The 288,358-nt window shown below is 46.2% G+C and overlaps 1 protein-coding gene and 2 pseudogenes across 1 annotated transcript; 2 read left to right on the top strand and 1 right to left on the bottom strand.

Moving 5' to 3' along the window:
• Window positions 1-56,871: 56,871 nt before the first annotated feature.
• LOC114198855 (large ribosomal subunit protein bL32m pseudogene) lies at window positions 56,872-64,471 on the bottom strand (annotated as a pseudogene).
• Window positions 64,246-266,176, top strand: MED27 (mediator complex subunit 27). The gene is made up of 8 exons (XM_028090530.1): window positions 64,246-64,468; window positions 66,696-66,840; window positions 128,121-128,251; window positions 194,042-194,135; window positions 236,622-236,729; window positions 246,360-246,401; window positions 263,298-263,375; window positions 265,603-266,176. Exons 1-8 carry the CDS (start codon window positions 64,266-64,268, stop codon window positions 265,735-265,737), a joined length of 936 nt encoding a protein of 311 aa, XP_027946331.1. The 5' UTR covers window positions 64,246-64,265; the 3' UTR covers window positions 265,738-266,176.
• On the top strand, window positions 230,387-231,074 carry LOC114198848 (small ribosomal subunit protein uS14m pseudogene; annotated as a pseudogene).
• Window positions 266,177-288,358: the final 22,182 nt, after the last annotated feature.

Raw genomic sequence — 288,358 nt, 5'->3', positions numbered from 1 at the left:
ACCCCACCCCCGTCCCCGGGGGACCAGCGGACAGCCGGGAGTTTCAGCCCAGTTGGTGCCTAGAGGGCCTTTGACAGATAGCAGGTCCTCAGCCTGCAGAGCCAACTGCTGCTCACCCCTGTGGATTCCGGAGTCTCTGGGAATCCTTCAGGTCCGTGAGATGGAGGATACGAAGGAGCACTGGCCTCCCGCTCTCAGTGGGGGGCTGGTAACTACCCTGGCCCTGCCCGCTTCGACCTAGAGAGACACCTCCCTGCAGGAGACCGTGGGTTACCTGCTGAGCACCTACTGTGTGCCGGCACCCCACCAGGCCTGGGGATGCAAGTGGTGACAAGTCCACTGGGTCCTGCCTTCAGATTATTCATGTCACAGACACCAAGCTGCCCGTGCACCTCACAAAGGTTTACTAAGCACCCACTATGTGCCAGACACAGGTCAAGCTAGGGAGGGGGCTGAGTCTGAGGAAGTATGAATGTGTGTGCACGCGCGTGCGCGGGCGCATGTGTGTACGTGTGTGTATAAGTCCCACTGTAAGCGTGCCGGACTGTCAGACTTGCCAGAGAACACTAGATAAGCCCGAGTGAACTGCAGAGGCAAGTCCTAACCCTCGGGACAGGAGGGAGGAATGTTCAAACCAGGGGCTACCCGAGCTGTAATACCCAGGCTCCGTGGGAACCCAGACCGCGACTCCCACCCCTTCCAGCCTCAGTTTTGTCATCTGTCGAGTGGGGATGATAATAACACCTACTCCCTGCGGTTGTTAGGGATGCTTGGAGAGACACGTAGGAATCTTCAACTCTGGTTGTAGTAAATGCTCAGTAAATGTTGGCTCTGGCAAGTGTCCCCTGAGTGTCTCTGTGAGGGCAAGTCCAGGACCCCGTGGGAGCCGGTGGCCCAGCAGAGGGGACTGCTCTGTGTCAGCAGAATGATGGGGTTCATCAAGTCTGGGAAATATGGGGGACACCAGCCCCAGCCCTTCCTCCAGGCGGAGGCATCTCCTCTAGCAAAACCACAGTTCGAAGTCCACTCTCGGGAGGCCAGGCCGCCACCCCCACCCCAACTGGTCCTCTCCCGACGTGGGGGACGTTTCTCCCAGCTCTCAGTGTGGGGGACAGGAGAGCTGGGGGGGCAAGGAAGGAGCCACGCCCACTCTCGCAGGTGGGCTCCTACACCTGGGTCGTCCCCATGCTCACCAGGTGTGCAGGCTGCTGGCCAGGCTGCCTGGCGCGAGGGGTGTTTGGAGGTGGGGGTGCACACCAGCCAGGAGAGGGCCGCCGAATGAAAGTGGCAATCCTGGGGAAAGGCCGTGTCGGCTGGAGGACGCTACTCCTTGTTCCCACCCGGACTCCTCGCCTGGAGGAAAACATTTTTCCTTCTTACTGAGCCAGTGATCCAGGCGTCTAGACGGCTAGCAGATGTGGTTTTTCTCTCAGACATGTGCCGATCACAAAATAATTCACCCAGTAATAGAAATACCTGCTCCACCACCTCGGCCGCCTCCCTCCCGCTCCCCCGTGAGCCCAGGGATCCTGGAGGGGCTCACGTCCCCACCAAGCAGGCAGGCGGAGTCCTGGGCAGACCACCATCTGCGTGGGGCCAGCCGGGAGCAAGAGTGCCTGCGACCAAAGCAGCAGGAAATTCCGAAAGACAGTTCCCAGCGAGGGGAAGAAATCAACACAAAGGCGGTCCCTCCAGCTCTGTCTCTCCTGGGCACTTACTCACACGTGTGTTGTGTTGCTTCTAACAATTTCCTCATCAAGTTCTTGTCTGGGGCCGCCGGGCATACAAACTTCTCTGCCATGAAAACACTGAGTCCTAGGAGCCCCACTCCCTGGGCCCTTGGCCCTGCTCTGGGTCAAAGGGCCTTCAGCTGTGCCTCTGGGATCTCCTGGCTCCCCCCCCTCCCCACTCCTGGTCAAGCCCTTCTGCCCGGAGTGGGGCCTGAGGATGAGGGCTCCCGAGAAGTTGCAGGTGCCACCACACGTGAAACGTGACTCTTGATCCCGGAAACCCACTTCGATGTGTCACCTAAGGGCAGTTGGCTTAATAGATGGGAACAGTTCGCAGCTGACGCTGTGCCCTCGCTTGGCCGACTGCTGGCTGTCACCCGTGACCTCTAGGATGTCCACACTTAACCCACGCTGCTCCTGCTCCCAGGAGGGCTCCTCCGGCTCCGAGGGGTTCTAATGAGCCTTTGTCTTCACTGGGGTCCTCCTGATGCTTCTGCCTCTGGTCCCACCCCTGCGCCCCCGTCTCACTAACAGATGTGTCCAGGGCTGGGGATGACAAGCCGGCTGGTCACCTGACTGCGTGCTTTGCTTTTTGTGTCATCTGCCAGGCAGAAGGGCATGGCTTCTGACGTCCCACCCAGTGGTGGGCTCCCAGAAGTGGTTATTATTATTATTATTATTATTATTATTCTTTAATCTGGAAAAACACAAGCTCTGGATCCACTTTCCTCGTGTCTTGACTCGGCTGATTCCTGAATCCAAATTTGCTGGCACGGTGCGGTTACACGACTCCTCAAGACTCATGCCTTCCTGTGTCCCGTCTAGCACCACATCAGGGACCCCGGTGCCTCTGACCACCAAGCTACTTTCACTGCTCCAGATATCGCTGTGGGGCCTTGGGTGTCCTGAGCCATGCATGAGCAATTGGCCATGGCCCCCCACCAGACCCCCCACCGCCTCCTGAGTGAGGGTCTCTGCCCACATTGGCAGTTAGCCTGGCGTTTTCGAGCAGAGCCCCCAACCCTGAGAGCCTGGGCTTAGGGTCCCCACACTGCTGCTTGTTTCCTTGTGCACCTTTCTGCCCCTCATTTTTCCATCCATACAGTGGGGCCGACAACAGTGCCCAACTCTCAGGCTCCCTGTGAGGATTTAGTAATGAAATAATTAACTGATGGCTGTGGGATGTGCTCAGAGGGCTGCAAGGAGCCCCCCAGCGGGAGCAGGCTGTCAGGACAGGTTGACCCTTGACCCCAGACGGCCCCCAGTGACAGAGTGTGCTCAGCTCACTGCCTCAAAGGGGAAATGTCAGCTTTGCTTTGAAGTCCCGAGACAGCTAAACTACAGCAAGGTCCGAGGTCCTGTAGGGGAGCGTATGCTCCTCTGTGCAAATGAACTGTCCCCCTGAGGCCAGCTCAGATCCCCACCCACTGTGAGGCTGGGAGCATGACCCTCTCTTTTCCAAACCCTGCCTCCCTGCGATTACCCCATCACCCATACTCCCCGGTTGGCCCGTATGTGCGACCACAGCGGCTTTGGACAGCAGAGTTCTGCAGAGACTGCTGGGGTTTGAATAAAGAGATTTCTATCAACCCATAACAGACAATATGCCCGACCCCCAGGGAGATGCTCTTGTTTGCCTCACCTTACATATAGGGAAACGGAGGCTCAGAGAGTGACACAGCTCGGACTCAACCCCAGACCCACCTGACCCCACAGCCAGTGCCCCTGACCATCCCCCCCCCCGCCCCACCGCACTGGCTCAGAGCTTCTCGTCCCAAGTCTGTCCCCTGCGAGCTTTGGGTTGCTGGCTGAGTCCCGCACTCCCTCTCTGGGCCTCAGGACCCTCACGGTTGCGAGGAAGGGGGTCTTCCCAGCACTAGCATGATGAACCGCCGGCCTGGCAGGTGCTGTACCAATGCCACAGTCTGAGATCACCCAGTACAAATGTCAACAGAATGACAGCGCCCCAAGGAAAGGAGCGACGGTGTCCTGAGCAGGCTTGCCAGAAGCCTGACGTTAGCATGCCACACGCACGGCACAGGTGAGACCCGAGTGAGGAGCGAGCACTGTGGCCTGGCCGGGGTGGGGGGAGACACAGAGCCGAGGGCCAGGAGCCCTCCCTTTGCAGCTGAACAGTCCAATACATACTGAGCAACCACTATGTGCCTACCCCCGGGTCTCGGGCGCCCGAGGGTCAGGCTGCAACTCCTTAGCCAGATGTGACAGGACCATTTCCAGAAAGAGCCTCTTAACCTGAGGTGTCCACACACGGGGCCACTGCCCTTCCCCTGGTCTGCTCCAACATCGATTCTCCCATTTGTTGAAATGCTTCGTGCATTCCCTGGTTGGTAAAGAGGCACTGCCTGGAGCCCCTGCACCACCCACTTCCTGGCAACCCTCAGGGCCCTGGCCTCACCCCTGCACTCACCTGGCACCTGCTTTGATTGGTCAGCACTTGGGGCCTGCAGGTTGTGAACACTTCTAATGATCACTGCTGGTCAACCCCGCCCCCCACCCCGAGCCCAGACGTCAGTTGTGCAGTTTGCTGTTCCACGGGTCCCCTATTGGTGGCTTCAGGAAGACCCCCCCCAAGGCACCCCTCACCTCAGGGCCCAGTTCACTGGACAACCCAGAGGGCTGTGTTGAGCGGGACCCCAGCCTATCAGGACACAGTGCTGCGATCGAGGAGTCTGGTGAGGGATTTGTGATGTCTGGGAGAGGGGCTACACGTGACAGACCTCACATTGTTCTCCCTGATCTAGAGGGTGGGGACGAGTCTCTGTCCACCCCTTGGACAGCCCAGAATTGTACGAGACACAAATAGGTGCTTGGGAAATGCTGCTCGTGGATGAGAATGGGCAACATGACCCCAGCAGCCTGCATTTACTGAGGACACGCTGTGCACACTTACGGAGATGATCGGTGGGGAGGGAAAATAGCCGTGATGTTTCTGGGAAACTTGAGGGTCAGTTTATCCCATCCGTCCACCTACCCACTTCACAGTTGTTTATGGAGTCCCTAACTGTATGCTGAGCTCTGTGTTGGGGGCTGGGGATACAGACCAGCATCTATTCTCAGAAGTTCCCAGCCCAGTGTGGGGAGCCAGACAGGTAAGCGGGGGTGCTGTGTGAGCTGCTGCTGACGGCAGGGGTGAGTACAGCCCTGCTGTTCGCCTCCCTGGCAGAGCTGCCCTCCAAGGACCAGCTGGGGTTATTAATATCCTGCTGAGTCGGGGGGCTCTTGAGTTTCAGCATCACAAGATGTTAGATATTTGAGACTCCTGACTGCCCTCTCCCTCCTTCCTCCCTTCCACCTACCCTTCCTCATGAAGCTTCTACCTGCCTCAGTCTGTCCAGGAGGCAGCAGGTGCTGCTGGAAAGAGGTGTAGTGGGGAGAGGACCTTGGGAGAGAACAGGCTCGGACCCCCCTCTCCCACTTGTGAAAGACGTCACCTCCCTGAGTCCCCTCATCTACAAAAAGGAGATAAGAGTTGCAAACCCACAGCATAAACGGGCTGCTAATGCCTGGGGCTGGCCCCGAGTAGGTGTTCAAAAGTGATGGCAGTTATTCCAAGTACCCACTGAGGCTGTTCTGTGTGCCTTGTCTGGGGGAGCGACAGAGAACAAGACCCATATAGATCTATGGTCGTAAAACTCGGACGGGTCAGGAGGCAGATATGGGGACTCTGATGGGGGACCCCAGGGCCTGGCAGCTCCCAGCAGATCCCAGACTTTCGCTCACATAGAGGTTCCCACACTGTATTGTGGTTTCCTGGTTCCTGATGCCCCTTCCCCCACACCCCTGCTGGATTATAAATTCCACCGGGATGGCTGTGTCCGTCTGGTCAACACAGACTTTCCAGCATCTACATCATAGTAGGTGCTCAATCCATATTTGCTGCCTGAAAGAATGGACGAGCAACGAGGAGAAAGAGGGTGTGATGCTGCTGATTCCAAATCACTCCCGTGTGCACAGGTAAAGCTGAGTAATTAGTGCATTAATAGGATCACAATAGCTGCTAATTGGAATATTAAAATCAAATTTCCTTCCTGCTCTTGCTAGCACAGTGTTCATTTCCTTTCTTCCCCTCTCCTCCTCTCCCCCGAATAGAATCGTCTCTGCTATCAGCGTTGGCTTGGACAACACACTCTGATAAAAAAGTGTTGAGGTCTACGTGTGCATCACTCAGCATCACTACGCATCAAAAGGCCCGTCCGAGCGCCCCCACCCTGTCTGGAATTCCCGTGGTGGATCAAGGGGCACCAGAAACTCCTACCATGGACATGCACGGCCCACATCGGCTGCCCCCCACACGGCCCTGGTCTCCCCATCACGCTTCCGGGCATCCCTCATGATTTCATGAGCATGAAAGGAGGTATTGTTGCTCTCACCAGGGAGCATCTAATCATCAGATATCCGTGACCTGTGGCTCCGTGAACACCCAAGAGTGTGTTCCTCCTCCTGACCTCAGCGAGCTTTTGAGTTGGGAGGTGGAAAGCAACTTAGTTTTAAAGTGCCTCCGGGGAATAAGTGGATGATCCATGCAGGGTCCCCCAGCAAGAGGGCTTACTTCTTGTCACCTGTCTTTGCTTCTGTCGTCCCGAGGCCCCCGCCTTCCCCCTTCTGTTCCATACGTGGCCACACTCGGCTCTCAGCCTAGGAAGTAAGGCTCAAGAGTGATACTTCAGTGTCAGCCCAGCTTACCTGCACGATCCCTTCACAGTGCCCCCCCGCCGCCCCCTCCTGCTTCAGTCAGTGGGGGACGGGCTATTTCCCAAACATGCCTGGGATGTCCCCTGCCCAGATCTGCCTTCCACTGGGAACACTTAAATGGATTCGAGCAGATTCGAGCCTCTAGCTGGGGCCCTCTGCCTCTGTGGGTCTCCGGAAGCCCTGCATGGCTTCGGAGGCTGGCATCCGCGCTCTCTTCCCTAAGAAGCTGTCCCTGGCCTTTGTCCTGGAAGAACTAACCGGAGCCCTTGCCCCGAGGCCCCCGGGCCACTCTAGTGGGGAGATGACACAGTGTGACAATGAAGCTCATGACTACAGGCGCACAGCTTGGGGTCCCAGCCCCACCCTCCGGACATGGACGACGTTGGACCAGTCAGTTGAACCTCAGCCTCCTCATCTGCAGAACGGGAATAAGAATCTCCCATGGGGGCGCCTGGGTGGCTCAGCTGGTTAAGCGACTGCCTTCGGCTCAGGTCATGATCCCGGAGTCCTGGGATTGAGTCTCACGTCGGGCTCCCGGCTCAGTGGGGAGCCTGCTTCTCCCTCTGACCCTCTCCCCTCTCATGCTGTTTCTCTCTCTCTCTCAAATAAATAAACAAGTAAAATCTTAAAAAAAAAAAAAAAGAATCTCCCACGGATGGCTCTGAAGATTGGAAGAGATCACGCAAAAGCGCACTTCCGAGCCGTGCGTAATGCATCATAAGCTCTCAGTAGACACTGGCCCTTGAGGACATGATCACAGTCTGACTTACGCTGTCACTGTTTGGACATATGGCTCTCTCCTCTACTAGGCTGCAAAGAACTTGACGTCAGGGACCACTCATGTCTCATTTTAGTCTTTCGTTCCCTCCCGTGCCTTCCTGCCCTCACACCCCCACTCCCTTGCAAGGAAGGAAGGAAGAAGTGGTACTAGAAAGAAAAGGAGATGCCACTGCCAAGTCCCAGCCAAGCCGTTGGTTTGTGTGCGCGCTATAACCATCACCTTTGTACCCCTGTGCTGTGCTGTAACCCCCTTGTTTACAAACAGGGAAACAGGGAAACTGAGGCTCAGAGGAGTTAAGTCACTGGCCTGTGATCACTCAGCTGGTGGGACGTGGACTGCTGACTCCGAAAGGGGTGCTCACGGTCACCACGGGCGGCGTGACAGCAGAGGGGTGCTCACCCGTGTACGTACACACCAAGCCAATAAGGACCAAGGGCTCCCAGCCTGTGTTTCCTGTAAGAGACTTTCAAACCAAGTTTAACGGGAGCTAAGAGTGGTGGAGAAGCAGTTGGGGGATCACCGTCCTATTGGAAACAAGGACTTGACGTTGGACCAATCCTGTTCCACTCTCACCTCGGATGCTATTTTCACGCGTGGTGGGAAAAAGAACCATTTCATTCCCCTCTCCTGACCCAGCCCCAGAAGGGGTAGCTTGTAAGCATATGGAGAGTGGGGAAGAGAAAGTGCCGAGCGCCTTGACTCAAACGTCATCCGTGTGCCAGTTCTCCAGGCAGACGAAAATGAAAATCAGTGGCGAAACACACAGAGGGAAGTGAAACTTGGAGAAAGGGAAAAACCACCCAGAGCGGCTTCTCCTCCCGGTAATTCCTGCTCCCTGGGTATAAGGCTGCATTCCATGGCAACAATATTCACACTTAGCTGAAATAAGAGCTCCTACCAGCTGGACCCGTTATTAAGGAGGAGCCCCAGGATTAACACATTCCGTGTGAGTGAGGAGTGGCTTCGGCTGCCTGCCCCCTGTCCGCTGAACGGGCTTCCAGAGGCTAAGCTCCCCGCCCCCCCCCCCCCCCCGGCAGAGTAGCGAGAAGCCTCGCTCCACCAGACCCCGGAGGCTCTCTGGCCATTCTACCCAGAGTTTGCGACTGCCACCGGACCAGGGTGCCTGAGGACAGTGGGGGCCCCTAGACCTAAAAGCAGGTCATATTGAGCCCTGGGGGCTAAGGGTGGGGAGGAGTGGGGGAGAAAAAGCCAAGTTCAAAGAACTGGGTTGGCTAATACCTGGCTATTAGACCTGGAATGGGGTCAATTCTCCTCTCTGCACTCAATTTTCACATCTCTCAAATGGGTATAACAACACATCCCACCAAGCGTTGCATACTGATCCAGTAAAGAAATTTATGCAAGCTCGTAGCACATAGCAAGCAGTACCTACATCCCTACTTTCTCGTCAATTCTTCCAGAGAACCACAGGTGTATTTAGTGAGCAATTATTTTACCATCTGATGCTCTGTGAACACTTTTCATACTAGCCAAGTGCTAAGTATGTCACAAAGCTGTGTGTGTGAGTACGTGGTGTGTGTTTGTGCGTGCGACAGAGAGTGTGCGTGTGGCATTCACGGTGCGGATACAGGGGAGCAACCTTCGGAGCCAGAGTGATGGGGTTTGACTCTGGCTTCCTCATTTACTGAGTGGTCTTGGGTGGGTCACTTCACCTCTGATCCCTGTCTCCTCTCCTCTCTGGAACGGTGATAATGCACCTCCATCTTAGAGTCATCATTGCGTTTAAAATGACTGTGTACGAAAAGAACTTGACATCCGTCCGCAAAAGACAAAACGGCTGCGGCTAAATGCAAAGCCAGATACCAGAGCAGAAAAAGGACAGGAGTGGAGCAACAGGTAAAATCCTTGACTAGTTCTGCACCAATGCTAATTTCTGTCTGGTTTTTTTTTTAAGATTTTATTTATTTATTTGACAGAGACATAGCGAGAGCAGGAACACAAGCAGGGGGAGTGGGAGAGGGAGAAGCAGGCTTTCGGCAGAGCAGGGAGCCCGATGCGGGGCTCGATCCCAGGACCCTGGGACCATGACCTGAGCCGAAGGCAGACGCTTAACGACTGAGCCACCCAGGAGCCCCTAATTTCTGGCTTTTGACAGATGTATCACAGTTACTCGAGATGATGACACTAGGGGAAATTAGGTGAAGGGTATGGAGAGCCCTCCACACTGTCTTTGCAACTTTTATATAAATCTAAAATTTTTCCAAAATTAAAAAAATTATATATGTACATGTAATTTTTTTAAGGGCAGAGCAACTGGTCTAAAGGGGCCTAACTATTAGACAGAGCAACCTGACTCAGTGTGGGCTGTTAGACTGGATCCCGCATCAAGAGAAAAAAGGAAATCACCAAAAAGAACAGCACTGGGGAAATTAGCAAAGTGTGCGCATGGGCCATATACAGGGTGGTAGTATTCCGTCAGTGTGAGGTTCCTGCATCTGATGACCATCCTGAGGCCGTGAAAGGGAGCGACCCTCAGAATAAAGGTGGGTGTTGCCGGGACTGGGGAGGGGACTGGGAGCGATCACGTCATGGTTACGGGTTTGACGTTGGGCTTCTGGAAATGTCCTGGACTAGACACTGTGGACGTGCTAAGTGCCATGAAACTGTTCACTTTGGAACGGTCAGTTTTATGTGACACAGATTTCACCTCCGCACATTCAAAAATATGTGGAAAAAGAAGAGAGAAAGCGTCTCTGTTCTTAGGAGACACAAACTGCAAGTAATTGGTGGTGAAGGGCACGATGTCCACAAACTTATTCCTAAATGATTTATCAAAACACCACCAATAACGCCAGCGATATGGGGCGGTGGGGGCAGGGGCGGGAATAAAGCACATGTGGGAAACAGTCCGCAGCTGATGAGTCCAGGCGAAGGGCATACGGAGTTTATTATTCTTGCAGAGGTCTGAAATTTTTTCAAATTAAAAAGCAGAAAACAGGAAAACAATGAGGCTTAATTTAAAAGCTAGTGCTTGCTACAGTATGGGAATCTCCTTCAATGATATGGTTATTATTGCTGTGTGCGCACACAATATTAGAAGTTTACCCTAATAGTTATGATTTATTTTCACAGATAAGTCTTGAACCCCGCTCCGAGTGCGATCTGAGCGGAGGCAGGGGCTGTCAGGCAGCGCCCACCCCCCAGTGCCTCGGGGGTGGGGGGCGGGACGGTCCTGTCCGGACTGTAGTCAGGGCGCAGCAGGTTTCAGCTGCCATGCCCAGGTCTTGGCAGCGTGCCCGCACACAGGAGATGCCCGCCAGAGAGCGACAGGATGAGCACACAAAACGAACCAGCAGGTCCTGGAGCCAAATATTATAGGTGCTGCAGAGCAGTCCAAGGGGCCCAGACCAAGTGATGGGGGCTCCAGGGGCTGTGCTACCCCACCCATCCTTCATGGCCACTGACAAGTGGAGAAGGAGCCACTCGGGAGAGTTCAGTGGTGGCCAAGGCTCCCGGGGGTGCCGCCTGGAGCTCGGGACTGGCCACTATTTAGGACGGTGTCTGCTGGGCCATGCACTGACCCTGAGGAAGCAGGGCGGGCTGGGCCCGGGGGGGCGGGGGAGGGAAGTGGGCGTGGGGGTCACATCAGTCACCGCAGCTCACCAGCGCTGGCTCCTGTTGAGCCCCATCAACACCTGAGTCGCCAAGTCCCGCATTAACGATAGCAATCAGGTTAGGAGCGCATAATTAGATAATTCAATTGCTTTCCAGGGAGAGCTGCTGTTTAATTAAAGAGGACTTTAACTGAAGGCAGAACTAGGGAGCTGGGGAAGACCAGTCTGATCGGCTAGAGATTGCAGCAATCTGGCAAGGTGAGGAGCGCTCCAGGCCATGGGCACGGAGGTGGAGGGAGCACCCCCTTGCTTCCGTGGAAGGGCTGGGAGCAGATCACGTGATAGCATATCAGAAAAAAGATCCTGTTAGCCTAGGTTTTGAATAAATTTGCATGGAAACAAACATCATAGCCTCTGGTCTGCTGGTTTCTTCTAGCTCCGTGACCTCAGGAGCTTCCTTAACCTCTCTGAGCCTCAGTTTCCCGATCAAGGTCACAAAGTGAGAAGTGTGACTCTTGGGTAAAGTGAGGGATTCTTTTAATATCTGATGCTTTGTAAAACCTTTTTATGTTAGCCAGTTGCTAAATATGGCCTGAAGCTCTGTGTGCAGGTGTGCATATGGGGAGCAGGGCAGATGGTCTTTTCTTTGGGACATACTGATTAGGTCCTCACCTAGCCGCAGAATGAGGCTGCGGTCATACTACGTGTCTGAAGGTTAAGTGAGCTTGTGAATGCAAGCCCTCAGAGCAGGCCCAGGTGCATGCCCAGCGCCCAATAAATGTCACTTGCATTAAAAAAATTAACACATCTTGAACCCAGAGAAGAAAATTTCTGCTAAATTCCTGACATAAATATATTTATTATGAAATGCAAGCTCAAGAAAGCCACTCTTGGGGCACCTGAGTGGCCCAGTCAGTGAAGCATCTGACTCTTGGTTTCGGCTCAGGTTGGGATCTCAGGGTCATGGGATTGAGCCCCGTGTCGGGCTCCACGCTCAGTGTGGAGTCTGCTTGCGATTCTCTCTCTCCTTCTCCCTCTGGCTCTCCCGCTCTTGCTTGCTCTCTCTCAGATAAATAAATCTTTAAAAAGAAAAAAAAAAAAAGGAAAGAAAGAAAGCCACCCCTAAGACAAGTAGAGATGTTTATATGTTCTCTGCACCTCCTCCTGATCATTTGCAGACAATTGAGAGTTGCTTATGGTGCACTGGGGATAAGTGACCCAATGATAATGTTATCATGATCATTCATTGTTTTGAAAGCGCATCTATGTGCAGGCTCTGTGCTGGGCACCAGGGGGCGCGGTGGACAGGGTCCCTGCCCGCAAGACCACTTCCTCCCCCAATTTCTTGCAGGTGTCCCCCCCAAGTCTTCCTCAGACACCACAGCTGCTGCCCCCGCTGTGACCAGGCCCTGCATCCCGAGCCCTGGTGGTGGGGTTCGTATTTTTAATTGGAGCTTTCACCCACCCCCCTGGAACTGCCCTGGTGCTGCCGGCTCCTGGGGAGGCTGCCCCATGGCTTTTCTCTCTGCCCTCCTGGGAATGACTTTCAGTTTCCCTAATGAAGCGGCCCCGTCCTTCCATCTCTGTCGTTTCTGCTGCCATCTTATTGGGGGAAGTTTAGCCCTGCCCCCCAGGGTCGGGTATTGTCCTCCTCCCAGAAACCACCATGGTGTTGAACTACAAAAATAAAACTACTAAAAAGGTACGCAGTCCCTGATTCCTGGCTGGGGTGGGTGAGGACAGCCCTTTCTGAGCTGCCCAGCACCTGTGGCTGGGAGTCAGGAAGACAATGGTGACAGTGCCTGAGTCAGTGGGTGGCAGAAACTCTGGCCACGTGCCCTCCGGAGAGGACAATTCTGGGAAGAGTCCAAGCTTTGGAGAGCTTGGGTAAGGGATGGGACCTGACGGTAGGAAGTGCAGAAATAAAGAGTAAGTGCCTGTATGCCAAGTATTTTTAAGGGTCATTAATATTAATAGCATCATTCCAAGTAGAATAATGAGCAGGACTCTAATTAATCATTTTTAATGGCAGCTTTGCTCCCATTTTCATACTGCATTTTTAATCAACAAGTCTCCCAAGGGGCCTGTCGCCCCTGGGAATATTAACTGGAGGTGCCTGGGCCTTCCCCCCAGAGGAACCCCTGGCCGGCCTGCGATCTGGCCATTGTTCCCAGGTCAGAAAATCCACGAGGCTGCTACAAAGACCTGGCAGCTGAAGAGATGATGGTCATGCATTCATTCAGCAAACATTGCCATGTACCCAGTCCTTGCCTAGGCTCTGAGGATGCACTGGTAGCGACAACAATCACAACCACGTCCCCCTCAGGGAAGACAGGTGCGTGAGCAACCACAACCACATGTGGAAGGGCTTGCCGGGAGATGCCGGGTGCTATGGGAGCCCCCGAGGAAGGGGACCACCCGTCTGTCCAAGCATAGCAGGCAGGCTTCCTGGAGGAAGTGGCATGAAGCTGATCCCTGAAGTGTGGGTAGGAGTTAAAGAGGGGAGAGGGGGCCCCAGGGAGAGATGGGCACATGCAGAGGCCCAGAGGTGGGAAGGGAGAACACATCTGAGTGTCGTACGATCAAGAGTCTGTGAGGTGCACACCCACATTCACAGCACCGTGATGCACAACCATCAAAAAGTGGAAGCAAACCAACTGTCTATCAACGGGTGATCGGTAAACAAGATGTGTTAGGTCTGTGCAGTGGAATATTCTCCAGCCTTGAAAAGGAATGGATCACTGACACCTGCTGCAACATGGATGAGCCTCGAAATCATTTTGCTGCATGCAAGAGTCCAGTGCAAGGGCAACATACTGTAGGATTCCGTTTATATAAAGTGTGCAGGGCAGGAGCGGCCACAGGGACAAGGCAGGTAATGGTTGCCCGGGGCTGGGGGGATGATCGCTGACGGGTACGGGGTTTTACTTCGGGCTGATGGTTGGGAATGAGGGAAAGGTGGTGGTTGTACAGTACAGTTGTGAATGTGCTAAATGCCCCTGAATTGTTCCCATTAAAACGGTTAATTTGTTATGTGAATTTTGCCTCAAAAAAAAAAAAAAAAAGTGAGAGAGGAAACAGAGCATGTGAGAAGCCGAGCAAGAGACATAGCTGTGCGTGGTCCGTCTCCTTCAGGTGGCCCCCAGCAAGGAGTCCTCAGTCACCTGCTCCAGCATTTCTAATCATGAGCCCCTTGCCACCCCCCTAAGAGCGAGCCCTCTCAACCCAGCACTGACACCAGTCAGATTCTCAGATTTGCAAGGACTTTTCTAGAAACTATTGTGATGACTGGCTAGCCATCCCATTATTGAGGATCCAAAGAGTTAGTGTGCAGGAAAGTGCTTAAAAGGGTCAGACATTTTGCACAGGAACAATAACACCGGCTAAACAGGATCGAGTGTGTTCTTCGGCCCAGACACGGGGGCCAGACTCTGCATGTATCATTCCATTTCACACACCACCCCCAGCCCCATCAATCAGGCACTATTATTATCCCCAATTTACAGGTAAGGAAACCCATGGCTGCTCAGAAATGTTAAGTCATTTGCCCAAAATCACACAGCTAAGAAGAGGAGCCGGGCCTGTCCAGCTCCAAAGTCTGTGCTCTTTTACCATTATGCTCTGTTGCTTCCTAAATGATAAACTATTAAGAAAAATAAAACCCTGACCTTTTCCCTGGTTGTACTCTGCCTCCTTTGCCAAGCCCCTGGGATGCTTTCTCTCTGTTTTAAAAGGCTGGACAATCATTTCTTTTATCCCCGTTGCTCCATCACCTGGAGGACTTTGATGGGAGCAGGGACAGGGCTCCCTGTCTCCAGCCTGCATCTTAGAGACCCTGTCGCAGCATCCCTTACGTGGGTGGGTGCCTAAATCCAGCCTGCACACAGCTGTGTCCTCTTCCCAGACTTAGTGGGCGTGCTGGCCACTGTGGAAGCGGCTCTAGGCCCAGTACACAGTTGGAGATGACCATCTTTACTACTTTATCAATGGCCAGAGCAGAAGCTATTGGAAAGTGTGAACCAAAGAGGGTTGACTCTGTACCTTGCATATCGATTGGCCATCAGGAGTATTACACGTCCCCAGCAAAAGCATGTTCTCATCCCAGACCGGCCAGGAATGGGCAATTTTAGCTTCGTTTGTGTGCCATGAGTTGGGCAGCTGTCCAGGAGCCATCTCTTTCAAGAAGATGCCCCCTCCGGGTGGTTCCAGAAGGTGCCCCACGCACCTGCAAAGACCGGAGGCTGCCGCAAAGGGCTTGTGACCAACAGACACAGAGCACAGAGGGGTGGACGTGTGGTCTCCGAAGGCTACCAGGAAGGTTAACGGGGCTGAAACAGAGGCAGACATCGCAATCTATAAATAAAAGATGTGGCCGTATGTGAAAAAATTGGACTCATTTTACCGGCAACTTCCCTGGATCCATCTCAGAACTAGCCCTTTTTAGTACTGCACTTTTTTGCAACTCATCGGAGGGTAATCAACTGGCTTTGGGCCTCACATTGATCTGAAACATAAATGCTAAAAAGAGGAGTGTGAGGTGACATTTTTATTGACTTGATTGTAAAGGAAGTCAGAGAACCCAGCCAGGCAGGCAAAGAAAGGCACCGAATTGCCAAGAGTTTGAATCCATAGCAACAGACGGCCCCAAACCACCATCATTGCCCCAAGCCGTGGTGGAACATTTAGAAATACATTTTTGGGGGGGCTCTTCGGTAACAACAGGGAAGGAAGGCTCCGGGTGCGGCAAGGCCACCTTCACTCGAGGGCCCACACTCCCCAGGATCTGGGAGGGAAGGAAGGAGAGGCCCCGAGGACTTGACCCCAACACGGGCAGCCGCCAAATAGCCAGCAGCCTCTGGAACAGGGAGTTCAGATGCCAGCCATCTCCTGTGACAGGCAGGGTCTCAGGGCCCCAGTCCCCCCAGCGACAGATGCCCGGCTTGTCTGTGAGGAGCGTCTTCAGAGTGGAGGGCTGGGAAGAAGGCCTGAAGCAGCCATGGCCCAGAGTGATGGGGGCCGGCGAGGGGAGGCAGGTGGAGAGCACAGAAGAATCCCATTAAAGAACAAAGCTAATCAATACTTGCCACAACCTGGAAGGTTTAAAAGCCTCTCCACAAAGCCTGCTCCCCCGTCGGTGGGGGTACAAGTGGCAGGAGAGCTGTTTGGACCCTTCTCTGGGAAGGGGCACTGTGTCTGGCACAGCCTGCAGGGTGGGCTGAGGCGGTGGGTCAGCTGCCCCTCGGGGATTTGGGGGCACCGGACAGCCCCTGGGAGCCCTTCCTAGGATCTTCACTACGCCTGCACCGGAGGGGACCTTGGAAACCTCCTCAGGGTCCTTCCCTCCCATCTAATGAATGGGGACACTGAGACCCTAGAGAGAAAAAGATTTGCCTAAGGTCATATGGCTAGAAGGTTCCAGGCCTCTGTCTCCTGGCACAAGTGAATTTCCTCTTCAAAGCCTATTAACAAGACTGTCCCTCTCACTTTTCTTTATTATGGTTAACGATGCCAGCAATCTTAGAACCTACTATTAACTGATTAAACCCCCTGTTAACTGGGTGCCTGCTCAGGTTGATCAGCACGCTGGTCGTTGGATGTGAATTACATGAGTGGTTGTGAATGCAGTGAGGTCCAAGCCTTCAGAACACTGTGAAGCAGTCCTGTTACCATCCTAGTTTGGAGAGGAGGAGAGAGAGACTCCTAGGTTCCATGTCCGCCTTGGGGCTAATCTCCATCCCCTGGACTCCAGAGCCCCAGCTCCTAGATGCTGCACGAGGTGCTGTCCTTGGGAGTCAAGGACCAGTTGAGATGTGACCCAGCAGCAGAGCTAGGAGAGGGGAGGCCCTGCTCTGATCCTTCCTGTGGCCTCAGGGTTTGTGGGGTCCATTAATTCAGCCGCCCCTTAACTTAGCTGCCTCTCCTGACAGCTGCCTGGGCTGAGTGGGAACACTGGGTGGCTCACCCCTGAATGGATCCCCAGAGTCAGCAGAGGAGAGAGGTGCTCTCATAGCAGGGTCAAGGCCACTAGGAAAGGGAGGGCCCCTGTGCCCTCACGGTCCCCAAGTTCTCCCGGCTCCGTCATTCTTCATGTCAGCCACATTTACAGACACGACCCTCTGAGCACCGTGACCATTTATGGAGGGCTCAGTGTGGGCCAAGCCCTGGACGAATGTGACATGCTCCCCACCTCCCTAAGAGGTTAAGTTCCCTTATAATTCCCATTTCATAGGGGATCAGATTGAGGCCCAGCAGAGCTGAAGAAAGAGCTCAGGGTTTCACACCAGTAAGTGGTGGGACCCAGATCCGTGTCCATCTGGGGATGTGATGACAGAAGTACCACCAAGCAGGAGTAGGTGGGGGGCTGGTGGTTCCTTAGATATCTAAACACAGAATTACTGTAGGACCCAGCAATTCCACTCCTAGGCACAGACCCAAAGGAAGTGAAAACAGATCCTGAAACAAGTCCACTCACATAGCGCATTTATAGCAGCCAACAAGTGGAAGCATCAGCAGATGATGGATACACATGTGGTGGAGCCACACGATGGATTCATTGTATTATCCAGCCACAAAAAGAAACAAAGTACTGACACACGCATCATGTAAACATAAGTGAACAAATATTGTAAGATTCCTCTTATATGAGATCTCTGGAGTAGACAGATCTCTAGACACAGAACACAGCCCGGTTGTCGCCAGGAGCTGGGTTGAGGGGAGAGTGCCTAGTGGGTGGGGAGCTCTACTTTGGGGTGACAGAATTGTTTTGGAACCGGATAGAGTGGTGGCTGTGCAACATCATGAATGCACTAAATGTCAGTGAATGCCACTTTAAAATGGTTAATTTTATATTATGTGAGTTTCAACCAAATAAATTATGTTCTAAAGAAAAGAACAGTGTGGGTTTTTTTGACGTTGAGCTGCCCCCTGTAATGGGGCGGGGGGAGGAAGAGCTAAAGGTCTAAGTGAGAGCATGGAGGGAACAGGTCCTTGGGGGAACCTTGAACTCACCTCATTTTTGTTCCCACACCTCTTGGATGTGGCTCAGAGAGGACCACAGGACATTTGTATCTGAAACAGGACGAGCAGAGGGCATGGATCCACAGCCCAGAGACTGTTCACACAAGCCCAGAGGAAAACATGTCATTCAAGTGTAAAGCAAGTGGGGAGAAGGGGACGAACGGATGCTGCAGGCCTTGGTGAGAACAGCTCGCATACCTTTGCGGCAGGCACATCACCCTAAATCACCAGCTGCCAAGTGGAAGGCCCCGTCTCAAAATCCGTATAAGTTCCACAACCTGCTCTCTGGGAGGAAAAAAGAAAAAAAGCAAACAAAGCTCTGGTTTGTAGTGTTGGCCAATTTCCACGGTGTAAATGTTCCCGCCATGGTTGATTTCGCGCTGAATGTGAGCTTGGGAATAGATGCTCGGCAGCCGTCCTCGGAGGCCACTCCACCACACAGATGTGATAGAGGTAAACAACCTCAGGAGGAGGGGAGTAGTAGAATGTGGTGAAATAATTAGGGAGGAGTTTTGAGTATTTATTACCTCTGTGTTTAATGTAACGTATTTAATTATCAGTTTACATAATTTAATTTTTTATAAAGATTTTATTTTTTCATTTTAGAGAGAGAGTCTTAAGCAGACTCCTTGCTGAGATCAAGAGTCAGATGTTTAGCCGAGCCCTACATAATTTAATTTTTAATAATGGCTGTGTTCGGGACTCTTGGTTTCAGCTCAGGCTGTCATCTCAGGGTCTTGGGATAGAGCCCCACATTGGGCTCTGTGCTTAGCGGGGAATCTGCTTGTGGATTCTCTCTCTCCCTCTGCCTCTGCCCTTCCCCCTGCTCGTGCTCTCTCTCTCTCAAATAAATAAATAAATCCAATAATGTCTTATTATTAGATAATAATAATCTAATAATCTAATCTAATCTAATCTTATAATCTAATGCGTTTAACAACCAGCTCACCAAATTCCTTAACATTTAATAACCGGCTCTGGAGATGAGTCACTCAGGCACAGGGCTGACCCCACACTCACCCGCTGACACTTCTCTCCTCCCTCCTTGGTTTCTTCAGTCCCTTTAATGTGGAGTAAAATTTTTCCTTTCCCAGGCATGGCTCAGGTTTAAGGTGTAGGCTTAGCTCACGCCCCTAGAAGGAAAAACTCACGGATTCAGTGCAGATCGTTCCCCTAAAGCAGACTTGACTGATGGGGTTGCCAAAAGCTGGACGCTGAGGAGGGCTCTGTGGATTGGCCGGAGGTGGGGGGAGGGCTGTAGTGGTGGGAGGGAGAGGCATAGAGTAAACACATCGGGGGAACACTGGGAACCAAAAAACCTGCCAATGGACCCCTGACTGTCTTACCAAATTTTCACCCCAAATTAGCAACAGCATCCTTGAGCGGAGTTATCTAAGTCTGTGTAACAGACTGCTCTATAGCCTCATGGTTTCAACTGTAAAAAACTGTGACTCCACAGCAGGGGCCTGACTGGGCTCAGTGGGGTCGTTCTGGCTCAGCGTCCCTCTCAAGCTTGCAGCTAGAAAGTGGCTAGGGCTGGAATCTGCCAGAGGCTGAGGCTTGCTCACAGCAGCCAGGCGCCTGCCTCTCTGTGTGCGCTCCATTCATCTCCTCAGCTAGGCGGCTTCCGAGCAGTCAGATTTTGTACAGGGCAGCTCAGGGCTCCAAGGCATGTGTGTATGTGTGTGTGAGGGGAGAGAGAGAGAGAGAGAGGGAGGGGGAGAGAGGAGAGAGTGAGCCCCTTTGCTAACCTAGCCTCAGAAGTCACATCCTCACTGGGGCATTCCGCTTGCTGGAAGGGAGTCAGGAAACCCAGCCCATATTCAGGGAAGGGAATTGTTATGGGGGGGGGGGGACGTCAGAGGACTAGAGGACTTGTTTGCAAGTCACCACAGTCCACTTACTCAGGTGCATCCCGTTCCCCTGCCGAGAAGGGTCATCGCTGGGCTTACCCATCTCTCCAAGGTTGGGTCAGTCCTCACGGCCACCCTGGCCTGGGCAGCAGCAAACACAGCCCTTCCCAAGGCCACCCAAGATCAGACGAGGGGAGGCATCCCCACACTTGCCACCAGTGGCTTCCAAGTTGCCAAATCCAAGAGCTTTGTTTGGTGTTTGCCATGGCTGATCACCTCTTCGTGAAAGTTTGCAGCCCCCCAACACACACACACTGTCAGAGTATGGCGCCGTTCCCCGCACCGTCTGCTGGCCTGTCCAGCCACTCCTCTCCTCCTCATGACATCTTGGTAGCCTTCCCACTGTTTCCTGGCTCCGTTCCCTCCCCTGGTTCTGCTTACCCCCACCCCCCGGCCTCCACTTCACCTGAGTGGTTGACCCTCGAACTCTGTCTCCAGCCCCTGTTTGTTCCATATTCGGACCCTGTCTGCCAGCTATGCCCTTCCGTCTGGCCCCAAACAGAGCCCATCCTTAGCCACATCTCCCCACTCTGTTGTCAGCCCCACCAACCCTCCATTGCGGAGGTCCCCACACTTAGACTCTGATCCCATTACTTCTGGGCCCTCCCCCACACTGAACAGAGGGGCCAAATCACGGGTGTCCCTCTGCAGGATTTCTCATCTCCCTCTACCCCTTCCCTCTGCACTCCTATTGACTTCACCTCCCACCAGAGCACCTGGCGACATCTTCCCAGGGCCACAGCAAATCCTCCCTGCTCCAGAGAACCCCAGAATAGTCTCTTCATGGATCGAGAGGGCTCTGTGGTCAGGCAGACCGAGTTCAAATCCCACATGAACCTCTCACTAACTGTAGCCTCAAAGTGCTATTAAACCTTCAGAAATCCAAGACCCCATCTGTAGAATGGGAATTATAACAGGTGCTTTGTGCGCTTAGGTGGGAACTAAATGAGGCAGCTTATAAATTCCCACCTGTGGTTGGCTGAATAATGCCTGCCCCCCAATGATGTCCACGTCCTAATCTCCAGACCCTGTAAATATGCTACTTTACATGACAAAAGCAACTTTGCAGATGTCTTTAAATTAAGACTTTTGAGATGGGGAGATTATCACGGATTATTTGGGTGGGCCGTTGTAATCACCGAGGTCCTTATAAGAGGGAAGCAGGAGGGTCAGAGTCAGAGGAGGAGACGTAAGAACGGAAGCCGAGCTCATGGTGATGCGGGGCCATGGGGCACAGGTGGGGGCAACCTATAGAAGCTGGAAAGGCAGGAATGGACTCTCCCCTGGAGCCTCCACAAGGAAGCCAACCTTGTCAAGACCTTGATTTGTCAGAGACTGATTTTGGACTTCAGATCTCCAGAACCATAAAGTAACACATTTGTGTTGTCTTAAGCCAGTAAATGTAAGATAACTTATAGCAGCAACCAAAAACTAATACACTGGCCTAGAACAGATGCTCAGTAGGAGCAAGTCTCCTTCTCTCCTTACAGAACGATCCACCTGCTTCCTGTCACTACTCATGGCCCTACCCCCCACCACCCCACTCCACATGCTATGATTCTTCCCAAATCAAGTGCCATGTTCCCAGGGCAGCTCTCTCTGTCCCCCCTGAAGCTGGCACTCAAGAAGGGCTCTGTCTGGACCTTTCTCGTGACTCGTCACAGTTGACCCAGGCAGGGACAGCTTTCTGTTTCCAGCCCTGCCTCACCTACCAGGAGGCTAGTGTCTCCAGATGGGGGCATCTCTTGCTCATGTGCGGATCTCTCACGACACATAACTCTGAGCACAGCACGAGGGCACAGCGACCACCCCTGGAATCGGACTGAAAGGGAAGGCGGTGGAAGGAGGTCCCGTGGGGGAGGGGGCAGTGTCCACAGTCGTGGCTGGTCACCATTCTGCCCGGTTCCTCATCTTCCTGGGAAGGCACAGAGCCAGGAAACTGGAAGAAGGCCATTGCCAGTGCTGAGCAATATGAACACTTTATAATGTAGATTTTACACAAATCAGCAGAATCCCCATCTAAACAGAGGAGATGGGGTCCATTTTCAAAGGAAGGGAGGTCTGCTAAGTGCAGGATGGAAAGTTCTGGAAGGGCCTAGGGAGCTCCAGAAATGATATTTCTGGGTTGAAATGAGCCAAACGCCTGAGCAAACAGAGCAAGGGGGGAGTCAGCTGTGTAGGGGGCTGGACTTTGCTGCCCCGTTGCTGCCCCCTGCTCAGGAGCCTGCTGCAGAAGATGAGTTGGAGCAGGAGCAGTGGGGGGAGCGTGGCCCCTACCAGCACGGACGTGTGGTGAGAAGGGAAAATGCTGGCCAAGAGCTGTCTGGCTTTTTCAGTCTACCTGAGAACTGCACCTGCCTGGAGCTCAGCCATGGGCGTGGTGGGAAGCTTAGAACCTTCAAGATGAAACAGATGATAACCAAGGGGGTATACTGAGGCTGGCGTTGCTGGCAAAATGCAAAGGCCTGAGCATCAGTTTGGGGGTTGGGATACGGGGGCGTACAGGGAAGAGTTTCTAAAGCTGAAACTAGTCCCTTAGGGCTCAGCTTGAGGGGCTTAGTGTGTGGAGGGCACGTGGTATCAAGGATTGAGGTGAGAACACGCTTCCAGCCATGGATGATAAGAAGATGCTACAAATCCGAGGTCCCTGCCAGGAGCTGTGGGCGCCAGGCTGAATTTCACGCAATCCCCGCCTTCCTGGGTCTATCTTTGGGGAGTGCGTGGGGAAGGGGCTGCGGATGCTGGAGGGTGGCCATCCTTTGGTCGGCCCCGAGCAAGGAGAGCCAGTCTGAGAGCAGAGTGGGACCAATTGTCTTTAGCGCCAGTCTCTCTGGACTTTATTCCTGAGGGATTTGTGTCCGCAGTATCCAGTGCCTGGAACAGTGCTGAGCACACAAGACGTGCTTAGTATATACTGCAGATGAAAGAGAGACTATTTATTGAAGCGAGTGTCGAATGTTGTGTTAAGTGTCTTAGACCCGTGATTTCACTTCCTCACCACAGCAATGCTGCACCCCCTCACACTCCAGATGAGGAAACAGGAGACTCAGAGAGGCTAAGAAACTGGTCTGAGCTCACCAGCTAATGAGTGTTTTGGGCAGCATTAAAATCCAGGTCTGCCTGTGCCCTGGACCACCGCCCTCCCCAGTAAGGTGGGACTGACTGTACCTAAGCTCATCTTGATCACCAAAGGCAGGTCAAAAATACCCAAAATGGTCATGATCCCGGGGTCCTGGGATCGGGCCCCGCATTGGGCTCCCTGCTCCGCGGGAAGCCTGTTTCTCCCTCTCCCACTCCCCCTGCTTGTGTTCCCTCTCTCACTGTGTCTCTCTCTGTCAGATAAATAAATAAAAAATCTTAAAAAGGGTGCCCGGGTGGCTCAGTTGGTTAAGCGACTGCCTTCGGCTCAGGTCATGGTCCTGAAGTCCTGGGATCGAGTCCCACATCGGGATCCCTGCTCAGCGGGGAGTCTGCTTCTCCCTCTGACCCTCTTCCCTCTCGTGCTCTCTATCTCTCATCCTCTCTCGCTCAGATAAATAAACAAAATCTTTAAAAAAAAATCTTAAAAAAAAATACCCAAAGCGGGAAAGAATAGGGCAGGTGGTTGCCCAGGTGCACCCTGGACCTATATTAGATTACACATTAGAGGGACCCTATATTAGATTACACATACCACAGACGGGGGCAGGGGATGGGGGGCTTGGGGGTGTTAAACAACAGAAATTTACTTCTCATGGCTCTGGAAGCTGGAAGTCCAAGATCAAGGTGTGGGGAGGGTAGGTTTCTCCTGAGGCCTCTCTCTCTGGCTCCTGGATGGCTGTCTCCTGCCCGCCTGTGTCCGTGTCCTAATCTCTTCTTATAAAAACACCAGTCATATCGGATGAGGGCTTGCCTTAATGACCTCATTTTACCTCTTGAAAGACCCCGTCCCCAAATACAATTACATTCTGAGGTCTTGGGGTTTAGCATTTCAACATACGAATTTGGGGGGGCACAATTCACCCCGTAACGGAGTTTAAAGGGCACCTTCTGTCCCTTGAAATGGCTAGCGGGCTGTGAAACCCAGAAGTAAGGGCAGCCGCCAGAGGGGAGGGTCGCCATCCCTGTAGAGGGAAATTCTGCACTTTGCACTGTCCTGGTGCCTGAAATAGGCCTTCCCATGCAGCACCCGCTTCTTTCTGGGGCAGCTTAAGGACCTGCCCCCAAGACTCTCAAAATCTGTAGTGAGCATGCTCAGTGAGCCCGCAGCCCACCAAGGCTCCACCCCCCCAACCCTCCTCCAGCTCCAGCTCCGACGGTGGGTGCCATAACTTTCTGTGAAAGGGTGGGCAGGGCTAAGTCACCCGGAAGTCACTGGGTCGGGGCGAGGGGTGGGGAATGTGTGCAAACTCTCATTAGTGCCACTCCACCATACTTTGGATATATGGTCCGCACCCCAAGCCCAGCCGTCTCAGAAACAGGGGCACCTCTGGGTTACACTGAGAATAATCCATTGCAAACACGTCCTCCCTACTCAAAAAGGAAAATCATCAGCTCAAGTGTTTGAAACTGGTGAGCTCGGCGCTCTGAGGACCAGGGCAAGCATTGTGGTCCCCAGTCTTCCCAGGAGCGCCCTGGCTGATGAGACTGGGACTGAGTCCCTCGATGGTCCTCCTCACATTCCAGAAAGGATGGCTTAGCTTCCGAGGCAGGCTGTCCGAAGGACCATCAGGCTCCGTGGTGGGGGACAGGGGGCTGCAGGTGTCTATGTGCGTTTAGCGGCATACCCGCTGCATGCAGGACTTTGACAGGGCCAGGAGGAGTTCATCTTACGCGGCAGCTCCCAGATGGCCAGGGTCCTGACCCCTGTCTGTGTCCAGCCAACTCCCGGGAGCACACCACACACATCACCCTGCCTCTCTAGTTCCCTCCAACCCCCTGCTGCTGTCAGAAATTGGACATCTTGGTGCCACACAGCTGACCCTTTCTACCAGAGAGGAGGGGAGAGGCAAACGTATGACCCCCTAGCCTGGTTGGCATTTTGATAGTCCTTCATCTATCCATTCATTTATTCAGCTTTGATGAGCCAGACTGGGGATCCAGGAATCAGCAAGACAGATATGGCACCTTCCTCGGGGGCTTACATTCCAGCAGGAGAGACAGAAAACACAGAAGAAAGCAAACAAATTCAGTATGGCTTGTAAGAACACCTGTGTGGAAGATACAATTCTCAGGCTCCCACTCTGGAGATTCTGCCTCAGCAGGCCTGGGACGGGAGCCGGAAATCTGTATTGTTACCAAGTCTGCCACAGGGCACTGGGATGCCCAGGCAGATGTGGGTACCATGGGTCTGAGCCATCCCACTGCCTACGGACGCTCTCCGTAATGTTCCCTTTCATCCAATAATCCCACGTCTGGGAATCTATCTACAGGTCCTTCCGCACAAATAAGAAATGATGAGCAAGACATCTTGCATTGTACTGTTTATAAGAACAAAGGATCAGACATGATTCTGGTGTCCTATAGTGAGTTTCTGGTGGAATATACTAGAGCTTGGCCGCATAGTGGAATAGTATGTAGCTCTGAAGAATGAGAACTTCTGCATGCACCGCTGTGGGGGGGCTCCCCAGGATACATTGCTCAACAAAACAACCACAAAGGGAAGGGTCAATGCTTATAGGATGCTACCTTTTGTATGCGAAAAGGAGAAGCAAAATAAGAATATATATATATATGTGTGTATTGATATAATATATATCTCCCTATTGGTGTCTGAATAGAGAGCCTAGAAGGGGAAATAGGAAGGTAATGAAATGCTTGCCTGCAGGGTGGGGAGGTTGGCGGAGGAAGACCAGTAGCAGGCAGACGTCTCAGGGTCTGTACTCCTTCCTATATCGTTTTGATTTGGGAACCATGCAATTACCTGCTGTTAAAAAGATCAGGCAGGAAGGTGTTGGGGGTAGGAAGGCAGGTTTGGTGTCAGATTCCTGAGCTGTGAGCCGGGCTCCCCCAGCTGCCTGCCACGGGCCCTGGCAAGCCACCTGCCTTCTCTACCCCTCTGCCCCTGCCTTCATCTGAGAGTGAGGATGGCCCCCATCACCTCCGAGGGCTGGGAAGGTGAGTGAGCGTGTCTAAAGGCCTTCTGCACAGAGCGTGGTGAGAGTGGCAGCCCATCGGCATCTTCCAAATCTCCCTCAATTGAGAGGAAGCTGGGTCCAGGGGTTCACAAGGAAAGGAAATATAATATATGACATCATTAACCATACTCCTTGCCTTTTTATAGCAATTTCCCTATTTTTAGAACTTTCCCAAACTGTTCTCATTTGCTCTTGAAGTAACCTAAATATCCCTATTTATAGGTAGGGAAGCAGAGGAGGTCCCTGGCCTCGCCTCACACACCACCCGGGCCTTGACCCGTGCCCAGGGCCAGCCTGGCAGAGTTCCGCTCTGTGCTGGGGAAAGAGCCGTGGAGACACAGGCTGGAGAGAGAGGTGGGGAGAGGTGGAGGCGCCGGGGCAGGCTGGGTCTGTGCGGGGGCCCCTTGGCTTGTGGCCCGTATTCAGCCGTGGCTCCCCTGTGTGCCCTGCAGCTGGGGAAGGGAGCTGGGACTTGGAGTCACATGTCCCTGTTTGGGTCCCCTTTCTGTCACATGCTAGTGACCTTAGGCAAGTCCCTGAACTCCTTAAATGGTGTTTTACAGCCTTCATTTGCAAAATACGGGTAAGAAAACCCAATTCCTAGCCCTCTTGAAAGGACACCCCCAGATCACACATGCTGAGCACTTGGAACCATGCCTGACCCTCACTGAATAAAAAGGAAATCATCCATGTTCTGTAGGAAGTGACACACTATACCTACATGTCACCTGAACTGTCTACACGGGGCCCACCAGTGCAGATGGTCTGGAATTAACATATTGATTGAAACATTAATAACTGACTTATTTAAACTCTCTGTGCCTCAGTTTCCTCATCTATAAAACAGGGATAACATCCACCTCATGGGCTGGTACACAGATTCAGCGAGACAAGGCTTGTAATGTGTGTGGGACACAGACCCTGGTGCATTATGAGGGAACGGTAAGTGTCCACTACTAATTATCATTATGATTAGTTAAGGAGGCAGCTTATCTGGTTCTGTTTTTCCAAACACTGTTTCCTGCCAGGCCATGCTGGCATCATGCAGGCCCAGCCCCAGGGAGGGCATAACCTGCTTTCTCAGATGGGCACAGAGAAGAGGTGGAGAGACAATGAAAAATCCCACTCTTGGTAGGAATGAAGCTCAGGCCCCTGAGACATGACCGTCAGTGAGACTTTATTGAGGACCATCACGAGATGAATACCTCATGGGAGCTCAAAAGAAAAGCAGCCCCTCTGTCCTTGTGGAGCTCCTCCTTCCCCCACCCAAGGGACCCCTCTCTCCAAATTCAGCTGCCTGTTCTTTCTGGCACATGAGCCACAATTCTCAATTCTGCCTTTGCTCATGCTGTTCCCCTGCCTGGAATACTGTTCCCTCCCCTCATCCGCATGTTTAAATTCTATGCAAAATAAAAGACCCAGGTCAAAAAGGGTAACAGCCACCGGCTCCTGTCCCCTGTAGCCGAGGCCCCTGAGGTCCTGAAGTCACCTCCATTAGGTCAAGGACTCAAGGACCAGCTGGCAGAAGCAACAGAAGTGACCCAAACAGCCTTGGCGGTCAAGGGCTACCTGGGATAGCGCCGACCCAGAGAAGCGTTCGCACAGATTACCTCAGCTCCCAAAGTACACTAATAACCATGATATCACTTGGGGCTCTTTTTAAAAAATGTATCCTTTTAAGATTTTATTTATTTATTTGACAGAGAGAAAGAGCGAGATCACAAGCAGGGGGAGCGGCAGAGGGAGCAGGCTCCCCACCGAGCACGGATTCCCGACCCAGGACTCGATCCCAGGACCCCGGGATCATGACCTGAGCCGAAGGCAGGTGTCTAACCGAAGGAGTCACCCAGGCGCCCCTAAAGTTAATTTACTTTTTTAAGTTTAAATTTAATTAATTAACGTATACTGTATTATTAGTTTCAGAGGTAGAATTCAGTGATCCAGTTGCATACAACACCCAGTGCTCATTGCATCATGTGCCCTCCTTAACGCCTGTCACCCAGTTACCCCAGCCCCTCACCCACCTCCCCTCCAGCAACCCTCAGTTTGTTTCCTAAAGTTAAGAGTATTTTATGGTTTGTCTCCCTCTCTGATTTTGTCTTATATTATTTTTCCCTCCCTTCCCCTATGCTCATCTGTTTTGTTTCTTAAATTCCACATAGGCGTGAACTCATATGGTATTTGTCTTTCTCTGATAGGCTTATTTTGCTTGGCATTACACCCTCTAGTTCCGTCCACGTGCACGTACACCTTTTTGTGCAGACATGTTCTTGTGTCCCTTGGGTATGTCATTAAGAGTGGAATTTCTAGATCAAATGGTAATTCTATGTTTCACCTTTCGGGATCTGCCAGGCTGTTTTCCAAAGTGGTGGCACCATTTTACTTCCCTGCCAGCAGTGTGTGAGGGTTCTGATTTCTTCTTGTGGACACCTGTTATTCTCTTTTTTGATTCTCGCCATCCTAGCAGGTACGAAGTGGTGTCTCTGGGGCTTTGGTTTTCATTTCCCTGATGGCTGATGATGTTGAGCACCTTTTCATGTGCTTATTTCAGTGGGGCTCCCTCTCTCTCTCTCTCTCTCTCTCTCTCTCTCTTCTTTTTTTAAAGATTTTACTTATTTATTTGTCAGAGAGAGAGAGAGGCCATAAGCAGGGGGAGCGGCAGGCAGAGGGAGAGGGAGAAGCAGACTCCCCACTGAGCAGGGAGCCCGATGTGGGACTCGATCCCAGGACTCGAGATCACAACCTGAGTTGAAGTCAGACGCCCAATCGACTGAGCCACGCAGGCGCCCCTCATCAGGGCGCTCTTAAATGCAAGTGACAGAAACCTACCTCAAACCACAGTCAGCACAAAGGCAGTGTATTTGAACTGGTTTGGGTGAACAGGCCAAACATGGAAGGGCTCCCTGGATCCAGCGACTTGAACGCGATGGAAGGGCTGATGGAAGGGCTCCCTGGATCCAGCGACTTGAACGCGACCAGAGATATATTTTTCTGTCCCTCTGTTATCTCAACTCTGAGCTCCGTTCTGTCAGAGAGAAGAGATGTGGGGCAGCCACAGCCTTACAATTCCAGAATTGTAGGGAAGAGAGGACTTTCCCCTCTCGATTCAGCATGAAAGCTTTCAGGGAAGGATTTCCGTTGGCCTGGCTTGGGTCACAAGCCCACTTATGGACCATCACTGCAGTTCCCTGAAGGAAAGTGAGTTTTTTACATCAAGGGGACGGGTAGGCACGAAGTGTATACTGTGTGTCCCCCCAACCCTGTGATGGGGGGCCGGCGGTGGAGAGAAGCCCGTGATGTTCAGTTTTCCTGAGCAGCCCTGCCCCCGTGTCACCCTCACACGTACCGCTACATCCGTGTACCACCCAGCCTATTACCGACTTCATATTTTCATTTCGAATTGTCCAATGTGTAACTCAAATATAAGTGCTATGAAGAACATTTTATATCACAATGGTAAATGGACAATCAGTACAACTTGCTGTAAAACCTCAGGTAACTATCAAAATAAATAGAGCAAAAACCAAACAGTGCCGTCAGTCTCAAGAGATCCTGCTCCCCTTCCAGGCCAGGAGCCCGAGGGCGGCTTTCCTTGTTAAGGAGGGAGATTAGCAGGTGTTAGGGAGGCTGAGAAAGTCATGGGGGAAGATGCAGAAGCACCTGAGTCACAGATTTCCCTTTAAGGAACGTGAAGTTTCCTTAAAGAAAGAGAATTGGAAAGGGAGAAATCCTCACTGTGATTTGACGTTATCCAAGTCATACCCGACTTCCACTGAAGCCTTTCCACTTACCACCGGGGCCACGTGTCCCACACGTTGGCAGGCAGCGAAATAATCCATAAGGAGACTCCACTAGGGGTCCCCGTGCCAGATTTCAGAAATCCAAATCACCAGGCTTGCTACATCCTCCATCCCCCTTTGGCCTTGGTCCTTGTGTGTGTGTGTTGGGGGGCTAACTGCCTCCGAGGTCTGAGCCAAAGTCTTCCCTTAAGGGTTCCAGGAAGGCCAGGGTGCATAGAACAGGCCAGTCTGTGTTTCCTTGCACAGGAAATCCCGTTCCAATCCCGTTTGGAAAAGGTCTTCCCTGTTATTACAGATCCCCCCTTCCCCTGAAACTACCAGCAACCTCTGACGTTCCATCAGCCAGCACTGATAAATTGGTAGCATTAGTATTTTGATAACTTGAGGCCCTGAAGCCACTCACCAGCAGAGACAACCCCACCCCGGGGCTAAATTATTAATACACTGACGATGTGACTGGAGAAGCTAGAATGAGTCCTCTGTGGGCCTTGCTTCGAGAGAAAGAGTGTGAACACTTGCAGATCTTCAGGGAGGTGGTGGGCCTGGCTGGCTGTCACTGTTTTTATTAATTACAGAGACATCAGCTCTCAGTTGCTGCTTTCTATTTTGTATTTTCAGGAGCAGGGGGTCACTGGCGGTGGGTGGTGGTGGAGGAAATCCCCATTTTCTAGAAGAAACTCAGGGCAGCATTGAGCACAAGAAGCAGAGGAGGGCAGGCTGGGTTTATTTTGGGGGCTTGTGGAGAGAAGGATGGAATATGAGACTTGCTTATTGAAAAGAAGTTATCGATTGCTGGACATCGATAGCAGTAAAGAGTTCTGTCTGAATCGCTGGCTTTGAAGGACTCAGAAATCGCTCCCTTTCTCACTTTCCTTCTCTCCCGGGACTTGGAGAGCTCTCGTGGGCCTGCAGGTGCGTTTGGAGTTAGACGGTGCCTGATGGGAGCAGTGAGTTTTCTCTCCTGCATCCACAGAGCAAGGCCTTGGTTCTGAGGTTTTCTGGAAGCAGGCGGGCCTTTCCCTTCAAGGAAACCCAACACCCAGTTTCTTGATTCGCGGGATCTTTAGATCTTCAAGGTGAGGGGGGGATTGGGGAGGAAGTAGGAGTGGCCGCCCTAAATGATGGTTTCTACTAGACTTAGGAGAGCTTTGCTGTACCTCTGGTGGTCTCCCGAAACCAAACCATCTGCTGAGGCCTGGCTGGCCGGGGAGAAGAGGAGACCGGGGGGCGGAGAGTCTGCTAATAAAGGAGGAGGGTGCTGCCGGGCTGACCTGGTTTCAGCAGAACCCTGAAATTAACAAGGACTGAAGACTGCGGGGAGCTCAGGACCACTGGATGAGGGCGAGGAATTAAGCCTTCAGAGTACTGATCAATCCCGGGACGACACTAAGAGCAGCTCCTATTTCTTTTGCTGTTCTCTTGTAATCACCCAAATCCTTTACACAGCTCTCACCTCTCTGCACCCCCACCCAGATCCCTGTGGGGAGGGGTGGAAGGGGCGCGGGGCAGGCCGAGGTCCTGCTCCCTTGTCTTCGGGTTGAGCACGCGGAAGCCCGGGGTGCTGCTGAAGCCCAGGGCACAAGTGCTAGAGGTTGGGAGGGAGGAGGAGGCTTAGGAGGGGTCCTCACTTGGTTCCCTCTGGGTAAACAAATGCACCATAAGCACATCAGGGCAATGAGCATCCGAGGGCCCCGGGGGAGTTACCTAACCTACTTAGTATTTGGGAAAATTATACAGGCTGAAGCTGAGACCAGAAATGCAAGATGATCTGTATGTGGTACAAATATCTCAGAAAAGACAGAGGAATCGTTCTCAAGTCCCTCACCCAAACTTGGAATGCCACTTGTAAGGCCACCTCCCCAAAGGACTCACAGAAAAGCTGCTCCCTTTCTCCCCTTGGTGAAATGTTTTGTTTGCTCCCACCCCCCATCAGACTGTTCCTAGAGCCAATCAAATGGATAGATCTTCCCCAGGCAATGACCTGTTGTCGGGCAGAGTGAACAGGTCATCTGTCTGGTGTGGGACGGACTGAACTGAGCCCAAGCAAGCATGCATCACAGTGCTCCACCCTGGAGCTCTGTGCCTCACCTGTGTACGGGGTGTCCTGCATCCTTTGGCTTCATGGGCACAATGACCCTTCAGATGAGGAGGAGACGGGCTCAGAAACTTGAAGCCTTTGTAGGACTCCCACCCAGGTAGTGTGGTATTGGGCTGGTCCATCTTAGCTGGGTATTACACATCTGGAGTTGTTGTTGCCTTACTCAGTGATCCAACGGGTCAGACACAGAAGACTTTGGGGGTAGTAGGGCCACGTTCTAGTTCAGCAAATTTCAGCACCTTTTGCTTCGAACACCACCCATGCTCAGCCTTCTAAACTTCCCTAACTCAGGTTGGGATTTCCTCATACCTCTGGCCCCTTGCTTTCTTTTGTTTCTATCTTCCTCCTCCCTCCACGGATCTTCCCAGCAAAGTGCATTTGGGTCAGTAGATGTTCACTCTACATCTGTATAAACATATTTTGTAATTGTTGCTAAGCTGAATGATATATATTATTTACCTGCAGAGGAATGATTTGCTGTACAAAAGAATCCCAAAGTGAGTTCCTCTGCAAAGTTAAGAGGGTGGACATCTGTCAGGGTCATTGCTGACAAGGTGCCTGTATTCAAGGCAAAGGTCGGGGTGGGTCAGGGGCTGGGTTCATGAGAACAACCTCTAGGCTTCCTTCCAGCTCCAAGGGTCCTCGTGTCACATGTCTTGACATTCTCAGTTTCCCTTAGACGATCTCCTACTTTACATCTCTCTGGGTTTATATTTTACATATCAAATGTCCTTTAAGATGGATTACATTGGGAATTCTACAGGACAAATCACTTAGTTTCTTTAACAGGTAAATGGCATTTTTAAAAAGATATGTTGTAGGTTAAGAGATTTAAGAGACATGCCCACCAAATACAAAATGTGATCTTTATTTGGGTCCTGATTCAAATAAACCAATCGCAAAAAGACATTTCATGGACAATCCAGGAAAAAAAATGGAACAAGGACCAGATATTAGATGATGTGTCATGAAAATTACCTTTAATTGGGTTAGATGTGATAATGGTATTGTGGCTACACGTGTATATATTAAAAGTCCTTATCTGTTACAGGTGCATTCTGCAGTAATTATTGGTACAACAATATGATTTCTGGGATTTGCTTTAAAGTGTTCCAGGGAAGGGGCGCCTGGGTGGCTCAGCTGGTTAAGTGTCCGACTTTTGAGCCTAGCTCAGGTCTTGATCTCAGGGTGCAGGGTTCAGGCCCCATGTTGGGCTCCACACTGGGCGTGGCACCTACTTAAAATAAACAAACAAACAAATAATTAATTAAATAAAATTTTCCAGGAAAATAAAAAGGAAAAGGAACACGAGGAGCAAGGAGATGGAATAAAAATGGCAATATGTTGCAGCAGTGGATCCTGAGTGATGGGTGCACGGAGGCTCATATTCATTCTGCTTTTTGTGTGTGTTTCACATTTTCCATAATGATGAGTTAAAGTTTTCAAAAACGTGCCACACTTGGATATTTTTAAACGCAGCCTCTACCTGATTGCATGGCGCTTTCATCAGAATCCTGATCCGCTCAGGTCTCCCCGTGTGGCAGGTGCATGTGTGCAAATGTTCCTCTGCTCAGTTGGACTGTAAGGTTCTTGAGGACAAGGACCGCTTTCTCCATTTTCTTGTGTTTTCCCAGCACCCTGGAAGCTGAAAGCCAGTAGGTATTTCATACGTGTTCTTGGCTGGCCGACCAAGTGATGCAGAGATATTGGAGGAAACTCAGTTAACATCCCAAAGACCACTGACTCCCAGGCAGAGTTTCTACTGGAAACAAGCAGGTTCCTCAGCTTGCTCCTTCTTCTGCTGAGACCTCAAGTGCAGGGGTGCTGTGGATGGTTGGAAGATCAGGTTTTAATAAAACGTTTGCCATAATTTCCTATGAAACTTTTCTTGTGAAAAGTTTACAATTACAAAATATGTTTAAATTCAAACCTGGAAGAACCTTCTTCTGGAAATGAAATAGTGCACACATGCAAACCAAAGATAAATGACAGAACGCAGGCTCACTGACGGTGTGCGGGACTGATGTTTGTTCTGCTCTTAGGTAACATCTTTAATAATGATCTGGAAGATGGAGTAAACAGCACACTAATGAAATTTGCATAAGATTCTTAATTGGGAGGTGTTGCCATCACCAAGAAGGGCAGAGAAGGAATGCAGATGCCTCAAAGGGGGTTAAAGATATTGACGGAAAATAACAAAATAAGATTCGGCTCAGAGAGAGAAAGACAAATTCAACTGGGAGGAAATTCTAAAACAGGATACTCTATGGAGAGAAGAACAATGCAAAAATAATGCTGAAAGAGGTCCAGGCAGAGAGCAACCTTAGCTAGAAGTGCGATATGGGAAAAAAAATAGTCCAGATTATGAAGAACACTCAAAGAGCATATATGCATGCCCTGGGTGGCATCTCTGTGCCCCCTGCTCCTTCAGAATTTCATTTACCCCAGAGATTCCATCCTGGGTCACACAGGTCGCTTGGGCTCCAGACCATCTACCTGGGAAAGTGTCTTTACAGAGCAGTAGGGAATTTCCTTTATGAGGTCATCCTGGCTCGTTGGAGGCTAGATGTCCATTTTTCTAGAGGCTCATCCTCTGGGAGGGCACTGTGGTCCAGGAAAGGTCGGCTCCTCGATAGCCAATCATGCTGACTCAGCAGGCAGCCCTTTATGGTTTCTGGACCAAAGAAGGAGAAATGGTGGGCTTCTGGAAAATCTTCCCAGAGACAGAGAAATCAGATTGGGCTGTATGGAGGGGTAGAAGGCATCTTACCCTGCTTGGTGATGCCAGTACCGTTTCTGTTGAAGGGATATACAAAATTCATTCACTCAACAGATATTTTGTGAGCACTCACTACAGTGCCAGGCAACCAACCAGACATGGTCCCTGTCCTCCTGGAGCGTGTACTCCGACAAATGTTATACTGGTACTTCGTTGGCTGCCTGCCTCTGAAAGAATTAAGAAGAAGGTGGTGATGTGATTGTATTCTTTTCTGGAAAGATATCCTCCAGATGATTGCACAAACTCAAACACACACACACACACACACACACACACACACACACACACACACACACAAAAGACCCTCCAGGAGATGAGCAGGTGACAAGCAGTGATTAAAGAAGTAGGGAGAGGGATCCAGAAAGATGAAGATAAATCACAAGAACAAGAAAGTAAAACATGGATTACTGTCAAATTCTGATACACAGATAGCAGAATAGTATTTTTCCGGTGGTGGCTTCCAGGCTGATGGCTGTTTGGGTCTCAAGTCTGCAATTCAATAAGAACAACCGGCTAATAACTTCAAGTTAACTGGTTACCTTCAAATTAACAGATCGAGTTTCATGTTCGAGCTTCAACTCTGACTAGCTGTGTAACCTTGGGCAAATCACTTAAACCTCTCTGAGACTCGGTTTTCTCCTCTGTAAAGTGGGACTATCAATAGTACCTACCTCTTGGGAGCTGGTGAATTATTAAATGAAATAATGCACTTGGAATGTTAGTGCTGTGTCTGACCTTTGGTAAACGTTCAGTAGATGTAATTCCTAGGACCATACTACTGTGCACAAGACAGTTGGCAACACCAGCCTTTTCTGAGCGTTGTGAGGCAGGATCTTGGTCAGTTGTTTATCCTTTCTGTCTGGGGTGATATCCACACACTGGTATTCTCCCCCGTGTGTAATGTTGGAGAGGCGCGGACTGTAGTAGGTTTTCTGCATGGTACCATTTCTCCAGTCTTCCTTTTGGTAAGGTCATTTTCCATACTCTCCATTTATTATTCACCACACATTTATCGAGTGCCTTCTCTGTGCCAGGCTCTGTGAATACAAAGATGAATAAGCCCCGTCCCTGTGCCCAGGACGCTCCCAGCGCTGAAGGAACAGCTCAACAAACTGCCGTGCCCTTTATTTCCTTGGGACCTGGGCCAAGAGACTTGGCCCCCAGGGACAGTGCTTTGTCTTTCCTTCTTCCATCTTTGAAATCTGAGCTTCTTCGTGCTTTATTGCCGCTCTCTTGTCTTCTCATCTCAAATGTCATCAAGAACGATGTGATGGGCTTCGAGTTAAGAAGACCTGGATTGGAAACCCACCTCTGCCTCTAGTTTGCTGTGTGGCCATGCAGAAGTAACTTAACCTTTCTGAGCCTCAGTCTTCACAGCTGGGAAATGGGGATAACAGGGCCCACCTCCCAGGATTGCTGTGAGGATCGAATGAGTGAAATCACCTGCCCGGGGAAGATCCTCTCCTCACAGGCGTGAAGTGCTCAGTAAATAGTAGGAAGCTGTGACTGAGTTAAAAGCTCCAGTCAAATGACCTTACCCGTGACAATAGTATGCATTATTTTATCCAATAAAATCCAATGACTTGTTTCATTTTGTTTAATTTTATATTTATTTATATTCAACTCTCTCTCTAAAATAAATAAAAAGTAAGTAAATAAATAAATATCTTTTTTAAAGGTGGTGGGCAGGGGAGGGCAGTGCCTGGGTGTTTCAGTCAGTTAAGTTTCTGACTCTTGGTTTCGACTCAGGTCATGATCTCAGGGTTGTGGGATAGAGCCCCACATCGGGCTCTACACTCAGCGGGGAGTCTGCTCAAGGATTCTCTCTGCCCCTTCCTCTGCCCCTTGTTCTCTCTCTCTCTCTCTCAAATAAAAAAAAAAAATCCTTATTTGTTTACATTTAAAAGGCCAAACTATCTTGAAAACATTGACCTTGCAACTTTGTTGAGGTTATCCCTTCTCTGGCCTTTAGTTATCCCAGCTGTAAAATAAGATGACGGGACACTTGATGACCTCCAAGGTCCGCCCCACCCCCCGTCCCCCCGCCCTCATCTCCAAAAGCCTCAGGCCCATGGCAGAGTTGGGGCAAGAAACAAGGTCCTCATTTCCTGGTTGTGTTTGGAGCATCAGAACAAGTATCAGGGGGCACCTGGGTGGCTCAGTCGTTAAGCATCTGCCTTTGGTTCAGGTCATAATCCCACGGTCCTGGGATCAAGCCCCGCATCGGGCTTCCTGCTCAGTGGGAAGCCTGCTTCTCCCTCTTCCACTCCCCCTGCTTGTGTTCCCTCTCTCACTGTGTCTCTCTCTGTCAAATAAGTAAACAAAATCTTAAAAAAAAAAAATAAAACAACACAAGTATCAGGCCAGAACGTGGACCAGTGTTGAAAAGTATTATAGAGTCATGGGGTGGAGAGAGGTTTGACTGATGAAATCTGGGAGCAGGCAATATGCACTAAATATTGAGAACCAGCTCTCTGACAGTGAGAGATCAGCCTTCTTAGAAATTCCCAGCATTTACAGCTAGAATGCCCAACCAATCTGAAGTGGGGCTTGAGCAGACCTTTGATGGATGGGGCTCTGGCCTCTACAGGACCCGAGGTGTTTAAGCCTGGGATAGCTAGAGGTGTGGTGGTTTGGGGAGGAGCACTTGAGAGCCCCCATTCCCACCAGCAGGGAAATAGGCATGGGTGGGCAGAGAGAAGAGACCCTGGACATGCCCTCAAAGCTGTTTGAGTTCCTCTGATATTTGTTGTGCTTTCAACATATGTCCTGCTGGGAATACACACACACACACACACACACACACACACACACACACACACACACGCAGGGAATCTTTATATAAGTGCCCTCCTATCCCCAAAACCACCAAAGCAGGAGTAAATATCTCAATAGCATAGATTAAGACACTGAGGATCAGGGAGGTTCAATGACTTGCCTGTGTTCACACAGTAAGGAAGAGATGGCAGTGGGACTCAAACCCTAATGCCCAGAAACTTCCACGGCCATAGAAGATATATCAATGCTGCACAAAACAGAGTGGGAGCCCTGACCTTAGCCCTGTCCCAGTAAATATTTATTACAGGAATCAACTAAGGAATAACACTAACGCTTTCATCTCAATACACCTTCATATTTACCCTATGCGACAGGAAATGTATTGTTTCATTTCCATTTTACAGGTAAGGAAACCAACTTCTACAGAAGCTAACTAGCAAGGTCACCAAAGAGGCCAGTGGCAGAACCAGGCCTAGAATTCTAATTACAAACTCCTAAGCCAACATTTTCCTTTCTTTTTGATTTTTCTTCCTTAATTATACTGCACTGTCATTTTAAAAAAATTATTGAGGGCTTGAGATCTGGGGAGAACCATTTCCCAGTAGGGACACTGTGTGAGATTTGGGGCTGGCTTTGAGGGAAAACTGTCCAGGGAGTGGCCAACGCTGGGGAGAACATAGAAAGAAATGATTAAGGAGTGAAAGGCAGGTGGCTTGGGTGACTCTTTTCGCTACAGGTTTGGCCTTCTCTGTACAAAGACACAGGGTAACAACCACCAGCCCCTTCTGTCTTATGCAGCTCCCCTCCCCCACGGGCGGCTCTTCCTGAGGAGGGTGCACGGGAAACTTCCTGTGTGGTGCCTGGCGCACAGTAGGGGCTCTGTCAATGTCATTATGAAGACGAGGGTCAGTGGCCTCTCAAACTGGGGAGCTGCCCATCATGTTTAGGGAAGAGAGACAAACTTCAAAGAAGCTGAAACTCCAGCTCGCACATTTTTTAAATATGTCTCCGGACACAAAGGGCTCCAGGCTTTTGTCCCTCGGACCTCAGGGGCTTTGAATGACGATTAAACAGCAGGTCACACGCGCCAGGCATTTAATGGTCAGCTTGTTCTCGGCCTCCTGGTCCAGGACCTTCTCGGCAGTGCCCATCCGGACTCCGGTACTGGGGCAAGGTCGCCACTGGGTCCCCTGTCTCTTGCCCGCTACCTCCCCGCTACCCCCTGGCAGTGCCCCTTGCTGATGGAGCCAGGTATTTGCAAACAGCTTAGGCACACATGCACACAATCAATATCACAAAAGATAAATCTGCAGCAATTGACTCCAGGCTGTACTGTCACTAAGTGACAATGAAAAATGATCAGCACTTGAATACATTGCGTTTTTATCTTTAAATCTTTCTACAGAAGCGGTGTCAATATCAGAGCACTAAATAATCTCTAGATAGCAGGAAGATGCAAGAATTTTTTTTCTTCATGGAAGATGGATGTAGCTTTTTCAAAGGCCTTAAATACTGAAGCAAGGAATTAGCTCTCTAAATGCCCTACAATGACTGGCCGCCTTGTCAGTCCTCTGAGGACGATTTGAATACCTAACTCCACTCTTCCATCAGTGTTCTTTAAATAACAGTGCTTGGCTCCAGGACCGGAGGCCCTTTCCAAACCCTAATGAATCCATCAATCACGGCTTGCTGCATCTTCTTCTTCAGGACGAGCTCAGTGAGCCAACAGGGGAAATTGAGGCAGGGGAGAGTTTAGAGTCTTGTCTAACTGAAGTCCCAGAGGACCTCAGTTTTCTCGCAGAGTCAACCCTATGGTCTCCAAGAAGAGGACAGGGCTGATTTCACTTGGGGCTCTAAATGGAAGTTACGTGAACAATCAGAGTGCTGCGTTATCACCATCAAATGCTTGCTGGACCCTATTAAGTGTAAGGCACTGATAGACATTGGAAATGAGGAATCAGCCTTGCTCTTTCAGTCTTAGAAGGAAGGAGTCAAGGCGGAAGGATGTTTGCTTAGCAATAAAAACCACCATGCATTGAGCAGTAGCAGCACCACGCTCTGTGCAAATTCTCAGCTGAGTGGGCCCACGGTAGTCCCGTGAGGTAACATCAACCCCATTTTACAAACGAGACAACATTGTCAGTGACAGAGAGCCAAGGCAAGGCGGCAGGCCTGGACTTGAGTCCCAGCTCGGTGTCAACTTGGGCAAGTCACGACCCTCTTCGGCAGCTCCCTCGTAAGTAAAGCAAGGGGAAGTCAGACTCAGTGACCCCGACAACTTCCTGGTCTTCATAATCTTTGGGTTCTGTGAATACTCAAATAGGCAGGCAGACTGTGTCCTGTAGCATTGGTTGAGAGCCTTTTGCATGCCAGGTCATGTGAATGCTGGTTGGCAGAGCTGATGTTGAGTGATGCATCTTTTGTTCTCAGAATGGAGAGATTACAGAAACCCATCCCTTCCTATAAAGTTATTGCAAAAATAATTAAATATTAATAAGCTCTAGTGTGCCTGGCACTGTGGGGAGGGGAGAGGTGTAGGTATAGAACATAAAAAGAAGAAGAAAACAGAGTTTCTGACTTGAGAGATTTTGCAAGGATGCTGGAGAGAGGAGGCTGGTGCCCAATAAACTGCCCTCCACAAGGCAGTGTGGGAACAGGGGCTAGGGAAGCTGGGGGTAGTCAGGAGAGCACTGGAGGTGGAGTCCCAAGCCGCCTGGACTGTAGCCAGTCATTAGGGAGCTGGGCGAAGTGCCCCAAGTTTGGAACTGAAGACCTTCTTTCAGTGCGGACCTAGTAAGAATGAGCCCAGAACATATAAACCTGGACATTTGCTCACTCTGAGAAATAGCCCGTGAATGCCTTGCCGACTTGGGAAACACTTAAATCTAATCAAGGTAAACAGGGTGTATCATCAGGACTGACTAAAAAAGTGATAACTACATCGATTGCGCTCTAACCTGTCTGGAGAGGAACCATTAAGCAGAAAAGTATTGGTCAGCATCAAGCTTAAAAGAAGGAGAGTTGGATAGCAGGGACTGGTCAGTCTTTTTAAATATTTTGTATTTAAAATAAATTTTTAAAAAATCTTAAAAATGTTTTTATTTAAATTCAATTTAATTAACATATAGTTTATTAGTAGTTTCAGAGGTAGAATTTAGTGATTCATCAGTTGTATACAACACCCAGTGCTCATTACTTCAAGTGCCATCCTTAATGCCCATCACCCAGTTACTCCAGCCCCCCAACACCTCCCCGGGACTGGTCAGTCTTTACCCAATGCTGCCCAAAGGAGAGAGACACTGCCCAAGGCAGCATTTTTAGCATCTCTTTGGTAGCTCACCGTACCCTGAAATACTCGGGGAAAGAGCTCCCAACACGAGAACAGGTGGGAAATGCTGCACACCACATCCCCTCTGTGTGAGTCAACGTGGACATTAAAGTCCATTGAGGTCCAGAGAAGTTTTTCAGTAAAAAAAAAAAATGAAAACAAAACACAGCAAAACCTACTTATCCTTGTTTAACCTCAAAATTACCAAACTTATTTGGAGGTGAGGTGGGGATAGGAATGTCTGTGAATATGAAACATAGTTTAGAAAAGAATGATCAAAGATTTAGCTCAAAGGCATTCATTGGTCTAGAAAAGGATAGATAATGAGGAATAGGGGGAAACAATTTTGGAAAGACATGCCTTAAATGCTAAACTAAGGTATACAAATGATGAGGAAGGTCCCCCAGATGCATTGTCTCAGATGAAGAAAGCTAGATGCAGAAGTGTGTGTAAGGTCTGCTTTCATTTTTTTTAAACAAAAAGGGGGGAATATATGTGAATATATACTATACACACATATATATGTGTAAGTATATATGTATGTATATTAATATGTGTGTATGTATATATGTACACATGTGTGTGTATATACATACACACTTTTATAGGCACAAGACATCCCTGGAAATATAAAGTATAAATAAGAAATTAATAACACTGACTTCAGGGAAAAATAGGGGAAAGATTGATTTTTCAATGACTCCTTTCAAATTTTGAAACATACAACAGTATTATTTATTAAGAAGTAAGATAAAATATCTTGAAGTGTATAGGTATTATTCATTGTAAATGAACCTAAAAAGTGACTATTATTAAGAGTCATTGCTCCCCTTAAAATATGTCAGTAACTTTCCACCCACCTTGAGATAGAGTCTAGACCCCCAAGAGGTCCTACACAGTCTGCCTCATCTTTCCCTACATTCCCTCTCATCTTCCCTACCATGGGCAAGGTGGTGTTCTTCCATCTCTTTAGACAAGCCACTGTCTTACTCTCTTCTCAGGTTTTTTACAGAAGATAGTTTTTCCTCTTAGAATATTCTCTTCCCAAATATTCATTAGGAAACCCATGCTCTTCATGCAGGTTTCACAAGAGGTTATGTCTCATCCACGCCCTTAGCTGCTTCCCATTGTGTCGACAGCCTAGCCACCCTCTCCAAGGTGTGCGCTATTCGGGCCGCTGTCCGTGGTGCTGAGAATGCAGTGGCTAACTGGGCAGTCTGCACTCATGGAGCTTGGATGCTACAGTGACCGAAGCTGAATATACCCAAGGAAGTAAATAAATACAGACTATTTATTAATAGTGTCCCTTCACTCTAATAGTGTCCTTTAGATTTTAAGTCATAAAGTCACTCCAGCTATGAAGAAAATAGGGCATGTCCAGAGAGAAAGAGAGAGAGACGGAGACAAAGAGAGAAACAGAGAGAGAGAGAGAGAGACAGAGACAGAGACAGAGACAGAGATAGATTGAGAGTATTGTCACTGCCTTGTGGGCAGAGGTTTTTCATGACCCTTGAATTGAATGTCTGTGAAAAACAACCAGAAACAGAAAAACAAAGTAGAGCAAAAGGGTTGTTTAAAAACCCTAGAAACAAAGATGTCTCTAAAAGCAGGGTCTTGTCCCTCTTAAGAAATACTTCTGCTCTTGGTAGCTTTTCATAGATGCTATCTCTTATCTTTTATCTTTCAGCAAGTACAGAAACACTGAACTGAAGTGAAATCAAATCTTGATCCAAGCAAAGTGGAAGTGAGATTTCCCATCTTGGGGGCCAAGGTGCTTTACAAACACATTTTATATGTGTGTCTTTCTAATCTATTGGAGAGTGTTGCCTTGGGAACCAGGACATTGAGAGAAAGTTAGGGAGCTAAGAGAGTGTGTTCCTCTGTTGCTCCCCCCACACACACACAAAGTGTCCTAGAGTGAAAGCAGTGTATTTATGAAGATGCTATCACTTTTTAAAGTTGACATCGCAGATCTGGACAGATATCTTCTCATAACCAGTTGTTTATCCACTTATTCCTATTGATTGCTACTTTCTGAATCCTGATTTGGTTACTTTTCTGAGTTTTGGGATGTTGCTTCACCAGGATGGGAAACATGCATTTTGGAGGGGTGGCAACCAGAATATAGTCTTGATCAATGGAGAGATTTTATTTGTGTAGCTAAAGGTCTTAATCAGGATCCAATCCTCCAGGCATATTATTATCAACCACAGTTCTTAAGGATTGTGTGCTTTCTTTGTAAATATATGCGGTTCTTGATACGATGCCAGAAGTACATTTTAGGACAGGCTTTTCTCTTCCTCACTGTGCCCAGAACCTGAAATTGCCAGGCTATATTTGAGAAGTGAGCTCAGATGCAGATTTCTAGACTGTATTTTGTTTAGATAGTTCTTGTCCTAACCACCCACCCACCACCACCACCACCACCACTACCACCACCACCACCAGCCACCACTACCTGCAGGAAATATAGTTGGAATTTTGTATCAATGTGAGTTTTGCCAACCAATATCTCCGACGTTTTCATTTGTATTACCAGTGTGGTTGTCTGTGGGGTTTTTTTGGGGGAGGTTAGGGTATTGTTGCTTTTCATAATTGCTTATTGAACACAATATATAGCACAGAAGTTTTGAAACTAAGGTGGGGGGCAGAAATACCTCTTTCTAAAAAGATCTTACTTAGATCTATACTTAGATCTCAGTATAAATGGGATAAAAGTGAACTGTTTTTGGTTGAAGGGGGCCTGAAGATCTGCTCTCTGACCACCACTTCCTTACCTCTACCCTTAAGGCACAACCTTCATGATACTTCTGAGGAGTGTTGGTGACTTGGGGAGCCCAGTTTGAAAACCACTGATACAGAGACATAGCACTGCCTTGTTGTTGGGTAACCTGATTCTATTCTAGCTCCACCCTTAGCTGTTGAACACTGAGCAAGTCATTCAATGCCAGTGGGCTCAGTTTCTCCATCTGTATAGCGTTATCCCTTTGACTGACTGGTTTTAAATCCTGAACTCTTAGCTTTGACAGGGTGAAGATCCCACAACAGTAAAATTTAGATTCCAAAATTTTATGACTGTCAGATTTTGGAATTCTGCTGCTTAAGATTCTGAGAGTGATTGTGTACTTTAACAATAATTTCATAGTAACTTCTATATTTTTAAAAATTTATATATTTATTTATTTGAGAGAGAGAGTGAAAGAGCGCAAGCAGGGGGAAGGGCAGAGGGAGAGGGAGAAACAGACTCCCTGATGAGCAGGGAGCCCGATGCAGGGCTCAATACCAGCACCCCAGGATCATGGCCTGAGCTGAAGGCAGACACTTAATCGACTGAGCCACACAGGTGCCCCATAGTAACCCTTATATTTAAAAAAGGAAAAGAAAATGTGCCTGGATGGGTTAAGTTTTTTTCAAGAAAGAGTGGTTAGTGAATGTCTTCTAGGAGAATATAAAGAAAAGTCTTGAGTTATACGAAGACCTGTGGAAAGAGTATTCCTGGGAGCTGGATCAGCACATGCAAAGGTCCTGCAGTGGGGAATGCGTTTAGTATATTCAAAGACCAACAGGCAGACAAGCAGGGCTGGAATGGAGCGAGAAAGGGAGAGAGTAGTAAGAGATGAAAGGAAGAGGAGTGTTGGGGTCTTCTTGGGCAGAGCACTGAGTTTGAATTTTGTTTTAAGTGTAATGAGAAGTCACAGGAGAATTTTAAGCAAGGGATGACATAACCTGATTTACAGTTTTAAAAGATGCTTTTGGCTTCTGTGAGAAGAATGAACCAAAGGGAGGCAAGCATGGAAAGCAAAGAGACCAGAGAGAAAGCTAAAGCAGCATTCCAGATGAGTGATGGCCATGACGCCAGCAGAGAGGTGTCAGAGGAGATGGCGAGAGGTGGTAGGATTCAAAATACATTTTGATGGTGGAACAATCAGGACTTGATGACCGATTGGATGCTATGCCACACATACTAAGATACTGTGGACATAGAAAACACAGAGCAAATTCTAATATGAGCCTTAAAGGTCATGAGCATGGTGTTCAGAATTGTAGATGTTGGTCTGCAATTGGGCTGCTTCTCACGTGGGCAACTTCAGGGCGTCTGCTTCAGAGCAAAGAGTAGCAGGGATGAATTTATTCAACAATTGTTCAAGATTCTCTTGAGCCACACAAGATGGGCCAGTGAGCACAGATGTGAACATAGATCAATGGGATATATACAAATAGTATGTGCAGCCAAAAGTGGAAAAGTGAGCAATTTTCTTTTTCATAAACTTATGTATTTTCTGAGTTGTTTTTTGTGGGTAGCTATAACTCTTATAATCAGAAAAAAATTATCCCTTTAAGACAAAAGATAAATCTCATCCACTATACTATTGTTTCTCTTGCCGCCTTTGCTGTCTTTTGAATCCCAGTTCTCTGCTTTTAACTACAGCTTTTGGTAATTTACCTCCTGGTCAACTGACATGTGCCCCACCTTGTCTGCCCACCTGCCCTTCCTCCCAGTTCTGACTTGGGTTTGGGCTTCATGTGGCCCCAGGCTGCCCCTGATAGTTTCCTGCTTCGGCACCCTGAGCCACACCTGCTTAGATCTGGGTGCATCTTGCTCAGGCAGCCCCTGTGAATTGGCTGCCTGATTGATTCATTAGTCTAAGTTTGCTATTTCCCCAAAATGTTTTGAGGTTTTCCTCCTGACAACTGTGCTCATTGCAGTCATGATGAAAACAACAAAATGAAAAGGAACCTCACGGGCCACACAATTCCAAACGATGTAGGGAAACATTTGGTTTCTCGTAGCTGTCAACACAATTATACCCACAGAGGAAGAAAATGAAAGGCAAGGCGGAGACAGCTCAATTTGGCTTGGAGAGTGGGGCAAAGGCTTAGTTGGAGCTTTCATGCCTGGGCAGAAGGACGCCCAGGCCTCTCCGGCTGGGCAGGAGAGAGGCTGAGAGACATGCCAGCAAGAGCAGGTTGCAAAGCTGACAATGGATGAATCTTTCACCAAAGACCTGCCAACCTTCGAGAGAGTGCCTCACTAAGCCCCGGGGAGGAGATTAAGGAATCGTGAGGCCTCTAGGGGAGGGGATCCTCTAAGGCTGGGGACCCCGAGAGGGTGACCCTTCTTCCTAGCACAGCTTGCACGGGATCCCAAGCTGCCCTCGGACTTCTTTTCCTCTCTGGGGGGCTCCCATGAATGAACAGAGCTGAACTGTATGATTTTAGAGAAGACAAAGTTAACTTTGGACGACTGATTCCTAAATGGGAGGAAGGGATGCCCCATTGGGTGCGGTATCAGAGTCCTAGAGGGAGCTTCTCTCATTTGCTTTCTACCTCCACCTCCCACATAGTCTGATTTTGCTGCCATGGGGGGAAGTGGGCCCCACTGCCAGCCAAGGCTACTGTTACTGACGGAAGCGTGTTAGTCACTCATTCAGCAAGTACTTGCTGAGCACCTGCCACGTGCCAGGCATAGTCATAGCCCTTGGGTGGATTGGGACTAAAAAAAAGGGCTGAGCCTCTGTGATTTAGACTCCGTGACAAAGACCAGGTAAATGTGACAACTGAGGTTTTGTTTAACTACATTTTCTCCCTTCTTCTGATACTACTTTTTTAAAAGGCAGAGGACAGATATTAATGCCCACATTGAGTGCCTCCAGTGTGGCACGCATCATGCTGCTGTGTGTGCATCATCATGTAATCCTAACTAGAAGGTGAAGAAGTGAATATTTACCTGCCCATTTTACAGAGGAAAAAAGCTAAGGCTCAGTGAAGGTAAATCACCCCCTCAGGTCACACAGTGAGTCAATGACAGAAGCAGGATTTTAACTCGGGTGTCTCTGGTGCCAAAGCACGTGCACCCCAGCCTTGCAACTAATGTGGATTGGCTGCATCGACATCACTTGGGCTCTGGTTAGAAAGGCACCTGCTGAATCATGATTCGCATGTTAATAAGTATCGAGGTGATTCATTTACACGTTAAAATTTGAGAAGCACTGAGCCAGGAAATTCACACACAAAAACAATCTCACTCTCAAACATGTACACACTTTGGAAATCAAAAGGATTCATTACATTTCCCCATTCTATCTTCAGTTTCTCGAATGCTACAATACAGACTTAAAGAGTATTCCCCCCAACCCAGAGTGAGAAACACTGGAGTTAAGTGGTCAAAATTGCCAGATGGCTGTTGTATCCTGCTGATGCACCCTCTGGTATCCTCATGTGGTACTCAGGATGGGTTCAAGGTTAGGAGGGAGTGTGCAGGGGGAAGGGGACAGTTTTATTTACAAAGCTGGATGGCTAAGCCTGAATGCCCCAATTCCACAAAGGAAGGCTAGAGGACATTGGCCCCTGTTCTAATATGATTGGTGAAACCCACTTTACCATTTCTCATTTCTCAGATGAGCTAGTGCAGACTTGCTGCCCTTCATGTGGGGCTAACAAGCATATAGCTCAATTTTTTAAAAAGATTTTATTTATTTGAGAGAGAGAGAGAGAGCACAAGTGGGGTAGGAAGGGCAGAGGCAGAGAGAGAGAGAGAGGGAAAACTGACCCCCGCTGAGCAGGGAGCACAACGTGGGGCTTGATCCCAGGACCCCAGGATCATGACCTGAGCTGAAGGCAGCCGTTTAACCAACTGAGCCACCCAGGCGCCCCTGGGGTTTCATTTTTTTAATCAACTTTGGGGTTTAAAGACCCTAATAATAAGCCTGGAAATCATTGACATGAGGCTACTCACAGGTCTCTAAGCCCTATAACCTTATAGGAAGTCAGAGTTGCTGTTAACCCACAGAGCAGCACCTTTGTGCAAGTTAGAAAAACATGCCCTTCCAGCTAGATGCAGCCCCAAACTGTGTTGACTTGGTGAATGGACTGTGAGATAGATCTCAGTTCCCACTTCCCCCTTGGCCTGGGGGAACACCCTGCACAACCACATAGGGCAGCCCTGCCAGAAGCAGTCATTTAAGATCAGTTATGAGATTGGATTGTCAGCTCTAGCAGGGTAGAGACAACATCTGTCTGTTCACTGTATCCAAGAATCTAGTTCAGTGCCTGACTGTGCTGAGCTCCAGGGTGTCAGAACCTGTGCAACCAAGTTCTGCCTGGGGTCTTTCTTGAATCCCTGGAGTAGCCCTCTTAGGAGCCAGGCACTTCATTGTTTTGTTTTTAAGATTTTTATTTATTTATTTATTTGAGAGAGGGAGAGAGCACAGAGGGAGAGGGAGAAGCAGACTCCCCGCTGAGCAGGGAGCCCGATGTGGGGCTCGATCCCAGGACCCTGGGATCATGACCTGAGCCGAAGGCAGACGCTTAACCAACTGAGCCACCCAGGCGTCCCAAGGCACTTCGCTGCTGATGGAGGGCAACATTTCCTTTTGCTCCCCAAGTCCTCCTTCCAGGACTGCCTCCCTCCCTGGAGATCTTCCCTGATTTGGAGACTGGAGCAGAGAAGTGAAGACAAAAGAGTGTCTCTGGCTGTGGGAGCAAACCAGACTGCAGTCACATTCCCAGGAAGTGTTGGGGGTGGGATACAAGGCAGAGCCCCATTCCCCACCACTAACTTTCCCGGCTGCCTCCAGCTCTCCCTCTCTGTCCACCACCCAGGTCTGTCCCTGGAAAGCGACGTCACTCCCAAGCTGACCCTGGCCCCGGGGCCGCCAGTCCTGCTGGGAGCACTGTGGGCAGTGACAGGTGCCCGCAGCTCACAGGACCCTGTCCACCACTGCTTTTGCTCTCATTACAGCAGTCACTGTGATCGCGGGGAGGTGGAGGGCTTCTGGCCTTGCCAGACCTCCTACGGATTTGATGTCCTTTGCTGAGATCATCTCCCTCCTGTGACTTAATGAGGCTGGAGTCAGAGAAAACCTGGATCTGCCAGAGGGGCTGTGTGTCCTGGAACCCAACACCTGCCTCCTTGTGATGACATCCTTCCCTTCTTTCCCCTTTAAATTAAAAAAAAAAATTTATTACAGTGATATATTACATAGTTTAAGCGGTCAAATAGACTGTAAGGCTTATATTTAAAAATAGCCCCACATGCCACCCCTGATCTTTTGCCCCAGAAGCAGCCACCTTCAACTCTTTTGGCTTTATCCTGATTTTTCATCTAATTGACTTCCTGCTGGAGAAAATGAGGGTTTAACTCTCCTACGCGCACGCGCGCACATGCGCGGGCGCGCACGCGCGCACACACACACACACACACACACACACACACACACACACACACACTTCAATACCATAGACCCTCATTCAATCAATATTCAGTGCTTACTGTCCAATGATTTATGTAAACCGTTTTCCACAACCACCCAATGCCCTGTGATCACACTTTCGGTACAAGTTTACATTTCACAGAGCTGGCAAACTTTTTGGTCGCTTAGTTTTCTACTTGACTGTTGGTAAGTCATCTCCAAACTCTCCATCCTAACTATAAAGTTTTGGTTAATATAATAAAAACCTCTGGGACCTGTCAGTTGCATGTTTCACTTTTAACCCCGTGTCCTGGTTTCTCTCTGTTGAGGCTGATGGCTGTGCTGAGCCCACCGCACGCCTGTGGCCGGCATCTTCCAGGGTAACTTTGACCCTCTCCTGCGTTCCTTCTGCTGTGTCCTGAATTCTCTGTCTTCCGCTTGCATGGTTTACTCTCTCATTTGATGAAGCACATCTTCTAGTAGCTTCTTGAGAAAGGTACACGTATGAAAACTTTGGTGAGACCTAGGTGTGAGAAATATATTTAATCCACACTGGCACTTGATTGATAAAATTATCAATAAATTCTAGGTTGGGATCTTTTCTCCTTTTCTCCAATTTCCAGAGATAATGTTAAAATGACCAGTGCCTGGTCACATCTTTTGTGTACAGCATTCTTTCTTTGGAAGCTTTGCTTTTTTGAAGATTTTATTTCTTTATTTATTTTAGAGAGAGAGAGAGCGGGAGGGAGAGAGAATCTGAAGCAAACTGCACACTGCACACTGAGCACAAGGCCTGATTTGGGGCTTGATATCGACCATGAGATCATGACCTGAGCAAAAACCAAGAGTCGGACGCTCAACCAACAGAGCTATCCAGGTGCCCCTCTTTGGAAGCTTTTGCTATGCTTCTATGTCAGGCACTCTGAGGGCCCTTTAAATCTGGAAGCATGTGCCCTACTGTTCTAGGAAATTGCTGTGTATTATTTCTTTGATAATCTCCCCTCTCCCCTTTACTTTTGGTCTGAAACTCCTAATTTTGGATATTGAACTTCCTGGACAATGGTAGACAGAATAATGCACCCCCCTCAAGATGTCCGTGCCCTAATCCTTATAACCTGTAAGTGTGCTACCTTACATAGCATAGGGGTGATTAAGTTAAGGATCTTGAGACAGGGAGAATATCCTGGACTATCCAGGTGGGTCCAGCATAATCACAAGGATCCTTATAAGAGGGATGTGAGAAGGGAAGGTCAAAGTCCAAAAAAGGTGATGTGATGAGCTTTGAAGGTGGAGAAGGGGCCACAAGCCAAGGGATGCAAGTGCCCTCTAGAAGCTGGAAGATGCCAGGGAATGCATTTTCACCTCAAGCCTCCAAAAACTACACCAGCCCTTCTGACACCGTAATCTTAGCCATTCTCAGATACATGGCCTCCAGAACCATAAGACAATAAAGATATGCCACAAGAAAAGCACACAAAGACAAACGGGTAGTCATTATGTGCCCAGGCAATGCCCAGCAGTTCACATTCATTAACTTCTTTGCCGAAGCTCTCCTCATCCTCCAGATCAGAGTGGGTCTCCCGTTCAAACTCTTCTCCATGGCATTCATCATAATTCTGATCAAATAGCAGAGGCTGTGATTATTCCTTTGTTGTCTCTCTATGCACTAGACGGTAGGTGTCACGAGGGCTGGGATTGTGGGTCTCTTCATTTTATTTGGCACTTTGTCCTGTGGATGTTAATAAACATGCGCTGCGTGAATGACTAGGTGTCTCAGATGAATGATCTCTGTCATCCTCACAACCATCCTGTGAAATGGGAACTAGTATCCGTTTCACAGGTAAGGAAACTGAGGCACAGAGGAAGGCCTGTCGCTTTTCCAGAGAAGCATGGATTAGAAGGGGCAGGGACAGGTTTTGAGCCCAGCTCTGGGTGTCTGGGCCCTAAAGCCCATAAGCTCAGCCGCTGAAACTAAAGCTGTCCCTCCAGGCTCTGCCCCTCTGACCGTCGTCCCTATGGAGGACAGAGCATCTTAATCAGGCGGGCTTGCAGTTATGAAGGGAGATGCCTGGTCCCCTGTGGAAGCGGAGGTTTTCAGCGACGAATCCCACATCCCGCGCTTGGCTGGGCCGGGGGCGAGGCGCTCCAGGATTTGTCAGGTTGCTCTGGGATCCTCGGGAATGGGCAGCACTCCAGAATTACAGTGTCATCGTTATTATTGTTTTATCTAATCTGTTCTTGAGAACAACCATTTTGAAATTGGGCAAAAATACAGCCTAATATATTTAAACATATATATTTTTATTTTTATATAATTTAAAAATAAACGCATTGATGTACATTTTCCAAGTGCCTGCCTGCTGAATTCCTAATGTAATACAACATGACTCAGAGCTAAATTTAAAGAGAGAAGCACATATGTTTAAAGCAGGCACCAACTTTCAATCTGAGGAGAAACAGAGTCAAAAGTATTTTTTTTAGCGAGTGAACGGACTGAGTGCAAAGTGAATTATCTGCATGCCATCTGGGCAGTCTGCTGTTTCTCAATCCTTCGCAACTCTAATTTTAAGCCGTTATTTGGCCTTTAAATAACAATGTCTTTTCTTTCCATTGGAATTTGCACCAGATTCCGCATTTATTGCGCTATGGGCTCCAAAAAGAGACCTATCTTTGAGAGCAAAAAGAGCAAAAGTTATTGAACGTATTACTCTGCAGATTGGCTCTGGGAAAAAAACAGCAGTCTGATATTTTGCAAATGAAGTTTGACATATTCTGGGACGGCATATTGTACTCACCACAAACAGGCTGGTTGTGCCCGGAGGGGAAAGCTTAATTAAAGCCCCCTTAACAGCATGCAACTGGAGGAAGAAGACTCAGGGCACACTGTATGTGACCTTCATGTTGTTCCACAGGCCTCTCGTTTATGAATGGTCTTGATTTTCACCTCGAAGACAGTACAATTGATTATAGAATTTTAGCTCCAAGGGGGGTGGGTTCTGCTCCAACCTACCAACCAATGCCAGAATCCCTTGCGCGGAATCTCAGATAAATATCCGTTTACTTTCTATCTGGATACCGTTAGTCATGGAACTCACTGCCTTTTCCATTATAGGACGCCCTTTTGCAATATTACGGTGAAACCTTCCCACAGCTTCCTCACGAGTGGTTCTTGTAATTGCCACCAGATGCCACAGAGGGAGTCTTCCCTATGGTTGACATGAAGGTGAGTTGAAGGTCACCATCATGACCTTCCTCCTGCCCTCCATCTTCTCTGCTCCAAGCTAAGCATGCCCGGCTCTTCTAAGGAAAGAATGTGACGACTTGAGCAGGTTCTCTCTCCAATAAATATGGTAATATTTTGGGAACCTGTCCATAGTGGAGAGGACAAAGGAGATGTCTCCAACCCCTCTGCGAAGCCAGATATTTTGTCTATTTTGTTTGAAACCCAAACCCTCTATTCCCTTCAGAACCTCTGTGTATGTATCTTCTCTTCAGTGGTGTGGACTGTCCTGAAGACTAGATTCTGACTGGCACAGAGGTTCTCAAAGGGAAAGGCCTAATGACCACATCACCCAGTAAAAAGACCCCTCAGGTCCTTCCTGTTCCCTCTACTATGAGAAAAAAAAATGCCAACAAACTTGTCAGAGTTAACGTGAGGTGATTCCAACAAAGACTTGATGAAATGCATTGGCACATCATCAATGTGTGGCCCAAGGGCTATTTTGTTCTACAGTAGATGTTTGCGCCTCCCATGACTTCTCCTTCTGCGAGAAGGTTCTACCTGTAGATAGCCTCCCAGCTAGTCCCTGAGTTCACACAGGTCACCACCCAAAGATCTCCTTATCAGACCGATTTATCGGAATGGTCGCCTCCCTGTCACTCTGTTCATTCCTCCTGCTGTATTTTCCTTCTTAACTGTTCTCACTACATGACATGCTCGAGATAAAGCTATTCTTTTTATCACCTGCCTCTCTTCCCTAGAATGTAGGCTCTGCAAGGCAGGGACTTTAGCTATGGACCCTGGTGAATCCCTTGAGCATGTTCAATTCATCAATATTTATTGGATAAATGTTTGAGGATCAATTGGTGGATATCAGTCTCAGAATATCCTGCAGACAGGCTTGAGAATGACTGGGTTAACTTTAATGCTACATCCTTCATGAGCCCTTTCTGACTCCCAGATAAACTGACTCTCCCTTCTATAAGTTCTTTTCAAACTCCGTATTTAACATTCAGATGGCCTTGATCTTATAGCAGTTTGAGGTTTAGTTGACTTGCGTTCTTACCTCTCTTGTTAGGAGCAGTTCCCGGAGAGCAATCACTCAGCCAGATATCAACAGGTGCTCAGAAAACACAAGTATGAAAAGGAATGACACCCTCCTCCTCCCTCTGTTCTCTTTAAGAGAAAGGTTTTGGAGATATTTTGGCTTATGGTAGCTATTCGTGATGAAAACCTGTCATACCCAGAACAATTTGGGGTGCTGGTTAGCAGTTTGGGTGAGGCATAGTATGAGGAATATCTCAAAGAACTATTACTGTTTGCTCAGTTACATCCACTATAATGTTAGGTATCATTTAGAATTTATTTAAAAAGTCCTCTTACAACTTAACAATAAAAAGACAAATGACCCAACTTAAAAATGAACAAAGAATTGAATAGACATTCGTCCAAAGAAGATACTCAAATGAATAGGCACAAGAAAAGATGCTCAACATCTTTAGTCATAAGGGAAATGCTAGTCCAAGCCACACGAGTCCAGTTCACACTAGGATGGCTATAATCCAAAAAACAGACAGACAATAAAAAGCATTGGTGAGGATGTGGACAAAGCATGACTCTCATACATTGCTGGTGGGGATATGAAATGGCATAGCCACTGTGGAAAACCTTGACAATTTCTCAAAAATTTAAAGTTACCACATGACCCAGCAATTCCACTCCTAGATAAATAACCAAGAGAATTGAAAACATATGTCCACGTAGTAACTTGTACACATATATTTATAGCAGCATTATTCATAGTAACCAAAAAAGTGAAAGCCACCCAAATGTCCATCAACTGTTGAATGGATGAACAAAATGGGGTATATCCATTCTCTTTGGCCAGAAAGAGAAATGAAGTACTAACCCATGCTATAACATGGATGAGCCTTGAAAACATTATGCTCAGTGAAAGAAGCCAGACACAAAAGACCACTTATCATATGATTCCATTTATATGAGATTTGCAGGCTAGGCAAACCCATAGAGACAGAGTCATTAGTGGTCTCCAGGGACTGAGGGGAGCGGAAAATATTCTGGAATTAGATAGTGGTGATGGTTGCACCACTTTGTGGATACATTAAAAACAGTTTTTTAAAAGGTGAATATTAAGGTATGTGAATTATATCCATATGAAGCTGTTATTTTAATACAAAAAAAAAGAGGTCCTCACCTTTCAGTAATTGAACACTTACTAAAAGTGATTAGCATCTAGCTCTTACATATTCAATCCAGTGTGGAAAACAGAACAAAACGAAACAAAACAAAAACCCACCTGCAAACCGAGCAGTGGAATACTGTCAATTACCATGTTGACAGCCTTCAATCCTCCCCCCAGCCCCCCGCCCCCTCCAGTGCAGATGACTCAAGACATCACCTTTTGGGTGGAGATAAAACAGAAGTCCCTTTCTTGGGGAAATTATGCAGGAGAATAAAGTGACTGTTGGCAATACCACGTTACCTTCTTCCTTTCCAGCAATGACTATCACAGTGGACAGTGTGCTCAAGAAGCCACTTGGACTGTTTATTTCAGCCAGGCTGTCACCAGAACCAATAAATTCTTAAAAAAAAAGAAAAGGCTAGAATCTGAAAAACTTAAGGCATATTCAATACCCGCATGATATCCTTAAGAAAACAAACTTCACGATGGAAAACATCAAGCGATATAATGAAACCTACAAACTCATCACCAGTTTCAACAATTATCTTCTTTTTTTTAAAAAAAGATTTTATTTATTTACTTATTGAGGTTGTGGGGAGGGGCAGAGGGAGAGGGAGAGAGAGAATCCCAAGCAGACTCTGTGCCCAGAATGGAGCCTGACGTGGGGCTCGATCTCATGATCCCGAGATCATGGACATTCAACTGACCCAGCCACCCAGGTACCCCTGACCACCAGTCTTCTTTCATCCTTTCCCCATCTGTCTCTGTGCACCCATATTATTTTGAAGTAAAGCTCACATATCACATTATTTTACCCATAAATATGTACCACTTAAAGATGACTCTTAAAAAAAAAAAAACCCACACAAAATAGAGGCGCCTGGGTGGCTCAGTCTGTTGGGTGTCTGACTCTTGATTTTTGACTCAGGTCCTGATCTCAGGGTTGCGAGATCGAGCCCCGCCCCAGGAGTCGGCTTCTCTTCTTCCTCTGCCCCTCCCCCCACTCTCGGGAGCACACGCACTCTCTCTCTCTCTCTCTCTCTAAAATAAATACATCTTAAAAAAACCCCACAAAATATATTCAAATTTCTCTTATTGTCTTACAAACTTTTGAAGAAACAGTTTGTACAATGCCCTTTTTTATTGTTACCTTCATTCTCCATGGAGACATGGAAACACAAATAGCAATCACTACTATTTACAGGAACAGCTATTGGGTGCCTGATAGTTGACTGGGAGCTTTCCACATATTATCTAATACCATTCTTGCATCAGTCGCAAGGAGTTAGCCGTTATCACTGTCCATGCCCTATTCCCCAGCTCAGGGAGGTTAACGGACTCAGCCAAGGGTCAAGCTGGCGGACCCAACCTCTAGCTCCTACTCATGCTTCTCCCTTGCCTGCCTTTATTTTGGGACTGTGCTGACCAATAGCGTAGCCACTAGCTACATGTGGCTACTGGGCTGAAAAGTAGCTAATGTGCCTAGTCCAGTTCAAAATGTACTGTAGGTGTAAGATACATGAAGAGTTCCAAAGGTTTAGCAGGCAAAAAAGAAGGAAAATTATCTTAGTAATTTTCATATTGAAGCATCATGGTTTGGATATATATTAAATAAAATATATTATTAAAATTAATTTGACCTGTTTCTCTTTACCTTTTTCTTTCCAGTTATGGCAAAATACACGTAACAAAATTGACCATCTTGGTCATTTTTTAGTGTACAAATTCAGTGGTGTTATCAAGTACATTCACCGTGTTGTGTAACCATCATCCATCTCCAGAACTTTATGATCTTCCCAAACTGAAACTCTGTCCATTAAACACTAACTGCTTATTTTGCTTCCTTCAGCCCCTGGCAACTACCGCCTACTCTGGATTTGATGACTGTAGGTACCCCATGTAAGTGGAAGTGTATGGTATTTGTCTTTTTTTGTGACTGGCTTAGCTTATTTCACTGAGCATAATGCCTTCAAGTTCCACTTATGTTGTAGTATGTATCAGAGTATCATTTTTGAGCCCGAATAATATACTTCTTTTTTTTTAATCTGTCAGAGAGAGAGAGAGCACAAGCAGGGGGAGCAGGAGGTAGAGGGAGAAGCAGGCTCCCTGCCGAGCAAGGAGCCCGATGTAGGACTCGATCCCAGGACCCTGGGATCATGACCTGAGCCAAGGGCAGATGCTTAACCGACTGAGCCACCCAAGCGTCCCGAGCCTGAATAATATTCTATTGTATGGATAGACAACACTTGCTTAACCATTTACCCACTGATGGTTGTTTCTACCATTTGGCTATTGTGAATAAAGTTACTGTGAACATGGGTGTACAAGTACCTTTTCAAGACCCTGTTTTTGATTTTTTTTTAATTTTAAATCATTTGTTTTATTTTTCGGTACTGGAAATTTTATGTTTACTTAAAACCTTACAGTATAACAGAAACAGACATATTAACCCATTGTGCCTCTGTATAAACAAATATTTTCAGAGTTTACTCCTGGTATTTTCTTCAAATTAACCCCACAAAACTAACTGCTTTGAGAGAACGTTTTATACTAGACTGATGATTTAAAAACAAGCTCAAAACCAACATGAAAACAAAGAATTTTCCTCTCTTTCAGGACAAATGTTTTCTATGAAGTTATCCTCTTCAAACACCTTTGGTCTTGATTCTGGGTGAACCAGGATGGTCGCTTCCTATCTCGTTCAATGATTCTCTTACCGTTGTCTTGTTCAGAGGGTGACTCTCCTGTGTACAGCACCAGTCTCCACGGAAGGAGCCTTAAAAGGGCTCCCTTCTTGTTTCCCTATCTGTCTTCTGAATTCTGCAGTCTCCTTGCACACCTTCTCATAGCAATAGCCACAAAGGACGTGTTTCAGTTTCAGGCGACCGCATTCAGGACAAACGTCAATATTGTTCTTAACTTTAATAAGCTTCTGAGGGTTTCTTCTCCTACAGCGGTTAACTTCAATGCTGCGTCTGTTCTTAGGAGATGCCATCCAAAAGATACTATCGGAAAGGCTGAAAAATCTCACTTCCATTGGTATCATTTGCTGGTTCTGTAAATATAGCTGGCACTTGGACTGCTCATGCTGGTCCCCACGGAGGACTGGGAAAACCTGGTCCTCTCTGCTGAAGTTTCCACTGTAGTAGTTCCCAACAGCTCCAGAGGAGTCCCCGGGCTGCCGGCCATGGGTGGACTACAAGCACCAGCATGGCTGACACCATCTTCCTCCCCTGTTTTTGATTCTTTTGAGTGTATACCCAAGAGTGGAATTGCTAAATAATATAGCACTTCTATTTTTTTTTTTTTAAAGAGAGACACAGTGAGAGAGGGAACACAAGCAGGGGGAGTGGGAAAGGAAGAAGCAGGCTTCCTGCCGAGCAGGGAGCCCGATGCGGGGCTCGATCCCAGGACCCTGGGACCATGACCTGAGCCGAAGGCAGACGCTTAACGACTGAGCCACGCAGGCGCCCTCTATTTTTAAATTTCTGAGGCAGCACCATACTGTTTCCCACAGTGGCTGCGCCATTTTACCTTCCCATCATCAGGGTTTCTCCACATCCCCACCAAAATGTCTTTTCTTTCCTTCTTTTTAAAATAGTAGCCATTCTGGGGCACCTGCATGGCTCAGTCAGTTAAATGTCTGACTTTGTCTCAGGTCATGATCTCAGGGTCCTGGGATGGAGCCCTGAGACGGGCCCCCTGCTTAGCAGGGAGTCTGCTTCTCCCTCTCCCTATGCCCCTCCGCTCTGCTTGTCCTCTCTCTCTCTCTCTCTCAAATAAATAAATAAAATCTTAAAAAAATAAAATAGTACTCATTCTAATAGGTGTGAGGCTCTCTACCTTTTTTAATGCAACTATTAGAAAATATGAGGTTCGCATTTGTGGCTCATAGTACATCCCTATTGGACAGCCGTGCTAATAAAGAGTCTGGGAAAGAGGTAGAATTCAGGTTCCCAGACTCCTTCACAGTTAGAGGTGGCCATGTGACATTGTTCCGGCCAATGAGGTGTGGGCAGAAGGCTGCTGGTGCCTCCTCTGCTCTTTCCTCCTTCTTCCTGCCTGAAATGCAGAGCTGGGACCCAGCCACCCTGCAACCATGAAGTGACAGAAATGAGTCTGGAACTAAGGGCACTCGGGCAGACTGATGAAAAGGTGTGGGTCCCTGATGAGCCATTTATGCGTATGTGTGAATAACCAAAATGTTGAGAGGTGGAATTATGCGTAACCTTATTTTCTTATGTAGGTTTTTTTCTATAGTTTCCAACATTTCAAAGTGTGTGTTTGTGATGAGGTAAAATAAAGCAACACATGAAAAAGAATAAGACTCCAGCGTCAAGGTGAATGGACTGTCTCTTTGTCAGGAATCTCATGTGCCTTCTTTTGTTGTCTGACCTGAGGTTTGGAGGAGGGGGTGTGGAGCTGGAGGGGAGTGTTGGGAGAGTAGGGGGGTGCTAATGAGAGCCCCCCCAGACAAGGATCCCTGTGTTGCCGGGGCTGCCCATTTGCCTTGGCCACCCCTTGGGAACCTGAAAGCCTGGCATCTGCCCTCTACTCCCACGTTCTGTGTGAGGGTTACACGCTTAGTAGCTTCTGACGCTAGTGGTCCATTGTCAGTCTTGATTAAAACACACCATCCACATAACACAGTAATAGAATTAGAAGGCAATCCCTCCCTCAAATGGGCTGTGGGAGAGGCTGAACAAACAACTTGCTTTTTGTTCCACTTTGATTTAGCCTAATGTGTTGGTAAAAGGGTCCATTCCTGAGATGTTTTGTACTTAATTACGTATGAACACAGGAGAAAGCAGAGGTCCCTAACAACATGCTTGGTGGTTGATTAAGTGAGCATCCAAATGGGCAATCAATAATTTACTAAAATATTTAAAATACCTCCTGGCTTCCTGTGATGGGAAGAATATGGCTCATGTGTGGTCTGTTGTTGACTTCTCTGCAGGTGAAGGTATCCCTCGCCTTTCTGGTGTCTCTGCCTCTAAGCCTGGACACTTACCCCATTTTCTTCATAGCCAGAGGCTGTACTTTCACAAACACAGATCTAATCACAACACACCCCTTCAAACTGTCCATTGCACTACCTTACCTCTACCCCTCACCACACCTGCTCAGCCCATAGTCTCCTCGGAAGCCTTGCCTCGACCCAGGCTTCCCCTGTGCAGAAGGATACTGTAACCACCTTCTCTAAGAACTTCAAAATTCTGTGTGCAGGTCTCTTATCTTGCAGTTGAACCTCACTGTTTGACATTCCATTTGTGTCTGTCTCCCTTGCTAGGCTGTGAGTGAGTGCCATGAGAATAGGAACGGGTTCCATAGGGATCCTTATTTAATCCTTTTGTTCGGTGAGCATAGCTGGGTAAATGAATGAGTCGAAGTTCAGGAATCCCGGTGCAGTGTGTTGTGATCAGCATTAACAAGGAGCGATCCTCTCCCTTTCCTCCTTCTTGAATTACTAACATGTTCTTCCTAATCTTACGCTCCTGGATTGTTAGTTGTTAGTTCTGGAGGTGATCCCACTTCCTTGTTCTCTAGATGTGAGATCTGAGGTTAAGAAGGGTTAACTCATTTGCCTGAGAAGACACCAGTCTAGGCTGATTTCCTGCTCTCCAGGGTCCTCTGTCTTTGGGATCATTTGGTCATCATTTTCATCATGTCAAAATCACGACAGGCAAAATAAGAGGAAAACAGGCGTGTGTGTGTTGGGGGGGAGGGGGTAGGTTCAGAAGAGACCTAAGGAAGTTTCTTGACCATACTTGCTTTAGATTAATTTTAATAAACCTGATTCTAAACACTTTAAAACTCACTGATGCAGTGAGCCTTCAGGTGAAGGTGAAGGAACACATAATCCACTTCAGGTATCTTCAGTGACATTTATTAGGGCTAGACTGCGCCTGGTTTTACCACTGGCTCCCCAACTGTTTAACAAAATGTTGAGCACATCCAATATCTATATTTGTTGAATGACTAACTCGCATGCCTACTATGTCCCCAGAACTGTATGCTGTCTCAGTTTAATCCTCGGAGCAACCCCCAAGGTCTTAAGCATTATGCCACACTGATTACGACAGGTGGCTTAGTTACCTTTGGCTTATCCAAGGCAGATTTGGGTTTAAATCTATCTGGTGACATTCTGCCCAACTGTCCAATGCAGTGTTCTGCATCTAGTAAATCCTTAATTATTATTATTAATTGACGAGGGTGCTTTCTCAGTCTGAATGCTTAAACCACATGCTCTCTGAATATGATGGGAGTTGCAGCATATTTTAATTAAATACTGACAACTTTAATTCTGATTGCTTATTCTAATGCTCTTGAGCTGATAGCACCAAGCTAATGGCTTGTTCATTTTGGAAGATATTAGCAGCAGGGTGCTGCCTTTTACCCAAACATAAGATCACAATAATTAAAATCTGTTATTGCTCGAAATGAACTCCTTTTAAAGCAATTTATATCCTACAAACACACACAGATGCAAGCATATATGTGCCAACATTCTCGAGAATTTATGGGACCTTAGAGAAACTCTGTCCATTCCCTTCCAACATGAAAAGTTTTCTGTTGCCTTGATGAAAGACTCCTTACTAGGTTCAGGGGAAATGTGCATTTCCACTGATCAATTTCTGAGTTTCCCAGAAGAGGGGAACCAGAGAGAAGTCCTGAAAACTAATGACTGTGGGAGCGGAGGCTATTTGTATTTTATAGCTCCAATCAGTATCTAAACCACTGAATCAGAGTGTAAGACAAAGGAAAATCTTATTGTGTGGGGGATGGGGAGGGAGAGGGTGGGCGGGGGAGGTGGGCTGAGTAAGAGGGAGAGATACCTGAGTATACAGAGAGATTAAGTAATTTGGAGGGAGGATCCAAGAAGACAAACATAATACATCATGTTAACTCATTGCTTCCACAAACTTACACTGAGCATCTATTGTGCCCCAGGCACTGAAGACTGAGTGGTTATAGGCTAGCTGTGGGCCATGTCCCCCATGGTGCTTGCCTTAGAGCATGATTCTAACCAGAGGTTCATGTTTGGGCTTTAGGGGGGCTATGAACCCCTGGAAATTGTATGCAAAATCTCAGGTTTGTAGGTACATATAGGTGCAGGCAGAAATAGACTGGTACACTTTTTTCTTGGGGACAAAGTATGCAGCCAGAGTCACATTCTCTAAGCCTTCAGGGATCCCCAATAGGATGAGTAACCACAATAATAGAGCTTGCCTGCCTTCTCTAATCTTCCCCTAGAAGGGATGAACAAACAAGAAGTGAAGCCAAAACCAAAACAAGCCAACAAACAGATATTTTCCTTCGTTTTTATGAAGCTAAAAAAGGATTTTCTCCAAAAATCTTAAAAAACAAAACCCAAAACCCTACACTCCAAAGGAGATTTAAAAAAAATAAAAAGGTCACCAAGAAATAGTGAATTATAGGCACAGTTAAATGACAAGCTCTTAGCAACAGGGTCATGCCACTAGAGATTATCTGACCTAATAGACCCATTGTTCATCCTTGCTTGATTCTGTGCAGAGTCCTCAAGTGGAGATAGAAGCACAGATCACAGGCCCATGGGAAACTTTCCCAGCACATTCTCCTGACAGCTAAGATTTTCTCAGTATTTATTATTCTCCAGGCATTATTTCTGAAAGCTTTGCCTTCAAGGTATTATTAAACCTCACAGCTATTTAATAAAGATGGGTGTTATTACTAGTTCTATTTTACAGATGAGAAAATTGAGGATCAGGGAGATCTGCAACTTGTTTAGAGTTCCGCAGCTGGAAGTTTCTCCTATCTCTTACCCCTTCGCTGTAGGAAAAGCTGTCAATGGCAATACTATGAAGGTGGTGTAGATGTCAGGAAATGAAAGCTATTATGTACACCCAAGACAACGAAACCCTTTTTTCTCAAGGGACTATTCATTTATCTAAATAGTGTCTAAAACACTCATGGAGAGCAACATCAGAGTCCAGTTTTTGAGCAGAGTTTATCTTCACTGCTCCACAACTAGAGGATTTGAGTTGAGGTGGTGTTGGGGGTAGGGAGTGAGTATGGAGAAGAAAGAGTGGAGAACTATCAAGGAAGTGGGTTTGAGGTGAACTCCACAATTTCACATTGCTGGTCAGCACAGCCTGGCAGAACTGAAAATTTTTCTTACCACTTAGACAGTGTTTACACTTGCCATGCCCTTTATTGATGGCTGTTTAAAACAACTTACCTTGAGGCAATTTCAGACTTGATAGTTGCAAGAACCGTACAGACAATTCCTGTGTGCTCTCCACCCAGATTCCATAACTGTTAATATGTTACCACATTTGTTCTATACTTCTCTCTCTAAATAGTTTCATACTATTTTCTTTTTCATAGAGACATTCTTTCATAAATGACGCTTTTATCCCTTCAAGCTATATTCCCAAGAAACAAGGATGTCCTGTGTCATAACCACAGTTGAGTGATCAAAACCATGAAATCATCATCAATAAAATACTATGAACTAATCCATAGACCTTATACAGATCTCACCAATTGTCTCCACGATGTGAGCAAAGAGAGTCCCAGATCACGTGCTTCTTTGACTTCCATGACATGGATGTTTTGTGGAAAAGTATAGGTCAGTCATTTTGTCAAATGTCTTTGCGTTTGTCTGATGTCCTGATCAGATTCTCGTTTTGCCTTTTTGGCAGGAATATCACAGAAGTCATGCTGCACTTTTCTCTGTGCTTTGTGTTGGGAGATGGTTTGTCCTACAGAAGTAATGTCAACCTTGGTCTCTTGTTGGGGTGGTGTCTGCCAGGTTGCTCCATCGCAAAGTCAATATGACCCTTCTTTTACACTACTGAATTAAAAAACAGGAATTATGGTAAAATATACACAACATAAAACTTACCATTCAACCATTTTTAAGTGTCCAGTCCTGCAGCATTAAGTGCATTCAGTGTTATGCACATTGTTATGCATCACCACCATCCACAGAACTTTTTCACCTTCTTGAACTGAAACTCTCTGCTGATTGGACAATAACTCCTCATTCTCCCCTTCCCCCAGCCCCTGGCACCAACCATTCTACTCTCTGTCTCTATGGGTTTGCCTATTCTAGGTATCTCATAAGTGGAATCTACAGTATTTGTCTTTTTCTGACTGCCTATTTCACTTAGCATCATGTCCTCAAGGTTCACCATGTTGTAACAGGTGTCAGAATTTCCTTCCTTTTGAATGCTGAACAGATATTCCCTTGCATTTATATACCACACGTTGCTTATGAATTTATCCCATGATGGACATGGGTTGCTTCAGCCTTTTGGCTATTGTGAATAATGCTGCTATGAACTTGAGGGCACAAGTATCTGTTCCAGTCCCTGCTTTCCCTTCTTTTGAGTATATAACCAGAAGTGAAGTTGCTGGATCATTATTTTTCCCTTCTTAATTAATAAGTGTCTTGTGGGATGATACGTGGAGACTATGCAAATATCCAGTTACTCCTCACACGTTCATCCACCAGTTTTAGCATTCCTTGATTCCTACCTGAATCAGTTATTATTCTAATGGTTGCCAAATGGTAATTTCCCCCTATCATTTCTTCTACTTTTATCATTTGGCATTCTACTGTAGGGAAGAATTTTTCCTTTCCTCTCATTTATTTAACGATATGGACTCATTTTATCCAATCCTTTGCTCCACGGACACTTTTCTGCTCTGAGCAATTCTTTTCCCTCGTACTTCGAAGATCTCACCCGAGGTTGGGGAAACGCGGGAACTTTCTGTAGTTCTTTGTCACCATTAAGAGAACCGAGAGTGCAGCCTGACTTCCCCAAATCTAGGAGATCGCTTTCCTACCCGCTCATTCGTTTAGTTGAATGGAAACCCTCTTTCGGACGGCGGCGTCTGCACTGACCCCCGCTGGGCCGCCGGGCCCCGCGAGAACTACATTTCCCAGAGGCCTTCGGGGCCTCGCGTCATCAGTGAGCGCGGCCTTTAGCCAGCGGAGGCAGCTCTGGAGAACCCGCTGTGGCGGCGGCAACATGGCTGACGTTCTAAGTGTCGGAGTGAACCTGGAGGCCTTTGCTCAGGCCATCAGTGCCATCCAGGCGCTGCGCTCCAGCGTGAGCAGGGTGTTCGACTGCCTGAAGGATGGCATGCGGAACAAGGAGACGCTGGAGGGCCGGGAGAAGGCCTTCATTGCGCACTTCCAGGACAACTTGCATTCTGTCAACCGGGACCTCAAGTAGGTACCGGCTGAAGGGGCCGCCGTCGGGGACCCGGCCGGCGCCCACCCTGTCCCGACCCCGCGCGAGTCTTCCTAGCCAAGGGCTGCTCTCAGTTCCTTGCTCGCTTGCTCTCTTTCCCTCCCCTCCAAGCCCATGCCTGCTCCTCAGGGACACCTCGTCTCCCACCCCCGCTTTCTCGTCTCCCTTCTCCTGGTTGTCTCCCGCCGCCCTGAACCTCCTGTGTGGTCGTTCCATTCCTGACGACGAGACGGGCTCTTCCCGTGAACTTCCACTTCTCATCTCCGCTTGGCAGGTTTCTCACCTGTAGGCCCTTCGTGCCCCGCCGTGTCTGATCAAATAGTACCAAACAGGACCAGCCCAGCGCTGCCCCAAACCCAAGTGCACTTGGTCTCTTGAGCACCAGTTCCTCGCCCCTGAACCTGGAAGTCATCAGTTTCACACTACTCCGACTCCAAACACGATAAAACAGGACTTGATCTTTCCCTCTTCCCTGCCCCCTGCCCCCCCCCCCCAAAACCACCTGATCAGAACTTCACTCCCGCTCTGTTCCTGTTCAGTTTCTTCCTCTAGAGAGACCTAATCTCAGGCTTAACCATCTTAATCACTTCTGTTTAGCGACCCCCCCATATTAATTTGCGGTCCTTTAGGGTTAAGGATTGTATATTTCTCTTTCTTACGAGTCACTTTCTTTACTTCTGTTTTCTAAGTGTTGTGTAAGAAATAAGTGGGAGGATGTTTGTGGCATGCCCGGCAGGTAGCAGGAACTTTTTAATTGGTGAGGTTCTGAACTTGTCTTCCCTTCCTTAAGAGAGTCAGCCCTTCTCAGGGAGGTTGGAATTCCAGGATTTTTGCCTTTTACTTCTCAGAACTGACCTTAGCAGGGAAAGGCATTTGGTAAGATAGTCATCCTGTAATTTCTGGAATGGATGGATTCCCCACCCCCACCCCCAACTTGGTCTCCTTAGTAACCAGATGGAAGGAGGAGGTAGAATGGAGGAGGAGGTGGTGACCAAATGATGGGTGGTGCCTCTTTTGATTTTTTTCCCTAAGTAGTTGCCATTCTTTTTTGGTGGAAAGCCAGGAAATCACACACCCCTCCTCAACTCCCACATTCACTTGCTGTTCTCTGGTGCAGTGCCAGTTAATACTTTCCCTGCCCGAGGAGATGCACTGGCTGTTCTTTGCTCTCTTCCGTTTCCTCCCTTTGGTAATGTTCAAGATCTTATAACCCTCCTCCATTCTAGAAAGTTTATATCACCCTGTCGCCTTTTTAAATCTTTATGCAGTAGTGCCAAGAAGAAGGTGGCTGAAGATTCCAAAATGAGTGTGGCATGAGAAGCTGTTCCTAGAGAGTCTTTTGTTGACAGTTTGAGACTGGCCTCACAGAACGTGCTCCTGGAATGTGCTTTTGCTGTTGGCTCACTTTCCCAAGCTTCTCTAGAGTTTTCCTGCTAGACTGAAGTATGTTTGACACAGCCCCCTCGGTGGTGTCTTCCCATTCCATTTGTTTATTTTATCTCTTCTTTGTTTTGTTAAGTTTTACCATCTGTGAAGTACCATGTACTAGTCTATCCCTATGTGAGTGGTAAATAATCATCATCTATTCAGGTACTTGCTGTTCTGCCAAATGTAATGATGTGTATGTGGGTCTGAAAACTCTTAGTGAGAAGCAATGTTATACCACATTTCAAAATTCCAGAAAGTCGCCCTCCCTATCCCGAGAATAATTTGAGTTGTTAAATCCTGACTTTAGGAGTCTTACTGGTTCCCATGCTCTTAACTTTTTTCCTCCCTTAGAATGGCACCATAGAGCTGGGTTTTAAAATAAGATAAGCTCCGGGGGCGCCTCGGTGGCTCAGTCATTGGGTGTCTCCCTTCGGCTCAGGTCATGATCCCGGGGCCCTGGGATCGAGCCCCACATCGGGCTCCCCGCTCCGCGGGAAGCCTGCTTCTCCCTCTCCCACTCCCCCTGCTTGTGTTCCCTCTCTCGCTATGTCTCTCTCTGTCAAAAAAATAAATAAAATCTTTTAAAAAAATAATAAAATAAGATAAGCTCCCACTTAAGGGTTTTCTTGATTGTCTGTGATCTTAACCTTTCAAAGTAGTTCTTCTTAAGAGATTTCTGATGGACAGTTTGAAGAACAGCTTTTGACCAATGTGGTTGGCTAAAACCTGGAGTTTCAGTGGACTCAGGTTTATTTGCTTTATTTATTTATTTTTCAGTGAGCTGGAACGTCTGAGCAATTTGGTAGGCAAGCCATCCGAGAACCATCCTCTCCATAACAGTGGGTTGTTAAGCCTGGATCCTGTGCAGGACAAAACTCCTCTTTATAGTCAACTCCTTCAAGCATATAAATGGTCAAACAAGGTAAGGGAGACATGTCAGAAATGGAGCTGATATAGAAAAAGCCAAGTTTTCTTAACATTTCATAAATTCAGAAGGTGAGGGTAAGTTTTTGTTTCTTTTTTTTGGTTCTTGATTCAAAATTCAAATTTTGTTCTTGGTGGGATGACAGAGTTGGAAGTTTAATAATTTCTCTGTGAGCTATTTTGTAGTCCTTTGGAGTCTTTGAGGATTAGTCATGATGCTCAGGTAATTAATTTTTTTTAAAAGCCCTAAATCAGGTGTATTTAACCTAGAGACCGTGTTTAGGGAGGCAGCTTTTATGAACCCCTTGAAATTGTATGAAAAATGTTGTGATATGTGCATTCCCCCCCCCCCGCCCCCCGGGGAAGACTTCCTAGCTTTCATCAGATTTGGAGGAGTCCATGACCCCCAGAAGGTTAAGGACTGGTGGTCTAAATGTTCAGCCACTCACACTGTTTATGTTGCCTTCCCCTGTCCTCCTTGGAAGAACATCATGAGAGTACTGTTTGTTCGATTACTCTTTACTCTCTAACTACATCTGGGGGAGACTGTTCTAAATGTGCACCATGGAATTTGCTATTCATGGTTTCCTTCAGCAAGCAGGCCTGTGGCATAGACCCTGGGATAGCTGTAATAGGAAAACTAAACTGTAGTCTAAAAATAAGGGTAACAGGCTCATAATCCTGGAAATAGTTAGTTTGTTTACTGACAAGTTTATTTTGTTTTGGTGCTGTGCATTGTTGTGTGTGTGTGTTTTTTTTTCCCTGCTGATGAAGAACTAGAATATGTGTTTGGAATGATTTGGGAAGCTTTTTTCATTAGACTGTGCTGCCTCTCTGGAGACCATTGTTCTCACAGTTATTGGTTGTGAATTGCTCTTCCCCTCCAGTTATCCATCGTCTTTTCCCTCTTCTCTCTGGTCCTTTTCCCCCTCTATTTTGGATGAGAGATGAGCGTTGAGTTTTTCTGGTGTGCAGATTTTTTTCTTTGAGCTTCTCAGTAGTATTTAGTATACTTTGGTTTGAAGTGGAACCCTGGAAGCTACGTCTGAGATTCGGGGAGAAGTGATTGAACCTCTGATAACAAACATTTAGCCTATTAAGGGTTGTCCCCCAAACTCTGGGCTGCCATTGACAGAAAACCCAATTTGGTCTTGAGGATCAGGATGCCCAGTTGGTATGGGGATCTGTCACTCTCTTGTTCTCTGTAGGTCTGCTTTCCTTGGTTGGCCTGATGTCTGTGAGTGGTGGAAAAGATGGCCTGGCAGTTGTAGATTTGCATGGCTCTTATACCAGGTGATCTCCTGGTGTCATGCCAGACTCTGAAAAAGGATTTTAGCCCTGCTTGGTAGGTGGCCCTTATCTAACTGAACAGTTCGTTGAATCCAGGGCTGGGATTCTCTGATTGGCTGATGCAGATCACCTGAAGCACAGGAAGTGGGGCTCCTTGGAGTTGGAGAGGCAGTTCCCAAAAGGTGGGGATGCAGGGCAGATAAAAATTATTTCATTACCACAGCCAGACATGAGATTCTTCCAGCCCTACGCACATAACACTGCCCTATCTGGCTGTCCTGTTTGAGCCTCCTTGTTTTCCCAGGGACACTGTTGGTCATCCTTACATGAGTTTATCTAGGGATTGGGTGGGATCTGATCAGTAGGTGCATGGTGCAACTTACTTCCGGTTGGACTCTTGGTAGAAAGTCTTGCTTTTTGGTGTTTGGACACAGAAACTGTGTTGGTATATCACGTGGGCAGTGTTGTTTTTGGAATAGCCTAGAGCTGTGGAGACTTCTCAGTGGAGGGAAGACCTAGGCCAGTTGAGAAACCATGAGTGACCGGGACTCCTAGTGGAAGTGATTGGTTTCAGGTTGAATGAAGGTAGTTTAATTGTTTGCCGAATTTAATAGTTAGCATATTAAAATAAAAGTTCCTTCTACTGACCCTTACCCTTGGCTCCAAGATGGAAAAGAGGTTGTATTAAGGAAAAGAAAGATTGTGTTCTGTGGAACTTCTTGTCCTGGAGATGCTATAGATTCAAGTAGTTTGTAAATCCCTTAAGAGCAGTGTGAAAGTCCCGGGGTTTGGGGGGGATGTAGGGGGGTTAAGTCACGTCCCTGGCCTGGTGAGCCCCTGCACAGTAGCTGCCCGTTCATTGGGAGCTGCTTGTACCCTTGATCGGTAGAAACAAAGAGAACGATTAAGAGATGTTTAGTTTAGCTCTTATTTTGCAGCTGAGCAGACTGAGGCCCAGTGAACTGACCTGCCCACAGCTTCACAGCTAGACTAGAATTTGCATTTCCTGACTTAGGTCAGTGTTCTTTCCTCTAAACTTGATGCTTTAATCCATTTTGGCTTAAGGTTTTCGACTATAGAAAATATTTTTCCCCTTCCACATTCATCCTAGAAGCAATTGCTACATTATCTTTTATTCATGAATCTGTATGCATTTTGCTAATTTGTAATGGTTTATTGAAAGATGGAGATGACAAATTCGTGGTACGAGCGTCCCCAAACTATTGCTCTTGTCCAGGGCAGACACCACTAATCACCTTCTGCATTCCTTCCTGCTGAGGTCATGCAGGGGCTCACAGCTCTGATCTGGGGCTAGGCGGCCCCTGCCAATTATTCAAAGATGGGCTGCAGGGAAAACATGTTTTTTTTATTTCCATTATGATAGATAATGTCCTGTTTGACTATGACTTATTTATATACCCTTCCTTACTCTTGAAAGGTTTTAAGGTCGATTACAAGAATACATAAAAACCTTGAAAGGAAAGAGGGAAACAATGGTGAGGATGCCTTATGTACATTTCTTTAATAAACTCGAGAAGTAGCCCCAAGAAATAAGCCAGTATTCTTATTTCCAGCTGGGGTTATGGAAGCAGCAAGCAATTATATGTGTTTATTTTGCCTCTCTTACAAATGAAAAGAGCTTTTTAATTGCTAAAGCTTTCATCATTCATCATTTTACCCTCAGAGAGTTTAAACCAGTAAGTGCATTAATGTGTTAAGTGAAGTTTGGGGTAACTTGCCAATGTCAGCTTTACTACGCACTGTTGGCTAAGAATTGAAGGAAGTGTGGGAAAGGCTTTGATACCACCCATTATATGATGAACTTTCTGTTTTATGTGCTATTGGCCATAGAAAAGTCTCGTTCGTGCTTAATGACTAAGTATTTTCTTTAGGGGATTTTGTAATTTTCGTAAAGTCAGTTGGAATATTAATTACATGGTAGTTGGCCTAATTGTTAGGATAACACATTTAAAAATTAATCTAGTGAAATGATGGCAAATTGCTGTGAGCAGCACTTTCTCCACGCTGAATTGGGGGAAGAATTTAGCTTTTCACTATTATGCACCTATAGATAATTGTTCTGTAGAGGGATGACAAGCTCTCTTGACGATGGCAGAAATCATTGGCATCAATGCTGTCCTTGCTGTGAGACAGTCTGAGATTCTCTGGCTTCTTATGTTCCGGTATGCTGAGGGCTAGGTGGAATTTCTTCCGAAGATCCCTTGCTGAAGGTTTCTGGTGTCCTGTCACCAGGCTCTTATTTCTGACTTCGACTTTTATTTCTGACTTTTTCACTTGTTTGTGGTGGAGGCTGCTTGTGCATTTGCCCGAACGGCCGGTTGGGACTGCAGCCTTGCCCAGGTGACCTCTGAAGCAGAGAAGACCCCGAAGTGTCCCTTTCTTTGGGGGCTGGGATATGGGCCCAGAGGAAGGTGCCCCCGCCGCCTCTGATTTGTTTTTACGTGCTCATTTTTTCAGTTTTATTAAAGAAAGAGCTGCTTTCTATTCCAAGAACATTCAGTTGGCAAGTGTGAAGGCATTTCCTCCAGTCCAACTCCTTAACTGTTCTTCCCAGAATTTACATGGCCTTAAGTTACTGTGACCTTCATCTTGCTCAGATCCATCCTGGAAGGTGCTCCTTGTGGTTCTGCATCTTGGAGCTAACGCGGGTGGGGTTGTTTGAAATGGAGCCTCTTCCTTTAGAGACCCTGTCCTCTCTTACGTCACTGAGGAGAGGTGCTGTGTCTGTCTTGGTCCCTGCTGGGAGTCCCCAGCACCTAGCAGGGCGCCTGGTACTCAGTAGGCATTCCTTTAGAATCACTGAATGAATGGAAGAATAAATAAAAGCTTTTTCTGTTGAATTTTTAATTTACAACCCCTTTTGTGGTTTGCTTGCTTGTGTTTTTAGTGAACTATGATAAAGACATTTCCATTTTTGGCCATTACTGAGAAATCCAGTTGCACTCCTTGGAGATGAGAAATAGTTCTGAGGTTCTGTGATGGAGGCCAGGGCTGGATTCCAGAAGGGTAATTTGGAAGGACAGGTGAGGTCAGTTGGTGAACTGATGATAAGCTTCTTGAGGGCTGAGGTTAGCAGTTTTATCTACGACACTTGTCACCCATGTGCCCTTTCTAATAAGAGAGCCGGGTTGACAGCCGGCGCTTAGGAGGGGATGGGACTTGATAGAAGCCTTCTGGAGTCAACTGAGTCAGGCTAATTTGAGCTACGGCACCTGGAGTCAGGTGCTGTGTGGCAGCTGTCGTTTTGGCAGTACTGAGAAAACCGGGAAGTGGAGAGTCAACCCTATCAGCCTCTCAGGGATTATCCCTCTTTGTATTGTCAGTCCCCGATTTCTGTTCCTAGCGTTTTCCTTCCCACCAGGCCTTACCCCTGCCTCGTTCCTCTCTCTGATACACATTTGGGAACTACAGATTCATTAAGCAAATAGTGAGGAGGGACAGTCACTTAAATGCCCCCCCCCCCAAACCATAGTCATCATGACCTAGGACCAGGCCCGTTGTGGGATGGTCCTTATTTTTGCAAAGGTGCCATTCTTAGGGCTGTTCTTGCACCAACATCTAACCTTCATAGCCCCTGGTCATTCAGAATGGGCTTCTTCCGCAGCGAGTTTGACTCTAGGGGTTGCTGCCCTGGTTAGCCTTGAACCCTGTACCCTTCTCCTCCCTCTCCACCCCCAAACCTTGATACTGTGGGAGCCGTTATGAAAAGAACAAAGAATAACACAAACAGAAAAAGACAACAAAACAAAACCAATCTCCTGGATTTTTAGATACTGTTGGAATCAGAAGTAAAAGCAAGGATAGCGAGAAATGTCTGGGCTTCCATGTAAGTTCTGGAGTTAGGCTGTACTTACTCTGTACCTTAAGCAGGTGAGAAAGAAACTTTTAAGACCTCAGTTTCCTCCTCTGTGAAATGGGGATAACACTAGTATTTGTGTCCTAGTGTTGAAGATAACATGAAGCAATGCACATAAAATGCCTTAGGATACCTCACCTCACATACAGTGCCTGTCCTATAAATGGTGGTTTTAATTCCCAGGCATGGTAATAGTGGATGTGTGTATTTATTTATGGAGCGACAGTATTGCTCAGCAGTTCAGAGCATGGGCTCCAGAGCTGGACTGCTCCAGTTCACATCCTGGCTCTGCTCTCTGACAGTGGTGAGGCTCACCTCTGGGCCTGTTTTTTCTTCACTGAAATGGGGGTGATCATTGTACCCACTTCAGAAAGATCTCATGAGGCTAAATGAGGTGATACAAGTGAGCACTTTCCTGGCACAGAGTGGGGTTAGCTTAACAAACAGTGACGAGGACAGACTTCCAGGCAGCGCTAGCCTATCTTTCAGTGATTTCTGCTCTATCGCACAGCTTCCCAGACTTGAGTTTGATATATTCTTCTGAAATTCTATGAATCAGAGATTCTTTTAGGTAGTCAGCACCTTTCTGCCCTGTGGAAGCCTGAGTGTAGATAGCAATAGTTCACTCGTTAATATGATCTAGTGGGAGGGGGATCTTTCCTCATAGAACCTGGAGCTTGGGTAAGGGATTGGGAGGAGGGTAGCTGACCTCTTGGTGTGGAGCCCTGGGTTTTGGACAGGGTAGGATGGCACGTGGGAGTTGAGGGGCAGCAAAGACAGGGTGAGGGTCCTGGGGAGAAGCCGCAGGGAGTGAGGGGGCTGCAGAGAATGAGTTGAGAAGGGCAGTATATTGCTCAGGGCAGCCCATTTGTCCGAAGAAGGGAGGGGCCTTCTCACGTGGGCACTTCATAAGGCTGTGCTCCCAGAGCTCAGCATTCGGATTGGTCTGTAGGCCTCTTCACCTGGTGGGAAAACTCTTGTGGCCTAGTCAGGGATTTCTTGTGTTGTTTCTTTAGGAAAATGCTTGCGCACAAAGGCTGGTATAAAAAGAAACATTTGGATTCTACCCACTTTGTCAATTAAGTGCTCATTACTAGCTGGGCTCTGGGGTTAGACTCTTCTCGGGTTTGAATCCCCAGCCTTCGCTATCAGCTTTATGATTCGGCGCAAGTTACAGAACCTGTCTCTGTCTTAGCCTCCTCATCAGTCAGAGTGGTTTATAGCAGCTTCTGTGTCGGGGCTGCGGTGAGGATTGATGAGTTTATTTATGCGCACGTGGCCCCCCCCACCCCAGCACCTAGAACAATGCCCAGTGTGTATCGGGGGCATTCACTGGGGTTAGCTGGTCCTACTCCTTTTCATATTTAAAAAAAAAAATTTTTTTTAAAGATTTTATTTATTTATTTGACAGAGACACAGCGAGAGACGGAACATAAGCAGGGGGAGTGGGAGAGGGAGAAGCAGGCTTCCCGCGGAGCAGGGAGCCCGATGGGGGGCTCGATCCCAGGACCCTGGGATCATGACCTGAGCCGAAGGCAGACGTTTAACTGACTGGGCCACCCAGGCACCCTCCTTTTCATATTTTTGGTAAAGTGTTTGAAAGGCAGCGTGTAGTTGTGGCAGCATATGGGACAGAGGTTTTTCAGAGACCAGTATTTAGTGCTGGCTGTCCACTGGCTCGCTGTGTGACCTTATGCCAGGAGCTTTGGGTTCTAGCTTCTCCTCTAGGTTCTAGCTTCCTCACCACTAGAATGAAGACTTGGATGGGATGATCTCTCGGGTCCTTTTCAGCTTTAGCTTGGAGAGTCAGTGGAGTTACTTGTGCATTTCTGTGGTTTTGGAAATGAAAGCATTAACCTGGGGAGTGGAAAAGAGCAGTTCTTGTCCAGTAACGTTTCTTAAACACAACGATTGTGTATGCATCTCAGGATATGCCAGAACAGAGCAGCAGCCTGGAGGACTTGTGGAAAATTACCTTCCAGAGGTTCTCTAGACAGCAGTGGCATCTTGTAACACACCAAACATAAATGTTAATGAAAATCAAGTGATGCCCCTGTAATTCTAAATGGTTTCTATCCCAAGGCTTTGGCCTAATTCCACATTTTTATGGTTCTGCTTACTAGTTGTGGTTTCTGAAAATTGCCATTTTATTGTTGCCTGGAATCAGATTTGTGATTCTCTCATCTTTTTCTCTAAAGGAACAGGAATTCTCTCTAGAAGCTGCCTTGGGAGGCTGCAGAGGCTGCTGGATGTGTGTCACGCCTGCCCCAGGAGTCACTCTGTCTGTGGGGGACTTATCTTGATTCCCTTCTTGGCTGGCTTACATTAGCCTTTTCTGGGCTGATTAGGTTGGTGTGGTTTGTCCAAAGCCTTCTGTGGATTGTAACCAGAGCCTGAAAAGGGCGCTTTCTCTTCTCTTCTCTTCCAGGTATGTTTAGTAGAAAGGAAATGGTCCCATATCATTTTTCTTCATGGCGAGATGTACATTGATGGTGGGACGGAAGCGTATCCTTACAAGTACAGAAAGAATCTGATGTTACGCCTCCCTGTTTTCTTGTCTGCCCTTCTTCGTGGTGGTGTGAGCCCGGGGCAGAGCTGCTAGGTAATTAGTGCTTCTCTCCTGTTGTACGAGCCTTCTCTGGGCTGCCTCATCTTTCTGCGGCTTCACGTGGCAGCCCCATACCGATGGCACCTCACTCCGTCACCAGCCTAGGTCTCCTGAGATCAGACCCACGTAGCAAAGTGCCTGCCAGGCATCTGCACTTGGAGACTCAGGGGCCTGTGAGACTAGAGTCCAGAACTAAAATCCTGCCCCCCCGACCCCCGCCCCCAACCTGCTTCTTGTGCTGGGCCCTAGCCAGGTGCCCAGACCCTCACACCTGCTGACCGAGATCTATTGATTCTACTTCTTGAAAACCTCTTACTCTCTCCTCTCCATTTTGACTGCTCTTGCCTGAGCCCAGGCCCCCGTGATTGCCTGGGACATGCTGTAGCCTCCCCGCTGATTTCCTGCCCATTCCTACCCCTTTGAATCTATTTTCCTCTCTACAGCTCCCTGGGGATCTTGAGAATGTAGACATCTGATTGGTTGCTCCTCAGCGGTTTCTTCCATCTCTCTTAGGATTAGTGCCAACTCCCCAGCTGGCATTTGGAGGCATTCTAGTCATCATGCTGAGGGGCTTGAGTCCAGAAGCAGACAGCCCTTTGGCCAGATGCCTTAGCCTCAGTTTCCTGATCTGTAAACGGCAGGGACAGTCCTGCCTCCTAGGGCAGCTGTAGGAGTACATGAATCCTGCTCTTGTGGTTTAGCACAGAGTCTGACATGTTACCCATTTACCATCAACAAACAGTCTGGGTATAGGACTTTCATGATCTGGCACCAGCTTACTTCTCTAGCTCCCGTCCTCCCGCCCTTCCTCCTGAGAAAAAAGGAACCCAAAACTTTTGATTATGGAAAATTTCAAAAATACACAAAAGTAAGTACAGTCTTTTTTCAGTGGTGGGTGGGGACCTGAGTACTTTAAAGCAATTCGCAGACAGGTCATTTCATCACGAAAACTTCAGTGTTCAGCTTTCTTTCTTGCCACTCTGCCAATTCTCAGTTACAAAATCGCAGATCCCCATGGGGCCATGATCTTTTCGTCTCAGGGCCTTTGCACATATTATTCTTCCTTCTCCTTTCTTCCTTTGGAAAGCTCTTACTCACCTTGGTCTCAGCTGAGTTGTTACCTTCTAGGAAGTCTTCTGAGTTGTACCCAAATTAGGTCCCGGTGTTTGCACCTCTTATTGCTTTTTTTTCCCCACTCTGGCTCTTTATGACCCGCACAAGATTAAGCCTCGTCCCATACTAGGATTTAGACTTTGAGCCTCCATCTGCTGGACTGTAAGGGGGTATAATACCAATCTCGGTGCTGATGTGAGTGTCTAGAAAATGTGTGTACAGTTTCTAGTTCAGGGTAGGATACATAGTGGCATTTAATAAATAGTAGTTGTTGGCAGTAGCTATTGCTAAAGGTGTCATAAAACCATATTTGAATGGGTAGATTGAAGCCTCTAAATCTCTCTCTCTTTTCCTTTTTAGATTATGTATATGTTTTCCCTTCTGTTTGCTTCTGTTTGACTTTTTCAGATTGTTGTTGTTGCAGGGGAGGGAGGGGGTGAATGCCAGAGGCTGTCCCCTGAGTTCCCTGGCTGCCAGACCCCATCTGAGGAATCTTTGGGCTGGGGCCAGGAGTCCCCGATTGGGGGGGTGGGGGGGAGGAGGCTGCGGGTCTGCCTGGCCTATGGCTCTCAAGCTGCTTCCCGCATCCCCTTTACTTGGCATGCTCTTGCTGCAGTCCACTGACTTGTTTTGGGAGGCTCAGCTCTTGCAGCCTCCTGGGCTTGGCCCTGGGCTTCACCTTCTGCTTTTGCTTGCTGACTTGACAAAGTGAATAGAACTGCCCCCGGGAACAGTTTACTCATCTGGTGAGTTAGGCAGGGCTGTAACTCCTGTTTCCCCCTCCCTCTGTTGCCCTGGCACTCTTACCACGACCCTGTGAGTTGGAGGCTCTTTCTGAACCTCTGGCTTCATCATGGCTGCCCCGTGAGCCTGCTGCTTGCCCTGCCCTCGGCCTGGAGCACCCGGCACCTTCTTGAGCGCATTTTCTACTGCTTCCTCCTCCGGCCCTATTAAAGTGTGGCTTCAGAGAAGACTCTGGAATAACCAGGCAGAGCTGACCTTGTCTGGTTTTGTCCCCCAGCCTCTCAGCAGCTGTACTGATCACACCGTGCCACAGCCGCTTGCTGTCCAGGTCTGTCCCCTTTTCTGCAAGGTTGGGGCTGTGGTGTCATCTTTGAATACCTGGCGTCTGGCACATCATAGGCACCTAGTAATCGAGCCTTCCTTCCCTCTCCCGCCCCACCCTGCCACATTCCCAAACAAACTCTAGGGACTGTACCTCCTTCGACTAAGTGTTCGATCTCAAAGGGACCTCAGTGTTCCGGTAGGTCTTTGCCCCTCATTTTAGAGAGGGAGACTTCTCCAAGGCTATCCTGCTGGCCCTCTAATTGGGACCCACAGTACTGGCAGCTTAGAAAAGGAATGTCAGCTGAATGTCCAGAGCACCAGAGAGGTTCCTTCTGCTGTTAAGGCCCATCAAAATAGTACCTTTTACCTGCGATTTTGCGGCCGCTGAGCCCCCTGTCAGTGGAGCAGGAACAGCAGCCAGTCCACGTGACACCTGGAAGGGAACCGTGAGGACGGGTGTGATTCAGTGAGGCTGAGCAGGGCCCAGCCTGGCCATGGGCGTGGCTCAGAGGAATTGCCTTGACCGCCATGCGCAAAGCAGCCCCAGACCCTGAGATCCTGAGAGGCAGGCACCTTCGTCCACTTTAAGCTCAGGATCCGGTAAGTTGGGATCTTAGTAACTAAGCGGCATCTTTGCCGGGACTGCCTTGGCGCCCCTTACTGTCCTTGCTGGCCTGGGTGTCTGTGCAAGTATGGTTGTGTAAAGATAGGGGCCAGTCACCACTGTTGTTTTTCCCTTTTCAGCAGGAGTTGCCCTCCACTGGGTTCATGAGATGCCAGTTGCTCTTATCTTTTCCCTGTTAGTGTGTGTCTACCTGTTTTAGGGTAGGAGACTTACAGTGTGCCCTAGTTATTGTCGGTCAAAATAACAGTGGCTTCTTTGATGATTATTGATCACTTGTTAGTAGTTGCCACCACTAAGCATTCCAGCTTGGCTCTCTCCTGATGACTCCGTACAAGGTCGATTTTGAAGGGTGGGAGTCTACAGATTTTAAGTGCATACATGCGTTCAAAACGGTTGGGCTTGCTATAAAATGTTCAATCTTAATAATTCCCAAGCTGTGCTTTTGAGTAGTGTGCTCTTTGCCAGGAAGTATCAAATTCATCCATTCAGTGCCTACTTATTGAGCACCTGCTATGTTCTAGGCACTGTTTTGGACACAGCACATGAAGCTGATAAATTCCTGTCTCCCGGGAACTTAGCTTATATTCAAATCTCTAACTTGATCAGAGGAGTTGAGTGCCCAAAGCACCTGGTTTTATAATAATAGTATTTTTTTAAAGATTTTATTTATTTATTTGAGAGAGAGAGAGAATGAGAGATAGAGAGCACGAGAGGGAAGAGGGTCAGAGGGAGAAGTAGACTCCCTGCTGAGCAGGGAGCCCGATGTGGGACTCGATCCCGGGACTCCAGGATCATGACCTGAGCCGAAGGCAGTTGCTTAACCAACTGAACCACCCAGTCGCCCTATAATAATAGTATTAATGGTGGTCTTGCCCCCACCCCTTAATTTGTGGCCTTTATATGTCTCAGTTTACCAGCCTTTACCATCAGAAAGGAACATAACTCATGGTGTGCTGGGTGACTTAATGGGCATATGTAACTGATCTAGAACAGTGTCTGAACATAGAGGAAATTGTGTCTTAGAGTCTTGATATCTTAAATATCATCCTGTTTTTATAGCTTGGTGCATTTTAATTCTGTCATACGCTTAATGCAAATGCACATTTATTGCCAGTAATACACAGTTTTCTGGTTTATTTGTCCTTGGCATGTCACCTGTTTGTCCTTACCCTGGTCCAGTCTAAGGCTGTGCTTGCTTTAAGGGGTTCTCATTAATTTCAAGAGGACACTAAGTATGTATTTTATATTTGTGTCCAGAGGAGAAAAACCATCACTCAGTCAGCTTCAGGGTACCAACTTCCTTGAGGCTGTTGACCTCAGACCTGACCCAGTTGGTCTGTTACTATTGTAAGAGAATTCTCCATGTGTTCTTTTTGATGTGCTTTAGTGACTCTTATTCCCTGCATTTGCACCTGGGTCTGTTTAAGTTTCATTTAAATACCTGAAGCCCTGAGGGATGATTTTGCCCATGGGTGACATTGGCCTGCTGCACTGCCTTCTGGACCTCACCCGGGGTCAACCTGGGCTCACTGAGCACACTGTGCTCTCTCTGGTTGCCTGACTGCCCACCTGGTTGTCCATCCATTTATTTCTCCATCTCACCATTTAAAGCCATTCTTTATGATTCAGTATGCTTCCTGGAATTGAATGCATTGATTCCAAATCCTGCATCATCCATGGTGTCTGTGATGAGAATTAGAATCACCTGAGTTTCAAGATAGACCAGATTCTCGACTTCTTCTTAGTGAACAGAAAACGATTAAGTGACCATTGAAGAGTTTTGTTTAGTGATTTGGTAGTAGTGCATTTTCCTGTTAAATTCACTGTGGTAGGCTCTGTGTGTTATAGCTCCTGTCTACTTTTCTCCTCCTTCACCTGCAAAATGAGTTTGAAGACCTTTTTTTGCCAGGGGGTGGAGGGTGGGGAAAGGTGGTGGTGGTGGTGAATGCACTTAGCACAGGGCCAGCATGTAGTAGGCACGCAGTGGGTGTTAGTTTTCCTTTGGCCACTGTGCCCTCTACCCCTAAACATGTAACTGCCCTCTACCATCCAACCTGCCCTCTACCCCTAAACATGTAACTGCCCTCTACCATCCAACGTGCCCTCTACCCCTAAACATGTAACTGCCCTCTACCATCCAACGTACGTGCCCTCTACCCCTAAACATGTAACTGCCCTCTACCATCCAACGTGCCCTCTACCCCTAAACATGTAACTGCCCTCTACCATCCAACGTACGTGCCCTCTACCCCTAAACATGTGACTGCCCTCTACCATCCAACGTACGTGCCCTCTACCCCTAAACATGTGACTCGCACCAGCGGAGACATTCCTGCCAGGCCAGGTCAGCCCCAAGCTTGGTGTGGATAGCAAAGATGCTAGCTCTGATTTTCAATGTTAAAAGAAACCACAGAGGACTATGGAGGCCAACACTCTCCCATTCCTTGTTTTCCCAGTCTAAAACAGAGCAGTCCGTGTTAATTTTAATTGCTTGGATGAGCTCAAACATTGAGATTTTAATGCATTTTCACAGTAGCTCAGACAGCGTAACCACATTATTCTGCTGGCAGTTCATTGGAATTCTCGGCCAAAATGCTGTACTTGGGGACCTCTGCTTATAAACCCAGGATGTGGTAATTTCCCAGCAAGATGTCTTGTGGGGAATGTTGCTTTTCCTGTTGAGACTTCCTCCAAACAGTGAAGTGTTGTCCTCCTCTATGCCGTAGTGATGGGCAGGGATTGTTTTCGAGGAAGGTTTTCAAAGCTTTTGGTTAGCAGAGGGTGTCTCGGGGGAGTTGCTTTTATTCTGATGAGTCACAAAATGGGAAAGGCCTCTCGAAAGTCTCCAGTTTGCTTTTGTTCCTGACGGAACATTGACAGCCCCTGGGCCCGGCGTGGGCTGGTGGGCAGCCCCCAACCACCGCACCTCCTGTGCCCTCCTCCTGCTCTGCGGGTAACGGGCCAGCCTGGCCAGGGGTGACGCGTAGAGAGCTGATGTCCGGTGGACAGCTGGAGATGCCAGACTCCAGGGCAGGGTAAGGACAACCGAAGTTGAACCAGGCAAACCTCCCTGCCTTCTGGTGATTTCACCGAGTCTACACACCCACCACACTGAGCCCACACGTGTTCGGCCCTGTGCTAACACCGTGGTCTCTGGCACTTAGCACGGAGCCGCATCCTTGCTTAGTGAGTGCGTGTTGCTAAGTGGATGCGGGAGTGCCCCCAGCCTACTCTAGGCCATCTACGGCCGGCCGGGTCGTTTGCAGGCGTCTTCTAACTGGCTTCCCTGCCTCCCCACCTGGCTTTCCCCGAACTGTGTCAGAATTACCTTTGAAAATGCAAGTTTGATCACATAAGTCTCCTGCTTAAAATGAGTTGATGATGCCTGTGCTCAGGATTAAGACATACTCCATAGTGTAGTTAGTAACGGTCTGAGTCTGCCCCCTGTGCCCTGGCACCTAACCCCCTTGAAGCACCATACTTACCCTGCCTGCCTTCCTCCCTTCAGTCAGCCTGTGGATGGGCTCCACCCCTCTTTTTTGTTGGGCTCATACTTTCTCATTTTATTTTTTCACATCTTTATAGTCACATATTCAGAAGTGTCTTTAGGTCCCCAAGTCAGAGTCCCCTGCTGTGTACTTCTGCAGCCCGCACCATTGCCCACGTCATGGCCTGACTCCCATTGAGCTGTAAGTACTGATTGCTTGGACTGGGGACAGGGACATGTCTGCCTGTTCACCATTGTATTTCCAGTGGCCAGCAAGGCCCCTCAGAAGAAAACAAGGCAACAAGACACTTCCAGTTAAATCAATCGCTTAAATATCTTTGAAGTCAATATTGTAATTTTTAATTGAATGTGTTTTTGAGGGGAGGAGGTAGGGGCCTAGGTAGGATTTTGGTCCCACTTTTCTTTAGGGCTGGGCAGAGATGACTTTTAACCCCATTTGTCCCCTGAGCACACAGCTGCTGAGGTGTCTTTGTTTGGTTTACGCATTCCACTCACAGCTTGGCTTGCTGAAGGATAACGCATATTAAGTTTTTTTTTCTTTTTAAACTAGTTTGAGGGTACAAACAGAAGGCAAATTATCTTGATTATTTTGAGGCAGATATGAAAAGGGCAAAGAAAGCATACAGTGAAAGTTATAGAGGCCCCTTATGTTTAACCTAACACTTGGCTGCCTCTAAAGTGTGGAAGTGTCACTCCTGTTGTCAGAACGGGGAGAGGCAGCATAGCGTGGCCGTAAAAACATGAGCTCTGGGGCCATATTACCTGGGTTCAAGTCCTGCTTCTTCCCTTTACTGCTTGTGACCTTGCGCAACTTATTCCTGTTTCCTGATCTGTAAAAGTAGGTTGATAACAGTATCTCCCTCAGGGTTGTTGTGAAAATCAAAAGCCCAGGCTATGGGAGGATCAGAAGCATGGCTGGTTAGCTGTTGCAGGAGCTCCCTCATTGCCAAAGATTCTCTTGTAACCCTGCATTTTTGCCTTATTTCACTAAAGAGGGAACTCACACTCCTAAAAGATCAGTGAACTGCCCCCAACTGCCAGGTGTAGGTGACCAAGAAGAGTCATACATCATCTGATTCCCAGACCTCTTTATTCTGTAGTCTGCCTTGGCTGTCTCAACAAGGTAAAATCTTGGGATAGAAACTCCCAAAGGTTTACTAACCATTATGGAGTCTGTGTCGCTGAACATTTATATAAATCACAAAGGTCATTGTCAATAATTTATTTTAAATACATGAATGGGTTGGCAAAGGAGAATCTCTTACATGAATAGTAACTCCCTAATTTACCAGTATTATGTTTAAAAATTTTTTTTTTTTTTAATTTTTTGATGGTGTTGTCTTTACATTTGGCTGGCTACAGTATAACTTAGCCCCAGAAACCTTTTAGGACCACAGGCATGATCTGTGATCTTGGTTATTGCAGTACTCATCGGTTCCTGTGGCTTCTCCTGGCATGAGGCAGAGACGCAGGGACGGAGTTTAAGCTTTGGACTGGGGGGTGGAACTGTATTATATTCTGTGCCTGTTAGTTTTCTGCTCTCTCCCACCTGACTGGTGCTTGCCTGTTTTTGCTTGATAAAATATGTATTCTAGAAAAGGCCCTTCACAAAAGGCAGGAGTTCTCAATTTGGGGTCTGTGGTCCGGCCTCTGTTGGGTCCATGAATGTATGTAGGCATACTTTCCTGGAGATTAATCCTTAGCTTTCATCAAGTTTCTTTCAGAGGTCTGTGGCTCCAACAAGTTTAGGAGCCATCACTATGGAGGAAGAGTATTGTTTGTTCTTTTATTTAACTTGTAAACAAAGCATTTTATTAATAAAATATTTACACTCTTCTTACAGTACAAGTTTTCTAGTGATTGAGCGTGTTATACTCTGAAAGTTATTACAGAATACTGAAGCTGAAACAATATAATTCTAAAGTATGCCAAAGCAACCTTCATTTGCAAAATGATCTACCAGCATAAGTATAAAAAGCAAAATCTTACAACAAAAATCAGAAGGTCTAGGAATATTGTTATTTTAATACCACATCACCTCCAACTCTCCCTGACCCGGGCTGGACTGATCCTGCCAAGACTGTGGCCCCAGAGCCTCGAGGGCCAGGACTGGCAGGTGGGTGCGTGAATGGGGCGCCTTCAGTCTCCATAGCTCTGGCTTACTGTCTGATCCGAGAACTTGTTTCCAGAGATGTGGTTCAGCCTCCATCCCTCATGGCTTCACCCATGCCTTGCCCCTCCTTTGAATGGTCCCTCCCCTCTACGCTTTCTTTTCTTTCCTAAAGTGCCCTTCAGTGTTGCACAAATGCTTGGGAACACTGGAGGAGGCCTGCATCAGTCCTTGAGTTGATGAAGGGGGCTATTACTTGAGGCTGCTTTGGGGTGACGGGGGACAAAGGTAAGACTTGTAGATACCTTCCTCTGAAAGAAAGGAGGAAAATGTTTGGAAACTGTGTTTGAAAGTTGAATTTTGAAGCTGAGCCACATAGTAAGGTTGGGGGAGAGTCTAAAGGGCTTCGTGCCGGAGCTCAGAGAGGGTGACTCTCTAACGAGGGATCCAGAGAAACAAAGATCATAGCCTGGGATTGTGTGGTGGCCCCAGTAACAGCTCCCTCTGTGCTCATTCCCCTGACTGGTGGAAGAGGACCGGCCTGCACAGAATCTGCTTTATGGCATGCCCGTGTCCCACGGTATGGAGGGAACCAGCAGCCAGAAAGCCCAAGGCGCTGCTGTAGAACTTCTCTGTTCAGTCTTGTCACTTGTTCCTTTGGCCCAGCTCCTGGCCGTGTCTCTCTGCTGGTGGCCGTGTGTTTGCAGTTCTACAGGATTGTGTCACTGTTTCTTTACCCCGTAGCGGGGACTCGCAAATTCTACCACTCCTCTCTACACATGGGAGCACATTTCTGCTACTCATTTGTGCTTTCACAGAAGAAATGGAGACTGAGTTTTCGTTAATTGGTTAATATTTTTTCTACCTTGGACCGCCCCTCCCCCCCGGCAGTGTGGGTATGGAGGCTGAATCCAGGCTCTGCAGTTTATTTACCGTGTGACCTTGGGGAGGCCGCTGGGTGTCTCTTGAGCTCAGTTTCCACTTCTTTAAGTGGGGATGATGATAGTTCTTACCTTCTTGGGTGATCAGCATTGGGTAAAGAACTTAGCTCAGAGCTCAATAAATGTAAGCTCTCAGGAGCTTGCTAATGAAATATATTAGTGAAGATTGATACTAACAAACTGATTACTAACCTGACCTCCTCCTAACAATTCCCACTAAGGAGGTTGGTGAGAGAGGGCATGAGGCCCAGTCACACACCTCAGCAGGCAGAGATCTTGAGCTGTGTTTTGGGCAAGGCATATTAATGGCTCCTTCCACCCCCGTCCCCCCACCCCCCAATTTTGGCTTTCCTGAGGATTTATTTCCAAACGTGATGTGTAAATGGCTGTGGGTGTTCAGGCTGTAATGGATCTTGTGTTTAAGGCTTCCATTGTCACGGCTCAGCAGAGCCCTCCCTGCGCCCGCCCCTCAGATGGCTCGGCTCGTGACTGCACCTCGTCTGCCCCCATCACCTGCCAGCTCCGATTTGGGGGCTGTGACGCGCAGCCTTGGAGTGGTTCAGCAGGTTGCCCTTAGGAGAAGCTAGGCACTGGAGCTTGCCAGCGCAATTTGTAATTGATTAATTTATTTAATCTAACTATCTTGTATCAACCTGAGAGGATAATTATGCGCAAATTACTGTTTAAACTTGAAGCTTGTCTCCCTTTAACTAAGCCCCATGCTGGTCTATAGCTCTTCACTGAAGTCATTCTGAGGGTGATTCTGTCTCCTCTTGCCCTCCCTGAGATAACCAGCCTCTATCTGAAGTGAATGCTCTAGTTTGAGTTAGATGCTTTTAAGAGAGGGAAAGCACTTGTTTGGATTCTGATCCCGTAGGTCATGTCTCACTTGTGGAGAACTGTTCTCTTTTATCTTGGCCTGTGAGTTACTTTCAGTTTCTCCAGTGTAGTGAGGATAGGTCGTCCATCCACTGCTGCCGCTTCCTTCTTTCAGATACGGTGGGATTTCCAGGATGGAGCCAGAGTGGGTTTATTGATTCTTTTCAGGGATGGGAAGGAGGTGTGGACGCTGCGGGGTGGCACAAGCACAAAATCCCTTCTGTTTTACTGAATGTAACGTGCCATTGATTGTAAGATGTATGATGATTTTATGTACCGCCCAGAAAGACAAAGCACAGCCACAGACAGATTTTCAGACACAGTGATCGTAGGATGCATCGTGACTTCGGACGGTTTTGGAATAAGTGAAATGTGCTACACTGATAATAGGTCTGGTTATAAAATCCTTAACTTTTCACCGAAGTTGTAGAGATGTGCATCTGGAGGGCACAGACATACATTGTCATACAGTGCCCTTCACATGACCTTCCAATTGCTAAAAATAGTATGTACTTTGCCGCTCTGTGCGTAGGGAGAAGGGACTAGAATCCCTATATAGTATGTGTCATATCACGCTTTTTATGTATGGCTCTCAAATGCTCACGTTCAACATATTTTCACTCAGCCTAATATAAAGATTTTACTTTTATAATTGGTGGCCAAGTCTCATGTAATTCTTAGTGTTAAAAAAGATAAGATTGGTACTTTTGATATTTTTTTTCCCTTGAGCACAGAACATTCTATTGTTTGTTTCACTCTCAGGGAGGCACAGTCATGACATCTCCATCGGGGTCATCAGGGAGGGGCTGAGGAATTCGAGGGGGTGCATTGATGATTCTGGCACCTTGAAGAAAGATAAACTTGGTTTTCTGCCTTCAGAGGGCTTATTACCAGTACTAAATTCAGGGAGTCTTTTCATTTTGATCAGTAATGTGTGGGGTCACCTGCTAGAAAACCCCTGGTGTAGGCAGAATTTTCTTGTTGCCAGCTAATTTTGTATCTGGAAATTTAAGTTCTGGCTTCTCATTCGCTTTGATATGTGCTCATATTTATCCTAGAGTAATTCAAGTTTACTGAGGTCCCACCTAAATTATTCCTGATTACTTCAGGCAGAAGGAAACTGGCCACAGATGCAAGAGAACATTTAAATGCCTTACTGAATGTGACCTGTGGTCCATGTAGCCCAGCTCTGTATTCCCTCTTTAGGGCATACTGGGCACTTTCATACCTTCTCTGGGGCTGTGCCCATGTGTGGTTCCCCCAAAGAAATGATTGTCACAGCACGCCATAGCCCAGATTCCCAACCATGATCTCACTTGGTCCTCCCAGTGACTTCTGAATCGGGCCAGTTGAACATGGAGGTCCCTGCTGGTTGGCTGAAGACCCCAAGGCTCATGGAAGGCAGGTGCTTTGCCTGACACCAGACAGCTTTGAAACGGCCATGGCCTGGGCTTTTTCCCTGACCCCACTCTCTCTCCCTTTAGAGATTCAAACAAGCCATAACACTTTAAATAATCCTTGCTTAATGGAGTTGGCTGAGGATCATCTCAGCTGATGCAGGCTTACTTTTGCCTTTGTCTAGACTCCTTTGGTTGCAAGGAAGAGATTCACTTGAGTTCATGTAAGCAAAAGGGGGGCATTTATTGGGTGTTTTATGGAACCAGTGGGCGGGAAATAGAGCTAGGCTTTCCTAAGAGGCTGGCACCAAAAACCAGAGGATATCAGGAACTAGAGCAACTCCTCTGCCGGGAGGACTGACCCATGGTTCCTTGTCCTTGCTGCTTTGTGTGTCTCCATCAGGCTTTCCAGCACAGGCAGGTGTAGACAGGTGCACTTGGGGTAGGACAGCCTCATGGCCTCTGACTTTACATCACCTCAGTTTAGGTGAACAGTGTGGGCTGGATGAAGAACCTTTCAGTTCCACTCTCCAAGAGGGAATCTGGAGTCTGCTGTTTTTTATGGTCTAATGACTATGTCCATGGAGATGGGCCACTCTTGGAGCAAGAGGTCATGTGGAGCTGGTCCAGAAGCTTCTTCTGCAAGGTCATGCCCTCGGGTCCCCTGTCTGTCCCTTCTTCTCCTTGACTCTGAAAGTTGGAAAGTTGCTTTTCTGAAGTGGCACTTACCTGCTAGGAAGCTGGGGATACTTTCCCCTGGCGGTGCTTGTGTCATTGCTGGGGCGGGAGATGGTCTGCGCCTGACTGTTCACCAGGGAGTCTGCTGCGGGAGTTTGAGTTTCATTCTTCCTCTTCCCTGTCATGACCGCAGCACTAGGAGCCCGTTCAGATGCAGGAAGATTAATCTGAATCCTTCACAGGAGCGGGGTATGTTGTAGGACTAACAGTGAGCTGCAGAAACCACCAGCATTTGTCCTGCATAACGAGGTGTCCATGAGGCAGGCAGGATATAAACAGCGTGCTGTAGTTGTTGTGCCGGAAATGGGAGCAAGGGTTCTTTCTGCCTGTTCATGTGTGAGGGTCAAGTTGCAACGTTCGCTCCACAGTAGTGTGATGTGATGATTAAGCCGTTGGGGTCTGTCTGAGGCCTGGTCAAACTTTGCCTCAACCACTTCCTCCGTCGGTGTCCTGGGGGCAAACCCCTTTGGGCCTCCTCATCTGCAAAACGGGCCTTACTCACAGCAGCTACCTCCCTGGGTTGTTGTTGGGGTTCAGTGAATTGATACACCTAAAGCATTTAGAACGATGTCTGGCATATAATAAGGGCTCAATAAATAGCCATTTTTCTTAGCATTATTAATCATTACCATTGTGCGGTGGTGGGTGGAGGTTGAACTGAAATGAGATGTTTGCGTTCCCTGTGGATTTAACGGTCCTGGCTGCTCTTGACTCCCGTGAATGGATAGATAATGGGGAGTCCTCTCTGCACTGACTTTAGTCCAAATGCTTTACCCTTCCTAATGTTCTGTCTTGGAAGCAGCTCCTCAGTGCTAGGAGTGAGCTTAAGGCATCTTAATAGTAGCAGATTTCATTTGTGGTTTGGAGGATGAGTTGACCCACATCTAAATCCTTCTTGATTTAATCGTCTTTGCTGTCCTGTTTGATATTGTAAATATTAATTTCGTCTGGTTGCGTATGTGGTTTTCAGTGGTCCCGAGGTTAATTACTGTATTTTGTTTATAAAGTAGTCATAGAAGGATAGGCGCATCGCAGAGACCTTACAGAAGCTCAGTCCCAGTTGTGGCCTGCAGACTTGCAATGAGACTTGATGAGCATTAGTAAGAAAATAATTTCCAGTTCCTTATAGATTTGGCTTATTACATTCCTACTGGAGTCTTCTGTTTCAAGAAATATCTAGGGCATAACAATTTATTACTGTTTGCTATTTGTTGACAGAAGTGAGGAATACCTAATCTTGTCTCCTGAGAATGCTCAGGGGGAGTCCCAGCATGGTCATTTGGGAAATGTTTCTTGAGGGCCTACTGTGTGCAAGGCTGTGTGCTTGACTCTGTGGGGGCCTTAGAGAAGACAGGACCCTGCTTTCACAAGCTTCCAGCTCAGTGAGAGGTGAGGTGGGATACAGATCCATGTGGCCCAGACCAGAAGGTCGTAATCACCAGGCAGGCACAGAGGGCTCTGAGGGTCTTACAGAGGAGACCACTGTGGTGAGTCTACCCTAAAGAAGACTAGTAGCGGGGCTGTTGACCTGTCTCAGAAAGATGTCTGTGCGTTTGACAGGCAGACATGGGGGGTTGGGAAGAGGATGAGAATCGTCCGTTCTAGGTAGAGAGGACAGTTTGAGCAAATGGAAAAAAAAATGAAAATCATAAACCTAGACTTTCTGAACCTTTCCAATCTTAAAAAAAAATTAGATTCCCATGCCATCATCTTGATGTGTGTGTGTGTGTGTGTGTGTGTGTGTGTGTGTGTGTGTGTGTTGGCCATATTCCCATGTCATTTTTACTTTTGATTACTTGATATTTTTTTAAATAGATGAACTTTTTTCTTCATACATTTGCTTTAAAAAGGAAACTTTGTGACTTATTCAATTATTCATTATATATGTTTCTAATAGACATTATAATACATAGGTACTAAAGTGAAAAACCACATTCACCTGGGAGCGACACAGGAGTCACCTGGTGGGTGCCAGTGATACACCCTCCACACTTCGGTCAACTCTGTATTTGGCTAATGAGACTTGGCTCTTTTGCCTGGAACATAAGGTGTGAAGAGAACAGTGGGAGAGGCAGAGCAGTAATAGGGAGTGTTATACAGGAATTACAAACCTGTGTTCTAGAAGTTCTGCCTGGGTTCATTGCCTGCTTCTGTCATTTCCTAGCTGTGTGGTTTCAGGCATGTTGCTTAATGTCTCTGTGCCCCAGTTTTCACATGTAAATGGGGCTAGTAATAGTGCCTGGGTTATTGTGAGGGTTGACATAATATCTATAAATTATTCCCTATAAGGTTTGACACATTGTAAGCACTCACTACAATGTCCGTATGTGTGTGTGTGTGTGTGTGTGTGTGTGTGTATTTTCAGAGGTAAGCATTTTCTCTTAATATCTACACACATCTCTCTCTCCCACTCTCCCTCACCCTTTTCTGCCATCTCCCTTTCCCTCTCCCACTTCCCCCCTTCTTTCTCCCACTCCCCCTCCCACTTCAGATCTTTGGTGCTTATCCTAAAGAAATTTGTACCCCCCCCTTCCCATTACTTTCTTTCTTCTTACCATGTTTTTCTTTATAGCGAAGCTAACGGGTTTCTGAGCAGCCTTTTCATGGAATCATTAAGGGACATACTTATAAAGCCTGAAGAGAGCAGTAATTTCAGTTGACCTGGAGTGTGGTGTGGGGAGCATCTCACTGCCCTGAGTTTGACTAGGCTTTGTTACAGGAGATTTTTTTTTTCCTCTCTGTGTATTTAAGTCTTGTCTTTGAAATGTTTCTTCTACAAAGAGTTACTAGGCTTTATTCCTGATAGCCATTATATACTTCAAAAACATACATATTACCTCACTATAAGATAGCCACTGTGCTGAATTAATCTTTTATTATTAAACCTCGAAATAGGGACTGTTTGCAGATTAAATGTCAGCTCCTCTCCACGGTGTTTTGTTTTTGCTTGTGAAGCAGAAGTTGGTAGACAAATAGCTGACCCTTTGTAAAGGAAATGTAAAAGAATAAGATTGTCTTAAGGTGACTACTTCTGAGAGCCAAGAGATCGGGGTACTTGCTGATGCTGTTGTCTCCCTCCTGCGCCATCTCCGCGTGGCCCTCCATCTCTGCTTGTAAGAGCTGCATGCAGTTTGCCCATATCTTGCAAAAGCTAATGCGTGGGCTGCATGCGGTTAGTCAGAAAGTGAGCGGCAGCCATGTTGTTTCTCCTGTTGCCCGTTTTTCCTGGACCACAGTTTTGTTCTATTTGTTCATCTTTTGTACAGTTGATCATAAGCTGAATGTCCCTGTCATAGATAAGATGGCAAGGGAAGGGGCCTGCTTTGGCACCTTAGTCTTCTCCATGGGAACTCTTCTGGTCATAGTGTGGCACGTGACATACTCATTTACTAGAATCCAGAGCAGTGCTTGCCAACAGAATCTTCTGTGGTGATGGACGCGTCCTATATCTAGGTCATTCCATGTGATAGCCATTTGTCACGTGTAACTACTGAGCACTAGAGATATGACTATGTAATGGAGGAACTGACTTTTAAGTTTTATTAAATTGTAATTAAATTTAATTAAATAGGGGTACCTGGGTGGCTCATTCGGTGAAGTGTCTGCCTTCAGCTCAGATCATGATCTTGGGGTCCTGGGATCAGGCCTCGTGTCGGGCTCTCTGCTCAGCGGGGAGCCTGCTTCTCCCTCTCCCTCTGCCTCTGCCCCTGCTCGTGTGCTCTCTCTCGCAAATAAATAAATAAAATCTTTTAAAAATAAATAAGTTTAAATTAAATAGCCACATGTGGGCTGTAGCCACTGTATTGGATGACGGGCAGATCTCGAGGCTGGAAAAAACCTTGGGCTATATAGATCAGTCCTGCCCCCCTTATTTATTTAACTGTACATATTTTTACAGTCCTGATGTCTGGTTCAGGGATGTGGGCAGCGGGTAGCATTGGTCTTTGAAAAGTATTGGCTGTAATGATGGGATGGGAAAGAAAGCAGACCCTCAGCTAAATGAATCCATCTGTGGCCAAGACAAGCCTTCTTTTCTCCCCAACATTGTCAGAATTTTACAACAAAGTACATGTGGCATTTGGGTTAATCCTTCCAGAAGTCCATGTACCAGCTAGCTGTAGTTCTAGTCCTTCCTTCCGCGCTCAAGACAGCTTGCTGAAATGCAGATGAATGGCCGACATGTTGCAGCAATAACCTTGAATCTGATCCAGTTTATCAGTAAATAATTGGCAATCTCATGTACTGTAGCTGATATTGGGAGCACACTACTTGGGATGCACCTCACAATTGGTTAGAAAAGCTACTGTCTTGACACTTGAGTTGAGAAAGGATTCATTGCTTAGAGTATTTGCAGCAGTGTGTATGTGTATGTGAGGGGTGTATTTATATATGTGTATGTGTGTATCAAGCCTGGGGTCCCCTGGACAAGTTCTGGTTGAGAAACATTGAGGCTGCTGCTGAGTCTTTTCAGTCATTCATCCAGTATTATCGAGTGCCTACCATATGCTCAGATGCTGAAAATACAGTCATGAAAAAAAAAATCTCAAGGTCATTGCTCTTATGGAGCTTACATTCTGGCAAAAGAGACAAATAGAAATATATAAATAAAATCGGGCAATAATAAGTGCTTTAGAGGCAAAATAACTTAGGATGAAAGGCTGGAGAGACGGGCAGAGCTCCTTCAGATGGGATGGGGGCAAGGCCTGTGTGAGGAGCAGGGGCTCGCAGGTGTGGGGACCAGCATGCTGCTGTCTGTGGGGGGGAGCCTTGCCTCCAGAGGAAACAGCAAGAAATCCAGCCTTGGAGTCTTCCGAAGGCATTCTGCTATAGTTGTTGCTGTTAGTATCTTTCACTGTCAAAAAAGATACTCTACATCTGTGATTCATATTGATTTCCTAGTGTTCTTTTCCCTGTGAATACAGGAGGGCCTGGACCCTGTCTCTTATGGTGACTTCCTGTGTTGGACATTAGTCCCCCAAATATGTCAGCGTCTCCAGTGGTCATCCCCCTGGCAGCTACCCCCCGAGCCTGGCGTTCAGACCCTAGCCCACCCTGACTGCCTGTCATCTCCCATCTGATGCCTCACATGCATCTTCCTTTAGGCAGACGGTTCAACTTTCTGTCCTTGGCACATACCCTGTACTTTCCAGATTTCCCTTTTGCTGATGTTATGTCTCTTCCGAAACACCCTTTTCTCCCCTCTCCCTCCCAGGTCCTCCCCATCCCTGAAGGTCCATCTGCTCTCACTTCTTCTGGGATGTTTCCAGTACCACCTTGTTGTGACTAGAACTCTTGTTTCCTGATTTGTAATTAAGTGCCGTTTATATTACAAGTAATGCTCTAATGTTTGGTAAGTTGGTAATACATATGATCAGACCCATCCCACAGTCTCGGGAATGATTTATTTCTCCAATCTTATGCTTGAACTCAAGGACTCTTTGTGGTATTAGGTTTAAGAAAAAGGAATGACTTTATTTTAGGATCATGCAATATCTATATGTGTATATATATGTGTGTGTGTGTGTGTGTGTGTATACACAAATATATCTCCCAATTCTGGATTCTTTTGAAGAAATTTTACCTTTTTGTGTTCTTTTTGGATGGCCTCCATTTCTTTCTGGCAGTGTTTTCCATTTGCTACTTTTTACGGAGGATTGAGTGTGTGGTTAGGGTAACACGGGGCTCTGGGAACCGGTGTGGCTAACAGTCGGAGGACCAGAGAGGACTCATTGGGGCTGCGGAGTGCCGGCAATGCTTTGTTTCTTTCTCAGCCCTTCCTGACTATAGGGGCCTGTCTCAGTGCAAGCACTCTGTGATCCCACGTGTGTGGCCTAACTTAGGCCCACCCAGCACTCTGCTGGACCTTCAACAGATCTTACCGATTTGTGACCGAGAAATGGGAGGAGCCGAGAAGCACGGACGGGTGACCTTTCAGCTCCTTGCACGATGCCTCCCCACACAGCACTCTGGAATCACTAGCTTGCCATTGTTCTTCTGGCTCCAGATGCAAACACATGCGTACAGAATCTCATCTCAGGAATATTGAAGTTTTTCCTTGATTTTTCCCACAGTCTGCAGAGCCTGATTTAGGGCCGCATCAGGATTAAGTAAGATTACCTGCATCTTCTCTCCGTCTCTCTTGTGTATCTTGTATGAATGTGTCCTAATAACTATTGATATCAAGTTCATCCCTCAAGAAGCCAAGACCGACCTTTGGTGTCCTGCTGAGGTTGCAGTTTTATGATGTATTTTTCTTGCAAGTAAAATCAATTGAGATAAATCTCGGTAACTTTTCCTGTACAATGAGATGGTTAGGCCCTGCTGCCATGGTAGGCTCCTCCCTCTACAGGGCACACTCCTGTGTCACCAGCAAGGTTGTTTCACCAAAATTGATTGGTCGATCCACTACTCTTAAAGGTCATGCTTAATCACATTTCAGGAAGATTGAAGAAGATACCAAATTGCCCAGGTGCCATAGTTGACTTTGTGCTCTCCTTCGGCACTGTTTGCTTTTAACAGCACAGCGCTAATTTACTAGGTGGCTACCCTAGTGCTTAAAGGGCAGAAACCCAGGGTGCATTTTTTATCTTGAAAATTAGTCACAGCTACTCCACTGTGGCTTAGAAGTGGTCTGTTTTGTTCACGGAAATCCTAATGTGCACGGATGACACCCCAGCATGCTTCCAAAACTCTGCTCTCCGCCCCGTTACCAGGGTGTCGGATGAAGGACAGACCGTGGCCACAGAATGGGTTGGCTCCTCCGTGTGGTTGATGAGCCAGGCTGATGGGTCCAGAGGGCTTCTGCTGTTGGCCTTTCATGTGAAGCCCGGTACTGTAGAACAGATGGAGGGGAAGGGGCCTCCTTGACAGTTTGGGAGGGTGGGGACCTTTAAGTTATGGGGAATCAAAAGAACAGTTTAGTTATTAGTGGCGTTCTGTGTGACAGCTTGGCGTTCTGTAATTGTCCACAGAGACCAAGCTACTTTGGAACGGTGTTCTTGCGAATGTGTCATATTAATTTTTTTTTTCCTGATAAGGAGGACTGTTCTGATTTGAGTAGTTCTGTATAATTTCACATTATTTATTAACTGTCAGCAGGGGGAATGTTTTCCCTTGCCATAGTGGTTGACTAGAGGACTGGAAACAAGAGTGATTGAGATTCTTGCATTCAAGAAACATTTTTTTCATTCTTGAGAGGAAAATTTTGGTTGGAAAAATCTATAACATGACTTAGTGTCTAGAGAGATAATGTTGAGAATACTTGCAAGATAGGAAAATTTTTGTGCGTGTGTGGGAAGCAGCTAATTATTGTTTTCAAAGTAATATGTGCTCATTATCCCAATCTGAAAAACATAGAGAAACAGAAGAAAAAAGTCATCTATAATCCTTCTACTTTGAGTTTAGCGCTGTTAACACTTTATTTTCCTTCTAGTCTTTTTTCCTAGGTTAAATGTTTCTGTGTTTTGCTTTGTTGTGTTTATTCTTCCTATACAATGAAAACTACCCCCAGCCATTTCCCATTATACCCTAAGAATTTTTTGATGATATTATATGGTAATATTATTATATAGTGTTCAGAAAATTTAAATTTTAAAAACTGTATAATGTTCTACCATAGTTTCCCATACCATGTCCCTATTAGTTTGGACATTTAGTCTACTGCTGTTACAAATATTGATGGAATAAACATCTTTGTGCACAACGTTTCATCCTTGTTTAGAAGAACTTAGGAAGTTCTTAGAGGACAGAAGGTGGCCCTTGGAGGTTAGAGTCCCAGAAGTAGAATTACTGGGTGAAAGGGTATGGATTTTTTTAGTCTTCAAGATTTGGACAAACTTTATTATAAAACCATGGATCATCAGTTGAACCACTACAAAGGTGCCAAGTGGACTAGGGTGTGTGTGTGTGTGTGTGTGTGTGTGTGTGTGTGTGTGTGTTCATTCTTTACTTCTAAAAATTACATTTAGTTCTCTGTATCTTCTGTTTTCTTGCTGAGACTTTGTTTTTTCTATTCATTTCAAGAATGTTTGCCCTTACTTGTTGGAGCATTTTTATAGTAACCATTTAATGTCTTTGTCGGAAAATTCCAACGACTCTTATATATACACGATAGAATATTATTCAGATATGAAATGAAATCTTACCATTTGCAGCAACGGGGATGGAACTAGAGGGTATTATGCTAAGTGAAATAATTCAGTCAGAGAAAGACAATTATATGATTTCATTCATATGTGGAATTTAAGAAACAAAACAGAGGAACATAGGGGAAGGGAGGGAAAAATAAAACAAGACAAAATCAGAGAGGGAGACAAACCATAAGAGACTCTTAACTGTAGGAAACAAACTGAGGGTTATTGGAGGGGAGGGTTGGGGGGCTGGAATAACCGAGTGATGGGCATTAAGGAAGGCACCTGATGTAATGAGCACTGCGTGTTATATGCAACTGATGAATCATTGAACTCTCCCTCTGAGACTAATAATATACTATATATTAATTGAATTTAAATAAATTAAAGAAGAAAATTCCAACATCTCTGTCATCTTGTAGTGGTATTTTTACATATGTGTATTGAGATTTTCCTTATCATTTATATGCCAAATAATTTTGGATTGTATTTTAGACATTTTAATAGTGTCTTAGGAGATTCTATTTAAATTCTTCTGGGAATATAGATGGGGGGGGCAGGGAATATGGATAGTCTTGTTTTAGGAGGCAGTTTGACCCTGTTGGGTTTGGGTTGCAAGTTCAGACCCACCTTCTATGGGTGGTGGTTTCAATATTAGTTTTGTTTTCAAAGTCTCATGTGTGTGCCACTTAGTGTCTGTGACTTGGTGTTGTTCATCTATCCCATAGTTGAGTTGTTAGAGTCTATTTTATGCTCTCTAGGATCAAATCCATGCTTGTATCATTTAGGGATAAAGACGGGAGTTCATAAACAACTTTATGAGTTTGCTTCCCCAAGTACTTCTTTTTCTGCAATCTGTCTTGTAATTTCTGGTTCTGTAGGTCTCTCCTTTCTGGTTCTTGGCCAAAAACACTGGGGTTTTATTTGCCCTTCTGTGCCATGTGCTTCTCCCTGTTCCATTTGCGACAAAGTAATAGGAGGGTAGAGAGAATGAAAATCTCAAGGTTTTAGGCCCTGTTAGCTGCTAATGCTGTCATCACCACTGCTGCTATCATTGCTGAGGGGCTGGGACATTAGAGAATGGAAAAAGGACAAAAACCAACAGGTGATTTTGCCCACTTTCTCTGAACTAAGTGACTCTTTCCCATTGTTTGAGCCAGAACTAGAGAACTTGTCCTGGAGTGTCTCCATTTGCAATGACGTAACTTCCAGTTTGGGGCAGCATTGAATCCAGGCTGAGGATCCTGGTGGATAAACTCATCTCTGGCTTAGTGGTACTTCAAATTCTGGTCTTCTTCTTTTAATTCACCTGTTGCTATTTACTCCTCAAAATCCTCCAATAACTGCTCCATACATTCAAGCCAGGTTTGATGGCTGTAGTCAGTGGAGAGGCAGGGAGGAAGGAGCTTGCTCTTTCTTACCTGGACCTGGAATGAGGGATGGGTTGTTGTTTTTTTTTTTTTTTTTTTTTTAAAGACCCTTGGTATGTATTACCAGATTGCTTTCCAAAATGACTATTTCAAAATGATAGTTTACAATCCTTAGCAATATTAGTTGGTCTATTTCAGTGCACTTTCATGAGCATTGGGAAAAAATGTCAAAATAAAACAAGAATACTCCATCTGTATTTAGTTGATAGGTGAACCACAGCAGCTTACTGTATTAGTTTGTTTCCTTAATTGGTACTGAGGTTGAATTTCCACCTTTATATTTATTACCTAGATGTACTTCTTTTCTTCTCTTCATTTGTCACTTCTGATCTATTGTCTTTTAAGTTGCTAAATTTAGACATAGAAATTTATTTTTATCAGAATCAGGTTTGGTTGTAAATAACATGGTCCTCCCAAAATAATTCCAGGGCTGGTATGGGAGCTCCATATTGCCAGGGACCAAGGTTCCATTTATCTTGTTGCTTTGCTATGCATGGCTTTCATTCCCAAGTTGCCCAGTATGGCTGCTGGAGCTCCAGCTGCCTCATTCTCATCCCTAGCAGCAACATAGGACAAAGAGTGAAGAAGAAAAGGGCAAAGAGCACTCATCATGAGCTTTTAAGGAGTTTTCTCCAAACCTGCCAGAACATTTTGCTTACATCTTATTGGCCAGAACAGATCCTTGACTGTACTTAGCTGCAAGGGTTGCTGAGAAATACATTTCCCAATGCTCATGAAAGTGCACTGAAATAGACCAACTAATATTGCTAAGGATTGTAAACTATCATTTTGGTTGGTTAGCATCGGGTCCTGTTTAAAGACTTGGTGTTCTGTCACTGAGGAAGTAAAGGAGAATATCCATTCTGTCGACAGGCAGTTAGAAGTGGCTGCCACAGTATTGGTTTTCTTGGAATTACAAGATAATATCTGTTGTAAAACAAGCAAACAAACATAGAGGTCTAGAAAGTAAAAAATGAATAGTTGGGGTGGGATTCCCTCCCTCCCTACTCCCTTTGTCACACAGATAGAACTACTTAACAGCTTAATGGATGGTCCTTTAGGAGCTTTGTGTGGATGAGTGCTTGTGTGAGATTACCAAAAACAAATGTGGGATCCTACTGAACACACTACCTCACCATTGCCTTTCATTCAGTAATCGAGAGATTATTCGCATGTACACCAGAGTGCTTTATTCCATCCTGGGGATATAGTGTGGAGCGTTTGTACTCGGCTCCTCTTGGTAGACAGGTTGCCAACTTATTTCACACTTAAATAGGCTGCTGCACGGAGTGTTCTTGAACACACGTCTTGGCATATTTTGTACAAATATTTTTCACTGTTGCTCTTTAAAACTATTAATATTAAGCCTTTTTTGGTTTGCAGATCTCTTCCCAATTTGTTGTTTGCCTTAGATTTTGTTCTGTATATATATATATTTTAAGATTTTATTTATTTATTTGACAGAGAGAGACACAGCGAGAGAGGGGACACAGGCAGGGGGAGTGGGAGAGGGAGAAGCAGGCTTCCCGCAGAGCGGGGAGCCCGATGTGGGGCTCGATCCCAGGACCCTGGGACCATGACCTGAGCCGAGGGCAGACGCTTAACGACTGAGCCACCCAGGCGCCCCTGTTCTGTGTATTTTTTAACATACCAATTTTTTAAGTGTTTAGTCAAATCTGTTGGTTCTTTTCTTTTTGTCTTCTGTCCCTTTAAACTGAGAAAGTAGCTGTGAGATGTTCACATCTTTTCCCTGCCATGTTTGTCTGTGACTCTATGTCATACATTTTACTTGAATTGATGTAAAATTACTTCTGGTGGATGGCGTGGGGTAACACTCTGAATCAAGCTTTTTTCCTGTTTTTAATGCCTTTCCGAATTAAATAATTTTATTTTTGCCTTGTTAATGGCATGCTTCTCGTTAAATGAAAACTGATCAGAAGTGGAAAAAAAATGAAGTGAGGGTCTTCATTTGATTCTGTTCTACAGGTAATTTTCCAACCATGGGATTTGTGGGTAAAATAAATGTGCCCTGTTTTTGATCATTTAAGCAGATACAGGGCTGTCCTTCAGATGTGAGGTCAGCAGATCCAACTGCAAAGCAGATAATTAGGAACAAAGTTAGCTTGCAGACTGAAAATTGTGGTGCAGTGGGCAGTCAGGCTGCCAGGAGCGCTCGTGGGGAGAGGTGAAGCCTGCGTGGTCCGCCCCGTCCTCCCATCGTCCCTCCCCCTCAGGACAGGCCTGGGCGCCCTCCCCCCCCACCCCCCTCCCCCCCCACCCCCCTCCCCTGCTGGGCGTTTCTGATGAAAGACCACCGAGAAAGGTGGTGGTGAGAAGAAGAATACGTTTAGAAAGTGTTGACAGAGTGCGTTCCCAAGACGACACACACTGTGCAAGGGTGCACAACACAGTTGTTCCCAAGCCTAGAAGCAACTCTGTAGCAAATGCTGTCCTTCTTTCACGGAGGACAGACTGAGGCTGGGGAGTCCGTGCCCCACCCCAGGTCCCACAGCTGCCAAGTGCTGGAGTTTAGGTTTTGCTTGATTCCAAACCTTGAATCGCGCTCACATTTCCTTCTTCTCTCTATCCCATCCACCTCTCCTCCTTCTCTCCCTTTTTCTTTAGCTTTCAGTATCTCATGAGTCACTTTAAAAATTGCATTTTTAATTATGAAAGTAACAGCTTAATTATTGAAATTTGGAAAATACAGCCAATATGAGGAAGAAAATAACTCTGCCGGTTGACACCCTTGACCCCAGTGGATATGACTGCCACTCTCCTCGCGTGTTGTCAACACTGGGTATCAGCTTGAGAAATCTTCACCAGCTCCCGGCGGGTCTTCATTTGCCTGTCACTGCTTCGTGTTTTGCCCCTTTTCAGTTGCTTTGGGTGGTCATTTATTGTCCTTACCGGGACACACGCTCTGGGTGCCCCCCTGTCCAGTGTGGCATCTCTTGCCTGGAGAATCTTTGTCCTGACTTATAAATAAGTTCCTGACCGTTGGAATTCCTTTTTAAATCTTTTAACTTAAATTCTAATGAAAGTCATTTCTTCCAGTTTACTCTTTTCCAAAAGCATATGTTTTCATTTGCTCTCCACTATAAGGGAATCAGAAAAGTTTTTTCCCCTTCTATTTTTTTTTTTAAATTATGAAACATTTCATATAGAAAAAATGAGTCTTTGTATGCGAAGTATCAATATAGGAAGTGTATAAATAATAATAAAGTGAACACCTGCGTACCCACCCCTAACTTAAGAAGCAGAGCAGGGCACTTGTGAGCCCCTCCTCACTAAACCCCTCTCCCCCAGTTCCTCCAGGATAGCCACCATCCAGGACTCTCAGCGGTGCGTTTATTATTTCCTAAAGGTGGACATTTTTATTCCTTTTTTTTTTTTTAAACATGGTAGATGGGAATATTGAGCCTCGAAAGGTGAAATGAGTTGCCCCAGGTCTGGCAGTAAAAATAACTGTGATACTAGCACCTAAATCTGGGGCTTCTCCTGTGATTGTTATTTTTTTTTCTTTTTCCTTCTGAAACACTGCCCTACCTCTCCACTTTGATGCTGGTGTGTTTTCCTTTTCTCCCTCACCCGCCTAAATTTGACTGCACAGATTTCTGAAGAGTAAATTCAGGTTGTTTGGAAGTAGTGCTTTTATTACTGAGAGTTTTACATTTGCCTACTTCAGATGTTATTAGAAAACGTACCTTGCCCCTCCAAAAGTAAACTGGTGGTCTGTGGAATGTCTGTGTTGACCTCCCTAATTTGTTTCCATATCTGGAGTTGGCAGGGGTGGGGTACACCTGATTCACGGGAACAGGAGCACTCCTTTTATTACAATGTCATGGTTCCAAATAAGTCACCATGTCTCAGAAGATACTTAGCTAGCCTTTCAGAAAATCAAATGCTGGGGATTTTCCACTGGACCTAGTCCAGTGTTTGTTAATTTTTACCACTCACATCAACATTCAGATCACAGGTGTGCATTGCAGGTGGAGCCTACTACATCAGACCAGTCTAGCCATAGTGCCAGGTTCTGCAGTCCGCTCACGGATTGAGAGTCCAACTTCCGAAGTGCATAGCCCTCATCGGGGTTTTGCTTCAGCAACACCTCGGAGCGAATTCAGATCGTGGCCACTAGCCTCTGGGTACTGGAGGGGTGGGGATCGTAGGGCTCTTCCATCCTGGAGGCCACTGGGCAGTGTGGTGCCCGTGCAGTTTCTGGAGACACACATACCTTGCCATCCCACCCCTAGCTGTGTGAGCTTGGACAAGTGACCTCACCTCCCTGAGTTCAGGTTTCTCTGCTCAAAAGTGGGGACATTAGTACACATACTCTTGGGCATCAGGAGTCTAAACAAGGTTTAGAATGGGTATAACTGAGATGGTTTAAGTGCAGCCCACATCTCAGTAGCTGGCACGCAGAATGCACTAGTAATTGTAGCTGCCAGTAGGGATTGCCAATGTCCCCACCGTCACCAATTTGTAAAGGAAGACACGGAGGCTCAGACCTTATGGCCCCCTCAGAGGCTGAGCTGGGACAGGAACCCCGGTCTCTGAACCTCCCCCATGTGTAAGGCTCTTTCCACCCCACCACCTGCCTTCTTCCACACATTTCTCCGTCATTTACTTGTCACCTTCTCTGGCTCTCAGCAGCGCTGTTTCTTGCCTCCTCTCTTGAGCCGGCAGATCCTAACAACAGATGGTGCTGTTTTGAATTAAAACAATTTAACTCAAGATCCATCAACTGCCAACATCAAACACCCTTAAAAGAAGGAAAGAAACTCATTATCAAGAGTATTTAAACAAAGTAGGTATTTAATCTATCTTAATCATTTGCATTCTTGAGAGGAAGGAAGTCGGTGGCAGCTGCCACCGTAGGCCAGACCCCTGAATGTGCTTGCACGTGATGGCTTCAGACAGAATTTTCCCCCTTTCTTCTTTGCCACGCAGTACTAATTTGGACTTCGGTCCTAAGTTTTGAAGCCACACTGAATATTTAAAAATTGTAAAAGATAATCTTTTTTTTTGGTCCGCAAATCCTGTGGCTGCACATTTTTCGGTAGCCGGGGTTAGCTCTCAACTAGAGCTTTGTCCCATGCATGTGAGCCCCGAAGTCCGGCTGACTGGTGTGGGGCTGTGCGGCAGGCCTGGGCAGGAGGGTCCAGATGCGCTCTGTGGGCCCTGCGCTCTGGGGCAGGACAGTCACTTCTGCACAGAGCCCAGTTCCCCAAGGTAAATGCACATGTAATGCCGCCCCATGCATACCAAACCTGGTTCTTTCCAAAGCCTGGAGTCCACAGAAGGGCTCCTTGTGGCCGGATCACAGAGCTGATGGTGAAAGACAGTGGGTGTAAGAGCCGTGAAGACACGCACACACTATAGTAGCATCCATGCCCCTTAGCCCCTCTTGAGCCTGGGCTCCCCATCTGCGTGCCGCCTTGGGATCCCCACTGCCTTGGGCTCCCTGCTGGCGGCTCCACCCTTTCACCCCTGCCGCCACCCGTTAGGCCGTGATGGGTCCACGAGCTGTTGGCCGCCCTCTTTTGACCTGCCTTTGTTCCTTTGTTCTCTCCTTCTCTGCCCCTCTTCTTCTACTTGATTTGCTCGTTTCTGGTGCTCCCTTTTATTCTCTACTGCCCATGGTTTGGTTTTGTGACTAATGCCGGCCGGGTGGCCGCATTGCTCTGCTCCGCGGATAGTTTGTGAGCTGCAGCCCTGGTGTCCTGACCCTTCGCTCTTTGGAGCAAGGCTGCTGGCCCCTTCCCCTACCCCATCTCAGCACGAGGTGAAAGGCTAAGGGAAGCATCCGTCGTCTCCGAACTTAGCCAAACGGGGAGCTTAAACGTGCCGCGCAGGCAGCCGGGGATGTGCCGAAGCTGGAGCGGGCGTGTGAGTGTGCCGGGGAGCACACGTGCAGCATGAGCGGCAGGAAGAAGCAGTCCGTTGAGTGAGTGTCACGCTCTGTCAATTTTAATACTTGTTGGGACCCTCGTGTCCTTGATCCAGATTCAAGCCTTGATGGGCCGCAAGGTCTGGGTGTCATTAAGCTCTGCCGTCTGTTCCCGTCAGGGCAGGGCTAAAAGTAAACATGCCGCCTTGCTATTTGTTTGCCGCATCCCACTTTTGCCCAACGTAGGGATTTCAAACCCTATTTATAGCTTTCTCGTGACATTTGCGTAGGCAGGCTGCCGTCAGGTGACACCATCTCCGAGTGTGGGACCGCCTTGGCTCGACCAGCCCCGTTCGTAGGCCCCACCCCTCCGCGTCCACCGTGATAGACGAGCTCCTGATAAACGGCTCTTCTTGAGTAACCCGCCATGCAGCCTCTTACCTAGTTCGGGTTAAACCATTCTCCCATAGGAAATAAAGCAAAAAGGTGTGACGGCACTTGCTTTTTCATCTTTTAATAATTCATTTCCCTGCCGCAGGGAAGAGAATGAGGCTCCGGCGGCTTGAAAGGCCTAGGTTTGTTTGGTGTTCATTGGCCCATGCATGGGGACTGGCACTGGGCACGACAAGATGAAGTCTCACAAGTAATCAATTTGTATCTGACAACGTTTTAAAAAGTGATATGTAAGTGACTGATACTGGTGTAGTAGTATGAGTGAAATTTATATCAAGAGTGTATGTGAGGAGGAATATATGTGGTCTATTTTGTTTAGCAAAATGTCCTTTTTTATTGATACTTTCCCTCCTACTCTGGTCTTATGACACAGAACAAGAAAAAAACACAGAATCATGAAATTTCAGAGCTGGAGAGGCTAAAGAGGCCATAGAGGTCCCTCTTTTAAAAGGAAGGGACTGGGGCGCCTGGGTGGCTCAGTTGGTTGGGCATCTGCCTTTGGCTCAGGTTATGATGTCTGGGTCCTGGGATTGAGCCCCGCGTCTGTCCGGCTCTCTGCTCAGTGGGGAGTCTGCTTCTCCCTCTCTCTCTCACATAAATAAATAAAATCTTAAAAAAAAAATAAAAGAGAGGGATCTATACTCACGGAGGTGAAAGGTATCCCCCCTGAAAGCTCCTGGAGGCAGGATCCAGTCTTAGTGTCTTTGTCTCCTCAGGCCCCACCCTGACATGGCATATGGTGGCTGCTCGAGGAGTGATTCTTGTGCAAGGGAACGCATCTCCTGGCACCTCTTCCTCATCTGTCATTCTCCACGTGGGCTCACTTGAAGTAGGGCTCTCCCTCCTAAAGTGTACACACTGTGGCCTTTGACATCAGACAGCCCGGACGAGAATTCAGCTCCCTGTCCACTGCCGTGAGAGTCTGTCATGGAGCCAGTACGAGGACTGCTCCGGGGCACCTGATAATGACAATGGCCGGTGTTTATCGAGCACTTGCCACGTGCCAGGCACCGTGCTAGGTGCCGTGTACGAATTAACACATTTGATCCCCCAACAGCCCTGAGGTGTGTGTACAGTGATTATTGTTCTTTTTGTAGAGGTGAGGAGACTGGGGGCTGAGAGCTTACATTCTACAGCTAGGTGGTGGGGAACTGGCCCCAGAGCCGTACCCTTCATCTGCCCCAGAGCTCTCCCGACTCTCTCAGCGAGGCGCCTGACGCAGTGCACGCATCTGATAAACGGCAGGTGTGACGATAAAGTGAAAACGTTTGTACGTCAAACCCAACCGTTCTCGTAGTGTTCTTACTTTGCTTTCAAGCCTGGAGAGTTCTTCCCCATCTAGAAATCATTAACCATTTATTCCATGGGGAGTTACTTTGTTCTGTGGAATTCCTTGCAGTTTAAAAATCCAAGTTGAAAGCACAAGGACCAAAAGGATACCACTTAGTTAGATTTGAAGCCATTGTTAAACCAGCTTGACCCTCCGTGTTCTTGGTCTGGGCCTGCCGTGGCCTTGTTGGCTCTCCCTGCTTCTGCAGTTCGTTCTCCACCAGCAGTCAAGAGTCCTTTAGCAGGGAAGGTCAGGTGATGCTACTCCTCTGCTTAATGCCGTGCAGTCGCTCCCACCCCACCCGAGTAAGAGCCCGTGTGCTTGCAGCGCCATGAGCACCAGCCATGATCTGCCTGCCACTCCACCTCACTGCTCCTCTCCCCTTTGCTCTCCCTGCCCCAGCCGCAGCTGCTGATTCTAAACCATGCAGGGTACGCTCCCATGTCACGTCAGGGCCTCAGAGCCGGCCGTTCTTCCTCCAGATATCCCGGTATCCATATGTTCATTCTCAGATCTTTGCTCAACAGTTATCCTCTCAAGTGCCATATGTACCATTTGCAGCACCTCCCCCAGGCCCCTACCGTGCACATTTTAAACACGAACACGTTTCATCTTCTGACATACATATATTTTAGGTGTGTAGAAAAAGAGCTTCTTGTTTGCCTGGCTTCCTCTACTAGGAGGTGTTCTTTGTGTATTTCATGGATGTTTCCCAAGTGTTTAGACAATGCCTGGCACATTTTAGGGAGCAGCCCATAAGTAGTTGTTGAATGAAGGAGTGAATAACTGAATGAAAGAAATGGATGAAAGTGTAGCTTTGGTAAAGCCACTTTCTCTTTGGGCCTTTGTTTTTTCTTTTGAATCAAATAGCAGCTTGTGGTGGATGAGCCGGCATATTCTCCCAACTATAACTGCCATTGAGTCTTTGCATTTTACTTGTGTTGATGTGGCCCTCATCGGTCCTCACCCCGCCCAGAGCGTCGTGGGGCAGGCAGGAATTAGCTGGTGTTGAGGAGGCAGGTGGCGGGTCTTTGCCAGCTCTAGAAATCTGCATTCTCATCTCATTTCCGATAAGGGAACACGCTCTTGTGTCAGCCAAAGCATATGCATAGGAAGCATGCCACTTCTGCCCGGACCACAACTGCTTTGGGGGGGGGGGGTGGTGCCCTGCCTCTTCTGCCTTTTTTTCATTTTGTGACGTTCCCCAGAGATTCTTTGCTAGGCCGTTCTCACCTCCCCACACTGGCGCGGCAGCTCCAGCTCACTCTCAGTGCCACCAAAGCCAGCCCGAGCCCATGGTTGCCGTCGATGTGTTTGCATATTACACAGCCATCTGTTCTCCGTGCCAGCCAAGCTTGAGATTTTGAAATAGGAATTACCAACCACTCCGTGGATTTCAATTGCTTGCTGTTTGTTTTGTTTGCCAGTAACTAGTCTTTCAACTGCTAGAGCCACTGTTCTAAAAGCCTAGCTTACTCGTGTTTCGTGCAGGCGCCTTGGGCTGAATGAGGTAGTATCTAGGTACCTAACTGAACCGTGAGCTCGAAGAACTTCTCGCCCAGCTGTGGCTGTTGATGCTGTCATTCCAGTAGGTGACACGAAATCAAAAAGTCATTTCAGAAGGTTACCATAACCCTAGATTTAGTGAGCCCATAAATTAAGATTGCACTTATTTCAAATTTGCTTATGTGCATTATAACTTGAGCTGACCGTTCTCCATGGTAAGTGGAGTACTAGGTGAGTATGACGGTAAGGGGTATGCTTATTACCTGCCTAGCAGAGTCTGTTATTACTACCAGCCTTTGTTGGGTGCTAAACCTGTTCCTGGCGCCGTGATGAAACATTGCGAACACGCTTTCTTCTTTCGCTTTCTTTAACACGCCAGGCTCCCTTGCCTCTGCTTTTTCACAGGCTCTTCCTTCTGCTGGAAATGTCCTTCTGGCATAGGCTTTTAGCACCTGTGCCTTTCCTTTGAGGCATTTGTCGCAAAGGTCATTCACTTGTAGTTTAGGGGGTTATCTGTTTCAAGTGTGTCTGTGCTTCCAGGCTGTAAGCTCCACGAGGGTTATCCCTGGCACCTGGCTCTAGAGCTGGAAATAGAATCGGGACTGTTTCTGCAGTGTCTGGCGTGCTTGAGTTTTCACCGACAGCCCCGTGAAGCTGGGTGTGTGTTATTTGTGTTCTGCGGACGAGCAGACTGGGGTAAGGAGGTGAAAGTGCTGGCCCAGCACCACCCAGGCGGTCAGTGGCAGAGCCGGGATGCAAACCCCAAATTGTTTCCGTGTGCTCTTGTCTCAGTAAGCCGGGGATGCTGGTGCAGGGGACATGGTAATTACTAGTACAGCTAAAACACAGTAACACAGAAACTGAAAGACCTGTGTTCTGAGTGTACCCAAATGCTTAGGAAAATGAAGTGGTCCTATTTATTAAATGTGAGCCAGAGAATATTTTTGTTCTGCAGCTTTTTTCAGATGTTCCCAAAATATCTCTTTTTCTGCTTTAAACAATCCAGCACATGAATGTAATTTTGTCTCCCCCCCCCCCCACTTTTGAGGAGTCTGCAGGTCTATCAGAGCCATCACTCAGGACGTCAGCTCACACTGGGTTGGACTGGGAGGGTGGGCCGTACAGCCCCTGACTGAGGACCCACGTTTGGAGCTTGCTTTATTGCCTCTCTGGCTGGGTCAGGGAACAATATGCTAGTTGAGTTCTGGCTAACTGAAGCTTTCGCCTGGTTGCTGCCCACATACGAAGAGAAGGCTTCTACCCCCGTCCCTACTCAACCTTTTTCGGGAACGAACTCGGACACCTGTTCCCCTTTGAAGGGGCTCTAGTGGTCTGGGTGTTGCAGAGCTTCCCCTAAGTGAGGTTTGGCCATGATCTTAACACTTCTCTTAAACTCTTTATTTTGAAAATACTTCCAGCTTTCAGAAGAGTGACAAGAATAGTACATTGAACTCTGTACTTTTTACCTAGATGTACTGCACATGCTCCGTGGCTGGTGTTGTACATATTAGCAGTTGTAAAAGTTTTACCAAAGCATTGGAGGATAAATAGGCTGCATCCTGACTCTTTATTCCTGAGGGTGGAGGCATCTTCACCCTGGCCACAGGACAGTTATCAGACGTGTTCTTTTGAAAGGCCACTGTTCCGTCCTTGTTACCCTTGACACATTCTTTTTTGAACAGTTGGTTGGAGTCTACTTTATGGATGTACCGTGACCAGTTCTTCATTGAGGGGATTTAGGTGGTTTCTGGTTTATTCTGGTTTATTATTACAAACAGTGCTATACCAAATACCCTGGTATGTAAGTATTTGTCCGGATATATGGTTAGTGTTTAGAGTAAGAATTGCTGGCCCAGGAGCAGCTGCATTGACCATTTTGGCAGATACTGTGCCCTTGCCTTCAGAGTGGTTGTACCTTCCCCACCAGCAGACACCGAGTGCCCCGTGCTCTATGTTATCTAGGTTCTAGGTCTTCGCTCATCCCACGGGCGATCAAAAGCACATAACCAAGTGCCGGAGGAAGTGAGTGGGATGAGAAGTGTCAAGAGGAGCACTCCTTGTGTGGAATGAATTTTGGCAAACTGAACTGGAAAGAGAAGAGGTCCAGGCTTAGGCCCCACCACAGTCAGCCATTGTGTAGTAACGGTGAGTCCAGAGACGTGCTCACCACCCGCATGTGCCCAAAGGAAGTGAAGCAGGGTGGGTATGACACATAGCTGTCATGAGCGGAGGCTCCCCTCTCTGAGGTCTGTGCTGTGGAGGTGTGCTAGACAGACTGTGTTCGCCTCTCCTCTGCCAGAAGTTTCCTTGGTTGCCTCAAAGAGGTGTTGCATCCTTCAGGTGTTGGCTCAGGTGGTACCTTCTCAGAGAGGCCTTCCTTGACTACCCCGTTCAAAATTGCTAACCTCTTGCCACTATCCCACCCCCCCCCGCCTCCGCCCCTGCATTTCTCTCCACGCTTATTATTATGACTTACATCACCTTGCATGTTTTACTTATTCCTTCTGTTGATTATCTTTCCCATCCCCCCTCTGGAATGTACTCTGCACAAGGGTGGGAGTTTCTGCTTTGTTAGTTGCTTTGTTTCCAATAGTGTCCTTAGAGCAGTGTCAGACATATTAGATTCACAGTATAGATTTATTATTACTTATTGTTATCATTCATTATTGGGTAAATGAAATTCTCTTTGGCAATGCAGTGCAGCTTAGTAATGAAACTTACAGTCTGGGCTCATTTGGATCTGAGATCAGCTGTGTGACCGGGCAGGTAACCCTCACTTCTCTAAGCTTCTTTAAGGGTGAAGTGGGGTTCATTTCACCTTTATTGTGTTGTGAGGATTAAGTGCCTGGCACACAGGGGACACTTAGAGGCTGCTGTTACTGTTTTTGAAGTTATTTAGACTCAGAGTCTTAATTCATCTTTTCTGTTGACACATTCTCTTTTGAGGTGAGTGTGTATGTGCAGTTGTGTGCGTGTGCTCTGGTGGATTTATTACACTGTGAACGAACTAGGCTGCTTTCACAGGTCGTTTTAAGAGCTGAAGTCTTAGCACCAACAGTCCCCACTTTTTACGAGTGACAACTTGATGGTTTATAATAAACACGTACCTGTAACATCCTCCTGCCTGGGGCCTCTTTCTCACTGACCTGTGAAGACAGGAGAGGGGTGCTGGCCACAGTCAGTGCCTCCTTAGGTACTCTGCCTGAATCCACCGCATGCAGAAGGAGGAACCAGCCATCCCTAAGGTAACTAGTACATGAGAGTGAGGAGACAAGGAGGGCGTGCAGTTAGGCGTCTTTAGTAACATGACAAGAATGCAAGCTGTCATTTGGAGATTCAGTGCTTATCCCATGCTCATTTTTAGCCATGTTTCGGACCTGGAAGCAAGGTGTACCTTGTGGTTCTTCTGCAGACATCTCTAGAGAACATTTCTCAAGTTGCGCCCTTGGACAGAGCACTGTGATGGCATCAAAGCAAAGGGCAGGCTTTGTCAGGAAACCCCGTTCTTGGGGGAGTGAGAACCAGAGTTTGTTTTACTGTTCTAATCAGAATAGGTGACTTTAGTGACCTCAAGTCCTTTAGTGACCTTAAGTCCTTGAGTCTGATGATGAATTCATCATCTTGATTTGTCCGTGTATACTTTTAAACTCCCATTCCCTTTCTCCCTGGTATCTAATAAAGGTAATCACTTGTTTTCTGTTTCAGGTCTGTTTATATTTATGAGAGCTAATGATATGTTATGCCTTTGGGGAAGAAGGGAAAATTACCCCCTGATTCTTGAGCTAGGGAGGGGCTGAGCACTAAGTCACATTCTTTATTCCCATATATTTAATATAGATTGCGGTGGTACTCATGGTTCCACATCTATTCATACAGGGCTGTGCATCAGTACTGTGTTGCTGCTTCTGAGATTGGCACTGTTATATTATTAATAGTGCTGATCACACATGCCTTGCATTTAATATAGAACATAAGAGGCTCACCTAGCATGAATGAAAAATCTCAAATTGAAACTGTAGATGCTATAAAATTTTTAAAGAATGGAATGTGTTATGGTTGAACTTTTGAAATAAAAATAGTGTATTTTTAATCGCCAAGTTATGAATGTCCTTGGATTCTTGAGCGGGGAGGAGGGTTGGTGGGGAAGGAAGGTAGTTGTCTTTCTCTTGCTTTTTTGCCAAATAGGATCCAGAGACTTAGGCAGAATACTAAGGATCTGAGTTCCACTGACAAGAATGAAGAGGAAATAGGAAGGAACTTAGGAAGGCCGCCGTTCTGTTATTAACTCATCTGGTCTTGCCAGTGATGGCAAAGCTCTCAGAACAGTTGGGTATTTATGTACACAAATGTATGTGCTGAAATACCATGCTCTGATGACATTCGACGGAGGGTAACCTTTGATGATGAATTTTTTTGCCCTTTTTAGGGGAGTGGAAGGGGAGGTGGGTGGTACTTCATAAGACTCTAAATTTACCAGAGTTTTTCAAATTTAAATTTTCTTAGAAAAAATGTCAAATGATTGTAGATCCGAAAATGCCTTTGTTGGCATTTTAATGGTGCTTTTTGAGCCCAGTGTGGTGTGCAAGTGAAAAGGAAAGCGATTTCTTTTCTTGGTAATATGGTATTGAATCTGAAGCCCCGGACCAAACAATGTCCCAGGAGTCTTCATGATTTATATATTGTATGTGCTCTTTTCTTAAACATTGTTAACCTGTGCCCTTTACAGACAAAGCTGGGTCAGAAAATGTCAGGGGAGCTTTGGATTGCTTTCCTAAGCGTGTGAAGAAAATTATTGTCCTCAAAATCCAGAGGCTATGACGGGCATTCTTAATAGAGTGATATGTTTCGAGAGAGACACACCATGTAGGAGACTGCTTTTGGCTGGTGGGGAAGGAACAATATTTGAGTGATAGTCTACTTCTAGTCCGGACCGGTTGTGAGGAAAAAAATGGGTTCTTGTTGCTACCTGTCAGGCTGCTGGAGATGCCTATTTCATTTGTTGGAAAGGCGAATGCTCAAAGCAGGAAGCCTTTTGAAATGCTTATTCACACCCAGACAATTTATCACAGACTAGAAAGAAGGCTCAGCGTGGGGTGCAGTGCCAGTCTGTGCCCGGGAAGAAAGTGGCAGAAGAGAGTGGCCTTGCCGCAAGGCTTAGGGACAGGGGTTGAGGGAGGCCAGGAGGGAGGCTGGGTGGAAAAGGGCCGGCTCCTAGAGTGAGTGGAAGCAGGAGAACTGAGCGAGTGCAATGATGGCGGGAGCGCTGTGGTGGGGGAGTGCAGTGATGGAGGGTGGGCCCCTCCTGGGTGAGCTCTGCCTCGGGGGACCTAGCAGCTCCTCAAGTAGTTCAGATCTGCAGCTGATAACTTGTTCTGTACCAAATGTTATTTGCATAGGTGAAAATGGAAAAGTGTCTTCTTGTTCATCTTATCGTTTAGGTCATTAAAAAAAAGGATTTAAGTGAAAATGAGAAGAGAGACAGTTCTTTGGCAGAGCCAGAAGCGGCGTAACTATTTTCAACCCCTGTGTTTTGAAACAACATTGGTTACTTCGGTTCAGCTCTTTCAGAAAGTGGGAAAAAATCAAATGTGTGGGCTTGATAGGTGGTTTTGCCAAATTTACAGTCCAACGTTGAATTCAGAGTGCCACATCATAGCTTTTCAAAAAGTTTACTTTCTTGGTAAACACTGAATGAGAACCTATAAAAAGGAGCCTAAAAACCATGATTTTATTTCATGAGGCATAGATGTTCTCTCACTCCGTCATGTGTCTCTAGAATCTTTCCGTTGTTTTCCATTTTTCCAGGTGGTTGCCATGCTGTTCTTGATCTGGATTTGAAGCCAGGGGTGGGTCCTTCAGGCTCCAGGGCAGACGATCATGGCCCGAGTGCAGGCTCCTTGGGCGCGCAGCCATGATTAGCACCTCGCCCACCGCATCCACCTTCTGATGGCAGCCCTCACCAGTGGAAAACGCTTTCCACACCTCATTATTTCTACAACCTGAGTGAATTTGCAAATTAATTGATGTGTGGGAGGGATGGCATCTGCTATTGTAAAAACCTTTAACTGGCGCAGTAAAACTTGTAATAAAATTAAGTGTTACTATAGGAAACTAATAGTCCCTAGGTAATGACACACATTTTGTAGTGTGGAAGGGCTCACATTTTCAGGACCTGCTTAACTGGGAGGCTCTATTTTTTTTTTTCCACTGTAATTTTTGTGTTCATCAAAGGAATACAAAAAGACGAATAGACGAAATCCTGTAAGATAACAAAAGCATTAGCCTGACTGTTCCACATGCCATTCCCTGGTGGGAGCTCCTTTCAACTCTTGTAGTTCTTTCTTTGGATGCTCACCGACATTGTTCTAAATAAGTTGCCTAGACTGCTGTTTTAGACATTACTGTCCACTCCACTATGGAAGATAATGATTTAACTCTCATTTCCCACCTTCTGTCCGTCAGTTTGCTTTAACTGATATTCAGTTTTTATATTATTGTGACTCTGAAGTGCTCACAGCTGAGCCATGTAGTGTACTAGGATCGTCCTTCCTTTTTGTGAGGGGTTGTGGTGGGGCACTGTCTTGCCATTCAGAGTGTAGGTTTGCCCCCTGGTTTGTGGCTGTCCGTGAGCCCTGAGCCTCTCTTGGTCGTCCTCTCCAGAGAGTACCCCTCCCATCTTCCGATGGGAGCAGCCATTTGGGTGTTTAGAAGAGACTCAACCAATCCACCTGCTTTTATTCTCACCCCACACGGACCCTCCACCATACTGGGTGCCTCCGCTTGCTCGGCCTTTGGGGATTCTGCAGTCCACTTCAGCTTGTTCTTTACGGACTTCTTCAACCCTCCTGCTACTCCCTCCCCGTGCAGGGTGAGTTTTCAGCATCCTTCTCTCTGCTGAGGTAGTGCTGGCCCATTTGCTTCTTGTCTTCTGAAATGGGTTCGGCCTCTCTTTCTGCTCCTATCTCCTCCCTCTTGCTTTGTCCTTGTGGGCCGACACCCCATGTTCCTGTGCTGTCATTTTAGTGGTTTGGGAAGTGAGGGTGAACATGACTTCATTCGACCATGTTCAACATGAAGACCTCTGGCTCCTGTCTTTTATTTATTTTCTTTCTTTCTTTCTTTCTTTCTTTCTTTCTTTCTTTCTTTCTTTCTTTCTTTCTTTCTTTCTTTCTTTCTTTCCTTCTTTCTTTCTTTCTTTCTTTCTTTCTTTTTCTTTTCTTTTCTTTTCTTTCTTTCTTTCTTTCTTTTTTTCTTTTCTTTTCTTTTCTTTTCTTTCTTTCTTTCTTTCTTTCTTTCTTTCTTTCTTTCTTTCTTTCTTTTTTTTCTTTTTAAATATTTTATTTACTTGTCAGAGAGAGAGAGAGCATGCACAAGCAGGGGGAGCAGCAGGCAGAGGGAGAAGCAGGTTCCCCACTGAGCAGAGAGCTGGATGTAGGACTCGAGCCCAGGACCCTGGGATCATGACCTGAGCCAAAGGCAGAGTCTGCTTAACCAACTGAACCACCCAGGCATCCCTAGCTCCTGTTTTAGATACATTTTTGCTTTATTTTTATAACATCTTAACTTTGTATTTTAAAAAAGTACATTCTGATGTAATGGGCTTGTATTTTCCATGAAGGTCTCCTTTTCATGGTATGATTCTAAGAGATTTGTGCAGACATTTGCACGTTGCTGGTTTGAAATAGAGTAATGTGTTTCTCGGTCCCTAGTACGCTTTCTAAGAAGATCCATCTGATGCTAATATTTCATTATATAGCAGGAGGGAAGAGATGATAAAATGCTGAGTTCTTGAGAAGAAAAGACTGACCTTTTTCCCCCTCTTTTACGTACAAGCTGGCTTTGAAACCTCTTTCTCAGTGGAGCTCTCTTATTATTATGGCTGTTAGCAGTTAGCTTTTCTGGAGTGTACAGTTGAGGGCAGGAGGACCTGGTGGGAGATGGCAGTGTTAAAAGCTGAACTTTTCAAAGAAGCAGCCACTCCATTAGAATTAGAGCCATTACCATTGTGCTGGGACAGGGGAGAGCCCGGCAGCCGAGGCTCTGGTGAGGGAGCACAGTGATGCTGTCCCGGCAGGGAGGGAGGGTGGCTCTGGAGCCACTGCAGACACCCTACCTCCGGGAGCAGTGGTGAGTGGCTGGCCAGACACTGATTCTATCAGGAGGTGGGGGTCTTTGGGAGGTTATTAGGTTAGCTGAGGTCCTGAGGGTAAATTTCTCATAATAAGATTAGTATCTTTGTAAGAAGAGGAAGAGAGACCAGCATTCTTTCTCTCTGTGGGCCTGGAAAGAACAGGTCGTGTGGGCGCACAGCGAGGTGGGGGCCATGTGTAAGCCAGCAAGAGAGCCCTTACCAAGAATCTGTTGGCACCCGGATCTTGGACCTCCAGAAGCGTGAGAAATAAATGTTTGTTGATTAAAGCACGTGGACTATACAGTATTTTGTTCTAGCAACCTGAGCTGATGAAGGCAGACAGATAAAGCCTTTTTACATCTTTTCCTGTCCTTGAAAACTAGGATCTAAGCTACCGATTTAAGTATTCTGCCTTTAGGGGATCCTTGTATTTTCTCTGTGGGAAATGCAGCCCATTGGAGTCCACCTCTCCTGACCTCTGTGTCACCTTCAGCAGCAGCTCACACAGGGTAGCCTATATACCTTGATCTGCAGTTTTGGACCAAGCCTCCCCATCTTTTCTTTCTTATCTTTTTTTTTTTTTCTTTTGCAAGGCTAATGCAAAATGCAGCTCACAAGCCTATTTCATACCTTATTAAAACATCATTTCCCCTGCCTGTTCCCAGATTTCTGTGCTTAATCATAGAAAGGCAGCTTGTTCAAATATACATTATTCTTGTTTGGAAAACTCTGTTGGCTTGTCTTCCTTCCCACAACCCTCCATGTTTTGTAACCTTGTTCTTATTAAATATCATAATTTGCTCATTGGAGAGTTATTTGTAAACTTAATTAACTCTCTGTCAGTGTTTGAGTTAATTCTCTCCCTTTAATTTCTGCCTCCCTGGTCATGGTTTTCCATACCCTGGCCTGTGTCTGTTAAAGACTCAGTAAATAGTTTTGAAATGCCAGTTGGTGATATATGGGCCTCTTTAACATTTCTTTGATTTATGTGCAGTGCTGTGGAAAAGGCAAAGAAAGCAAATTATATGGCGAAAAATGTTGCCAATCTTCACTTTTTTACTCTTAGTTTTAAAAAGTACACTTATCAATCAAACCTGATGGATTTTCTTTTTTATAAAGATTGAAAATTTAACTATTTGAAGACTCCTGCGGTACATGTTCTGTATTTGCTTAATCAGGTGTAGTTGAGCACTAGAATAGGGCATCAGAATTCTGAAGCTCTTAGTGGCTACTGTTTGTCCCTATGCTGCTCTTCACCGCTCTTCAACAATATATGCATGAAACAGCCAGACTTCCCATAGGAGTTGCAAAGATGGGGGCCTCTCGAATGTTGGAAGCATACTGCCTCCGTGTTGCAACCCTGAGTCCGTGTGGTGGGCCGATGAGGGCTGCGTCCTTTTATTAGCCGGCTGTGACCTGCCTGAGGTTTCCCTCTGTAGCATATTCTTGCTGGGTCCCAGGTAGAGAAGACTTCTCAAATCAATCAATGAGTCACAAGTATTTCTGAGATTGTGCTATGATTGTAAGACACATACTATGATTGTAAGACACATTGTAAGGCTGCCTGCCTTGCTTCTTACGGTGCTGATTCCAGGGTTCCTCTGCAGAGATTCAGATCCAGCAGATTTGAGGCGGGGGCCTGCAATCTGAGCGTGCTACAGATGATTCTGATGCAGATGATATCTGGCTGTGCTTTGAAAAATGACTTGAAGGCTGTAGTGCCCTTTGATTGTACCACTCCCTGCTTAGAACCTTCAGAGACACCCCTCCCCCAAGAGTCTACCAAATAAAGTCCACAGAAGATGTAAAAAATTCATACCATTTGGTAGTAGTATGGATTTTTAATTTGTTTAGGCAGGGCGTATGGGTCTGGCTGTGCACGGTCCCTGCAATGCCTTATAGGCATTGTCTGAGTGCTTTTTTATTTATTCAGCAAGTATTTATTTACAACTCGGTGCCAAGCACTGTTCTAGGTGTTGGAGCTGTAGTAGTGACTAAGATAGCCACAGTCTCTGTCTTAATGGAGCTTATTATATTCTGGTGTAGGGGTGGGGGCAGGGGTGGCAGTGAGGTCGGGGAGCTATACACTAAACAAAGAAACAAACAATATGTATAAAATACCTAGTTGGGTTTACTGCTATGATTAAGATAAAACACCATGGTGTGCAAGAGAGTACCTGGAGGCTCCTGTCATTTAGGGGGCCAAAGAAGGCTCTCTGAGAAGGTGAGGTGCAGGTTGAGACCTGCACGAGAAGTCAGGCATGGAAAGATCAGGGAAAAGAGTGTCCCAGGTAGAGGGGACAGCTAGTGAAAGGGGCCCTAAAACAGGAGTGAGCTTGGTGTGTTCTCGGAGAGGAAGCTGGCCGGAGTGGCGGGGGACAGAGAGCTGGGGTGAAGCAGTGGAATTCCAGTGAGGCAGGCGGCCACGCTCTGTGTCTTGTGCCCTGAGCCACCGTAGACTGGCTGTGGCCACTTGGATCAGAGATGGGTGCCTAGGTCAAAGGCCGCCAGCAATTTATGAAATACAGGCTGGTACGGGCGCTGTGCCCGGTACCCCACGCTCCACTGCATGGCATGGGCTCCCAGCTCCTGTTCCAGAGTTCTTGGGATCTGAATGTATTTTGGATTTTAGAATATTTTGGATTACTCAAAGACAGTATGGTTCATATACCACATACTACATTAATTTCTCCAGCAGGGTCTGGGGCAGCACCCTGTAATCAAATACCGTGTAGCGAAATGTTAGACTGTTCACGCTAAGTGAGATAAATTAAGATTTAAATAGACTCACATCAGTTCATATCCGTTTTTGCCGTCACAGGGGTTTTGGTGCCACGTTGGTGAGAAAGCTTTTGACTTTTAAGAACTTCCTATACATTTTTATATTGTGGGGAAAAATGTTGCTGTGTACTGGCAGATTCTTGTTCCATCCTCTGTTTCTCCTGTGTGAGACACCAGCAGGCACTGAGTGCATGAGAAGGTGTGTGCACACGGGTTTGCACACTCATTCACACAGCAGCAGGCCTGGCTGTGAGCAAGGGCTAGTAGAGTGATGGTCTGCAGTAGAGTTGGAAGTGGCAGCAAGTGGCCAGGGGCTCAGAAGGCTGCAGGAGGAGAAGGGCCGGGGACTGTCAGAGCTCTTCCTGCTGGCCGGGACACATCTCCAGTCTCTTCCTCTTCCCGAGGGCTGCTCGTTGCAGCCTGAGAAGGCCGAGCTGGGCAATAGGGGAGGCAGGAGAACCCCATCATCTTCCCCTCTTTATGGGGACCTTGTGCAGGATTCAGAATCCAAATTCCTACTGTACTTTGACATTGAGTTCAGATTTCTTCTCATGCTAATCATGTATTCATTTGTTTAAAAAATACTTATTGAGAACATGTAAAATTTTGGAGAGGCCAAATGGTATAGTAGTGACAGAGCAGGGACCCTGGAGCCAGGCTGTCTGGATTCTGATCCTGACCCCTGCCTCTTACTGGTTGCTGATGAGACAGTTCTGGCTCTTTTGAGGCTTACAGTTGGGAAAAAGAGTAAAGATAGATATATGCACAAAAATATGTAATGTACAGTGATCAGCCCTATAAAAGGGGTTTCTGGCTTCTGGACTGGTTCGAACAAGCTCCAACTCTTCTCAGCTCCCTGCATGCCAGGTCCTTAAGGGAAAGGCAACCTATTTATTTGAGTGTCATGGATGAAAATGAAACACTGGATGTGGCATCAGTTGCCTGTCCTGGCCCCAAAGGAGGCTCCTTCCCACATCCGAGATCTTCTGGGTGGATGTGATTGGTGATGTGTTGTTAATATTCCTTCTTGGACATTCCCAGCTGGGTGCCTCTGATCCCCATTTTGGTTGCTTGCTTTGTTCTTCACAGCAGAATTTGGCAGGTTTGAGTAGGGCTTCAAATATCATGGGAGTAAGTAACTTGCACATCAGATCAGAGGCTCTAGCCTTATGGTCCAGCAATCCCTGTACACTCTGCTTCCCCAGATCCACCCAGAAAATAGGCCTGTTTTTCGCGGGTCCAGCTCCTTGAAGGTTTTTTTTTTGGTCAGAAGCAAGGCCTTCCAGTCATTGGCTCAATCACCCTTGATACTCAGTCTAATTGTTAATGGCTCAGCAATCTCAGCCTGTTAATAATATTCACAATTAACCTTTATTGAGTGTGTATTTTGTGCCAGTCATTTTGCTCAGCACTTTCATGTATTTGACCCTCACTAACTTCAAGACCCTGAGTGTGGTTTTGCTCAATGAAACCCCGGACTGCTTCTAGAGTATAATCAAGTAGTATTGCGTAGCATCATCATCCCCGGTAATAGAAGGAAAGAACAGAAGCTCCAGAAAGTTGAACAACTCACCCCTAGCCACACACTTATGTGCAGGGCCTGTGATTTATATCCAGACAATTGGCTACATACCTGCATTCTTCATTAGATTAAAATAGTAGAAATCATGCCTGGGTCACATTGATCAGTAGAAAATTCACTCTGACCTGTTGTTCATTGTAAACCAAAAATATACCCACTGTTAGTAGGTATGATTTAGGGTTTTTAAAATTCCAAACAAAAAAATCATAGCCCTATATTTATCATAGGAAAATCCTACCACTTAGGCTGACATCTACTTTGCCTTTTCAAATACTTCTCATACTTTCAAGTACTTGTAGACAATCGCAGCCAGAACTTAAACCAAGAAAAAAACCTTCAACATTCCTCTAAAGAAGGAATCAAGTCCTGGGAGTCTGAGAAGAGACTTTGATCTTCCAGTGCTGAGTACTTTGTGGGTTGTGTGAGAAATACTCCATAACTTGATTGTTGACTACATCAAGGTTGAGCCAACTTTCTGGGCACTTGGGTTGTGTGTAGATTAAAAAGAACAATTTCCACAGTATATTAGAAGGAGCTTCCCAACTAATCCTCTGGGTTGCTTTTCATTTCGAGTGCTTCTGGTGTTTCCACAGGCCTCATACGATTGTCCTGGTTGTATTGAGAGTTTTACTCAGAGTCGCCCTAGAAGCACCATCAGTGTGATGGGTTCTCCTCGTTTGTACAAGCATTGAGTTGGGATTCCTTCTCTACACAGCTGCTCATTCAGAACAGCCTGTAGGGTACATTTCCCCACTTTTTTCCATTACACTTACCAGTTTGTTATCTGACGTGTTTGGGGTGACAGTAGGTGATGATTCTACTCCGTTTTGTGAAAATTCAGTCATTCTGGCGTTGTTGGAGGTGGTGAATTTCTGGGTGTAGTCACATCTGATCATCACAAGAACGGCTCTGTCTTTGCTGGGCACTGTGCTTAAGGCTTTTGCATATATCCTGTCTCATTCCTACAGCTGTTCCTCCATCTCTTCCACTCCTTCTTTCACTTTGTTTGACATCATAGTTCTAGATCTTAAAGATCATGATCACATGGCTCCCTGTTGCCCTTCTCCTTCCGAGTTTTCTCTGCACTTCCTCCACACTACCTTTCCCTCTGCCCTACCTCTCCCTACTTCATATCCCAGGTAAGTCAGGGTTGGAGGGAAGTCTGACCAGATCCCTCCCCGGCTGACAGCAGAGGAAGCTGATGGGCGCTGCATGTGACAGTAAGGAAAACGGCGCTGGGAGCAGAAATGGACACTTAGTGACATTGGCAGATGGTAGAGTTAAGCTCCAGCTAAACCTGAACTGACTGGAAGGCACATAGGAATCATTTTTACTGCCCAGAAGAGAGGTTGATAATAATCTAATCATCATTTTATATTTATCGGATTGGCCATTTAAAAAAATCATCTTTATTGGTTTCTTGACTGAAATCTCTGCAGTAATAACTGGGCAGATGACGAATACTTAGCATTCATTGTCTAGATTTGTGATCTACAAGTGTCCGGTGGTTTTCATTTTATTCATTTCTCAGTTGAAACCATCCCCCCTTTTTTGGAGGGGGGCAAGGAAGAGAAATACCCAGGGATGTACCTGTTTATATGGGAATATTCAGTTCTTCCCCCATGCCTCCCCTCCTCTATGAATGCTTTGGGGAGAAGAACAAACAAGGTATTTTGGTATGTCCGTAAGCATTCCATGCCCACTAGGCCCCTACCCTGCACTTGGTTTCAACTAATACCACAGAGGGGCCTTTTCCCCACCCCCTCAGTAACTGCCTCCATCAGAGACTTTTTGGTGACTAGGGAAATGTTTGCACTTCATAAGTATATTTAAATTTCACCAGCGTTGATTTTTATATTAGGAAGTCAAGTTCAAAACTGCATTTTCTTAAGAGAAGTATTTATAAATAACATCATAGGATTTCAACGTTAGAAGGGGCCTTAGATATAATACAGCCTCCTTTTTTTAGACTTTCGTTCTAGGCCTTATGTGTGCATTTAGAGACTAGTATTCAGCATTTCTGGTGGAAGCATAAAGATAATTCCGGGATGTGTCATTCTTCCCTGCTACTTCTGTCTTTAGTCATAACAGAGTCAAGCACACATTCTGTTTTTGTTGAGTATATAGTGTGTAAAGGGGTAATTATTCTGGGCTGGTTCAAGCTTAGCTGGGAGACGAGGACACGATGACCCATCCGCTGTGGACTTTCTCCTCTAGTAGGTGAACAAGATGGCACCGTGTTGTCTTCTCAGGGCATGTTCTCACTCATTGTCACCGTGCTTTTATGATGTGTCAACATCCTCAATGTTGACACATTGTCACATTTCTTTGGATCCTATTTCTATTTCCTGCCTGCATCTTAAGTGGTCAGGGGAGCCTCCAACATGATCTTCCTTTATGACTGTGCAAACAGGTTGAGGGCCTGGTCTGAGGTGCGAGGTGAGTAACAGAGACAGGAAGACATGGGTTCTAGTATATGCCCTGTCTGTTCTCGTCCCTTCATGGCTTTCTTTCGTCTTTTTACTCTTCCTTTACCAACAGCCTCCTTGTTGGTGGTTTCCTCCATTTTTAGCCACATTCACAGTTTGCTTCGTTAGTGAATCTGCTCGGATGGATAAGTGATATCTCTTCCAGCTGATTGGCATCTCTGAAGTATGACAACATGCATACAGCTGTAGTGTAAATAGGAGCAGTTGTGGAGAAAGGCATATTAATAAAGGTGTGAGATCTAGGACTACCAGAAGCACCATTCTAAACGACCCTAAACATTACAGAGGTTTAAAGAAAGTAAAAGGCTGCTACCCATCCTCTCTATTTGCTTCTTTGACAGTTTGTGAAGTTGGAACAGTTGAGGGTTCATGTGCAGGAGGAAAGAAACCCAAATGGCATTTAGCATGTAAATGATGCCACAGTCGGGCAGCAACACAGCCCTGACTTGGGTCCTGCTGTCCTAGTAATTGAAAGGCCTGAAACCCAGCTTCCCAGTAGAGAACAAATAGGCAAATAAATTGGAGGTTTCCTTCTTATGGTTTATTGATGCTGTTTTGACCAAGTAAAAAGATCATTTACCCATAAAGGCTCAAATCTAAGGTTGTTTTTCTTTCTTTCTTCTTCTTCTTTTTTTAATATTGGCTATTTGAAAGAAGCCTTAGGAGATAAAAGGAGGAAAGAAACTAATACCATTAGCTAATATTTAGATAAAAACCCAAGCAAAACAATTAGATTTATGGTATTTTTCTGTAGCTGTTTTCCTTAGCACAGATAATAACAGTCAGGCTTGCTTGTTTCTCTCCTTAGAATTATGTTCAAAAGAAGAATCAGAGCTTTATAGTAATACATGTTTTTTTCTCATTAGCTGGAAACAAAATATATTTCAATAATGAGGGGCAAAGGCCTTGTAACTCAAAGTGGTGATGAAGTGTTCCTGTTTTTGCACAAATATTGGGTCTAGTTTAATGGTTTAGGGGAAATAGGGATTGCATGAGAATCTCAGATTGGCCCCCACGCCCACCCCACCCAGCCACATCCGCATATCCCAGCTGTATGGGGTATGACTTGATCCAGGTGTCATATTGTCCTCAGATCAAGGCTGTGAGCTTTGGTGTGTTCTGTTGCACCTGGAAAGGATTTTCAACACACTCAGGCCAACCAGCACTGGCTGTTTTGGCCCGGGGTTTGCAGGGGAAGTGATAATACACGGCTAGTGTCCTTGCTTACTGCTCTCATGATGTATTACACACATTCTCAAAAACAATCCCTAAGTAAAAACTGATTATATGTGTGGACTCTCCCGGACAGTAAGAGAATTTATAAAAACCTATTAGGCAGTAGCACAATTACCCCATCAGAGAATAGTAAATAGCGGAGATGCCAGGAAGGTTAAATGTGTTATTGCCGAGTCTAAAATTTAGATTTTTGGACAATATTGAGGTTTCTATGATTTCTTAATTTCTTTTCTCCACAGTTTTTAACCGTGAATGATATTAAAGCCTTAAAATGATAGAATTTAGAACTTTCCCAAACAGTCCACTTGAGACATGACTGGAGTCAGTAGAAGGGAGGAACATGTGACATCTCGGTACCTAAAAGAGGTCCGAGTGAAGGGGGCAAACAAAGGAACAGACCCCAGTGATGCTAGCTAACATCGTGTTCCCTGAGCGCACTCCCAGTTCCCTGTCTAGGAGGAGTCACTGTGCTCTCCTGCTGACAGAGATCACAAATGTCAGGTCCTCCAGGTAGAAAGATACAGCACACTTAGCCCCTGCCCCCCTGCACCCTCCCCCTCTGGGCATGTGTGACCTTGGGCCAATGACTTCTCTAAGGCCCGAGTCTCCACTCCTATAAAATGGGGGTGGGGGGGGCAGGTGGAGGTTGGTATCTCCAAGGCCCTTCTCTGATATTAGAGTTCTATGATTTGAAGTCATCCGAGTGCAGTCCCTATAGATGCCTTTTCCTGAACTCAAGCCTGAATAGAGGTTTAGACACACCCATTATTTTGGGCAGTTAGAATAAGAGGAAAGGAGGGGTTCCTTGTGGTTCTGCTGTGACGTGAGCCCCTGCAAAGCAGTGTGTTTGCTTCTGTAAGTGCCCAGCCTTAAGAGGACTGTCTGATGAGGCCATTCCGTTCTCTGTATTGGCTACAGTGACAGGCCAGGCCAGGCCAGGCCATAGCAGTTTCACTAATCTGCCAGTCCACTTACCGTTGACAAATTCATTAGCTTCTCCTGTATGCAGTGCACTCTCCTGGATACTGTTGTGAATGCAGAGTAATCAATAACAAGTTCTGCACCCTCAAGAAATGTCTCCCCAGGTGGCCAGCTTAGCTTCATTCCTGGACCAAGAAGTAACACAAGGCTGCCTTTCTTGGCTGCCAAGTCCCAGTGACGGGCAGAAGCTTTGTGCTCAGAGAAGGGAAACTGGCCTGGAGGGACTGGGGGAGGAGGTGGCAGGACTCCATAGACTTGATCTCTTCCTCCCCTGCCGTGGGCCCTTTGTCTAAGCCAGCCGGAGTTTGTTTAACTTAGTTCATCTCACTCCTCACCCAAACGGTTTAGTTACCGGTCTGTCTTGCTAGTATTCTTAGAAACTTACATGAAATTGTACTTAAAGTGGTGAGCCTTTGAAAAGGAGATCATGATTTTCACAGTGGGGAGAATCAAACCTTGGTTGACCTGGCTTATAAATTTTGAGAATTTTGAATGTCAGGTTTTCTTAAAGTGGGATTCAGGCCATATGGCATGGATAGGATAATGTTGGGAATGAATAAATGCTGTACCATGGACCCCAGGGAGGTTTTAGCAAACGTTTCAGCTTTTATGTGCTAGACCTGATTGAATGCCACTGGCTTAATTAGTATATTGAATGTGATAGGTATGGTGACTTTCCTTCTGTTTGCTCCTCAAACTTCTGCCCCTTGCACAACAGATCCTCTCTGTCTTGGAGCAGATAGAAACATTCAGAACAATGGAAGACAGCCAAGTGGAGAGCCGACCAAAGGACATGGTTGCTCTTCTGATTCTCTGAACCCAAGATAGAAGGCAGAAACTTTGCATTTGAATCCTGTTTTTTACAATTTACTTTAATAATATTTCCTTCCAGTATGTGTTGTTATTTGTAATTTGAAACATATTAAAGCTAATTGAATTTAGGCCTCAGAAATTTGGACTTATTTAAAAGCGGATTCTATAAAGAACGAGCCTATCTGGGTGAAAAGGGTTTTTGCGTGAAATTGTGGGGACATTGTTTCACCATTTTATGATGAAACCAGATACCCATGTAACTCCTTCAGAAACCCAAAGGAATGAAACTTCGGAGCTCGAGGAGAAGATAGAATACATGTTTTGTTGAGAGGGAGGGGAGATGTGTAAGATGACACAGCTCTCAGTAGCAGAGTTCCAGTTGCACATCTTCAAAGAGGATGCCGGTTACAGAGGTTGTCGGTCTGCACAGGAGAGTTTGCAAGGACCTTACCTTGTAACCCTTGGCACTTCTGCATGTTTAATATTACTAAAACAGGGTTACCTTATTTTTATTTTTTTAAAGATTTTATTTATTTGAGAGAGAGAATGAGCATGAGCAGGGGGAGGGGTAGAGGGAGAGGGAGAAGCAGACTCCCCGCTGAGCAGGGAGCCTGAGGCGGGGCTCCATCCCAGGGCCCCGGGATCATGACCTGAGCCAAAGGCAGACGCTTAACTGACTGAGCCACCCTGGTGCCCCCAAACAGTGTTACTTTAAAGAAAATATCCACTAAATCAAAGTTTTCCTAATTCTAAGAGGTCTAAGGGCTCATTATGAATTGTTGAGATTTTCCCAGGTTTAGAGGTAATTTGTAGACGTAATTGATTAGAAAGGGCTACAGGTTGAGAACTGACCAAAAAGTCCTAGGTCAATCAGAAAATAGGAAGTTGACAATAATAGCAAAATTGCAGCTGAGAGAAATGCTCTGTAAATCCAAAGAACATTGAAATAGCTGTTAGCAGGGAGAGGCAGTTTACCAGTAAATAAATGCTCGCCACATCAACATTCCCATTCCCCACAGCTGTGTGAGGTGGAAGTTAAAAGAATAGATTGTTTTCTTTCTCACCCTCTTTCATTTTATTCTTGCTGGTTAGTGGAGAAATGAGCTTGGATAGAAAAATCTCATTAGAACTTTGATAAGTTGCTTTTTGAAATAGAGTTGTTTCCATGCCACAGACATTTGGAGTGAAGTATGTTTATTGAAATATATTTTTATAGAAAATATTACAGAACCTGTAATTGAAAACTTATGGCAGCATTTTGGGGAGTGATATGTTCTTAATGTTAATTTGTGGATTCGCTCCGAACTCCCTTCTGCTGTTTTAGAACCATTGGCTGAGTGAACGTTTTCCACGAGTCTTTTAAGATCCAAACCGTGTTTCATGGAATGGAGTATTTGATGCTTAAATAATGTATAAATCCAGTTGGACAGGATCTGCCTGTCAGTTTTATTAACTTTGACCTTTTCTCCCATTATAAAGATGGTTCGGTAAATATTTAATGGGCCCCTTATAGATCTTGACAGCTGGAGCTGTGTTCCTGGAAACTGGGATACATATATATGATTAACAAATGTCGCTTAATCACTATGAGTCAGCTTTGAAGGGCAGGTTTTGTTTTTTTGGAAAGAGGAGTCCTTCCCTCTCCGTGTGCTCTTAGAGGTGCAGTGTATGTTGAGAGCGCCCAAGATGGTAGACGTTTTAAATCCTTTAAAAGACAGCAGCTAGCATGCATTTCTGCTGTTTTGGGTTTTTTTGTTTGTTTGAGCAAATGATCAAAATGATGCCAGGTGGGCAAAATCATCCTGCCACTCTGCATAGTTAGCAGGACTCTTCCACTCAAAGAGTCAGCAGGGCCGGAATGGCTGAGCTTGCATGGACCCTAATAAGATACAAAGAAGGAAGAGAGCCAAAAGGAGAGATGATTCCTTGAGCCAGGAGGGGACCCCTGCCAAGCTGTCTTTTCCTTTAATTCCATAAAACCCCATGCATATTGCACTCATTGCAAATTCTGGTGGGGAAGATCGAAACCCAAGTAGCTGACATTTTGAAACATTGTCTTTCAAACTTGTACTGTCCCTTGCTTCCATTGATTTCCCATTTAAGAAATCTGTAGGAGAAAAACAAATTTGAGCAAAATTCATTGGTCTAAGATGAGTTGTTAGAGCCAAATTATGCCCCCCCCTTTCCACCCTGAGAAGAGCTCCATTTTTATTATGAATGTGATACATCTTTGTCTTGTATTGTGCAGCCATAAGGCTCTCATAGCAAATCGACCAAGTAAATCAAGAGCCTGTTAAAAAGCAATATGGATGCTCCAAACACAGACATTTCGGTCTTACTGGGTCACTGGATATCTTTATTTTTATGGCCACTTTCAAGAAGCAGATCATTTCGGTTGGTTCTGTTTTCTTGCTCTATTTGTACGCAGCCCACTGGCTTTAGGTGAGACATTTATTTTTCAGAACGTTATTACCCTTTGCATGCAGGGCCCAGCCCCTTTGATATGGTGGTCACCAGTGTCATTACCAGGAACTATAATGTAGCTGACTCTGCAAAGGAAATCTATGCCTTGAAGGAGCATTTTGAAAGGAAATTGATTCAGAGCTTCAGAGTGAATTACTATTTGTATGTTTAGTTAATTCTAAATAAATGTTTGAAGGACCTTGCTTAATTTGAGAAGGGAAGAAGAAACATATTGGATGTTATAAATGGTCTCAATCCAAATTCTTAGCTTGGCATTTTCACATTTGAATGTTTTATTTACATCTATTCAAAATTGGAATACCTTTCAAGGATAATTTTATTATTGAGAGATTGATGACAACTCTTAAGATCTACATTACCAAAGTATGGGATTAAAAAAGGAAGATAGCAGTCACTGTCACATGTCAGATTGGATATAAGCTTCACTTGGCAAAGAGTGAGAATGATGAGTTGTATTTTAAAACAAAAGATCCTGATGGTAGGAGATGAGGGTGGGGAGGGGGGAGACTGCACTGGGGCACAAGGGAACTTCTGCAGTGGTGGACATTGTCTGTACCTTGATTGGGATGGCAGTTTCACAGGTATAGACATTATCATAACTCATCAAACTGTACACTTAAAATGTGTGCATTTTATTTTATGTAAATTCTAACTCAATAAGGTGGATTTTTTTTTAAAGTCCTGTTGGGTTTAGAATTAGGCAGTGTTGCTTCTCCTTTCCAATAGCGAAATGGAGGTCTAGAGAAGTAAAATGACGTGTCCTGAGTAACTTCAAAGCTCAGCAGTTTGTCCAGAACAAAGCAAAGGATGCAGGCCTGGAGCTCACTGAAAGTATTTTGTGTCCTTAGCGGTGCTGTGTTGTTCCAATTACATGTACACAGAGTAAAATGAACTTCTCCATCCCTTTCTCTTTGGTGAGCCTGTATCCATTTGTGTGCTTTGTTGTAAGATATACTCAGGAGCTTATTCTTAAGACTGATATTTGTATCTTCAGCACTGAAGACAGTGGCCCAGTGGTTCCGAATGTTGAGGCTGACCACACAGTGTGTTTCATATACGTTTATGATAGGCCATGTTGTGCACCCAGTTATGTGGTTTTTATTATAAGCAAGAGTTCCCAGAACTAATTTGTCTTTAAGGAATCCCTGTGGATCTTCTTATAAAGAATGACATAGGCTTTAAAAAACCATTGATATAAAGCATATATGAGATAGTGAAAAATAAAGAAGAAAGAAAAAATTACTTAAGTTCTGCTACTTAGGAATAGACTGTTAACCTTTTTTTTTTTTAAGATTTTATTCTATTTATCTGAGAGAGAGAGACACAGACTGTGCAGGTGAGGGGAGGGGCGGGGTGGGGGAGAGAATCCCACGCAGACTCCCCGCTGAATGTGGAGTCAACGAGGGGCTCTGTCTCACGACCCTGAGATCACGACCTGAGCCAGAACCAAGAATCGGATACTTAACCCACTTAGCCACCCAGGTGCCCCGATTACTGTTAACATTTGAGAGACTGTCTTTTTAAGTGTCGCTCTGTTTACAATGTAACCTGTTTTTGTTTTTTATTCAACAAAATGATGTTGTAAATTTCTTTCCATATCTTAACCAAGTTCCCAGTTATTGTTGGGTATTCAGGTGGTCCCCGGTTCTTCATCATTAGGTAATGCTGTGATGGACAACCTTGTCCACGCTTCTTTCCCTGTTTGTCTCAGCAGCTCCTTACAAGTACATTTCTTGAAGCAAAATGTTAGCCGCTGCATTTGCCGTGATTTAGAATGTTCTAAAGGGGGGGGGGTTCAGATACATCAAGTATTGAGTTTCATACCCCTTGGCCTCCGTTTACCAAACGGTATTTTTCTTCCCCTTTTGTTTTGTTTGTCTGTGCAGTTGCAGTACCATGCAGGTCTGGCATCTGGCCTTTTAAATCAACAGTCCTTGAAACGCTCTGCTAACCAGATGGGAGTATCTGCTAAACGGAGACCGAAGGCTCAGCCCACGACTCTTGTCTTACCACCTCAGTGAGTAATGGGTTTGAAACAGTTCTTTTGTCCTGGGTGAACTCTCCTTGGTGCTTGTTTTTGGTGAATGGAAAGTTATTTTTTGTGAAATTGTTCTTCCTTTTGCCAAGGTACCTGCTAAGATTAGAAACAGCACACAGGTAACATCGTTTTGCATAGATCTTAAGTGATGCAGTTATGATGAGCTTCGTAATTGACATACTTTGTGTGTGACTTTTCCACCTAGGATTTAAAGATACCTCATAGCCTTTTCTTTATTTCCTTGTCACAGTCCCAAAGTTGGCAGAGCCTAAGTACGGTTGTCCTTATTTCACCGATGAGACAGCTGAGGAGCACATTTTGATAAGCTGCAGGCCGCCTAGAGAATCTGGGGGAGCTGGGATTCGAGTCGTGCTAGGCTCACTTGTTCTCTTTTAAACTCGTAAAATGTGAGCCCTTCTTTTTCCTAGTAGGAGAGATAAGAGATACTGTGAGGTTCAGAAATGTACAGCGTGGTGATTGTTTTCACATGTGCATACCTCCATGTAGCTCCACCCAGATCAGGCCATTTGGCCACCGCTTCCAGAATCCCGAGAGGGCTCCTCCCCATGTTCCCAGTCTGTACGCTTGCTGCCTCCCTGCCCAGGTTTAGCACTGTTCCACCTTCTTTGAACGATTGATTTTTACCTGTTCTTGAACTTCATATCATTGGAATCACACAATGTGTAATCTTTTGTTATCAGCTCTTTTTCACCCAGCATAATGTCTATTAGATTTATCCAGGTTGTTTGTTCTTTTTTGTTGCTATGTAATATTCTTTCGACTATGCCACAAGGGATTCATCTGTTTACCTGTTCGATTATTTTGTGCTAGAAGCCCTGGTAGATGAAGGCCAAGGCTCACTCTGTGTGGAATCAGAAATGTGAACACGCCAGTCTTTGCTGATAGCTTCCCTGTGGCACACACACTCCCCTGAGCTAGGCAGTACTCCCAGACGGCTTGGCTGGGACTTTAGACACGTTCCCTAGCCTGTCCTGCCCTCCGATTGTACCCTCTTTTGGTTACAGGCTCAGTTACAAACTACAGTTGACACCTTGAACAATGCAGGGGTCATGGGCACAGTCAAAGATCTGTGTACCTGTGTATTACTTTTGGTTCCCCCCAGACTTAACTACCAATAGCCTAATAGTGACTGGAAGCCTACAGATAACAGAAACAGTCGATTAACATGTATTTTGTATGTTAAGTGTATTATATACTCTATTCTTACAATAAAATAAGCCAGAAAAAAGAAAATGTTATTAGGAAAATTATAAGGAAGAGAAAATACATTTATAGTACTGTATTGACAAAAATATCACATATAAGTGGACCCGTGCGCTTCCAGCCCGTTCAGGGATCAGCTGTACATTTTTAAATTTCCAGTCCAGAGGAGTGTTTCCAGGTGAGACTCAGTTGTTTGCCTTTACGCAAGATTTCACTTATTTTCTGTTTGATTAGCAAATATTGTTACCTGTTATCTGCAGGCACTGTCCTAGGCTGTGGAGGATACAATCATGAGCAACACAGATGTGGTCCCTTCTTCCTGAAGCTTTTTTTTGCTGGGGAAAGAAGACCAAAAAAAACCCAAAAAGTCCTAAACAAATTAACAAATTAATAATTTCCGGTTATGATTGGTGCTTAGAAAGGAACACATAGGGTAGAAAGGGATGGGATTGGGGAAACTGCTTTAGACCGGGTGGTCAGAGGCCTCTTCAAGGAGATGGCGTTAGGTGGAGAGAGGCCCGCAGAGAGCTGGGACGTCACGGAGGGTGCCTCAGGATCTCTTCCCTCATCACTGGACACTTGAACCACCATTTCTGTGATTTTCAGGTTTTCTTCACAATTAACATTTGCTTCCAGGAGAAGAGTAGCATAACCAACCAGCCTCCAACAAGTTATTTTTTGCCTGCTGCATGCACAGGTGCACGTTTTTCAGACACTTTGAGTGATGCAAAGTAGAGAATTTTCACTGTTTGGTAGAAGGCTTCTGAAGGAACATTATCTGTTGTTCTCATATGTTGATTTGGTGATTCTGCAAATCTCCAACTTTCAGCTCTCCAAAGTCTAATGGGCCTTGTAACTTGTCATTTTCCCTGCATGGATTGTCTACTGAGGCAAGATGTTTGGTGAGAAGTGAAAGACTTTCTAATGGTCCCATTAGACTGGAGCCAAAAAGTGTTTGTTGCTAACTCTCTCTTGACAAAAGTCAGCTCTTAGTCCATCTGTTCGCCATTTGTTCATTTGCATTGGCTTGAAACCTGTTTACAGGTGACATGCTATTATGAGGACACTTAGAAACTATTTTAAGCACCAAGGCAATCAACAGACTCTGTTCTCATGCCAAAAAAAAAAAAAAAAATGGAGGTGTTCACAACTGTCATTATAAATTTATAATAAATCACTCAAAATACTTAGTTTCAGAGAGGAAAGTGGTTACTGTGTCCTAAGAATACAACTTTGGAATGATTTCCTATACTTAGTAGCCTGTCTCCTGTGAAAATTGACTGCTGCCTTTTCTTTTCACATCATGGAGCTTTTGGGGCTTACGCTATTGTGGATCCCTTCAAAGACCTGTCCAGTAGGCAGGATCTATAGCTAAAGGACATTGAATGCACTTTTATTGAGCACCTACTATGTGCTTCTTATTGTGGTAGAGTCAGGAATAGAAATACCAGCAAGACAAAGCTGCTGGATTAATGGAATCCAAAAATTTTTAAATTAAAACATAGGCCACTAGTAATATATACATATTGTAGACCTTGAACAAACCAAAGATGACACGAAAGGAAAACATAATAATACCGTCACACAGAGAAAGTTATTGCTAAGGTTTTGATGGATATTATTCTCAAATTTTTCTATGCATATATAATGTTTAAAAACAAGAAACAACCTCCAAAAAGGATTATATTGTAATGTTCTGTATGACATCTCAACGTTTATTGAATGTAGTTGTTAGACTTGAAGGTCGTGCAGTTTTATCTATGGAGCATTTAAATTTGCATAGTAATCAGCCATGTTGTGGTTGTATTCTGTAGACTATTGCTAATTACAAAATTTTATTACAAGCATGGCATGACCATAAACTAACTTTGTCATTAAGGAAATCCCTTATAAAACAACACCCAAACCCTCCAGGACTGGTGCATTAGTCATCTATTGCTGCATAACAGATCGCCACCAAACATGATTTGACAACAGTAAACATGATCTCTCACATTTTTCGTGGCTCAGGAATCTGAGAGTGGCTTGGCTGGGTGGTTCCGGCTCAGTCTCTCAGAAGACTGCAATCAGCTATCAGCCAGAAATGCAATCATCTGAAGGTTGGACCGAGGTTTGGAGGTCTTGTCCAGGGTAACTCACTCACATGGCAGGCAAGTTGGTGCTGGCTGTTGACAAGAGACCTCAGTCCCTCTCCATAGGAGGCTTGAGTACCCTCATGACTTGCGGGTGACTTCTCCCAGAGCAAGCCGTCTAAGAATGAGAGCCAGGCAGAGCTGATCCTTTTTATGACCTAGCCTCCAAAGGCACAGCATCCATTCCACCCCATTCTGTTGGTTAGAAATGAGTCACTAAGTCTGACTGATGTTTAAGGGGAGGGGATGAGGCTCTCCCTTTTGAAAGAAGGATTGTCAGAGAATTTGTGGATGTTTTTTAAAACCACCGCAGTTGCCAATGAGGAGAGTCATTGCATAGAGGGAAGAATGGCTGAGCCTGTAAGCCGCATTCACTTATTTATTCGGCAAATTATTTACTCAGGGCCTACAGGTGTTTGGTCCTATGCGCTGTGCTGGGGATTTGGAGATGCATAAGATAGAATTTGGCTTTCACGAAGCTCTGAGCAGAAACAGAGGAACGAACAAGTAGCAGGGAATCCTAGTAATGTGTGCCAAGTCCTAATGACATGATCCCAGAATGCTCAAGAAGGCCACGGGCAGGGTGCTGAGAGAGAGCCACACTTAGGGAGGCCTAGCCAAACTTCGCTGGATTTCTCCACTGCCAGGTGAAGGATGGAAGCTTGACTTTATTAAGAGGGCTTGATGCTTTCTCACACAGGCTTACGGGATTCTAAGGAAAGGGTTTATTTCTCGGTGGAGGAAGCCAGTGGAGGACCAGTGCTGGGCTCCGTACTCACCCTCCTCTGGACCTCTGTTGAACAGTGACAGACGGGTTTTTGCACTGGCTCGTGTCAGCGTCTGGATGGTAGTAAGTCTGCCACAACAAAACGGCTGGCTCTGCCTGAGTGTGCTGAGACCACAGGCCTGGCAAGAATGCAGGAGATGTGTACAGTGTGTTTGTTCTTAAATGCAGTCGGCTTGAACAGTAGTCTTCGAAGGCTCTGATTCTCCCCTGAGTTCCCATAGGATTAGTGATTCATGGGATTAACGATTCCTATATTTCTCCTCCTCCAAAGAAGCTCGTAAGAAGACAAAGATGCTGTTCGTGATGAAAGATCTCTTATCACGTGTTAGCATTCAGAGGGGACTGACGAAGCCACCTCACTTCTGTGATTCCCAAGTGGTCATGTTGAGTCCGTTGTGGAAAGGGCCCTGTCGTTTTCAGAAAGGAGCTGTGTCCCCTGTTCCTGGGTGAACATTATCAGGCTTTTGCCCCTTGTAGGAATGAGATCAGCTAAGAGTGGCTGTCTTGATTGATCTGCAAGTTGCCTATTGAGATATCTGTGTATGTAATACATGTCAGATGTGGCCATGTTTACTTGTGCTCTCTTAGATAACAGTCTCACATTCACGACACACTGTTCAGCCTGCTTTTGTGTTAACATCGATACGGGTTTTGATCCATATCGTCAAGCCGAATGGCCTGGGACACCTGGCGGCGGCCTGATGAAGTGCTGACTCGGTGGCAGCGAGGTGAGCGAATACTTACGTGTTCTTACTTCGCACATATAGATCTCATTTAGATTCGAGGGGAAAAATTGTTCTACAGGAAGGTTATTTTTAAAAGTATTAACCTCATCCAGCCCCTGGAAGTTGTGGGGACAGGCAGTTTCTTTTGTGTCAAGTTATCCTTCGTGAAAAGGTCCTGCCGGCTCAGTTAAGGGCACTTTTCCTTTCATAGGCTACCTGTCCTCTGGTCACTCAGGAGGCACTGTCCGTGCTCCCAGCCAGGGACAGCCCTTCCTCTCCCCCACCAGGTCCACGCTGTCAGCTGCTCCAGGCCATTCGGCCACTGGTCTCCTCTCTCTCCCGCACCATCAGGATTCCCCTTTCTCCTGGCTCATTCCTGGTAGCACACAAGCGCGCTCACCCACACCCTCCTCCCGCGGGAACGCTCGGCTCATAATCCCACTTCTTCCAGCCCCCAGCTCCTCTCTCGCCACTTCACAGCAGGACTCCTGCAAAGAGTTGACTTCTCTCCAGTTTCTCGGTCAGACCACCACTGTTCTAATTTCTATCCCTATACCCCAGTCTTGCCTCTTCTAGAACTCCACATAAATGGAGTCCCGCGGAACATATTTTCTTTCCGGTTTCTTTTGCTCCACATGATGTTTTGGAGATTTCGTTTATGTTGTATATGTCAGTGGTGCATTCCATTTTATCGCTGAGTGGTATTCCTCGATATTCTTTGGAATCTTCCAGTACCATTTCCTCAACATTTTGCATCTGTTTCAGTATTATCTACCACCCTTCAGAGTGCAGGGAGTCTTCATGCTCCTGTTCTTGAATGACCTACCTCAGGTTTGAGTAACAAAAACACCACCACCAAAACAGCATGCAGGACAAGTGTTGCTGGAAAGAAATGCCACCAGTTCAGGAGGTAGCAGGGATAATGACACGGCGTGTGCACCTCGGGGTTCCAGTGTTTGAACAACAGATTGCCTTCGGTAGGGCCTCTCATTTGGCTATGGGAGTTTAACTGACAGAGGCTCATTTTCTGCCACTGCCTTGCACACTAATTCCCAGGAAGATCATCGACTTGAAATTACACACGGTGCTTATACAGATGATTGGATTCTTTCCAAGATGTGTGGTAAATGCCGCTTCTGTTCTTGAAAGGCAGAGCCTCATGTTGTCTTTTGCTTAATGTGAGACCAACAGGAATCACGGAGAGCAAAGCAGTGGCATAAATCTGTCCTTGGCGATAGTGATGAATGATGGTGGGAGCTTCTTGGGGTCATTGATGTTGAAGCCGAGCAAGGCGAATGTTTGCCAGCACGAAGTGCAGTAAACCCAGAGCCTCTTCCTGTAGCTTCCTGGCCATTACATCATTATCTTTTCTGCTGCTGATTTTCAAGACTTTTTTTTTTAACGTGTTTTTTTCTTTCGACCACACAGATAATCAAACTCCAGGGTTCTATAGTCACTGTCCCATTACAAAAACCTTGATACAGATGTTTGAGTAGTGACTGCAGATGCACTCACTTCCTTGCAGGGACCTAATTTTCTTCCTGATTACTTGAGCTTTGTTTTGCCTCATAAGGATCTTGATATTTGGTTGAGGACAGAATTTGGCTCTATGCTGATAAGTTTATATTAAATTCTTCAACGTAGATGATTATGGGAGCCCTGAACAAGAATATTTGACATCTCTTTTTGTTGGAGTTTAGCTTGCCTCGGAGCGGACCAACAGTGAGTAAACCATGAACGAGGGGCACCCTGATTCATTGCCACGAGCTTTAGAAATGCAGAGCATTGTATCCTGAATCCCTTTCTGCGGGGATGCTCATTCCACAGGCTGACTCTTCCCGAGCTTGGGCTGCTGAGCAGAGCAAGCGTCCTCCTGCCTGTATGGCATGTCCCCAAAAGGAAGTAGAGAATTTTGCAGCTGTGAGTTTTGGAAAAGTCATCAAAACTTGAGTAGGAACTCACTAAATCCTTCTTTCCCCTACTGGCAAGTATTAAGTAACAATATTCATTAAATACCACTGAGAGGCTGTGTAATAAAGAAATAATCCCAGGCCTTGGTGGCTGTAACTCTCCAGAAGAGTTGAAATTGAGAATATAATTAAAGATTAAAACATTGTTTGCATTCTAGAACATGGAGAAATCTTTGTCTCCATTGCGGGACCGTATTAATAAGGAAGAGATCAGTTTCCAATAACCAGCATGGCAGAAGCTCATTTTATTCACATCAGTCGTGTTTAAGCTGCCTGACTCAGTGCCACTCTTGCCTTTTCCCTACAAGGCTGGCGCTGCGTCCAGGAACGGTGAGGGGTACCGGCCCCATCTCAGAAAAACGTATCCACAACTCTTCGGGGTCCTGAGTTTGCATAGGAATGTGCACACAGCAAGGGTTACCTCACCTGCACGTAGGTCTTCAATCCTGTAATTCCTTATCTCCCTCTGTTTCGTCAACAAAATTTTCAGCTAGTTTTCCGTACGAAGGTTAAAAGGCTGGTAGGAATGAGTGTGGCTGGCTCTTGTCAGGTTTTATGATTGTGACTAGGAAAGGGGGGAGAACCCTGTCAGGCCAGCTTGCCAGTGGCAGAAAGAAACCCTCAGTGGTCAGAGCTCCGTGCAGGGGGGCCGGGAAGAGTCCGGGCCTTGCCCGATTGCATTGTAAAACTTTAACTGCCCAAGCCCTGTTTCATCTGCTCCCTCTGCTTTTTTGTGGCTGCTCACTTTGTTTTCTATTTGCCTGGAAATAGAATCCAAAGGCATTTTGAGGCCAACGGTGCAGAATAGTCTTCCTACGTGTGCAGTCCACCCTATTGCCTTGCTCTCCTCGTTCTTCAGAGTCTCTCGTTGGGGGGTTCGGAGGAGACACACTCCGTGATGGTTCCTGCAGTGTCCTTTCTCGTGTGTTTATGTGCTCGTGTTATTGGCAGGCAGAGAAGGGAAGCATGTCTCTCAGTCTGTCACTGACTGGGGAAAGAAAAATGTGGTCCAGTGACTGGGCAGGAAGAAACCTTCAACTTGTAACCACTGTGACGCTTGACTTTGTGGCTCTTCCATGGCATTTGCCACTCATTGTCTGACTTGTGTCTTGGTTAGACTGGAAACTCCTTGGGAACTGGAGCTCCTGGCCTCTGCTTTCCTGCCTGGGCTTGTCTCAGGTGCTGAGGGCTGAACGAGCACAGCCTCTGGGCTAGTTCCCCTCCGTGCTACCTGCCAGCCCCTTGCCCGCTGGCCGATAAGGCTGAGAACATCTTTCTACCAGATGTTTACTGCTCGTGGCTCTTAGTAAAATGAGAGTATAAGCATTGGGTATTTAGATGGCTGGGAACCAGGTGCCATTTGGACCGACAGAAATATCTCTGGGGGAGGATTTGGAGGTGCCGGTCTGGCCCTGCTGTGTGAGGATGGAGAGGATTGGATCTGGAGGCTTGAGCAGCAAGCAGGACCTGCAAGCCAGGCTGAGGCCTTGTAGTGCGCTGCCACAGGGAGCAGCAGGCCCTGGGGGCTCATGAGCAGGGGCCGTTGTGTGGAAAGGGGTATATTAGGAAGATTAATCAAGTAGCAGAATGCAGTTAAATTTGTAGCTGTTTAAAAGATAATTGGTTCATGTTACTTATCTTTTATCCCCTCTCTTTGGGCAGGAGAAAAATCTCTGGGAGAAATAAACGAGGAATCCCTCATAAATATTAATGTAAAAATCTGTCTATGGAGAATAAATATAGGGACATTTTGTTTTAAATGCTCTATGTCGTTGTGCTTCATTAGCATATATGTTGTAAAAGATCCTTTTCTCCCCTCGAGAGAACCATATTTAGTTTTACTAATAGCCGCACGCTGAAATCTGTAGCCTGTCAGGATTGTCATACTTTTGATGGACAGAACTACTTTGCTCTCCTGCTTCAGCCAGAGGGTCTCCATACTCAGAAGTGCTGGCCCCTGGCGGGAAGCCAGTAGGAAGTCCTGGATCTTGTCTTATTAGCTAGACCCTCCGTCTGGACCTTTGCTTCCTGCTGTCTGGTCCCCTACTGTGTGAATGCGTGTGTGCGTGTGTGTGTGTGTGTGCATGTGTGTGTGTTTATACTGTCGCTCTGTAAGCATTGACCAAGCACTTTCTACAGGCTAGGTGTTTGCTTGATCAGGCTGGAACTCTTAAAAGTGCAGAAGTCATGCTGTCTATAAACAGAGGAGAAACAAAGTGAGTTCTACTTGAAACATGTTAAGTTGGAGGAGCTCATAGGTCTTGAGTGAAATGATATGATGGACCTGTGTTAGGATACTCCATCCTCCCCTTTCTCAGAAGTGTGTGTGTTGGGGCAGAGATGGGGGTGGAGAGAATATGATAAAACTTAGCTACTAGCTGTTGAAACTGGGGGAAGAGAGCGTGATACTGTCGATGAGCTCGTTATACTGTTTTATCTACTTTTATGTGTATTTGAACATTTTCACAATCAGTGTTTTTAAAATATAGGTCTGGAACTTGGATTGTTGTTGAAGAAATAGTTTTGGTAATCAGCTCCTTAGGGGTGGTAGGGGAAGTCTCAAGAGTGGATAGAGTTTGTCAGGGGTTGAGGAGGGAGACCAGAGGAGGCCGGCAGGAGGAGTCGGGGAGGGGTCCTGCCGCCCCGCCCGCTCTGCCCATCTTGGTGGCCCTTCAGCCCCTTACTGCCTGGTTCTGGTCCTGGCCTCACTCTCAGCCCATCTGTCCTTTGTTTATCTCAGACCTGGTATGACATAGATGAGGATTTAGGTCTCGGTGTCTTCCACAGATTCTGAATCAAAGAGAAATTGCATAAAATAGAAAACTATAATAAAGAACTTGGCCATTAAGCACCAAGTCAAATGTGGCAGCCTGCAGAATCAGTTTAAAAATTGTATTTCATTGTATCCGCTAATTGCATTTCTCCTTTACAAGGTGATTTTATCCAGGAAGACAGCTGTCTAGTGTGGTTATGACATCACTCTGGCCATTACTGGCGAAGGAAGAGAAGAAATGGGTGGTTGTGTAGTACAGCTCATCAGATAGAAGCTGGATCTTTTTTTTCCTCTTTGGATTTTTTTAAATCCATTTTTGCATAACAAAGAGCCAGAGTCTCAGGATTGTTAATATTTCACACTATATCATTCCCATCTAATGCTGTTGGGAACTGAAACTTTTTTTTTTTTTTAAGTCTTTCTGTTCTTTCTTAATGGAAACTAATTTTGGTGGTCTCTTGATGTGTATCTCTTTTTCTTTTTCTCTCTCTGTCATGTAGGCTATTAGTAACCCATAGATTTTGGCCCAGAAAGTCCCTGTTTAGGGTTGTAAGTGATCAAGAAGCAGTGAGCCAGTTTCTCTGTTCACTTGTGCCGAAAACTGTTCTATAACCTCTAACAAGTAGAGTGACCTCAGTAACATGAGGATAGGCATGAGTAGGAAGTGGCTTTGTCTCTTAGCTTGAGGCTTTTAGGGCAGGGTGAATTTTGATGATTTTGATTGGGTGATACTAGTCACTCTGATAGTCCTCATTCAGGAATTTTTAATAAGAAAATGTGAAAAAACCTGTTTCAGCTGAGACTATACTTCCTTCTAGCTTCCTGAGACGCTAGGTAGATCATCTCCCCAAGTCTGTGTACTTGTGTCATTGTCTTTCTCTTCGGAAGCAGTTTCTCAGCCTAGATTAAGCTCTGAGCTCAGGCCTGCTGGTCCTTGGGATGAGCTGTCAAGGTCAGTTCTCACTCTGGGGACATTCTGCTAGCTGGGTAGTACAGGCATACCTCAGGGATATTGCAGGTTTGGTTCTCGACCACCGCAATAAGGTGAATATTGTAATAAAGTGAATCAAATGAAAATTCTGGTTTCCCGGTTCATATAAAAATTATGTTTATACTATACTGTAGTTCTCTTAAGTGTACAATAACATTATCTAAGAACAGTGCACATACCTTAATTAAAAAATGCTTTATTGCTAAAGAATGCTAACTATTATCTGAGCTTTCAGCAAGTTGTAATCACTGATCACAGATCACCGTAACGAATATAATGCTAATGAAAAACCTTGAAATATTGCAAGAGGTACCAAAATGTGATACAGAAACATGAAGTGAGTAAATGCAGTTAGAAAAATGGCACTGATAAACTTGCTTGATGCAGGGTTGCCACCAACTTTCAATTTGGAAAAAGTACAATAGAGAGCGCAGTCAAACGAGGTAGGCCTGTAGTGGACTCAGTGGGCTCCCAGGCAGAGGAACCAGCCAGCCACGTGTGGGTACCCCACCCTTCTCCAGAGATGAGGGGGCCTTTTAAGCAGTGATTCCCAGCCCTGGCTGCACATTAGAATCATATGAGGACCTCTTCGAGGGGCAAAACCCCATCATCGATATGTTTAAACAGCTCCCAGGAAGATTCCTGTTTACGTGTGAGATTCAGAAACACTGCTTCAGGAGAGGGTGTAAGGAGCACTCCAGGGTTGGGGGGATCTGGGAAAACCATCATCAGAACATCTCTAGATCAGGAGGAATGACTGTTGTGGGGAGACTTGGCAGAGCTTATTGTTTATGGCTTAATGCCACAGTTGGGAACCTGTTAGAATTTAAAACTCAGAAGGAGGTGGATCCTAACTTGGTTGCTTCCTCCATCAGCTCGCAGATGTGCCCAGTGCTGCCAGTATGTTTCCCTGACCAGTTTTAGCTTGTTACCCTTGAGTCCACAGAAAAGACAGTCTGGTAATATTTTACTTTCCTCCTTTCGATAGATATTTTATTTTATATTGTGGTTTGGTTCCTCTAGTTAAATTAGTATCTCTAAACATGTTGCATTGTCATTAAAAACACTTAAATTTTTTATGTAAGTCAGAACTACACAATTCAGTTTGTTGCAAATCTGATGTGTAGTCTTTTTGTCTTTACATTTTTAACAGCTTTATTGTACCTGCTTAAAGTGTATAAAATTTGACATATGTATATACCTGCGAAATCATTGCCTTACTTACCATTATAAGATAATGAACATATTCTTCACCCTGAAAGTTTCCTCATGCCCCTCTTATGATTCTGCTCACTCTGCACCTCTATCCCCAGGTAACCACTGGGCTGCTTTTTGTCACTATAGATTAATTTACATTTTCTAGAAGCTTATATAAGTGGGATAATACAGTGTATACTTTTTTTAATGGGACTTTTTTACTCAGCATAATTATTTTGAGGTTCATCTCTGTTGTTGCATGTATCAGGAGATCATTTCTTTTTACTGCTGTATTGCATTCCATTGAATGGATATGACCACACTTTGTTTATCCATTCATCTGTTGCTGGATATTTGGGTGGTTTTTAATTTTTTTTTACTACAAATAAATATTCAGGTACAAATCTTTGTATGGACATATGCTTTCATTTCTCTTGGGTAGACACTTAGGAATACAATGTCTAGGCCATGTGGTAAGTGTATGCTTAACACTTTAAGAAATTGCCAAATTGTTTTTCAAAGTGATTGCAGTTCTAGTTGCTCCACGTCCTCACCAACACTTGATGTGGTCAGTCTTTTAATGTCAGACATTCTAAGAAGTATGTAGTGGTATTGCATTATGGTTTTCACATGCATTTCTGTAATGATTAATGATGTTGAGCTTCTTTTCACATGCTTATTTACCATCTGTATATCTTCTTTGGTGAAGTGCAGAAAAAAGGGTGAGGCCTACTACATGAGAAGGTACTTTTGAGAAAGGTCCTTTGATGGCTTTGAAAAGGTCTTCATATAGATCCTATCATAGATAATTTATTACGTATTGATTGATTAGTAAGTATCTGTAAAATATCTCCTGTGTGTGCATCATTCCACCAATTGCTGTGGGGAATTCAGAGGAAATAGTAGTCAAAGACTGGAGCACCTAGGAGTCCAAACCCTCCAGGTTTTGCTTGAATGTTTCATGGTGTTTCTTCACCTCGTTCGTCTTCTTTTTTATACCTGTGTCACAGCTGTGAGTCTAGAGTTGGCTGGTGCTGGGGACAGGCTTTTAATTTAGTTTGTCCTGATTTTTCTGGTAGGGGACTTGTCTTCCAACCACCGGAGTCTAGCCTCTTGCTGTTCTTTATCTTTAATTGGTATTTATTTGCAGCCTGCTCTACCTTTTATTAACTTTAAAGATTCAACAGATAAAATCTAATATCCATAATGCTAGGTACTGGATAAGGTCAGGGATGAATAAACCTTACTTTTAAGGAACTTAGAGTGTCCTGGAGAGACAAGTGAAGAGGCCATTTGGACCCAAAAGAAGGACATGAAATTGACCCTAGGGAACCAGGAAAGGCTCCCTGGAGGATTGGACTCGGTAAATTAAAATTTCCCATAAATGGACTTAAGTACAGTGCTGGTGTCTCATAGTAGAATGGCCTACAACGGGCCTGATATCTGATACCCCCAAAAAAGAGACAACAGGAAGGGGCAGAGGCAAGAAGCCATGGAGACAGGAATGGGACCTGCTGAGTAAGACCACCCCTACATCCTCACTCTTCTGCCCATGTCTTCTCTTGGAGGCCACCTCCCAGAGAGGTGAAGAGACGCCGCCCCCGCTGCTCCTAAGGAGGCTTGCTGGGACCCAAGCAGCTGCTTACCCCCACAGGGTCCTGTCACTGCTATCTTCCATGAGTGCTATGACGTGATTGGAAGACTGGGAAACTGCTGTGAAAGTGGACCCGAGACACAGGCCCCTTCTCTGGTTTCCTTCTAAGGCAGGCCCCCACTCACAGTTGTTCTCCCTTAACCTTGAGAAACTTTATCAGGCTTGAGTCTCAGATCAAACTTGTAGAAGCCCCCAGTCTCCAATCATGGTGGACACATGAAAATAGGGTAGGACAGCCTTTTGGGGTTCCCCGGTGTGCCGGTGTGGCCCACAGATAAACTCCCTGCGCATTCCTGAGCTGAAGCTTCTCAAGCCCCTCCACCTCTCTTACTCTGCTGTATGTATAGGGGCTCAGGCAGAGGTATTCCTACATAGATCTCTCACAGTTCTTCCAAAAAGCTCTTGGCTCCAGGGGCTTTCCGTCTCTGTAGCTGTCCCGACTCCCCACACAAGGAGTTAGACTTGCTGGGGCTTAATGTCCTCAGAGGAGAAACTTAAGGGTCCTTAGCTAAAAATTCAGGAACTGGTCCCCTCTCCAACCCTCGCCCCCCTCACCTACTCCTACACTTATATCTAAGTGCCCCAAAGACAATATCCTTATGACTTCCTCACAATCTTAAATAGTTGCACTTCATTTTTGTCATATCATTAAGCCAACATAAATCCCAAGCACAGTATCTCTAGAAAGATGTTCTTTTCCTATCCAACATATAACAAAATTGATTGAGCTGTTGTTTGGTTGGTTGGTTGGGTTTTTTTGCTGGGCTTGGGCACCTTGGGGAACGTAAAATAAAATAATTGAAATAAGTAAACAAAGCCTCCAAAATCCTTTTCTTTTTCTTCACCAGAAATCCCAGTTTTTCTTGTTCATTAGATTGCAGCCCCCAGCCCCCCACCCCCACGGTGTGGCAGGCACCAAACTTAACTTTACACGTCAGGTGGGGAACTGGGCTCGGTTGTCACAAATAACTTTCCCTCTCCTCAGTTTTTGGTACTTTATTTTTAACAAAGGGTACTTATCATTTAAAGATCTCCTAAGACCAATTAATTCAGGGCGGTTCATTCAGCAGACATTTAGACAGTATGTGGCATTGTCCTCCCCGCTGAGGGACCTCTGACACTGTTGAGGGACATGCCTGGAGTGTCCTGAAAACCCAGACCTGGAAGAGCCAGGAGGCAGCTACTTCTCTGCCCTCATTTCAGCGTGAAGGAAACTTCACTTCAGGTAGTGAAGCATTTTTCTCAGAGAAGTCACAGAGATTTATTAACAGCAGAGCCAGGACCGGAACCTCTTGACTGTTTTGTTCCTGTAACACTCCGGCTGATACTCTCTCTACCACCGCGTCCCACTCCTGGGTTGGGAGTGACAGGGAAGGGAGAGAGAGAGAGAGAGAAACAACCAGGATATTAGAAAATTGTGTCTTTTTTCGGGGGAGGGGTGCTTCTGAGTGGAACCATAGAATCGCCATCCCTGTTTCGCTATTCTGAGATTTCCCCAAGTGGGGTACTTTGCTGATTTCTCCTTGAGTCTTGCAAACCTGGCAGGAGCCACACGGCCCGTTGTTTCGGTTCTTTGCAGGTGGAAGGGGATGGTTTCAGCATTTGCGTGGTAAGAATTCCAGCTTTCTGCTTCAGCGCTCCTTGTGGCCCTGGAGCTCTGCCCTTTTAGCGCTGCTTTTTGGCAGAAAAGCAATACTTTATCAGCCCGTAGGAACAGATATTTCTGTTGTACAAATGAGCCCAGATTTATAGACTCAGAGTTCAAAGAAATGAGTTGAGAGATCACCAACCAAAGCTGAATCTACAGTGAGGGAAGAACCACCATAGGACTGGTTAATAATGAAAGCAGCTACAAAAGGCACTCATTCTCGTTTGTCTTCTCAGAGGTACTGGTACTCTCCTGGCTGACACTGAGGCTCAGAACCTGTGCAGTCTCCCAGCTGGGAAGTCGGGGCACTGGGTGGGCACGGGGATTCCAGGAGTCACAGCATCTGGGCTATAACGGGGCAGGGTTGTGCACCCCTGTCCCAGGCCAGGGTTTCCGCAAGCAGATGCTGAGATGGAATTGGGGGTACAGTATATTTAGTAGGGATCAACACCTGTGAAAGGAAGGAGGAGAAAGCAGGCTTGGACAGGGGGTGGCTGTCAGCCATGATGCAGGCCTGACAAAGCCTTATCTACCCAAGAGATCTCTGGAGTGGACCTGACCTGTGAGAGCCTTCCAGTCTTTTCTTCTAGACCCTTGACAGTCCGACCACTTACTATTGCCCATGAGTCTGTATGTCATCTAACTCTGTCACTTGTTTTTCCATTCAGTGCACTGGTTGAAGCACTACCTGTTGGGAGACACTCCCCGCCCCCCCCCCCCCCGCCTGCCACCCGCTGTCTTTCATGACCACCCCAAGTGAGTCTGCAGTATAGCTGCCATGCATTGTTGCCTTGTACCCACATACCAGGGTGGCTTATCTGTAAAGCGAGCTTGGGCTTTTCCCTCCTTCAGTTGATCAGATGGGGTTCCCTACACAACCATAGATACGGGCTGTGAGAGGAATGCTGGGCCAAACCTGGTGGGTGCCCTGGGGTCTGAAGTCTCTGGTTCTGCTTGTGCTCGGCCCCACATGTGCTGCTTCTGTCTTAGAGTTGATTGTTACTGGGCCTGCTCAACCTTAGAACAGCACCCAGAGAGGCCCACCAGACATTGGGCTTCTTTCCTTGTGATGAGGTGCAAAATGCAATAATTCGTATTTTACTTTGGGATAGGTATTAAAAACTGTGAAAGGTCTGAGACTTTTACCGCCCCCCCCCAAGCTAAAATATTAGCTTATCACAGTGACATGGATGCTGACAGAAGTCCCAGCAAAATGAGTAGTCAGAGCGTCGGCGGGGCCTCTGTTGGCTCCTTGAACCCCATTCCCATGGGTTGATGCAGGGGGGCCTAGAGGGATGCCTGCACTCTCAGTGGGTTACATCAAAGGAGGGAACAATGAGCCTGGGGAACCCCGGCATTGTAGCAGCCTGTAAGCAAGCCTGTTCTTTATTTACGGAGATATTACCTCATCCCTCAAGGCTGCTCACTGCAAACACAGCCTTGAGAAACGTTCCAGATAAAGAGTGGTTGGGGCTTCAGCATACCCAGCAGATGTGTGGCTGTGTGAGAAATTGGTCTCTCAGTAATGAGATGTCCTGGCATGTGCCTGGCCCCTGGGTCTCTAAACATTCGATGGATGTGGGAGACAGAACTTGTGTTTACCAAGGCCTCTGATGACTGGGCCACCTCTTGCACCTCCAACCTGATCCACATTATGTCACTGATGTCGGGGATCACTGTAATGATCTGAGGGATGTCTGGACATCCAGGAGGGCAGAAGTTTGCTTTCAGGCAGAACTGGTAAACGTATACTGTCCTGTGTTTCATGGAACACGAACTGTTTCTGATCTTTTTTGATTGGAATAGAAAATACGCATTCACTAAATCAGTGGCTTTGTAGGACCAGAGGCTGTATTATTCTGTTCTAAAAAGATGGCACATTTGACACAGTGGCCAGGATCAGGGCTACCTCTCTGATTGAACTCTCCATGGTCTGCAGTCTTCCTCCGGGATCCATCTGGTTTCTGCAGGGGTCAGACTGGCAAATTAAGCAGATGTGATGGAGACCATGCCCCTGCCTTCCATGGCTCTTTCGTGATGGCACTTAACCTCTGCCATTGCCCTGGGATGCAGTACTGTTTCTGATTTACTGTCTTGGCTGGGGGATAGGAGTGGGACAGGCCAGGGGAGTATCAGACTTCTACTTGGCCCTTCCCCACTCTGTGAATAATATATCCCACAGACCAAGGACCTAATGTGGTGATGGTGCCAAATGCCAGGTATGTCGATCTCAGTTATGTACCCCAGATGGGTCTGCGGACCCAGTGAGTGGAACCGCTATAAGCCAGAGCTTGGCCAGGACTCCCCATCTATTACCTAGCCCCCATGTGCCCCGCTTTCAACAGTGGGGGGGGTGTGATGCAGCTGCAGGGCTGTGGGAACTAGTATCAGTGCAGAGAAGGGGCTCTCTGCAGCTGATGCTGACCCTGAATGGGCTGACAGCTAGGGGTTGCATGCCGACTGTACTCCCCACAGCTGGGCAGCCAGGCCTTCCTGAAGGGGATCTGAGTGGTGGTCTCCATGTCTGCCATGTCTTCCTCCTCGATGAAACTTGCTGTGCGGCTGAGATCCACAGTACTGGTCTTCAGTCTTACCTCTTCCCACTTAGTACTAATCTTTTTTTGGTATAACCTTTCAACATGGTAAATAAGGGTTTGCAAGGAAGAAACTTTTGCTTTTTTTTTTTTTTTAATGAATACCAGCTGATGTTAAACTACTGTGTTATTTATTATCAGCAGACTTATGTAAGGAATACAAAGAGCACTTGTTCTTAGAAATTTACAGTCCAGCTGGGGATTTAGAACATAGCATGTATGAAAGTAAACAAGGAAGTAGACTAAAAAAGCAGGTTCCTGAGTTGACTGGGTTTGAACCCAGGTCTCCCATTCACTCTCCGTGTGCCTCAGGGCGTGTGACTTGACTTCCCTCACCCCTCATTTTCTCATTAGTAAAGGAGGGATAATGGGCGGGAGTGCAATATCCACCATATGGTGACCACGTGTTAAGTGCTGGCTGCTCATTTATTATGATTATTGTTATTTATAGTAACAGTAGTGGGACTCGTGAAATGAATATTGTGGGCAGTGAGTTCCGCCCTTCCTTCCAGGGAGGGGCAGTGAGGGGCTCTGTGGTGGAGGCGGGCTCTGCAGAATTATCCTTTGTTTGAATATGTGTGTTCCTTTTAAGAGTGGGCACCAAAGAGATGCAATATTCATAGATTAGAATGTTACAGATGTTTGTCCCTGTTTGCATGCCACGGTCTATCATGTCTGTGTCATGTGAGGCAGAAAGATTCCTGTTAATCGTGGTGGAAACAGTAATGAGGCCTTCTTTTTCTTTTCTTCTCATCAGTTTTAGACTCAGATAAAATTATGTCTCCCATTGGCATGTATATTTTCTACTGTGTACATATGCACGGACACATGCACAGTATGCATGGGGGAGGACATTGTGTTCTTTCCAGACAATGTCATAGGAATTGGGCAATGAAGAATAATAAAATGTTGTAACAGAGGTCACCAAATGAACTTCTAAAAGCTCTACTAACGGGCATTTTTGGTAAATGTCTTGGTTACTAATAATTAATGAATCTAAGACACCGAAGAATCTGAGTTCCTTCCTGAACCTTCAAGGAAAATTAAATTCCATTTTATGTATTCTGTGTTGTGTGTTTTATTGTATTTTAATTTTGAAAATTATTGATTTATATATGTTAAGTGTGGTGCCTTAAAACAGGAAGTTAGGTTGTGAGTACCCTGGCTTTCGGTGAGAGGCGGGATGAGTTAACAGGGCTCACATTTGCCTGCTACCCTTACTGAATTTGATTCAGATCTTTGAGAGGTGTGGGCAGGGATAAGTATCAAAAGTGTTTTTATTGCTTTTAATAGTGAGTTAGAAAATAGGCTGCTTTGGATTCCCACAGCACCTAAGTCAATTGGGATGTTCTTAACTTGTTCCTGGCTGGGTTAGAGAATGTGGAAATAGCAGCTCTGCTTTAAAATGTTAACTGGGAGCGCCTAGGTGACTTAGCCGGTTAAGCGTCCGACTTTGGATCTCAGCTCAGGTCTTGATCTCATTGAGTTTGAGCCCCGCATTGGGCTGCACGCTAGCGTGGAGGCTACCTTGAAAAAACAAGAAAGACAAAAAAAAAGTTCTGAATGGTGGTGTCTGAGGGTATTTCTCTCTCAACAGGTGCAGACTCAGGTCTCTGATGACACCTGCAATTTTTGAAATGCAGCTGTACTTTAATGTAGCAAGCGTCTGTTGTTTTGTATGGCTGCCTTGAAGATATTTGGGTACAAGTAGCAGTTATGAAAAACTGTCAGAATTTGTCTTGGAAGGGAAAACAGGTTCTTTTAGTGCCTCTGGGTTATGATTTAAGAGACAGGATTTACTTTGCTCTGCTCTTTAGCACACCTCCAAATTTCTCATTGTTCTCTGCCCCCGTGATGCCAATGACATTGATTAATGAACTGACCACAGATGTTTATGGATTTCCCACCCCACATCTGATTAGTGCACAGTGTTATGTGCCCTTGACTATGAGGAGCTTGCAGTCCAGTTGGAGGTTGAAACTCTGTTCAGAGGCAGATCAGACTATGAGTTCCTGATGATTTCTGTAGTCAGTCCTTCATGAGACTCTTGTGAGCTGAAGTCCTCTGGAAAGTAAGATTTGGCCAGATCTCCTGCTCTAACAGAAATCCTAGATTGGGTCAGACCCAAGGGCCCCGGGGCAGAACTCAGGGTGGAGCATGGAATTCAGGGTGAACCAAGAGACCATACCCTCTCAGAGGGACGCTGAAATCAATGGCCAGGTGGGCTGAATGAACAAAGAGTGGATCCAAAAGGACTAAGTCCATGGTTCTGAACCATTTTTGGAATCACAGACACTCCCTTGCCTTTGGGAAATGTGTAGGATGCTCTAAACATTTGTGGAATCGGCATACTAGATACTATTTCATATATTAGAGACCTCGGATGCCTAACCAGACAAGATCCCTGGTCTCATGGAGATAACAGTTGTGTTTCAGGACCCCCGGTCAGGAACCTCAGGGTTGGTCCGAAAGAGGGAATCCAGATGGAGGCCCCTGGACAAAACAGAAGATGGCCATCAGAGCAGGAAGGTTCCAGAGGAGTTGACTCCTTGGAGAACCAGAGTTGTTGGAGATGAGCCGTAGGTATTTATTACAAGGTATCCAGGGGCTCAACCATGGGAAGGGAGAGCGCTGTTAAGGGCCCTGACCCTTTGCAGACAATGTTGGATCTGGACTTTGAAGGAAGCAGAGCCTTTCTTAAACAGAGAAGGTGTGGGGAGGAAATGTTGGGTGGCCTGGGGCAGGACAGTGAGGAAGACCAGAGATGGGGCTGGTCCTGTGGGAGTAGGAGAGTCTGCTGCCCAGGTTGTGTAAGCAGGAGCATGGGAGGCTTCTGGCTCAAGTTAGAATCTAAATAGTAGGGAGTCAATGACGAAGTACTTGGAGCCAGATGCTGCTGGTTCAGTTACGTTACAGGTGAGGATACTGCTTCCTAAAGGCGGGTGTTAAGATAGAACTATATCATACTGAAGTGGATTATAGGTGAATTGATAACGAATTTGTGTTATTTTTTTTAGAGAGAGAGAGAGTGTGTGTTAGAGGGGAGGAACAGAAGGGGAGGGAAAGGGAGAGAGAATCCCGAGCAGGCTACACACTCGGCGCGGAGCCTGACTTGGGGCTCGATTTCAGGATCCTGAGATCATGACCTCAGCCAAAATCAAGTTGGACACTCAACAGACTGAGCCACCCAGGCGCCCCATGAATTTGTGTTATTCTATTTCAATTTTTGAAAAAGTATGTTTATGTGGGGCGTGGGTAAAGAAAACAAGATGGCAAAGCATGGCTGATGTGGGAGTTTGTGAGACACTTCTCTCTCTACCTTTGGGTTTGTTCAAACATTTTCATAGTAAAAAGTTAAAAATAATGTAGCTGGTGGCACGATGATGTGAATGTACTTAATGTCACTGAACTATACACTTGAAAATGGTTAAGGTGGTCAATTTTATGTTACGTGTATTTTACCACATTTAAAAAACAATACATATCTTACCTACAAAGGGGTAATATCAGAGAGTGATTGGCAGCCACAGACCCACTGCTGAGGCCTCTTAAGACACAGTTTTAGGGGATGAAAGGTCAAGGGAAATCTTGGGCTCCTGCTGTTGTCTGAGACCAGAAGTTCCAGGCAAAATATCAGAAGCAGAAAAGCTTCCTCTCTTCATGGCGCTGCTAAGGGAAAGCTCAGTCTGAAATTAGTGAAGGCTGAATAATGAGGTATTTTCAAAGTGTTATAAATGTGTGTTCTTTTGTAATTTTTACCAGCCTCTTATATAATTGCCACAAGGCCTTGGTTTCTTCACCCACAAAATAGGGGCAGTAGTATTTACACTTTGTAGTTGTTACAAAGTTTAAATAAGGTGATGAATATAAAGACACCCAGCGCCATTCCATCTCCCCACACCTCTGCACATCTCCATCCAGAACTAGGCTCCTAAGTTGATGGTTTCTTTAATGGACAATAACAGTTGCCGCATTAATAACTGTTCCTGTGTAAACAAGCATATCTAAGTGGCTAACAAGGAATATTTTCTCAGTATTTAACTGTCACTTTTTAAAATTAAAAAATGTGAGTTATCCCTGTGCTAGAGAAAATTTTGGAAAAGGGAAAAAGAGCTTATAATTTGACCCCTTTAGTATCATAATTTCATTTTACTTTGTTACTGTTGTATTTATAAAAGTAACTTTCCTAGCTCGTATTTTTTAAAAATTGTGACCTATAGACACAAACTGACCTTTTATAGCAGCTTTTTGCTGCACAGAAGCTCGGTGTGTCTTCTCCTTGTGTAACAGGGACCTCTGAGGGCCAAGGGCCGGGCAGCCACTGACTCACAGCCAGGACCCAAGCCTGACTTAATCCCCCGTATCCTGATTCCTAGTAGACTGCTCCCCCCACTGCCTCGGTGGAATCTAGATTAATGAGGTGTTCTGGAACTTGTTCCAGTAGGGAGTGGACCGTTTTCACTTGTAATTCTTCAGGACTGCCCATAGCATTTTAATTGCTTGCTATTGTGTCAAAATATTGTCCTCCTGGCAGTTTGAGGTAATGTAAACAGAAAGCAAGACGAGATAGAAAATTGAGTAAATTTTCAAGAAAATAAGAATGCCTTTGAAATACCTAAAAGACTGATTTAATATCATCAGGAAAACATTTTGATCTCATGCATTGTCAGTTGTGATATTTGGGGGAGGTAGTGATTTCTTTAAGACAGAATCTGTTTGGCATGAAGTTTAACACAGCTGTGGAGAGAGCTCAAGCTCCCGCCTGGCCACCTTCCCACCTGTCCCCCTTACCCACTCAGTAAATTGTTCCACTGGGCTAGTTTCAGGACATGTCGCATCACGTCAGACTTCTGACTGACTGTTGCTCATTCCCACAACTTTCTGCCTTTATTCCCTGTTCCCAAAACTTACTGAAACTTTGGTCTCTGTGTCAGGCCTCTACTCATACACCTAATTGGGGGGTGGGAGTGGGGTTAAAACCAGCAAGAGATGTACCGGTCAAAGGAAGGAGCATAACTTCTTTGGAAACTGGTGGCCAGGGAAAGTGTTGCAGAAGGTTCCAGGAATCATTCCCTCATGGTTTTGCCGTGGCACTCATTCAGTGCCAGGAGATGGTGGAGCAGTGCCACGAAATTTGGGTGGAAAGTTTGACCCAAGACTTTTATATTCAGCCAGGTTTTGTTATACAGAAAGACAGCAGTTCTTAATAAAAGAGGGTGGGGGGGTGGTTAAAGCTTTTCTTTAAAAATCTACTCAGTGACAAAAATCCAGTGAGTCAAGGGATCCATTCGGTCATTCAGCGAATATACCTGTTAGTTACAAAGCTCTGTTCTAGGCACAGGGAATATACCAGTTTACATCACGGTGAATAATTGGCATAGCCGTCGGTCATTTTATTTATTTATTTTTATTTACTTATTCTTTAAAGATTTTATTTATTTATTTGACAGAGAGAGCGAGAGAGCACAAGCAGGGGGAGCAGCAGAGGGAGAGGGAGAAGCAGGCTCACCAAGCAGGGAGCCCAATACGGGGCTCAATCCCAGGACCCTGGGATCATGACCTGAGCCACCCAGGCACCCCAACCATCGGTCATTTTAAATATATAGTCAAGGTCAAATAATTGCCAGAAATAATAGTATATCAGAAGGTAAAGGTTAAAAATCATGGGAATACAAAAATATTCACAGAGCACATAGAATTGAGTTCAGGTAGGCAAATTTTCTTATCTTATTTGGGAGCCAAAGATATGTCTAAACATCGAGAAATAGAGGTTTATGTGAATGATGTAAAATTAGAAAGAAAACCCCTAGAAGGACTTAAAAAAAAAAAAAAGGATGCAGCACAATCCCCCCAAGGCAACAAGAAAAACAATCCCTATAGTAGGAGATAAAAACACAATGCAGTAATAGCTGAAAACCTAAAATAAGATGACCAGATTTATACTACATACTGTATTTTCAGTGAACACCAATGGAATAAATACCTATTAAAGTAAAAAGATTCAGATTGTCCCAAAAAACAAAACCCTACTATGTATCTCATTCAAGGGATATTGGACAAAGGCAGATCTTACGTTTCTAACCAAGAGAAAACTGGGTTTGCAATAAATACTAGAGAAGTTGAGTTCAAGGCCTGGGTGTAAATAGCTGACCCTGGGAAGAACAAGAAGTGCCTGGAGAAACAGAGACGGAACAGTAGGTGGGGACGGCTAGGTGGGGGCCTCCTAGGAACCCTTAACAGATCAAGGAGACAAAGTCAAACAGGCATGTGCAGGGCTTGGATGGCCCCTTATTCTAGTTTGTAGCTGAAGTATCACCGCCTCCAAGAGGCCTTCCCTGACCACCCAATCTAAAGTAGCTCCCTAGTCACGCTCTGTCACTCCCGATTTTGATTATCTTTGTAGTGCTCTTCACTCATTATTGGTGTATTACCTTGGTTTGTTGTTGTTGTTTTAATTATTTGGCCAAAATACCTGCAAGAAGGAGAGACCCTGTTTGTCTTGTTTACTGCTATAAGCCTAGTGCCTAGGACAGTGCCTGGCAGATGAGTCATTCTTAATTTAGCAAATATCCACTGTTCTCGGTGCTCAGAATATTTCAGTGAACAAAACAAAGCCCCCTGCCCCTGTGGTGCTTACATTCTGTCAGTAAGCAAGTGTGTGGAAGACAAGTGTAACAAATGAGAAGCCTAGAGAACGTTAGAGGTGATGGGTGCTGCAGGCAGGGAGTAGAGCAGAATAGGAAGAACAAGGGGAGGTGGGTTCCCGTTTTAAAAAGAATGGTGAGGGGAGACTTAGCTTGAGATGGGGACATTAGAGAAATGTGACAGGGCAAAGGTTATCCATGGAGGTCTCTGGGGAAAATGTGTTCCAGGCAGAGGAAAACAAAAGAAGGAGGATTGCCCTTAGGTTGTGAAGACAGGCTGACGAGGCCTTGAACATCAAGTGAGTGTGCCTGGACTTGTTCTTGACACTAGAGGTCAAAGACTGGCCCTTATCAGATATATTTGAATCCATTGGTGCAACACTGATACGTGGAGGTCTCTGGGGAAAATGTGTTCCAGGCAGCACGTGATAAACTGATAAGTGACCTTGAGCCAAGCGCTGATCATGGGCAGTTTTGCCTTGGTGTAATAGAAACATTCGTTCTTGTTTTATAAATTGTTTTGAGGGGTACAATATGTGCTCATTTCAGTTATTAAATTGTCCATTTAGAACATTTATTAGCACAAATGAATTCAATTATTTCAAATATAGAAGCAAAATATTTTGTGGAATGAAAATATATGATATAATTAGACTATTAATGAAAACACTTGCGTACCTCTGCATGATCGAAAATGAAAGCTTAACAGTCTCAAAAGGATGGTGCTAAATATTTACATATCTGTCTGAGATGCACATTTTTAGATGCTAAAAATATTCATTGTTAATGACTGGAAGGCAAGTCTAGGTTTAATGTAGTAATAAACCTCCATATATTTGTCTCACACAAAAGTCAAAGCCAATTTTGTAAAGTATTCCAAGCAGCCTTTGAAATAAGAACTACTGCTGAAATAAAAGGACAGTTTTCCCAGGCAATTAGCAGTACCTCTTTAGTGAGGGGAAAGTTTGCAGAATTACTGGGAAATGAGAAAGTTTGCTTGGCAGCTTGGTTCTTACTCTTTCAGTGTTGCGTCCATGTCTTAAAATCTTCCTTCTTAAGTGCGCCCGTTCTTGAGGCATTAAGAGGAGACTCAGGGTGAGTTCAGTGAAAGTACAGCCACATTTTATTAGCTAAAGCAAGTCACAAGATCATCGCAGACTCAAGGGGGATGGAGCGGCACCACACAAGGGCATAAATAGCGGGAAGTGTTCCACTGGGGGCCATCAGTAGAGTGGCGACTGCACGGAAGGGCATGTGAAGTGTCTAATGAATGGGCCTGTGGCCACCGTTAACCACTGCTGCTGATACACACGTGTATATGTGGGCTGGGGAGGGAGGTGGTCTAAGGGTGGAAAGGTCCTTTCTCCAGTTTCTCCGGATTGGAATCCTGTTTCTCACCTTCCCTGTTGCTTCATAATAAAGTGGGAAGAGAACAAGTCGGTCAAATTTGTTTGGAAATCTGAGGACCGTTTTTGTTAGAAAGCGTGGTAATTCCTCGCCTGGCAATGCGCCCCTCTCCCTGAGGCCCTCTTGCTCCCTCTGGGTGGTAGGAAGATGATTCTGGGCCCGCACAGCTGACCAGAGCCCTCCTTCCTGGCTTTGCAGCATTGCTGTATGATGGTGTCAGTGTGAGAAATTGCCTTCCTGCTCTTGTGGGTGCAGACCAGCTTCAGCCACCCAGGTGGTTATAAATTCCGTGAGCTCCCTCTGATCTAGTAATTCCTTCTCCTTGGAATAGCTGATGCGGGAAGAACGCTATAGCTTGCATCGGTTAGGACTGTTTGTCATAAATGGCCACAGTTTAAAATAAACAAACTGAGGGAGAAAGGAATTTTGGATCATCTGTGCTTTTTCTTATGCATTTGACTTCTTCATTACCAGAGATGACATTTTAGTTACATTTCAGCATGGGAGCCCAGACCCCATGGAGCTTTACGCATGTCATGTGCCATTTTTGAGGGAAAACGTCCTCAGCCATAACCCCTGTGCAAAAATCAGAAGCATGTGATTTGTTCTAATTGATCCAAAACAAATAGTGGCTTCCTTAAAATTTGCAACAATTGCTGTGAATGAGCAAATGTTTATACAAGGTGTGAAATTAAGTCTCATATAGTTGCAAAATGTGAGTCCTAGCCAGCATCTCTGAAATTATATTTATATATTTAGAAACAATGTCATTGGTGTTCTTTGTTGCAAACAGGAGCCCTGCTGCTTCAAGAAATGATACTCTCCTCCAGATTTAGCTCTTGATAAAGAAAGCTGTGTTGATTTCTGGTGAAAAATCTGCAGTTTAATCCTTGCTTTTAAAATGTAAAAATTATGTCAAAAATTTGGGGTGACTGAAACTCTTCCTCCAGGGTTTTAGTTCCTAATCTGCTCCATTGAACTGTTTCTTCCACTGACAAGGAATTAAATTGTGTCTTTGCTGACTGCTGTCTACTTTGAGAGGTGTCAGAATTCATTGAACTAAAGAGACTATTGCAGTGAAGTAGTTAAAAAGCTCGACATTTCTGGTGCCTTTTTTTTTTCTTAAATGGGACTAGGCAGGCTAATGTTTCTCTACAGCTTTTCCACAGAATAGTCAAAACCCATTTTAAAGAGATCGTTTCCAAGAAGAGCAGAATTCACAAAGTGATTGAATATTGTGCACTGATTTTTAGGAACTAATTGGGAAGCCTAACTGTCTACTGTCAGATTCTTCCTGATAAGTGAAGAGTGATGTATTATTTTGTACCCCTTACCTATTTGCCCTAAGGTCCCATTTGTTTTATGGAAAGACAAAGTGCAGACACATGAAATAGCTCACTGTGGACATGAGCTGGTGCCTGCCAGTCTGTTTTCAGGTTTCCTGAATACTGGAATCTCTTAATTGTTGCAGCCTTCTGCTGATTGCAGTAGTCCATGGCTTGGGGTCAAAATCAGGTGCGCTGTGAATGTGAGGAAATTTTTGCCTGGTCCGGCATTTGATACTTAATGAACTGAGTGGCTGGTTCCTTTCTAAAGCAGTTTAGAGCTGCTGCTCTTGTGAATGGCGGCTCGCTCGTTCTCCTCTCCCCTCCACCCACCTCCCTTTTTAAAGGCTGTTTGCACATTGTAGCTTATAGATATACATGTCCGTATGCGCTTATGTCTCCATCCCCCCCAAGAAACAGCGACTTTCCTGTTAGTGATATATTTGTACTTTTGTCAGTTTGCAGACCAATAAACATTTAAAGAAGCGGTTACAGTTTGAGTTGAGATTCTGAATTGGAGATTCGTATACTTTTATTACGTTTTAAATGAAAAGTGGAAATGTCAGTTTGGGCAGACCATGTAGCTCAAGGTTTTGAGGAAGAAAGAAGACCCTGTTGAATCCTGTGTGTGGGGGGGGGGTGGATTTTATTAAATATCTCTCCATCCATCCATCCATCCATCCATCTATCTATCCATCTTTCTTCCTGGTGCCAGGTGCTACTCTATAAGGAGGTAGCATTGTCTAGTGGAAACAACCCTATTCCAAGAGAGGGAATATTCAGGGTAAGTGGCTCTGTCACTGAGCAGATGTATTTCCATGGGGATGTCACATGACCTCTCTATCTCCAAAAAGGGGGATTAGGTTAAATCGAGAGCTCCATGGGGCACCTGGGTGGCTCAATCGTTAAGTGTCTGCCTTCGGCTTGGGTCATGCATGATCTCAGGGTCCTGGGATCGAGCCCTGCATCGGGCTGCCTGCTTGGCGGAGAGCGTGCTTCTCCCTCTCCCACTCCCTCTGCTTGTGTTCCCTCTCTCGCTGTGTCTCTCTCTGTCAAATAAATAAATAAAATCTTAAAAAAAAAATAAATGGGGAGCTCCATTCATTTCTTCATTCAGCAGACATTTCATTGAGCACCTGCTAGGTGCCAGACACTGTGCCAGGGGCATAGTAAATAGCACTAAGCCCAGGATTCCCTAAGTGACCTTCTTTTAGTCATAAAATCCAGGGATTTAAAAAAAAATACTCAGTAGCAGGCAAGTAATGTAACTTAGTTGGAAAAACTGAATATTTGCTCATATATATCATATGCTTCTAATACAGAAAGAAAAATAAACACATAGAGGTTAAATTTCTGAATCTGCATAAAACATGAGATTATTGCAAAGATACTCTGGATCTTATCTGTTTCAGTTCATTGGTTGGCCTGACGTTGTTCTTTAAAATGATGAGGCCAAAAGGAAGGTGGTAGTTCCCAGGTTTGACCTAGATTGAGTGTCTGCAGCCTCCAGCCCTCTGCCTCCAGAGAGCCAGACAATACCCAAGGGAGCCCCCAAGGCGCAAGGCCTCGGTTGGAAGGAACCAGGGAAAGGCAGGTGACAGCCGTCAGCTCTGTATGCATCACCTGCCTGTTCCAGCTTGTGCACCACATTGTCACCAGATATTTGTAGCCAGATCAGCCAATGTACGTGAAGTTTAGGACCATAACTCATTTGTGTATACGAAGGGCTCTTTTTTGGCATAATTTTTAGGGTTTTGTGTTATTAAACAAAGGGCAAGGGTGGTGGGAGAAGGAGTGGAGATGACCTAGCCATATTACAAACAGTAATGAAATTTTCTTTCCTAGAAGTTCTTTATATATGTAACGGTAAAACTGAATGAGATGGTTCATCCAGGTTTGCAGTTGTGTTGATGAGTGGCAGTGTCTCTCCACCAGTGAGACATTGAACTCCCGTGCGATACGGCACAAGGTTCTACGTTGTGGGAGAGTGCCTGGGACAGTCGGTTCTTATTTTAACATGATAGACTTTAGAGCAGTTTTAGGTTCACAACAAAACGGAGGAAAAGGTGCAGGGAGTTCCCCTATACCCCTCTCTCTCTGCACGGGCACAGTCCCCCACCAGACTGGTACATCTGTTACTATTGAAGAACCTCCAGTGACACCGCATCGTTATCACCCAAAGTCTATACTTTACAAGTTCACTCTTCATGGTATACATTCTCTGTGTTTTGTCAAATGTGTCATGACATGGATGCACCATTATCACTCGGAATAGTTCCACTGCCCTAAAATCCCCTGTGCTCTGCCTGTTCTTCCCCAATGATTCTTTTAAATGTTTTATTTTTTAAAAGTTTTTGATGGAGAACTTTAAATATACACAGAAGTAGATAGACTGTTGTGATGAATGCACCGTGTACCCTGGCAGCCACCAGCCTCTCACATTATTTTGAAGCAAACCTAAGACCTACCGTTTTATCCGTATTTCAGTGTGTATATATACATGAAGTATAAGGACTTTAAAATACATAGTCCTGAGACTGGTATCTCACTTAGAATAAAACTAACAAGAGTTCCATAACATCAGATGTACAGTCAGTTCTTAGAGTGCCACTGGTCTCAGTTTTTTATTAATTGCTTGGCAGCTTGGTTCTTACTCCCCTTACTTACCTGTAAGAGTGCCACTGGTCTCAGTTTTTTATTAATTGCTTGGCAGCTTGGTTCTTACTCCCCTTACTCCCAATTTGTTTGAATTGGGATCCTAGTAAAGTCCACATCTTGGTTGATGTGCGTTTTGTGTCTTTTATTCTATTGTTCTTCCCCACAACATTTCTTTTCCTCACTTTCTCTCTCTCTTGCGCGCGCTTGCACGTGCTCACATGCGTGTGTGCGCGTGCGCGCGCACGCACACACACACACACACACACACACACACACACACACACACACACACTTTTGTTCCTGCTTTGAAGAGACCAGGTTGTTTGTCCTTTAGAGTTTTCCATAGCCTGGATTTTGCTGATTGCATCCCCATGAATTTGTTGAGCATGTTTCTCTGTCCTCTTTAGGTACTATAAATTGCTAGCTGGACCAAGAGGTTGAACAGGGTCCTGTTTGCTTTGCTTGTTTGTTTTGGCAAGGCTGCTTCATCGATGGTAATGTCTTCTATCAGGAGGCAAAGAATGTCTCGGTGCCCCTCTTCGTGATGATATTAGTCATTTATACTCAGTGTCTAGATTCATTAGGGTACAGGGTGGTGATGTATTAATGCTCTTGTTCTTTGTTCATCTATTGCTTCTATAAAGAGAAACTTCCCCTTATCAACTATTTGATTACCCAACAGGACAGGCAGAGTAAATGCTGGATTTTGTCCCCTTATTTACCAGTTTTCAAAATAGAGTTGGTTCTCTAGCATCCTTCAATAATAACCAATTCACTTTTTTTCTAATTATTTTAAAATTAAAGTTTAAAAAAATTTTTTTGGTTAGGAGCACTCAATTTTGAGATGGCTTAGATGGTCTTTTCCGTAGACTCAGAGCATCCCCAGGCTATTGGAGAGCTGATTGGATCTGGGTTCCAGAACCTTCCCAAGAGAGATCAGTACACCGATTTCAAAGGGAGGGAAGCCTTCTTCAGGGGCCAGCCAGCAGAGCACATTGGTCCGCACCACTCAGAGAGCCCGTAGGGTCGGGGACTGGGTTGGATAAATCAGGTTGCGCTAACCTTGGTTTTAAGGGAGTTAGGAACACTCTTTAGCTATCATCTAGACCAACTTACTTTTACAGATGTGGAGAATGAGGCCCGGAAAGATTGCCTAAGGCCACAGCCATAGTGACAAAATGGTCACTAGAAGCCAAATTTTTGAATTTTTGACAGTATAATAGTACTATTTCCAGCAAACGGACTTTGACCTAACTGCCCTGGGTTCTAGGAACTGCCACTTCCTGATTTGGCTTACTCAGTTGACACTTGACTACTCTGTGACAGTCACAGAGCAGAGACCCCCGTCAGAGGATGTGTCACATGTGGAGTGTTCCTACAGAAACAACTTTGACTGCCAGAAACCATGACTGGAATAACAAAACAGGTGGCTGAAGGGTTAACCTTCCTGACTTCTGGGCTTGGCAAGGCTGCGGAGAATTCTGCTCAGATTCAGCCTTGTAACTGACGTCAGAGTAGTACAGCTGCTACTGGAGTCCCAATTAGTGCTTTTCCTGTTTAAATGGGGCTCTTGCGAGTCGAATCTTGAAATAACTGTGTTGTGATCAGGGTTGGGAGAACAGATATGGGGAAGGCCTCTTATAATTACAATGTTCTTAAAGCATAATGATCTGTTTTTCAGTCTTTCCTGATTAGATAATAGCATTGTAGCTTAGATGCAGAACCTGCTCAGTTTATTGCTGTGCTCATTTATTTGGTTGCATGTCTTTGGGTAGTTATTTCCATAATCACTGTAAATAGTTTATATTTACTGGTTTTTTAAAAAGCAAGCAAGGAAGCAAATTGGTCAGAAGTTTAGTGTGTCAACGAAGAAAAGGGACTTTGAAGATACTTCTTCACTCGCTTTCCTAGATTGCCTTGTTTTTCCCAGTAGAATTGGGTTTTTTTGAGTTTTTTTTTTAAAGATTTTATTTATTTATTTGAGACAGAAAGAGCGAGCACACGAGTGGGGTGGGGGGCAGGCAGAGGGAGAGGGAGAAGCAGATTCCCCACTGAGCAAGAGCCCAATGTGGGATTTGATCCCAGGATTCAGAGATCATGACCTGAGCCAAAGGCAGATGCTTAACTGACTGAGCCACCCAGGCGTCCTGCCCTGCCCCCAACAGGATTGGTTTTACGTCATTGGTAAGGCCTCACAGTACTGGACAATTGGATCGGTGACAGCATCCATTCCCGTTTGGTTGCAGGACTGGTCCTCAGGGACCTGGGAATAACCCCATCACTCATCTCAGTAACAAAATAACCTAATGCACCCATTGCCTAGTATCTGTTCTCATTTTCCTCTTTTTTTCTTGGCCTTTGATTTTAAGAGCATAACTTACCATCAACTGATCAGGATAATGGAGAGGATAATTGAATCTCTAGCATGAAAGCATTTTAGAGCTTGAGTGTGGTTAGATTCCGGGACAGAGGGAAAGAAAAGAGGCTCGGCCCTTCCTGGGCTTTCTCAGTTTGGCCAAGGGACCTCGGGCTCACCTGACTTTAGTTCACCTCAGTTACTCCGCTTCTAACCATGAGAAATTGGACCACTAGGGTTCTAACATCTCTTTTAATTCCTCTCTGTAACATCACTCTGGTCCTTACAGAACTCCTCTCTCGTGGATTAGATGGTCATTGCCTCTACCAGTTGTTACCTCTGTCCTCACCTCTGCCTTCTTGGAGGACCTGCCTACCCCACACCCCACAGTCTTCCCTCACAGACCCTGCTGAGTGGAGTGACTCTTGGCCACCAAGTCCCCAGAGAATCAGGTAGAGCTAGCCCTGAGAGAGACAGACAGATGCTGCCTAGACCCCTCACCCCCTCAGTTCCTAGGCTGTGTCCCTCAAAGCGGGCAGCTTTCCTGTTATTTGGGTCTGCGAGAGACATCTAGGTGTCCTGCCAGTGGACTTCCCCTTTTTCCTGCATTTGGTTTTATTGGATTCCTATTCCTTGCACTCAGTTGATCCCAGTGACATCTGTATCCTCCTCATTTCCTTACATTTCTCTCTCTGTGTCATTCCTTATCTCGTTGCAGGTGAGGTGTTCATGTTTCTTTTTGCCTCTCTAGGCTGTGGACTCTTTGAGGGCAGGGATTGTGTCTTGCTCGTCTTTGTTCTTCAGCACTGATGACAGTATAGGATGGTGGTAAATGTTGGTTAAAAGAGTGAATGGCTGTAGCTATTTTACATTTTTTTATAAAATTGATTAGAACCATGTAAAAAAAAAAGGAATGAATGGCTCTAGACCACAGTACTTCTTTTTTTTTTTTTTAAACTGGACAACTGAAACCCAGAGAGATGCTATTTGCTTAGACTTTATGAAGCTTGTTTATTGAGAAGCAGAAACCAGATCAGAATTTGGGACGCTTATCAAACTGTGCTTCTCTATAGCTGTTGGTTTTAGACCCCTTTCTTCTCTGTCAGTTCATTCCTTGGTGTTCTAGCATGGAGCAAAACTACTGTCTTTGTTTCTGCCCATTGTCTGTTGGAGGTGTTAATAGCAGTGGGGTTGGCCAGCAAGATTAAAGAAAGAGTACCATGGTCTGGATGGCCACCAACCACATCCCTACATGTTCTTTGTAACAGAGGGATGACTATTTACAATATTAAAAATTAGGTGAACTTCTCATAATAAAGATATAATGCTAAGCTACCATTTATTTGGTGATAAAATTGGAGATAGATTCCTTTTAAAAATATTGGCTCTAGGATATTATAAAAACTTACTTAAGTATTCAGCAGACCTTCTCCAAATCACATATTTAAAGGATAAAAAATAAATAACAGTAACCAAAACAAGTTTTACAAGTGACTACAAAGTAATTAAGTTTCTTTTTCTGGTGTTTTACATTGGCTTAAAGGTCAGCATGAAAGTATAGGAGAGTTAAACTTGGAACCGAGCACACAGACAGCGTCACTTAGGCTCCGTCGACCACCCACTCCCACCCAAGCTTTTCACACCTGAATCACACAGTTCTCCCTGGCACGTCTGGGCTTTGCTGGTCTTAAAAAATGTGGATGCCCTTCTGAACTGATGAGAAATGGAGGAGAGATCTAGAAAACCAGCCCTGAGGAAGTGGTCACAAGTGTAGCTGCTAGTGAAGGGACAAGTGGAGGATGCCCACTGGAACACAGCAGAGATGGTGGGAGAGCCCTCGGGGTGGAAGTAGGGCGTGGGAGCCGAAATTGGAGGGGACAGATGTTGGTTGAGCGTAACCCTGTTACCCATTCTTCTCTCCTGTGCTACACTTCTGGACAGACAGGCAGGGGAGCCCTGGGGAGGGGAGGTGCTGGATAGCCCAGACCACACAGTCAGGACTCCTGGATTCTGTGTTGAGCTCTGTCATTTACCAGCCGGTCACTTCTCTCTAGGCCTGAGTTTTCTCATTTATTGAGAGAATTAAGCTTGGCAATCTCCAAGGGCCCATCACACTATAAAAACCTATCTATGTAGTTAGATATAATCACACATCCTGAGTGTCCAGGGTCGTTAAGATCTCAGCCTGGTAGTAGTACAGGTGGTAAAGAATGAAAATCAGGATGTGGGCCCAGTATGACGTGGAACCCCATGTTATTTTCGAATCTGTATGTCAGTTAAGCCTGATACCTTCCTTCACAGGTAGAAACCCCAGTGTAATTTAAACAGTAGGACAATTTATTTATAATAAGACAGTTTGTTATATAGTAAGTTCCAAAGTGGGGTAGCTCTGGGGGCAGTGTACTTCTGTTGCATCATATTTAGTCAAATCTAAGATGTCTCCAACTGTAAGATGCACCCTTCTTTTTCATTCCACTAAGAAAGAAAAATCTGTCAGTTAAACTGTGACGTACTGTTTATTACAAAACACATCTGATTTGATTTCAGAGATGATTAAATGGGGAGGAAATGTATCTTAGAATCCAGGGAAATACAGTAATTGAGTAGCTCATGGATATCATCTTTCCAGACTGCTGTCCTCAACATGTGGGCCTTGTCAGGCTAGCTCCTCCCTCAGCAGTTGCAAGATGGCTGCAGCCCATCCAGTCATGACGGGGTAAAGGACTTAGGTGGTTCTGCCTTTCTTGTGCCCCCGTTAAGACAAAGGAAACCTTCCCTGGGAGCCCCACAGCTGATTTCCCCACATGCCCATTGGCATCCTAGTCATTGCCAAGGGACCCGGAGTTATCCTAGTTGTGGTTAGAGTCAGACTACTCAGGATTTACCCTCCACGTGGGGACTCGGTCATCTTACAAGGGTGATATCTGTCATACTCAGGATTTGATTCACAAGGAGGAAAGAGGGAAACATAGGTAACTATTGAAGCAAGTATCCAGATGAGAATTTAGAATTTTTCCAGATAGAAATTGGCGACAGGAAGATGATTTGTGATTAATGTCAGTGATCTTGCTCTGAGCATGAGTGTTTGAAATTTTGTTGCTATATTAAATTGTTTATGAATTCTGCTATGGTAATTACTTTCTTTACATTCAGTGGTAAAGTACAATAATCAGTTTTGGAAAAATTATCAACTTTTTAAAGCCATGAAGTTTATTTCTAGATGTTTAGTGATTGATTATGACATGTTGCCCTTAAAATTCCTTTAAAGGGGGGGATTCTAGATTAACGGTATTTGAGCATTTCTTATCTTTCTTCCTGCATACATATTTAGGCTTAATTTTTATTGTTTTTAAAATGCTTTAAAAAAGGAAGTAGGCTTTCTCAATGCTCCTGCCTTTTTTTTTTTTTAAGATTTTATTACTTATTTTAGAGGGAGAGAGAGCACGCACACACACACTAGTGAGCAGGGGGAGGAACAGAGGGGGAGAATCTGAAGCAGACTCGGAGCTGAGCGCAGAGCCCAATGTGGGGCTCAGTTCCCCGACTGCGAGATCATGACCTGAGCCGAAACCAAGATTTGGATGCTTAACCAGCTGAGCCACCCAGCCCAGCCCCCCCCCCCATATTCCTGCTTTTTTATTTGGAACAATGTAGCTGCTTACTCTTCTTCTGATAGAGGTCTGTGAAAATGTCGACATTGTAGCCCACTTGCTGCTTGGTAAGGGAGCATGTTACCTGGCTCTCCCTCTCAAGCCTTCACCTGCGTGCCCACAGGGCCGAAGAGCTGACTTAGTTCTATTTCCTGCTTCTCCCCCCGTGTGTTGGTGCCTAATTTGTTCCTGATTTTCTGGACAGAACTGATGGAGCAGACGGTAGGCGGCTCAGTGTCCAGACAGTAACTTTTGTGGTGTAATAGCTCTTTTTGTGGATGTCAGCCGCGGTCTTCTGGACCTTGTTCCCCCAGGAGCATTATCCCTACTTGAGGCTCTCTTCACTCAGCCCAGGGACTTGGAGAGTTCAGGGGAGAAGGACGGTTAGAGTCAAAGACAACATTCATTCATTCGTTCAGCGGATGTTTACTAATAAGCCCCCTCGGTTGCGAGGCCGGGTGTTGTGTGCTGCGGACGAGCCACCACAGACATTACGTGGGCAAATCACCTTGGACTTCAGTGCCCTCAGGAGGCGGATCTGGCTTTTGAGGAATTTATTGCTGGAGGTAACATTTGTTCTTTGCTGCCTTAGAGGTATTTCTGTGCTTTGTCCCTCAACTACATAGGGATCTCCTTGACTCTGTTTACAGTGCAGCGTCTCTGAAAATCAGCATTTCGTACGGGAATAACAGCAACATGACAGCTAAAGCTGCCATCCTCCAGTAAATCTAAACACACTATTTTGTATTGAGGTCTTGCTCCAATTGGAAATTGGAATATGAAATTTGACCTCACTTCCCATGTAGGGAGAAGGGACAGATCATTTTAGTATTCATTCCTCCAGAAGGATCTGACCTCTCATATTTGAAACCTTTAGGTTCATGATGGAACAAATCCAATTAGAAGATGTCTGTACTAGAACTAAGAGGGCTGGGAGGGAGACGGCAGTTGCCAACATGGACGGGCTTTTTAAAGGCGAGGGAGTTCAGTTGGCCTTGCAGTAAAATCTCTTCTGTGAGTTACTTGCAAAGGCTGCTCATTTATGGCTTTATTATCTGTGTGTCGGGAGAAGCCTCAGCCAGGGTACATGTAAATCAGACTTCCCGTGGTGATTTAAATCTGACAGTGCTTTCGATATTTCCTTTTAGAGATACAGTCTCCTTTGCATAGAGCACCTTTTAGAGATGACCATAGAGGATGCAAAGCTTTCTTCTTGTTTCTGGGGGGAAAGTTACGATCCCAGAGATAATTATGACAAGACAGCATCCGAGAGCTCTCCCCTGGCCTCCCTCCCTGCCAGTCTAGTCCAGGAGCAGTATCTCCAACTCTGCGCTTCTCTCCGTCATCAATCGTGGCCTCATCTCACACCGGAAGTCCTGCAAACCCCTCATACTGGTCTCCCTGCTTCGATTCTTGCCCCTACACAGCAGCCAGAACAGCCTTTTCACAACGTCAGATCATGATTAAACCCTCCAGTGGCTTTCCAGCACATCCAGAAAATATTCCAAACTCCTTGTAGTGGTCCACAAAGGCCTATGTAATCTGGCTCCTGCCTGGTTCTACAGCCTCCACTTCTCCTGTGACCGCGCCCCCCCCCCCTCCCCGCCCGTTCTGGCCACAGGCTCTCCCCGGTTCTGGAAGTCTTGTTTCCGCCTCATGCCTCAGTACTATCTGTTCCTTCTGCCTGCCATGCTCTCCGCTGATCCCCATGTAGCGCCCCCCCCTTCATTCAAGTTTCAAATACTCGTGAAAGAAGAGAATAGTAGGATGAACTCCCATGGGACAGCCTCCTGCATCCTAAATCATTGTCATTTGGACTGTATCCTTTTTTCTTTGTTTTGTTTTTTGGGGTTTTGTTTTGTTTTGTTTTTGCTTTTTAAAATTGTTATTGCTATGATTTTTTTTTAAGATTTTATTTATTTCAGAGAGAGCGAGAGAGAATGTGAACCATGGCGGGGGGGTGGGGGGAGCCCGACAGGGGTCTGAATCCCAGGACCCTGGGATCATGACCTGAGCCAAAGGCAAACGTTTAACCAACTGAGCCACCCAGGCGCCCCTGTAATGTTTTATTTTTTCTAATTTTTGTTTTTAAGTACTCTCTCCACCCTTTTTAGGGCTCGAACTCACCACCCCAAGACCAAGAGTTGCACACTCTACCAAGTGAGCCAGCCAGGCGCCTCACTGCTATGATATTTTAAAGCAAATCTCTGACATCATGTCATTTTATTCCTGAATACTTGTTTCTACCACATAAGGGCATTCTTTTTTACAGTCACAATGTCATTACCACACTTAACAATAATTCCCTTGTATCATCTACTCAGTCTGTATTCACGGCTCCCCAGTTGTCTCAAAAATGTTCCTTCACAGTTGATGTATTTTTTTCCTCAGGATCCAAACAGACTCCACACAATGTCTCCAAGTTTTGTATCCTTCACTTGTCTCCCCCTCTCCTCCATTTCTCCTCTGTGCTTTCTGGGGGTGTCTCTGCTCTTATATTTCTTTTTTTTTCTTTTTAAGATTTTATTTATTTATTTGACAGAGAGAGACACAGCGAGAGAGGGAACACAAGCAGGGGGAGTGGCAGAGGGAGAAGCAGGCCTCCCACGGAGCAGGGAGCCCGAAGGCGGGGCTCGATCCCAGGACCCTGGGATCATGACCTGAGCCGAAGGCAGACGCTTAATGACTGAGCCACTCAGGCGCCCCTCTTATGTTTCTTTTAATTCGATTTTTATTCCCAAAGTTTTTTCCCCCTCATACTTTACAGAGTTTTCCTAGTTCTCTTTCATATGCTTCTGTTTGGCCATCTCACTTCTGAGAACTTCTGTTTCTGACTTGTGCTGGTTTTCAAACCAGTTAGTTTTTGTGATTTCTTTTAGCTTGGTTTGAAATAATTGGTCACAGTTTTTATCTGCTTGCAGTCACTTTTTCATGGGGTGGACTGTTTGTTCAGTTGCACCTTTTTTTTGTCTTAAACTACTGAGTAGGGCAAGATCATTTCTGTTGTGTCCCCGTGTGATGGAAGGCAGGTCCGTGGATGGAGCATGGTGGCCAGAGTGGCCTTCCCAGCTCACAAAAGACATTAGCACTGGTTTGCTTCTCAGAGCTCCATGGCTCCTGGGCATTAAGGGTGCCGGGTGCCCAGCCTTTAGGTGCTGTGTTTGCTACTCTGCCCTTGCTCTGGACAGCCTGTCCTCCTGCCTTTTGGGGTTTCCTACCCTGTTCCATTTGATTGCTGCTCCTAACATGTGCGTCAGGAGAAAGATCTGCCTTTCTGAGTCGAGTGTTGCTGGATGGGTCTACGGCCCAGGCAGCCCTGGCTGGCCCTCCTGCAGTCCTCGGTGAGCCCCGTCTCGGGTGCGCATGTCATCTATGCTCAGACCCCAAGAGGCGGCTCTAAGTGTGCCCGCTTTCCCGCACCTGCTGCAGGGTTCCCGCTCACAGCAGGGGGGCGGGCTCTTTTTGGAGGAGGGTATTTCCTGGTGGCTTGGAGGTTTTGTGGCCTGTGGGCCAATCACTTGTTACTTTTCCCGTTGCGCCACCCAGCCTTACAGCTGCTGACCCTGGCGGTCCTACCCATTTGTATATTGTGGTTTGTGGAGAATTTTTAAAATCAAGTTTTACTGAGGATTCATCCATCTCTCACTCTTCTAGTTGCTCTGTCTTGTTTCTAGGAGGAGATGTAGAGATTCCAACATTATGCTGGCTCATCAAATTCATTGTTGCCTCAGAGGCCTGCCTGACCACCACTGAAGTAGCCACCCCCACATGCTGCCTTCTTGCTCCCCCCCGCTCCCCCCAAGATGTGTGCCTGATAGGCATTGCCACCTGAGCAGAAACTTCTCTTCATTCTCTAGTTCCTTGTCGGGGACATGTCACTCACTCCTGAATCCCCACTAGGCTAGAATAGGGGTGGCCCTGTAACAGTAGATGGGAGGTCACGGGCATAAAAGGCCCTGTCCCTCCCTGGCCAGTCCAGACATTATGAAGCTTTTCCCAAAAACTCTACCCCTTTTAACCATGATTTATATTACCCTGAATAATAAGTAAAAGTAAAATCTTTTTCCAAAATGTTTTGAGGGCACATAAGCTTAAAAAAAAATGCAAGAAGAGGGGCATCTGGGTGGTTCAGTTGGTTAAGCATCCAACTCTTGATTTCAGCTCGGGGCATGATGGGATCAAGCCCCATGTTGGATTCTGCACTGGGCGTGGAGTCTGCTTAAGGTTCTATCTCTCCCTGTGCCTCTTCCTGCCCCCCCCCACATGCGCTCTCCCTCTCTAAAAAAATAAATGCAAGAAGAATTAATTCCATTTAAGATATTAGAGGGGCACCTGGGTAGCTCAGTTGGTTAGGCATCTGACTCTTGATCTTAGCTCAGGTCTTGATCTCAGGGTCATGCTTTTGGCTACAGTTGGGCTCCATGCTGGATGTGGAGCCTACTTAAAAAAAAAAAAAAGATACTAGAATAGTAATGAAATATGCACTGAATTAAATATCAAAAAATTTTAAAGTCAGGTTTACCTGTCCCAGCAAAGAGCACTGATGTCTTGGTCTCTGCCTTTCTGCTACGGAGTCTCTTATTACACTGTGTTTATGCATACACACACATCTACTGTAGCTGAAGACAGAAGAGTACCTGTCATCTAAGACAGTGTAAACTCTAGATTCACAAGTAGGCATTTCCACTGCAGCCCCATAATATGGTGGGAGGAAAGATGGACTTGGAGCCACAAGCAAAGCAAGATTCTTGCCCCACCTCTGCCCCTTCACAATTACATGACCTTGGGTCTCGCACTTAATGCCATTAGATTTCCTTCCATCAGCTCTGAATACTAGAATTCTTGTAAGCATCAGTATCTGGTAGCTTAAGACAGACTCTAACCCCACATACAAGTGTGTTTTCTGAGTTGGAGTTTCTGCTGTAAATCCAACCTGTATTACAGAAGCAGAAGTCATACCTTAAACAAATCATACACTTGAGTTTAATTTTACAGCTATCCATTTGCAAGTAGCCATTGAGCATTTTTGTTGATTCACAGTCATGGTTTCATGGGGGATACATTTAAGGGAGATTTCTTGGTGAAGTACAGTTCTGAAAATAGTACTCTGCGTTCCTGATACTTTTGAATTAACACTCACAAATTGGAACAGCCCTGGGTTCATTTTGAATAAGCTTGTGGCACACTGTTTATTCAAGCACAAAGATTCTTGCACAGAATAGAGAACAGTGTGAGAAAGCATTCCGTTACTGATAGAATCACAGTGATTACTACTGCATATCATGTCGAGTACATATGTACAGCACATCACATACATTATTACTTAGCCACGTTGTGAGAAAAATATTACTATTCTTCCTGTTTTACGGAGGAGGAAACTGAGATCAGAGAACATGGAACAGTGCCACACAGCTAATGAAGAATAGTTCTGGTGAGCGTGCAGATAGTACTTAGTAGGTGCTGTGCTCTGTCCTAAGTACTCTGCATTTATTAATCCAGTCAGTCCTTACATATCCCTGTGAGGTCAGTACTACAGTAGTCTCCCCCCTTATCTGTGGGAGATATGTCCCAAGACCCCCAGTGGATGCCTGAAACTGCAGTTGGTACTGAACCCTGTATTGACTATGCTTTTTCCTATACATACATATCTGTGATAGAGTTTAATTTCTAAATTAGGCACCATAAGAAATTAACCACAGTAACTAATAACAAAATAGAACAAGTATAACAATATATTGTAATAAAGTTATGTGAATGCAGGGGCGCCTGAGTGGCTCAGTCGTTAAGCATCTGCCTTCAGCTCAGGTCATGATCCCAGGGTCCTGGGATCGAGCCCCAAGTCGGGCTCCCTGATCAGCGGGAAGCCTGCTTCTCCCTCTGACACTCCCCCTGCTTGTGTTCCCTCTCTCGCTGTCTCCCTCTCTCTCCCTCTCTCTCTGTTAAATAAATAAATCTTTAATTATAAAAAAGTTATGTGAATGTGATTTCTCTCAAAATATTGTACTGTGTTCACCCTTCTTCTTGTGAGGCTGTGAGATGGTAAAATGCCTGTGTGATGGGATGAAGTGGGGGCGTGACGTGGGCATGGGGACAGAGTGTTAGGCTGCTGTTGACCTTCTGACTACACATCAGGAGGGTCATCTGCGTCAGGACCACAGTTAACCGTGGGTAACTGAAACTGCAGATAAGGGGGGGGCTGATGTATTGTGCATCTTTTACAAACGATGAAGCTGAGGCTCATAGAGGGTGAGTGACCTGGCCAAGGTTGCATAGCTAGTTAGTGTCAGAGCAAAGATCAGAACTTGGGCAGTCAGGGTCCAGAGTCCAGGTACTTCACTACTATGTCTTGATGCTCAGCAGCAACATGGTGAGTGACAGAAAGACTCCAAAGTTTGTTACTTTTAACCATGTCATTAGAAGTGTGCTAAAAGAGCAAAAGGAATCCTAAGAAATTTTAAACTTGTTCTTCCTTCTGTTAGGGGCAGCAGTGAGTTTGTAACCTTATTGCTTGTGACCTGAAATCAGCAAAAATAAAACTTCCTCTTGCCTGGTGTTGAAATCTCAAGTTAGGGACCATTATTAGCAGGAACGCACTCTTCATCTCAGGGGTCAGAACCATATTGTAAAGTGGATGGCCTCCCTAAATATACCCATGGTTACTGAGAAACGTTCAAGACTCTGAATCTGTGATTTATCACCTGCTGTCTTGCTGATGCTTGGTTACCGTCGCTGGAACTTTAATGTTTGAAAGATATTAACTTAAAAGGAGAATTCTCAGATGGGGGCGGGGAGGAGGAGGACTAAAATCAGTGGCATATTTTTGTGAGAAATTGGAGATAGTACTTGTTAACAAATGGGAGTGGCCTAGCTTTGTCGTTTAAATGGAATCCTATAGTTTTTTTGTTATTTGAACTGTTTCTTAACTTCAGGATTGTATTAAAGAACAAGAGAAGCCCAGTGATGCCTTTGAACATAAGGTAGTCTGAGAGTCTCATCGACATGGAGACTCCCAGGAGACAGATGCGAGCTCTGCATCTTGGCTGGCCCCTGTGCCAACAGTGAGCCAGCAGCACTGACCCAGGGACCATAACTGACAGAGAAGGGCCAAGATCAACAGATCAGCATGACTGCCTCACCTCATGGTTATTGAGCTGATTGCTTGGAAAGTCTTTAGTGGTTTTTCAACTTGAAAAGGACAAATTTGAAATAAATAAATTGATCCATTAACCTGTTACAGGAAGGTTCCCACTGTGCTTAGTTCCCCCAAATCATCTCAGATAGGGTTGACCAAGCCACACTGTAATAGATTTTCAGGGTAATATGTGGACCATAAAATGACCATTAACCAACTTGCTTTGTTTACGAGAGGCAGGCACTTAATGCCACTGGCCTCGTGCTGGAAGCACATTGCACTGTGGTATGTTTCAACACTGCGAAGTCATTGATCAGATGAAAATGACCAGTTAGCAAGTAAGTGTTTCCTGGGCTGTAGGCTTTATGAATAATGTGTTCTTCAGTTAAAAACAGCACTTTAAGCAATTGTTTAAACCTAACCATTTGGGAATGAGGGAGAGAGCTTCATGAATAATTTATTTTCAAAAGAAAAGATTAAGGGATCTCAACTTTTTCACCTTCCCAAACCTTTTTACTGAAGTTGAAAATATCTGCAAACGATACAGATCCAGATAAATAACTCATCATATACACAGTGTAAGTTTATATACTTTCACTTTTAAAAAACCTTTATTGAGAAAGGTGTATGCGTGAAAATACAGTGAATTTAAAATAAGAAGTGGGTATGGAATTGCTGGAAGGGTTGCAGGATTTCAGATGTAACATTGAACATGCATTAGCATAGTGCCATGGGAAAGCTTGAAATATGGTTAATGTGTCCTTGTATCGGAAAGGACTCCATCAAAGCAGACCAGTTTGATCCCTTGTGCTTAAACATTCTGCTTTCCACTTTCTAAAACAGATCACCATCTTATAAGAATTGCACATCCTTGATTCAAGGTTTAAATAAGGGAGTTTGGGGTGGGAATTAGGTACCAATATCATGATGCCCAAATCTGCACCACCACCACCTCTGACTCCTCTTGCTCTTATGTCATTAAAAACTCCCATGGTTTTATATTTGTGGCCCTGCTATGTGGCCAGAGTGATTTGCCTCAGTGGATGAAATTTTCCTTGACCATCCTGACCTTGAAGAAATTAATCAAGGTGCAGACGAGCCCAGATGTTGCCTCACAGTCGTCATGCCACCTTCACCAGCACCATCAGTACCGTCACCACCTCCTCTGCCGTCAGCGTCATCACAGCCACCTCCACCACCACCATCCCCGGAGCTGCCGACAGCTGAGATTTATTGAGTGATTACTTGGCTTCAGGCCTGTCCTAAGCATTTAACCCCTTATTGAATCCTAGCAACCTTCTGAGCTAGGTGCAACTGTAATGATTACTTGCCCAAGTTTACCAGAGCCCCCTCCACAACCTCACGTTGAGACCAGAGGTGCTCACACCGGGCGGGCAGTTGGCACACTCACGTATTCCCTGCTCAGTGTTTGACCCCGTTACAGATTGGAACATAGTCCCGAACCATGAAGTATGAGAGTCGGCCTAACTGGCATTGCTGTGAAAGACCCTGTCACAGAGCCCTTGTCTTCAGGTTGTCAGGGTAACGCATTTGGAACAGGCAGCACACATAGTAACAACAGCTAGGAGCCAATGCTTATATAACAGGAGGAGAAACAGGAAAAAAAAAACTATAAATATAAAGCACAAGGCTTCAGTTGGTACTCCTAATAATTAATGAAAAATTAAATTGTTTTCTTGTTGGGTGTAAGTAGATCTTTATTTTTAAAACACATTCATAAAAACAGATGACATTAATTTTAGGCATCCAAAGAGACAGGCGTGAGGAATCAGAAACCTTTGCTAATGAGAAAGCACTTTCTCCGGTAGCGGTGGGCCAATGGGGGCGGCTTGTAAGGGTCAAGTCTTGCACCTTGCAGCCATTGGTATTAGAAATACTTTTGCCGTGATATAGGAATCTTGACTGTTCCCATCTTTTTTTTTTTTCCCCTGCTTGCTGCTTCTGGGGGCTTTAAACAAGTTCATGTTTAGGATGGTGGGCCTCCCATTTGGAGCCAGTCACACTTGAAAAATACCCTTTGAGATTATCTAAACTTAATTTCTGGCCATTTTGTCTCAGAAATACTAACCTCAGGGGGTCTTTGTTCTCTACACTAAAACTTAATCTATTTGGAAAAATTCCATTTACTCTCTGTAGAAATTGACTGGACATGGCTTCTGTGAATGGTACGGTTGCTATTATCTCTGAACACCGTAAAAATGAACTTTGAAACAGTTGGGTAGGACCCAGACAGAAAGTGATGTATGGCTTGAAAATGGTTTAGTTGAACATTATGCTCCAGCATTTTACTGGTCATTGCGGCACAGGTTTTAGAAATACATGTTTGGGTTTTTTTTAAAGTTTTATTTTTGGATTGGAAACTTTCTCGCAAACCAAAATAGATGAATCAAGTGTGCTTGAATCAATGCTGAAATGTCATCCACATCTGCGGAATGAAAATCATTAGCCAGTTACTTGAAATCCACATGAGATGAAACTATCTTCCTGTGTATGCCATCTAGCTTCTCCTCTTTGCTGAAGAATGCTCAGAATCTTTACAAAGGCTGGTTATTATTTTATTCCGAAAGTTTTTCAGAAAATACCAAAGCAGCTATTAATTGAGCGTGGGGTAGCTCCCAGCATGGACTGATTTGAGTACATCCAAGCACACATTTAAACACAGACTCATTATTTCTCCCAAATCTGTGCTTGAAAAGAGATCAAGAAGATTTCCTAAAACCTTGTGGCATAATTTCAATTACACTTAAACTGTGACTAGAATTTACTATTGGAAAAGCAAGAGTAGATATGAATATTATAAAAAAAAGAAGTGCAGTGGGAAAATGTACTGAAAACTGTTTTACATGTGGCTAAAAGAGGCTCTTAAATCTGTCTTTTAGAAGAGTTTACTGGTTCATAATCTTTATTAGTAGCCACATCTGAAAGGTCAGATTCAGAAGGTTTGAGTTCTCATCCCCCAGCCTTGCCTACAGCCAGCCAGAAGGCTTTAAATAAGTCAACCAGCCCCTGGGTGCCTTGTTTCACTCTCCATAGAGTAAAGAATTTGGACTAGATACCTCTCAGTTGCTGCCCAGCTCCACAATTATGATTCCTTTGGGGGCTATTATTATAATTCTCAAATCTGTCAACTTGTGGAATATATTTCCAAGCATGAATTGATTCTCTAAAGTGCCTTCAGTCCTTGTAGGAAGTGGTGCTAGACATGGCAGTCTACCCGTCCTCTGCAGAGAGCAAGCAGAAGGCCTTGCAGCCTTCGGGAGGTACCATCCCAGTGGTCATGAATGGACCCTGCTGTTTGGGGTGTGAAGGGATGTAGAAAGCTGAGTTTCCCCAAGACTCCTTAGCTAGATAATGAAGGCAAAAGTTCACACACCCTGCTGTCTTCATTAGGACTGGGAATGCAGAGGCCAGTGGTGGATCATTATTTACCGTGGATATCTAGAAAAAGTCCTATTTCCCAGAGCTGTCAACAGGCCTTTGGAACCTTCCTGAAAATGATGAAAAGTTTTAGAGTCATGCTAATCAAGCTTAAATGCTTTACATTGTTTAACAACAAATAATATGCTACTGTTTTGAATTCAACAAAGAAAGAAACCTTTGAATTAAGGCTGAAAAATGTCAGAGAGCATTTCAGGCAGGGAAGAAATACAGTGGTTCAGTGGTTGTGATGTGCATTACTGAGAGCCGCCTTCCAGACAGCTTGCCTTTCTTTCCTCTGAAGGGAGTCACCATTGTGTTGATTTCTTGCCAGTTGCAGCATATGCAAGGCCATTGTCATGGGCATGTGATGGGTTTAAATGTCAAGATTTTTGCCCAGTGGGCAAAACCCTCACTTATACCAGAGGATTAAGAATGTTGCAAAGCTGGAGTTTAACCTCCTTGTTTTCATTCTCATTTAGATCCAAATAGACCTCTCTGATAGCACATTTGTCTCTTTCTTCTCAACTGTGGCAGGAATAATTCCACTGTAATTAGGCAGGTGTTGAGTTTTAACCCCGAGTGCTTCTACAGGCGGTCATTTCCTTGCCTCTCCCGGCAGCCTCTCTGCTCTGCTAGCAATCCTTCCACTTGTAAACTTTTGCCTAATATTTAACCTCAGTGTTCCCTGCTGGAACTCTCTCTCTTATTATTCTCATCGACCGGGAATAATTGATCTGTCTTCACTCGGCAACTTCCATTTGCATGTTTTAGGAGTAACTGTGTCATCTCTCTCATCTAGGCTGAAGACAAACTCTCTGCCCTTGTTACATCTGTATACACCTTGTTTCCAAAGAGGATTACTGGTTGTGTTCATCTTCCATGCATACCCTCTGATTTGTCATCCCTTTATTATTATTCACATTGATACTGCACCTGTTTTTACCCAAATGGAATGATTATGTGTCCTTTTTACACGTAATCCTCCATATTAACACAGTTCCAAGCAGTTGACTTTAACACCATTGTGTTGTTGACTCATTCACAGGGTGATTCACTGCAGTCCTCCTTGTCGAAGACAACTGTGGGATCTGAGCAAGAGAAACTGACATTGTTTTATCGTTATGAGCTGTGTCCCTAACTTGAATAATCTGCTCTGCCCACTGAAATATTGCACGTGTGTGTGTGTATGTGCGTGCACGCATGCACGTGCACACACAGACACACGCATGCATGCACACCCACCCACCCCTTCACAGGTCAGAGCTCGAGTTACACCTTCCTGGGTAGGTGCATATGGTGGTATTTGGAGGATTAAATGGAGTGATTGATAGGACACAACTACGTCTGCGTCTGTCCTCGTGGCAGATCTGTTTACAAGAGTGGGTGTCTGAAATATAAGAACTTAAGGACCTGGATGGTTATACTTCTGCTTATACTCCTTGTATTTCTAAAGCAGTTAACATTTAAATAAATAATTGTTTTTATCTATTTTATTCTGAGATCCTCAAGTGAAAGGCATGTTAGATAGGCCCTTTAAATTACACGTATTCTCTGAACATCCTACTCGGCCACATTAGGGCAGCCTACTCGGCCACAGTCAGCATTCATTTGTGAACTGTAGTGGGCAGAGTCTTTCTTGTAAATTTCCTTGATTACAAAATTGTTGTTTCCTGGGGCTGTTGTTAAGATACTCTCCTCTTTAGTCCTAAGAGTTAGTTGCAGTGGTCTTTTCTGGTTACAGGTTTCTTTGGAAGTAACTAGTAATGGGTTCCCCCAGACAGTGACAAAGGCAACGTGTTTTATGCAGAACTGTACTTGGAATAGTTCTGCTATTAAACTGCTGATGGGGGTGGGGGCGCCTGGGGGGCTCAGTCTGTTGAGCATCTGATTCATGATTTCAGCTGAGTTATAATCTCAGGGTCATGGGATCGAGCCCTGGGTCAGGCTCTGCACTGGGCATGGAGCCTGCTTGGGATGCTCTCTCTCCCACTCCCTCTGCTGCACCCCCTTGCCCACTTGTGCAGGCGTGCTCTCTCGGGCAGGGGTGGGGGAGGTGATAGATCTTACTAAAATCTCTCAAGTACAGTAGATTCCAGTTATTCCAGTCATTCACAAAGGCTAAGGAGTTTTCTAGAATAATTACCATATGTACCATTCAAAGATGGAGAGTCTTTAGAACTGTGTAATTGTTTGTGTACATAGTACACTCTGAGGAAATGTATATTGAACTGACTAGAACCAGAAGGACCGTCAGAGACCCTCCTTTTCCGAAGAAGAGGAAACTAAAGCCAGACGGGCTAGAAGAGCTGTCCACGGCAGCCCACAAGTGAGTAGGAGGGCCAGGGAAGAGCCCAGGCCTTTCCATACCATCTGCCCCACACACAGGGGTAAAGGAGGAGTGATGGAGGACACATTGGTGAAAGGGCCCAGTTACTTGGATCCTGGGTGAGAGTTCGATGTACTTACTTAACCATCATCATTATAGAACCTAGTATTACTGTGTGCGTGAGAGATATACTAGGAAATGTGCTAATTCTTTCCATGCATTATCTCCTGTAGTCGTTACAACCACCCCCTGAAAGATACTCTTGTTATCCTCATCTCAAGAGGAGAGTTGAAGTCCAGTAATTTGCCTCACTTAGGGGAGCCGGGACTTGAACCCACCCAGTGGGACTCCAGAATGAGTGCCTTCCTGGTTTATTCACTGTTCCCTCTCAACAGGAAAAGAAAATATTTTCTATCCAAAAATTATTTTGAGGGAAATACCTTATTTTTGGTAGTGATACACAGATCTAACTAAAGTATTTTTTATATTCAAAAGCATGTGAAATGCTTAATAGTCCAGATGGGCAAATACGGAGGCCAGAAGGGCTTCGCTGTATGAGGTCGCCCTGCTGAAAGTTGACCACTGTGGGGTGCACTCGGCAGGTGGGGGCTGCATCTCCTTGGGATGGATTCATGTCCATTTTCACCAATCATAAAGATCAGGCCCAGGCTCCCGATGAGAAGACGGAAGTGATGATGAAACCCAGCCTTTGTGCCTGAGCCTTGGGGCTCTGATTGCCAAGGTGCTGGCTCTCACATGCATTAGAGCTACAGTGCAGCTCATGGCCTCTCCGACATGGGTGCAGCCGCAGGGCCAAACCGACTGAGTCACCAAGGGATCCACTCTCTTGCCTGTCTCTGCAAGACTTAGTGAAAACCATTTCATTTGACTCTCATCCCATATTTAATATTTGAGATTAGTTTAGAGAATTCAACACATATTCTAAATTTTTTTTTAAAAATCAACTTTATTGAGGGGTGCCTAGTGGCACAGTTGGTTAAGCGTCAGACTCTTGTGTTCCCTCTCTCACTGTCTCTCTCTCTTAAATAAATAAATAAAATCTTAAAAAAAAAAATCAACTTTATTGGAGCTCCTGGGTGGCTCAGTCAGTTAAGCATCTGCCTTGGGCTCAGGTCATGATCCTGGGGTCCTGGGATCAAGGACATGGTCATGATATATTATCTTTTCTGTGTATTGCTAGATTCTATTTGTTAATATTTTGTTAAGGAATTTTGTGTCTTTGTTTATGAGGAATAGATTATTGTAGTGGCTTTGTCTCATTTCAGTATCAGGGAGGATACTGGCCCCATTAAATTGAGAAACGTTCCCTCTTCTTTTTTCTGAAAGTTTCTGTACAATTCATTCTATTGCTTCCCTAAATTTTTGATAGAATTAACCAGTAAACCCATGTGGGCCTGGAGCTTTCTTTATTGAGAAAGTTTTTGATAACAAAATCAATTTTTAAGAAGATAACAAATTCAATTCAATAGGAGCTCCTTAGGTTTTTATTTCTTCTTAATCAGTTGTCTGATTTATGTTGCAGGGGCTATCCTTGTCATCAGAGTCATTGAGTGCATTGGCATAATGTCATTCATAATATTCCCTTACTACCTTTCTAATGTCTCTGAAGTCTGAGTGGTATCTCCTCATTCATTCCTGATACTGGTAAATTGTGTCTTTGCTCTTTTTTCTTCCTTGATCAGTCTAGCTAGAGATTTCTCAGTTTTACTTATTTTCTTTTAAATTATCTGTTTTTTATCTCAATGATTTTTCTCTACTTTTTGTCTGTTTTCTATATCATTTATTTACATACATTATTGCCTTCCTTCTCCTTACTTTGGGTTTAATTTGCTTTTCTTTTTCTAACTTCTTAAAATGTAAGCGTAGATCTTTGATCTTTCACTCATTTTTCATTTTTTGTGTAAGCTCTTTTGAACTATAAACTTCCCTCCAAGCTTGGCTTTAGCTGCATTCTACACATTTTCATATATTTTTATTATCATTCAGTTCAAGATATTTTCTGATTTTCTTTGTGATTCATTCTTTGTCTCATGAATTATTAGGAAGTATGTTGTTCAATTTCTAAATATCTGGGGGGCTTTCCTGATATATACATATATTATGTGTGTGTGTGTGTGTGTGTGTGTATATATGTATATATATATTTTTTAAGATTTTATTTATCTGACAGAGAGCACAAGCAGGGGGAGCGACAGGCAGAGGGAGAGGGAGAGAGAGAAGCAGGCTCCCTGCTGAGCAGGGAGCCCAATGCGGGTCTCAATCCCAGGACCCTGGCATCATGACCTGAGCCAAAGGCAGACGCTTAACCACCTGAGCCACCCAGGCGCCCCAATTCCTGATATATTTTTGTTATTGATTTTTAACTTCAGCTGTGGTCAGAGAAAAACACATTCTGCATGATTTTTAGACTTGTTTTAAGACCTAGTTTATGGTCTGTCTGAGTGAATGTTCTCTTTGCGCTTGAAAAGTTTATATAGTCTCCTATTTGGGGATATAGGATATATATGTCATTCAGGCCAAGTTAGTTAAGAGTTCAAGTTAGTTCAAATGTTCTATCTTACTGATTTTCTATCTGCTTATTTTAATAATACTAAGAAAGGCCTGTCGTTGACTCCGTTTAGGAGCATTTAGGATTTGTTACATCTTCTGGATGAAGTCACCCTTCTGAGCCTTTATTCTTTTCTTTGTTTTTTTAAATCATTCTTATGACCTTCTTTGTTTATAAATGATGGGCTTTATTCCCCTGAAGTTTTCCCCTCTCCCTGGGCAGAGGAAAGTTTCCTTGGGATAGGGTGCTGCAGGGACTGAACTTACACGTAGGGCTCAGAGGAGTAGTGATGGTGTGGGTAAGCAGGAGGTCAAACTGATTAACTGTATTTCTCCTCTGATTTGCACTGTATAAGAGTTTGTGCCGGATTTGAAAAGACAGCCACAAGATTTCTCAGTTTAGGGAAGTAAAGAGAAGCGTTGTTTGTAGTTTGGTGAAGCCGCTATACACCTGTAGAGGGCGCCCTCTGAGATTTTGTTCAGGGCCTGCAAGCATCACCTACCTATCTCAGGCAGAATCCTAGCTTTGGCTCCACTGGGAGAAATGTGTCATGGCATAATTTTTGACTCCTTTTAGTTGACAAAAGGAATTTTGCGGTCGGTGGCCATTCATGCTGCTGCCTATGTGAAAGTCATTTTATTTTCTGTTTTGAAGACCCGCTTCCCATGCTCAAATTGCACATTCCCAGACACACGTTCCAGTGTAGTCAGCTCCTGGGGTGACTGATCATCCACAGCCCTTGCTTCCCGGTATTGCTGACCTAAACAGCCTGGCCCCTCCTAGGATGCTTATCCATTTCTCTCTCTTCAATATCTCCAGATGTATGCAAAAATCAAGATTTATTTAGAATGGAAAAAAACACAATTTACAAATGCAAGCAAAATCTTTTTGAACCAAGCTGTTTAATTACCTGCCTTACTTGAAGGGGGTTTCTCTACTCAGTCATTTATAAGCCACCTTTTGAATTTTTGCCATAACCTTGGTTGGCTGTTCTATTATTTGCATATTTTTCTTTAAATAAACTCATTATTAAAACTTAGCCTCATTCTAGGAATGGAATCACAGGTTTTATTTGCTAGCTATATATTTTTCTATGTACATATATATTCACATGAGAAATGTCCATCTGTATCACCTAATATCACCTCATGTACCACTTTGTGAATATACATGTCACACTATGGGAATTGTTAATCTGGGGCAAATGTGAATTTGACAGTGGCCTTAGAGAGAGAGGAAGCAAACTAGTACTTGCAGTGGTCCTAGAAGGAATGCTCTCTGCCTGTGGCTTAGAGGCACTCGTCCCTTTACGAAGAAAGAGGGAATGAGGGGAGGGGCAGAAGGTGAGACTGGGACCCCCGTTTCTCGGGGGGCAGTCCTTTCATTGTGGTTCCTTTATTCTGTCTGAATGCCGTGCATTTGAAACGACCCATAGCCACTGTTAAAACACTCCAGAAAATATTTGTTGAATGAATGATGTTGAATTAAGTAGTAAGCAGAGGCTCTGTAAAGTTTTTTTTTATTACCAGTTTAGACTTTTCATATCACCATTACCCTCAATTAATTTGACTGTTTTTCAGTTTACCATTTTTCTTATTCTAGTGAGGAAATTGCCGGGCTGATTTTAATGTCGTACATTTTACTTGAGAAGAGTCTTCTACTGTCCTGGGAGGAAACTCTAACAAGGGGACTATTTGCAGTTTGAGACTTTATAGAAGACTGTTAGCAAAGGTGCAGGCGGGTGTCGGGGAACCGCAGGGAGTAGTGCAGTCCCTCCGGCTAGCTCTTGCCTGAAGGCTGTGCTTACAGGAAGCCCGGGTTAGAGCGGTGAGGAGGGATGCTACCCGTTCCTGGTGACTGTGTCGGCAGAGTATCTGCCCTCACCGCCCCTGCCTTCTACCTTCCACATCGCCTGTCCATGCCTCCCTTCCACCAAACCCATCTAGAAGCCAGCGGGAAAGGAGCCCGTTGTGGAGGTCCACATGGCTCAGCTGGTCAGGGCAACGAACACTGAGGAGAAGGTTGGTCTGGAAGGGAGAATGTCTCTTTGGTCTTATCCCACCCCATGCCCTTTATGTTTATGTAAGGTAGGAGGGCAGGGGGTTTGGAGAAACAGGGAACACAAAATGCAGCTATTACTGCCCCCCTGCAGCTGGAAACAAAATCTAAGTGAGCAGGCCTAGCCGACTTGTGCCACCACCCAGTCTAAGTCCTCATTACCCTCTGCTGCTCAGACTTGTGCCGGATGGGGGGTGTCTCCTATCGGCCACCCAACTGGAAGCCAGAGTTTAGAAGGCTTGTCGACGGAGCCTGTGTGTAAGTCAGCCTCCTGGCGCACAGCACAGAGTGGAAGAAGGGGGAAGGGCGATGTGGAGGGGCAGGAAAGGTATCCAGTCTCGATCCCGTTCTTGAAGCCAGATCTAGGCACTCCATCCCACTTCCTTACTAAGCCCTGTTCCCGGATGAGCAACAGTTTTCCCTCTCTCCTGTCTGCCTTCCTTCGAAAATAATGAAAAGACCTCTCCTTGCTAACTACAATGTAGTCATGTGTTTAAAAATGAGCAGGACACCAGGAAGAGCATTCCCTACCTTTAATGCTTATTCTTCAAGCAGTTTTTAGTCTGGGGGTTGACTTGGCTGGGACTTTTATCCCTCCAGACTCAAGCAAAAGTTTCTGGAGAAAAAGGCAGTATTTGTACATATAAAAGGAACAGCTGATGTTGCTAACTGCTTATTTTCTGCCAAGTGCTGTATGTGCTCCATTCTCATTTAATTCCCACAGTGACCGCATGGAGAAGGTGACGCTTTTATCTTTATGTTACAGAGGAGGAAACCGAAGCTTGGAGAGCCTTAAGTAATTTGGGATGAGGGCAGAGTGAGATGGTGAGTGTCAGGGTCCATGGGATTCCTAAGCCCTGGCCTCAGGCTCTGCTCTGCTGCGGACACTTGCGAGGAGTCTCCATGCAGGCAGGTGTCCGTGGAGAGCTCGCTGTGTGCGCTGGACAGTGTACCGGGGGCTGGCGGCAAGGAACAAGACAGACTGTGCCTCCCTTTTGTGGAGTTTTCCGTCTGGTAGGAAAGGTATACCTGAAACAGTCAGTGTACCAGATGTGTGCAAGAGACTGTGGAATGTACTATGAAGGCCGTCGTTCATGAGGGGTCTTCTGCTGAAGGTTTGGGGCAGCAGAGAAACAGAGGGGGTCAGATTAGGGATGAGGAGTCAGGCAGCGAGTGCTCCAGGCAGCCATGTGTGGGAAAGCCCCCTGAGTGCCCCTTGAGAGACCCTATCCAGGAAGATGTGCTTTGGGTTCCATTACTTTCCATTTGTTGTCATCGAGTAGGCCTTCTAACCCAGCTGCTGGCAGAAAGGGAGCAGAAAGAGACAACCTCACTGTGTCTACAAACTGGTGGGTGGTATTTTCTGGTTTAGAATTTGTTACTTTTTATAAAAGGAACAATTACAAAACAGGGTTTTGCTGACTCTTTATTTTTTATTTAGTCTTGATCCAGTCTGGTTAACCCAGTCCCGTCTGTGGAATGCTTATGAAATGTGTATTAAGTGCAAAATCATCCAGGGACTGGAGACGGGTGGGCCTCAGACTCTCCTCAAGGAGTGATGGCCTGATGAGTGAAAGTAAAACTTGTGTCATACAAGCATATTTGTCCCAGGAGGAGGGGTGGGGAAGAGTTTTGTGTTTTCCTGAAATGTGTTGGCTGTTTCTGGCCATTTCTGCATTTGCTTAATGTATTGTTATGGTTGGAACAAGTTAGGCGTTCAGCGATTATCTGCATTGTCTTTGGCATTTCTCTTTGTGAGATCTACCATGTATGTTCTCAGGGACACTAAAAGTCAGATAGGAACAAAATCTGGTCCTACTCGTGAGCAGCAAATTCTGAATTAGTGGAACGTGGTCACCACGTGAAAGCATTGCCATGAAGTGCCAAACGTGAACAGGCCAGTCTGCACTTAGTAAACCAGGCCTCAGCTGCAACCCAGGCTGGGAAAGAAAGCTGTGGGAATTTGGGAAGGGGTATAGCTTTCCAGTGGGCATCGTCTGTCCTGACCAGCTCCCTGGTTGAAAGTCAGAGGCCCCGGGGTGCTTTCTCACAGTGTGAGTTGTTCACCCATGCCTCACTGCCCATCTGAGCTCCAAGTGTCATTTCACCAGATCTGACTGGAGAGGACTGAGTTAGTAACTATTGCTAATTGGTGTTGCTGGAAAGCTCAATATGGTTTTTTTTCTTGTTTGGGTTTTTTTCTTGTTTGGGTTTTCTCTCTCTCTCTCTAACATGTAAGGGCTTGTAGAGGAGGTAGATGTTGAGTGAAATTATAATTCTTTCCTAAGCTTAATACATTGTTTAAATGTTTTAGGAAACACGGGGGCCCACAGATATCTGAATGTTTAATCATTAATATAAAATGTACAAGTATTTCACCCCTTCTTGTTACCTGACATTTTTGCACATTAATTGAGAGTTGCCATGTCAAAAACCCAACAGGAGAATGGAAGGAAATTTAACTTAGTTGTCCTGTTTTTCTGGAGATCAGCCTGTGGCCTTGACGGAAGATGGCTTGTCAGCAAGTGAAGTGTAAGCCCCGTGAGGATGGAGTCCACCTTACTCAGTGTTCTGTCCCTGGCTCACTTAGGCACTGAATGAATATTTCCTGGATGACTGGGAAAAAAGGAAATCATAAATTGATTTCATTTTGTTAATATGCTCCTAAAATTTCTCTGTTGTTATATAAAAAGTTGGGGGAATGACACAAGTGAAATATACTTTTTCTGCGGAATCCTTACAGGCCTGACGAGAGCACTGTGGTGTGCAAGGAAGCCCTAAAGTGGGGCATCAGACGTGGGTTCTGGGCTCAGCTCGGCTGCTCGGCTGTGCTGCTCCCTTGGGCAAGTTGCTTAACTTTCTTTCTTCTGTCATTTATAAAACGGGAATTTTGGACTCGCCTTTCTTACTTCCCAGAGTTGCTGAGCAAATAAATGCGATAAGGAATGCAGAAGTGCTTTGAAACCTGGAAAGCAATACCTGCTTTCCTGCTCATCCTGACTCTGCAGCAGAAAGCACAGGCCAGAGCCATCCCTGCAGCCATCCTGCGCTCACAGAAGGCCTTCTTGGGCAGCTCATTCCACTGTTTCCTGTCCTGAGGGTTTAATAGCATTTCCTGAACACAGTCATTGTCGAGCACTATGGGCACCCAGTAAGTATGTATTAATAGATCTAATAGGGATAGTTTACAATGCATGACCTCTCTAAATCATGTGGAAGAAGAGTTCTGGTTTAGATGGTATTTGCCTTGTGTTCTAGTTCATGCACACCTGTGAATTTACTAGGCTGCGTGGCCCCAGCCCCGGAAGAAGGAAGGCAGGCAGGTTCATTTCTGTGTTTCTGTATGTGATGGGTCTTTGTGCCTTGGTTTCAGCTTGAGGAAATGTAGGATAGCTTTTGTTTGCTTGCTGTGGTGGTTCTCCTGCATTTGTTCAGGTAACGTATTCACATAGTTGAATAAGCTGCTAAGGAGAGAACAGGGGAAAGCTCCCTTCCACTTCTCTGACCTGGCCTCCATTTCACTCTGAGGAAGTAGCTCTTCCTAATCTTGACAGCCCTCTCTGCTTAGGTGTTGAGTTTCCATAAAGAAATTGTGAAGTTTTGAGTGTCTTTCCTTAGAAGAGTAATAGCACAATTAGCATTGTGGGCAGGGAGAGCAAAGCAGTGTACTAAAAGATGGAGCAGAAACCTAAGCAAACGCTCTTGTTCCCATCTGTGATACATCTAGTCTTGCCTTTTCATGTACAGTTGAGAAAATACTTTTCATTTTCTTGAGAGAATAACTGGAAGGCTTTCACAGACATGATACAAATATCTTAACAAATCTGAGAAGTTGGACCTAGGTTTCCTGTCTTCTTTCTTCAGCATATATTGAGACCGATTGTTGAGTCTCAGGCAGTCTCATTCTCGTGGAGGAATTAAACAAGCCCCCTTCTGTTCCCACCCACTGGCAGTCCTCTTGGACTCATTCTGGACAGGTGTGGAGGAAAATCTTGAATCATTTTCAGAGCATGCAAATGGTTGTCTTTTTTTGATAGCTGCTGGGCATTACCCTCTCCCTAAAAAGGTGGTTTATTAATATATGCACCCGTAACTTTCAGATTTTGTATGGGTGGGGGAAATGAACAGCATGTGTCATACACACTGTGTGGGGTAGATGCTATTTAAATCTGGTTTGAGCTGCTAAACATCTCACTAACATGGGATCGCTGGCTGGAGTCCAGGTTTGTTGGTTGGGTTTGTGTTTTTTCTTTTTTTTCTTTTGAGGAGGGGTCAGACTTTAGAGAACCAAGCCATCTGTCCAGCGAATTATTTTAAGGCTTTTAATAACAAATAGTTTGCAATATATTTTAACGTGTGGAGTAGAAAATTAATGTTTTGCAAAACTGGTATCTTTAGAAATGTCTTCCACATTCAGTTTTGTTATCATTTTGGTATTGTAATCCCAATTTGGTAGCACGCATCTTTATACTAATGTTTTGCAGAATTAATTAGTTCGTTAAAAGCAACATTTTAAAACCGGTACGTCAGTAACACAGCGCACTCCTTTAGAAGGCTCTTGCTTCTAAGAGGCATTGAGCTTCTACTAAAACAGATGCAGGGATTTTGTAGCTGCATATGAAGCTGTAAGACTTTTGAAGAATCTCTCCTGCTTTCTTTGAGGTTTGTCTGTAGTGCTCTCTGGTTGCTGTTGTTTGTGCCTTTTGGTGGTGAATGTAATGCCCTTTACAGCACCTCCGATCTTCGTCCGTGACAGACAACTTTGCATTTTACTTGTGTCCTCCCTGCCTGGCCTGGGTCTTGGCTTAATTTTAATGTCCTGTCTACTCATTCAGCAAATATTTAAGGAGCATCTAGTGGGTACCAGGCACCCCGGCAAAGGTGCTGGGCTTCAGCATTGAATAAAGCAGCCATCCCGGCCCACAGAGAATCCTTTCAGGCAGACAGGCACTAAGCAAATAATCACTAGAAAAATTGCTTAATTAAACTGGGATGGGAGCCACAAAGAGAATTAGAAGTGCCATAGAAGTGAGGTGTAGGGCACACTGACTGATGGGGGCTGAGGGGGAGGGCCCGGGAAGGCTCCCTGAGAAAGTGTCTTTTAAGCTGGGAACCAAAGACTTGAAGCGTGAGCTGGACTAACCTGGGCACGGAAGCAGAAGTGGTTGTGGAAAGACTTCCAGGCGGAGAATGCGGATTGTGCACAGCGTGCAAGGTAAAAGTGCAAGCCTGCTCAGGGTCGTGGAAGAGGAGGCCAGCTGAGGCTGGAGCAATAGGAGCCTCCTCGGCCCCCTCAGCACTCGAGACTTAAGCTCACCACCAAGCCGTGTCTTAAGCAGTGATGCAGAAAGCAGGGACCTCTTTCTTGATACAAGCAAGGAGCTTCTGGAAAGCACAGGTGATGCGACTTTGGAGGGCAGAGATGGTTAGTTGCTCTCGGGTGACCTCTAAGGTCACAGAAGCAGGTCCTTGACTTCATTGGAGTCAGTGAGAGTTAGGTGTTTAAACATAAGCAAACAAACAAAAACTAACCTTGGACTCCATCATGGAAGCATGATTTTAAGATTATGAGAACTGATCCAGTCATCGTACCCCTGTATTACTTCAGGGTGTTCACTTCTAGGCTGCAGCAAGTACAAACTTATTTCTCAAATGAAGGCAGCTTTGTTGAAAAATAAAACTATTCAGAAAAGAACAAAGAAGAAAACCAGATACCTCCATTCCAAAACAGGTCTAGAGCAGTTATTCTGAATTTGGGGTTCAGGAATGGACTTTAAGGAGCCTATGAACTGCAAACAGCTATATGTAAAATGCTGTACAGATGTGCATTTTAATTTTCAGTACCTTCCTAGAGAGTTCTGTGACCCAGGAAGATTAAAACATGCCGATAAAAGAAATTGGAAAACCTGATAGTCTTTTATGTGTTTGCAGAAAGCCTTGAGGTTTTGGAGGCAGTGTTTGTGTGTCATTCCACGAGGCTGCAGTGGGGTAAGGAAGTGGAGATGCTGGGGTGGCGGTCCAGCAGTCCAAGGGCTGCCTTGTGAGATGTGATAGGGGGAGCCGCCTCTTGGAGATGCTTCTCATTCCTGGATTGACTGGTCCTCTGATAAGAGGACCTCTGAGTGCCTGGCGTTTCTTAATTCTCTGAATAAGGACATTGAAAGGAGCAGGCCAAGCTACTTGAAGACAATCAGAAAGAACAACACTTATAAGGCTTCAAAAATTAATGTTAGAAATCTGAGAATGGCGTGATCATTTCTGATGCTGCCAAGATGTTGAAGTCGTGGAGACGGAAGCTTAGTCCTAAGGAAGCCTTTACAAACCTTGAGAATTGGTTGGATTGCACTGGGGAAAATTGGAGAGTCTGACTGCAACTGGGGAGCAGAACAGGGAAATTGGATTCTCTCATTGCTAAAGTTAACTTTCTCCCTGAAAATATTGAAGTTCTGAACCACACCTTGATCTGAACCTGTGATTTCTAGGAGTTTGTATTTCTAGTCCAATTCTTGGACCATAAGCCAGCTTATTGCCCGAGTGCTCTGGAAGGAGAGCTTCCAGCAGCTCACCGTTTCGAAAGGCCTCTGTAATGTAAATAGGAACAGCAATCTTTCCAAGTTATTACCCTCTTAACAGGTTGACAGATATGTGCAAATTGTGACTCACTGCTCAATTTGGCACTAAATTAATGTCTTTCCGCGCCGCGTCTGCTCAAGTGTAAACTAGTCACCACTGCTGTGTTACTGCTTGTTTGCCTATATTCCAAAGGTAAAAATTAAAGGAATTTGATCCTGCCACAGGACGGAGTGGAGCATATGGTGGACGTGTAGGAGGAGAGCACGCTGTTCCTACCTGTCCTCAGCCCTGTACTCAAAGTGGGACGTGACACGCTGCCGAGCTCTGTGCAGACCCTGGCGAGCTCGTGGGCTCGGGAGGCAGCATCCCTAGAAGTGCCGCCAAGGAGGTGGTACGGCAAAGACCACCTCCCCTGCCATCCGGCTTTATAATTTGACGTTCCTAGCTTTCCTTATTTCTGTCAAGTGACTAGTGGTGGATTTGCGTTTTAAAGGTTGGGTATATCTGAAAATGAAATGTTCTGATTTTTGCTTCTAGGATTTAGACATTGTTTTCCTCAGTTAAAAACACAGCTGACTTTCTCTCTTTCTCTTTTTGGCAAATACATAATGTCACCTGTAAAAAGAAAATTTGCATCTCCTTTATGTTAGGCGTGTGAATGAAAAACAGTCTCCTTGAGATTCATTTTTGCTTCATAAAATCTTTGGATTGAGTTTGCTGAGCTTCATCTGAGATCCCTGATGGGGGAGGAAACCAAACGTGCCACCCCAGACCTCTCCACTGTCCTGTGTTGACAGATCTCATAAATAAAGGAATCCAGAAGCGGCAGGGGACATTTGCTGTCTGCCTGTTTAGAACTCTGGCCCTCACTAAAAAGCCAGCAAAGTCAGGTAGTTGGCGTGGAATCCTAGAAATCCACATGCAGAGCTTGGTTTCTGGAATCATCGGGTAACCTACTCATTCCCCTATTTCCCTAGCCTACTAAAGAGACAGGTTTTCCAAAAGCATTTTGAAACCTTCAAGGTGAAAGGTACAAGGGAGAGCAAATTATGATGTTACCTTTGTACTGAGGTCCCGCTTATTCATTTGCATTCTCCTGTCGAGAGTTACGATGATTATTGATTGAGGATTGGTTCCGAAGACATTGCCCACCCCCTCCTCATTAGCATATACTTAGCAGTGACCTCCAATCACACAGGACAGTGGATTTTTGCTTCATGCTGAATCTGAAGTAACTGGCTTTCAACCATACATACAGATTTAAAAAATAAGTATGTAAATGCAGAAATCTTTCCAGTGACTTGCTGTATACTTTTGACATGAAGTTTGCCATGTGTCTTCCACCATTTCAAAAAACATCAGGCAGTGGTGAAACATGAGTTTGCTTCCTCCTTCCTTCATCTTTTTACCCGTTTGTAGCGTTTATGCCTAAAGCCAAGGTTGTATCATGAAGCTATAAATCTAGAAGGGGACTGTGCGAGATGACGTGTGATGTCTTGGTCTGTTCCTTACCATCCAGGAAAGGTTGTTTCTTCAGCCATTTTAAAAAGCAACAGAATGGGAGGGGATGCCTGGCTGGCTCAGTTGGTTAAGCGTCTGACTCTTGATTTCGGCTCAGGTCATGATCTCAGGGTGGTGGGATTGAACCCCACGTTGGGGTCTATGCTGAGTGTAGAGCCTGCTTGTCCCTCTCCCTCTGCTTCTCCCCCGGTTCGCACACATGCATTCTCTCTCTCTCTCTCTCTCTCTCATAAATAAATAAAATCTTTTTTTAAAAAGATGAACAGAATGGTGTTGGGGGAGCACCTGGCTGGCTCAGTCAGTGCAGCACATGACTCTTGATCTTGGGGTTGTGAGTTTGAGCCCCACATTGGGTCTACATAGAGATTACTTAAAAAAATAAAATCTTAAAAAAAATCAACAGCATTTGGGCCTTGCTTTTAAGAAATACTTCTCATTCTTTCTGAGCTAGTTCACTTTTTAAGGCCTTGCCCTTATCTTACGGTCCTTTCTAGAGGTGGGAGAGAGCTGTTTGGTACTGAATTCCTAAAAGCCGCTCACACCCTTGAAAGATGGCAGTCTCCCGTCAACCCCCTTTCCCAGGAGCAAGTGGCCTTCCACACCCCCTTTTTTCACATACCGCTGCTCCAGTCTGCTTACTGTCCTTATTACTTACGACTGGGCCCCCTGTGGTTTTCCCTCCCTTCAGCTCCAAGTCTGAAACTGTACAAGACATTCTCTAAGGAAAACCTGACCGGTTTATCAGTACGATTATTCCCTGACTTTCATGACTGACACATTGGTGTTCACTTTTTAACAAATGGCACTGTGTTGTCTGCTATCTCTTGTGAGCCCCTGGTTTTGAACTGAAATCTTCATGCTGTGAGTAGAGAGTTACTCTCCCTCTTCCCCCAAGAGAACATAGCTTTTATATGTCCCTGATCTAATGGATATGTAATTTAATTTATCATATCCAATGGATATGAAATCCAATACAAAACCCTTAATAGATAGTTTTGCATCTCAGCTATTGTATTATACATCCCCAGTGTGATTGGGTGGTAAGCACAAATGCTGGTATGATTTTATTCTCAAAGGATGTGAGCCAGACCCAGCTCTGTTGGTGCTGTAGGTTGGCATCATCACAGTGAGCCTCCACTGGTGGGGAGAATTCATCCTGCTAAGAGAGGGCATTTCTGCAGAGCAGGCCCCTGATGTCCCCGTGAGAGTATTTGTAATTTCCCGGTCCTTAGTATGTGCCAGACACCATGCTAAGTATTTAATGTGTCGGTGATTATTAAACCTTAAGAGAGTTAAGTTCCATTTGGGCCAGAAAAAGAGAAGACTCTCTTTTAGAGGAATGTGTCCGGGAAAAAACGGAACTGACAGATTGCCTGGTATGTCTGACTGTAGTGAGAGAAGTTTTAGAGTCGGATAGAGAGTTCAGGGATAACATTGTAGTAGGCACATAGAAAACTAACCAAGTGAAAATCAAGGCAAAACAGAAAGTTGTGCAAATAAATGTATGTACTCATGAGCTCCTGTGTGGCTCTGCTACTTAAAATACACACAGAGATTTGGGGCACAGTCACTTGAGTGTCCAACTGTTGATTTCAGCTCGGGTCATGATCTCACGGTCATACAATCAAACCCTGCATTCAGCTTCATGCTGGGCATGGAGCCTGCTCAGGATTCTTTCTCTCTCTCAAAAAAAAATTTTTTTTTAATATATATGCAGAGATTTTAGAATGTACACACCAAATACTGACTTAAGCAAAAATTATGATATTACTTGAATTAGAGTCCAGCCAGGAAAATAGGAATTCAGGCATTTGAAACCAAGAGAATTTAATCCAGGGAATTGGTTATGTAGGTGATTGAGGTGAGAAGCCAAACAGGAGACAGCGAGGCTACCAGAGATGAGCAGCAACAGGAAGCTGTTGCTGTCCCTAGACCAGAAAGGCAGAGGGAGGAGCCTCTGCATCGGAGCCCAGTGGCCAAGATGGTGGCAGCTAAATTCTGATCTCCTATAGAAGAAAGTCACTAAGTCATGCTTAAAATGAAAAAGCATCCTAGCCACAGCAATAAGACAACAAAAAGAAAAGGTACCCAAATCAGTAAGGAAGAAGTAAAACTTTCACTATTTGCAGATGACATGATACTATATATAGAAAACCTGAAAGACTCCAGCAAAAAACTGCTAGAACTGATACACAAATTCAATAAAGTTGCAGGATACAAAATCAGTGTACAGAAATCTGTTGTATTTCCATATACCAGGAATGGAGCAGCAGAAAAAGAAATGAAGGCATCAATCCCATTTACAGTTGCACCAAAAACAGTAAGATACCTAGGAATAAACCTAGCTGAAGAGGGGAAACCCTATGTACTCTGAAAGCTATAAAACACTGATGAAAGAAATTGAAGATGACACCAAGAAGTGGAAAACCATTCCATGTTCATGGATTAGAAGAACAAATATTCTTAAAACATCTATACTACCTTAAGCAATCTACACATTTAATGCAACCCCTATCAAAATACCAACAGCATTTTTCACTGAACTAGAACAAACAATTCTAAAATGTATATGGAACCACAAAAGACCCCAAAAAGCCAAAGCAATCTTGAAAAAGAAGAGCAAAGCTAGAGGCATCACAATTCCAGACTTCAGGTTCTATTCCAAAGCCACAGTAATCAGAACAGTATGGTACTGGCACAAAAATAGACACGAAGATCAATGAAACAGAATAGAAAATTCAGAAATGAACCCACATTATAATGGTGAATTAATCTTCGACAAAGCAGGAAAGAATATCCAATGAGGAAAAGACTGTCTCTTCAACAAATGGTGTTGGGAAAACTGGACAGCGACATGCAAAAGAATGAAACGGGGACCATTCTCCTCACCATACACAAAAGTAAATTCAAAATGTATTAAAGACCTAAATGTGAGACCTGAAACCATAAAAGTCCTCGAAGAAAGCATAAACAGTAATTTCTTTGACATCAGCTGTCTTTTTTCTAGATAGGTCTCCTGAAGGAAGGAAGACCAAAGCAAAAATAAACTACTGGGACTACATCAAAATAAAAAGCTTCTGCACAATCAAAAGAAATAGTCAACAAAACTAAAAGGTAACCTATGGAATGGAAGAAGATATTTGCAAATGACATCCACTAAAGGGTGAGTAACCAAAATATATAGAGAACTTATAAACTCAACACCCAGAAAAGGAATAACCCAATTTAAAAATGGGCAGAAGACATTAATAGACATTTTTCCAGAGAAGACATACAGATGGCCAACAGACATATAAAAAGATGCTCAACATCACTGATCATCAGGGAAATACAAATCAAAACTACAATGAGATATCATCTCACATCTGTCAGAATGGCCAAAATCAATAACACAGGAAACAACAGGTGTTGGCGAGGATGTGGAGAAAGGGGAACCCTCTTGCACTGTTGGTGGGAATGTAAACTGGTGCAGCAACTCTGGAAAACAGTATGGAGGTCCCTCAGAAAGTTAAAAATAGAACTATCCTATAATCCAGTAATCTCACTACTAAGTATTTACCCAAAGAATATAAAAATACTAATTCAAAGGAATACATGCACCCCAATGTTTGTAGCAGCATTATTTACAATAGCCAAATTTATGGAAGCAGCCCAAGTATCCATCAGTTGATGAACAGATAAAGAATGGTTAAAGGAAAAAATGCACGTATGCACACACACACAGGAATATTATTCAGATGTAAAAAAGAATGAAATCTTGCCATTTGCAGCTACATGAATGAAGCTAGAGAGTATTATGCCAAGTGAAGTAAGCCAGAGAAAGACAAATACCATATGATTTCACTTAAATGTGGAATTTAAGAAATAAAACAAATGAGCAAAGGGGGGGTGGGAAGAGAGGAGAACAAACCAAAAAAAAAAAAAAGACTGCTAACTATAGAGAATACACTGCTGGTCACCAGAGGGGAGATGGATGGGGGGATGGGTGAAATAGGTGGTGGGGATTCAGGAATGTTCTTGTTGTGAGGAGCACCGGATGTTGTACAGAATTGTTGGATCACTATATTGTACAACTGAAAGTGATATTACACTGTATGTTAACTAACCAGAATTTAAATAAAAGCTTAAAAAAATGAAATGAAAAAGCAAGAACTAGCATTAGAAACATATCATGTGGAAATATGGAGGTAAATACCAGAAGAAAGCCTAAAAACTGGTTGGCCCTGAAAGGCAAAAGGAGGAATGAGGGAGTAGTATTTTTTGTAAAAAGACATGAATCCCATTTGCCTTCTTGACTATATTGCTATATTGCATTGATAAACAGCTGAAGAGAGAAGTCTTTAGTACACTGTAGATTTGTGTTTCTTTGACTAAGGTTCCAGTTCATATGTGTGCATTTCTTTTTCCCACTTAGGTATGTTGATGATGTGATCAGCCGCATTGACAGGATGTTTCCTGAAATGTCCATCCACTTATCCAGGCCCAATGGCACATCAGCAATGCTTCTGGTAAGTTTTGCTTGACCTGTCTGTAGGACCATGTGGAAGAACACTAGCCTCAAGATTGTCTCTGGCTCTGTGTCGTAGGATCTAAAGAATGGAGACTAAATCCCGGTTTGATGGTGAATAGCATATTTCTTTTCACTGGTATCCTGTAGTTTCAAAATTCTGCACATTGAAACTTGGCTTTTGAACGAAATTGCAGAGCCCATATAAGAATGACCTAGAGAGGAAATATACTGTAAAACCATTCCACCTGTAAGTCAGTTCAGGATGTTTTGGTGAATCTTTTATATTGTCTCAAAGAAATGCCCAACTATTGGATCCTGCTAAGAAAAACACCATTTTAAAATAGAACCAGGTTCAGGGTGCCTGGGTGGTTTAGTCGGTTGAGCATCCGACTCTTGATTTCGGCTCAGGTCATGATCTCATGGGTCGTGAGATGGAGTCCAGTGTCGGGTTCCACACTCAGCACAGAGTCTGCTTGAGATTCTCTCTCTCCCTCTGCCCCTCCCCTGCTCACTCGTGCCCCCCCCCCGTAAATAAAGAAATAAAATTAAAAAAAAATAGAACCAGGTTCTGTGGAAAATCGCCTATAAAATCCATTATGTATTTGAAGAAGTGTTCTGAGACTTTATCGCTGATGATTTCCAATTTTGTTGTTTCTGATTTTGAGTTGCTCTGAGCATGTTGGCCTCACATCCTCACCGCTGATGTTTGCATTTGCATGAATTCACCAAAGACAGGTGTGATTGGGAAATATAGTGGAATAGAAATGCTAAGTTTTATTAGTAATTAGAAAGGCATAGAGGCCTCAGGGATGTGAAGCTTTTCCAGCACTCTGTGATAATGTGTGCTTGAAGAATACTTCTCTGAACACAGATTTTGAGGACCCACCACATTTTACAAAAAGCAGAATTAATCGAATCAAGAGTGATGGTTCTTCATGGGCATCAGGGAGGTGAGCTTCAGGATTGAGTGTTTTTTGTGTCTTGTCAGCTGTTGCTGCTTTGGGGCCTCTTGTGAACTCCCTATACTTTAGCGTTTTACTTTTGCAGAATCTTATAAAGGGCCAGTCACCCAGGATGAGCTACGATTCCCTCCAGCTGTTCACCTGAGGAGAACAGGCTTGCTGTGTGCGTGCATGTGTGGTTTTCTCTTAAGAAAGGAAGAGATGTGGGCTTATTAAATGGGTGCTGTTTCTTTTGTGAGAAAAAATTAGTGCACATTGGGTATCGTGCTACTTTAAATTCTTTCCGTTAAAAAGTACAGTGAATGAGTTAATACAGCGTTCTTTTAATAGAAAAAGAAAACAATTTGTATCTGTCTACAAAACATGCACTATCTTTTGCCTCAGTTAAATGTAGAAATTGTCTAAATTTTAAGATCCTCCAGGCCCAGCAGCTAAAACATAAATCCTGCTTTCAGCATACCTGACAGGAACCAAGGAGTTAATGAAGATAAAAATGAGAGCATCCTCAGTGAAATAGGTTTGTTCAAATTATTTCTGGGTCATTGAGCTTCCATTTCATGATGGAGGTAGGGATTTGGCATTGAAGGGAATGAGCAGAGGGAACAGGATCATAGGTAAACAGGTCTAAGATATTAGAGTTACTTCCACCTGAGAAAGCGGGCTTTTATTTCATGATGACCTGTCAGCCCTGTCTGCTTTCCCATGGAGCAGCTGTTTTAACCGATGAGGGAGTTTAGGGGCTTAATTCAGGGAAAGAACCCCATTTTATATATGCATTTTTACCCCCATGCGTGGCTAATTCAGAACACTATATGCGTCTAGCCTAGCTGTTACCTTCCTTAGGTGACACAGGAATTCACATAAGGTGGTGCATATTTATAGGAATAGCAGTAGGAGATCTGATTCAGAATCAGATTGCTGGGTGGGTAATCATACTTTTAACAAAACTGCTTGATTTGGCTTTTACTTTTACAAGATGACATTTTATTAGGTTGCAGACCTCTGGCCCATTTGCTGCTGCCACCCAGACACCTTCTCTGAGGCTGAAGGGAATGCTCACCCCGCAGAGGAGCAGGACCAGCACCTCCCTTACTGCCCTTGCTTGGCAGCTGCTCCCCATGACCTCAGTGGAGAATGTTTGGGACCTGCACCGTAGGCAGTGAGGGCACCCCACGGGAGGTGTAGGCAAGAGTTGGAAGTGTTGTTTTCTGGAGATGAGTCTGGAATGGATTGTATACATCTGGAGTACAGTGTATTCTGGAAAGCTTCAGGAGATGAGCGAGACTGACCAGGACAGACCGTTAAGGCTGGTGAAGCAGGACACACACGAGCAGTCTCTGCTGACATCTCCTTTTATGTGCCTTGAACAAGGCGCACATTGCACCTGTGCTTTTTAATAAAATGACATCTCCTGAGTCAGCCAGGCTTCCTTGAGTGCAGTCAACAGAACCCTGCTCTGATTAACTTAAGCAAGAAAAGGGTTCGGTTTTTGTCTTTGTTTTGCTTTCTAATGATGCTGGATGCTCACAGACTGGAAGGTAGAGGTGATCTGCCACTCGGGACAAAAACCAGGATAGCTCCAGGGGCGTCCAGAGCAGGATGACGGTCCTTTGGGGACACTCTGGGGGCCCAGAAACGCTCCAGTTAATCTGTGCAGCATGATTATCTGCGATCAGCACGTTCTGTTGACTTGTTATAGAGCTCTTCCAGTTTGGGTGTATGAGTATCGGCTTGGGGTGGGGGGATATCTTTGTGCACATACGTAGTAAAACGACGTAAAGTCACCGAACTCCAGAGCGTTCTGTGAACAAAAGGCAGGTGCGGTGATCCATTCTGACCCCCACCCCCACCCCCACCAAGCCGGGAAGCAGCAGCAGAGTGCCTCAGATGTACAAAGATCTGTAACTGGGAGCCACAGTCTAACATCGGTGTAGAAGGGGAAAAGGGAGGCTGTAATTTGGTACTTTTCTAGGGGATTGGGGCCAGCTTGGCTCATCGAAAGAAAAACCAACCTTTCTTTGTTGGCTGGAGGCATCAGGGCTTCAGAATCCATCAGAACCATTAGGAGTGCCCATCTTCCGGCCTGGGCACTGCGTTTGACTTGAAGCATATACACGTATCCCTTTCACATGTGCGGACCCCCAGATAGTGCATGCGTGGGAGGGGGAGCTAGAGGAGGGAAGGGAGGACCAGTAGGTGCTCAGGGAGTGTTTGTTGCATAAGTATGTGAATGACAGATAAAATCATGCTACTCTCCCATAGATATCAGTTTGTCCATGTTGGCTGCAGTGGGACCCGCTGTTCAGGGAAGAGGCAGTCAGCATTGGTACTAGTCTGATTCCAGAGCTGTCAGAACAGTTTTCGCCTTAACTTCTGGCATCTTTGTGAGCCTTAGGTAATTAGCTGTATCCTGTAAACACCAAGTCCTAGCTGATAGGAAGTATAAAGTTTCAGCCTCTTACATAATCTTTAAATACACTGTGGCTGGCTCTCTGCTCTGTTGAGGGGTGGAGGGGACCGTTTTGGTCTTGTGTAAGTTAATAACTCATGATATAATAAATCCTGTTTCCGTTCTTTGAAGGGATGAGCTCAGCCATCCAAAAATAAATCTAGCTATGTTGATATTTAGTTTCAGTTAATCTACCACCTAACATCCCATTATTAATTTTCTTCAAACAGTCAAAATATTGTAAGAGCTTAACTGAGTCAGAGACTAGAACAAGCAGCTGGCTTCTTTCGGCATTTAAAATATTAATCTACAATTTTTGACTGATTCACTAGGTGTACAAATGTAGAAAAGAAGAAAAAGATGAAGCCTCAACCATGATATTTGAAATATACCTTGAGATTTTATAATCTTTATGTTATATGATTTATAAGAGAGAAAACTCATTTATCAATCTTTCTAAATATAATTTTAACTAACCTCTAATCTCTTTAACATATTCATGCCTTGCTTTTGAATGACACATCTTTTTTCAACCGTTCAGACGCATTATCTCATTTTGCCCCATCAAAAGCTCTCGCAGTGGGAAAGACTGTTGAACAGCTTAACTATTCTGGGCTTCAATTTTTTCACTGGGTTCCATAGTTCTCAAACTATAGTAGACCCAAGAATCACCAGTCTAGTGTGTGGGAAATGCACATCCCTGGCAGACAGCACAGAAATTCCAATTCTGTGGCTCCAGGATAGAGCCCAAGAGTCACATCTCACAGGTGCCCCACCGAAGCCTCAGGTAATCTGTGCAGCACGTTTTGAGAACCAGTATTACAACCCTTTGTACCCTTGAAGTTCCAGTGAAGTCCAGTCTGTTTGATAAGTCCCAGCTCTGGTGTCAGACTGTTTCATGAGCTAGGTTCCTAAAGCATTTATTCATTCCCTCAGTAAATACTCTGAGCACCAGGAGAGAAAAGCATGGTTGTGGATGCTGCTCAGCATTGACTGAGGTCCATGCACTCGTGGAGGCTGTGTTGTGGAATGGGAAATGGACAGGACACCAGCTAGTTGTTGCATGATATGATGGCAGATGAGAAGGCTAAGGGGGAAGGAAGCAGGGCAGGGGCTGGGGGGAGAGAGAGGTGCCATGGGAGTGGGGCTGGGGGTCAGGGGAGCCCTGTATGAGTAGGCACCTGCCGGAAGTGGGCCAAGGTGCTCATGGGTCCGGGAGGGGCAGCACAGGTACAAACGACCCTAGCGGGATGACAGTGGGTGTGTTCGGATAAAACCAAGGCGGCGAGGGTGGCTGGAGTGCCGGGATCCAGGGGAGGAGATGAGGCCGCGGAAGCCACGCCGCGGTAGACCAGACTCACAGACCGTGTGGAGGGCTGGGGTCTTTTAAATTTTATCTTAACCTTAGGTGTGGATCATGATCCTTGATTCATGACACACTTGTCATCATTGATCTAGGCATGGCCCTTTCATATTTCTTTAATAATATAGTGAACATTTGTGAACCTACCACCCAACCCCAGAGCTAGAATTTATCTGCAGCCTGTACACCCAGGGAGCAGCCCCTCCGTCCCCTGCCTCTGCCCCATAGGGAGCTGTCAGCCCTCGCTTCATGCTTCGTTTGCTTCCCTGCCCTGCTACGAAGGAAGCTTTAACACGTATGTATCTATTCTTAAATAATGTATTCTTTAATTTTACCTGTTGTAATTAATATTTTTAAAAGATATCATATGTTGTCTTCAGGGACTTAATTTTTTCACTCAACATTTTTTTTACTTGGTATCATTAAAATAGTTGGTTTAGCTATACCTTATTCATTTTGTTAATATGAAATATTCCATTATATGAATATATACTAATTTAGTTATCCTTTTTTCTATTAGTGGTCACTGATTTGTTCCTGGTTTTGGTTTTTATACTATAAACAGTCTACTTTGAACATTCTCGTTCATACCCTTGGGACCCTGGGCTGAAGTTTTTCCCAGAGCTTCTCCTAGGAGCAGAGTGCTCGGTTTATGGCGGTGGTTCTCAGCCGGGGTGATTTTTGCCTCCCAAGGGACATTTGGTAAAGTCTAGAAACGTTTTTACTTCTCACAACTCGGGGGGGCGGTAGTGCTACTGGCATGTAGGGGGTAGAGCCCAGAACCACTGCTAGCCATCTTACAGTGAGCAGGGCAGCCCCCACCTCAAAGGGTCATCCAGCCCAAAATCAAAGTGCCAAAGCAGAGAAAGCCTGAGTTAGGGCACCCAGACTGCCTGGGAAAACGCCAAAGGGTTTTCCTAGATGGTTGCACTCATTTACACCGACCAACAATTCCAAAGTAGTAAAACATGTCTTTCCCAGACATACAAAGATTCAGGTGGTGACTTTGGTTAAACTTCAGATTTCTGAAGATCATCCGGTGCTGAAGTTCTGTGACTCCCAGCAGTCGCTTTAGGAAACTACACCTGTGTGTGAGCTTTTTTGTCACAGCACAGAACATTATTGGAATTCTTCATTAAATGCTTTTTTTATGCCGTTTTATAAGATTTATTTAAAAATCCAGTCAAGAAATGGGCAGAAGACATGAAAAGACATTTTCCCAAAGAAGACATACAAATGGCTAAGAGACACATGAAAAAATGCTCAACATCACTCGGCATCAGGGAAATACAAATCAAAACCACAATGAGATACTACCTCACACCAGTCAGAATGGCTAAAATGAACAAGTCAGGAAACAACAGATGTTGGTGAGGATGCACAGAAAGGGGAACTCTCTTACACTGTTGGTGGGAATGCAAGCTGGTATATCCACTCTGGAAAATAGCATGGAGTTTCCTCCAAAAGTTAAAAAAGAATTACCCTACGACCCAGCAATTGCACTACTAGGTATTTATCCAAAGGATGCAAACACTGATTCGAAGGGGCACATATGCCCCAATGTTTATAGCAGCAACGTCCACATAGCCAAACTATGTTAAGAGCCCAGGTGTCCATCAACAGATGAATGGATAAAGAAAGATGTGGTATGTGTGTATATATGTGTGTGTGTGTGTGTATAGTGGAATATTACTCAGCCATCAGAAAGAATGAAATCTTACCATTTGCAATGATGTGGACGGAATAGAGGGTATTATGCTAAGCAAAATAAGCCAGTCAGAGAAAGACAGATACCATATGATTTCACTCATATGTGGAACTTCAGAAACAAAACAGATGAACATGGTGGGGGAAGGGAAGGAAAAATAAAATAGGAGAAAAACAGAGGGAGGCAAACTGTAAGAGACTCTTAACTCTAGGAAAGAAACTGAGGGTTGCTGGAGGAGAGGTGGATGGGGGCAAGGGGTAACTGAGTGATGGGCATTAAGGAGGGCACTTGATATTATGAGCACTGGATGTTATAAAGACTGATGAATCACTAAATTCTACCTCTGAAACTAATAATACACTATATGTTAACTAAATTAAATTAAAAAAATATTTTAAATCCATTTTTATAGTTCTACTTCATTTTGGACACATCAAAATCGGTTTACCAAACCTGTTTCCAAAAGACACTTGTTTCCAGAGATCAAATCCATTCTTTGTGGCAGCAGCTCCCGATAATGGTTTGGCAACAAGGGGTCAGAGAGACCCTTCCAGGAAGTCTAAAGTCAGAACGATTTTTATGGCAATACTAAAACATCGCTCTCCTTTCTTACTCCTGTTTACTCACACATTCACAGTGGAGTTTTCCAGAACCTCTACACATAAGATGATGTCATCACACTGACACCTATTGATTGGCTCCAGTAGTCTTCAAACATTTCTGTTTTACTTTTAATATGGTAAATATTAGTAGCTGTATCCCACAGAAACAGAAGTTCCTTGGGGTCCTCAGTAATTTTCAAGAGTGTAGAGAAGTCCCAAGACCAAAATGTTTGAGAACTGCTACTTCAGGGAGAAGTATATTCAACTATCAAGCATATTCAAAGCAGTATATCAAACTAAATTTCAGAAAGGTGGTTCCAGAAATGTTTGTTGCAATGGCATTGATATGAATGGAAATTTATTAGTGATAAAAAAACTTTAAGGTTTGAAAAAAAAAGTCAAAAAGTATAAGGCAAAGGGATGGGAGACATTATACAGGACAGCTCTGTTTCTTCAACAGAGTCAGTGACGGGGAAAAAACAGGGAGGACAGAATGCTGAAAAGGTTCAACAGCAGTATGTGCAGTGTGGAACTTGTTTGGATCCTGATTCAACAAACCAACTGTAAGAGAAGATTTTCTTAAGCAATCCAAGTGATCTGCACATGGTCTACATTTCAACTGATACCAAGGAACTTGGGGTGATTTTGTTAGGTGTGATAATGACCTCACAGTCGTGAAACAAAAGGCCTGTGTTTTAGAGGTGGATACTGAAGTTTGTAGAGCTGACACAACTTGATATAAGAGGTATGCTTTAAAATATTGCAACAGAAGAAGGGAGGGATAGATAAAGCAGGTGCGGCAAAATCTTGATCATTTTTTAATCTGGGTAGTTATTAAGCAGGCTCTCTTCCTTTGTGTCTGAACATGTTCACAATCAGAAACACTGGATGGCCGTCTAAATGCAATTCTCTGCACAAATTCTCCAAACAATACAGAAAAACAAAAATGCAAATACAGAAACCACACAGTAAGCACAACTAGAAGACCAAGAATGCCCACACTCTAAACTATGTGTGATTAAAAAAAAAAAAAGAAAGAAAAGAAAATGCAAACAAATCCTAGTGTGCTATATCACTTGTGTACTCACTGTTAAGCTTTGCTGAGGGGAAAATGCCTTACAGAAGAGGACATACTGTGTAGTTGCATTACATGAAGTTCTAGAACAGGCTAAGATTAAGGTGGATAGAAGCAGAACAGTATTCCCCTGGGAGGGATGGGGTGGGCATCGACTGGGAAGGGCATGAAGGAACATTCTGTGGTGGGGCAAATGTTCTTTATCTTCATAGAGATGTGATTTCTGTGGCTGTATGCACTTTTCAGAATTCAGAGACTGATACACTAAAGATATATACACTTCACTGTAGGCCAATTTTACCTCACATTTTAAATAAATGTTAAACTCTACTTAAAGATGTGCTTGCCTACATGTTTAGGGATGAAGTATACTAATGACTGCAACTTTCAGATGCATCAAAGAAAATAAGATGGGTTGATAAATGAATAGATAGATGAATCTGTGATAGATGGATGAATCTGTGATACAGCAAGGAGAATGAAATGACAATTATAGAATCTAGCTCATGGGAATATGGATGTTCACTCTACAGTTCTTCCGACTTTTTAGGTATTTGAAATTTTTCATAATGAAATGTTGAGCAAATAAACACCTCAAGTGAAGACATGCTGCACCCCGAAGGAAACAAACACCACAAAGCAGAAGAAGACTATGTAATATGGTACTCCGAACTGGTTTTAATATCCTCAAGCATTTGGGGAAAAAGACTTTTTAAAAAGTCCTTGAATCAGAAATTAAGAACAGAAATGAAATGAAAAGGATTTAGTATACTTGGGAGAAATGATAAAACTGTCTCAGAAATTAAGACTAAATTTCAAGATGTTTGAGGAAGAAGATAATCACATGAAGTTTAATAGAGAACATGGAGGAAAGGCAGGGAAACAACCGGAAGAAAGACAGACACCAAAACAAAGAAGCAGACTGGGTTGGAGGGGAAGTGGTTGAAGTGAGAGGCAGGCAAAGAAGAAACAACATGTATATAATCAGAGCCTGTGGAGAAGAAAAATGAAAGAACAGAACAAATGGTCTCAATATGTAAGACTGTAAGAAAATTTCTAAGTTAAAAAAGGGCTGAATCTGCACATCAAAAGGGCTCACCAGATGCTTAGGAAAATTGACCAGCAACAGTCAAGTCTAAGACACATTCTAGTAATGCTGGCAGACTTCAAAGAGGAAAAAATCCTCAAAGCTTCTAAGCAAAAAAAAAAAAAAAAAAAATCCAATAACTTACAAGGCAAAAGAATTAGACTGGCATCAGATGTCTCAAAAACAATACATAAAGCAAAGCAGTGGAGCAACATTTTCAAAGAAAGTGTGAATCAAGGATATATGTGTCTTTCAAGTAGCAAGGCCCGGAAAAACCATTGTAAACATACGAGAATTCTCTGCCGGTCAGCCCATCTTGTGGAATCTGCCAGAGGATGAACTACATCCACCCACGAGCTGAGTGGGGAGCCCAAGCCTAAGGACTGACAGTGAGCATGAGATGTGTTCAGTTGTTGATGCAAGACTCTTTGTATGTGTGATAGATGAGCATGGAAGGACACCATTAAAAATTGATAAACGAGATGCTATCTAAGAAAAATGGGAGTCTACAGGCATTAAAATGTATAGGTACAAAGTAAGCAGACTGGGTCAGCATGAGAACAAAAATATAAGCCTTCCTGAATACAATCCATCAATCAATAACTGAGTGAGCAAGCAAAGACAACATCACTCAGGGAAGGAAGCATCAGAGAGATAGTACACATGATAACTATGTAATTATGTGACTAAGTCGAGACCGTATATATCAGTAAATATGAATGAATTTAATGCAATCATTAAAAGATTTTTTTTTCAGTTGATATTCAAGTTCATATGGAAGAGAGGATAGGAAGACACCAAAAAAGAACTTGTCTCTTGAGCATTGAAACATACTCTAAAGCTTCTCTAATTAAAACTGTGTGGTATTGGCTTATCCGTAGACAAACAGGCTAGTAGAATAAAATAGGCAAGAGGTAGAATCAACTATGTATGAAACTTTAGCATAAGATAAGGGTAGCATCTCAAATCGACAGGGCTTCAGTCATAGAAAGGAAAAAGCTTTTAGGTGGCCAAAAACATCATAGTGAAGTCAAGGCAACCGGCAGTCTGGGAGGAAATATTTGCAACATATATCATAGATACGGAGCTAACATCCCTAAGGTCATTTTTTAAATCTTAAAAAATAAAGGGGAAAAGACCCAAAATGGGGTAGAAAATGGGGGAGGGGAGACAGACAATTCATGCCCCCCCCAAAAGGCAGGAAAAGATATTCACCCTCCCATCAGCAAATTAAAACCTCACTGAGGTGCCATTTCTCACTATCAGACTGGCAAAAATTAAAAAAGTATCACAACACATTCTCTTGGTAAGCCCCCAAGGAAACACACACCACCATACGTTGCTGGTGGGAACACAGAGCAGTGTAGCCGCTTCGGGGGGACTTTGGCAACGTCTAACACAACTGTGTGTGTGTTGTATTTTCACCCAGCGGTGCTACTCCAGGAAGTTACGCCGCTCATGTACCTCCTACAGTACGAACATGCACATCCACAGGCTTATTTGTAATTGCAAAACCCTGGAAATGACCTCCGTGCCCCAGCAAAGGAGAGGGACTGCATAAATTATGACACAGCCACACTGTGGGGCCACGCCATTCCTGTTTTCATCTTTAAAAAAAAAAGCAAATACCTCTGACTCCTACGAAGTGATTTCCAGGATCTGTTGTTGGGAGCAAAGAAGCAAAGTGCAAGAGTGTTCTTTAATATGCTTCCTTCTTGGTAAGAAAGAGAGGATATCAAATAACCATCATCTGCTCATCTCTAAAGGGGAAACACACAGAGAAATCAGGGAGAGAGTTGCGTGGGCAGAGAGTAGGTCCGATGTGTGTGGGGAGGGGTGACATGGCTCTGAATGTACCTTTTGTATAGTTCTGATTTTCAGAACCATGTTAATGTTTCATATAATAAATAAGCATTTATGTAATCATGCATGATTCTAGGATTAAAACTTGTAAAAGAAACACTGTCCTTTCTGGTATAGAATTCATTGGGCACAGAGAGGCTGTCCTGATACTAGATATTTCTTCCATAAGTTTCCTCATGTGTTAAGCGTGTGCTCTGTGCCAGGCCTGAGCTCCGTTCTTTTTTTTTTTTAATATTTTATTTATTTATTTGAGAGAGAGAATGAGAGAGAGAGAGAGCATGAGAGGGGGGAGGGTCAGAGGGAGAAGCAGACTCCCCGCTGAGCAGGGAGCCCGATGCGGGACTCTATCCTGGGGCTCCAGGATCATGACCTGAGCCGAAGGCAGTTGCTTAACCAACTGAGCCACCCAGGCGCCCCTGAGCTCCATTCTTTACACGTTGCCACCTCACCCCCAGTCAGGACCCCAGCTGCTGGGTGGCTCAAGGCACACAGCTGAAAGATAATCCCCAATCATTAATTAGTGACAGTGTGACAGGTCAGACCCTAGTCTGTCTGACTCAAGAGTTCAGACTTTCATTCATTTGTGAGAGATCACCTGAAGCTCCTGCCTGCTCGGGGTGCCACTTGGAGTATCCAGCCTCCCTTTTGCCGGAGATGAACTTGGGACTCAGCACCCCAGGAATGGGAAACTACACTAGGGACATAATAGGGAGGGGGCCGTGGCCTCGGTAATTTTTCTGGACCCACTTGATTTGAGGTTTCTTAGGCAAAGTATGTGTGTGCTTCTGCTAAATATACTTGGCTTCAGCTTTGAAAGCAAGTGATTTTAAGTTCTTTGTAGATACAGTATTCTGTTAAAACATACAGATGTTTTGTGGGAGCTCCCTATCCTGTTTCTACTTAATCTTCTAAAATTAGCTGGTGCTGTAATGGCAGGGATCTTAACCTTGGTCCATGACCCCTGGGAGGTGATGGATAGGCTTCCAGAAATCTCTGCAGTTTTTGTGTGTAGGTGCACTTACTTCTGTGCCTCTTCCTGAGGGACAGAGGCTGTGGCTTCTGTTAAAAAGGCGCCTGGTGCCCAGAGAAGGCTAATTACACTGGTCTTAAACCCCAGCTAGAGCTCCCAGTCCTGTCTCTTTAGGTTACCTGGTCGGTCACCTGCTGATGCAGCTTCTACTCTGAGTCTTCTCGTTTTATACTCAGTGTATCTTACACCTGTACTCGCTTCCGGGTGAGTTTCTGGTGGCTTCCAGGTTATAATAGCGCAGCGCCAGAAGTACTTGCTGTTAGCCATGCGGGCCATGCATAGGAAACAGACGGGTTTGAAACTTTCAGGCACCAGAGCAGAGAAGCTTAAAAAAATGCATGGGCATTAAATCTGGTTTTCAGTTTTCTGACAACTAAGTCTTTAAAAACATTTTTTTTTAGTTACATAATTTTCTGACACAAGCATTTTTTTTTAAAGATTTTATTTATTTATTTGACAGAAACACAACGAGAGAGGGAACACGAGCGGGGGAGTGGGAGAGGGAGAAGCAGGCTTCCCGCTGAGCAGGGAGCCCGATGCGGGACTCAATCCCAGGACCTTGGGATCATGACCTGAGCCGAAGGCAGTCGCCCAACCAACTGAGCCACCCAGGCGCCCCACAAGCATTTTTTTTTCTTAGAACTAATTTCAAAGAGCAGTTTATACTGTTTGTTTCCTTCCTTCCTTCTTGTTTTCAAATACCATTTCCTAGTATATGTTTCGTCTTTAGTTTCTGTAGCTATTAATTCAGCATAGTCATTCCCAGAGGCAGTGGTGCACTTACATCTGTCATCTGAGTGTGTCTTTAGTTTGATAGTTGCCCTGATTCCCTAAAAATACTTAGTCTAAATTAACAAAAGCCCAGTGAGGCACCCCAGAACCACACCCCAAAATACCAATATGCCAGTAGTCATCAGGTTCTGCCATTTCTAAGGATACCCTTTAAAGCCCAGAACTCACATCTACAACTTCCCTCAACACATGTCAATTGCATTTGCCCCCCGCAGATATTGGGAAGCATATTCCATCAACCTTAACAGGTATATTTCATTAAGCTGGCATTTACAATAGTGAATATAAATGTTGGAGAAAGCTGTTTGGAGTTGGATTTTACTTTAAAAATATTTTTAATGCATTATATGAAATTAATGTCTGGTAGAAACAGGTGGCACCTACCTTTGTGAGGCAGGGTGAACGGTGGGTTGAGGGAATGCACTATACCACAACTACTGTAACTTTTTTTTAAATTGTCTAATTCAGTTGGATTCAGTGCTAAGTGGTGGGTCTTAGTTCAGGGTACCCAATTTCCAGACTCTGTGTCTTACACCCTGCCCCCACTGTGACAGCTCTCTGTTCCAATACTGACTTCATTCTTGTAACAAGTACTTACCGATCAAATACCATGTGAAAGATAACTCCGAACTGTCAGGTCAAGCAGTGAGCCATCCCCAGACATGCAGAATGCCGCATGCACATTCCTGATGTGCTGTCAGTCCTGTCTGGCGTCTTCCAGCCAGCCCCTCCACCCATCCCCTCTGCTCTCCGCTCTGTTGCTGGAACTCTTGCCATAGCCATCCAGTTGGTCTCCCAGTCTCCTTGTTTCTGGACGTTCCGCCTCCTCTCCATCTTCCACATCTGACTGATCATCCCAAAGGGCAGGTCTCACCATGCCCGTGTCCTACTCTGTTGGCTTCTTATCGCTTGCAGGATATATCGGCCCTCCTCCGTAGGGAAGCCTGTGTGGTCTCTATAACCTGGCCTCGGTTTACCTTTCCGCCCCTCCTCCCCCCACCCCTCTCCCCTCTGCCTGGGCGTTCTCAGTGCTCTCTAATGGTCCCAGTGGAGGCACCACTGGCATTTTAGATGGAATGGCTCCTCGGGGTATGGAACTGGCCCATGTACGGCAGAAGCTTTAGTGCCCCTGGCCTCAAGCTGTTAAATGCCAGCAGCTCTCCTCCACTTACTGTGACAAGTGCAAATGCCTTCTCATTTCCAGAGACTCCTTGGGAACCAGAGTCTCCAGATGCTCCATGCCCATTTGCTTCTGTGTTTTGTGCCTGTCCTTCCCTCTGCCTGTGGTGTTCTTGTCCACCTCCTGCGCTTTCTGGCAAAACTGCTATGTGTTCTTTAAGATTGGGATCTAATGTTACCTTTCAAGAAGTCCACCCTTACTTCAGGCTGAGATGGTTTCTTCCTTTGTGCTCCTATGCTCTGTTTATGCCTGTATTAAAGAAATATACTGTGTACAGAGATGCCATGGGTTGATCTGAAATGGGTCGCTTTGCTTTAAAATGCACATGACCATACCTACAGTATCATCTGGTACATGCACAAAGCCCTCCTGAAAACCCTAAAGAGGAAGTGCTGTGATCTGGCCAATTACCTGTGAGCATCTCTGTGTCCACGTCATTATGTGACATTACATGGCTCTCAATACTAGACTTGGGGAACTTTACAAAGAAGGAGGATTCCCTTGGGGCTTCATAATCACCGTAGGACAAAGAGACAATGTAAATTATTATTGTTGGTCTTGTTACTAGAAGAACAACGATACTGATAAATAGATTGTCTGAATCCCTTGCACCTTGTCTCAGAGTTTGTATTTGACCAAATGGAGCCATTTCTCTCAGCACCCACTGCAATCAATAACGTGAAGCAAAAATGATGTTATTCTTCCCGAGTCATAATCTTTGTTTTGAAGAGTTATTAACACAGGAGCCCAAGCTGCTATTTCCTTTAGACAATCGGGTTGTCCTGTTTCAGATTTATACACAGCAATTGAATCTCATTAGCCCAGACATACACTGCATAGACCAGGCATGTAAATAATTGAAACCTTCCAGAGCTATATTAAATCTTCAACTGATTTTAAAAGCATTTTATCTTGGCATTTTACTTAATTCTCTAATCCCAATCTACACAGTTGATTTTTCCTCCAGTTAATCTTTTCCTTTTGTCTGGGCGTTGAGATAAAACAGTTGCTCGATTCTAATAAAAGTGACATACACAATCCATTCCCTTTGGCAATTGGATTAAAAGATGAATATGAGCCTACACTAATATGGTCTACAGTATTATTAATTGTATAAACTATATTATGTTTCATTTTAATTACAATTAATTGAATGAACTGTGCTATGTGCAGTTATCGGAGCAGCAGTGGTCATCACCATCCCTAACCCAGCCCCTCAGCAAACCGCAGTGAGGACGTGGCTCTGGAGCCCGCGCGGGGTTCCAGTTCCTGGCTGGGCCGCTGCTGGCTGCGGGACGCTGAGTGTCGCCTGGACTCTGTGCCATCGTTTACCCTGCCGCCCGGAGCTGCTCCGAGTCCTCACTTGTGGGGTTGTTGTGAGCTCTCCCTCTCCTACCACCTCTACCTTCACTACTACTGTTAATCCAGGCAGCGTGCAGTGATTTCTGCTGGACCTAGGTGAAGGTCATGGCATTTCATAGATGTTGTTCATGACATAGTTACCATGATGACCGTCGATCACAAACATTGTGAATAAGAAAATTCCTTTGTTTCTGTTCAGAAATCCTTTGTGATCATGTGGGACCTTTTTTAAACATGAAAATACTTACCTTCTGTTTTTGCCCCTCATTCTTGCCTTCTAATTCTAGCTAAAATTACACAGTGATGGTCTTTGTGTCAGCTTTTAAGGTGGCTGCTTGTTTATTTTACAGGACATAAAATACCCTATCTCTCCGGTTCTTTAAGTGGGAGGTTTACCCAAGTAGGGGCTTGGTTGGGTTTCGCCTTTCATCATAGCCTCTCCTGTTCCTTCAGGATCTCCCCTCCTTTCTCTGCGTATTGGTTCTCAGTCTTTGTGGATTCTTCTTCCTCTTCCCGAAGCGTCAGTGTGTCCCGGGACTCAGTTCTTGGACCGGATCCCTCCTCTGTCTACTCGTATTCCCTAGATGACCTCAGATACCCCATGGTTTTAAAGATGTTCTGTTAGCAGATGATGCCCAACTTGACACCCTTAGTCCTCTTCCCCTGGGCTTCAGCCGCAAATCCCCACATCTGCTGACGTCTGCACTTGATTTCCACACTTGATATGTGAGCAGTGGCCCCTGCGTCAGTCAGTGTCATCTCCCTTCTTCCTGTTGCCCAGACCGGAATTCTCAGAGTTCCCCTGCCTCTTCTTTCTCACCTGGATTATTGCAACACCCTCCCAACTGGCCTGCCTGCTTCTGCCCTGGCACCTCTGTCATCTCTACACCCTGCAGCTGGAGACTGCCCAGAAGACTCTGCCAGCTTCCCATCACACTTACAGACCTCTTCGCATGATCTCTAAGGTCCACCGTGTACCGCCCTCTTCTCCCATGTTACGTCAGGCCCCATCTCCTACTACCTGCCCCTGGCTCACTCCACGACAGACACACTGGCCTTCTCATGGCTTCTAGAGTACATCAGGCCTGCCACTGCCTCAGGGCCTTTGCACCAACTGTGCCCGCTGGCCCTGGCTCTCTCCTTCACTTCCGGAAGGTTCCCGGGTCTTACGTGAACACACTATTTTAAAATAGCACCCTACCCACCCGCAGCCACTCTGTCTCTGCCTCTGCTCTATTATTCTCCATAGCATTTTCACCATATGGCATGGTATTAACTTCTTGTCAATCTCCACCCACTGGAATATGAGCTCTGTGAAGGCAGAGACCTTGTTTTGGCCACTGCTGTATCCCCAGTGCCTAGAACAGTGCCTAGCACATGCTGAGTGCCCATTAAGCATTTTTGAAGTATGAATGTGCTGTTTTGCAGTATAACCCACACCAACCCTCGGAGGTAGGTACTGCACCAAAAAGCAACGTAAGTTGCTAGAGGCATGTAGCAAATGAGTGGCAAAGCTGAGGTTTAACCTCTGTTAGTTTGACTCCAAAGTGCATGTTCTTTCTGCTGTCCTACATAGCTTCTCGTTTCTGGGTGTTTCTGAGCTGCCACCAAATCTCTAGAATGTTACTGTGCTTTTGAAGCCTCCCCATCTTGATTTTGTTCACCATTGTCACCGAAAACTTCTTGAGTGCCTGGTTTCCACAGAGCTTGCACCAGTCACAGAAGGTAAAAGGCGGGGGTCAGTGCCTGGTGCCTGCCTGTCCACTCTCAGCCTTGAACAAATCCCCCACTAGACCGGGAGGTCTTCCAGAAAAAGAGTAATGTTACCGAATTCTTTCTTGTTCTTACTTCTATTTCCCAGGCTCAGAACTGTGCCTAGCACAGAGGAGGCACCTGTTAATAGCTGTTGAACTAACGAATGAACACGAGCACAAATATCTGCTAGGAGAGTTCAAGTTCTATGTTTGTTTTAATTCAGCAAAGACTGACTTGAATACTGCCCTTGGTAGGCACCTCCCCAGTGTTCAGAGAATCGCTGGAGTCCCCGGTGCTTGTTGGAAACGTCAGTTTCACCCCAGTGCTCACAGGGTGAAGCAGAGTTGGGCATCTGATTCCACAGGAGTTCAGTGGGACTCACACCTTGAGAAACCCACTCCCTGCTGCCCAGTGAAAATACAGACTGCAGGAGAAACATCACAACTGGACCATCAAGGAAGGGGTGAGATTTTGGTGAGCTGACAGAAAAGCTTTCTCTGCAGGGAGAAATAAAACTCACACGTGAGACTTGTGACCCTAGAGCAGTGTGCCCCTGCCACCACCATGAATATAATTCGAATCACTGCTACCACGTGATGTGCCTGCTGTGTGCTCCTCTATTTGGCCCTGCATCTCTGAATGCTTAGTGATTTGATTTTCCCAACCAGCCCCTCAATGCAAGATGTTACTGCCGTTTTATAGACAAGAACACTGAGACCCAGAAGGTTAGATAATGTGTTCAAAGTCACATTAAGTGGTGGTGCTGGGGTTTGAATTTAAATCTTAAGAGTGAATCTTTGAAAGATCCAAGAAGCACCAAAGTCCTGGTCCTTCTGTCGCTCTCCTACTGTCCATGAAGAGGTCCCATGGATTCAAAGAAATACAGGAAGCTCCCAGTACAGGCAGGTAACTGGGGGAAATGCACTGAAATGCTTCCAGTGTTCTTTAAATCTTCTTAAAAGAATGATGGTTTTGATAGCATTTAATTTTGGTAGGCAATGCTTTCTGAATATACTCCTGACTTTCCCGTTTCTATTTTCTTCTTTCACACAGGCTCTATCAAATGATTGTTTTGTTGATAAATTTAGTGTGCAGTTGGGACTTACATGTAGATTGTACCTACCCTCAAAGGGAGAGAGGATTTTATAGTTTCCATTCATTCTCATTAAAATCAGAACATTTGCATCTTAACTTTTACATCTTGTTCCAGGAATTTTAAACAGTCTGATTGTATGGAAGTGGGTCGTATTAATTGCAAATGGGCTAGACATCTGCTCACTAACACGGAATGATTTTTTTTAGCTCTATTTTGTTTTTATATATGATCTACCAGAACGATTAAGTGAGGGCTGTCGGTGATGCTGTTTCAAGACTAGGATTTTCAGAAACTTACAGTGTAACCATAAAAATAAATCTAAGAGTGAATCTTTGAAAGTTCTTGAACTGGGAGTAATTAAATGTGTTCGAGTTGATAGATTTTTATCTACAGTCTCTCCAGGAGCCGTCTTCGATGCTTGGAGCCTCTGTGGGTCTTGTGCACGGGAGTCCAACTCCAGTGGCTTCCAGACTCTAGGGTATGGGAGAGAGGAGCAGAATTGCTGTCTTGTGTCTGTCTGCAGGGAGTGAACAGGGAAAGGTGTGTGTCTAAGGCTCCAGGCTGCTGGAGGCTGGTTGAATTAGGCAAGTTATTTGTTCCCTGCTAGTAATAGAACAGTGGGTTTCTTGGAACACTAACTCTTAAGGAAATTTGTATGTGCCATAGATTTAGGAAGCACTAACCGGTTAAATAAAGGTAGAAATAAGGTTCTTTTTGTTAACTTCAAAAAATAAAAGTTGTTTTACCAGCACAAACGGGTTTAGTAGGGAACAGCAGAGACTTGCAATTCTGGACATGCAAGCTATGGCAAAACCACAGGCAAGTCCGACAAAGAAAGGAGAGGAGCATGACTTTATGGAGAAGGAAGAGGACCCTGGGAAGGGCTGTCCTGAACCGAAGTCCCCTGGAGAAAGGCAGGAGTTCAGGGCGAGGGTGGTTCCTCACTGGCTGAGTTGCTGGGGTCGTGGATTTCTCGTCGGAGAAGCAGCGTCTCGGTCCTTCCCTGTTGGGTCTGTAGTCATGATTCCCTCCTGTGGCGGGGGCCTCTGCTGGGGTCTCTAAGTGATGGTTCTTCTGCGACTACTGTCAAGTGGTATGGCGCCCCCTTCTGGCCTCCTGCCTCTACTTTAGCGGGGTTTCCCTTGACTCATTTCACTTTCTTGCGGTCCTCTTCAGAACACTGAATATGCCTGCATGCACTGTGAATCTTTGAGAGGAGGACAGGCTATACAGAGTTTTCCCAACGTGATTGACCACAGCCTCCTTTTCATGGAATACACATTGGGAAATGTTGTCTTGGTGAACTCCCCTAGGACTTCTTTTTAACTTAGGAACTGAAGAATCCTGTTGATGCAGTCTTAGTCATATAGCGTACTGTCCTGTCTCAGTTCCTCAGGGAGGTTGCTGCAGCCATGTTGCCACCCTGGACCTTTCAGGGCCTGGCTTTCTTCAGAGTTGCAGGTCCCAAGCCAATGGTGCCACTGGCCCAGTTGGGGGGCAGGAGGGAGTTGGGGTCTCTGTGTACCCATGCATGTCCACATCTGACAAGGAGAAGAAGGTGATAGATGGGTTAGCATCAGTGACTGGGAAAGGACAAGTAAAATAGGTAAAAGATAAAAAGAGTTCTAGAACGAGTGACATTTTTCCTAAAGTAGTTTCCTGACCCTGATCCAGTGCCTGTTATATAGAGGGGCCCAAGTCAGTATTTGTTGTATGAATAAATTGTTAGGTGCCTTGAGGCTTTTGCAGAAAAGATCTGATGTTGATATACCATCATACTCTGTTTCAGGTTAGTTGCCAAATGTATACAATCTAGAACAGTGTGCCCCTGTTAAAACAATTATTTTTGCAAATAACAGTTGTCCTTTTCATGCAGAAAGATCTATGTGTACTGCCTTGCCACAGAGCAAATGTTCCTGGGCATTATCATTCTAGGAGTGGGAATGGGTTTTAACCAATTGATCCAGAACCTTTACTTCATCTCTCTTAGAACCAGTGACAGAAAGCTGACAAATGTTAAGAGCTGTCGTCTACCATGGAACCGAGCAAAGCTAGTTGACCCACAAGAGGGGTGAGGCTGCAATTTGAACCCATGGCCTAGACCTCATTCACGTCAGGCATCTGAAGCACCAACATCATGATCATAGCTATTCAAATCCTTTTCCTCATGCTCAACTGTGATGTTTTCCCCTGTTCAGTCCCCGCCGACTGCTGAATAGGGCTTGTTACCCAAAGGAAGGATCACTTGCTCACCCTTAATATGGGGAAATCATTTAGAGCACTTAATTTGTGTTGACTCTTTATTGGTGCACTATTGCAATTAAGTTAGATTAATGAAAGGTAAATTCCAGTCTATACATGAAAAAAAAATCTCTTGTAAAGATCCTAATTAGTATGTGTGTTTATTTAGCCTCTCATGGTTTAATTGCATCCCATCTTGCTATTTACAAACAGGCATCATTAAAGAATAATGAGCGTGTGAAGAGCATTAATACTAGCAGCAGATGAGGTAACTGGAGGTTGGTGGGGAGAGGAAGGGACGGATGGGAAGTCTGCTAGTTTGCATTATTTCCAGGAAGGAGAGTGCAGAATGACACTCTGAAGCAGTCCTCACGGGGAGGATGGAGCAGACATTGTGCAAGGCCGCAGCTTGTCCTCTGGCTGCAGAGAGTTGGGCTGCTTTTGACTTGTTGCTGCAGTGTCATCTGTACAGGCGAGCCCAGACGCACAGTCATCTTGTAACCTCGGCTGGTGGCGCTCAGATGGAAGCTTCCTTCTGCGCCCCGCTGTGCAGGACACCTGCACCTCACGTCCGCGAGGGCTCCCGAGGATACCCAAAAAGCCATCCCAAGCGTGTGACGTTCCACATGGAGCTCAGTGCCAGTCCTTCGGTAGCTTTTTTTTTTCCTAATGTCCAAATGTAAGATCAGTTGAGAAATTGGTTTCTCCTTCGCTGGTGCACCCCAACATCTCATCCAGTTTTAAGTAATTTGCAGTTGTTCCTTGAAGCCACAGAGCAATCTTCCCTTCGTTAGGTGGATGCGTGATCATTTATATTCTCTCCCAGCCTGGCTGAAGTGTGGAAAACCTGAGATTCCAGACAGGGACAGCAGTGCAGCAGAAGGAATCCAGTAAAAACAAGACGTTTCGTCGTTTCTTGCAAGACTCTGATTCGGGGCATAAAAGAAATGTTTCTCATTACTAAGAAACAAAGTGTAGACATAGAGGCATAAATCTGAGGCATGGCGTCCTGGTCGCCTAATGCTTGCAGGAGAATAAGACTTCTAAATAGCAGTGTCTCAGTTTCCCCTTATGTTACGGTTATCATTGCGAACAGTTTTGTGAACGTATTCTATATAAATGCAGATTGCTACTATTCAAACTATATTAACACCTTAGATTTCTCCAGGGATTCTGGGTGAGGAGAAGTCCAGGGCTTAATATATTTAAAATTGGGTTATAGGAATTCACAGTTTTCAGTACATTTTATGACTTTGTTCAAACAAACTACAGTTTAAGCTACCCTAAATAGAGGCCCCCCCCCTCAAAAAAAAAGGTTGTCAGTCTTCTAACTGCTGCATGTATTTAAGGACACCACTAGCTGTGTTATCAAACACAGAAGGACCAGCCGGGCTTGTGTGGATGTCTCTTTTGTTGTTGTTAACTTGCAACTGTTCCATTTTCAGCTCTCAGAACTGTGGGACATATTTTCCCATTCATATTAATTGGATTTTAAAGTGACTTTGTCCCTGTATTGATTTGAATTAATATTTTCTACATCAAGGTCAAGTTGGCACACATCCTATAGTTGAAATATTAAAAAGCCAAGTGCTGCCTAACGGGGTATCGATGGAAGAAGTGGCAATGTAGCGGGGCTACGTGTGCCACACAGGGCTCTGTGGGTACCATTCCAATGCTCGTGGCAGGCGGCAGATCTGCTCCGGGACCACCTTCCTGGACTGGAGTCTGCCTCATCAAAGGGATAGTTCCTGTTTCAGTTGGACCTGCCTCTCCAGCGAAGAGCGTCTCTGAGCACTTCAGAGCCTGGATCGTGCCACGCGGGGGTGTGGGTTAAGATGAGGTTTCAGCTCCTGCGCATTTACGCAGGCTGCCTCGAAAACCAGCGGCTGTTACCCTCACTCATAAGCTTGAATTGTGAATCCTAATCTCCAGACTGCCCATCTGACATCTCTCCATTTAGATAGTTCAAAAGTACCTTCAGCTTGACAAAAAAGGAAGTGGTTTTCCCCACTCCCTGGTTTCCCCCTCTTCTTCCTCTTCTCATCTTTATAAATAGCAAAACCGTCGACCTGGTTCTCCCGCCAGAAACCTAGAAGCCTCCATAGCTTCTAGCTCCCTCTCTCTCGCCTCACATCCAGTCTCTAGCAGTTCGTGTCAGTTACGTCCTAAATCCATCAGCTTCTCACCGTCTCTGCTGGCTTCACTCCTGCTCAGTGTCCCCCCATTTCTCCTCTTGCTCCTTCCATGAAGCAGCCAGGGGCATGTGTTGTAAAAGCACACAGCAAACCTGTCATTCCTCTGCTAAAAACCCTACAGTGGCTTCCCATTTCTCCCAGACTCAAAGTGGTAAACTCCTTATCAGAGCTTCAGAGGCTCCTCATGGCCCACCTGGCCTGCCACCAGCCAAGCCAGCACATGCCACCTTCCCACCTGCCCCACTGGCCTTCCGCTCCTGGGACACCAGCTCTTCTTCCCCTCAGGCCTTCACACAGGCTTCTCCCCAGCCCAGGCTGCTATGCCCCAGCACTATACACAGACTGGCTTGGCTTCAGCCCAACTCGAACCACCCCCTTGTCCAGCTTTATTGTCTTCACAGCCCCATGCGGTGAAATGGTCTTATGTTTGTTTGCTGTCCACCCAGACCTGCCCCCTAAAGAATGTCCACTCATGAGACGTTGTGTCATTCACTCCCTGTCTCATCCTGGCACATAGTGGGTGAGCGTCTGTTGAATAAATATTTGAGTGAACTAAATGATCTGATCTAAATGTCACTTTTTTCACACATGGGTATTACCTCAGTAATCGCTCATTAAGCCATCCCCCTTTTCTTCGTTTCTTTCAGAATTTCTTGCAAGTCATGTTTCTTTATATATGAGTTTGTTGCCTGTTAGCTCTGTGAGTGTGTGTTTCTCCATCTCCGTGTACCTGACGCCTAGCCTGCACATGACTACACACTGAGCAGGTACTGTTGGGTAGAAGGAGGGAGAGGGGGAATGAAAGTGCAAGCTGTTCGTGGTCCAAGGCAGCTCTGGGTTGCAGGGTGCATCTGTCTGTCCTTCTGCGTTCCTCCTTCCCCACCCGTTCATTCCTTCCCTCTCTTCCTCCATGGCCTCCTTCTCATGGGGGTGTTGTGCCTTCTTCCCACCCTTCTCCGTCCTCTGCAGACCGAATTCTGGAAGGAGGCAGTTTAATTGGCCCAGCAGTGTGGGCAGAGCCTTCTGTTCCAGGCCACCAAATAGGGTCGCCCTTGGACAGGTACCGCCCCCGCGCCTCCCCCAGTGCAGGGGACAGCTGCTTCCCTGGCGCAGGTAGGCTCGGTGAGGCAGGACCATTGCATGTGGTGGCTTCCTTACCTGTGTGTTCAGTATAGGGAACGAGTAAAGCATGCCTGTCGTTGAGGATCCTTCTTCAGATCTGGTAGGAGAAACTTGCGAACACAGTAGTCAGCTTCTCCTTTCGTCAACTAACCTGAACCCCACTGCAGTCACATAAATCTTTCCGGAACTGGGACACCCTGTTTTCATGCAGGCCGTGTGTCAGTTCCTCACTCTCCTCTTTCCCAGACGAGCTGTTATTACACAGTTGGAAGATATGTTTTATAAATTAAAGTGAGCTAAGTTTTATTTTGACAATCTGGAGGATTTTTCCTAACACGGCAAGAGAAGCCCAGAGGTACCTGGAGACCCAGATCAGGACGGACAGCCCTTCTCTGTTCACTCTGGTTTTTTTACCTCGTGTGTAAATTTTTGTTATTGTTCTGAGGGGGACCTGAAGGGAGCTGGGGTAAGAAGGTTATGAGGAAATTTATGTTTAGCATGTGAAATAGGAAGTTATTTCTCAGGCCATCCTTCTCATGAAACCTTTCGGTGGGACTTGGCAAATGAGTCAGTCCTCTCTGGTGTTCCCCTCCAGCCAGGTTAGGTTTGACTTTAGAAGAGAGGGATGGATGGGTTCAGGAGGAGCAGGTGCCCAAATGGTTAACATGGGCGCTCCTTCGCAAATGAGTCCAATTCATTCATCAACAGAATAAGCCACTGAGTGCAAAATAAACCTCATCTTGTTAGGCAGAATGTTTAGTAATTATTAAAAACAATTGCTACCATGTAGCAAGGGCCAGTAGTGACCACCCCTCACCCCAGGCACCTAGTAACACCAGCTTTCCAGTTCACATAAAGGTTCCGTTTCCGAGATGAGACAGCCAGGATTCCCCGTGGGTTGCTTTTCCCAGGGCCACCCCGCTCTCTGTATTTGGCAGGGGCAGAATTTGAACTTGGGTCTCTGGGCTCCATGCTGCTTTTCCCCCGTGACGAGGAGACCAGTGGGAGGAACCCCGCTTGACCTCTGCTGGAGTACCTGCTGTGTTTTAATCACAGTGCTGAGCACTGTCTGTTATCAGGTGTCTGGTATCATTTCCTCTCACAACAGCCTTATCCTGGGTTTACAGGCAAGAAATTGGGTTCTTAACAGGCCAGGTAACTTGTCCCAGGTCACACGGCCAGGAAGGGGCAGAGCGAAGACCTTAGCTCAGGTCTCTGTTTCTCCCAAAGTTCATAAACCTAATTCCCATGCCTTCTTGCCTTGCTGGCAAGTTGATTTTCTGACTTGTTGGTAGACAGAATCTAAAGTCAGCTTATCTGCTTCATTTTTCCCGGGTCTTTGTCAAAAGGAAAAATAGAATTCCTGTCTTGGGGCTGTGAGGACTCTGTATCACAAGTTTAGTCCATATGTTGGGGTTGCTTTCTGGTTTCATTTTTCCTTATATTGCATTTCATTACATTGCATTTATCATCGGAGGTCCATCCCGTTGAATAAAACGAGTGACCTTTGGCATGCAAGAACATCTTTTTTTTTTTTTTAAGATTTTATTTATTTGACAGAGAGAGACACAGCGAGAGAGGGAACACAAGCAGGGGGAGTGGGAGAAGAAGCAGACTCCCTGCTGAGCAGGGAGCCCGATGTGGGACTCGATCCCAGGACCCTGGGATCATGACCTGAGCCGAAGGCAGACGCTTAACGACTGAGCCACCCAGGCGCCCCCACAAGAACATCTTCTTATCTCTGACAATCCCTTGCTTTGACCCCTTGGTTTCCAAGTCACATCACCCGTTTCCCTTTTACAGTTCTGTTGCCGGCCAGCTCTTTGCCTCCTCTTGCAGGCCACTGACAGATAATGGATCTGCGCCTCAGCCTTGCCAGAGTTTCAGCTTCTCAGGGTGGGTCTGTGTCCGTTTCCTTGTAGCTATATCCCGTTTTAGCATTTTCCTAGAAGGAAACAACAGCCCGTTTCCCTCTGTACCTCTTAGTCGCCAGTCCCCCTCACTACTGCGGCTTCTGGAAGCCTGCTGTTGGGAGAACAGTTCGCCCACCATGAGTATTGGGACTACACATACCTAGCAGCTATGCAGAAGTCAGAGTGCTAAGTTTTGTTTAAAAAAACACTAAAGGGCACCTGGGTGGCTCAGCTGGTTAAACCTCTGCCTTCGGCTCAGGTCATGATCCCGGGGTCCTAGGATCGAGTCCCACGAGCAGGGAGCCCGCTTCTCCCTCTCCCTCTCCCTCTGCCTCTCTCTCTCTCTGTCTTTCATGAATAAATAAATAAATAAAATCTTTTAAAAAATAAAAATAAAAAAAAAAACGTTAAAATTAGATGAAACAAGTGCTTTAATAGGGTCATATAGATGGGATCCGGAGTGTGAGTTTAAAGCCATTTGTGAGGGAAACCAAGAGTCTCGTGAAGCAGGGTTTCAAGCCACTTACCAGAGACCCAGAAAAGACAGCGGGGTGGCTGGAGGATTAGATGAAGCAAGGCTCTGTGGTCGCCATTGCTTATGATTCAGAGATACTGGTATGGGGTCATGGGCTCAGTGTGGGAAGGGGGAACAGTGAGAGGCATGCTTCTGGCTCTGCACAGAAAAGCAGTGAACTTGGACTCAAATCTTTTGAAACCTGAGCTGCCTTCTCTTGAGAATGACAATAAGACAGCCGGCTGGGCTGCGTCCCGGGTTCTTAAAGGGGGAAGCTGCAGGCTTCTGGGCATGCCCCTGTCCTTGTCCTAAGTCAAGAGGTGAGGCTGCAGTATGTGGGGGAAGACTCCCAGGAGTCAGGGATAAGCCTGGGTGGGAGGTGGACATTTTTTTCTAGGCCTCATCTAAGAACATCTCTTGGAGGAATGTTCCATGAAATACCATTTGTGGAGTGTTCGTCTGTACAACCAGCTCTACCTTTCTGCTAAATTGGACAGGTGCCAAACCAAGGATTTTCTGATGATGCCAGACAGCTCAGTGAAGGAGTACACTGCCCTCCCCAAAATTCTTCATACACCGTGAGCCCCACATTGGTATAGCACTTATATGCCCTGCAGTTAATTCAGGCATGTGCCAGCTTTATCACCTCCTTCAAGGCAGGAGCCATATTTGACACTTCCTAACCTCCTCTAACCTCCTTCTAACCTTAACAGGTTAGGTTACACTGAATGTGCCCCTTTAAAAATGGGGGAGTTGGGAAAAATGCTTTTTAAAGTCCTTTCCAGATCTAAGGTTATATGATTCTCTGAATCCACGTCCTCACCCAGGGCTTCACATGGCACAGACACAGGTATCAGTAAATGCTTACTGAAACCGTTCACTTTATCCTCCTCTTTATTTGGAATTAGTATGAAGAAGACTCTTAAATACACTGTACTGAAGAAAAATTGTTTCTGAGCCTCTGTAGAGATGCCTCTCTGCCACTCCCTCCCTCCCTATCCCTCACCCTCCAAATACACTTTGACAAACATCACTTAAAATACAGCACACCCCTAAAGCATGTCTACGTATTACACTTTACCTTGTTTATACTTGGAAAATAACATTCGTGAATGGCCAAATGATTGGCTTCTTTTCCCCCCTCCTTTTTTAACATTCCCCTCCCCTGAAGCAGAGCTCAGCCATGCAGCTTTTGTCTGAATGACAAATATCATGCTACCCCCTTCACTTCCCACATACATGCTTTATGCCTGGTCAAGGATGCCATATCTGGTACTGGCTTCCACATGCAAAAGAGCTTTTGGTCCACTCCCCTCCCCTGTCTCCAGGACACGCCCACCTCCCTGTCTCCTGGACACAGATACTGCTCAGTTTCCAAGTGCCTTTCTCCCTGCACCAACCCCGAGGGAATAAGCTTTTAAGTGATCCCTTTCTCTCACCTTGTAAGCTCATGTGGTCTGCCAGTATAGATAAATCTCAACTACCAGATTTGCTAAGTTTGTGTTAGACAACAGTTGGTGGCGGAGCGAAACTAAATATTTTTGCTATTATCCTCAACTTTCCTCCCACTTTCCCTTCTTATCTTGTGACTTGCCTTGCCATCGTGAACTGGAAATTCTCTTACTGGGATACAGCTTGGCAGGTGACCGTTGTGAGACCCGACAGAGACCACCGATGCAGCCCCAGCTGCCCAGAGCCCAGCTAGCCTCGCAAGTGACACAGCAGTGACGGCACGGCTGAGGGCACCTCCCTGCAAGGGTGATGACCGGCGGGGAGGCCCACTGGCTTCCTCTGACTCTTCACAACCTGACATTTGGGCACTCATGGGGACAGACACAGGAGGAGGAGTGAGTGAGCTCTTCGGAAATGTGCTGCTCAGTAATAGAAGTGTTACCTTGGTAACAGCAAGCCCGCTTCATTACCAGATGGCATTAGCTTTATTTGTGGTATCCCAAGCAGTTGCCAAGAACCAGCCTGTAGCCCCTGTCACTGGGTGTTTCACCCGGGACTATGGCCGGCACTGGCTACTTTATGGAACGATGTCCACTGGCCAGTTTATGATGCGTTGCCATGTCAGGCTACCAAAACTCCGAGGCCATTACAACCTGGTGCATCCAGTTATGTTCGAAACTAGTGCAATCTGGGTATATGAGAATCTGAATTCTTGTAGAGTGACGGGAGGGCTGGAAAGAACATTAGAGAATGTGCATTAAGCTCCATCTCGATGAAGCTTGAAAGGCTCCTATGGCCCTTTCCACCACACCATGCTCAAGAGAAACAGGCTAGCAGCCTTGCGTTTTGTCGTAGCCATGTTTCACATGGATCAACTCGATTGATTTCCTCGCGGGCCCCTCCACATTTCGCAGCTGAGTAAACAGGCAATGAGAGGTGCTTTGACTTGCCCTCAGTCACACGGCCCAGTGGCAGATGTGGAACTGAAGCCCAGCTGACCTGCACACTAAATTGGCCTCTTTTGGGTGTCAGCAAGGTGTGTCTAGATCAGCCCACAGGACAGCTTCATTCATGTCTTCCCCTAAACTGCCCGGACTTTCAGTCTTGCAGACTTCCCACTCAGCAGTCGGTCATCAGAAGGCACGTTTTTGTTCATACCTCAGGGCCCAGCACCACTGTCATCCACTCTCTACAACTTCCCTTTAGCCCCAGGTACCACAACAGAAGGGAAAATTAACTTCAGTGGCAAGTTCACTGAACTGGTTCCACCTTTGATGTTAACTGACTTCAAATGATTTCACTTCCGCCAAATCCAGACTGGGCTTGGGCCGAAGAGCAGCAGTTACCGCTGGGAACTTAACCCATGCCGGGCCTATCCCTCACCCTTGCTCGGTGCATTGTCTTGCTGACCTCTCACAGTCACTCTGAGGTGGAGCTATCGTGATCTCCGCTGGGTGAGAAGAAGCCAACGTTCAGAGAAGGTAGATGACCGGTCAAGCTTTCCAGCAGCAGAGCTGAGACCTGACTCCAAGTGCGTCTGATTCCAGAGCCTTGTGATGTCAGGCTTCAAAGTTGTGCATGTAGTTTTGTTATGACCATGTTAAAAATTCAGAAAGCCATAAGCTTATGCGTATTCCACCTAAATGAGCACCAGGGTCCTTTCTGGGTTTCTAAAAAATAAGAAAGGACAACCTTGGGGCGCCCGGGTGGCTCAGTCAGTTAAATGTCTGCCTTTAGTTCAGGTCATGATCCCAGGATCCTGGGATTGAGCCCCGCATCGGGCTCTCTGCTCAGCGGGAGCCTGCTTCTCCCTCTCCCCTCCCTCTGCCTGCTGAGTGTGCTCGCGCTTTCTCTGTCAAATAAATAAATAAAATCTTAAAAAAAAAAATGAACAAACTTCATAGAGTTTCCCGATTTGAGAGAGAATGGAATTGTCCAGAAACTGCTGCAGGCTAGTAGGGGCACAAGCCGTGGGAATGCTCACTGAGGGGGAAGGTGGAAAGGAGAGTACAGACCTAATTCATATTCATAAAATGAAAAACAAAAATTTTAACCCTTCAAAATTCTTTGCCCCTCTTGCCCTGGCCGTGGTCCTGAAATGCCATTTCCCACTGAAAAGAGCCAGGGCCGTGGAGGAGATGGCTGACTCGTGACCTTGGGCAGGAATTGTACCAGACAACCTGGACTGTCCTGTACCAGATAGCAAGGGAGCTGTCACAAATACTAGAGTGTGTCAAAAGGACCCGACCAAGGAGATGCCCACGGGCCACAGGGCAATGTGAGCATCAGGAAGAACATAAGACTAATAATTGTATCAGGTACAAATACATCAAATATATTGAAATTCATGAGTTTATAATAATGGTGGGTAGAAAACTAAGCCATCTGCATTGGAAGGAAACTAGTGAACCGATGCATTGTTTTGAAGACTGGTAAATAAAGGGAAAGAATGGAGCATTTATCCTGCCTCTCCTGTGTGATAACCTCAATCACTGAGTAGCCAACTAGTAGATGGGGCTAAGTTTTTTTTATAAAAGTGTCCCAACTAATAAAAAAAGGTGGAGCCATCACATTGGCATGTGGCTGGCTGAAGCCCCTGGTGAATTAGTGGGTCAGCAGCTGCCAGCGCCACCTGTTGAGACACCCAAGCTCATTCGCCTCCTGTTGGTAGACCATAACACCGCCCGTGAACTTGTCATGCCAAAACACCCCAAGCCAGAATCTCCTCTCATGCCAACCTACAGGAAGTACAAAGTAAGGAGGAACATATGAAGTACACCATGGGGACGCCATCAGCAAAATCCAGACTGCAGAAAACGCTGTAGAAAAAAATGACCCAGAGAGGGGCGGAGCAAGATGGCGGAGGAGTAGGAGACCTGGATTTCGTCTGGTCTCAGGAATTCAGCTGAATAGGGATCAAACCATTCTGAACACCTACGAACTCAACAGGAGATCGAAGATAAGAATAGTAACAACACTCTTGAACAGAAAAGCGACCACTTTCTGGAAGGTAAGACGTGCGGAGAAGTGAATCCGAGGCGATATTCGGGAGGATAGACGACGGGGGAGGGGGCCTCCGTCGGCCGCTTCTGGCAAGTGCTAGAGCCGCGGAGCACAAAATCGGACCTTTTAGAAGTCGGCTCCGCGGAGGGACGTCGCTCCAGTGGCTAAGCGGGGGGTGGAACCCTCGCAGGACAGTGTGGTCTCAGGACCCTCGGGGTCACAGAAAGACCGGGGGTGCCTGAGTGCGGCAGAGCTCCCAGGGATCGGAGCGGGGAAGCCGGCTGCAGAGACGGAGCCGAGGCGCGGGCTCTCAGCTCGGGGTGGCCATAAACTGTGATCCGCAGCCCAGTCGGGCCACGGCTCCTCCAGCAGGGACCCAACAAGCGGCAGATCCAGGGAGACTCCCCTCCCTCCCCCGGGAGGAGCGGCGCGGAAGCGCACCGCAAGGATCTGCTGGGTTTGGAGACTCCACACGGGGTCGGGTGCCAGAGATAGAAACGCTCGGTCACAGGCCAGGTGAGCACGGAGTGCGGCCGGAGACCGGGGAGACGGGAGTGACTGCTTTTCTCTGGGGGCGCACTGAGGAGTGGGGCCCCGAGTTCTCAGCTCCTCCAGGCGGAGATTGGGAGCCAGCATTTTCACCCTGGTCCTCCAAAGCTGTACCGAGAGCTTGCAGGGAACAAAAGCTCCTGAGAGCAAACCAGAGCAGCTTGCTTAGCCCGGACTCACAAGGGCGGGGCAATTCCGCCTCCGGCAAAGACAGTTGGGAACCACGGCAACAGGCCCCTCCCCCAGAAGATCAGCACGAACAGCCAGCAAGCCAAGACCAAGTTTACCAATCAAGGAGAACGGGAGAACCCCAGCGCTAGGGGAATACTGCACATAGAATTCATGGCTTTTTTACCATAATTCATTAGGTTTTCAAAGTTAATTTTTTTAACTTTTTTTTTGGAATTTTTCTTTTTCCCTTTTTCAAACAACATCTTATCAATCCCTTTTTTAAAAAAAAACATTTTTTATTTTTCATTTTTAGAGTCATATTTTTATCCCTTCATAGTAGTTACCCTTATTTTTGCCATATATATATAAGTTGTTCTCTCTTTAAAATTTTGAGATACAATTTCTTCTAACAGATCAAAATATACCCTAAATCACTAGGGTATGGCTTTGTTCTATTCTGCCTGATCACATTCTCTCCCTTTTTTTCTTTTTTTTCTTTTTTCTTTTTCTTTTTAAATCTTCTTCCTTCTTTTTAAAAACAACTTCTTATCTTATCGATTCCTTTTATAAAATCTTCTATAATTTTCATCTTTACAGTCATCTTCCATCCATTCATTGTATCAACCCTTATTTTGTACATATATAAGTTTTTCTTCCTTTAAAATTTTAGCAGGCACTTTCTTCTAACAGACCAAAATATGCCCAAAAGCTACTGTGTGGCACTGATCTATGCACTAGCCTGATCATATTTGATCATATTCTGTTGTTGTTTGTTTTATCTTTTTCTTTTTCCTTTTTTTTTTTTTTTTCTCTTCTTTCTTTCCCTTTCTTGTCCCCTGGTTTCAGGTCTTTTCTGATTTGTATAGAGTATATTTGCTGGGGCCGTTGTTAACCTGTTAGCATTCTGTTCTCTCATTCATCTGTTCTCCTCTGGACAAAATGACAAGACGAAAAAAATCACCTCAGCAAAAAGAACAAGAGGTAGTACCGTCTGCCAGGGACCTACTCAATACAGACATTAGTACGATGTCGGACCTAGAGTTCAGAATCATGACTTTAAAGATACTAGCTGGGCTTGAAAAAAGCGTGGAAGTTATTAGAGAAACCCTTTCTGGAGAAATAAAAGAACTAAAATCTAACCAAGTCGAAATCAAAAAGGCTATTAATGAGGTGCAATCAAAAATGGGGGCACTAACTGCTAGGATAAATGAGGCAGAAGAAAGAATCAGCGATATAGAAGACCAAATGATGGAAAATAAAGAGGCTGAGAAAAAGAGAGATAAACAACTACAGGATCACGAGGGCAGAATTCGAGAGATAAGCGATATGATAAGACGAAACAACATTAGAATAATTGGGATCCCAGAAGAAGAAGAAAGAGAGAGAGGGGCAGACGGTATACTGGAGCAAATAATAGCAGAGAACTTCCCTTATGTGGGGAAGGAAACAGGCATCAAAATCCAGGAGGCACAGAGAACCCCTCTCAAAATCATTAAAAATAGGTCAACACCCCGACATCTAATAGTAAAACTTCCGAGTCTCAGAGGCAAAGAGAAAATCCTGAAAGCAGCTCGGGAGAAGAGATATGTAACCTACAATGGTAGAAACATTAGATTGGCAACAGACCTATCCACAGAGACCTGGCAGGCCAGAAAGGACTGGCATGATATCTTCAGAGCACTAAATGAGAAAAATATGCAGCCAAGAATACTTTATCCAGCTAGGCTATCATTGAAAATAGAAGGAGAGGTAAAAAGCTTCCAGGACAAACAAAAACTAAAGGAATTTGCAAACACAAAACCAGCCCTACAAGAAATATTGAAAGGGGTCCTCTAAGCAAAAAGAGAGCCTAAAAGCAGCATAGATCAGAAAGGAACACAGACAAGAGACAGTCACAGTCACCTTACAGGCAATACAATGGCACTAAATTCATAACTTTCAATAGTTACCCTGACAGCAAATGGGCTAAATGCCCCAATCAAAAGACACAGGCTATCAGATTAGATTAAAAAACAAGACCCATCAATATGCTGTCTGCAAGAGACTCATTTTAGACCCAAAGACACCTCCAGATTGAAAGTGAGGGGGTGGAAAACCATTTACCATGCTAATGGACACCAAAAGAAAGCTGGGGTGGCAATGCTTATATCAGACAAATTAGATTTTAAAACAAAGACTGTAATAAGAGATGAAGAAGGACACTATATCCTACTTAAAGGGTCTATCCAACAAGAAGATTTAACAATTGTAAATATCTATGCCCCTAACGTGGGAGCAGCCAATTATATAAGGCAATTAATAACAAAAGCAAAGAAACACATTGACAACAATACAATAATAGTGGGGGGGGCGCCTGGGTGGCTCAGTTGGTTGAGCGACTGCCTTCGGCTCAGGTCATGATCCTGGAGTCCCGGGATCGAGTCCCACATCGGGCTCCCTGCTAGGCAGGGAGTCTGCTTCTCCCTCTGACCCTCTTCCCTCTCGTGCTCTCTCTCTCATTCTCTCTCAAAAAATAAATAAAATCTTTAAAAAAAAAATACAATAATAGTGGGGACTTTAACACCCCCCTAACTGAAATGGACAGATCATTTAAGCAAAAGATCAACAAGGAAATAAAGACTTTAAATGAACACTGGACCAAATGGACTTTACAGAGATATTCAGAACATTCCATCCCAAAGCAACGGAATACACATTCTTCTCTAGTGCCCATGGAACATTCTCCAGAATTGATCACATCCTAGGTCACAAATCAGGTCTCAACCGGTACCAAAAGATTAGGATTATTCCCTGCATATTTTCACACCACAGTGCTTTGAAATTAGAACTCAATCACAAGAGGAAAGTCGGAAAGAGCTCAAATACATGGAGGCTAAAGAGCATCCTACTGAAGAATGAATGGGTCAACCAGGAAATTAAAGAAGAATTAAAAAAAATTCATGGAAACCAATGAAAATGAAAACACAACTGTTCAGAATCTTGGGATACAGCAAAGGCAGTCCTGAGAGGAAAGGATATAGCAATACAAGCCTTTCTCAAGAAACAAGAAAGGTCTCAAATACACAACCTAACCCTACACCTAAAGGAGCTGGAGAAAGAACAGCAAAGAAAGCCTAAACCCAGCAGGAGAAGAGAAATAATAAAGATCAGAGCAGAAATCAATGAACTAGAAACCAAAAGAACAGTAGAACAGATCAACGAAACTAGGAGCTGGTTCTTTGAAAGAATTAACAAGATTGATAAACCCCTGGCCAGACTGATCAAAAAGAAAAGAGAAATGACCCAAATCAACAAAATCATGAATGAAAGAGGAGAGATCACAACCAACACCAAAGAAATACAAACAAATATAAGAACATATTATGAGCAACTCTGTGCCAGCAAATTAGATAACCTGGAAGAAACGGGTGCATTCCTAGAGATGTGTCAACAGCCAAAATTGAACCAGGAAGAAATAGAAAACCTGAACAGACCTATCACCACTAAGGAAATTGAAGCAGTCATCAAAAATCTCCCAACAAACAAAAGCCCAGGGCCAGGTGGCTTCCCATGGGAATTCTATCAGACATTTAAAGAAGAATTAATACCTATTCTCCTGAAGCTGTTCCAAAAAATAGAAATGGAAGGAAATGAGGCCAGCATTACCTTGATCCCAAAACCAGACAAAGACCCTATCAAAAAGGAGAATTACAGACCAATATCCTTGATGAACATGGATGCAAAAATTCTCACCAAAATACTAGCCAATAGGATCCAACAGTACATTAAAAGGATTATTCACCATGACCAAGTGGGATTTACCCCTGGGCTGCAAGGCTGGTTCAACATCCGCAAATCAATCAACGTGATACAATACATTAACAAAAGAAAGAACAACAATCATATGATCCTCTCAATAGATGTAGAAAAAGCATTTGACAAAGTACAGCATCCTTTCTTGATCAAAACTCTTCAGAGTATAGGGATAGAGGGTACATACCTCAATATCATAAAAGCCATCTATGAAAATCCTACAGCGAACATCATTCTCAATGGGGAAAAGCTGAGAGCTTTTCCCCTAAGGTCAGGGACGTGGCAGGGATGTCCACTCTCACCACTGGTATTCAACATAGTATTAGAAGTCCTAGCCACAGCAATCAGACAACAAAAAGAAATCAAAGGCATCCAAATCGGCAAAGAGGAAGTCAAACTCTCACTCTTTGCAGATGATATGATTCTGTATGTGGAAAACCCAAAAGACTCCACCCCAAAACTGCTAGAACTCATACAGGAATTCAGTTAAGTAGCAGGATATAAAATCAATGCACAGAAATCAGTGGCATTCCTATACACCAACAACAAGACAGAAGAGAGACAAATCAAGGAGTCGATCCCATTTACAATTGCACCCAAAACCGTAAGATACCTAGGAATCAATTTAACCAAAGAGGCAAAGGATCTGTACTCAGAAAACTATAAAATACTCATGAAAGAAATTGAAGAAGACACAAAGAAATGGAAAAACGTTCCATGCTCATGGATTGGAAGAACAAACATTGTGAAGATGTCAGTGCTACCTAGAGCAATCTACACATTGAATGCAATCCCCATCAAAATACCATCCACCTTTTTCAAAGAAATGGAACAAATAATCCTAAAATTTGTATGGAACCAGAAGAGACCCCGAATAGCCAGAGGAATATTGAAGAAGAAAAGCAAAGCTGGCGGCATCACAATTCCGAACTTCCAGCTCTATTACAAAGCTGTCATCATCAAGACAGTATGGTACTGGGACAACATGGCGGCCTCCATGCTGGGCTCTTTGCTGCGGACCGTGCGGCAGATGGTTCCTTCATCACCTTCAGGCCAAGTTCGAGGTTATTACGTAGACTGGAAAATGTTGCGTGATGTGAAGAGACGAAAAATGGCCTATGAATATGCAGATGAGAGGCTACGGATCAATTCACTCAGGAAGAATACCATTTTGCCAAAAGATCTTCAGGAAGTGGCCGATGGAGAAATTGCTGCCCTTCCCCGGGATAGCTGCCCTGTTCGAATCCGAAATCGGTGTGTTATGACGTCCCGTCCACGTGGTGTAAAGCGGCGCTGGAGGCTTAGTCGTATTGTCTTCCGTCACTTAGCAGACCACGGGCAGCTGTCGGGGGTCCAGTGAGCAATATGGTGACCCGCTCTGGAACCTACTGACCAGGGAAACCAGTTCTGGCAAGAAGAGGCTTCTCTAATAGACAAAAACCTAGTTTTGTAGGGGTCCAGTATGGGAGTCTAGTCTACCTGATGCTGCCTACGGTTAAATTACTTTTTAATTTTAAATTAAGAAATTTGGTGGATGTTTCAGTCAGTGAATTCTGGCTCTCTGTGAATTATCTCTTCTCTTGGACTTAAAAATTAACTGTACTGTTTCCATACATAGTGCAAGGAGTAGAGTAATAAAAAATATTCTGTGAAAAAAAAAAGACAGTATGGTACTGGCACAAAAACAGACACATAGATCAATGGAACAGAATAGAGAGCCCAGAAATGGACCCTCAACTCTATGGTCAACTCATCTTTGACAAGGCAGGAAAGAATGTGCAATGGAAAAAAGACAGTCTCTTCAACAAATGGTGTTGGGAAAATTGGAGAGCCACATGCAGAAGAATGAAACTGGACCATTTCCTTACACCACACTCAAAAATAGACTCCAAATGGTTGAAAGACCTAAACGTGAGACAGGAGTCCATCAAAATCCTAAAGGAGAACACAGGTCGCAACCTCTTCGACCTCAGCCGCCGCAACTTCTTCCTAGAAACATCGCCAAAGGCAAGGGAAGCCAGGGCAAAAATGAACTATTGGGATTTCATCAAGATAAAAAGCTTTTGCACAGCAAAAGAAATAGTCCACAAAACCAAAAGACAACCGACAGAATGGGAGAAAATATTTGCAAATGACCTATCAGATAAAGGGCTAGTATCCAAAATATAAAGAACTTATCAAACTCAACACCCAGAGAACAAATAATCCAATCAAGAAATGGGCGGAAGACATGAACAGACATTTTTCCAAAGAGGACATCCAAATGGCCAACAGACACATGAAAAAGTGCTCAACATCGCTCAGCATCAGGGAAATCCAAATCAAAACCTCCATGAGATACCACCTCACACCCGTCAGAATGGCTAAAATTAACAAGTCAGGAAATGACAGATGTTGGCGGGGATGTGGAGAAAGGGGAACCCTCCTACACTGTTGGTGGGAATGCAAGCTGGTGCAGCCACTCTGGAAAACAGTATGGAGGTTCCTCAAACAGTTGAAAATAGAGCTACCATACAACCCAGCAATTGCACTACTGGGTATTTACCCCAAAGATACAAATGTAGGGATCCGAAGGGGTACGTGCACCCCGATGTTTATAGCAGCAATGTCCACAATAGCCAAACTGTGGAAAGAGCCAAGATGTCCATCGACAGATGAATGGATAAAGAAGATGTATATATACACAATGGAATATTATGCAGCCAGAAAAAGGAATGAGATCTTGCCATTTGCAGCGATGTGGATGGAACTGGAGGGTGTTATGCTGAGTGAAATAAGTCAATCAAAGAAAGACATGTATCATATGACCTCACTGATATGAGGAATTCTTAATCTCAGGAAACAAACTGAGGGTTGCTGGAGTGGTGGGGGGTGGGAGGGATTGGGTGGCTGGGTGATAGACATTGGGGAGGGTATGTGCTATGGTGAGCGCTGTGAATTGCACAAGACTGATGAATCCCGCATCTGTACTTCTGAAACAAATAATGCAATATATGTTAAGAAAAAAAAGAAGAAGATAGCAGGAGGGGAAGAATGAAGGGGAGTAAGTCAGAGGGGGAGACGAACCATGAGAGATGATGGACTCTGAAAAACAAACTGAGGGTTCTAGAGGGGAGGGGGTTGGGGGAATGGGTTTGCCTGATGATGGGTATTAAAGAGGGCACATTCTGCATGGATCACTGGGTGTTATGCACAAACAATGAATCATGGAACACTACATCAAAAACTAATGACATATGGTGATTAACATAACAATAAAAATTATTTAAAAAAATAAAACAGAAACAGAAAAAAAAAAGAAAAAGAAAAAAATGACCCAGTTTCTTCAACAAATAAAATGGGGGTGGGAGTAGAGATGCGGCGCCTTTAGTTTAGGAGAGCCTCATGAGACATGTCAGCCAATCACATTGTGTGGGCTAGATTTGGATCTTGGCACAAGCAAACTTTTTTAAAAGCACCATTTATGAAACTGTTGGAAATCTGAACCCTGACCACTTGAGTTTTGATAACACTGAAGAATTCTTGTTGCTTGAGATGTGGGATGGCAACGTAGTCTTGCATTTTTTTGTTTTAAGAGTCCTTTTAGAGACACGGAAGGATATGTTTACAGATAAAATGACGATACTATGGCTGTTATTTGTTTCGATGTAACACAGGAAGGGAAAAGTAGGTGGAGGTGGAGGTGAAACAGGATTTGCCAAGAGCTGTAGTTGTTGAAGTTTGGGGCAGCGGTCTGTGGAGGTTCCGGTTTCATTTACTTTTTTGTCTGTGTTTAAATATTCCATAATCAATAGGTTAGGTTAGGGGCGCCTGGGTGGCTCAGTCGGGTAGGTGTCCAACTCCTGATTTCCACTCAAGTCATGATTTCAGGGATGTGGGATCAAGCCCGGCATCGGGCTCCACGCTCAGCAGAGAGTCTGCTTGAAGATTCTCTTCCTCTGCTGCTCCCCCCACTCACACGCGCACACTGTCCCTCTCTAGAATAAATAAATCTTTTTATAAAATTTTTAGATACATAAATGGGTTAAAGAAATTAACTAAATTGCTCCTTCCAGGAGGGGGATGGATTTTACTTTGTTTTGATTTAATGGTACCTGTTACTGACAAGAGAGAAGTGAAATAGGTACATTTGTACCTTTGTAGCTGGCATAAATAACCCTTATGGCTCTCCTTGGCAGATTGCATCAGAAGACTTTAAATATTTGTACTGTTGGCCCCAGTAATTACAGTTATACAAATCTATCTTCAAGAAATAACCCCAAGCACAGCAAAAGCTTGGTGAACAGAAGTGCACATTGTAGGCATATTCATATTAGGGAAAACTTGGAAGCAACTCATGTCCAGCAATAGGAGAATGGTTAAAGAAATTATAAATATATCCACTCAGTAGAGTGCCAGGCAGCACATACTGCCACTTTTGAAGACTGCACAGCAATAAAGAAGTGGCCCAGTCATTGAGCGTCTGCCTTCGGCTCAGGTCATGATCCCAGGGTCCTGGGATCGAGCCCCGCATCGGGCTCCCTGCTCCGCAGGAAGCCTGCTTCTCCCTCTCCCACTCCCCCTGCTTGTGTTCCCTCTCTCGCTGTGTCTCTTTCTAATGAATAAATAAATTTTTTTTTAAAAAAAGAACAATGCTTACATCATAATTTTAAATAAAAATTTGATTTGAAATTAAGTATATAGTTCCGGTTGTAACCATGTTAAAAATTCAGAAACAGTAGATCATTTTCCCCCCAGCTTTATTACAGAGTAATTGATTTACATCGCGGTATAAGTTTAAGGTGGACAGCACAGTGGTTTGTGTGCAATGATGACCACAGTAGGTTCAGCCAACATCCATTTTCTCCTGTAGATTCTGTAGGAAGAAGAGAAAAGGAAAAAAATTTCTCCCTGTCACGGGAACTTGTGGGATTTGCTCTGCGCACAACTGTCCGCACACCTGTAGCAGTGCTGGATGTGGTCAGCATCTGCGCATCGAATCCCCAGGACGCATTTCTCTCGTAACGACGTTTGGACCTTTTGGCCCCCTTCTTCCATTCCCCTGCCCTGCCCCTCCGCCTCTGGTAACACAAAGTCTGACCTCCTTTTCTGTGAAATCCATAAATCTTTGATAGTAAAAGGATTGAAAGGAAATCCCCCTTAAATATTAAATATTAATGGTTTTGAAGGGCAGACTGTGATAATTTCCTTCCCTTTTACCCTAATTTTAGGTTTCTCTATAACAAGCATATTTATTAGCTAAGTTTTTAGTATTCGTTAGCTTTAAAATACCAAAATTCACTTTTGAAAAGAACAAAGATTAAATATAAAATTTCTAGTATCTTTAGTGTGTTTTTTTTTTTCTGAATTCCACCTTAAATACTTGAGAAATGACAAAGGCAATTTATTGGTTAAAGTCAGCTAGACTTTGGTTTTTTAAGGAAATAATAGCTTAGTTATCTCTGCTTATTAGCAAAGAGAGTTAAAATGGGCAGTTGAAAATGGTGGCCCTGTTGGAGACGGCGTGTTGGACCTCCACTGCAGCCCAATGAGAGGCTGTTAATTTCAGTGCTTATAATTACAAAACTGTGAACTTGATTCTTTTCCTCCCTCTCTCCCTTCCTCCCCATAGACTGCATGTGAACTAGAGAGAGTTGGGGCTCCTACCTCGGTGGTTTAGGGACATCCTTATCTAGTGATTTCCAGTAATCCAAGAGGTGGCCCATTAAATGTTACATGGTGTAGCAATATTTGAAAGTACTATACAGAAATGAGATGTTTTTATTAACATTCTCTTAAACGTAAATAATGGTATCATCTCTTTTTCTTACCCTGTTTATAGTTGGGGACCATTTTAGGCATACAAAAAGAGAGATCCTCTCAGCACTTAGAAGTTACTGAAGGAACCAGGGGCGCCTGGGTGGCTCAGTGGGTTAAGCAGCTGCCTTCGGCTCAGGTCATGATCCCAGGGTCCTGGGATCGAGCCCCGCGTCGGGCTCCCTGCTCCGCGGGAGGCCTGCGTCTCCCTCTCCCACTCCCCTCTGCTTGTGTTTCCCTCTCTCGCTGTGTCTCTCTCTGTCAAATAAATAAATAAAATCTTAAAAAAAAAAAAAAGCTGTTGAAGGAACCAGATACTAGGAATGTTTGCTCATACCCAGGACTAATCAAGGAAAGAGGAGGGTTGTTGCTGGGGACGGTCAGACAGCAGAGAACGGGGAAGTGAGGAGAGGGTGCTTGAAGGTGGCATTGACAGCAGCAGAGTATATACTGGATCACAGGATTTGGATTGGGGCGGGGGCTCTTTTCAGCCCGTTCTTTGATATTGGAGCCTTGTTAAACGAGCCGGACCGTGGACCCCGCCTGGGTCCTGTTCCTAGTCTGCCTCCAGAGTCTCACTGGGAAATGAACAGAAGAGGTGTAGCAAGGTATCAGGAGTCACATGAGCCCCTAAAAGAAAGGAAGGTGCTGTTTCTATTCTTAGTGCTGAGCCTGTTCCAGCAAGCACAGCAGTTACTTTCTCCCTGGCATGATATGAAGCTGCGCTTTTTTTTTTTTTTTTAGGTGTGTTGGTTTTGTTTTTTGTGTTTTTTGTTTTTGTTTTTGTTTTTTTAATCCATAATAGGTGCTTAGATTCTAAGAGAGTAAAAGCACTTAATGTATTTCCAGGATCATGTTCCTTTTTGGAGATAAAATTCAGCTACTTTCCATTTACCTTCAGAGCTTACTTGGTATTGCTTCTCTACTTACACTGAGCTATTATAAAGAGATAGTTCAGCCGGGTGGGCGTTTGGTGCCTGCCTTTAATCTCTCTGCTGTATTCTTCTACATATTCCATGGGTGTACGTAGGGCCATGAAATAATAGGAAAACAAATGTGCTTACCAAATCCTAGGATGCCAGAATCCTAGGATAGCCTTTGAAAAAGATAATCTTAAGACTGAAAAAAATAAAAGGAAATTTTACTTTATCCAGCAGATATTAAACATATGGAACTTATCCTGAGATTTATGAGCCAAAAATATAAATAAATTCAGTGTAGATTGTAGGAGGGTCTTGTTTAGAGCTTGTTCCTGAACACTTCAGGATGCCTTCCCTCGGAGGGCCCTCCCGTGCATCTCTCAGCAACAAGAGGGAGAAGTGATCCTTTCTTCTTCACAGAGTCTTGCCCATCCTCATGCATTTGTATGTTCGAGTGTAAGTTTTCATGTTTGCATGCATGTGTTTTGACAGGTGACCTTGGGAAAGGTGTTGAAAGTGATTGTCGTCATGCGGAGCCTATTCATTGATCGAACAATAGTAAGGGGATATAGTGAAAATGTCTACACAGAAGATGGCAAGGTAAGCATTCTGGAGTCTTTTGTTTCGTTTTCCTTTATTTTCTGTGTCCCAGAACAAACGTAGTAGAGTCCCAGATGAATGACATTAAACACTAGCAGTCATAGCTGAAATGATCAACAAGCATGGTTTATCAGTGTGAAGATGAACGTTTTACAGAAAAACATTTCTCTCTCTCTCTCTCCCCTTGCATTTTTCATCAAGCTTCTGCTTTTTCCTTTAAGCCTGATGCCCTTAGTTGAATTTCTAATTTATCACCTTAGACCCCAGTTGCCTCATTAAATGTGTCTTCTGAGGAAATGGATTTCTTTCTTTCTTTCTTTTTTTTTTCCCGCCCAGTAGTATACAGCACATCAATAGCCCAGGGTTTGGCATTTTCGGCATTTTGCTTTTCCTAGAACCATGAGGAAAATTCGAGTTACTTTGACACACAACCTGCTCGGGATCTTTTCCTATGAAACTAACAAGGAGCCCTGAGGAAGTGGCTTATCCTCAGCAGTACATACTGAACACTGCAGTTGAAAAAAGAGAAGTTCTTTCCACGGGTGATTTGTCTCATAGAAAGTTCACCCATGTGAACCCCTAATTTCTCTTGACTGCACACTGTCCATATGGCTCTGTGGAGAGCATCAGAGGATGCTAATGGGAGCTGACAGCCTTCATTTGTGTTGGTTTCCAGAGTGTAATGAGCGCTCCGCCTGAGATACACACCTGGATGCACCCCGGCCACTTCTTGCACCAAGCCTCTGTCTGCCTCTCTCTCCTGAGCTTTCCCTTCTCTTCATGAAGCCCATTACAATTTTTAAAGTTTGCTATAGTTCTAGCACTCACCACCCAAAAGCCACATTATAATGAGGATAGAAGATTCTTCAAAAAAGGTGACAGATGTAGCTTCGCACATAACAGTGTGCTATGTAAGAGCTGTGACCCACAAAGTGATGAGATTTGTGTTTTGAACAAGTAACCCAGCATCTCCACATCCCACACAAGTGTTGTCAACGAGGGAAGCTACTCTTACTTCAAGGACTCTGCCAAGTTCTCGTAGATCTCCCCATTGAAAGCAGAGTGTTTCTCAAGGGGAGATTTCTGTTTTCTTTTTGGAAAAACTAAAGTGTCTTTAGAGCAGCTGTGGAGAATAAAGCACGTCACCGGGGCAGGCTGGCCTTCGTGTGAATGATTTGTGAACCCTAGCGGCCCCTCTCACGAGCAGCTCTAGACGAGTGAGCAACAGCAGAAACACCCCCAGCCAGGAGCCCCCGCCTCACTGGGCCCAGCCGTTTAGAGGTGTGGTTCTTGTCGCCTTTGTTCGAGGTTCACAACTCCTCAGTCACACATGGTATGAATCACAGTCCTTGCCCTCCAGAGACCCACAAGTGCACTGGGGAGAGAAGGCTGGAAACATAGAAAGCTAAGCAACAGTAGCAACCGTGTGACAAGAGGTATAAACTCAGGAGAGGGAGGAAGCATTCCCTGAAGTTAGATTCTAAGGAGTGAGGGTTTACCTACTTTGCATGATCTCTTTAACTTCGCATTTGCCCCACACGGAAGTGTCCTAACTAAGACCTGTAAAGCAAAGCACTTAGCACTTCGCCACCTAGTTACCACTCAGTAAATAACAAGTACTATTTTTATTCTGCACTTAAAACAAGGGATTTAGAAAATTGTCACATATGTATGCTTCTAGGATTTCTCTCTGGTTATTCCCCCTGAGGTGCCCCCAACCAACCCCACCCCACACCCCCACCCCGTACCGTGGTTTCATGTGTCAGCCCACAGAGATCACTCCCGACCTGTGTCTAGGTGGCGCCTCTCCTCCCCAGGTGCTGCACCTCACCTTCAGCCCGCCCAAAACACCGCTCACCATCTTCCTCCTGAAAGTCGGTTTCTCTCCACTGTTCCTCATCTGGGGTAACTGTACCGCCACCTAATTGCTCAAACTGCCCTTCCCCTCCCCCAAATCTAGTCTCTGTCAGCGGGTTCTGGTGATTCTCCTGCTTACATCTCTCCCAAGTTGGGCTCCTCCTGCCCCGTCTCCCCTTCTTCCGGGTTCTCCTTATTCCTCAGTGGAGCAAGTGCACTGGCACCTCATGCCTCGTCTCCAGTCTTACTTCCCTCCCGCAGTCTGTCCTTCACTTGGCTTCCAGAGCGGTCTTCCCAAAATACAAATCCAAGCGTATGATTTCTTGCTTTCACCATCCCCTGTTGCCCAAAACATGCAAGAAAGTAGAATATTAATGGATATTAGACACAAAGCGGTCCGTGGTCAAAATGTCTGAGAAACACAGGATTAGAGAAGGTTCAGAAGGTTTCTTTGCTATAGAAATTCTTGGAAACTTTAGTTTGCTTTGTGTCCTGTGAATCTCCTAAGAGGAGCATATAGTGTGTGGTATTTTCCTAACTTATTTGAACCCCAAATTCATTATTTCTTCTTTTCCTCTCAGTATATTGTGACACTGGCGTTTCGCAGAACATGCTTCTGAAAGCCCTGGCTTCTAGAATAAAATCCAGACTCCTTAGCAACACATAGAAATGCCAGGTGATCTGGCCCCTGCCTTCCTTTCTGACCTCAGCTGATGTCATTCTGTGAGCACGTTTTCTCTTACTCTCTAGCCTTTTGTGCTGTTTGTGGCTCCCACAACTCTCTCACTCACTTGCACCCTCAGTGCCCTCGGCCTGAGATGCTTTGTCCTCCTCGTCCTCCTGACACCCTCAGCTCTTTCCTTCATCCTGGCTTACTGCCGTCCCCTTTCTCACCCTGTCCCCGGTTCCTGGGGGTCTCTTACACGAGCACGGACTCCAGCTGGCGGGCCCCGGTTTGCGTCTGTCTGTGGCACGAAGTAGCCTCCTCCTGAATACATCCATAGCGTTTTGACCAGTCTTTTTCTAGAACTAGAATTAGTACGTCATGGTTATTTGTTTACATGTCTATCTTGAAATTAATAAAAACACTGAGAGTACTCTGTATGTTGGCCTGGTAGGCGTCATGATAAGCAAACTTTGCCCACAGTGGTCATCGGGTCCTAGGTTCTGCTTAAATTAGAATCGCTCTCCAGAGAAGGCAACTGAGACCTAGAATGTACAGTGACTTGCCTGCAGTCACACCCCGCCAGGCCTCAGACCCCCATCTGCCAGGAGCACCTCAAGGGCCCAGACCCTGTCCTGTGACGCTGTCCCAAGGAGATGCCGCAGGTGCCTGGAGTGCTGGAGAAGCCCGGCGCTGTGTGGGAGGGACAGTGGAGAAGCCTGCTTAGGTTGTGCCAGTGCTTTAGCTGCAGTGGAAAAGCGGAGAACCAAACACCAGAGACAAAGACCAAAAGAAGCAGCCGAGAGTGTAGTTATAAGTGCAGAAAATGAAGGAGACACATACGCATGTGCACACGGCGCACATCTTCCTAATGAGAGATTAGCGTGGGTTCTCTGTTCATCAGAAAGAAAATGAGTGTGTGTCTGGGAACCTGAATTCTGCTATGATTCATATCACAAATGTGATACAGGAAGACTCTTGCTACATTTTACAGCTGCACACATTGGCCCAAGTGGTCAGCAGGGACCCTAAAACAGGGAAGAGCAAGACTGAGAGACCAAGGCGTTTGTTGTGTTAAAGGCGCATTAACCGCCTTTGGCAGAGGCGCTCTCTAAACGACCGCTCTGCCCAGAATCGAATCCTAGCCAATTTGATTAGTACCTTCTTTTTTTCAGAGCACTTTACAAAACCATGCAGACATTATTAGTGTTCTATTTTGAGTACCAATGCTGGTATATGTGAATTTATATATAGTTATACACATGTAAGCCTTAGTGTAATTAACGTGCTGAAATGTCTAGCACATCCCAAAGAAAATATAACCTTTGGAAGGAGCCCCTGGAGCTTGAGGTGTGGTCCTCAAGAGCAAATTGCTGCTTGCAGTTCTGCTGTTCCGGACGTGCAGGTCTGCATTTGCTGAGCTGGTGCCTGAGCGCTTGCCTGGGGGTGATTGCTGCAGTCTGAGAGCTCAGCCACTGATACTGTGGGCGTCGCTCGGAAAGCCGTAGGCTTGCTGGGGTCTGAACCCAAAGCAGCCAACACCTCCGGAAAGGTTTAATTATCCCTGTTGCTGCAATAGTGGCCCGGCGTCCCCTCCACCACCCCATGCCCTGATCTCCAGACCTGGCAGGTTTTTTTTCCCATCAGAATCCCAGCAAGGCTATCACTTTGCACTTTGTAGGAACCACCACCGCTGCCGCCCTCATCGTGTTGCCTCTTTACCTGGGATGCATATTTTTGAGACCAACTCCAGTAGACTAATTCCTCTAATAAAATGTAAAAATGCTTTTAAAACTTACCAACCCGCTATTCACTGTAACCAGGGAGGCTCAGAGAGCCATGACTCAGCATGTTAAAAGGCAGATTTGGGTTGAATACCTGGCCATTGTCCTGATTTTATACCCACCAGACTTAACTGAAAAAATATAAGTGTCTCGGTTGAATTTATCTTATTAGGGGATTTAGGTTATGTTAATGCTATAGCTTCATTAATTACCCCATATCAATAAAAAAAGGCAGCTTTTAGCCTCCTAGCAAAAGAGAGGAAAAGAAGTAGTGGTATCAAAGGGAACCTTCAAAGACAGCCAGAGCTGTCTCCAGGGTAATTTCTGATCCCCGCATTCTTCCCACTTCAAAGTTGGATGTGTGTGGGGGTGGGGGGGGGTCGTCGAGGGGGATGGGGAAGCTTGAATCTGATTTCTCTAATAAGTGTTGGCATCAGCCCCGTTTGATATTAGATGCAGGGAACGTTTTGATTTGTTATAGCCTTTGAAATTGTTCAGGCGACCTTCAGAAAAACGTTCTCTTGTTACTTATGGGGGAAGGGGGAAAAGCTGGGGAAGGGGCCTCCGGTTTAATTCGCATGCAGATGGTGCCCAGAGTTGTGCTTTTCAGCAGTTTCTAGTAATAGAGGTCTGTCCTGATCGAAAGTGAAAAGTTGAAGAACAGCAGACCCGTAACACTAGTTCTGTGGTGAGACTTGTTCACTTCCTGATTCTCCGGGGAGGACTGGGCACATTAAGAAGGTGACCAGGTAAAAGTTTATGGTTTTGAAGTTTGGGGAATCATGGAGAAATGTCCGACCATTGCTGGTTTACGGCCCTCTGCCCCTGCTGACGCATCACCTGTTGACCTTGCAAGGTGAAGATGCTAATAAATCAAAGCTTTAAAAGTTGAAGATTCTTGTGAGGCTTATGAGTTTTATTTGGAATTGTCAATTTTAGATAATTTATGGTACCTTGTACTATTTTTTGAAGTGAAGAATTGGTAACTTTCTGAGAAGCTGCCAGGATTTTCACTGGCTGCTAAGCGAATTTCAGTGGTGATGATTGTCACATGAGCGGTCCTCAAAGCAGATTTGTCATGTTGAACTTCTGCAAGAGTGCCACCCCCCGCAACAGCTGCTACCACTTGGCGGGGGGCTCGCAGTCAGCCCTCCTGAATTCTAGCTGAAAGGCGGTCTTCCTCCCAGGTTGAGAGCTGGGCCTCTGGAGGCAGAGCTGGTTTTGGATTTTCTACCACATACTTCTTGTGTGACGTTGGACAGGTTACTGAACTTCTCTGAGCCTCCATGTCCTCTTCTGGGAGGTGGGGATGGTTTCATCATCCTCGTCCAGATCTCTGGGAGGATTCCGAAAGCTAACACAGCTCCGTGTCCTTGGGCTCTGGTGCTCAGAGTGGAGGCTGCTTGTCCTTCTCCCTCTACCCCTCGCCCCGCTCATTCTCTCTCTCTCTCTCTCTCTCTCAAATAAATAAATAAAATCTTTAAAAGGGAGGGAGGAAGGAAGGAAGGAAATGCAGGTGTAGTGCAGGCCACATGCATGGTCCTCAGTGAATGGTGTCTGTCCTTGCTGGATGTGTGTCTGTGCCGGTGCCAGTGGGCATTGTCATAGCTGGTGAGCCCCTGCCTTCTGATACTGGGCCATTCTGATTTTTCGTTTCGGTAAGTCAATTTGATCGTCACCATTCTCATTGGTTGAGAGGACCTTTGACATCTTGATGTTTAACCTGAGAACAGATATGTCTGTGCTAGGGCAGTTGGTCATCTGTGGGGTTTGTTTCCATTTTACCCAAGAACAGAGCACATTCCTACCCCTAAAATACTCATTCCAGGCCTCAGAGTCCCAGAGGCTACTCCGAAGACTGCAGATTCAGCCACCAATTAACGTAAGGTTGGCTTTTCCATTTTAAGATCTTTCTAACGCTTGCCCAGAATACTGAGAGGTGCTTTACTTTCTTTCCCTGACATTGTAGTTCAGAATAATTTCCCATTCATCAGGCTGGAAGTTTACAGCTTCCAGAATGCTCCTTTTTGAATATCACAGCCAGAAAAAAAATTGGTAGCCATGTCTGCCTTTGCGGTAAATAAGCTAAAGCTAATAAATATTCACTGGGATCAGTCTGGGCTCCCTGAAATGAATTTCTGAAATCTTCCTGGCCCTGAGGAGAGGCAGGGCACTGACTCCAGAACGCTCCCTTAAATGGCTTTCTTTGGCATAAATCTAGCAGAAAATCAAGTACAAACTGCCTGCTGTGCCTTCGCAGCAATAGGGGAACCCATTGTTACCGGCTCCCTTTCTTACCCGTGTGCACCTGGTACGTAGGGCATATTGTCCGACATCCTGCTGCCCCAGATGGCTGCAGCTCTTCCCTTGGGTCCTGAATTATCTATTTAAACCGCCTTTCAAAAAGAGCAGCACGCTCACTTTGAATGAGCGTGGTGTGTTTTGAGAAGCCACAATTAGGCTGGAGAGTCCATCTCTTAATTAAACTTGTGCGTATTTCTCCCTGGATGATTTCTCTATTAAAACATTCTGCCGATGCTGAAGAGTTGGGTTTGTTTTCTTTTTTTAAATAATTTTAAAATAATTTTTTATTTAAATAAATTAAAATATAAATTTATTTAATTTATAAATTTAATTAACTAATTAATTAATTTAAAATTTAAATTTAAATTAAATTAAAAAATAAATTTAAAATTTAAATAATTTTTTAAATAATTTTCTCTTTTAAATAAAAACTAACTTTTCGGTTTATATGCAGCTTCTTCCTTTTCTCTTTTTCCATGGCCCCATGTTTATGCCTTGGTCTGCCTATGTATGTTGGGAACAGGCAGGAAGGATAAACAGTGGAGAACCTCAAAAGAAACAGCTACCGGCTTCCAAAGGAAGGAGACCTGTGTGAGTTCCAAGTTGAGACACTGATGTTACTCTTCCTAAAATTTAGATTTAGAATCTTTGGCATCTCCCTGTCATCTTGGCAGTGATTTGGCAGAACTAAGAGATACAAAAAATCATTCTTATTCATTCTGCAGTCTCTGAATAATCTTTAAGTGCTGCATTTTTTAAGCCCTGGGCCCCACTGCGGCACTGAGGAACAGTAGGAACCTGCCTTCTCCTCCCCAGGATGACCGGCTGGCCAGCAGTTTTCTTCAACAGAATTGACAGTGTGGGGCATTCATACCATATGAAGGAAACCTTCTTTTGAGGTTTCCTTCAGAGTTATCTGGAGGTAACATGTCACTTTTCCCCCTACAAATTGCTAGCCTACCAAATTAAAATTCTAATGCCTAAAGATTTTTTTTTAATCAAGTGGCTGAAGGGGGTGGTGGAGTACAGTGACTGAAAATTGATACCACCTTTCTGAAGAGCAGTTTAGCCAGAGTAGAAGGAGAGGGGTCAGTTAGGGGCTTCTCTGGAAATCCAGGAAGGATGTGGTAACACGAGAGGGGTTGGGGAGAGGTGGACCCATTCGAGTGAATGTTCAGGCAGAGTTCTTCCAGTACTTTTCCTGGGCTTGGATCTGCTAACCCTGGCCCTCTCCAGCAGGAGCCCCATAGAGGTCCAGGGGGACCCTCTCAGAATCCTCTAAACCTCCTCTGTGGCCTGAACGTTCTCAGACACAGTGCAGTGTACATTGCACTCATTCTGAACAGGAAGAAGCCAGGGAGAAGTGAATGTGTGCCTGTGCACAGACCACCTCTCAATTCCAAGGGCCATTTTCAGAAAACCAGGTTTTGGTGTTTTCCTCAGAACAAAAACAGAACTCCGAACTGCCCCATGTCAAGTGCAACACTTCACTTCCTGTCTTCTTAGAGGAACCTTCCCGTGTGATTGCTTCTCATGTTCCCAGGGGCTCCAAAATCAATAACACAACCTATAGGCCATACAGTCGTATCTCAGGTTTCTACCTTGACCACTGGCCAACCCCAAAGGCAGGTTCCAAGAGGCCCATTGAGCAGGTGTTTCAATTTGTTCAGCTCTGGAACTCACATATTACAGTTGACTTTTTAGCACCTGTGGGACATACTGACTCTTCTAATCTGCACTATCCTTAAGCTATCTCTCAGCACTGTATTGGGGATAATTCTGTTTTTGCTCTACTTAATTTATAAGTATAAACTCACAGAACAATGAGAATGCATTGACTTACCATACAAAATTGTAAAACAAAAATCCTTTTGGTTAGATTAAGCTACTGACATGCTCTGTGCAAGACCCAGTGTAGCCCGAAGAGGATGAACTCGGTTGACTCCGAGCCCTAGCCACGACCTCCAGTTTCCTCATTTGTGAGGCAGGGGTGCCCTCGATCCCTGGCCAGGGTCCCTGGCCTGACCAGCCATCACAGTTATACCACTGCTTGGGGAGCAAACAGACGAACAGATGAACAGATGCTCAGGCCCACTGTAAACTTACTAATTCAGACACTCCAGGGGAGGAACCAGGGAATCTGTATATCAAAATACAAAAAATATCCCCCCAGCAGCTTCTGATGCCAGCCAAGTTTGAGCATCATCAGGGGAGACCATCCATAAGAAGCCATGGACAATTGAATGGCTCTGAACCATTGTCTCATCACCTGGAAAGTAAGGTTGCTAGTGGGACCAGCCGCATTGGTTTGTTCTAGGGATTAAATGAGCGAGTGTGTGTGGAGGGCCCCGTGTGACAACTGGCGTGGAGCAGGTGCTCAGGAGCTGGTAGCTGCTAATTTTCCTCCACTCAGCAGGGACCTACTGATGCCTGTGACATGCTAGGTCCCACACCAGGACAACATAAGCAAATGAAATAAAGTACCAGGTGGTTTTAAGTGCAATGAAAATCTCAAATTTTTGAAAAGATAATGAGAATCAAGACGACAACAGGTATGGAAATAATATTTTAGATGGGGTAACTGGAAAATGACTCTCTAATAGAAATAGGTGATGTTTGAACTGAAGAAAATTAAGAGGAGCCATGTAAGTGTTTGTGGGGAAAAAGAAATCCGTGCAAAGGCCCTGAGGCAGGATTGATGTTGGCATGCAAGAGAACCATGGTAGGAGTCAGGTTAGAAAAGGGAGCCAGGGGCTCCGCTCATGTGGCCTTGGATGCAACAGGTGTCTCACACTCACTTCCCTATATCCCTTCTTTTGGTTTCCTTAAATCACTGACAGGTTGAGAGAGAAGAAGTTCAAGCAGGACATTTAAGATGCACATGCAGTGCCACGATTCTGTTAATTCCATAATTATGTTTATTATTTCAAGCTGATGGGTGTAACAGTAGTTACAACGTCATCTCTCGAAGTCCACAATTCTAAAATTGATGCTGATGATGCTTTATCTCTTTCCCCCCAGCTTGATATATGGTCCAAATCCAACTATCAAGTATTCCAGAAGGTAAGCTTTACTTTTTGCTTCTTACTCAAGAGTCAGGAAGGGAAATATGAATGCTCGAAGGTATAAACATTGGTCTTAAGTTAGAGCCTTTTTTTTTTTAAACTTTATTTTATTATGTTAATCACCATACATTACATCATTAGTTTTTGATGTAGTGTTCTCTATGATTCATTGTTTGTGTATAACACCCAGTGCTCCATTCAATACGTGCCCTCTTTGATACCCACCACCAGGCTAACCCATCCCCAAAAGAGTGAAAAAAGCCAGACACAAAAGGCTGCTCACAGTATGATTCCATTCATATGACATTCTGGAAAGGTAAAACCTTAGAGACAGAAATCAGATTGGTGGTGTCCAGGGGCTGGGAGTCCGGGGAGGAGATTGTGCCCAAAGGGGCAAGAGGAAATGTGTCGGGGTGATGGGCATATTCTGTATCTTAATTGTGGTGGTGATTACACATTGTATTATGTTCCCAAACTCACGGAACTAATATACCTACTCTAGAGGAAAACTGTGCTTTCCTTCCTGTGTAGGGAAGACCCCAGTTCTTCCCTCCTGTTTGTCTCCAGTGAATCTCCATTACTGTGCACATAAAACAATTCACTTCTGCTTCCTCCTGGTCACTGAACATATGGGGGTTTGCCCCATAGTAGCAGGACACAAGCTGGGTGTCCTCCAGTTTAACTCAGCCTGACACGATCTCCCCGGAGCTACAGACCCCAGTCACAAGTTCCGTTATCTCTGCTTCTGCCCTCGTGGCAGTAGATCAGAGGTTCCCGTGCCCCCTCCTCAGGCTCTGTCAGTTCACCAGAGCAGCTCCCAGAACCCGGGGAAATGCTTACTTAGGTTTACCGGTTTATTAAAGGACATGATAAAGGATACAGATGAACCGCCAGACGGAGAGATACATAGAGCAAGATGTGGGAGGGCCTCAAGCGCAGGAGTTTTGGTCCCCATGGAGTTGGGGTGCATCACTCTTCTGGCGTTGTGTTGTCTAGTCTGGAAGCTCTCTGAACCCCATACTGCTGGGATTTTATGGAGCCTTCCTCATATAGACATAACTGATCATTAACTCGATTTCCAGCCCCACTCCCCTTCTCTGGAGGATGGGGGATGAGACAGAAAATTCTAAGACTCTGATTACCCTAATTATGGCTTGGTCTTTCTGGTGACCAGCCCCCATCCAGGTGCCCACCCAGAGTTGCCTTGTTAGAACAGGAGATGCCCCTAGTGCTCTTATCACTTAGGAAATTATGAGGGTTTCGGGAACTCTATGCCAGGAACCGGGGGTAGAGATCAAGCAATATATTTATTCTTTTTCTGTTATCTCGCACCTACAAAGGGTGAATTTTGCTGTATGGAAATCATACCTTAAACAAAAACAAAAAGCAGAGGCTTTTGAGTTGTTCCACGCTCACCCAGTTTTTAAGCTCAGTTTGTCAGAGCCCCGTGGTCTACACAGGTGCCTAGTATGGGCTGAGGGAGGCGGGCTGGCCCTGTCCTCACCCCTCCCCCCACCCCCGCCACTCTACTGTCTGGTCACCTCTTTGTCTGATGTCAGGCTTCCTCGTGAAATGCTATTTTGGGGAGCTGTCAGAAGAAATGTGACTAGAGGAAATCCTTTCCCGGCTTTTGATGGTAGAAGGGGCCCTTCCCCAGAGCAGCTCAGCACCTGGAGCTTACAAGGGCTCCCACCACCCTGTAGCACCCCTGCAGGAGGCCAGCTCCCCTGCAGGACACCAGATGCTTTCGTCTGCTCTCATCCCGCCTCTGTCTCTGCTTTCGTCCAGTGGCACACTTGGTGGGGTTGCTTGTAATTTCATTCGGTGCCCCATCCAGCTCAACAGCGTGAGCCAGGCACTCTGCTAGGTGCTAGGAATACGAGGGGAAACCAGACAGACAAGGAGGCACAAGAAAGAAGGAAGGTAACTCCAGGGTGTTAACCAGGGGGCTGCAGTTAAGAACAACAGGAGGGGCCTGTCACGTTGGGGCAGTCACAGGAGGCCTTTGTGGGGCAAGACCTAAACCGAGACAGGCTGCTCATGAGAGGGAACCGGTCACTTGAAAAGCTGCGGGAGGAGAGTCCCAGGCAGTGGCGGCAGCAGCCCACCAAGCTTGTGCTGAGGAGCACACATCCTGAGAGCCGTTGGAAGCCTGTGTGATCAGAGCACGCAGTGGGCCGGGAGGGAGTGCTGTGGGGTACAGGGGCAGAGCCGCGGGTGGGCAGGGGTCTCTAGGTCCGGGGACAGAATTCGGATTTTATGTGGTGCAGAGGAGGGACGTGACTTTGAAAGCTGAGCCCAAATCGTTTCCACTTCATTAATAGTTATGTCTAAGGAATGCCAGGTAGCTTAGATAGAAAGCATAGAACTTTTTTTTTTAATTGAGGGGAAATTCACATAACACAATTCCATGACTTTCATGGTGTAGTGGAATATCCCCCCATCTAGTTCCAAAACCTTTTCATCACCCCAAAAGGAAACCCCGTCCCCATTAAGCAGTGAGCATAGGGCTTGTGTATCAAAGCAGCATAATGGACCAGCTCTGTAATGGTGTTTACTACATCACTTCACATTGTTCCCAGACCTTCTGCATGAAAGGCTAGGCCAAGGGCGGATGCCTACAGCTGGGAGAGGAGTCTGAGGCCCAATGCCACACATTTAGAGAGCCTGCAAAAGCATTAAAATTCCACAGTCTGATCACAGTTAAATACAACATGCTGTCCTGGGTTCGATCCTGAGACAGATTAATGAGAAAATGAGCTTAGTCACTAATAAGTAACCAATGTTGGTTTCTTAGCTGTGCCGAAGGAGCCGGGTCATGACAGGTGTCAGCAGTGGGGGAAACTGGGCAAGGGGTACATGGGAGATGTGTGTACCACCTTGGCAACCTTTTTAGTCCAAAATTAAGTTTACCTTGAAAAGAAAACCATCATCTTGACTCTTCTAACACTCCTCTACCCAGCTGAGCTAGCGAGAAGCATAGTAGAGAAAATTGGTCCAGAGCCTGAAGGGAAGGTGTGTGTGGTCATAGGTAGGCTTTAGGACAGGCAGCTATATTTGAATCTTAGCCTTCTCATCTAAGTGACCATACCTGAGGCATTTACTTGCTCGGTATGCCTAAAGTCTCAGCCTTAAATGCTAATAGCTTTGTCCATGCTGGCTGCTTTGTTGTGTTCTTCCCTAGCAGCTGGTGGAAAAGCATTCTAAAGAGAAAGAACACTGGTCATTATCGGCATCATATTTCACTTTAATAGTGAGAAACATTAAAGCAGTTTTGGGTCTTTTGCCTGGTTTATCTCTGTGTCCTCTGTGGTAGTGCAATGAGTTACCTCCTTCGGGCCCCACAAAGGCAGGCCGGCCGTGGCTTCGGGGAGCCATGAGCATTGCAGACCCTCACTGGTCTTTTAACAATGGTCCGATTTCTATTCAAATACCCTTTGTGAGGGAGGGGCTTGCACATGCTTGCCTTTGCGTAGATACTTTTTTAAATGTTCTGTGTAGTATTAAGTATTTTTGAATGCAAGCAGAAAGTTTATTGGGAAGTCATAAAATGTGTGAAACACAGATTTGGTGAAGCATAGATGTGGAGAGACAGCGCTATATTTTTATTCTACCTCCCCTAAAAATAACCTGCCAAGCGCTCTATGTATTTGTTTAAAACTACAAACACACACTAAAGCAGCGTTTAAAATCTGACATTAGTCTAGTCGGAGAGACGTGGGCACACCGGCCAGTTCCTCCCTTGCAATCTGTGTGGTGGGTCTGAAGCAGTGAGGGCGGGTGCGTCTGTAGGGATGGGGATTTTACCTCACCTGCTGAATGGCATGTTGTCTGTGTGTGGGCAGAGCCCTTTCTGGAAACCCGTCATCATCCCTACCTTCACCTATTTTTAACTAAATGGACTTGACCTGATGCTGACCTGTACTCAATTAAAAGAACCACAGTTTGGGGACAGGAGAAGTGCTCTCTGATTACAACTGACTACACGTAACGAAGTCCTTTTCCTGTTCCAGGGGCAGGTAAGAGTCAGTGAATTAAGGAGTCTTCTGTCTTCCCTACTAAAACATTGTCTTTTTGCTGCCAAAGTAAAGAATATATTGGAAAATAATGTAGTACAGAATTAAACTTCCGTCTTTTAGCAGTAAAGCTTTCAGCTAATCATCATCACACGGAAGGGGTTGGGGATTTTGTTTGAAGACAAAGTCATGCGCTTGCGGAAGATGCGGGTGGGGAGGATGGAGGACATGTAGGATGGCCTCACAAAGAGGCAGGACGGTCTGGTGCTTATTTTTCTGTTAGTCTCAGGCCGCATTGGTGGACAGAGGACAGACCGCACAATGAAAACAAAGCTGGGACCACTTGTCTCTTGTAGACTCTGGGAGCCTGGTACGATTTACGGGACGGTGGGCAGCATCTCCAACTCAAAATGCCAAAAGAGAAGGATTAGCGGGCAGCATTTCTAAACTCTGCTTTTTAGTCTCAGCTTTTTCTCAGAATCCTATTTGCTTCTTGTCCACCCACTTAAATCTTGGTTGTCCTGATGGATGTTACTGCTAGCATTTCCCACAAAGACACTGAGAGCGCTGCGGTGAACACTCCCTCCTGCCTGTCGGTCTGCTCACACCCGTGCGCGGAGACTGGGACGGGGAGGCCTGGCTGTCTGCGTTGTCTGAAAGGTTCAACCTGAAACAGGAGGGAAGCGCGTTCTCAGACCGCAGTGACACGGTCAGGGAGGAACCTTGGCCATCGGTAAGAAGGGATCTCTGCAGCCGAACGCAGTTCCCGAATGTGCTCACCATGGCGATCAGAGACGGGAGTCCTGGGCCCTCCCCGTCTGGTTGGAGGAACGCTCTCCCGGCATTGCCCTGCTGTGGAACCCCAGGACTTCCTTTCCGTGGCGTTTATTATGGGGTCGCGATTACTGCGGACTGTGGGTGTTCCCCTGCCCACAAGCACAGCGCAGCGGCTGCGGAGAGGGGCCTGCTGGGAAGGCGGGGCCCCTCCCCGCTCTTCTCCCTCACTGTGACAAAGCAAGGTGGTGGGAGGAGGGCTGTCTCACTGGAGCCCACCCGAGCGTCCACTTGCCTTTTCATTCCTGGAAAAGAATGTCAGGAGCTAAGAAATGGAAGCGCACACCTGTCACATTCTCCGCAGGCCGTGCACGCGGGACTCCCTGGGTTAAAAGACAAGCTCACGAGGTCCTGTCACAAATCCGACCCCATGAAACGAAATGTGGCCTGCCTTTTGTCTGCAGCGGGGACTGTCAGCAAGCCCTTTCCCTCTTCCTCATTAGACCCCTTACCCTGGCGCAGGGAAGCGGTGGACGGCCAGGGACAGCTTGCTGTGGGGCCGTGGCTGCCGACAGGTTCCCGTCGTTCACTGTGGTGCCCCGGGGGCTCGGTGCACTTCGTCCTAGGGTGAAGAGGCTTTTTATAGCCAGCGTGTCTCCAGCAGAGCAGACTCAGAGAATGGGACTTAGAAATAGGGGAGCCATCTGAAAGGGCAGAAGCACAAAGGGCCAGGAAGGGTTTCAGGCGTGTTCATATTTTTCTGACATTTAAACTCTGCAGGGGCAGTCGCTGTTTTGATCTTTAACCTCCTCATTTCAAAACACTGTGCATTTTCATCCAGCAGCTTAGGGAGAGTGAGAGCAAATCTGCAGCTACTTACTGCGTTAAGTCTTGGCAGGGAGACTGAGGAAAGAGGTGGGACGTGTGTGCGGCCGCAGACAGGCAGGTGCGTTGGGAGAAGCAGTGCCAGAGGGACCAGCACATCCTCCGGAGCATTGCCACTCGGAGGGAAGCACAAGAGTCATCGCCCATGCGCGTCCGGCTCGGAGCCCACAGTCGTTCCAGAAGCTTCGGAGGGAAGAGCGGCTCTCTCGGGCCTGTGCCATCAGAACTTCGCTGCGGACGGGTGGGTTGTCCAGTGGCGGAGAGTATCCGCTTCCTCAGACATCCCCTCACTCATTCATACTCGGACACAAAGACCTGGCCTCGGCCTCGCACAGACTTTGTTAGGGGGTGTCAACTGAGTGGCCACCCGGGGGTTTTCCACACAAGAGACGGAGTCGTCCAGAGAAGAGTCACTGCTCTGAAATTTGGGATCCATTGAATACCTCCCACAAGTTGAGTGCCTGCCCAAGTGGTACGTGATAAACCTCACTTGTTACTAATCCCAGGTCCCAGGAAAGGGAGCCATCCCAAGGACGGATGGTTCCCAGAGGACGAGACTAGCTCTTCTGAAGGAGGCCGTGTGGCGTGTCTCACTGGAGCGTGTGTACCTGCTGCAGCATTGCACGTCGCTGAAGAAGCTCAATAAATAGTTATTTTCATTCTCCTCTGTAATATCTAAAATTTCTTCTTACCGGCTCATTTACGTTCCTTTCCGTAAGCCCCCCTGAAATGCCACAAAGACCTGGAAGCGCCTACAGCTGTGGCCAGATCTCGAAGCCCTGGTGCCACATCTCCATCCCTGCCCTCGCTCAGTGTCCTGCTTAGGTGAGGCCGTCGGCAGAGGCCCCCACACCTAGAAGGGTTCTGCAGCCTCCGAAAAGGGGTCTCTTTTGTGTTGTAGAAGGGACCTCTGCTTTTTCCAGATCCCGTCATTCTGACAAGTGCCCTTTTCTCTTAAATCCTGATTAACTTTTCTCAAGGAGGAGAACTTACTTTTTTAGACCAGATATGGTGGCACTTGGCGCTGTTTCCGTGCATCCCATGGCTGCCTCATAAGTGTGTCTTGGTGCTCCCAGACAGAGAAAATCGCGGGCACCCCTCTCACCAATGTGAGGGCAAGTGGGCAGACTCCAGACAAGGGACAGTGCGGGAGCAAGGCCCGCTGGAACCCAGTATCATCAAGCTGTCGACGCACTTCAGGGAAGGAGAGGTGGCAGACAATCCCAGGGTCATCTCCAGGGGTGGCATTTCCTAAGCTGAGAGCTGGGCTGGATTGACCAGGTTGGATAAGCAGAAGGAAAATGGGAGTGGATGTTGTGGAGTGTCAGCCCCAGGGGCCATGGGTGCTGAGAATGGCTGGGAGGGATCATTCCCCTCCCCCTACTGCCTTTTATCACCACCTTTTCTCTTCAGGGGCAGGCTTGAATATTCACAAGCTTCTAAAAACCCAGAATAGATTGGATCATGGATTTTCCCCTTATGATACCCCAATACCTTCCATCCGCAAGGCTCCCTCCACCACCGCTGAGCGTGGTAATGGCCAAGAGCCTTGTTCAGGTCCTCACAGGTACCCAGTTTCACGGTTAGAGTGGAATAGGAAAGCTCGGGCCCATCCTGCTGGTTCATGGCTCTCTGCATTAGAGGAGTCCCAGAGGAGTCGGTCTTGATTCTGGAGCTCGTTTCTTCCTGAGGGCTCACATGAGCCTCGGGATACCCCAGGTCAGAATCCAGCACCGGCTTCTGGGAAGCCTGGCCGCCCACCATTGCCCAGTCCCCGTTCCCACAGCCCAGCAGGCTACCTCACGCTGCAAGGCGGCTCTCCTGCACTGAGCCTGCCCCCCTTTCTCGGGCCCTGGCCCACATTCCCCACGGTAACCTTTTCTGGGAGAGGCAGTGGCTGAGAGCCATTCTGCCGTGTGTTCAGTCCCCGACTGACCACTGCTCCCTGTGTGGTCTAACTTGCCTCAGTCTCCCCATATGTAAAATGGACATCATACGAGTCCCTGCCTCACAGAAATGGGGTGAGGTTGAGTCCACAGGCATGAAGTGTAAGGTGAACTTCCAGTCCGTGGCACACCCAGCTTCTCTCAGGTGCTTGTTGGCAGTGAGCACTCTCCTCTCTAGGAAGCTGTCCTCCTTCCGCCAGTCTCTTGCCTTGAGGACCACTGCTCACATCTTCTCATGTCTTCACTGTCGCCTCTTCATGGTCTCTTCACAGTGGACACAGATGTGAAGCCTCAGGTTCTGGAGTCAGATGGGCCTGGATGTGCATCCAGCTCTGCCGTGTGTGAACTGGCCAGCTGGGGATGTAGCCTCTCTCCGGGCTTCAGGTCCCTTGGCCACAAAAAGGGGCAGTAGTAGAACCTACCTTGTGGGGTGCGTGCTGTGAGGATTCCGTGTGGAGTGCTGGGCGCTGTGGTTGTGCCCAAAGGAAGTGGTCAGTGCGTGACAGCGCTGTTCCCATGTCAGGGGAAGGCCCCGGAACTCAGAATCCACCGCCCGCTTTACGGTAGGGGATCTGCCATGACAGCCCCACACACTCCCACCGAAGCAACCACCGTGTTCCTCTTTCTCCAGGCAGAGGATCTCCCATCCTGGTCAGAAAGTGAGCTACACAGGGAACAAGGCACCTGGAATTACAACCCCCCAGCAGTGCCCTGACGTGCTGATACGGAATCACAGTCCCAGGACCTGGAACGTTCCCTCGTGTCCCGAGAGGGCCCGGGGCACCTCTGGTGATCACCAGAAGGCGCCCAAGAGCGATGTGTTCCGCCCTGACGCTGTGTCCGCCCCGCCCAGCACCCTGCACACAAGGCGGGGTGCCCTCCCAGCTCTGCACACCGGGTTCTTTCCCCTGCAGCTGCCTTGGCTTTGGTAGGGAAGTAGGTGGGATGGTCTGGATTGTCTTGGGAGCCCAGATGTCTCTGGATGTGTTTCTCTAACTGCAAGGCTGTTCCTGCAGAAAATAACGTCACACCAAGCGGGTACAGAACAATTCAGGTATCTTTGGGGCTTGGACTTTGCTGGCAGCCAGCAACAGAATCTGGCATTTTACCATCTGGAAAGCGTTGAACTTTCATTCGTTCATCTAAATGAAGAGCTTATTCCTTAATCCTGGGAAATGTCAAGGACCTTTTGTGTGCAGCTCCTCTCAGCCCCGCACAAGGGCTTTGGCAGAATGAGGCTGGTCGGGACTCTGGAGACTTCCCTTGTGGCCACTTGGGGGTTTCCCTGTTCACCCAGGCCCTCCTCCCCACTGTGCCCCACGACCTCAGCTTTTCCCACTTCCAAACCCCCTTTCGATCTGCTCCCCTAGGGAACACCCCTGGCCAAAAGTAAATCAGTAGAATCCCGCCTTCTCTCTCGTTCACTCAGGGTCCCGTCAGGTGCGTGGCACCAGGGCAGTGCCACCTTTTTGAGCACTCTCCTCTCCGTGGATGCCCTGAGCTAGGCCCCCGGAGGGTACACGAGCCCAGCGTGGCCTCGTCCTCACAGAGAGCACAGCCTGGGGTGAGGCCGGGCTCCTGGTCACGGTCAGGCAAGCGCAGGGCTGGGCTGTCCACAGGTGCTGCCGGGGCTACAGGCCAAGGGACAGAAGGGCTTCAGGGGAGGAGCATCCCAAGCTTGAGCTCAGAGCAGTCAGGAAAGCAGGTTTGGGAGGAGGAATCCTTGGAGCAGCTGGCAGTGTGGGAGCCTGTCATGGGGCTGGGGGGAGACAAAGCTGGGACCTGGTTCATCGAGGCCCTCACACCCCTTTCCATGGTGTTTCCAAGTTCCCTGCAGGTTCCGGGGGGGTGGGGTGGCGGGGCGGGTTGTCGTCATTGTTTTGCCTCTGGAGGCCATCTGCCACCAGTCTGCACTCAGATCCAGGGAGCTCGGGGGCTTCCCTTCAGGGTGTCCGTGGCATCTTGGCTGCAACTTTAAAGAGATTGGAGTGAAACCCCCAAACCAAACCAAACCAAAAACTCCTTTATGGCAGCCCTGGCATGTGCCACAGGCTGTGTTCAGTACTTTATAGACAAGGTCTTAACCCTTCTCAGACAGAGCTTGATCTCGAAACCATGGCCACTTTTCCAGCAAGATGGAGCAGCAGGGTCCTTCTTCATCTGTCCAGTTCCCACCCGGACAGCCCTGGCCTCTGCTCTCACCCCTGGCAGTGCCACCAGGCTCCAGGGGACAGTTAGAAGCCCTTCAAAGCCCAGGCCAATGGCCCTTTCATCAAGCAGAGAGGGAAGTATTGATCTTGTCTAAGTAATGCCCAGTCCCCCCGGACTGCAGTGCTTCTTCCTCAGGCCTGCAGGCCTGGTGAACCTGCGGCATACAAATCCAGGGTGCAGATTAGAGATTTGGGCCGCATAATAAAAATGAAACAACCTCCTTCCGCTCTACTGTACTTTTATCCCGGTTTTAGAAGCGTGTCCCTGCTCCGTTCCCCATCACCCCCAGCACTTTCAGGACTGACTTCATAGCATTTCCATTTTGAAATACTGATGGCTTCTCTTTTCATGGAATGAGTACTTCTCGGACTGTTTTAAATATTCTTCATAAAGCAAGTGCTCCTCCTCGGAGCAGTGTTGCTGGCAGGGATTATGGTCTCTTTAAACATTTTAACACATGAGGTTCACATCTTTGACTCCTGGACCCACACAGAATGTTCTCATTCTGAGACGTTCCCAGTGCCCCTCTCCTTAAGGGTGGGTCTGTCCTTGGCAGAACCCTGAGTAGAGACCCCAAACTCTTGGGCTCATCTCCTTATGGAGCACTCAAGTATATCCAGTGAATGAAAGTTCCTTTTTATTCTTTGACTTGCAGCATGTGTACAACCAAGTGGCAAATGTTTGGTTTGTGCTCCAGAGTCTCTCTGAAGCCCATCAAGATGGGAAGAGGCTTCTAGCACCAGGAGTCGTGCTGCTCTGACAGTCTCCCTGGTTCTGAGCTGGGTTCTCCAAGCTTTTTGTAACTGGCCCAGAAGCTGAGGACTAGGTGGGGTGATAGAAGGTCACATCAGAGCAGCGGGTGGGTTCCTGGAATGGGGCAGACCGGCTCATCCTTTTTATTAGAACAAAGAGCTGTAATGTTACCGCTGGTTGGCCTGAGGGTGGAGCTCCGCACAGATGCACCCTCAGGGCGTGCAGCCAGGCCCTCCAGCAGCGTCCGCTGAAAACCCAAGCCCAGGGGTGCCAGTGATCCCGGCCTCATGCTCCTTTACCAGGGCCAGCAGGGAGAGTGATGCGGCCAAGGTCACCCAGCTAATTAGTGATGAATCCAGGACTGAAGCCTGTCTCTCGACAGCTCCACATCACCTTTCCCGGCACGCTGCCTTTGGTTATGTTAATGTAGGCCAGAGAGAATGTTCTCTTCTGAGTATGTAGAAGCAGGTATTGGCTGGAGGGAAGCCAGAATCTGGGTCTCTACCTGGCTTCTCTTTTAAAATAAGCAACTCCTAAACACTTGGGTACTTAACTTTCCCCATTAATCTTGTGGGACACACTTTTAATAGAAGCCTCAGCTCTGCTGGCGTAGTGGGGGCGGCCGTGGGCCTCACGGGCTGTGTGCTGGCAAATATTTGGCTCCGTGCCATCAGCCCAACGCAGCAGGAAGTGCAGCGTGACCACCAGAGCCCAGAGCTAGCTCAGCGCCCCCTGGCCGCAGCCCTCGCCCTGCTGGTGGGAAGCAGGCAGTGGCCCACAGCGGCCTGTTCCTCTGTGGCCCCTAATGCTGCTGACGTCACAGACGTCACAGTCACCTTGGGGAGCTTTGTGACCACACACATCCTGGCCCCCAGCCTGGGCTCCCTTTTTTTTTTTTTTTTAAAGACTTTATTTATTTATTTGAGAGACAGAGAATGAGAGATAGCATAAGAGGGAAGAGGGTCAGAGGGAGAAGCAGACTCCCCGCTGAGCAGGGAGCCCGATGCGGGACTCGATCCCGGGACTCCAGGATCATGACCTGAGCCGAAGGCAGCCGCCCAACCAACTGAGCCACCCAGGCGCCCTGGGCTCCCTTTTAGAAGCTGAGGGACGGTGCCCCGGGCACCACCTCACTTCTGTGCGCCTCGCCTCTGCTGCTCAGCCAGCTCTCCACCCTGGCCTGGAGGCCTGCACATAGGCAGGGTGATGCCTACAGCCCGGGCGAGCCCAGGAATCCCTGAGGACAAGCTCTGGGCCACCAAGTAATGTAGTACAGCCGGTCCCTGACTTACAGTCTTTCAACTTAGGATTTTTCGACCTTCGAATGGTGTGAAAGCAACACACATTCAGTAGAAACAGTACTTAGAAGTTTGAATTTGGATCTCAAGCTGGCACTGAGCGAGTGGTATGATACTCTCTCGTGAGGCTGGGCAGCAGCTGCGGCCCTCGGTCAACCCCGCCTTCACGAGGGCGACCAACCCCTCCGCTGACAACCGTTCTGCGCGTCACTTTCGGTACAGTATTCAGTACGTGACATAAGATACTCTGCATTTTATGTCATCTTGCGTAAGATGGTTCTGCCCAGCTGTAGGCAAGTATAAGTGTTCAGAACACATGTAAGGCCAGGGTAAGTGTATTAAATGCATTTTCAACTTAACGGTGGATTTATCAGGATGTAACCCCGTCGTAAGTCGAGGAAGATCTGGACCACAGATTCTTTTTAGAAGAGTAAACTGCTGGGGAATGATGGCATATCGAGAGTTTTTGCCCCCTCCCTATGTCTCGCTGACCCTTTCTGTTTGTCACCACTCCGTCCTTTGTTCTTCCCCAACAGATAAAGAACAGAGTCTTTGTGGTCGCCATGAAACCCGGGCTCTGTGGGGCTGACCTTCGGCACAAAGTAGCCTTGCCGGCCCTATCCCGTTCTCTCTGCCCCACGGCTGGCCAGAGGCCGCCAGTGGGAAAAAGAATTTGGACTTGACATGCCAAAATGTAACGGAGGGTTCCCCCTCTCTTTTGCACCCCCCCTTTATTCTCAAGCAGTGTACTTAGGGTTTCCCTTAATTAACATATGTGCACCTGCCCGAAGGCTGCCGGCTCTTGTTTGCCCTGTCTCCCCCTTCATTCTCCATGGCAGGGAGACTCCACCCAGAGACCCTCTTGAGAGCCCACCTGTGTCAGGCCCTGTTGGGATGGGCACCTGGGATGTGACAGCGAGCAAGAGGCAGAGGGAGAGCTGTGTGAGTGGCAAGAGCTGGGGCATAAGTGAAGAAACCAGCCCCGAGTCCTGCCTCCCTAAGAGTCCTGGGGGCCATGCCCTTCTGGGGAGGGGGTGGCCTAGGTGTGCAGCCTCTGTCCGGGCCCAGGCTCCTGCCGTGCTGCTCTGGAGCTGCTTGAGTGGGCCGGTCACTTAACCTCCCGTGACCCCTCTCTCTCTTGGAAATGGGCTCATCACAGTGCACTCCCGCTGCGGTCGTGAGGATTAGGTGAGAGAAAGATCGGAAGACCCACGGTGGGGTGGGTGCTGCCGTTCAAGTGCTTTTCCTGCACTGGCACATCGAATCCTTGTCCAAGGTCGTGTGACTCGTAAGTAACAGACAGCACTCAGACCCACGCCGTCTGGCTCACAAGCCCCGACTCCTCCCAAGCCTTGTGGTGTAGACCACCTCATGCGGGGCTTCAGCTCTTACCGCAGGCAGCTCTGCTTTGGCTTTGGCTAACATAACTCGTGATCGCCCAAGCACCCTCTCATTCTCGGATTGAAGACGTCAGAAGCTCCTTGCACACAATATGGTGGAGGAGCTTTGGGAGACTTGTTTTGACTGGCATCTCCTTCACCAGTGTGTTGACTGGCAGCAGTTTCAAGGGCTCTTGAAAGATTCCTTTCTCCCTCAGAGCTTAGTTCCCCGCCAGTTTGGGTGCCTGAAGACCTTCTCTGCCGGTTTGAGCTGGGGACAGAATTTCGGTAAACCCTGGTTGGCAGAAGAGGAAGAGGAAGCTGAAAGTGAGACTGATGAAGTCCCTCAGATCTGTGATGGGCCATGGGAATGTCACCCTCCAGCCATGAGCTGGAAGGGGGAGTGCACCCTAGACTGAGCAAAAAAAAACAAAACAAAAAAACAACTTTGTTACTGAAAAGTGTAAAACAAGAAAACAGCAAAGGTAGAACGCTTTGACAGATGGAAGATTATCGTAGGTGAATTTTCCCCACACTCTACAGCCATGCCTAAGCCTGGTGCTTTGGAGTTTGGCCGCAGGAGCCCCAGAACCAGGAGTGGCGGAGTTTGTGAGGAAGGGAGTAGAAAATATAACAAATCTGTCAGCTTTGTTTCCTTCTATTAAGATGTCTGTCATTAGTGATGGAAAAGTGGGGAAATTAAATGATCATATCAGCACGAGAAAAAACTGGCACCGTTTGGCAAGTTAAGGGAGTAGTTTATACTGGACCTTGTGAAAAAGTGGCTAAATTTGGCCGGATTGCCAATCTACTAATAGAGAAACTAGTTAGCTGCCCTCTCCGGGAGCCAGAGACCAAAACAGTGCTGTGGTGGAGCTGGAGGACCTGGAGGACATTTTCTGGTTCATTCAGTTGTTCTGCTCTCGAGCGGCCAGGTGTCCGGCAGCCACATTGCACATCTCCTGACCTGGGCTTCTCATCGGGCCTCTGGTGCGCCGAGGACTTCACTGGGCTGGGACGCGTGGCAGACGATACCCGGGCCCATGGGGCCTTTTTCAGAACCTGTGTTGCCGGCCCCGGGGTTCCTGTTGGGAGGGGTGGCCCAGGCTTGGGCCTTGCAGCTTCTGGGCTCAAACACCCACTGCCCCTCCTCAGCTGTGTGACCTAGCCACCGGCCCAACCTCTGGAAGTCTCCATCTCCTCTTCTATAAAATGAAAAGGGGAGTACACCCACCTCGGTTAACTTTCAGTTTCCTGCTGACTTTTATATGTTGGTCATATAAAATACTTCCTGTTAAAAATTCTACAAAGAAAACACGCAGCCAAACAAAGCAGGCCAGCCTGGGCCATGGCTTCTGGGCGGCCAGCATGACCGGGGGAATCCAGCCCCAGGACAGGTGCTCAGGCTGCTGAAGTGGACGGATCTAGGCCCGTCCCAGGGGCCTCCTGGGACTAGTGGTGAGCTCTCCACATCTGGGGAAAGGAGCACACCCGCAGCCAGAGGACAGCAGGCCACCGGCAAGCAGCTGGCCTGGCTGCCCCGCTATGACAGCACTCATGTGTGGCAGGGCTTGTTAGAAGCATTGCAAAATAAATAGCAGGGGCTGGAGAAGGAATTCTCCAGAAACTCTTTCTTTTGTAAATTTCCCATGAAATGGCACTTGCACGGGTGGTTTTATTTAGCACGGGGTCTGGGTGGGCAGGAAGCAGCCTCCAAGCTCAGGGGCCGTGGGGCCCAGTTTGCTTTGCTATGTTCTATAGCCATAATTTCACCCCACCGATCACTACCCACCGTCTTGCCAAGTTATCATTACTACTGTTTAAAAAAAAAGCGTTGCTCATTTTAGAAAGCTGTCTGTCAGAAATGCTTAAAATAAAAACAGTCTGCACTTGAAAGGATAAGTACCACTTATCTTGAAAGTCACTTGGGTAACAATTTCTCAGCAATGTTGGACATGCGACCTGTAGCTGTGTTTTCAAGAAGGCCGGTGCAGATGTTCCTGGTATGTGGCCTTTAGTGAGTGGGCATTTTTAAGTTTATTTCTTGATTCAGCAGATATGTACTGAGCACCTGCTAAATGCCGGGTGATGTTCTAGGCCTTGGGGACGTAGCATGAACGAGATGGGCCTGATCCCTGTCCCAACAGAGCTAATCATCTTGTGGGTTCACCAGCCACCAGGCAGGCCACAGAAGTCCAGCAGGGAAAGAGTGCTCATCCAGAGGCGAGAGGAGCAGAAGGGAGAGGAGACAGGCAGGACTGCAGCCTGGCTGGGAGGAAGGTGCTTCCTCCAGGAATAAATGCACAGCCATTTATTTAGGGAAAGTGAGGCTCAGGTTCTGTAAGCTACGGAGCCTGTGTCCTCACTCTTTGGGGGTGTGGCCTCTCTGACCTTGCGTGTGGACACAGCTAGACTGACTTCTGGATCGTTTGCAACTCACCATGTGGAGCCTGGAGCAGCCCCTCCAGGTCCCTTCTACCTGACTGCTTCGCCCCCCTGCTGCTTAGGTCCATTGGCGCATCACATGGTGTGTGGGGACAGCTAGAAACTGGGGAAGTCTGTGCCAGGTAGACCCATGTTTACTCCTGCTCAAAGTTGATCATTTTACCTGGGTTTGTTTTGTTTGTTTCATTTTGTTTTTTAACCACATTTCTAATGACAAGAATCCCTAGTAAAGACAGTCAGCTAAACCATGAGTTTGAACACAACTGTCAAATCAGGTATCATCTATTAATTTGCTAATTGATGGCAGGCATTAGCAATTTGAGGTGTCAAATTTCGGAACTACAAGGGATCTTAGATTACTCCTTTGTTTCTCAGAAGGGACATTGAGACCCAGAGAGATTAAGCAGTTGGGGGCTTAAGGCCAGTGTGCGTTCTTTCTGGTCACCGGTTGCGTCTAGTAGGCCTAAAGCAGTTGTGCCCTCAGCCCTGCTGATAAAGCCTCTACTTGGAGTTTGGGGACAGTGGGTGTGGGCCACCAGGATGCTGAAAATAGGCCACAACTTTGGAAGAGAAGACCACACTGAGTGGCAAGGCTCCTCCGAAGGGTAATAGGAACTGTGAGACCCAAGGGAAAGATCATCAGAAATGACCAGCTCCTGGGTGACAGAATCATAAAATCTCGTACGACTACAAATTGTGAGATAGAATGAGAATTACAGGAAGCAGAAAGATCAGTTCCCCTGCCAGGGACATTGTTCCAGTGTGAAGATGAAGTCGAATGTGGACAGGTGGAAAAGCTTTTTTGCATCCATGCAGTGTTATCCTGAGGTGACTTGGCTAAAAACCGTCTGTGGTCTGCCGGTCTTTCCCTCTCCACCAGCCTCAGGCCATGCCCCTCCTCTCAGGTGTTGCCCCTGGCCTGGGTTTCCAGTTGCTGGAACTCACTCCTCCTACCCCCAGGCCTGAATACTTGGCATCCTCTCTGCCTACAACAGTCCTTTTCCCCTGCCCCTGCTCCCCAACTTTGCTAACTAATTTTCGTACTTGAGATTTTATTTTAGATGCCCTTTCCCCCAAGAGGCGTTCAGAAGCAGATTGGTTTATCATAGAAAGGGAATGCATTGGTTTAGTTTTCTCTGTGCTGGTTTGGACTGGCTTCTAACTCCAGTCATTATCCTTGGTTCCAGGTGACGGACCACGCCACCACTGCCCTGCTCCACTATCAGCTGCCCCAGATGCCCGACGTCGTGGTCAGATCCTTCATGGTAAGTGGCCTTACGAGTTAAGTCTCCTTCGGGAACCTTGGCTCCCTCCAAGTGAGCAGGCAGCTCAGAAGGTCGCTGTTCGATCTCTGGACCTCTAGGGCCTCACAATGGGAGATGGGCCAGTGTAGAACTGATGCTTTCTTTAAACCAGGAAGGGATTTATGAGAAACCGTTTCCCACTTAATTAACTGGTGTTTTCTGTCAGGCTGAACAAATGGTGGTTTCAGGAGTGATCTCCCAACACAGTTTCCCACATTGATTTAGTCAATAAGATATTTACTGAGCTCCTGATCTATGCCAGGCCCTGTGCTTGGCACTGAGCAGGTAGCAATGAGTAAGACAGATCTTGCAGTGCCCCCCCCCCCAAGACGTACATTGTCAGAGCTAGAGCTTGGGATGGGGAGTGACCCCAAAACAGCCAGACAGCCATTGCCCTGGTGTGTTGGAGTCCACTCCTGCCAGCTCTTGTTACATGTTGAGAATTTTGCGACCTGGTTGTTCAACCATTGGTAGCTTGAAATTGAACCAGAACATTTGCACCATGGAAATCAGCAAACGCTGCAAGTCACGACTTGCCGCTGCCCCTAGGGCTGAGTCCTCTGCATGGCTCTGCCCAAGGCTGTCACGTGACCAGCGTTTGGCCTAAGCAGGGCCATTGGCCAGCTCTGCTAGATCCTGCCGGGCAGAACTGGCAGCTGTGTGTTCAACATCATGTGGACATGGCTTCATGCTCTCCCCTCAGTAGGCACCATCTTTCACGGCGGCTAAAACTCCCTTTTCAGTGCATGCTAGGAATGCTGCCAGTTAGAGACCTACTCAGAAGACCTACCTGTTAGCAAGTCCAAATCAGTGTTGACAGCCAGGTGGAGTAGTGTTTATCCACTTCATCCCATCACGGTTTGCCTCAGCAAGTGAGCTTCTTAGAAAACCTGCAGTTCATTTCTTGGAAGACGCAAACCTGACTTATTGATCCACTTCACCACGCTGGGGAGGGCGAGCTAGCAAACCTGGGCACTCGGTAGAGCCGCGCATGAGGGGCTGTCTCATGTGTCGAGAGGACAAGTCAGCTGACAGTCTTCGGCAAGCTCTTCTTTTTTGGACAGATACACAGTCTTGCTTTTTAACCTAACATGTTGTCATGCCCAGTTTCCCTTTGGTAACTGACTCTGGGATTTGGGGAGGATCTGAATTTGATCAGCGCTGGAGGATAAATAGTTCAGCTGAATGATCCATCGACTTTCTCGAGTTTATTGCCAAAACCTCAAACACCTGGCCTTTGGAAGGGGGACGGTATCGATGGGCCCCAGTCTGCCACCACGAAGGCAGCTGTGATGTGATAGAAGGATTTGTATCAATAAACTCGACCTACCTCTTCAAAGAACAGTTTTCTCTTATCGACGTAATGCAGGAGGACATTAAATGATGAGATTCATGTGCCCCTGTCACAGTGAGAACTTGCTTAACTTGCTTGCCTATTGTTGTGGGGTTTGAGTTGGTTTTTTTGTTGGGGTTTTTTTTTTTTTTTTTTTTTTTTTTTTTGGTAGCGAATCTCCTTGAGTTTGAGAATTGAGTTATGGGAGTCTCATCCTTATGTATGATGCCCGAGAGAACTCTGCACTCTGAACCACTCAAGTGTATATTTGCCGCTTATTATGTTATTTGGTGGCACCAGGTTGTCCCCGCCATCCCCCAGGTGCACATTGGGCCACATTGTGACAGTGAGTGATGACCTCTGAAATCAAATTAGAAAGAAGGCATGTTGACCTCAGTGGAGAGTTCAAACATTGTCATCAATGCGAAGTCTTCCTCCACACGTGTCCATGCCCGCTCCTCAGTAGCGAACAAGGCGAGAATCATTGTGCATCTTCAGGAGACACGGGACACAGGAGTGAAACTTGGTTCTGTGTGGCCCTGAGCCCCAGGCTGTGCACTGGTGCATGGCCACTCCTTCGGGAGCATTTCCTGCCCCTGAGAGCCAGAATTCCTATCTTAAAAACTCCCTCGGGGTGTGGGGTGGGGTTGCTGGGGGAGCACCAGAAGTGAAAATCAGCCGCATTGTGACCTCGTGGATTCTTCATGCAGCACTCTGGTGAAATCACGGGCCATCTTTTGGGTCACAGCCAACTTGAGTTCTCTGGCCTCGAGATCATTAGGCTTGACAGGAAGGATGACATTGGAAGCACCCGGACCCCATTTCTTTTATTTCTCTCCTCACTTCTCTTTTTAGACCTGGTTAAGAAGTTACATAAAGCTGTTCCAGGCCCCGTGCCAGCGCTGCGGGAAGTTTCTACAAGATGGCCTTCCCCCGACATGGAGGGATTTCCGAACCCTCGAAGCCTTCCATGACACCTGCCGTCAGTGACCCAGCCCCAGCCCCAGCCCAGCCTGTGGGCCCCACCCAGCACCTTCCCAGACAAGCCCTCAGTCGGATGGCTCAGACCTATCCTCCCCGCCCAGACACAATACCGCCACTCGGCCTGTTCCTAAAGCATATCGTACGTTAAGGTTGAGCCTCTTGCAGAGCAGATTCCATCTTGTGTTGATCGGACTAATTCTACACTGTAACTGGTTTATGGAAGGCAGAGAAGACCTTTTTAGAACTCAGAATAAGAAAGTTAAGCAGCATGTTCTTCTTTGTATGTTAGCAACGCCGGCGAATTGATCCTCCTGGGTCTGTGTTCTAAGTCATTTTCACGAGCCCTTATCATTTGAATGAGCCCATGTTCACATATATTGTCATGCTGGGTGTTTTGTTTTGTAACTTATTTTTTTATATATATATAAGCAGTAAACCTTTTGTACCCCGGACAAGGCTTTGTCTCCTGTTTCTTAAAGCACCTTCTACACTCAGTTGAGTGAACATATGAGCAGATCTGGGCCTTTTGAAGAAAAAAAACCACTTAGTAATGTCTGCGTTTAAAACCTTGTTCTTTCTGGGGACACATTTCCTTGCTTCTTGCTTTTAGGAGAGAGGACAGTGTTGGCAAATACTCCATTTCAAAGACGTTTTTGCAGTTTGAAAAATGGATTGTTCTTTTTGAGGAAAAAAGCACACAGATGTTGCTTTCTGCTAAAGCAGTAACACACATACGTACCAAAGGGAAAGGAATCTGCCCGGGTTACCAGCTAGAACACATGTAAGCAGGCGTGAGAGGGACGCCTGGCTTGTTTGTCCCATGTTTTGTCCTAAATATCACTGTGAACAGATGCTAGCCCAGTCTGCTGAGTTCATGCAGAGCCTTGACCCCAACACTGAAAGCCATAACCTGTTTATGTGAAGAAGCATTGACCTGGTGAAGGTCTTGAAGGAAGGGGGAGTTTCCTAGAGCTTTCCTGGCCCAGCCTACACTTCAGATGTTCTCTTTGCAATGAAGATGGCAGAGAGACTCTGCCTTCTTGAGATGTCCAAAAGAATGGGTGGTTCCTACCTGGGTTCTGGTACGGCTCGGGCCCTCGCCACCTACCCCCACCAGGCTTAAAGGATAGGACCGTGCCTCTCGAGGTGTGGTCCAGCAGCAGGAGCATCGTGGGGGCCGATTAAAAACCAACCGAAGAAGATGCCCTGGGAGTGGGGTCCAACAATCTGATTGTTAACAAGCCCCCCAGAGACTCTGCTGTGGGCCCCAGTGTGAGAACCCCTGTTCCAGGAGATGGGCATGCTTCCGGGGCCCATTCTGGGGAGGTGTGATGAGAGGCAGTGAGAACGTTTTTTCCATACAGCCAGTAATTCCAGGCTAAATACCACGGTCGTCACATTCAAGCTATTATCACTCATGAGAGGCACCATTATTTCATGAACCACTAACACTAAGAAAGAAAAACATGCTGCCCATTAAACCACGGCACAGGCCTTCATGAGAATCCTGTATGACATGGGAGTCGGTCACACCAGCCTTTCATTGCTCTGAAACGTCTTTCATCTATTCCAAGGGGGCTGTCAACTTCTGCTGGAGTCTCCTTGTCAAGCAGGGGACAGACGGTCCCTGGGAACAGACCAGAACACGGCTTCACTGGCTTGTGTGTCTCTTCCCTTCTTTGGTCTCGTAAGACACTTGTTTGTTGCTTTGTGAGAACATCCGGAATTGAGGATGTGGGGTCTGTAGCAACATCTTGTCCCATTGCTGCCCATCTTTTCTAAGACATTTAAATGGTACATAGACTGACCCCCACGGGACTCCAGGGTGCATTGTCGTGTGCAGTGAGGACAATATGACCAGCTCTGACCAGGTTGGAGCACGTGGAAATGACAAGTACGTCGTGACTGTCAGCTGGCTGACAGCACCTGTCAGAGGTGTTGAAATGGGGGGCGGGCGGTGGGCCACTGGTGAAATTATGGTAACGGTAGATCACCTTGGGAGAAGGCTATGTGGATTTTTAATTGTTTGAATCCTCCTGATTGTAGCAGATCTGAGAAGGTCTCCGTTGGTACTGGGGGTCTAACTCCTGCCAACCTCCCAACCTCCGTGTTCAGGAGAGAGCGAGCTGGCCTTGAGTTCAGAGCCTCAGGCAGGCAGGAGTTTCTAGTTAATGACATTGTTTTCTCTGTGTCATGTTTAGTGATACTTTCCATTCGTGACAAATGATGATCGTTTCCCATTTACGGGAAGCTATAAAGTTTCCATTCTAAACAAATGTATTTAGGCAGGAAAGTGGAACCGTTAGAGAAAAATATTAAATTAATACTAGCACAGGTGGAGTGTGGTTATAGCAGCGGCAGGGGACACGCACGGCCAGGGTCTGAATTCTGGCCCCCTGCTCCCAGTGGTGGGGGCCCAGACAAGCCACCGTTCCTTGGTTATCACCCTGTTTGAGCTTCTGTAAGATGAAGGCTGACAGTGACCGTGAGAGAGGGAAGCTGGAGGGTGAGGTTTTATGGATGAAACAAGATTGGCCATGAGTTGATCATTCACTGCGGCTGGGCATTGTGTATGTAGGTGATGCTTGCTGTTTTGTTCTCTATGTTTTATATACTTTTTTCTTTTCTTTTCTTTTTAAGATTTTATTTGTTTATTTGACAGAGATAGCGAGAAAAGGAACACAAGCAGGGGGAGTGGGAGAGGGAGAAGCAGGCTTCCTGCTGAGCAGGGAGCCCGATGTGCGGCTCGATCCCGGGACCCTGGGACCATGACCTGAGCCGAAGGCAGACACTTAACTGTCTGAGCCACTCAGGTGCCCCTATGTACTTTTTTCCATATTTTATATACTTTTTAAAAAATCTTTCCCTAATTAAAAGCAGGAGGAAAAATACAAGGGTTGGGCCAGTCAACCATTAAGGCCTTCCCGACTCTAGCACTCGTGTTCTTCAGTCTTGAGAGGGAAAAGCTGAAAGGAAATGTACTGAGGTCTGGAAAGGTGAGCGGGGCTAGAAGGGTGAATGCTTGGTGCTTCAAGAGACGGACACGTGGGCGTCTGGGTGGCTCAGTTGGTTAAGCGACTGCCTTCGGCTCAGGTCATGATCCTGGAGTCCCGGGATCAAGTCCCACATCGGGCTCCCTGCTCAGCAGGGAGTCTGCTTCTCCCTCTGACCCTCTTCCCTCTCGTGCTCTCTATCTCTCATTCTCTCTCTCTCAAATAAATAAAATCTTAAAAAAATTAAATTAAAAATTAAAAAAAAAAAAGAGACGGACACGAGGGACACCTGGGTGGCTCAGTCAGTTAAGCGTCTGCCTTCGGCTCAGGTCATGATCCCAGGGTCCTAGGATCGAGTCCCACATCGGGCTCCCTGCTCAGCGGGGAGTCTGCTTCTCCCTCTGACTGCCGCTCCCCCTGCTTGTGCTTGCGCTCTCTCTCTCTCTCTCTCTGACAAATAGATGAATAAAATCTTTAAGAAAGAGAGAGACACAAGGGAGACTGGCTTTTTGTCAACCATTAGAATCCAGAGAACGTGCTGACCCAAAGTCAGCAAAAGTAGAGGCCAGTGGGTCAGGACCAGTGACAGGGTGGCAAATCATGAGGGGAGCTGGAAGGCCTGCCGCCACCACTGGGAGCAAGGCGTCAGGTCCCCGAACTGTCCTTTGGTGCCTCTCACAGAAAGGAACGTGGCCATCACTGGGTATGCCACCCAGATACGACTTAGGCTGTACACCATGACCTCTAGACCAGACCTACAAGGCATAGTACATGACTTAATCATTGCCCGACAGCTCAGTGCCTGCTCTGTGCCAGGTGCTCTGTCCCAAGTGGGTACGTGGCGTTTCCCCTTGTCGTATAGACCAGGAGAGGGTCTCACACAGCAATACGCCCGAGGGCTGGATATGTGACTGACCACGTCATCGGGCCCTGTGGCTACTGAGCAGCAGGGCCTCCTCCACAGAGGCAAAGGGACCAGTCCCCGCTCTGCTGGGGTGTATCAGCTGACAAGTGCTCTTGGCCCGAGCTCGGACATCTCTGTCCAACAGGTGCTTACTGCCGTGATCAGCAGTGACGCATTTACCTGTACTTTCTGCCGGCCCTGCTACCACTGATGAGCGGGCCAGCCGTAGGAACAGACAGAGTGGAATGAGGACGTCTATGCAGGGTTGTCCAGATTTTTTTCCTGAACTAAATTGGGAACTGGCCTTTTGGTATCGAGTGATATTTTTCTACTTCACACCACTGACGGGGAGCTGCAGGCACGAAACGATGAACTTTCAGTGTTAATGTGCAAACTTTCCATTGCATTCAGACTGTCAGAGTGCGGGCCTGATGCTAAATCGAGAGCCTCGGAAGGTCACCCTAGTTGGGAGGGGAAGGGACATCAGCCTCACCACCAGGATTCTCACGAGATCCGGAACCACAGCCAACTTGATGGGAGGCGTCATCAGGCCATCAGGTCTGTGGACGAGAGGACAGAGCAGGACGACTCACCTTGCTTGCCGGCGCCTCCCAGCTTCTGCGTCTCTGCTGGCGCGATCTCTGTTGAGGATGATCTCTGTGAACTTTAATTGTCCTGCATTTGACAAGAAAGGGTGGGCCAATTCCATTGCACCTGCTCAGAGCTCGTTCAAGCCTGCACGATAATGCGCCTGGAAGACGAGCCGGAGCAGAGTGCTGTGGACCAGTCTGCCTGCCGTCAGTCCTTCCAGTCCGTCTGCGTCTGCTCGGGGAATAATTAGGCTTCACTTTCTAGGACAGGCGGATTTCTTTCCCCATCTCTGCCATCCTTCCCTGCTCTCATCCCCACCCCAGCTCCTTCAGCTAGCGGAAAGGAACCTCAGAAATCACTTTCAAGTTGAATTTTAAATTGCAGGTTGGCTGCTCCCTGTCATTAGTGCTTGAAGAGATAAACCTTAAAGTTCACGAGCACATCCAGGTAAAGCACCATCTTGGCAGCTTTACGATGATTAGTTACTCAAGAACAGCTCCAGCCTGTCTCTGTGCTAATTGAGTTTGAAATTTCCACTGGGGATTGGCTTTCCTCTGGGACCATATGATCTCTGGTTTGGTGTGAGCTGAACAGGCGGGTTCTTGCCGGCAGGGGGCTTCATCGGCATCATGCTTGCCCGAGCCTGACAGAGGCAAAACAGTCACGTGTCCCTGGGGGTTGGGAGGGCGGGATGGCGGAGGGAAGAGACGGGCAATGAGAGAGGCCAGGAGGACAGCAGCCATGAGCTTGGGAGCCGGCCTGGGACGCCAGCGAGCCTTGTCAGCCCCCGCGCCGTGGGGCGGCTTGTTACTTAACCATGCTGCTCCATTTCTCCAATTCCTAGCTGTATTCTCTCCCATCAGCTTGCTTTCTTAATTACTAGAGGAGTACGTGTGTTCCGTTTATAGAAAATTAGATAATGTGGATGAGCAAAGGAGAAAATAACCATAATTCCCACTAGCAAGAGATAATTGCCAGAGCAGTGCACTTCACCGTCTATCTTCCCAGACCCTCCTATGGATAGGTTTGTGTGTGTCCATTTTTTGCCAAAAATATGAGCATATTGTGTACTGTTTTGAAACCTGCTTTTTCCCATTTAGCAAAAGGCTAAGTTGCTATAGCACAGAGGCCCCAAAATACAGTGGCTTAAAGAATGCAGACACTTACTTGTCTATCACTGCGGAGCTCCAGAGGGCCTGGTTCAGACCCCAGGGCTGCTCTGCTCCATGCGGAGATCTCGAGGCTCCTGTTCCTGCTACACTCACTCCAGCCCCCGACCGAGGACATGGGCTGTGTGGGGGAAGATGGGCCACAGGCCCCTTCCAAGTTTACTAAAAGGAAAGGACAGACAGGAACGTGTGCCCAGTGTTTTAAGAGCCAGACCCAGCACCGGCACGCGTCCATTCCATTTGAACTTCATTAGCAAGAACTTAGTCACGTGGCCAACCTTGCTGCCGGGACGGCTAGGAAATGCATTCTGTAAGTGTGGGGCAGCTGAGGGTCCAGCAGAAACTCTCACTCTGACACAGAAGAGAGCCTGTTCTGATGGATGGCCTGCAGCCTCTGCAAGCTGTCCCGAACTGCCCCCCACACACCGCCTCAGGAGTGGGGCAGCGATGACCCTGTCCTCTCAGCTTTGTTTCTTTGCTTTGTCCTTTGTGTTACAATCTCCTTCCACTGGTGACCATAGTATAGACAATGAATCTCCTATTGGGCTTCTTAAGCTTTTTATGTTGCAATAATTGTACATTCCCAGGAGGTTGCAAAGACCTGTATAGGGAGGTCCTGCCCTTCGCCAGCCACCTCCCTGCCACAGTCAAGATAGCTGACTGTACCCTCCCCACAAGACCCCCTCGTTCTACGCCCTTCCACCCACATACACCTCTTCCCCCCATCCCCATCCCCTGGCAGCCTCCGATCTGTTCTCCATCTCTGCAGCTTTTCCACTAGCATTATATACCTGGAATCATGCGCTGTGTATGCTCTTGAGGTTGGCTTTTCTCACTTGGCACGGTTTCCTTGAGGTTCATCCAAGTCATTGTGTGTGTCAGCAAACCATTCCTCTTAGTTGCTGAATAGTATTCTGTGCTGTGCATCGCCACCCTTGAGCCGTTTATCCACGGAAGGACGTTTGGTAGTTACCAGCTCATAGCTCTTAGGAATGAAGCTGCCGTGAGCGCCTACATGCACGATCCTGCGTGAAAGATGGTTTCTGTTGCTGTGGGTGCCCGGGAGGACAGTTGCTGGGCTGTATAGGAAGTCCATTTTTAGTTTTAAAGGAACTGCTGAGCCGTTTTCCGGAGTGGCTGTGTCCCTTTACTTTCCTGCCAGCAGTCTGCACGGCACCCAGTTTCTCCGCATCTTCACCAGCATTTGGTATTGCCACTACTTCTTATTTGAGCCATTTGATAGGTGTGAGGCGCTATCTCAAGTGACTCGTATCTGCATTTCCCCAACAGCTAATGCTGTCAAAGATCTTATCATGTGCTCAGGTAAAAGGTTTGTGCGGGTCTTTGCCCACTGTCCATTTGGATGTTCTTTTCATGTTGAGTGTTGAGGGTTCCTCACACATTCTAGACGCGGATCCTTTGTCAGTCATGTGATGTGCCCGTGTGGTCTCCCGGTCTGTAGCTTGCCTTTTCATCCTCTTAATGGGGTCTTCCACAGAATATATTCAGTTCTTATGAGGTCCTGTTTATCAGTTCTTTCATTCACGGATCATGCCTTCTGTGTCGAGTCTAACCTGGTGGGTTTCAGGTGACCAGGGAACGTTAGGAATGTTGCCGCCGCCTCCCCCTCCTCCCCCCTCCTCTCCTTCCTCCCTCCCCCTCCTTCTTCTCTCTCTCTCTTTCCCCATCTTAATTTGTATCTCAGTCTATATCTCCATCTCCATCTCTTGGCAGGGAGCTTAGCTGCCTTCTGCCTATGCACTGGATGGACAGTCAGATTGTCCAAGGCCTGGAGACCCGCCCTCGCTCACCCAGCAGGTGAACGACAGTGTGAGGACCAGAGCCAGACTCCCCTCTGTCTACATGTTTTCCCCTTCCCCAAAACTTCGTGGGATAGCATTTGACCTACAGTGTCAAGATGAAATAGATCCTGCTAGGGATCACTGGGGGACATCTGCCTGTGGTCGGATAGGCAGCCGCCTGCCAAGTCCTGATACTTAAGCAAGCACGTGTGATGTCACTGGAGGGAAGACAGGAGGGCTTCCTGGGGAAGATCCCCCCACCCCCACCTCACACACACGCGCACACACACACACACACACACACAGTTCCTGGCCTCATGGACTGTCAGGCCACCCGGAAACCCCACGCTGACGGCCGTGCCTTGGGAAGGGGAAAGGGGAAAGGGGAGCATGGGAGTATGTTGGATGTGGGAGCTGTTTGCACCGGCAGACCACCCCCCACCCCTCTGCCCTTGGCACCTGGCCCTCCAGGCAGCACTCAGCCTGCTCAAGGACTCCAGGGAAGGATGGAGTGCCGGCCCACAGGCTGCTGGGAGCCCACCCTCAAGATGGGCCGTCCTCACCCATCTACCCGAGCCTCAAGCTTACTGTCACCTTCCTTTGTGCGGACAGCATCCTAAAACATGGAAGGGGCAGGGGGCCTTGGGCTGGGAGTGGAAAGACCCTGCAGGATAGAACCCTTTCACTTCAGAGAGCACCAGCATGTCGTGTCCCTCCCGCCCCCCCCCCCCAGCCACTGGATTGTTCTCAGCCCATTCTTCCTCCAGAAAGCCACATGGCGCTTGCACACGCACACTCTCTCTCCTTTCCCAGTTACTAAGCGTATGCCCATCCAAACCATCTCCTGCTCCAAAGCACCCAACAAAACTGCATTTCCCAGATCCCTTGCATCTAAGTGGAGCTCTGGAATGTGAGCAGCAGTTTTGTGTCACTTTCAGAGCCTAAAGAAGGCCCGCGTTTCCTATGCTCTCTCTTCCTTTTCTGAGGCGGTATTGGAAGCTGCACACAGCAGCGGGACATGATGGAAAGATCCTGAATCCCCGTGTCCCTACCTGGAGAAGAGCTGCGCAGGTGAGCCTCCCCACCAGGAGCTTCTGCGGTGGATTTTGTGTGAGAGAAGTTAACTTTCAAACCTTTCATTGTGTTTAAATAACTGAGATTTAAGGTGGTGGTTTTTTTTTTTAATAACTGCTAGTTTTATTTACCCCGAACACCATCTAAATACACTGGAAACAGGCTGTAGATAGTATTGCATCAATGGCAGAGGTTACTGTTTCTACTGCTACTCTATTTATTAGCTTGAGTACAAATCCTCTCCACTTGGCATAGAAGAGGACCACATAAAATGTCACCTCAGCCTTGCGGTCTCGCTCCCCTGGGAAGAGCCACCCTATCAGACAGGCCCTGACCGTTCGCTGTGGAAGTGTGCGCGTCCCTGTCCCTTCCTGTCCCCTCCCTCGGTTCATCAGAGCACCCCTGGCTTTGGACGTGAGCTGTGTATCTTGTCATTCGCACCCCCCATGAGAGTGTCAGGAGGGCGAGGACTGGGTCTGCCTCGGGCACTGCTCTGTCCCCTGGCATAGCGTAGGTGCTCAGTAATCTCTGCCAGACACTGACAGGAGGAAGAAAGCCAGGCTCAGGAATCTGCTCTGCTCCTAAACAGGTGACCCTGGGCCAGTCACTTGATCCCTCCGAGTCTGGATTCTTCCTCTGGGAATTGGGCCAGTGAGTTTGGCCTTGCAGGTGCAGAAGTCTTGCGAGTGACCACACCAGATGGGTATTGTGCGCCTACTGGGTGTACCTACTGGGTACCAGGGATAGTTTACATGTCAACTGGGAGAGGGCCAGACAGTGCAGGTGGCCTTGTCGGTGAATCCCTTGCAGGCATGAGTGAGGATGCTGTGGGGAAGTCGTCCACATGGGGCCTGTTCTGTCTCCTGCCATGCCTTTGTGACTCCCACCCGTCTCTCCTTACCACTAAAGAAAAGCCTCAGAGAAGAATCCAGAAGTCTGATGGCAGTGCCAGGGGATGGCCTGCCCCCTGCAGACACGGCAGAGCAGCCTCAGCTGGGCATGGAGACCATCTCTTAAGCACAAGAGATTTAAGACACATTTAGAAAGTGCAAGTGTTTGGAAGAGAATATCTGAATCCCAGGACACCGCCCCGCTTCCCAATCCTATCTGCATTTCCGTGACTGTGCCTTCCCCCCTTGCCTTGATTAGAACAGGGTCCCTTTTTTGCCATGGCCTTTTGATATTTGACTTTGCACTCGATCCCCCTAAAGCTAATAGGCGCTGGCCTTTCATTTCCAAAGGGTACTTGGTCAAATTAATGATCGCCAAAAGGCCATAGTTAATTTGCTGTCCTTCCTGTTTCTTTCCATTAGTTTGCAAACCACCAAAGTTTAAGAAAACTCCTGAGCATAAAAGAGTAGGGATCTAATTAGGAAGCAGGCAGGTAGTTCTAAACTTTTTCAAAACCTTAGGGGCTATAGCCAAGGGAGGGCTGGGAAACCGTACTAGCAAGAGAAAACCAGTCCACTGCGTGGCCAGGTCCTAGCTGTGGGTCTGACGCATAGAGGCCTGGATGACCTTCAAGTGGGTGAGCGTGCGACGCCGTGTAACGTGTCCTTGGCAAGGGATCACAGCCCGGACTGTCTGCCCAGGCTCCAGGGCGCCTTGCTCAGTCTACAGGAGAAAAGGGCTGAAGACCCTGGGGAACAAGAGCAGTCCTCCAGGCTGCCTCCTTCCTCAGAATATTAATACCGATGACCTGAAGCAAGTGGGGTGAGGTTAAAGTAGTTTGCACTTGTCCGAAGTGAACCGCACCTCACTGCATAAAGGTTGTGGGTCCTCATGGGCCTCAGCCTGATGACGACTCTGTGCCCCGAGGCCGCCAGGCGCACATCAGCGATGCCATCCCACCACGAGCCATGGTTGTGGCTGGCACCTGCCCCCCTGGGAGCACATGATTTACAAGAATCCAGACCCCATGGTGGTGTTACCCCTTCTTGGGATTAAATAAAACCTTGCCTTGCCTTTGGGAAACTCCCCCTGCCCCCTCATCAATCCACGTGCTTCCATTAGATTGGCTCCCTCGGTCACCCCTTCCCACCCCTCACTCCAGAGGAGGGAAATCCCAGTCTCAGTCCCAGACCCCCCTTCGCACACGTGCGCGCGCACGCACGCACACACTTGCTGTGATTGGTTCAGGGATAGCATGCTATCTAACCAAGCCACGGACACACTATTATATCTTCCTGGGGAGCTAAGAGGAAAGTGGCCACTGATTTCCACTGAACTTGAGCGGAGGGAGTTGAGATAGAGCTGGAGCAGCCTCCCTCTGCAGGAACCTAGCTCACCCCTGCACGGCTCCAGCCAGGGTGGAGAAGGGGAACATGCCTTTTCTTGCAACATCTGTTGTCAGTGCTTAACATCACACCAGGGGGCAGAGAAAAAAACATTTAAAGGGCCCCGATCCATCTTCTAGATCAGGCAGTGACGGATGAATTTGGAACCGAAAGGCCATCAGTTGGCAACTGGCGAAAGGAGGCACTGTGAGGTATTACCAAGGATCGTACATTCCTGTCCTGGATTCGATGGCTGGGAATGAGAAACAGTTTGATTTTCAAACCCAGCAAGTTATGGCTCTTTTACGTTTCCTTTCAATTTACTTAACAACTGAAAAGCTTGCTTTTTAACCCATCCTTCCCTCGTGCATTTTACTGTCAGCAGCCAGAAGAAACGAAGCAGCTTCTTCAGCCCTGTGCCTGTGAGTCTCCTTCAGAGGATATTTGAGTCCCCTGGGCAGATTTCCAGGTTTGTGCGTTATCCCAGGGCCAGCGCTCGAGCTTCCCAGCACCACATACACAGCAGGGCTCCCCTTCCTCCTCCTGCCAGTGGCCTTCCCCTCGCTCCTCTCTGAGCCCCTCCGGGGGCACCCCCAAGCCCCCTCTGGCTTCTGCCGCACGGCCCCCAGCCCGCTGTCTCCCAGAGCAGGCCACTTTTGGGCACCACGATCTCAATTGTCACTTACTGCCACTCCACAACCCTCCCCAATTTAGTGGTATATCCCCCCATTTTGAGTGTGGGCTGAACTTAGTGACCTGCTGCTAATGAAGACATGGAAAGGTGGAGAAACCCGGCAGGCGCCACCCTAACCATCAGCAAGGTCACCAGAACCAGCCGTGGTATAGCTGGGCTCTGACAGGATGGAAATGGCACTCCACCTCTGTGAGGTTCTTCCCCCAAATCTATACCCCCATCTGATCTTGGGGAAACATTCAACAGACCCAAATTGAAGGGCATTCTACAAAATACTTGACCTCTACTCTTCAGAAAGTGTCAAGGTCGTGAAAGACAAGGGAGGACAGAGAAACTGTCCCAGATGGAATGAGACCAAGGACACAAGGCAGTATCCTAGATGGGGTCCTGGAGCAGAAAACCAATGTTGGCAGGAAAAGAGAAGAAATCCTAATAACATCTGAGGGTTAATAGCAGTACATCAATGTTAATTTCGTACTTTTGATAAATGTGGTCATTGCAAGACATTAATATCGGGGAGCTGGGTGGAGGGTACATGGGAACTCCGTCTACTGTCTTTGCAACTCTTCTGTAAATCTAAAATCATTTCTAAATAAGGTGTGGGGGCGCCTAGGTGGCTCAGTCAGTCAGGCATCTGGCTCTTGGTTTCAGCTCAGGTCATGATTTCATGGTGGTGGCTCCACGCTCAGCACAGAGTCGGCTTTAGATTCTCCCTCTCCCTCTCCCCTTACCCTCTGCCCCTCACCCACTCATGCTCACTCACTCTAGCTCTAAAATAAATAAGTCTTTTTAAAAATAAATCAATAAAAAGGTGTGTGTGTGTGTGTGTGTGTGTGTGTGTGTGTGTGTGTGTGTGAATTTAGTTGCTCAAAATCACAACCACCACATCGCTCACTGATTTCCAGTGGGGGTAGGCTCGGCTGGGAAGACTCCACCACATGGAGCCGGGTCCCAAGTATTAGCATCCCAAGAAAACCAGGTAGACACCGTATCATCTTCTACATCCTAGCCTCAGAAATTATATAGCATCACTGTTAGTCAGCCAGTCACTAACAGCCCAGAGTCAAGGGAGGGGACCCAGACCCCCACTCTGATTAAGAGGGGTGACAAGAATGTGTGACCTCGTTTGAAAACCGGGACAGGGGCCCACCCTTCTCTTTTCTTTTTTTTTTTTAATTTTTTATTGTTATGTTAATCACCATACATTACATCATTAGTTTTTGATGTAGTGTTCCATGATTCATTGTTTGTGCATAACACCCAGTGCTCCACGCAGAACGTGCCCTCTTTAATACCCATCACCAGGCTAACCCATCCCCCCAACCCCCTCCCCTCTAGAACCCTCAGTTTGTTTTTCAGAGTCCATCGTCTCTCATGGTTCGTCTCCCCCTCCGACTTACTCCCCTTCAATCTTCCCCTCCTGCTATCTTCTTCTTCTTTTTTTCTTTTCTTACCATATATTGCATTATTTGTTTCAGAAGTACTGATCTGTGATTCAACAGTCTTGCACAATTCACAGTGCTCACGTTAGCACATACCCTCCCCAATGTCTATCACCCAGCCACCCCATCCCTCCCACCCCCCACCACTCCAGCAACACTCGGTTTGTTTCCCGAGGTTAAGAATTCCTCATATCAGCGAGGTCATATGATACATGTCTTTCTCTGATTGACTTATTTCACTCAGCATAACACCCTCCAGTTCCATCCACGTCCTTGCAAATGGCAAGATCTCATTCCTTTTTCTGGCTGCATAATATTCCATTGTGTATATATACCACATCTTCTTTATCCATTCATCTGTCGATGGACATCTTGGCTCTTTCCACAGTTTGGCTATTGTGGACATTGCTGCTATAAACATCGGGGTGCACGTACCCCTTCGGATCCCTACATTTGTATCTTTGTGGTAAATACCCAGTAGTGCAATTGCTGGATCGTATGGTAGCTCTATTTTCAACTGTTTGAGGAACCTCCATACTGTTTTCCAGAGTAGTTGCACCAGCTTGCATTCCCACCAACAGTGTAGGAGGGTTCCCCTTTCTCCACATCCCCGCCAACATCTGTCGTTTCCTGACTTGTTAATTCTAGCCATTCTGACGGGTGTGAGGTGGTATCTCATGGAGGTTTTGATTTGGATTTCCCTGATGCTGAGCGATGTTGAGCACTTTTTCATGCGTCTGTTGGCCATTTGGATGTCTTCTTTGGAAAAATGCCTGTTCATGTCTTCTGCCCATTTCTTGATTGGATTATTTGTTCTCTGGGTGTTGAGTTTGATAAGTTCTTTATAGATTTTGGATACTAGCCCTTTATCTGATAGGTCATTTGCAAATATTTTCTCCCATTCTGTCGGTTGTCTTTTGGTTTTGTGGACTGTTTCTTTTGCTGTGCAAAAGCTTTTTATCTTGATGAAATCCCAATAGTTCATTTTTGCCCTGGCTTCCCTTGCCTTTGGCGATGTTTCTAGGAAGAAGTTGCGGCGGCTGAGGTCGAAGAGGTTGCGACCTGTGTTCTCCTTTAGGATTTTGATGGACTCCTGTCTCACATTTAGGTCTTTCAACCATTTGGAGTCTATTTTTGTGTGTGGTGTAAGGAAATGGTCCAGTTTCATTCTTCTGCATGTGGCTGTCCAATTTTCCCAACACCATTTGTTGAACAGACTGTCTTTATTCCATTGGACATTCTTTCCTGCTTTATCAAAGATGAGTTGACCATAGAGTTGAGGGTCCATTTCTGGGCTCTCTATTCTGTTCCATTGATCTATGTGTCTGTTTTTGTGCCAGTACCATACTGTCTTGATGATGACAGCTTTGTAATAGAGCTGGAAGTCTGGAATTGTGATACCGCCAGCTTTGCTTTTGTTTTTCAATATTCCTCTGGCTATTCGGGGTCTCTTCTGGTTCCATACAAATTTTAGGATTATTTGTTCCATTTTTGAAAAAAGTGGATGGTATTTTGATGGGGATTGCATTCAATGTGTAGATTGCTCTAGGTAGCATTGACATCTTCACAATGTTTGTTCTTCCAATCCATGAGCATGGAACGTTTTTCCATTTCTTTGTGTCTTCTTCAATTTCTTTCATGAGTATTTTATAGTTTTCTGAGTACAGATCCTTTGCCTCTTTGGTTAAATTGATTCCTAGGTATCTTATGGTTTTGGGTGCAATTGTAAATGGGATCGACTCCTTGATTTGTCTCTCTTCTGTCTTGTTGTTGGTGTATAGGAATGCCACTGATTTCTGTGCATTGATTTTATATCCTGCTACTTGACTGAATTCCTGTATGAGTTCCAGCAGTTTTGGGGTGGAGTCTTTTGGGTTTTCCACATACAGAATCATATCATCTGCAAAGAGTGAGAGTTTGACTTCCTCTTTGCCGATTTGGATGCCTTTGATTTCTTTTTGTTGTCTGATTGCTGTGGCTAGGACTTCTAATACTATGTTGAATAGCAGTGGTGAGAGTGGACATGCCTGCCGCGTCCCTGACCTTAGGGGAAAAACTCTCAGCTTTTCCCCATTGAGAATGATATTCGCTGTAGGTTTTTCATAGATGGCTTTTATGATACTGAGGTATGTACCCTCTATCCCTATACTCTGAAGAGTTTTGATCAAGAAAGGATGCTGTACTTTGTCAAATGCTTTTTCTGCATCTATTGAGAGGATCATATGACTCTTGTTCTTTCCTTTGTTAATGTATTGTATCACGTTGATTGATTTGCGGATGTTGAACCACCCTTGCAGCCCAGGCATAAATCCCACTTGGTCATGGTGAATAATCCTTTTAATGTACTGTTGGATCCTATTGGCTAGTATTTTGGTGAGAATTTTTGCATCCATGTTCATCAAGGATATTGGTCTGTAATTCTCCTTTTTGATGGGGTCTTTGTCTGGTTTTGGGATCAAGGTAATGCTGGCCTCATAAAATGAGTTTGGAAGTTTTCCTTCCATTTCTATTTTTTGGAACAGTTTCAGGAGAATAGGTATTAATTCTTCTTGAAATGTCTGATAGAATTCCCCTGGGAAGCCACCTGGCCCTGGGCTTTTGTTTGTTGGGAGATTTTTGATGACTGCTTCAATTTCCTTAGTGGTGATAGGTCTGTTCAGGTTTTCTATTTCTTCCTGGTTCAGTTTTGCTGGTTGATACATCTCTAGGAATGCACCCGTTTCTTCCAGGTTATCTAATTTGCTGGCATAGAGTTTCTCATAATATGTTCTTATACTTGTTTGTAGTTCTTTGGTGTTGGTTGTGATCTCTCCTCTTTCATTCATGATTTTGTTGATTTGGGTCATTTCTTTTCTTTTTGATAAGTCTGGCCAGCGGTTTATCAATCTTGTTAATTCTTTCAAAGAACCAGCTCCTAGTTTCGTTGATCTGTTCTACTGTTCTTTTGGTTTCTAGTTCATTGATTCCTGCTCTGATCTTTATTATTTCTCTTCTCCTGCTGGGTTTAGGCTTTCTTTGCTGTTCTTTCTCCAGCTCCTTTAGGTGTAGGGTTAGGTTGTGTATTTGAGACCTTCCTTGTTTCTTGAGAAAGGCTTGTATTGCTATATACTTTCCTCTCAGGACTGCCTTTGCTGTATTCCAAAGATTCTGAACAGTTGTGTTTTCATTTTCATTGGTTTCCATGAATTTTTTTAATTCTTCTTTAATTTCCTGGTTGACCCATTCATTCTTCAGTAGGATGCTCTTTAGCCTCCATGTATTTGAGTTCTTTCCAACTTTCCTCTTGTGATTGAGTTCTAGTTTCAAAGCACTGTGGTCTGAAAACATGCAAGGAATAATCCCAATCTTTTGGTATCGGTTGAGACCTGATTTGTGACCTAGGATGTGATCAATTCTGGAGAATGTTCCATGGGCACTAGAGAAGAATGGGTATTCCGTTGCTTTGGGATGGAATGTTCTGAATATGTCTGTGAAGTCCATTTGGTCCAGTGTTTCATTTAAAGTCTTTATTTCCTTGTTGATCTTTTGCTTAGATGATCTGTCCATTTCAGTCAGGGGGGTGTTAAAGCCCCCCACTATTATTGTATTGTTGTCAGTGTGTTTCTTTGCTTTTGTTATTAACTGCCTTATAAAAGTGGCTGCTCCCACGTTAGGGGCATAGATATTTACAATTGTTAAATCTTCTTGTTGGATAGACCCTTTAAGTAGGATATAGTGTCCTTCTTCATCTCTTATTACAGTCTTTGTTTTAAAATCTAATTTGTCTGATATAAGCATTGCCACCCCAGCTTTCTTTTGGTGTCCATTAGCTTGGTAAATGGTTTTCCACCCCCTCACTTTCAATCTGGAGGTGTCTTTGGGTCTAAAATGAGTCTCTTGCAGACAGCATATTGATGAGTCTTGTTTTTTAATCCAATCTGATAGCCTGTGTCTTTTGATTGGGGCATTTAGCCCATTGACATTCAGGGTAACTATTGAAAGATATGAATTTAGTGCCATTGTATTGCCTGTAAGGTGACTGTGACTGTCTCTTGTCTGTGTTCCTTTCTGATCTATGCTGCTTTTAGGCTCTCTCTTTGCTTAGAGGACCCCTTTCAATATTTCTTGTAGGGCTGGTTTTGTGTTTGCAAATTCCTTTAGTTTTTGTTTGTCCTGGAAGCTTTTTACCTCTCCTTCTATTTTCAATGACAGCGTTGCTGGATATAGTATTCTTGGCTGCATATTTTTCTCGTTTAGTGCTCTAAAGATATCATGCCAGTCCTTTCTGGCCTGCCAGGTCTCTGTGGATAGCTCTGTTGCCAATCTAATGTTTCTACCATTGTAGGTTACATATCTCTTCTCCCGAGCTGCTTTCAGGATTTTCTCTTTGCCTCTGAGACTCGGAAGTTTTACTATTAGATGTCGGGGTGTTGACCTATTTTTACTGATTTTGAGAGGGGTTCTCTGTGCCTCCTGGATTTTGATGCCTGTTTCCTTCCCCACATAAGGGAAGTTCTCTGCTATAATTTGCTCCAATATTCCTTCTGCCCCTCTCTCTCTTTCTTCTTCTTCTGGGATCCCAATTATTCTAATGTTGTTTCATCTTATCGTATCACTTATCTCTCGAATTCTGCCCTTGTGATCCTGTAGTTGTTTATCTCTCTTTTTCTCAGCCTCTTTATTTTCCATCACTTGGTCTTCTATTTTGCTGATTCTCTCTTCTGCCTCATTTATCCTAGCAGTTAGTGCCCCCATTTTTGACTGCACCTCATTAATAGCCTTTTTGCTTTCAACTTGGTTAGATTTTAGTTCTTTTATTTCTCCAGAAAGGGTTTCTCTAATAACTTCCACGCTTTTCTCAAGCCCAGCTAGTATCTTTAAAGTCATGATTCTGAACTCTAGGTCCGACATCGTACTAATGTCAGTATTGAGTAGGTCCCTGGCAGACGGTACTACCTCTTGTTCTTTTTGCTGAGGCGATTTTTTTCGTCTTGTCATTTTGTCCAGAGGAGAACAGATAAATGAGAGAACAAAATGCTAACAGGTTAACAACGTCCCCAGCAAATATACTCTATACAAATCAGAAAAGACCTGAAACCAGGGGGAAAGAAAGGGAAAGAAAGAAAAAAGAAAGAGGAAAAAAAAAGAAAAAGAAAAAGAAAAAGATAAAAACAAACAAAAACAGAACAAAACAAAACAAAAAAACAGAATATGATCAAATATGATCGGGCTAGTGCATAGATCAGTGCCACACACTAGATTTTGGGTGTATTTTGGTCTGTTAGAAGAAAGTGCCTCCTAAAATTTTAAAGGAAGAAAGACTTATATATGTACAAAATAAGGGTTGATACAATGAAGGGATGGAAGATGACTGTAAAGATGAAACTTATAAAAGGTTTTAATAACGGAATTGATAAGAAGTTGTTTGAAAGAAGAAAGAAGATTTAAAAAAAAGAAAAAAGAAAAAAAATGGGAGAGACTGTGATCAGGCAGGAGACTAGAACAAAGCCATACACTAGTGATTTAGGGTATATTTTGATCTGTTAGAAGAAACTGTATATCAAAATTTTAAAGAGAGAACAACTTATATATATATGCCAAAAATAAGGGTAACTACTATGAAGGGATAAAATATGACTCTCAAAATGAAAAATAAAAAATGTTTTTTTTAAAAAAGGGATTGATGTTGGTTGAAAAAGGGAAAAAGAAAAATTCAAAAAAAAACAGTTAAAAAAATTAACTTTGAAAAACTAATGAATCATGGTCAAAAAGCCATGAATTCTATGAGCAGTATTCCCCTAGCGCTGGAGTTCTCCCGTTCTCCTTGATCGGTAAACTTGGTCTTGGCTTGCTGGCTGTCCGTGCTGATCTTCTGGGGGAGGGGCCTGTTGCCTTGGTTCCCAAATGTCTTTGCCGGAGGCGGAATTGCCCCGCCCTTGTGGGTCCGGGCTAAGCAAGCTGCTCGGGTTTGCTCTCGGGAGCTTTTGTTCCCTGCAAGCTCTCCGTACAGCTTTGGAGGACCAGGGTGAAAATGGTGGCCTGCCACTCTCTGCCCAGAGGAGCTGAGAACTTGGGGCCCCGCTCCTCAGTGCGCCCCCAGAGAAAAGCAGTCAATCACTCCCGTCTCCCCGGTCTCAGGCCGCACTCCGCGCTCACCCGGCCTGTGACCGAGCGTTTCTATCTCTGGCACCCGACCCCGTGTGGAGTCTCCAAACCCAGCAGCTCCCTGCGGTGCACTCCCGTGTCGCTCCTCCTGGGGGAGGACGGGGGTCTCCCCGGCTCTGCCGCTTGTTGGGTCCCCGCTGGAGGAGCAGTGGCCCGACTGGGCCGCGGATCACAGTTTATGGCCACCCCGAGCTGAGAGCCCGCGCCTCGGCTCCGTCTCTGCAGCCGGCTTCCCCGCTCCGATCCCTGGGAGCTCTGCCGCACTCAGGCACCCCCGGTCTTTCTGTGACCCCGAGGGTCCTGAGACCACACTGTCCCGCGAGGGTTTCACCCCCCGCTTAGCCACTGGAGCGACGTCCCTCCGCGGAGCCGACTTCTAAAAGGTCCGATTTTGTGCTCCGCGGCTCTAGCACTTGCCAGAAGCGGCCGACGGAGGCCCCCTCCCCCGTCGTCTATCCTCCCAAATATCGCCTCGGATTCACTTCTCCGCACGTCCTACCTTCCAGAAAGTGGTCGCTTTTCTGTTCAGAGAGTTGTTGCTACTCTCCTCTTCGATCTCCTGTTGAGTTCGTAGGTGTTCAGAATGGTTTGATCCCTATTCAGCTGAATTCCTGAGACCAGACGAAATCCAGGTCCCCTACTCCTCCGCCATCTTGCTCCGCCCCCCCTTCTCTTTTCATCCTCATGCTGTGGGATACGGAACTGCCATCTTGGAAGATGAAGTGGTCTTGGGAATAGAGGCCACACGTGCAGAACAAGATAGAACAGAGTCGGTGTTTGACGGCCCCACAGAGCTCCATGCCGTCCCTGTCTGCCCACCTCCCGGCTCAGATGAATGACAGGAGGAAAGTCTGTTGTGTAAGTCGCTGCTCCCTTGTCTCTGTCCCTCTCGGCCCAACCCCCTCCTAACTAACACGCCCGTCCTCCTGGCTTTCTTGGCCCTTACCACACTGGGCGTGTATTTATTCCTGTGAGTATTTGATCAGAGTCTAACTCTGTTACCTACCCCAGGAGGTTCTAAGCACATAGTAGGTATATGTTACGAACCTAAGCTTTTTTTTTTTTTTATGGCTTGTTTCATGGTTAACTGGGGGTTAAGAGGAGTAATGGAAAATCCTTCCCACGCTGTGGAGCCCAGGGTCCAGCCTGAGGACCTCGCGGAGCCTTACGCACAGTGAGACTGAAATCCTAGGGTGCTGAGGGCGCGCTGGACTGCAGATTGCTTGGATCGGTCAGGGTAGGTTTTGGTTTTCTGTCTAGATGAAGGTTAGCGTTTTTACACCGTGTAGCGTGAATAGCACCATGACTGAAATGCCACAATTTACATGACTCGTTTCATGTCCTTTTAACACTCTGTCATGTTGGGCTTTGCCCCTTCCAGGGTGCTTCACACCCCCCGATCGTCAGCCTCCCCCTCCCCAGTGCTGCACTCGGGGTAGTGTGTTCTGACCCGAGCCCGCGCTCTGATTCGAGCTGACTGTATTCTGACTTCCGGACATGCCGGAGTCCCCCTCTGCCTTCCAGTAGCCACACTTCCGTTCTTCCTTCTAACTGAGCTCCCCATTTGAACCTGAGATAAAGACTTCCTGTCCCAGCTCCTTTACAGTTAGGAGTGGCCATTGAGATGTGACTCTAGTTATGTACGACTGCTGGGAAGTATTCCTGAGGAGGTGGTGAGAGAAGGGAGATCATTTCTGCCCCTTCTTCCTTCCTGCCGGCTGAAGTGTGGGCATGATGGCTGGCATGCATGCAGCCATCATGGACCATGAGGTAGAAGCCACATGCTGAGGATGGCAGAGCAGCAAGAAAGGAGCCTGGCTGTCTGGCAACTCTGACGTCCATCCCTGGTCGTCTTTTGGGTGGGAGACAAGTAGGCTACCTTGATGAAGCCACCATTGTTCTGGCTCTTGTGTCACAGCTGAATTTGATCCCAACTGATATCTGATGGAAGTTAGCTTTTTTAAACAGTCCTCTGTATGAGCTTGTTTTCCTGTGTCTCTTTCTTACCTTCCCGAGGAGCTAATTGAGAGTTCCAGTTAATTGCCTTTGTTTTGTTCTTGTACGTGGTGTTTGTCGCAGGCACACGCGAGGCCCAGCCCATGTTGAGAGCTCTCCTCTTCCGGTGTGTTGTTGGCTGCCCTCCCCAAGATCATTAACACCCTGATTCCATCAGCCTCTTTTGAGACCTGCACAATTGCGGTGTCTGCTGGTGTTTAACACTCCTAAAGGTTATTGAATCCATCTTTAGTCAAAAAAGCGATTTGATGAGCATGTTTCTGCCTCATGAAGAGAAAGTGGCTGCACGCATGTGCTCTGAGCTGCAGTCAGCCCCGTGGCTGCCCATCTCCTCCTCGCCGATTTAATTTCTCGGCTGGCGTTGGGCAAACAGAGCAAGCTGGCTTTTTCATGTGCTCCTCCCAGGCCCCCGCGCCCCCCCTCCCGGCTCCTCATGCATTTTTCATCTCGGCTCCCCACTCCCTCTGCCCTTCGAACAGTATTGATCAGCTGATTAAGCCATCAAGGCACAGCAAACGCCAGGGCCCCACTCCTTCCTCCCCTGCCCTGTGTACCTCTCTTGCACGTTACAACAGGCAGATGCTTCTGCAGCCCACCCACCGCTGACCTCTGCCTCCCCTGCCCTTATTTTGTGGTGTTGGAATAATCAGCAGATGAACTTACCAGAAACCAGGTCCTCAGCACCTGTCATCTAAATAGAATATTTTGAGGCTTTATTTTTAAACCAAGCCTCTGAAGATCCCCTTGTGGGGACCTCTTTGAAACAAAATTCAGTATTACTTATCTACTGCTGTGTAACAAATTGCCCCAAAATTTAGTGGCTGAAGGAACAAACCTGGAATATATCGGAATACGTCACATTTTCTGTGGGTCAGGGATTCAGGAGCATCTTTGCTAAGTGGTTCTGCCTCCGAGTCCCTGGAAGTTTCCATCAAAATGGCAGATGCAGTCACCGGAAGGCTTGACTGGGGCTGGGAGATACGTCTCCACCCTCACCCACATGGCTGTCAGCAGGAGGCCCCAGTTCCTCCCCAGTGGGCACCTCCACTGAGCTTCTAGAATGTCCTGCTGGCATGGCAGCGGGCCTCCCCCAGGGCGAGGGATCCGAGAGAACAAGCAGGACCCCACAGTGACCTGGGGTCACCTAGTGTCCCTGCCTGACACCCGCCAGCCTCCTCAGTCACCTCCACCTTCAAACACGCAGCTCCGGGCATCTGCCTGACCCTCCTGGGCTCCCCCTCTCCCGGCCTGGTTGCTCCTTCCCCGCCTTGAGCCGCAGGTGCATCCTGCCCTCTCCCTTCCCCAGCCCGCTGCAGTGCCTGGTAGCATAGTCCGGTGTTCCCCAGAGACCAAAAGGCAGGGACCATCATCCGTGTGTCCCCCACACCTCCAGGGCTGGCCTCTGGTGGGTCCATACTGACTGAAGGAGGCCTTCCTCTGGCCTCCGTGGGTGTGTATTCATCTGCTCCTAGTAGAGCAGGAGATGGAAACTGGTGCTGGTGTGGAGGGATCTAGACACCAG

This window comes from Eumetopias jubatus, unplaced genomic scaffold (assembly GCF_037043125.1).
Source record: "Eumetopias jubatus isolate StellerSeaLion01/CBP00866 unplaced genomic scaffold, mEumJub1_p1.0 scaffold_15, whole genome shotgun sequence".
Taxonomy (NCBI): domain Eukaryota; kingdom Metazoa; phylum Chordata; class Mammalia; order Carnivora; family Otariidae; genus Eumetopias; species Eumetopias jubatus.
The sequence above is the reverse complement of the archived record's forward strand: the minus strand, read 5'-3'. Positions and strand labels throughout refer to the sequence as shown.

Excerpts from the sequence above, each read along its gene's own strand:
- MED27 (XM_028090530.1), top strand. The coding sequence starts at position 64,266 with ATGGCTGACGTTCTAAGTGTCGGAGTGAACCTGGAGGCCTTTGCTCAG. Across the intron at positions 236,730-246,359 it reads TCTACACAGAAGATGGCAAG|CTTGATATATGGTCCAAATC; the intron begins GTAAGCATTCTG and ends CTTTCCCCCCAG. Across the intron at positions 263,376-265,602 it reads TCGTGGTCAGATCCTTCATG|ACCTGGTTAAGAAGTTACAT; the intron begins GTAAGTGGCCTT and ends TTCTCTTTTTAG.